The sequence below is a fragment of the Rissa tridactyla genome, chromosome 2 (genome assembly GCF_028500815.1).
Source record: "Rissa tridactyla isolate bRisTri1 chromosome 2, bRisTri1.patW.cur.20221130, whole genome shotgun sequence".
Classification (NCBI taxonomy): Eukaryota; Metazoa; Chordata; class Aves; order Charadriiformes; family Laridae; genus Rissa; species Rissa tridactyla.
This window is the reverse complement of record NC_071467.1, coordinates 139092652-139332131: the sequence shown is the minus strand read 5'-3', so window position 1 is coordinate 139332131 and position 239480 is coordinate 139092652. Positions and strand designations below refer to the sequence as shown.

The 239480-nt window shown below is 39.4% G+C and overlaps 1 protein-coding gene across 1 annotated transcript; it reads left to right on the top strand.

The window, feature by feature from the left end:
* The first annotated feature begins 49166 nt into the window (after nt 1–49166).
* NXPH1 (neurexophilin 1) lies at nt 49167–189728 on the top strand. The gene is made up of 2 exons (XM_054192101.1): nt 49167–49273; nt 188967–189728. Exons 1-2 carry the CDS (start codon nt 49220–49222, stop codon nt 189726–189728), a joined length of 816 nt encoding a protein of 271 aa, XP_054048076.1. The 5' UTR covers nt 49167–49219.
* Nucleotides 189729–239480: the final 49752 nt, after the last annotated feature.

The window sequence follows — 239480 nt, the reverse complement described above, 5'->3', positions numbered from 1 at the left end:
CCTTGTGACCACTCGTTCTTTTTGTGTCCCCACAAAAGGCCAGTCACAATGTAGTATGCTGTTAATAGCTGAAGCACAAGATGTGGTAATGTAAATGAAGCCTGAGCAGCTGAAGCTAAGGTTTGGGGGAAACTGGGGCCTAAATGACTGTGCTTTATCATCTTTCTTATTGAGTCACTGCCACATGACTCTTTTGGCTTAATCCCTTCATAGCGTTTTATGCAGAGGCACTCCATTCAGATGTTTTAACACAAATTCATTATATGCCATGTATGCTCAGATGTCCTTGCATGTGAATATGACTTTGTTATTACTCTGTCCTCGAGTATATATTTCACCTGCCCGTGTGAATACTGACGTATTTTGGCAAAGTGCTTCATTGCGGGGCTGTACTTCCCATTCCCTGAGCTAACATTATGCTCTCCTCATTAGCATGTATGAAATTGCACTTTTTGATTTAAAAAGGGGTTATTAAGAATCTGCAAAATATCAATTTGGAAGCAAAGAAACTGAGCATCACTGAAGCTGTGCGTGCAGCAGAGATGCAAAGAGCTCTGGCTTTTGAAAGAGAGAGAGTCGGGGCCGGGGGGGTGAGAAGTGTGTGCATGCTGTGAATGTCCCTTCTGTTTGTCAGCTCTGCAGCAGTATCAAAGAAGCTCCTATCTGTGACAGGCAGACCTGACAGACAGCATTGTTTTTGCTGTTTTTATTCCTGCCTCATCTTCTATTCGAGGTTCAAAGATCCCAGTGTCAGGATAAAGTAGGACTAAGTAAGTGGTCTCACAGGTCCTGCTCTTCTAGGGCTCGGGGGTCCAGGATGTGGGTACTACACGTAATTCACATTTTGCTGGCAGGGACTCTGAGATGAAAGTGAAAGGTGAGACTTTTTTGTTAGGATGGAGGCAAGCCACTGTGAAGATTTGTACCTATTTGTAGATACAAAATATGTGCCCTCCGTAGAGTTCCTAATTTGTGTACTTCTCTGTGACAGCTTGCCAAGGTGAGGGAAGAGTACTGGTACAGGCTGATGCTATAGAGGCTGTGAAAAAAGAAGGTAAGTCAGTCTTGTTGGTGCTGTGCAAGAATCCCAATAAGTTCATCACCTGCCATTGCAAAACTGTACCGTTTTAGGATACCTGGCAACCTGACCATGTTGGTTATTATTTTCTGGCAAAAAATTTCTGTTCTTTACCTGATACATGCTGCTAGCCTGGAGGTCTGTGACTCCTAAAGTGGAGAGCTATTGGACAGAAGCGTCTGGGGTGATGAGAACCACAGTAGATTATTGCTACAGGAGTGTGAGCATGTGAGGCTAACATGGTCTTACGTCACTGAAATTGTAGTTCTTATTGCAAGGAATAATACACAGCAAGAAATAAATATGGTGGGATTTTCATCACTTGCCAAAGAAAAGGATGTCCCAATTTTTAATTTCTAGCGTAAATTGGTTTCCTAAATCCCTCAGATGCCTTGAAAACCCCACCCTACAAGTCATCCCTGTCGACAGTCCAGCCCCCCCAAGAAGAATGCCTCTTGAGAGCAATTTCCTGAGAAAGCCTGTATATAACTAAGCATAAAGCTGAAAGATCGCTAAAGACAAGGGAGCATATGGGAGTTCTCTAGTTCCAAGTTTCTGCAGCCTTTCTTCCACTCAGGGACCCTTGAGAATTGGGCTAGAGCAGGCAGAAATATTAATTTTGAAGAAATTCATCCAGCACTGTGTTTGGCATTAGCAGTTCATAATTAATAGTTTTGAATTCTGTATCCCAGAGCAGCTCATAGTTGCGTTTTTCTATTTGCACCTCCATGTCAGCACATCCTGTGTTCCTTCAGAGAAGCAAATGTTTTGAAGCAAGCATTACAGATGCTGATACCTTTCAGTTACTTGCAGTAAAGTAGCCATCAAGTTATTGCCCAGTGGGGTTCCTGAACTCACAGCATCAGAGTGGCAGAGGTGGGAGGCACTTCTGGACAGTGTCTCGTCCAAGCCACTGCTCAAAGCAGGGTCAGCTGGAGCAGGTTGCTCAAGCCATGTCCAGTTGGGTTTTGAGTATCTCCAAGGATGGAGACTTCACGATCTCTCTGTTCAGTATTTGACAACCCTCACCATAAAAAAAAAAAAAAAAAAAGTTTTCCTTGTTTTAAAAATGCAATTTCTTAATTTCTTGTATTTCAGTTTGTGCCCCATTGCCTCTTATCCTGCCAGTGGGCACTACTGAGAAGAGTCTGGCTCTGTCTTCTTTACTCACCCTTGTCAGGTATTTTTGAGCCATCTCTTCTCGAGGCTGAGCAGCCCCAGTTCTTGCAGTGTAAAGGAGGCACGCTGGGAACTCAGGACATGTAAAATCAGTTGTGGAACTTGCAACTTTGAGCAAATCAGAGTGAAATTCTGTGTCCTGTCTCTAGAATAGAAGCACAGAAATCATGACCCAGAAGGAAGACAGGCTAAAGTAACTTCAAGATACTTTTGTGCTCCTTTAACCTTGGATTGCCCTGGTGTCTGGTGAAAGCTCTAGTGTAATCTGTTCAGCTCAAACTGTGGTTCCTCTGCAGTGTCCTATGGGGATGTGAAATAGGATTGCATGAAATAGAAATGTCATGGCTGAAATAGCGGTAATGCTGTTCCTCTTGTCTCTGCTGTAGCTTGCTCCTTAGATAAGACCTTGAGAAGGGATGTTAGAAACAAGGCTTATTGTCTCCTTTCATAGTGCCTCCCCTAAATAAACCTTACCCGGTATGAGGGATTTTTAGGGCCCCTTTAGGCCTCCACATTGCTTTTGCATGCATAAGAATGAAGATGAGGCTTTTCAGTTTAATCCCTCTACGTCTCAGGTATAAGATGACTAGACTCTAAATGGTAAGCTTTTTGGATTGGGTTTGAATTTTCAGTTGGGTTTGGACTTTATTCCATGCATTGGGCCTAGCAGAGAGGAGCCCATTTTTTTCTGGGGATTCCTACCAGTGCTGGAGAGTAAATAATTAGGAAAAACTATTCAAAACTGCAACACCTGACTTTTTATTAGGTCATTTTACTTTTGGGGAGTGGAAAGGGCAGGGGGCCAGCAAGTGACTCATTGTCTCTACAGTGACTTCTGGTTGTGAGGACAACTTCCAGAAATGTCGCTGTAGTGGCACTGTAAGTCCAGACTTCTGGAAATTTTCCCTTAACGGCTCTCCGCTCAGAGGCTGCCGTGACAGGCTGGTAACACTTCCCTTTCCACACTCCTTGTACTAAGTTGGAGTTGCAGCTCATCGTCCTGGTAATTCTGATGCAGGTTGTCTTGGCAGCTGTTGAGTTAAAGGAGTGGTAAGACAGTTACATAGTCGTTTAGCTTCTTATCGTTGGAATACTTTTTGGTCTTTTTGCCAAATGGCTATTCCTTAAGCTGGTTTACTTTAAACAGAACAGCGCAATACTGATGGCATTTAAAACTTTTGTGAAGTGGTACACTTCAGCGCCTGGAGTTTCCTTGTTTGAGAACTAAAGATCAATATATAGGTAGTGAAAAAATAAGGATTTGTCCTTGACCTGGTGACATGTCTGTTCCACTTCACTTTTTAACAATAATACAGCTACCGTATTAAATGTTACACTTTCACAGAGTTACTCAATATTTGTCAATATTCCCATTGTTATTCAAATCATATGTCCTACTCGTGTATTCATGCAGCAGTTAAAATTGTGATTGCTGGATTATAGCAGCCTTTATCAACATAACTGAATTTTTTACCTTGATTTAACTCAAAAACTTTAATGCTCCATTAATGTACAGTACATTGGATATAAGACAGATGATGAGATTTGAATGAGCTCGTATCTTTTGATCTTTTCATCTCTATGCATAGGCATGGGATAGAAATAGGTCTTGAGGGCAACAGAAGTTGGAAAGATAATGGAGAGTAGAAGGATATTTGGAACTACTGATTTAAATATTGGGGAAAGAAAATATTTATAAATGAAAGTATCCTTGAAATCCAATGGTGTCAAAAAGGCAATAAACACTGACAGCAGAAGAGAAATAATTGACAATAGAGCAACTTTGGAGTTGAGATTGTGATCTCACAACAAATAATTTTGTTTCTAGTTTAATCAGAAGAAATAGTTTTCTTAAGTGACAGTGCAGATACGTCTTGGTTCTCCATCTATGAAGGAACTCTCTGTCTTCCCTGAGATGGAGGAAAATTCAAGGGGTGGGTTAGTATCTGTGTGCACTAAGACCACTTTGGATTATCTTTTTTTTTAAACCTAACAAATCCTGGGCAGAATGGGAGAATCTGTAAATACAGGTAAAAATACTTCAGCTCTGCAAATCAGAGATAAGTGCTGTCTCATTGCTTCATGATGATTATGAGCTACACTGAAAATGATCGAACTGTAATTATATTACGTGTCTGAAAAATTGTCAGAATTATCATGCAGGAAAATAAGATTATTTCACATCTTTGCCTGCTAAGATTTTTCACTAGCCTGTAACAATTTGGAAGGCCAGCTTTACCCATGTTCTCTCTCCTTTCTCAGATTTCATGTTTTAGCTTTTGTACCTTTAACTCTTGGGCTCTTGGGGTGAAATCAAGTGACTCTGCTGCACTTTGACTAAGTCCTCATCTCCAGGGGACAGTGAATAGACTGAGCTTAGTGACAAAATCACTTCTAATCCAAGGTAGCAGTAAGAATACAGCAGTTAGAGAAAAAGGTTTTAAAACAAGTCACTTAGTGTCCCCAAAATAATGTTTCCATTTCCTAAAGACAGGCAGGCTTACCTTCTTCAACCCCCACCAGTCAATATCTGCTTAAAAATAACTACATATTTCTAGCTGCCTTTTCCTGGCATAAAGGTATTAACTTTTTATGGGTTCAGAATTACTTTATCTCCTACGTTTATGGAGGACAATTTGTGGGCTCACTGGCAGGCTGATACAGTCCTTCTAGGGCTAGTGAACCTCCTATCACCCAAGGGTTTAGGAAGAGTTGTCTTGTCTTCTCACTAACTGTTTGCCTTGCTTGTTGTCCAAACACCATATTGTTTCAACCCCCCATAATCACAGTGGAAATGTCTTATGTTTAATGCCCTTATTAAATGCGTACAAATCAGGGCAATATTAACAGTTTATTGCAGTGCGTTGTCAATTTGGTCAATACAAGTCATTCAAGTAAACCAGATTTTTCTAAAAGATCAGGCTTATCCACCCGTGAAGTCTACTGATTTTTTTCAAGACATGCCCTAAGAGTCTGTTTTAAAATTCAAGGAGTGAAGATGACTCCTCATTTAATTTGTCCTCTCCTGGTGAGCTGATACGCAGTACGCAGCTGGCAGACCTATGAGCAATTGCTTCAGTGCTCTCATTCTGATTTTTTCAGGCTTTTCTCAGCAATATTAGGACAGTCTTGGTTTCCAGTTTATTCTTTTGGGGTTTTGTATTGAGCTCATGACCAAAGCACCAGAGCGACATGCAGAAGAGCATGGAGCAGCACGTGGAACAGCTGGTGTATGTTTGTTCTGTCACCCTCTCCTCAGGGGGAACTAGTGTACGCAGCCAAATGTTTTGCTTTGAAATTATTTTTAATACTGTGCTAATAAGAGAGAAGTGAGGGTAAAAGCAATGTACTTGGTGTTCAGAGTATGAGCAGGGAGACTGGTTATGACCTTATTTTCTTGCTTACCCCAAGCATTGAACAAGCCTCCAGGAAATACCTGTCTATTTCACAGACAGGCTTTACTCTTTATAGAGAATACATTATGGATATTATCTCTTTGCTGCTCTAGGGAGAAAAAGCTGTTGTTTGTTTGGGTTTTTTTAGTAGAATAATCTGAAGGAGAGCTCAAAAATATTGAATTTCTCTGTCTCCAAATCCATAGATGGCTATTTTTCCAAGGAAGGTAGATGCTCCTAAATAGAGAGAAATAGCGCTGCTATTTCAGTGAAGCCAATGACAATTAGGCTTATCTATAGTACAATCTCTGTGTCTGGAGCAAGATGAAAATTGGACAGGAAGCAGCAGTGAGGATTGTTCTTTTGGAAATGAACTTTGGAGCCATTATGTATTGTCCATGGCACCCTGTTCGGAGCAGTAGAAATGAACCAGAATGAGATTACTGTCATTTTGTTCTCAGATACTTCTTTCTGTCAAAGGATATTTTCTAAGCTAAACCTTGTCTTTAATCAGGCAAAATTTGATTCCGTTGTCCTTACATTGTATCGCTATGGCAACACAACATGAAACGGTGTTTTGGGCTGGCTATTGCCAACTGCTTCCCTCTTCACATCCAGCAATTAGCCTCCGTTACAGACTCTGCACTCCCCTGAGTGCAGGGTCCAGTGCCACCTGTTGCCTGTAGCAATGCTGTTTCAGCTCTGTGAAGGAGTCTGTGATGAGGTAGAATAATTCCATGGACATTTTGACATATTTATGCTTCCACAGGTTCTGGGGCACATCAAAGGACCTGTTAGTCTACAGTAACAGCGTGCAACACAGAGCAAATGGTCTCCAGGAGCTGCCTCACTCCTCACACCATGAAGTCTCCTGGCTCACAGGGGCCGAGGAGTTACAGTAGCTGTCTTGAGTAGGAGAAACAGTCCTTTATGGCAGCTGATGCTTCATTACTCAGCACTTTCCTACAGTTTTAGGCAAGACACTGCAGTCTGAGAGAAGCTGCGCTGCAGCAGACATGCTGCTGTCATTGCCCGTGACGGGCAGGTTATGCCTACCTGAGCTGTAGTCACGGCTCTGTGTCGACTTACCCCTCAAGACTTCAGTTTTCCCAATGTCCCCTCTCGCCAGAAGAGGATGGTGTGTACTCCATGCACAGCACTGAGCCAACAGAGCCTGGCCTAATTTTACTTACTCTGTAATGAATATGCTAGTAAACTGATGTTTCTATTCTAGAAGTGCAATAATGATGCTTTCTGGAGTGAAACTTTATCCGTAGCAGAATAATTACAGTGAATTAGCTGGGGGTACCGTTCCAAGGCAGCAGTTCCCAGGCACTTGCTTTGAAGAATGTACCTCTGCAAATGTGAGAAGGACAATTTCTGACAATCCCCTATTGATTACAGAAAATTGTTGAGTTCTAGTTTCACCCTCAAACATTTTTCTCTCTGCTGCCTTGTTTTGGAAGATGAAGCTTCACTGAAACAGAACAGTAGGTCTTATTGATATCGACTCTGTTTTACCTAACAGCTCATTTACCCCCCTCCTCTCTGCCTGCCTCCCCCCCTTTCCTTTCCTTGCTGCTGCTGGCAAGCTAATTAGGCTTCTCCCTCAAGAAAAATTCATCCAAGGCCGTAATAGCCATATCAGATGGAAGGCAGGATAAAACTCTCCACAGTATAGCCTTATAAGTGGCTCTCAGCTTGTCATAATGTTTCCCTGCCTGCTTTCTTTTTATTTCTCACTTTGTAGGGAGAATTCTCTCATTCTGTGTTCTATGCAAGTATTAAGTAAATTAATTAAAAGAAATTATTATGTGTGTTTCCTGGAATATGCTCTTTTATTTCCTTTTATCCCTCTTATTTATACATTTTAGGTGCCGAATCTCAAGCTTTGTCCAAAAAACCCACATTGTATATTTCTATATCTTTCCTTTTGTAAATTCTTAACCTTCTGTTAGACTAATATATTAAAATTCTTCAGACACAGAGTAGCAATGTTCATAATCTCCAGTTCATTATCTTAATTAGATCTGTCTTATATTATCCCACAGTTTATTCTCATTACTTTAAAGGTGATCAGCCTTAGAAGGGAATGTGAGCAGAATTTAGTGAATTCTATTGTGGCAACATTTCTCTGATCTGGCTTTGAATCTTTCAGGTGCAATAATGATAATGCTGCTGGTGCAGTTAATTAAAAATTGCATTTGAATGGTATGAATATTCATTTTGGGGAATGAACACAGGATTAACTCAGGGGGGTAAAATGTCTGCAATGGCCCAAGGATGTGAAGTGAACCTGGATCCCCATTAAAACACAAATGAATCATTAAAAATGATGGAAATTCAAAATCCTCCCACCCTGCAAACTATTAGCAAAGTATTGCCCAAGTTGAGCCTGTCTCCTAAGGTGGCAACAGACATTAATGTTCATCCTTCAGTAACAAATTATACGACATATACTTGACGTACAGCTCTGCCCAGGAGCTAATACCCAGTGCTAAATCTTCATTAAATAATTAAGACGGGCTACTGGCTTTTTAAAATTCTCAGGTTAAAGTGCTGTATCTGTAAGATCCAGGATACTTTTAATAGCTGTCTGTGGAAGATCAAAACTGCTTTCTCAGAAAATGATTGTGACATCCAGGATGCTGTTGGGGACGATACAGACAAGAAGAACTGCTGAGACCTTTGATAATGAAGCTGTCTATACCCAAATCATCTCTCTGGCAAAACCCAGGACTTTAATATTGTGGACAAGAATGTTAAAAATGTATCTTTTCTTTGTCTTGTGAATAGCACCACTGAAAATATCAAAGTGGTTTCTGTTTTTTTTCTCCCAAAAAATTATTTGTTGTTATTTTTTCTGAACAAAGGAAACATCAAATAATGAACAGCTTTTTTAAAAGCTTATCTGGTACTGCAGGATGCTTAAAAAAATGAGACTACAAACTAGAGATAAAGCCTCTTTGGTGTAGGAACATTATGTGAAGTTTAATGGGCATTTGCCAGAGAATATTTTGCCGCCTGTTAGCTAGTTGCCAAGGGGATTCACAGGAGGCACGTTCTATAATAAAATGCTCTGTGAATAAACTGGGGTCAGTTAAGGTAATTTGCGTGGTGCATTTGACTGGAGCACCGAGGTCGGGGCTTGCTGTGCAGTCAGAGGTTAAGTGCACCGATGTGTGTCATCTCCTTCCTCGCCCTGCATGTAAGTCCTTCTTATGCGAGACACTTCTCGTTTCGGGTCTGTGTTAGGCATCTCCCTGGGAAAGCCCAAATCCACTCATCGCGTATCCCATGCAACATAGAATTTGGCCTTCCTTGTGCAAGAGAAAAACAGAAACATTGTGTCTTGGTGATCCGAGCTGTCTCACTAAACAAAGGAAAGGGGGCTTTTCACACTGAGAACCTCTTCCTCCTATCCTCCTATGTGAGGAGAGATAAAAGTAGAAGGATTCTGCTGTCTCCCATGTGTTCTTGCATATGCTGAAGAGGAGATATCGTCAACCTTTCTCTATGGAGGATGTAGCAGGGACATGAATGTTCTTCGAGTCAGTAGTGGGGATCTCCCAAGTAAGCTGCTTCTCTTTGGCCCAGCGGGCTAGGAGAAGGGAGTCCTGTCCTTGGCCTTGCAGTTGTTTGTTTTCAAGAGGGGATCTTTTTGCTAGTCTCATATGGGTCCTTTGGAATTGAACTGTAATTTTAAAATAGTATCATAAGAGTAAGTAAAGGAAAGATTAAAAAGTAACAAAAAGCTATTATCAATACTGTGTAGTTTGGGCTGGGCTGGCCACTGAAACAGACAACAGACACTTTCCCCACCCTCTCCCTTCAGAGAGAGAAGGATGAGAGAGAGAGAGACTTATGAGTTTAAAAGAAACTAAACTACTTTAATGAAATATTAATAATAAAATAATAAAAAGAAAATATATGAATATAAAAAAAGAAAATGATGAAATATATACAAATCCAGTATCGAGCTCCCAGGATGACAATCACGTCACAGCAGGCACTGGAAAAGTCCCAGACCTGACTCAGCGACGGACAGGAACTGGATTCCAGATCTGGATTCAGAAATTCACAGATCGGGATAAAAGGCAGACAAACAGGGACCTCCTTGGATGCTGACCATTGAAGAAAGAGGCCTGACCCATTGATCCCTCAGCTTTTATACTGAGCATGATACAGATGGGATGGAATACCCTCTTGGTCAATTTTGGGTCACCTGTCCTTTCCACTCCTCCCCACAGGTGTGACCCCTCTACGCTCTTCTGTTTCTGACCGTCCAACTTGGTACGTAGCAAAGTTAGCTGACCTTGGTTGTTATAGCAATAAGTATAAGCAGGAGCCTCTCTGCATACCGTTCCTTGGCATGAACTATAAACATCAGGACTTACCACTCTAGAGACGGACAGTGTCTGAAAAAATATGCTGTTAATTTCAGGGAGTTAGAAGAGGCTTAACTGAAAATTAAAATTACTAAAAAGAAAGTTAGTTCTGTTTTACCTCAAAATAGAACAAATACTTAATTTGATTTTTATTAGCAGTGCTACTGTTTTTTACGTTAGGCTGAAGAAATGTGATAAATAACTCAGGGTCATTGTGTCTGGATACAGCATGCATAAAAGCTAAAAATCTCTTAGTTCAATTTATGGGGTACATTTAATGTTCCTAACCATTGGTGTCCAGTGTCACTGAAGATGCTGTAGTGTATGTGTGCCTGGTAGGTCTGATACAGGGACCACAGTGGATCTACCCCTTCTAGAGCTGCAACTTGTTGATTCACTCTGGATTGTCTTTGACACCTTAGTCCTTCTACAGAGAACTATCTGGGTGTCATGACACTCAGCCCTTTCTGAAATCAGATTCCTCAACATCTAAATACTAGCAGAGAGTCAATTAAGAAAATCTCTACCATAGTACATTAGTGCAAATCTATGCTACATGCAAACTCCACTGAACAGAATAACATGAGGGCTTAATTTAGAATTGAGAAGGAGATTGTGACCAGACAGCAGCTGTGGGAGGGAAGAATGAACAAATTCAGACTTTTTGTTTATCTGGTCATGCTTTTCATCCTTGTTTAACTATCTGGTGATTATTGTGCATATGCTTCTGTTCTTAAAGAAGAACAATTTATCCTGCAAGTGAATGCAGATAGTGAGGAGCTGCTGTTTGTTTCCTCCCCCATGGTTTCACCCCACTGTGAAGGCCAGGCTTAAGGTGACAGGGTACCTGGCCTTGTATTAGTGCCAACTGTTTTTCTTGGGCTTTCTTTGGAAGAGTAATCACATTAATTTGTTCACGGAATGTCACGGTGCTCAGTTCTGAGGAGGAGCATGCATTTGCCTTTGGTACCCTGCTTCTGTTTTGTGTATTTTTGTGGAGTCCACATGTGTACAGCCTGATAGTTAATCCCACTGATAGTGTGATTTAATAAGAGGAAAGAATGATGTGGCTGCATCCTGCCCATTATGCCCTTAGGAAGGAGATTTTTATTTGCTGTCAGATGTCAATGATGGAGCATTTGGCTTCCTTTCATCAAGTGACAATTGCAGTTTTAAGAGTACAGTACAGAGTGCCACTTTAAAGCCAAACGTCTCGATTCACAAGTGAGGGAAGGATAAAGTTGTGCAGCTGGAGGATGCTATTTCTTCTCGGCAGCTGTCATTGAAAAGGCATGTGAATGCTTTAGATGTCAGGTGTCATAAATGCTCCATCCAGGGTTTGTCACGTGCCTGGTAATATCATGTGAAGTGTTGGAAGGAAGTTTCTGTATGAATTAAAATTCTTCTCTAGACAAGCTTGCCCCCTAATTTGCTATACTGAAGTTTAGGAAATGAGAAATTAATATAAGTGAGATCTGCAGCAAACTATGTTTTACCTGAGTCACAAAATGTGTGACTTTGTAGCAAAAACATCCGTGACGAGTTCTCTGCCCTTGTCCCAACTGGCCAAATCCTTATCTGTACCTACAAGGCAACGCCTGCACCCTCTAAGGGCAGATGCATGTATGCAGTGGTGGCCATGAATTCAAATGGGGAAAAAGCAGTATTCCAATATAAGACAAGAATTTACACTAGCAAATTGTTATATTGTGTGACCTCTGTATAATCTACTAGCAGTTCTCAAAGTTTTCCATATACACTTCTTTCCCTTTTCTCCCCCTTCTTCATTGGGACCAGACTTCATCACTGGGATAGAAGAAAAGAATAACAGCTGAAGCCATGAAGAACATCCAGGTCTTTTGACTTGATTCGTACTTATGTCTTCTTCTACCAAGTCCTTTCTTGGAGGAGTTGAATAGTTGAGCTGATGTGCGGAGGTGGCTGGGAGCTCTGGCTATATGAAAGATCCCAGGTCTCAGGTGTGTGATTGGTACATTAGGTACCCCAGATTTCCTGTGGAGTGGTTCCCAAGTTTGCATACGGTATGGTCTCCGGAAAGTAGACAGGTGCCGAGTTGCACTCATTTTTTCCCTCTCTTTCTAGACTGTATTCAATGTGATGTGTGCTTGACAGCTACTGCACTATCCATGTATAAGAGCACTTACTATGAGTCAGTGAAGAAAAACATGAATTTAGGAACTGTTTAGGTCTGATGCCTGGTGACAGCTGGGGTCAGGAAAGGGTGAGGTTTGAATCTTACTCAGTGATCTGTTTGGCCTTGGACTCTGGTGTTAACATACAGGTTTTCTATAATGTCCTGTTCTTTTTTGGTTGTCACTGGTTGGCTTTCTCTGTGTATCGGTTCTGTCAACTATTGAAATCAGAGCGTCTTTTCCTATTCCAGCTGGCAGTTGCCAAAGCTACGTGAAACAGAACTGGATATACAGAAGAACACTTTGATTTGGTGTTATGTCAAGTGAAGATGTGACACTAGAAATATAGGGGTGTTTATTGATGCAGGGGCCACCAGGCACTGAGTGCTGGAATCCTGCTCAAAGGAAACAAGCCAGATGGGAAGAGAAAAGAAATCCCCAGCTGTCAAGTGTCACATCATTATAGGTGAGTCTAAAGAATAAGAAGTACCATCTTCTTCCAGTCCATTAGTGCCCCTGCACAAGGAATCCTTTGATAACACGTGCTTGTTGTTCATTTAATTGATTTTTAGATGAAGATTATGAAAAAGTTACATACAATGTGCCTCACTGCATTGAGTTCATATTGGAATTTAAGAGGTAAGGAGTACTGGGTCCCACTACACCAGTCTCCCTTCTGTGCTGATGATCATAGGAGATTTAAAGAGTTTAGATCAAGACCAAAAAGGAGAATGAGCCATGGAAGTACCAGTAGCATCTCACTCATTTTGCATTGCATATGACAAGTCCATGAATACTGTGGATAACTGGAGTAGTCATCTGCGTGGAAGTCTCCTAAGGAGAACTCGTGATTTCACTTCGTGTCTCAACTGGATACAACTGGTTCATGGTTGCACATAGAGACTTATTTTGGATATTTCCAAAGGCTGTTCTATACCTTATAAATCTTAATATTGTTGTAATGATTGATAAACACTGCATTTAGATTTGAGCGTAGGGTTTGTTTCCCAATTTGTATGAATGATAAATAAATACTCTAACCGCTTGACCAAATATCTGGTCTTAAAATTTTCTGTGATACATTTGTATTGTATGTTGTGCAAAGTGTGACTTTTAGGATGAAAGCATGGTTTGATTTTCATACAAGAGTAACAATGGCAGGAAGAAATGGATACAGAAATGCCAATCTTTAGCATATAATGAGAACAGGCTACATTTGTATTATTTCCTGCGCTTAAGTTTCTTTACAATAATTTTCCCAATGAATACATTGCATAGTATGCAATTTCCTCTTCTCATTACCATCTTCGTCATGGAGAGGAGGTTACAGAATCTTAATGATTCAGTTATTTAAACCTTTTTAATAGTCTCTGTATTTTGAATGACCTCTCTGTGTCACCTCTTCCCTAAGGTTACTGAACTTGAGAATAGGAGTTGCTTTCAAATCAAATTACTCAACAAGGAAAAGGGCAAGGTAGTTCAGGTTGCTATTATCACAATTACAGAGATTATAGCAAGGATGAGGGGGAAAAAAAAAAAGAAAAAAGAAAGAAAAAGCACAGTCTGAATCTTCACTAGCTTTCCACTACAAAGAAGAGCAAACAATAGTAATTATTGTGTGTGAGTCTGATGCAAAGCTCACTGGAAATCACAGATCCCCACATACCAGTGCTAAGCAATTGTTCAGGCTTCAGACACTATCAAATCAGGGGTAGTGCTGGATTAGGGGTCAAGAATCACAGTCCAAACCACCGATAATCACCAACACTGTGATCTATAAAAGTTTTGCCGTCTTGAAAAACGTACAAATGTGGTTGGTCATGTGCATTTGAAGTATTTCAGGAATGATAATTTATGAGACTTCTTTGTATTCAAATGAGAGAAGAACAGATGCCTCTATATTAGGATTCAACGTGCTGGCCAGTGATATGGATTGAAATGGCCTGCGGACTGCTTGGGATCTGTAGTCCTGGGGGGAAACTTGGTATGGGAAAAGTACTTAGTAAAAAACAAACACTTGCGTCAAGATGCAAAGTACGTTGCCACACTGTGTGACTGAATAAACTCTGACAGCCAAATAACTCACACCATTTAAAGGCATAACCGAGTAGTCTGTGATGCTTCACAGGCATCTGAGATACTCAACCAAGAACATTAAATGATAAAAGCTGAGATTAAGGATTCAGTACTTTCCAGTATCAGTAAGACCCTGAATGTGTTCACTGACCATTCTAAATGGTAAATACACTTCACAGGTATATGCCCTGCACTTTCTATAACACGTGTTTTCCTACAGTGGGCAGGGAGATTGCGTGAGAGACTCATGGAAAGTGCACAAAGAACAAATATAGGCAAAGGATTTATCTGCCAAGAATTTTTAGAGTGTGGGGGTGCTGTATTTACTCACATTCTCCAATCTTCATCTGAATAAATGAAGCAGTGTCATGGGACATGCTGCAATACTGATAATGGGTTTTATACTCATTCACCCTGAGAAGTTTCAACAGATATAGTTTGCCTATCAAATGGATTTAAAATTGTATTGTCACTGCCTTGCTTTCTGCACTGATTGCTTTTGTATTGCAGCTCCATGCCTCAATAGACACTTTGATTGTCTATATCTGCCACTTTGTTCACATGAGCCTCCCTATAATCTGTAATATGAAACCCTTCGTTTTAATACTAAAACTCAACGTGTGCTCCTACAATGATTATTAACTTAGGGATATGGCAGACAAAACGATATTTTGCTTTCTATTCTCTGTTTTTTTCTGTGTATGTTGCATGGTAGGCAACAATCCACTTAATTCAAGAGCTCAGCTTAGTGAAGGAAGCATTTCAGAAGGGATGTTGTGTGTACAGCTGCAGACATTTCCATGAGTTTGATTACCATGCTGCACACAGCTATAATAATAAACCTTGGCTACCCTTGGCTCAGCTATTATTTTAAATTCATAAGATCTGAATCCTAACTTTCAGCACAAAGTATGACTGCAATTTAACAAGTCTTTTAAGCATGTAGTCCATCTTAAACAAATTACTTTCAGAATGAATGTTAAATGTTTTGCAGGACTGAGGTCTTGAGACTTGTTCTAGTACACTATAGTGTGATTTTTATCAGAAATGGATCAACCTCCGTACAATTCTGAATGTTTCTTTTTCCTATACTACTTGAAGTTATTTCAAACGGGTTCAGCTCAGTTTCCTAAAGAAAGGAGGCAAATGAAATCATTGGTGGATTAATATGTGTGTGGATAGGTATGTGTTTTACTGTTCCCTTCTTTCCTCTCCGTATAACCACTGAATTTCTTGGCCTATTCCAACCAGTCTGAGAGAAAAACAATAATCTCAAAGATAAATTTCCAAACACTTTATGAAATACGTAGCTGTGTGGAGACAGAAAGAAATGTCTTGGCCCAAGGAAGGGCTGCAGGGTGAGCATAGTCCTGATACCCAAAAAGATACAAGAGAACCCAATTGTAGGAGCCAAATCCATAGGAAATCATCTATGCTGTTGCTTTTTTATGTTGTTTAATTGGGTTCTAGGGATGACTACAGTTTCTTTTTGAAGATGTTGGGGTGGTAATGGCAGGTGTTTTCCATTTAGAGAGTCTAATAAAAACAAGACTATCTGAAGTTATTTCAGTCCAGTATAAAGAAATATATATGTGGACTGTGCCTATAATATCCTGATTTCTGAAAATAAATACTTTGTCAGGGGTGAGAAGTGATAGGCACAAGGAATAAAAAGAGGCAAAGGTAAAATTGGGCTAGGAGAGTTAGTTCACAAACTGAAGCTTGAGTTTTATTACTTGCTGTGTGGGTTTGCTACTTCGTTCTTTTAATTGAAGAATTTCATAATACATTATAAAGGTTAATTATACCTCATATTTTATGCCCCAATTCTAACTTCCAACCTGTCTTCTACACTGTCGACAAGAAAGCTAAAGTGCCGGGAGATAAAGCAGACGACTGAAGGCTCAGCTGCAAGTCTCTGGTTGTATGTCCAGAGCACAGTGCTCTGAACAAGCCCACTTGGGTACCAGAAGCACCACAGTCATTCTAATAAAATGGTCTTTCTAAGATTAAATTACCCTCAGCAAGTGACTTGAAACTGTAGTATATATTATAGATAAATTCTCAGTCAGGAAGAGGATAACGATCTCTGATTCCAGTATTTATACCTTAGGTGACACCCTGGAATTTTGCCATTTCTTTAAAAGAAGACCAAATTTAACTTTTAATCTATCAGAATACACTGCTTTATTGTGCTAGCCCTTGGATATGGGCTTTTAAATATGTACAGTATAAGAAACCTAACACAACCCTAACTCTTTCTTTAAAGAAAAGTGATATGTAAAGAAAGAATCACATACACTGAAATGGAAACATAAAACAGAAACCGTATATTTCACATTTTAATTCTTTTGAGGGTGTGCTAGCACCACAATATCCTAATGCAAATTTTAAAACTAATTAGAGCATATTGTTTATTTGTAGTCAGAAGAAGAAACATTCCCATTTCTCTTTGAGGTCACTAGGTCTTTTGATTTCCATATGCTTCTGAGCATCTACTGAAACAGCAGAGAATTAAGTTTTAATATTGGGCAAACATATTCATTTCCAGTAAAGCAAAATTGTACACACTAATCCTCCTTTAAAGTGAGAGTTTTAAAAATTCCTAACAAGAAGACTAGAAAACAAGAAGGGTATCAAAGAATCACTTAGAAGAAAGATTTTCTTTTCCAAATTCATGTAAGGAAGTGGCATTTATAATTGTTAATACTTTATTCCTCCCCTCTGCCCCCCAATTCAGTCATCCATTTAACTCACACTTCAGGATTTGCATTTGAGCTTGACGGCAATCATAATCAAGTGAGATAAATTAAATTAATATCCTTGCAGATACAATTAGTTTAATAACTTTGCCATTTCCATTCCTTTTTTATCTGCATTATCACAATTCGATAACACACTGCAGTAAACTAATGCCTCAATGAACTTCTTTCTGTGCCCAGCATGGAGAGATTAGGATTTCTAATTTTATTGCTCAGATTGTCATATCTTGCCTTATATAGCACCTTTTATTGCAAAAGGAAGCCAGATGCTTTGATATAAAGAGGAATGACATTTCTCGGAGTTGATATGTATGTACTTCTGGGGTGGAACAGAGACCTTTTTCACATCCACCAGCAATATCATACAACCATTGAAACAGAATGCTCAGAGAAACTGGATCGGGATGTAATAGTTTTGCTGGGATCTTGGGGCTTCCAGGACACACAGGACATGTACTCAAATGCAGATACGTGAACACTTACGTGTATTCAGAGGTTTTGATACTTGATACTTATACACCCTCCCTCTGCTTTGTAGCCTGAGTATTTGGGCTTTAAGACGATGGAATACAGACGGTCTGCAGAGAACAAATCTGCTTTTTGACCTAGGGCCACTGAGCAGGACCGTGAAGCTCCTATAGCAACGGTTGCCAACAAACTGCAGCCTCCATGCATTGTCTGTGATGGAGTTACTGGATTTGAGTGAGGACAAGTCCCATTCTCTTCAAGATGATCTTCTGTATTAGGTGTCACAAAGAGCTTTTCTGTGATATTTTTTTATATTTCTCAGTGCGAACCAAACAACAATTATATACCTACATATATACAGAAACACTCCCTTATTTTGGATTTTTTGTGGTTTTTTTTTCTTTCCCCCTCCCCCCCTCCGCATAACTGATTTCTGTCTTTCCCATCCAGTTTCTGCAGGATGTGAGGATCCAACTAGGATGTCCTTCTCAGCAGTAAGGACAGATATCTGTGGGAGTTGGGCAGTAGTAATTGTGTTGGGTCAGCAATCTATTAACACTGGCAGTTTAAGCAACCATGTCCATAATTGTCCTCTGTATGTTTACAGAAAAGATTAATATATACACATACAAACCTTTCAAGCCCATGTGTGGGCTGGTTAATAGTTTACCAAGTGTTATCAGCTAGCTTAGTCCTCCCACTTATCCTTGCTCCCGCTGCCGAGTGCGCCTGGAGCAATTTTTAGCAGAAGGGTTATTCATTATATGAATAGCTGGTGCTGCGGTCCTCAGGGCCATTCCAGACGCACTAGAAGGGAACAAGCCATTTGAGGGAAAGAATTTCAATCCCTCGCTCCATCCCAGAGTTCTATATGACCTTGGTCAAATCTTTTATACCTGGCATTTAACGTATAGTCAGGCTCAGATCTGGAACCAGACTGGCTGTGGGAGTGGAGTTGACAAATTTGAGTTAGGTGCCTAATGTATGGGGAAATTTAAGCTCCTCAGAGAAGGATTCCTTTTGTTTATGCCTCCATGTCAACTCATTAAAACAGACATCCTTTTCTTCTTTGAAGGTACGGAGAAATGATAGGCAGAGCAATAGTGCCCATCTTTTATATAGTGGTTGAGAGGTGAAAGCCTTCCATCAGGGAGTAGAAGACCTAGGTAAACAGATTTTGTAGGTATTTATAACTTTTTGTCTTGACAAAGCATAGCAAAGACCTGAAATAAAGTGTAGCAAAGACCCAAAATAAGTGGGGAAGTACAATTCTTGTCATTATTTTCAATATTTTTTCCTATGAGCACAATGTCACAATTTATTACTTTTGGTGTAAATAGGCTTTTTTTATTGAGCTGTAAGGAAGAGGGGGCATACAAAACTTACATACAAAAGCATTACTTTTTATACTAATACAATTCCAGAAACATTTTAATGTTGCTGTGCTCACAGACATTCTGCTGAAATAGTTTTGGTTTCATCAAGGCCCAGAAGAAGAGCTCTCTTGAGGTTGCTCTGACAGGCTATTTAACTCCGCAGAGCTCTGTGACGGCTGAAGCTAAAAACATTCAGCCTTTGCAAAAGAGCTTAAGCATACCAATAATGAAAGAAATAGAAAACAAAGAAGATTTGTAGATCGGAAAAAAAAAAAATTATGAACAAATGACATAAATTCCACCCTTTAGGATTTTTTAAAAGGGTCATTAATATTGTAGTTAAGGTTTCTCAGGACTTCTGGGTCTTTCTCTGACAGACCCTTGTTATTGTTTTGGGGGGTTTTTTTTGCTACTTTTAGTAGTGTTGCTTGTAAAATCCAGTTTTAAATATCTCCTTCTGTCCTTCTTCTGTGTAGTTTCCATTCTCCATCCCTCCTTTAAATTGCTGCTTGAAATTATTAAGAGTTAATGGCTCAGGCAGCGACTTCCATTATTCTGCTGGGGAGAAGCCCTGAGGACTCATTTCTGTCTCTCAGGCAGGGTCTCTTTTTGCATAAATTCATTCCACGTTGAAAATGACATTATATAAACAGAGTTCATAAATTAATGAGAATTCATAAGTCTACTGAAAAATATTCTCCAGGCCATCACACAAGACCAAAAATTAGAATACGAAGAGTTTTCAAAACTCTCCGTAAATTGGTGTTTGACCCTAGAATAAACCCCAGGAATCTCTATTACTGCCTCCCTTCAAGATCAAATATCACACCTATTTGCTAAAATAAGTTCTATGACTACAGCTTGATTTTGCATGTTTTTCAAAACTTTAATAAATAAAAATACTTGAGCTTGAGAAAAAGAAGTAATGTAACAGAATTACATTGGACACTCAGTTTCCCTTGTCCTAACGGTGTGTGGCTTAGACAAGTTACACTGTTCCCAAAAGGTAATAATTTAGTACATATCATTTGCTTCACAATGTGTGATCATTCAAGGTAATACAAGTTCACAAAAAGAGGAATGGCTTTATTGGTAGCTCAAATTTTTCCTGAAGAGGTTTAAAGCCATATGCTCCTTTCATTTGACCCCGACTGAACCTATCGATCTATATATAGCCTTTTTTCAGCCTCAGTGGCCTGAGAACATCAAGTGGGTCAAGATGAAATTTATTTGGATTTGGAGTACATTTTGGGGGGACTTGGCTAAATGAATTCCCTATGTATTCGACATGGTGTAAGAGCAAGGATATTTTGACACTTCTTGTGGATCATCTTGTGCAAGGTAACGACTTACATGTTGTAACTTGGTTGTAGACCTGAGCTTTTTGATTTGGAAACAATCAGAGACCTCACTGAAATTGCTGGGCATGACAATCATTGTTTCAGGTAAATGAGAGCAATTAAGTGATAGTAGGTATTAAGCAGCAACTGACACCATGGGATTGCTACTATGAAAACTGACAGCGGATCCCAGCATCCCCAAATTTCTGGAAAGCAGTCTCAGTGCCTAAGGATCTAATGAACAGAGCATAGAATCAGCACCCATGAGAAAAATAAGCAGAAAAGACGAGAAAAACAGGAGACAGAGAAATATGTGTGGCATGACTGCAGGAAAGCCAAAGGGAAAAAAACCAGCTTTGGGGGCAGAATGGTTGTTAAAAAGACAGATTTAGGATGCTGAAGAAAAAAAAAAAATAATGACATTCTATTGCTTGTTCCTGCTGTATCAGGGATTTATGCTCGTTCCTGGTAAAGAAAATGGGTTGTACCAGAGCAATCACAGACTTTCTCATCAATTTATCCCCCTAACAAAACAATTGAGAAAACCCCAAATATCTGGTTAACTACTTGGATAAGAAGGATAAGGATATAAAAGAGAGAACAATATTTCCAGCTGTGGAATTTGCTAGATAGGCAGTGAAGTGTGTTGTTCAGCTGAATTTTGCATAAGAAATACATTTATGTTGCATTTCTAATGCAAATTGCCCTTATTTTACATGGACAGAATGAATCCTTGCTGGCTTGATCTTCAGCTTTTCAAATCAATAGAAAGACTCTAATGTATTTTCAATAGACTTTGGAGCAGGCCCTTCCTCCCATGCACTCAAAATGACTTACAATCAATTTATGGCAAGAATCCACTTCAGAAAGCCTGAAAACTACGAATATGCAGTTTCATGGGGAAGCTAGCATCAGTCGCCTAAAAATAGACTCAATTTCAATATACTCATCCAGATGCCCGTCCGTGAAGAATTTACTCCCTGTGCATATGCTATCTAGCTTTTAGTGGTTTGAACAAAAGAGGCAGAAGACTATGTTTAAGGAAGAGATGACAAGTGCCTCTTTTTATCAAATGTTCTCTGCACCAAAATGGAAATACTCGAGGAGTTCATTTTGATGACATGTTATTTCTTCCCGCCCAGTAACTTGTCAGGCGACTGATACCAGAATTGTTATAGAGAAATGGATCAGCCACTTACATTCATACAGATGGGTCTGTAAAGAACCTTTTTATATGGTCGGTTACAATGCAGTGGCCTTTTTTTTTTTTCTTTTTCTGAAAATATCTATACCTTAGGATTTGGGAGTATTTTGCAGCTCCTGGCTCTGGAGGCACACACCAGCAGTGTTCAGCTCCTCATTGAGCTAAAACTTAGGAGGAATACCTCCCTCCCTTTGTGCCTCATTGTCCATGCAAAAAAAATATTCACATGCACTGACTGGAAGGGGGGAATCAGTTTATGCCAAGAGGTCTGCCAATCTGGACAATCAGGGGACGAGGAGGGAAAATGTTTTGCAAAGTTCACATCCCCAGTAACACAGATATAGAGTAATAACACTAATTTGGGGAGTAAAGCATATATGCTAAACCCCACAGCGTTCCTGGTATTTATAAAGAGGGGAGGACCTGAAAGAGTCAGTAAGCAGAGTGACTAATAGAAAAATAAGGACTAGCAAATCCAAAAAGGCACAGAATATTTTGGAGTTCAAAAGTAGGATGAGAAAAGATGATTAGCAAAGGAGATGATGTATATTGCTGTGGGGAGGCAGATGAGGGAGTAGAGAAAGAACAATGGGCAGTTCAGAGTAGAAAACTACCTGGAGTAGTCTGTGAATAGAAGAAGAGAAAATGGGTGAGGATGAAGGATTAGTGTTCTGTTTTAGGAGCTGATAACTTACTGTTGTGCATCTGACTCCTTGCAATGTGAAATAAGGGAGTTTGGGGAGTCCTGATTGGGGTTGAGAGGGGTCATGGGAGTCTTATGTTACAACAATGCTTTTCTTTGCTGTATCAGTTAAAGCACATCGTATGAAATCCATACTATGAACAGCCTGATGGGACAGCAGGAAAATTGGTAGAGGTATTGATTAAAAGGTCCCTGGCAGATTTAACTGTTCCATATTTAGCACTGTGAGAAAACTGCAATCAACCTCATAATGCTTTGCAAAGATGCAAAGGGGATGAACAGGCAAAAGGACAAATGTCTTGGTGTGCAGCTAACCAGCTGTGTTAGTCAGACAGTTAATCCTAAAGTAGTTATGAGACAGGGCAATGCTGGCAATCTTAGACCCTGCCAAAGCAAACAGCAACACTGTGGACAGAAAGCCACCCCCACCATGACTGTAAGAGAGAACGATGAATTTCACTGTGAAATGCCTGCCACAAGGACTTGGCACCACGGGTACTTGACCAGATTCATCCTAGCATCAGTCCTCTAGGAGGCAGCTCTGCACAGCAAGGAGGATGTCCAGAATGATGATGACAGAGCTGTGAAGGTACCATGCACTCACTCGTGTACCTGACATTTCGACCAGGGAGAAAGCTGTACCCTGGAAACTGATGCAGAGACCATTTTATCCCTTGCAAACGATAGGAAGACATTTCTCCCCTCCTTTTGTTTTGTTAATATAAACCCAAGATTTTAAAAGGTATCAACCCAATAAAAATAAAGCTGAAATATTCCCAGGCATTTGTATACCACTGCAAAAACTGCCAGTGCCCTGCTGTTATAGACAGGGATTTCATGGAGTCAGTGGAGAACAGAGCCAGCACCTGGTGTGAATGCACCTGCTAGCAAGAGCTGCCTAGGATGACTTCCTTCCTTTTCTCGCCCTCTGTCTCTGTTTTTAAAACACTCCCCACCATCTCCACCAACTGTTGGTGAAGAATTTTCACTGTTTATAGCCTCATCCCTCCAGACTGTGGGAGAGGTGCACAAGGAGATTGCTCCCAGCCCACAGAATGGGTGCTCCCTGTCATTTGCACGCTCCTGATATAGAATTGCAACCTGCAAAGGGTAGAAAATGTTGCGCCAAGCTGGAGTTTTAGTGGGATTACATCAAAGTGGCAGCTTGGTCTGTGACAGGAGTAAAGACAGCGACAAAAAATGAAATGTTGAAGAAACAACTCTGCATTTGTACAAAGTGAGGCTTATTCTGAATATCATTTCTTTCATCTGAATATAAGAATTTCAATAGTGTTGTTTTTAAGTCAGCAAGAACATAACTTAGAAAAAAATGCATTGGTAAAGGAGTTTTCTCACTATTGTTTTCACTCTTATTTTAACATTCAGTTTCATTCCTAAATCTGTTGCTTCTAGACAGTGAATCCTGGGGTACCCTGCCCCACAAATGCATGCTTTGATGCTGACAGTTCAGCTCTGGACTCCTCTTTTCTTCCAGACCAGATGTTCTACTTCTCCCTGGTAATGGTTAACATGGCGCTACCTCATTATACACCTCTCCCTGGAAATCATGCCAGCGCTACTTCAGCATCAGCCAAGAGCCACGCTGAATCAATGAGACAGCTGGCACCCTCCCTGGGGATGGAGTGCTTTACCTTTTGGATTCAGGCAGTCACTGTGAGCTGAGATCCAGGATGCCGTGAATGATTTTTTGTAGACAGGTGAGAACAAAAGAGCTTTGAAAACCTAATTCAATAGAATCTGGAGACATGGGGCTCTATTGATTAAAAAAAAAAATACACATACACAGTCCAGTTGCATTTTCTTCTTAATTGATTTTTATATGAGATGGAGAAGTGAATTCTGGCAAACAAAAGACTCCATAGAAATCTTTTCTTTACATACCATTAAGTAAGTAGATCTTTGCATGCACAACAGCTGTGTTGTGTTTGCAAAAATCAAATAATTCCTTTATAAAGCTCACAAACTGTAAATTGATCTCTTTGATCTTGTCCATAACATATGCTAATCCTCAAATATCCAGGGAAGAAGGGGATGAGATAATGCAAACAAAATAAACACCTCGTTAATATAAAACATTTGTAAATTAGGGTTTGAGGCCATCCCTTAGTTAGTATATTTACTTTTGGAGAAAAAAAAAAAAGAAGTTAAGACTTCAAAAGGAGAGTTTAAACAGGAAGAATCTGATTTTGTTCTGTAAAGTCTCATTAAACTGCAAGCTGGAAAATTCTCCTGAAAATAAATGAGAATAGACTGCGCTTAATTTTCTCCCTACAGTGTGTACACCTACTTTCACAGGAGGTACTTGACAAAACCCATCAAGAATAAAGCAGTCAGTTCCTACAAACACTGTATGACTAAAATAGACCGGAGGATTCTCAAGGTAATCCCTAACCTTACTCAAGAGACTGCCTGGCTGATTTATGTCATATAGTTCAGACCATCCTAAGGAGCACTCTGTACATTGTACTGCTTTCCTCTCCCTCTATCTCTGTATTCAATTTAGGACTGTAAGGTTAGGGACTGTTCTTTGTTACTACTTGAAAGTTTTCAGTCATGTTGGATGCCATCAGAAACAAGGATTAATAATAGCCATTATCCTTCCAAGGCAGATGATCCTCCAGTGTAATAACTAGAGATGTTTCTGCTGTCTCCCTCTGCCAGGACTGCAGGTAATAACATCTAACCATGCTCCGTCTTTGCTAAGTTTGTTGAAATCAATGTAAGCGCCCAATTTTAAGCACGTTCCCTTGTTTCACCTCAAGGGGTTAATTTTTCTTGTATGGCAAGTCTCCAGATCTGCAAAACTCAATGAAATAGGAATGAAAGCGCAAGGTACCAATGAAAACTAGGCATCTGCCATCGTTTTCATCAGGAGTTGCACGGGTTCTGTGACTGCTGACAGAGATCTCTCTGTGTTTCCTTTTTTTTTTTCCTTTGGTATTCAAAGCAAGCACTAGTTTTGCTGAATAGAAAGAAATACAGCTGAGTCACATGTCTTCAAATTGGCTGCAGGAAAAGACCTGAAAATGTATTAATATGACAGCCATCCTTCACAATAGTTTTTATGCATCCTAGAGAGATCCTGCCTGGCAGAGCGAGCTATTTCCTTTAAAGAAAAGCACTGTGGTTGGTTTTTCATTCCTGTCTGGATTCTCCTTCAACTGCTTTTGTTTTGCTTAATCAAATCCAACTTCCTTCTCTCAAAAAATGATGAAGGAAGCTGAAATCTCAAAAAAAAAAAAAAAAAGATCTTTATTAATTGCATTTGAAATTTGTCATTTCAATGTAAATACGCAGGTCATCTATGTACCCATGGTGCTTTTTATCTCAATCCTCTTAAAAAAAAAAACCCAGAAAAGGCTTAAACTTCACAACATTCCTGTGAGGCAGGTAAATCTTTTCATAAAAGGATTATTTCACCCTTTACTGAGATACAGGCACCTCCAGGGTGAAACACTGTGGTTGTTTAACTGCCTGTAGCCACACAACACAAGAAGTGAGGGGACAGGAAATGAAAACCATCCTATCCAATTTAATTTTAAGGAGAAAATAGATAGGCAGAATGTAAGGTTCACAGCTGGGATTTCACCAGAGTAGAGGAAATAATACACCTTAGAGAAAAGTGGCACGGTATCTTTAGTGACTGTAAGTAGCAGACTCTTGGTTTTATACTTTATCTGGAAGACAGAACCCTCTGCAGGTCATTGCTCCTCACGTCGTCCTGTAATATCAACATGGGAATTAGCGTTAGAAGGGAAAATGCAAGCTACTAAATTACCATTTTCCCTTCCTGAGGAATCTAGATATTCCTTAGAGCTTCACTGTGCAAATACCGCCTGGGCATCACTGATGAGTTATGACAGTATCACAGTGCAAGGTGGCAGAATGCAGCAGATGTTTGAAAGTGCCATTGCAGAAAAACGCCAGAGGAAAGGTTATCTACCAAAAATGTTTATTCCTTTTCCCTAGAGTCTCGCAACTCATATCTGCTGGTTTATCTGTAGTTCTGTAGTGACTAGAAATGTTTAGATGTCTTAGGAACATTTGGGTAATTCTCCCCATCTGGGAATGGGCTTTTGCATTCAAGGTACCAGCTGAGGATGGAGAAATGAGAAATTACACTTTACAGCCCTGAAGGGGCCCAAAGGTGTAAGCAAAAGTAAAAGTAGCAGCAACGGGGACAAAAATACATAGTTTGGTCATGGTTGATTGAAATGGAAGAAACTGGAAGGAAGATGAGGACAAAGTGTAAAAACTTGCTGCATTTGGGTTGCACTTGTCTTTTCTGAGAGTTACCATGGAGCTGTGGCCACAGAGCAATTACTTTGTGCAGCTAAAGAGAGAAATAGCTGCGGCTGCGAGCAGAGCCTGTCTGACGAGGAGGGCCTGACTGCTGGCAATGGGGATGGGATGGGGCAGGGGAGCAGAAACAACCAAAGAAATCCTGCCCTATTACAGGGGTGTTTGATTGCAAGAAAATCAGGATTTCACTCAAGGCATATTTTTATGAGGGGGAAATGAGGAGGCAGGGTGTTTTGTTCTCATTTGTATACTTGTATCCTTTTCTTCCACTAGGTGTGTATTTGGCTTCTTTAGCTTTCAGCGGTACAGTCCTTCAATAAATGGTTAAGGCAATATTTTGGACACATAAAAGGAAGGATGAAACTCATTTATCGACACTCTGCTTTGTACCCTTTCTTTATGGTTAAGTTTGAAAGGAAACCAAATGTCTTCTTCTGTAAACGATTAATCAGGAGCCACAACAGCTACGTTCAGAGCTTGAACAACCTCTTTTTCTGCACACCTTTTCCATAAATCATACATTTATTTCTGACTTCCCTGGGTAAACCCAAGCAATCTGCTGTGCTGTTTGTGGGTGGCCTTCATGCCTCCCACATTAAGTGACAGCTATTTCCAAGCCTCCCCAGGACATTCTTCTTAGGTTAGGAAGTCTGCAGGGCTACCGGGGACCATGGCGAGAAGGTGTGTGTTGTATCACACATGCAACTTCTATGTGTTCCCAGCAAGAGGAAATGATTTTAAACAGCATAGTCTGCTTGCTTTGTATGGGCATAAAGCTGTAAAGTGTTCTGCAGTTTAGAGAGGACAACAGCTCTGATAACTGTGGAGATTTCAAATAGATATTGATTTTGGAGTTATACAGAGAAGAGCCAGTGTTATTTATTTCCTGCTCAAAAGAAGTGAGAGCTGAAATACCCATTGGGTGATGAAAATAAAATCCCCTGAGGGTGCAGGCACAAAGACATTGACCAAGTCAGTCTCTGCGCTGCAGAGGAACATTCAGTTGGCAGCCATGGCAGCAGTGCCCACTGCAACTGGGTCAGCTTCCCGGGCCCAGGGTCAGTCCTGCAGCAACAGAAAGTGGTGAGGGTTAGATACGACTAAGAAGCATTGAGAGAAGCAATGGCCAACTTGCCTTCCAGTGGTCAGTGGTGAAGGCCTTCACCTTGCCTATGAAGTGAGAAGCAGATGGAGATGCGCCAAGAGAGGGGGAGGAAAGGGAATGGTTCTGCTAATCCCTGAATTAGCACAAGAAGAAACAGAGATGTGGCCTTGAAGCAGAGAGGATACCGAGTTTAAAATGGTGGAGTCCAAGATGTACAGTTTTCACAGGACTGCCAAAACATGAAAGCTAAAGATGTGGAAAATGATATGTGTTATCTGTAATTCAATTTCAGTATTATATACTGGAAATTAGTGATGATATAATAGCCATGGAAAGGTCTCCAGCAACTGGGAGTGTAAAAAAATTAACTTAGCTGTCTTTCCTTTGATTTCATAAATGCCAAGGTCTGTCATACAATTCTCTAATAGATAGAATACTTGTTTTGAGTCCATGATCTAATGCTCAGAGGGGATACTTGAAATCGAGCAGCTGAGACAGTGAGAAAGGAGTCAGTTTGCGTGAGAAACCTAAAGTGATTTCAATGGAGTTTTGCAGAATAGACCAAGCTGGTGTTTCTTACAGATTAGTCAAGTGATGCCTGGACCCAGCGTGAATCAAATCTTCTCACAATTTCTTTGATTTATAGTCCCATCTCCTTCTCTGCTTTCCTACTATGTGAGCTTCTTTATCTTCTACTCCGTCTGGTACTTTGTTTGCCTTCTCTTTAGAGAGAGAGAGAGAGAGAGGAAAATGGTCTGAGGACTCATTACATTATCCCCAAGGCAACATTGGAATGAAGACAAGGGACATCATTGTTGAAAGACAGTAAAATGATGGGATGTAATGAGAAATACACTCAGGGAATGCCAGCTAATGCTCACAGCCCTCTCAAGATAGTTGTAGCACAGAGCATCTTGCATTTGTCACAACCAATCATCCTGAAATCATTATGGTACTTAACAAATGAAGAGTTTATAGCAATGCATATTTTATTATATGCTCAATGAAGAATGCAGAAATAAGTACTGCAAAGGCAAAAGAAATTTCTGATTAAGATCAATAAAAAATTCAGAATGTTAAAATAGGACTGTGGATAACCTGAGATGTTGTTTCATGTAAGTATCACTTAGTTGAGATAACTAGGACTCCCTTCTAAAACAGACCTTTTGAAGCATATTGACCAAATACTAGCTTCTTTAGGAGTTTTATAGGTCACTTGGTTTTACTTAGTTTTTTTTAGGTAGCCAAACAGGTGCTGTCATCAGAAGGTGTAATGTGAAAGAGTACTGTGATGTGTTAGCCTGGAGCCAAAGGGAAAAGGCTCAGCGGAGGCACACTCAGTGTGGTCAGGACACAACATCTTACATCTATGCAAAGGTAACCAAGGGGTATTTCAGATCATTTCTCGACTGGGAGCACCATGGGAACTTAAGGGATGAAGAGAAAAGCAGAGAGGTTTCAGTCCTGTGAAGGACAGAGAGGGTCTCACCACCTTTTCAGTACAGCACAGAAGTAGCTAACTGACACAATTAATACATTTTCTATAAGGTGCAAATACTAGTGACATTTCTGTGGTTTTTTCCTATTATTATTCAGAGCCACACTACCCAGCAGCTGCAGCTTCCAGAGAGTCCAGCTGAGGCTCAGCACTATGAACTAATCTCACTGTACCTTCAGGCATTGTTTTAGCTAGCATCTCTCATTCTTTTAGCTTAGCTAAGACAAAAGACTGTCTTCAGAGTCTGGCTCCCCTGTTTTATGTGGTTAGGAACATGCAGGCAAACTTATACTCATGAAGAGCTACATGACTAAGTGACAGGATCTGCAGACATTGAAGCACCTGCTGTTCTGTCAACCCCTCCTTTGGGATGAAAAAGGAGAGGGGGTTGTTTCAGTCGGACTTCCCAGCTCTGCGGTATGAGTAGAGGGAGGCAAGAGAAGAGGGCAATCTGCAGGCTCCCCTAGACGGTCTGTGTATCCTCTCCTGCAGTCAACATTTCGCTTGCTGGCACTTCCTCTCCCATGTCCCTTCCCCATACATCTGCTCATACAGCTGCTTGACTGATCTTACCTACCAATGCCTCATGTTCTTACCACTGAGCTATCTAGGAGGCAATACTGCCATTTGCACAACTTTGCTTATTCCAAAGACATTTATAGTGTTTTTCTCTTACTAGTTACTACTCTTTGTTACTCTTTCATTTTCTTTGTCTTACTCTCTTACTGCTTACTACTCTTGCGCTTCTCTTTGGTTAGAATTTAACTGAAGTTCAGTCCGACACCCAGTAGCAACCTATGTAACAAGATTTTGGACTACACCTGAACCCATGCAGTCACTTGCCAGCTCCCTCAGACTTTCTTCAGTAGCCTGATATAACTTCTTCCCATGGTTTCGCAGATTGACCAACTCCAAGACAACGTCTCTTCTCACTACCAGCATCATTGGAGACGCACTGCACCCCCAGCCACCTCTTTTCCTAAGCCACGAAGACCAGTAGTGGTGGGTTGAATAACTTGTTTTCTTGGGAACGTTGAACAAACTCTTGCCCTTTGATTTCTTGCAGCTCTTTCTTCATGGCTGCTTCTTCAGTGTGCTCTGATGAACAGGTAGCATTTTTATATGGGCATACAGTGGCAGACACTTCCCTATGGCTCACTAGCTCTTTGAACAGTTTGGCAGCAATTCCATACATGTGCTAGTCTTTTCATTCACTCTTTTTTCTCCTGTTTCTCCTTGAGTAATGTCATTTTCATATAGTGTTTCACTAGCAGCTCGTCTAGCATCGGCTGATACATAGTAGTACAGTATTTCCATTTTCAAGAACCTATTGCTGTACATAATAGGAATCCTTTCATCACACAGCATTCTCTTTCATCTTTGTCAGTCCCTGATTCCAGTCCAGTGACCTTTTCAGTTCCCTTTACAATGAGCCTGTTTACAATCATAAACCATTTCTTGCTTTCATCTCACTTGCCTCATCCATTTCCAATCTCTTCCCTTGCAAGGACAATGTCACGTCACATCTCGTCGCTACGTTGTTACCTCTTTATTTGGAACTGGTCTTGTATTTCTTTTTTCTTTTCCTTTCACCCCTACACACTGGAACCTACAGTAGGATCACTGTGAAATTCAGAATTTTGGCACTTCTCCTCCCAGTGGAAGAAAGCACAAAGCTAGGACAACTGAAGCTCAGCCAGAATCATGCTACCACTGCAGATTATCGCTACAGTGTTTGCTCCAGTGAGATTCTTTCAAATTCTTTTGCAGTGATCTCTCAAACATGCAAGTTCAATTTTATGTAAGTGCTAAATACAGCTGTGACTTCTTACTTTTCCTTTCAGTCATAAGCTGTATTTCACATTCCTGTGTGGCAAAAAGGAGATTTCTGATTGAAGAGCAGCTCAGCATGTTGTTCCTGTAATTAACACAGAAGAAAACTCAGATCTTGGTTCAGAAATGCTTGAATGCCTTCAAACACAGGGATGTTCTGACAGCTGGGTATCCAGTGGGAATTTTGGATAAGAAATAGATACAAATGGAGTAATTTTTCTTCAGGCTTTTGCTAATTAGGACAGTGGATGAGTGAAGCGGGCAGCATATAACTCAGCCAAATGGTACACAGGTCTTTTATTTATAAGTTTGCTTATTGGCAGCAGTAAAACTTCGAGAGAACATTGCCAGCAGAGCGACACACTGAATATTAATCTGTTAATCTATTGATCTATTATTCCTCTTCTGGAAGAGGCCAAATGCTACATAAATTTGAGTTGCTGCTCCACCACGCTGATTTTTGCCATATTAGAATCATAGAATCATAGAATCTTCATGGTTGGAAAGGACCTTTGAGATCATCGAGTCCAACCAAACAACCTACAATCTCTGCCACTAGAGCATGCCCTGAAGTGCCACATCTAGACATTTCTTAAACACCTCTAGGGATGGTGACTCAACCACCTCCCTGGGCAGGCTGTTCCAGGGCCTGACCACTCTTTCAGTAAAGTAATTCCTCCTAATACCTAATCTAAACCTCCCCTGCCGCAACTTCAGACCATTTCCTCTGGTCCTGTCATTATTTACTTGGGAATTTGTCTTGGCATCCATTTATTTTGGTGCCTACCAGGGCATCTCAGTCTAAGAGAGTGATGAAGGCCCCAAGACAGAAATCCAGAAGCTGGGGACTTCCAGGTACTGGTTTGCTGCACCATCAAAGGTGGTATCTAGAGTAGGTGTATGACTACAGTCCTCATCCACTTAAATCTTTGTGTTAAACACTGAATGGGAAATTGTTTTGCCTGGAATTAGAATGGCAAAGTTATCCCTGAAGTCTTTGTGCATGTAATATTCATTTATTTTTAAATGGGTGTCTAAGATTAGCCTCTTAGCAGAATAGATTGCTGTCCCAGGGAGCTTATAAAAAACCCATGTATTTACATTAAGCAGCAGGTGAACAATTCCACTGCTGAAAGCACCTTGGCTGCGTTTGAAAATAACTCCTCCTTTCTGACAGTACATGTTGCTGGTTCCTTCCTTATATACATCTGGTGATATTATGTAGATGCCTGTATCTGAACAAGATCTTTACATTATCTCTTGGCTGGTGACTGCTTAACCTTTGTATAGGTGAAAAAGCAAAAGGCTTTGAAATTTGACCTTCAAAGTGGTTTCAGATTGGTGTCTCAGGCCATTTTTTTTTTAAAAAACAGCTTTTAATTTTGACCATTAAGTAATTGGGACTTTAAGGTTAGGATTTTAGTGTCTGGATGATGTATCTGGAAGCAAAGTCAGGCAAGGGGTTGTGTAGATATCAACATTTAAAATCCACAATTAATGATTCCAGCAAATTAAAGGACACAAGAAATGGGTTTCATTCTCTCTGACTTTAGTTGTCTGAAAAATAAGATGTAATCTATGTTGTCCTGCCTTCTTCAGTCAATGGAGAAAGATGGCATCTTCAAAATGCAGTGTGCTCTGACTAAAGTACATGACTAATCGGTGACAAGAAGTTAAATCAAATGTCAAAATGCTCTAAAGCTTCACGTCTGAGTTAGGCGAGATGAATTGCCCTCTGGAGTTTCCTGCCCTGGTCCTTTGACTGTGAAGCCTAGATAGGTAGCTAGCTAAGTCTACAGGCCAAATTTTTGATGGTTGCGCTTAAGTGTGATGAATCCTTATCAGAAATTATAGCTATGAAAATACTGCCCAAACTAGATCCATTTTGTGTATCTGGCTCTCCATACTGATAACAGCACCTAAAAGCGAGAGATCAACTGAACAGTCCCTCTGAGAGTAATGGCTCCTGGTTCATGCCCAAAGTGCACAGTGGGATGTGAATAATATGAAGCATTTTGCTTTGTGTCACAAGCTCAGCAAAACCTTTGGAAACTTCATCCATAGCAGCATCTGTTGGCATAATGAGGCACCAGGTTAGTTGCTTTCAGCAAGTCCAAACCATGGTTTAACCTTGAGGGTGGAACTAGTCATAGCTTTATGTTGAATAAATTAGAGTTTGATTTTCTATTGAATTTACAGTATATTCAAGCCCTTACATTTTCCAACTTGCAATTCCCTTGCATAACCAAGCGTCTCTGCTTCAGTTATTGTTGTGAGAATGAGTTGTTTAATATTTGTGAATCTCTGTACATGCTGAATATTGAAACATATGAACACCTCGCAGAGTTGAGAGTGAAGCACTGAGCATTACATAATTCTGTATTTAAGGTCTGTTAAGGTACTGTCATATCACAGACATAAATACACCATCAGTTGTGGCTGCAACTACATCCTGAAGGCAAATTACTTCTGCAGAGGATTCCATGTTTTCCATAAATAGGTAAATAAGTAAAGTCCAGATGATACTATAGTTAATCCAAAGTGTAGATACAATTTTGTTCATAGCACTTCGCCCAGTCGGCAGGGTTCTAGAAGGATGCCCAGCCTTCCTTTGGTGAGAAGACACCAGAAACAATCTGGGATATGGAAGATTCCCTTTTGGGCTTACAGAGTGGTCTGTGCAGTGCCCTGCTTAAGTGAACAGAATTAAAGCAGGTGCTTAACGGCCCCAGATTAAATAGGGATCTAAAAAACTTATCTCTTCACACAGAGTTGTATTAAAGAATTACATGTTCTGAGTGAGTCTGCAGAAACATCCCAGAACAGCCCACCAGCATTGCCCACAGGGTCACAACGAACCCCACAGGGACAACGAGCAACTTTTAGCTAGAAATCTTCAAAAAGCAAAATGCTGCTGTCAGCCTGTCTCCTCAGATAGATTATCACTAATTTTAAAATAAATTATATTACTTTCCCATCTCTCTGTAAATGGACTGATATGGTTTTGGTTCTGGGAAGCTGAGCTGTGTGTCAGCTGTGTGCATTACTGAAGACTAATCACTGCACACAAAATTATAACACACAATTAAACTTTGAATGCAGTAGTAAAACGGTTAGGTTGTTCTTGCCTTTTTTCTTTTTCTTTTTTGGAAAGCTGTTTTATTTTCTTAGTGCTCTCCTGTGCTCACGTGTTCTTTTTTTCTTTGCAACAGTGACTTTTGGGATGAGGCCTGAATCTTGTTGTAGTGGATCTTCTCTTATACACTTTGCATTAGCAATTTCCTGCTTCACTGCTCCTCCACTATGAGACAAGCTTTAAGATTTAGTGATCATATACCAGAGTTGAATAACAGCACTTCCATTTCCTTTTACAAAAATTGGCATCTCTCTTGCCTTTGGAGAGCCTTAGTCACCCAGATGCACCTAAACAAAAATTGTAACGGAGAAAGGAAAAAGTGGCATCAGACTATTTAATAGTGGCTCTTAGGCATCTGTATTTTTAGGAATATAAGAACAAAGAAGTTGATGCATTTGCATTCAAAGGGGATTTTTTCAGCCACAGTAGTTCAGTAAATATCACTGGGGTTTTTTTGCCTTCCTCTCTTGGGTAGGTGTTGTCTGCTTTTTGCAATTCTGCTTTACTAGGGGAGGGATGTAGGAGGGTGGTGGTGCCCTTCATCTCTCCTGTTCTCGTCTGGAAATTCACTGCAGTTGTGTCTTTTTGCCTTTTACTTAGGTTTTAAACATGGGGAAGCTTTTTATGGCTCCTGGAGACTGCTGGTTCAACACATCCTTTCTGAGCCAGGCAGCTGCTGTTGGAGGCCTGTCCTTCTGAGAACTGGACTCATTGATTCAAATGGTTTCTTCTAGTCATGTTTTGTGCACCTGTGCTACTACAGTATAAGGATGACTGGCCAGATAAAAGATCTGTTTAGCCTGAAAGTCTGCCTCTGACAGTAAATACTGAAGGAAAGTGTATAAGAACAAAGTTTCCCAGGTGCATGTAACCAGCGATTTAAACACTGACTGACCTAGAAGGGTGCAGCTGGGCTATTGTCGCTATTTAATAGCACCTGATGTCTCTGTCTTCCATAAATTTGTCTCTTTTTCAGTCCTTTAAGATGTGCAACCTTCACATCCTTTGGTCATGAGCTCCAGAATTGACTTGTATCTTGACTTTCACTTGCATTCAAAAATACTACCTTCTCAGTTCACTGGGTGATCATTTCTTCTTGAATTGAGAGAAGGATTGCAAAATCCTTGCCTGCTTACCTTCTCCACATCATTTTGTTCTTTGCCATTGGTTTTACTAACAGAGGAGGTGGTTTGCAGAGGCTTTCTTTATAGGGAAGCTGTAATACAGTGGTGATCTTATCTTTCTCTGCAGCTTTCCTACTTCTGTTAAAGCCATTTGCAGATAGAGTGAGCAGACCTGTGCACAGTCAACGATGGGGACATAGTAACCGTTTGTGAGTGAGGTATTCAAGTTTTCTGACTTCTTTTCTCTTTATTTAAAAAAAAAAATGCTTAAGGTCTATTTGTCTGCATAATTTCCACTGACTGTTAAGCTCAGCTTTCCACACACCTCTTTCCTGAGTGGAAAGAGCTAGTTTAGAGCACATGCTTAAATAAGGGTCTGCCTTTTAATTTACTGACATTGAACTGCACTTTACATTTTATTACCACTTTATATGCAAGCCACTCTGTAAATGAGATCCCTTTGCAACTCTTCACTGCCATCTTCATTTTTTCCTATCCTGATTAATTCTGTATTATGATGGTGTGCAAATCTTGGCACATCACTACGATGATCCTTCCAGACTGTTTGCAAATCTGTTGAGCGCTGCAAATGCCTGCACAGATCCCTATGAGCCTGATGGCTAAATGCCTCCATTGTGAAAAGTTTGAATTCATAGCAGGACCTCCACCTTCCTCCAGGCCAGCTTAGTGTTTTTAAAGCCCTTACAGAGAGAATTTGACAAAACTTTTTCAGAAAGCCACATACTCCTACTGCACGCAGTATTCTTGTCGACATATTAATTGACTCTTCAAAGAAATGTAGTAGATTTACGAAGCATGACTTCCCACCACAAAAGCTATACTGGCCCTTTTCCAACATATCATGTTTATTTCTGCATCTATAAATTCTGTTCTTTAATATAGTTTCTACCAATTTGCCTATGATGGAAAACAGATTCCTAGGTTCATGTTGGCAACTATTTAAAAAAATTTGCATCACACTTAACATCTCTGACACTGAGACCAGTGTATGTTTTAAGTTATGAAATGGAGTTGACTCTTCAGTAGTTTCATACATTAATTTCTTTAGGAGTCACAAGTGAACGTTATTTAGTCCAGGAACCTTATTTGTTACAACTTATTTTATAATTTGTTCTGAAATCTTTTTTTTCTAACATTTCAGTTTGAGACAGATCATCATATTCTTCCCCCATGTAAAGCACTCTGGTGCCTGAGCCTCCCTCAGATCCTCCACCATGAAGAGTAGTGGAAAAATTCATTAAACATTTTCAGCCTTATCTTCCATGAGCACTCCTTTTACATCTTGATCATATATCTGCCTGACTAACTAGCTGGCAGGCTTCCTACTTCTGAGGTGTTTAAAAAGAGTTTTTTATGAAACATTTTTGTGCCTTCAGCAAATTGCTCCTAAAAATATTTTGGGCTTCCTTATGGTTTCCTTCAAACTTGCCAGTTTTTATGAGCTTCTCTTTTCCTCCTTGGATGAAACTTCTTTTTTTGTTCTTTTTACTTTTAAAATCTTTCTTCACCCTGTTGTTTACTATAACTGACTTGTGATTTTGTTCCTTTTAAAGTTTTTTGATGGTTGTTATTGGCTTACTAAGAGCCTCTAACTTGGCAGCTTAAAACAATTTCCACACCATGCAAAAATGTTTACCCTTTTGCCTGTTACCTTTACGCTCCTGTTCCCTAGCATTCTCTTTTTTAGGTAGGTCCCTTCTTGGAGTCAAACACCATTCACGTTAATTCTTTCAACTCTTTTGCTCCTATGGGCGTAGTCACTGTGCACGTAATATAAGGATATATGATGGCCCTTTTGCAAGCCTCTTTGAAGCAGGCCAACTGCTTGAAGCTGGGTCAATAATAGCTTTTTCTGGTGTGTGCTCTCTAAGCAGTTATGCTATGCAGTCACAAGTGGGCAATGTCTGCTGTTTTCTAAGGCAGTCCTGAGGATAGAACACAGCAGGTACCTCTGACGCCCTTCTGCACAACAGCAATTGCCTGGGACCTTTGAGCACCTCTAGGAAGGTTCTTCAAACTCTTAACAGCTCACTGACCTGGCTTTATCACACACAGTATATGACCCCATCCTGCCACTGTACTGAAAGGGTCCTGCTTGATTTATCCACCAGAATTTTGCAGCAGAAGGAGGGAATGTCTGAAGTGAATGGAAATTCAGGAGCAGAAGTCTTTCCCCAGGGTATTAAGTCCAATGAGGAAAGAGTTGTCATCAAATGCCAAACATTTATTCCTTACGACTCCTAAGAAGGAATCCTTGTTTTTCATTTCCCTAGCTGTGGCCATGAGCAAAGAACAGACCCTCCCAGTTATTCCCTGAGAGCTCTGTGCTTTCAGGCCTTGTGTTTATCAAGGATGTTCCAAAGCTTTGGATGCTCCAGCTCCCAGCCCATCTCAGGATAGTTTGAAACTGGGCACTTAGCAGTTTGCTCTCAGTTCTGGAGTGGGGCCTCATGTCATGGACAGGGGTACCCGCTGCCTGTGAAAGGATTGGGAAATTACAGGTAGTCTGGGTGTTTGAATCACCTCGGCGTGTCGTCATGGAGGTGAGGCAGCTCTGCCTCCAGGGGTTGTCAATGCATATAGTCCTTTCTTAGTGAGAATTTATGAGTCTTCTGAGGGACAGAGGGGAGAGAGCATCCCTTCAAATAGCATGGCAGTCAGATAGATACCCCATGCAGTGGGAGGCTCAGGTGCCTTGCCAGAGCTCTGGACTTGGTGAAGAGGAATGCTATTTGTTTGGACAGAGAGAGGCATAACATTACAGAGGATTGGAAAGAGTATGTGCTTTTTCACAAGCGTTGACTTTCCTTGAGTTTTATTTTAAAAGTTCTTTAGAACTTTTTAGATGAATCAATGACTTGATTCTAGTTTGGTTTTGCTTTCCTTCTTATATAGAATTCAGCTATTCCAAAGAGTTCAAAAAATTAACCTTTTTGCCTTTGCTATTTTGTCAGCCATGCTTTTAAGTGCACCTTTTCTCTGGCTGTGAGCATGGCACTGGAAGTATTTTAGAGTACACTTTAGTCCCCAGCCTAAAAGAATACACTTTCTCACTTTGACATCTATACTGTCATGGTCCACAGCTACCATATCCTCATTGATGTTGTATAAGAAACTGTCTAGAAGCCTTCAGAGGTCCAACACTGTTACACGTGGCATACAAGTCATTGGCCAGTTGTCCATGGCATCAGAAACTGGATTATCTGCATGCTTGACAATTGAATCTTTCTGTAGTGTATCTTCTTTGCAATGTAAGATAAGATTCCTTGTCCTCTGACTAATATCCTTGGTGCAAAAGAATATGTGGACATCCTATGGTCCAGGGAACCCATTTACTGGAGGTGTTCACTCTTCTTCAGATGGATGCTGCCCTACCATAGGACTGTTTAGTAGCACAGATGCTGTTAGCACGCAGCTGAGATTGCACTATGATGTCTCTGTGAGTATTGGTAGTGCTCCTCTGTTTCCCCAAGTTCCTTCCATTTGTCACATTTACCAGGCCCAGAAGCTTGGTTGCTGTGAGCACGCCCCATCTGCTCAGAGGGCAGATAATTGTACAGATGATACCTGTGCATTAAGTGAATCAAGTAGCTTCCTCTCTCCTTCTGGTCTCATTAGATAGTTTGCTCCAAGCTTCTACAAAGGAGATAGTTAATTAAGGGTAATTAATCTACTGTTGCAGTGCACAGCACTCAAATGGAAAACAAATAACTACCTATTTCTCATTCTCTTAGACCAGCTTTATACTGGATCCAGTTAAACATTGTTAAATCTGTGGATTTAATTCACACTAGGAGTTTAAACTACCATCCTCAAGGATTTACTAAATTTTAGTCAGCAAGGGCTTAAACCGAACAAGTTCTAAAATTGTAAGTCTGTTTTATCTAAGTACACTCTGCCATGCTGGCAATGTTTTAAATTTAGCTGAACTTAAAACCTAATTGAACTATGCAATTGAACCCCACCTTAAATTTGAAAGTAATGCCACCTTAGGGCTAGCTGATCTCTGGAATCCAAATGTACTCAATGTGTTTTACTGCAGTGTTTGAAACTAGTCAGCTCAGAAAAGCAGATTTTATTCTAAACAGTCTGTTGTTATGGCACAATATATACTATATACTATATATCTGAATCTGGAAATATCCAAACTTGAAAAAAATAGTGCATCCAAGTTCTTATGTGTACATAGATGCCTATTTAGTTAGCATGTGCTTGGCTAAGAGGATCATCATTCATGTTGAGACTGTCCTCCAGATCTGTAAAGACAAAATGAGATCTGCAAGCCTCAATTTACTTGGGGAACTGGAGTGATCATGGCCACCTTGTTAGATTTAAACACCATTGCTGTTTAAATCAGGCCTCTGTCAGCATCTGATAGTGTCCTTAAATCTATGTGTGGATATAAAACCATGGACACATCTTATGTCCTCAAGAGGAAGATGAATCTTCTGAAAATGTGCTTCTTGCAATTATGTTTTATGATCCTATTACCTTATGAGTGGTACACTACATAAGCTCAGCACCTTTGAAAACGGCATAATATATACTATCGACAGATGACACGAAACAACAGATTTGTCAGCACAGGTCTGTAAGGAGTATAGGCTGAAAAGTAAAAGATGGATCTGTCAGTAAGGGAAATGGTTGATTCTCCAAAACAGGAATCCCGATTTAAGGCCTGCTGTAGAGCACTTGGCTGGCACTGCATGATCATCTGAGACGTAATTGTCCAGGACTGATTTTAATCTCAAGATTATTTTCATACACTTGTCATTTGTGAGTTTCATGGATTTTCAGACTCACGGAAATTGAGCCACTTGATTCCCCTCGGTTTAATTTTTGATGTCCTCCAAATGTCTTTGCCATCACTGCAAGCTGAGACTGGCAGTTTCACAGTAGGGTGTGGGGTGTGCCAGACTGGGGAACTGGACTGTCCCATCCATGAATCACAGTTCATGGTACCAGTCTGAGTGTGAGCTGATCTGCAGCTGTTGCCGGTGTCACTGCCATTGCTGCTGACATCCCTTTGCCCTGTGTACTTTTCCTTCTCAAAGGTATGCCTTTCCTGTTCAAAAAGGTTATGTTCTCTGGGATATGTGTCAATGAAATGGATCAATTCTATTTCTGGATGGTGTATATTTCTTAACTTCCAGCTTTAGGAAGACCGCTGATCTGTTGATGGAAAACGCCTACCACCAAGGTACTAGGTGTATGTGTGCAAGGTGGTGTTCTTGTAGCAATGCGGAAGGGCTCTGCTCAGGAGCCATGATGCCATTGCTGTGAGCGTGATGTGATAACATAGCCTCAGATTGCAGCAAGGGCAACCCTGGTAGGCTTAGGAAAACAATTTTCGCAGTGAGAGTGGTCAAGCACTGGAATAGGTTCCTGCATGTGGTGATGCACTCGGTTACATTGTGAAATAAGAGCAGTGGTTTAAACCAAAAAGTATATCCTTGGTGCTAAATTACATGGTGTAGACATAGAGCAATGGTAAAGTACTTTGACATGGCCTATTGCAAAGCCTGCCTGGGAGTCTTTCTGCGTACTGCTTTGGGGCATATCCTTTGAGTAACACCCAACTATCAGCATCAGGTGTGACGGGTGCAACTCTGTACCAGCAGAAGCTGGCATTTTGTTGTGGCAGGGGCAGAGGTTGTTCAATATATAAGATGAAAAACTCTCTTCCTGCTCTCAGTTTGTTATCTTAACGTTATAGGCTGCTGCATGCGTAATTGGCTGCATATCTTTGGAGAATGTGAAATTTAATGTCGGATGTATTTTGCAGTATTATGCTAAGCCACAAGGTGGCACTGGAAGATTGTAATAATCCAGTGTAATTAAGCCCCCGCGACGCACCCCTCATAACTCTGACAGAGAAAGCATGAATTTTTACATTAAATCCTGTAAACCATGGGAACTGGTTATTTCTCTTTCTTCTGCTTTTTGGCTTCACTTCCCAGCAACTTTTTAGTAAAGTTTTCTCAAGAGTAAAATGGAAATGCATCTGTGTGCAGTATACCTATTGCAACGCCACAACAAAGTAACTTGACAAAATCAACACCTCTTTGTTTTTAAACATGTATTCATTAATACTGATGATCCTGACAGCTGTCTCTCTTTTTGTAGCTAAGTATTCGTACCTCAGCAGCAACTGCATGCAAAAGTAGGAATTTCATTTCCTCTGTAATTTCTTTGATATGTTGCCTGAAGCTTTCTCTTGTAAAGTAAAGATGAAAACCTATTTCAGGTTTTCATCAAAGGTGAAAGTTCTTCCAAGATTTGTCCATTTCTAACAAAGGTCTCACAATATTCTAGTCCAAAATATCTCACTTTGTTTTAATACCAAATGTAGGCTTGGGTAAGCAAAAGCAGTTAACTATTGTATTGCTATTACAGGTGAAATTTGACACGTTTTCACATGGTTTTACAAAGTACATAGCTCCTTCCCATATGCTCACATTTCTTTTTTATTCTCTAAATACTGAAAATAATTGAGCTGGTTTGTAGCTGAGTAAAGTGACAGGATGCCATCCCCTTGAGTGGGCTGATGTGCGACTGAAGGGTGTCCTTTACACCTATGAATGTCTGAAACACAAAAAACAATAATGAACAAGTCTGAGGGAATTCTGGTTTTACTTTTGCATACAACAAAAATGCCCTAATTACTGCAGGTGCAATGTAAAATCCTGAGCCTGAAGTGCAAACAGCCTTGAATGGTTTTAAAGATATTCGTTGCTGGCCTTAACACCTGACCACATGAAATCATTTGCTAGATGAGGGTCTTAGACAAAACCTGTCCTTAAAAATTCTTGTAATTGCAAGAGATATCCAAGCAAGACTTCTCACAAAGGCTCAACTCCACCTGTTTTGAAGAAGCCTCAAAACTTTCATTTATCTGAATGGGAACAGACTGGCTGACGAAATTTAAAGGTCTAAAACATGAAAGGCAGAGTTGTTTCTGAGTTTTTTCCTGATATCTCATTTTACCCTGTAGGAAAAATGATACTAAGTTATGTCATTATGCAAGGTAAAATATCCCACTCACTTAGGTTCTGCTACTCACTGAGCTCCTAGCAAAATCAGTGGGGTAGGTAGTTTACAAGCTCACCACGAAGTGAGAACAATCTGAAAGGGTGCAGAGCTCCACATATTGCACTGAATACTCTCCCAGGAGCCCATTTCTTCTTAGCTACAGCCAGCAGCAACAGTATTTGGCATGAAGAGTCCAGTGTCTGAGCTCAGCTCTCAGGCTGTTCTGACTGAGATCATTTATCCCTTTATCAGCTGGTTCCTTAAAAGAGAATAAGCTTCCTTTTGGACACCAGCAATTCTAGTCATTCACCGCCTGTGCTCCCCTTCCTGATGTCAGCAGAGCTCTGAGATTCTTTATTGCAATGTGTAAAAGCTGTAGCCCCAGTCCAGCTCCCTGTGAACAGGTGAGCGTGTAGCAGAAGACCCAGCACCATTGCCTGTCGGTGTTGCTCGAATGTGCTTCGCCGAGGGAAAGACACTAGATCTCTTTTCAGTGACAGCAACGCTGTGTCAGGGAGTTTATTCCTGCTCACGATACAGAACAGGTGACTATGCTGCTTCAGAAGTTGTGGCAACACGGTGTCATTTTGGTACAGGTGATATAAAGCCAGGATGTCCTACCCTGCCAGGCTTTCGGGGAGAAGTTTTGCCATTCTTCATAATTCTCCGTGGAGTGGCCTTCTGCCCTGAATGCTCCCAGTTTGTCCAGCTTTGGACAGGGCTCAAGCCTTGATGAGCAACGTGCTCTCAGGAGCCCAAGAGAAGCTGTTCCAACAGTGCCCTGGGCTGTGAGCATCCCTCCTTCCTCTGGACCTGCAGGCAGCCCAAGAAGCCTCTGCGGACTTCCCTGCTTTCTTCCTTGCCATCACACAGAAAATGAAGACAACTGACCTTGCAGACACTCTCCCACATCAATTCCTACTTCAAGACAATTTAACTCTCATATTTTACCTCTCTTGTATAAAGCCTTCCCAGATGACATTATATGCATTGTGTTTTTTTGCAATTAAAAACCATACACATGCACACAGAGATTTTAATAAAACTTTTGTTATCAAGTTTTATTATTTCAACAAGTGTTGCTGTCAGCTAATAATCCCTAGAGTGGACATCATGAGGTATTCCAATAATTGGATTTTAATTAAGAAATTCACTTAGTCCTACACTATTTTTGAAATCTAATTATGTCTTCAGGAAACTCACCCAAGTTGTGGTATTTTGTAGGCAATGTACAGACTCAGTACAGACTCCTTACATAACTTAAAGTTCTTTTTTTTTTTTTTTTCTTATGGGTATTATTAAAACTCTTCTATTTCCTGTATTGCCACTGTAGAAAATTGTCAAGATCTAATGGATGAAATAAATGTGGAACGCAAATACAAATCTCTATTATACACATTATGTTAGAAAAGAAGGTTAGAAAGCTTTTTTACTGATTATATTCTTGATGATCTTGAGATTTTTTTCCCCTATTGGATTTAAAGGCATTATTCATGAGAAAATCCTGTAGATAAACTTGGCTGTAAATTTTTTTCATATAGACAATAATTTATGTCTCACCTCATCTCAAGTATTTTGGGAAAAATCCTGAGTTCCCAAGTATTTTGGGAAAAGACACTGAGTGTCACCTGGAATGAGTCTAGTGAAGCCCGTAGGCTTGCTTGTCTTTATATCACAGAAGACTGAGTGATCCAGACACTGCTGTTTGTACGTTACGTTTTAGTCTTCTTTGATACTGAACGTCACATCTCACTCCAATGTTGTGCGAGTTCTGATGACATAGCAAGAGGAGAAATAATTAAGACCATAGTGAATTCAAGGCATTTCTCTTGAAGTGGTTGGAGTATTCCTGTATTTTTCCGTATGGAATACAGAGTAACACCACTTCATGGTGTGTCTTTGACTGTAAGTAGGCAGAAATCAATGTAATAAAAATAAAAGTCTCGCAGAGATATTTTTATATTTAGAAATATGAATGGTACATACAGTCATATTCTGACCTTGAAAGAATGGAAATAAAATGTGACAAGGGACTCTTTGTAGTAGTAACCATAAAAATACTCTGCTCAAACATGAAGATTTCCTTGAAACAAAAGAAATCTATTTAAAATGTGAAGAGGGGAAGGGATAAGAAGAGAAGGTCTGATGAATTAATGGTTGGCAATATGAAGAACATTTCAGTAAGATTATTTACATGAGTGATATGAGGCATCTGGCCTGTACGCTGTATAGTACAAATATAGAAAAGCTGTGGAGGCCATAATCTGTCATTGTAGTGCATATGCAACTCCAGTTGAATTCAATAGTACTTCAACATGCATATAGATGAGATTATATTTGCTTATAGCACAGGCTGATTTTTTATTTCAAGGCAGCCATTGCTAATGTCTTAATATGCACTTTACAGAGATGGGGCAAAACTTTCATTGACTTTAACAGAGACAAAATTCCCAACTGAGGCATTGGCTGTAACCCTGAAACACTGAGAAAAAAATCTGTTTGAAAAGAAACCAAAAAATGGTGGTTAAGATGTATCAGTTTTTCATCTTAGACTTGCTTCAGCCCTTAGTACTCTCGCCCACCTTTGCTTTCTTTGCTTTACTTTCTTTTTTCCAAGCATTATTTCCAAAATAAGAAAAATGACTTATATGAATAGTATTGCATGGATTTCGGTTCTATTTACTATTTTTATTTCATACATAACTGCCCATGTTTAGGCAGGTTAGCTACGTTGTGCAGTAAGTTTAGCACAGTAATTTGATATTTATCATTGCAGCATTGTATTTTCTTCTAGTGCCTCAAGCAATTAAACCATGTGCCCATCTTCTGTTGGAACCTGTAGCGATTATTAATCACTTGCCATTGTCTTTGGCTTTTCTGCTTGTGACCCTTTCAGTTCTGCAAGCCAGGAAGATATCTTCACAGTAATAGGAAAGATGTCTAAAGGTTAGAATGTATTTCAAAGCTTTAAAAATAGTCCACTTGCATTTCAAAGTCTAATTGGACTTTTTAAAAGTCCATTAGTAAACCTGGAATTTGTGATTCTTTAAAACTGTGCTAGCTGACACTACCTTGCTGGGGACCTTATTGCTGAGATTACAAATGGCATCCAAACGGTTGAAATTAAAATTAACTTTGAAAAAACTAATATTCCACTTAAGCTGCAGTAGCAGTATTACAGAATCAGATAAAAATCAAAAGCCTGTGTCCGAAAATCCTGAATGTCAGATTTTCATAAACATTGCATTCCCTTTGAAAAAGTATCACATGTTCACCGCTGGGATACTTTGGAGCCTGCTTTTCTTTTCTTTCTTTCTTTCTTTCTTTTTCTTTCTTTCTTTCTTTCTTTCTTTCTTTCTTTCTTTCTTTCTTTCTTTCTTTCTTTCTTTCTTTCTTTCTTTCTTTCTTTCTTTCTTTCTTTCTCTTTTTCTTTCTTTCTTTCTTTCTTTCTTTCTTTCTTTCTTTCTTTCTTTCTTTCTTTCTTTTTCTTTCTTTCTTTTTCTCTTTCTTTCTTTCTTTCTTTCTTTCTTTCTTTCTTTCTTTCTTTCTTTTCTTTTCTTTTCTTTTCTTTCTTGGGGAGGAAATTTTAGTGGGCTGAAGTAAAGAGTAGCCATGCTTGTGATTCCCGCAGAGCTGGGATTTCCTCCACAGTGCTTCCCTAAATGAGATGTAAGGATCTGGATGAGAAAGACTGGGAGGACCTCCTTCTATTTGACCAGATGAAGGAATAATTCTTCTCCAAGAACTACTTCCTTGTCACCTCCAATATGAAGACATTAGCGATAAGACCTTGGAGAAACTGAATCAAGTTACACAGACCATAGAGTTGAATCATTCCTTCTTGAAGAGCAGATGTTTTCCCTCGTGAAGAAATGATGTCTTCCTCAGGAACATGACCCACTGAAATCTGGCAGACTGCATTTGCTTTTCCTGCTCCATGTTAACCTGGCAATCTCATATCTAAGGTAAGGGTAACTGTGCTGGGTCTAAATAGCAGCTTATTGCAAAGGTCAGCAGTACGCTCCATGCCGCTTATGGCAAGTTTGTTCTACAAGAAGAGGGCAACATCCATCTCTCTCTCAAAGCATGGACAAAGGCCCTCACTTGCAGGGAAGTAAGACTGGAATAGATAGGAAGGAGGGAGTTGAAAGGGAAAAGTCAGCTGTAGTTTTTTATTTGTTACCCATTTGAAACAAGAAGTCCCTAGGCAGGTTGAGCCTGCACTGTAATGCACAGGCTGTCTGGAGGGGCAGGATGACAGTATGATTCCTTGCAGGCTGCACGCTTCTGTTCAAACCTGTGACGTGAGCATTCCACATGTCTAGCAGAGTGATGGTGCTGGAGACATATGGAGGTGTCCATCTTCCAGGTGTTTGAGCAGAAATGGCCATGGGGGAAGCTCTGGTGCAGCTCTTTCAAAGAGTGCTCGTTACCTTCCCTCTGCTTTCCCCCCTCCCCTTTTATTACAGTGTTCCAAACTCAGACCCCCCAAATTAAAACAGTATTTTACAGCTTGGTACTGAAGCCTCAGATTGCAGATATTAATTACCAGTACGTGCTCTGAGGGAAGCAAGGATCTGGCAGGACAACTGAAGTCCTCTTTTTCTCTCTCATTTCCCTCTCTGTACAGCACACTGGCTTTCTTCTTGGTTCCCCTTTGGGAGGTGATAAATCTGAGACTTGCTATCGAGCCTGGGCATCTGGTAAGGCTACCCTGTGCTGTTGGTATCCTCCCCTTCACCCTGTCCCAATGTCACACTGGTAATTATATGATTTGGGGGATGGAAGAGGGTAGGAAAAACCCCCATAGGACTCCTCGTAAAGAAGAAGGAAAACAAGGTCGATGAGACCTTTCCCTTTGCATGACAGCTGGCGGGATTAGCCACAGCACTGGGCAGGCATGAGCTTTCCACCTTCACTCCGAGGGACTGTCCAGCTACAGGTTCCTGCTTGCGGGGGAGAAGCAACCCTTTAATCCCAGAGTTTGGCTCCCGCAGCCGTCACCCAGCTCTGCTCCAAGATCCCGCCGCCTCAGTGCCCGGTTTGCGGGCGCCCGCTGCCTTCACGGGCTAAGCAGCGCTGTCGTTGCACGGGACACCCCTGAGGGAGGTGGAAAAACTAAAATGAAAGGAAAGAAAGCGGAAAGAGATGCTCTCCCAGGCTCCTTCCAGGCGCTGGGCAGACAGCCGGCTCCCGTGGGCTGGCGGAAAGGGAAAGGGGCGGCAGCGCGGGCAGCGGGGCAGGCAGCGCGGGCAGTGCCGGCGCCCCAGCAGAGGCAGGCGGCAGGGCGGGCAGGACAAGCAGCCCGGGCAGTGCAGGCAGCGCAGGCAGCCCGGGCGGGGCAGGCAGCGCAGGCAGCTCGGGCAAGGCAGGCAGTGCAGGCAGCCCGGGCAGGGAAGGCAGCACAGGCAGCGCAGGCAGCTCGGGCAAGGCAGGCAGTGCAGGCAGCCCGGGCAGGGAAGGCAGCACAGACAGGGCAGGCAGCGCAGACAGGGCAGGCAGCGCGGGCAGGGAAGGCAGCACAGACAGGGCAGGCAGCACAGACAGGGCAGGCAGCGCAGGCAGCGCAAGGCAGCTCACGCCGCCCGGGGAGGGCTCTGATTCATCACCCCTTTCAGAGGAGAGGATGGGACGCCGCTAAACTCCCCTTTCTCCCTCCTCCCTTCCCCCCTCGCCAAGCAAGCCCCCCCTCTCCTCCCCCCTCCGCTTGCTCTTTCTCTCTCCCCAAGCAGTGAGGCTCGGACAGTGCTCGGCTCCAGCGCTTTATTTTAAGATGATCGGCCAAGGTCTTTGCAGATAGATTTTATCTGAAGTTAAATAGCAGGCGCTCGCCGCTCCCTCGCCAATAAGTCATTTTTAATAGAGACAAATCGCCCTGGACGCCCCGGAGCGCCGGTGCCGCCGCTCCTGCCCGCGCCCCCCGCCGAAGGCGAGCGGGCAGCTCGGGCAGCTCCCTCCTCCCGTAAGTGTCCTGCTCGGCGGAGCCGGAGCGCGGCCGTGTGCGGAGAAGGGGAGGCGCGGGGGGGAGAGCCGGCCAGCCGCCCCGCTGCCCTGACAGTGCCTGCGCCGGATGCACAGCGGCCGCGGGACCCCTCGGTGCGGAGCGCGGCGAGGAGATGCGCAGGGGCGGCGGGCTGCGCCGCGGCGCTCAGCCCCTCTAGGCTCGCCCATGGAGCACCCCGCGGAGCCCCGGCCGCCGTCGGACCCCCCACGCCGTACGTATCCCCGCCGCGGCCCCCCCGCGGCGGCGGGGCTGTCCGCGGGGCGCGGGGGCGGAGGAGGGCTGGGGCCGGGGATGGGGGTCGTCGCCCGTCGGGGCGCCCCGGGGCTCGGCCCCGGCCGGGGCAAGGCACGGCGCACCTTATGAGCGGCGGAGGGAGGTGGGCGCTTGTGGGGGTAGGCAGAGCTTGCTCGGGGGTCCCGGAGGCGAAGCTCTCCGCCTCGGCTTTAAGCGCCCAGGAGCATCCGGAGCCCCGATCCCAGCGTCTCCTGCCCCTTCTCCCCGCTCCGGCGCCGCTCCGCTCGCCAGCGCGCTGCCGGGGCTCCGCGGCGAACTGGCGGGCGGCTGCCGCCCGGTCCCCGCCGAGGGCGCGCAGGCAGGCAGGCAGGCAGGTCTGGCGGTGGCACCCCCGGGCCGTCCCAGCCCACACCGCGGGGCTCTCCCGCCCAGTAAAAGGACTGAGCGCCGGGGAGCGCTGCCTACAGGCGCTCTGCAGCCAGCCCGGACCGTGCGATCACTTTGCTCTGACGCTGGATTAACTCGATTTTAATCGTTTTTTGTTTCCCCCACCCCCATCCACACACCCCATCTCCTCCTTCTCTCCCGCCCCCCCGTCCCTACACACCTCTCTTCCCCCCTTGTCTCAAGCCTAACCTTGTCGTGTGGTCATGGGGTCTATAATTTCATTTTTGTCTAGGCTGGTGAGAGCTCTGCTTGTTCTGTAAAGTGGATGTCAGGTGGATCTATGTTCTGGAAGGAACAAAGAGGCAGCGAAGGCAGCGCGGGGGAAGTTTGAGCGGCGAGGATGCAGGCTGTGTACTGGTACGCGGTCCTTCTGCTGCAGCCCACCCTCTACCTGGTGAGTGCCCCCGGCGCCTCGCACGGCCCGGGGAGGGGGGAGCTCGGCGGGGAGGAGGGCACCAGCCTGGCGGAGAACGAACAAACTCACGGCAACGACCGGCGCCCCGCAGCCAGCCCTGCCCCGTCCTCCCGGGGTCGGGCCGCGGCCGGGAGGTGCGGGGCTCAGCCGGGAGCTCTCGGCGGGGCGCACGGCGCGGGGAGCAGACCCGTAACTTCTCCTCCGCGAGGAAGGGGTGCCCCACCGGGCTAGAGCAGGGTCGGGGGCTCCCCGGCCGGGTCTCCTGGTGCCACCTCCCGGGCCAGGTCCCCCGGTGCCTGCGGGTGCACCGGACCTCCGCCGCGGGGGCGCCTGCCCAGGCTGTGGGCTGGAGGCAACTTCTTGCCCTCTGCTCCCTCCTGAGGGTGGGACTCCCCCCTGGAAGGGGACCCCGCCAGTGTGCCACTACGGGCGCCGCGGCACAGGCGTGACGAGCACAGCTAGTATTTTCCGCGTGAAGTGTCATTGACTTTCTTAGCAAATCTCCTTTAAGATTACCGGGGGAACACGAGTAAACAGCGGCGTTATCTCCTTTAACACACACTTTATTCCCCCTGCGATGGCAAGGAACAAAAAGCAGGCAGGCTGCTCCTTTGTAGCCCGCACCCTCGCTCGCCAGCGACGCATCAAGCAGGCAAACGCTTGGCGGGACCTCGTCCCGGTGGCGGCGGGGGAGGGAAAAGCCCTTTTTTTTCCAGGTGCGCTGCCGAGAAAATCACCCCAGCACGGGGGCAGGCGACGGCCCGGCCGCGGCTCCGGCTCCGCGGCCGCCGGGCGCTGCCTGCGCCGCCGCTGCCTGCGCTGGCGCGGCCTGGCCGCCTGGGGGCGCTGCGGGGCAGCGCGGGGCGGTGGCGCGCGGCCGAGCGGCGGGGCAGCCAATAGCGAGCTGGGCCGGGGAGGGGCGGGGCCAGGGAGGGGCGGGGCTCGGCTGCGCGCGCCTCCCGCGGCAGCGCAGCGCCCAGCGCGGCCGCGCAGCGACGGGGGGATCGCGCCCGTCCCGTCCCGTCCCGTCCCTTCCCTTGTCCCCTTCCCCCAGCCCCGGACGTGGCTCCCGCCTGGGGGCCTCTGCCCTCGCCCTGCGGTGCCACGTCTGCCGCGGACCTCTCTCCTCCCCGCGAATTTTATAGCCGGGGGGGAGCGTGGGGGGCGTGGGTTAGGGGGAGAGAAGGGGGGAGGAAAGCGGGGAGAAAAGTGCGTGGCAAATAATCTATCAAAAAGCCGGAGCGAGATCGATACGTCGTGTTAAATTTTAAATGTGTTTGCTGGCAGTTAAACTGCTCTCGACTCATTACAACAACAGTGCTGGATTTATTCTAATGCGCTGCAGTCTGAACAACAAGCGCATTAATTCTCCTTTAATTGTAAACTGGGAGCATTTGAAAACCATTCAGTGTGCAAATTATGCTGATTCAATTACCGTTTAGTTACAGACTTCATTACCTGAATGCTTTTTTTTTCTTTTCTTTTTTTTTTTTTTTCCGAGGGCTTGGAATTGCAGAGTAAAAGAGATGATTTTCCAGCTTCCCTCGAAACAATGCGAAATATGATGCAAAAAATAAAAGAGAATAAAAGACAGGCTAGGAGGAGGGGATGCGCTCTTCCACTGGGCTGTGTCTTCTGCCAAAACACCCGGGGGGGGATCCAAAGGATTTCCCTGTCTAACCCGATTCTTGTTTCCGAGTCAATACTTCCACGTTTATGCCAATCTCTCCCTATTCTCTGTGTTTAGGGAGTGACTCCGAAAGTTTGCGTTAGGCCATCGCGTGATAATAAACTGTTTATTAGCATCGAAGCATGAAGTTTTGATTAAAGCTTTAATGCCGTGCCACAAACCAGCAAGGTGCAACACTTTGTTGCACCCATCCGTGTGTGCGTGTCGCTCTGTGTGGGCTAGAGCGGTTTCAATTAGGAATTAAATTTTCAGTTCCTAACCTGTTAGGAAGGGTAAATGAAACAGGCAGCACAATCAGCTTCCTATGGAGTTTCTTAAAAAATCCTTTTTTTGAGAGAGGTTAATAATATAGGAGAGAGGGAAAATAGGCTGTTCCCCATTCCGCTTGAATTAGGCGGGATTCAGTAGTAGTGAACAGCCGCGGCGAGGCTGCCTCGAACTTACTCATTTACAGACACTCGCTGGCTTGTAATTTCTCTTCACCCAGCAAACCACTGCTCCTTTCCCCCCCCACCCCCTCCCGTTAAACCTCTTCGTAATGAAATCTTGGGAAAAAAAAGTGCTTCTGCTTTTCTCTCCCTTTTTAATAGAGCCATATGCCATCCAGCCTTATTGCCTGAAATTTATAGAGGTCACGGCCAACCAGAATGAGTAGGAATTTTGCTGGGGTAGAGATAGTTCGTCGTATTATGTTTATTGATAAGAACATTAGTTAGCCTCTGTGAGACGTGCATTTTCTCCTTGTTTCGAGCTGTGCAGTGTATTGAAAATGTTATATTTGATTTGCAGTGGAAGTGCATTTCCTTTGGCCTAAACGGATAACATAGTACTTATTCGGTAGAATTAGGAGTTAACCTTTAAAGCCTTGCAGTTATTTTGTTTCTTCAGATTTAGAGAGCTGCAGAAATTGTTCAAAGAGCTACATTCGGTCTTATTTACCACAAGACTCCACTTCACCGCTGTTCTTTCAAAAGCATCTTAGTCCTATTCTAATGGATAATGTTTTCTTAACTAACAGCGCTACGCCGAGCTCAAAATCGTCATTAAGGAAGCATGTAAATATTAAGAAAGACAAAAAAACCCGGAGATGGTAGACTTTTCTAGGTTTGAGCTCTGTCTGTTTATAAGGACACCGGGGTTTTACACTACTCCCTTAATGGAAACCTTCTCTTTTAATTCCTGCCTAGTTGCCGGTGAATTTCCAGTCCGACACCACAGGACAATAAAACGCCAGGTTGTTTCATTTCTTTCTTTTTTCCTGAGTGGAAGCAACATGCCGTAGAAGCGACTACAAAACGCGCGGGCTGCTGGCAAAGACGGCAAGGATCCTAACTACTTATTTCTCAGTGGGACAGGTCGAGCATGGCCCAAAAGGAGGAGGCAGATCGTTTCCGTACCGGCTGCTAAGGAGCCCCTTCCTGCGGGCGGGGACCGGCGGGCTGCTGTCCGACAGCTCCCGGCGGCGGCGGCGAGCGGTCGCCCCGTCCCGCCGCTCCCCGGCCGACGGCCGGATCCTGCGCATCCCGCCGGCTAACCCAGGGCGCCCGGGCGGCAAAACGCCTTGCGGGTTGCAGGATTTTACCCTCCAACATGTTCACAGGCTCTGCCTTTGCATGCTCTAGGGGGAACTTCCCGCACGGTACAAGGAATGATAACATGCGCCTGTTTTGCTGGGATCGCCCTGGTTTGAAGAGACTTCATCTCACTACTTAGGTCCTCCTTACCCGGAGTAGCGGGTACGGAACTAAAACAGTCGGAATTTTGCGTTGCGTGCTGCTAGGGTAAGGATCCCTCTCCCTCTCCCCCGCCCCCAACCCCCCCCGGATCGTTATCTTTTCCCAGTCAAGTGTTTCTTTCACCGATGGGTTTGTAAATTAGGATATACACCAGCGCTGACTGGCAGAGGGTTTTAACTCCGTGCGGAATTGAAGCAGCGCAAGAGCAAATGAAGGGGTGTTTTTCACACGCCCCCCCCCCCCCCCACTCCCCCCGAGGAGGGCTGCGAGCAGGTTGTTTCGCGGGGGGAGCTTCTCTGCGCGGCGCTTTGTCAGAGAAGTACAGCTGCGGGGCTCCCGGGGCACCTTGTTTTACAGGGCGATGGCTTTGACAGAGGGTCTTGGAAACAGCCTGCTCACCTCCTCCCCGTGCCGGGATGGGATTTTAAGGTCTGTTCCACACCGTCACTGTAGTTTGGAGGCCTTCTGACAGCCGAGCGGAGCTTTCCTGCAAAAATGTTGTGAATAATAGAGGTTTAAAATTGTCCTCAGCGATGGCACACTCGGTACGGTGTTTGCTGAGGGGGTAAACAGGAGGTTGGTGGCTCCAGAGTTTGTGTACATTTAATTTCGCTTTGTGTCGCACTGTTTGCGGTCATTTCACCCCGGTTAATGAAAGCTATGGACAACGTGAAGAGATATCACGTGCCGGCGAAGATAAGTTGATTTATTTCCTTCTTTCTTTTTTTTAAAGATAGTTGCTGATTGTGTCCTACTTTGTCGTGGGAGGAAAAAAAACCCCACCCTCTATAGGCAGCGAAGATAAAAGAAACAAAAAACAAGAGAGAAGGCATTGCCCTATCAGAATCACCACCCACAGTATTTTCTCAGAGGCATTTGGTGCTGAAAGCATTCGGGTATTGCTTCCCCCCCCCAAATAAGCGATTTCTTGCAATTTTCAATTTGACGTCGAAGGCAGGGAGAGGAAGGAGGGGCGGGAGAACGCTTGGCACGGAGGGAGAGAAGTGGCTTTTTGTGCGAGAGAGTTTACGTAGCCTTGAGATGATCCCGCTCCCTCTTTCTAAGAGAGTTTGAGAAACGCTTTGACGGTGGTGTAGGGGGAGTAATTTACCCTTTCGGAAGGTAAAGCACGGGAATAGTAACCGGACTCGGAGCTCATTGAGGCGAAACAAACTTATCTGCGGTGTAGGTTGCGGTTTTGGTTTTTTTTTTGTTTTGTTTTGTTTTCTTTTTTGTTAAGCGGAGGATGGTGCAATCTTTTCGGGGCTTCCTTCCTTCCTGACCACCAGGGACCTGTGCTAGGAGTTTAAGAAGGGGTTTCCCCGCACTGAAATTTCTTTTTCTTGGTGCTTAGTACACACTGTTTTCATTTTTTAAGTCGCTGGAGAAAGCAGTCTGGAACAGATTTCACTTTTTAGGGAGGCACCTGGATATAATCCAATATCCCCGCCTCCCTTTGACTAGCCAAATCTTCCAAGTCGGTACCTAGAGGTATCCATTTTAAGCTCTTTAATATTTCCCTGCGTCTCTAAACCGCCATTTTAATTAACAAAAAGCCAATTTCCCAGTCGTCTTGGAAAGTGCGGTGAAGCAGGTTAAGAAACCAATTGCTCGGAATGGCTAGCACTTGGAGAAAATGAATGTGTGAGCCATCCTTCCCTCCCTAGGATTGGCTTCTGTTCTCCCGATTTGGCTTGGGTGAAGTTATGCTGTGATTTATCAGATAGTTTAACACCCAACTCGCTCTTCTTGTAAGTCAGCATTAAACCACCTCCTGGGTGCTTTGTAAATACAGCTTTAGTATTTTTTTCATGCAGCAGATTGACATGTTGACGATTCTGCTTTAAGGAATGTGACAATAAAGTGGAAAACCAAAGGCTGGCAAGCACTTCATCAAGGATAAAAAGGTTCTGCTGTAAGGATGTCACTCAATTTATTGTGAAAGTCGAATGAATTACGTTTAATGAAAGTGCTCCCCAGATGAATATTACCAGCAATTTCCTGAGTTGGCTCTGTCAGATTGATATGAGGAAATGCCAACCCATATCAAAAAAGATCTCCAATCTCAATTACTATGCAAGCTTTCGAAGAGCTCCTTTTTATTGATATGACATATATTGGCGGGTTCTCAATGCTGTGGAAACTGCTCTCTGTTCATCAGGACAGCATATTTCCCAGTTTATTGTTTAACCCTACATTTTTCTGGCTGTTGTTTAAACTTCTACGAGTGCCCTTCTTTTGGAGGGGAAACACCTCCCATGCTCTTTCGCTTTCTGTGACCTAGAGAGACCAAAGTTGTGTGTCTGGCAGAGAGCAGGGGCGATGCTTATTGCAGGAAGTTTGTTCAGCCTGGATGGACAAAGCCGAAGGTCAAGAGAAATAACTCGGCTGAGACAATGGCGTTGGATCCCCTCATTTTCTAGGCGACAATCCAGAGCACGGTACTATTTGTTAGGACTAGCAACCCAGTATTCCCGCCCTTTCTTCCTCATTCCTCTAGGGCTTCTTTGGGCAAATTAGAAATTCACTAAGCCCGCGAAGAGAGAGAAAAGCTCTTACGTCGCCTCATCTACATAAGAATCGACTTTGTGAGAGGCTTTTCTGTTCTATTTTAACTACTATGATACCGGCTGCTTCTTAGGAATACAGCTTCTTTTCCCAGAATCCATCTTGCTGGGCTTGCTTGTGATTAAAGGAGGGAATCCGTCAGCTTTCCCCCTTCTCTTTCAATTTTTAAATCGCAGAGGAGAGAGAAAGAGACGGTATTGAAGGATAACCGGGAGGTGCTCGGTACTCTGCAGCAGGACGGGGACATTGGCACCTTCACACGTGGAGATGCAGCATTACAGAGGAAGCAGAAAGAGCTTGTCCTTGTCACATGTCGGGTTAGTTTGGGTTCCCATTTTCCTCTTTGTCACTGGATCCAAGTTTAAAACTTTCTTCAGTGCACGATTAGTGCACGTGATTTTACATTTTTTTTTAAGGTGTGTCTTTTCCCCCCTCTGCCAGAGATGCTGAATGTTTGAGCCGCAGAAGGCTAGTGCAAACGCTGCGGGGAGAGCGGACAAGGGCTTGCAGACGGACTGGGACACGGCTGACTTTGAGGTGCGCTGCCCCGCGGCTGCCACCCCGGCCCGGGGCTGCCGCTCCCCGCTTGGTCCGCCGCGGGCAGCCCCGGCCGCGCTCCAGCGCCGTGCAGCACCCTGGAGAGCTCCCGGAACTGCAGGGCCGCGACAGCAGCACCGCGGACAGCGCCCGGCCCCGCGCCTCACCGCTCCCCGCCCCGGCGTGGGCGCCGGTCGCTGTGCGCTGCCGGGGACCGCGCCGGCCATCGGAAACTCCTCGTTCATAGTCCCCCTGTCTCGGGCTAGTCAGTGTTTCGGGCCGCTGCTGCTCAGACCTCGCCCGAAACTCGCTGTGGGCTCGGGGTTTTGCTGCCTGCGTTAATTTTCCTGAAAGAAGAAGCAGACGGGCGGACAAGCAGATCGATGTATTTACTGTTGCTGCTGACTGGCTTTCTTTTAATGGCGAAGCAGCCACTTTATTTTCTGTGGAAAAAATTACCAGAGGGGCAATACATGAGTGTGGAGGGGAACAGAGATGTGATCTTGGCAGGACCAGTCTGGGGATCAGGAATTCTGTTCTGGGATGCTCGGGGTTGTCTCATTCCATCCCAGGACCACAGCATCCTCTCCTGTTGGAGGAAGACCAGAGACATCTGAGAGCATTAGAGTCAAAATGATCTGTGGGACATGGCTGACACTGAGACGTGAGAGCAGGGAGTGATTAGTTAATAATGACATTTCCCATCCTGTGGGTCATGGCAGGAATGTCTCTCAGACATGGTGTAATTTTTGGGGTAGTGTCACTCTGTGAGCCAGATCTTGCTCCTTCCACTTGCTTGTGTTCTTGCAGCCAGTGCTTGGGGTATCTCCCAGCTCCCTCCTTGCTTTCAAGAGGAGATAATCGCAGACAAGTGCCTCCACTCCTGTAAATCCCCACTCACTATCGACAGAGCTGTCCTCTAGAGGTCTGCTGCCTGAAAAGCACTTGTCAATGAAACACTGACTTTTGACAAGGCAGGTGTAAGTGGATGACTGATGGAGTGTCCTTCATTAAAGGAATGTGATGGGAATTGACTGGGCTGAGAGGAAAAACAAGCCACAATCCCCACTAACCCTCCAGACAAAACCATAAGCCATTTATTCCTGATCCATATTCTCCCATGAATATCAGTGGGGATTGTGATGCTTTTGCTAGACATGAACATTTTCCAGTCCCTTTTGATTACACCATGTCCCCATGCATGGTGCCTGGAAACTGTGTTGTCTGCTTCAGAGATATTGCTTTTATCTTCCAAATGCCACCCTCATTAATGTCAGTGTCTCGCAGTCCAACTAGTGACAAATGTCTCAGGGACATTCATCTGCCTTGCACACTGCATCCATCTCTCCAGGTGCCTTGCCTTTTCCTCTCCAAGGAGTGGTTTAGTAATATTTTCTTCCTTGCCCCCTGTGTCTGCTGTGAAATGATTTCTCCACTAGTTGGTCTCTGTCCTGTCCGTTTACGTGTTAGTTTTGGCAGTGCCCTCTGGGGTATCACCTCTCCTGTTAATCTGTTTCATCACTTTGATGACAGGTTAACCAGTGGATGGAAAGATAATCTGCTCTTTCCACATCAGCAGATTGTTGAAGGGGGAGGAATTAGGCTCTTTTGCTTTCTGGAAGCCTACAAAATTATACCAGTGCCCTATTTTCCTCAATTTTCATTTTCTAATCCAGGCTTGATGCAAAAACTAAAGAATGAAGAGCCTAGTTGTTTCTTATTGTGTGTGCTTGTGATTGTTCTGTTGTTTTTGTTAGTTTTTTTTTTTCTGAACTTTTGAAAAGCTGATAAGTAAAAGATACCTGTGTTATTTCTTTGTATATTTCCTTAAACTTTGGTGATAGCTGGACAGGATCCCAAGGCTCTTTTACCAGCAGAGCTGTCAGCCTAAATAATACCAGGAAAGAAGTGATCTAGTAGCCTCAGTTCTTATATGTGTTTAAGATATATTAAATTAATATTATTTATTTAGAAAGAAAAGTAAAGAGTCACTTAAAATCTGACCAATACAGCATCCTCAATTGAAAAATGGAAGATGCTACTTACCTTCGTAGTTAGGACACCTGATACTTTGATCCAGAAAGCCCTGAACTTAGTCATGATTTCTAACAATTCCAGTAGTTTTGGATCTGGCCATGTGAGTACAGTGATTCTGCCTGGTACTGCATATCTATTTCAGAAATAACATAGGTAACATTACAAATGATTAGGGGCTAGCATGTCTTACGCCTCTGCCCCTCCTGCCGGCGCCCCCCTCCCCCCATGTCAGCCCTGCATTATGTGGGACTGAATTTTCAGCTGTCAGTATTTCCTGCATTTGTCTTAAGGGTGTGTATGAGCCCCTGGGCAGATGGAAAAAGGAAAAAGAGGACACACTCTACCCATATATTGAGGCCACCATTGAAAAACAAAGACAGATCCTATGGCCCGATCCTGCAGTGTTATACAAGGGAGGATTCCTATGTAAAGCAATGGTTTACTAATGCAAGGAGGACAGATTCTGTCTCCTGTTGAAGATTAAGTAGACATTTCTATCACTGAGGATTGCTTGTCATTATTCAGATGCCACTTCAAATTGAAAGTGTAATTGGAGCTCTTAAAAATTTTTAACTAATGGAATTTATGTTATGGGTAGTTCAGACCACCTGTACCATAATCTTTATCTGCACACTCATTTTTATAAGCCATTCTTGATGGAACTTTAGAAAAACAATTCTTCTGCTAGGCTATTTTGTCAAGAAATGTTGTCATAGGCCTTCAGGTATATAAAACTGCTTATATAAAACTAATGGACTGCTTTTTATATTTACAATCTCATCCATAGCATTTGAGCTCTTGCAAAAGAAGGCATGGGCTTAAAACAGGAATAATATTAAAGCTGTGTCCTCACGGTTGTTGCACAGTCAATAGCAATATTGTAGAATATTGGTCTGTTTAAAATCAGAATGTTAGTCCATAATTTGACTCTAATTTAGAGTAATTTCTGTTGTCACTTTCTGCAGCTACTCTGTATTGCGTACAGAGTTTTTTCTTAATGTTTATGTGGAGAATGCTTTGCATCCTGAGAAGATTTTGTAAACAATATTGCTAGGTAAAACATAGCAAAAATACTATCGCTTTATGGAGGACAATTGCTGAGTGAACAGATCTTTAAAGAGCAGGAAAATAAGGAGGAGCACAAATACAGAGATGCAACATAAAAGATGTGCATTATAAATAGTACATCAAAACCTTCACCATTAAAAAAAGATGGGTTCCATCCTGCTGCCTTCCTCTGTAATCAATATTACCTTAACAAGGCCCACCATTTTACATTCCTACTTATTTCTTCTAAAGCCCCATTTACTTAATTGGCTTGCTTGTAGTATATGGTAGTGTAGTACCTAGAAGTGCAAGACTATGACCCTTTAGTAACGCTACTTTTTAATATGTGAATTATAAAACTTTGGGATTTTGAGTAGTTAGTTGCCCAAAACATATCCTTAACTTCAGTGGAGCCACTTCTGTGAGTGTTCACTTGGAGTGAGTAAGGAATGATATTGTCTGGCCCTTGATAAGACAGTGTTCTGTGTGAATCATCATCTGCTGTATCTTCAGCTTCTTTGTACTGAATCAAATGGTGGTACCTCTTCCGTGTACCTCCTTACTCTGTGAACAGCTCTGCTGGCTCTCCTAGCGCTACTCATTGGAATAAAATCCTGTCCCACAGAATTATAAATATATCAGAATGTAGGTTGTGTTTGCATCTTAGATGCACAGAATATTTGCTAGCTAGAGCAGAGTGTGAGTCTTGGGAAAGTTATTGGGTGGATTAGCAGATTGTAATGATATGGTTCAGTCTTTCAGTGTAATGCAATCCAAATGAATATGGAAATGTGTGACTAAGTACATTAGAGGAGGTGCGAGTGCTGCTTTTATTCTTCACAATTTATGGAATATTCTAAAATTGTGGGGTTGTAGCGGGTACTACAGAGAAGATACCAATGATTTGTAACCACTTTTTAGAAGAAAACCACAAGCTTAACTGAAGTCAGGAGACTCGCTCATATAAGCTTCAGTGCTTTACTGAACTAGGACCATAAGCAAGTGAATACAGTATGGTTTTTGCACTTTTGTTTTTACGATATAAAATTTTCTTCTTCCATGTCAAAAAAGATCATGCATCTATATCTTTATGAATGTTACAAAGTAATATTTTTGCCAAGAACTTGCTGAATTTACCTCTGTGCTACTTAGGATCTATTACGATATTATGCGTATAAGTAAGCATTACACTACCTGTCATCCCTTATCCTAAACATATTTTCCTTATTATTTTCACAATAATTATTGGATAATAAAAAGGATCCAGTAACTATTGGGTAACAATTTTTTTTTTGTTTAATTCTGAAAATTTGGAATAATGATTTGTGACTTTGACCACTGATTCAGCTTCTTAAGAAATAGTCTGCAAAAAGTCTTTATCTTTGAAATGAAACCAAAGTTAGGCTTTTCAAATAAATAGTTCTTTTTTTTTTAATGTGTTTTTGAGGTATTCAGGCACCACCACTTACTGTTTTCTAGAATTACAGAGAGATGCAAATGGTGGCATATCTGAGAAAGCCATGTGTGGCCTGTATGCGGTATTATATCTGTGCTCTAGATTTGAAGTCTAACTGCTATTGATGTACATTTTTTGCAGACCACTGCAGATTCTTTTTTCCATTCAGAAGAAAAATGTACTTGAATGTTGACCACATAAGGCAAAAAACACACCCTTATTTATTCTTCCATGAGAAACTTGCATGTTGATTTAAGACCATTCAGACTCATGAGAACTTTGCCATTGATTTCTCTGGTCATAAAATGGTGTCCTTCACTTGATAAATATTTCAGGTTTTACAAGGTAGTTGGGAATGATATTTCATTACATTTTAGCTTGAGTTTCTTTGTGTGAATTGGCTATTCATAGGTAGCAAAGGAAGGAAGAAGTAAGCATTTTTAATAAATGGGAAAGAAAATGTGTGTATGGGTACCTGGTATTCGTTGCTTTTGGTCTGAGCAACTTAGTCCCCTGTGAAGTGAAAGAGAGCTGAGTGGGCTCTATACACTTTAATTTCTAGCATTGTTTCTGTCATTGTGGTACGCTTTAGTAAATTTACTGAGAAGAATGTCGTCCTATTTTTGGTCTGCTATGAGACCCATCCTTTAGATCCAAGTCCTTTTGTTCTCATGGCTCAATGGCTGTAGTACTCCTTCACCTAGAGTAATGACTACATCATTTGTCCCTAAACTTTTATGTTTTGTTTTATCCAAGTGGCACAGTGTTAGTAATCTATGTCTGGCAAAAAAATGAGTCTGTGCTGCCAGCTGTTATAGGTGGATGATTTGCTTTAGCTCAACAGGTGGAGCTGTGACTTTGCTAGCCTGTTGATTCAGGCTAAAATTCAGCTAGCTGGACTGGTCCCTGACTCAATTTTGCTCAAGTATTTTATATTTCCTAATTTTTCACCTGTGTTTCCATTGCTCATGGAAAGGTTTTAACCTCCTGACCTGTAAAACACTTCAAGTAATGAGAGGTATATGTGCTCACGTATTCATCAGGAAAAGTTGTTCATTGGTGGGAATGTGATGGTTCCAGGGGGCTTCTATGGAAGTTTATTTATACCCCAGCTTTGCATATTAATGGAGAAATTAGACTAAGTCTGAGACAGTATTTCCACTTAGCCCTCTTTGACTATGGGTCACTTTGCATCATTTATCTAAGATTAATTCCTGAATTCTAGGAATTTTCTGTGCTCTGCCTTTTTGTTAGGACCTCAAAGACTGTAGAAATGTTTGGAATAATTCTCTCTTTAGCATGTTTAGAAAAGGCTGGTTACAGTGGATTTATGTTAATAACTTATGTAAAAATAGCAAACTCATTGCTTGTACATCCCATAATTCTCGTCATAGACTATTTGCATCTCCTATGGGCCATGGTCCATGCTGCCTTTTTTTCCTTGATTTAGCTGCAACTGATCATGCGGTGATTGGAGTAATGTATGAAGGCTCATTCTGTGTTGGGAAAACGTATCACAGAAAAACAGGAGAGTGACTTGAAATGAGTTGAGATAATAGCACGAGGATCCACCTATAGAAGTTCTTACTCCTCAGAAGCTTTCAGTTCTCCTCTATTCTCATCCTTTTATATTCGTTTTTCAACATACACCTGTGTAAACTTGTTTTGTTTGATGAATGTTTAGAGAAGGATTGTTTCCATATGGATTTGTGCATCCCTTGGTAAGTCAGGGATTCAAACATAATAGTAGATGTTCACTAATCGCATCAGGAGTGTTCCTGATACTACACTTACAGTGGCAAAGTCAGTTAGGGGAACAAAGACAATACTAACTGAAGATTTCAAGTCACACCATCGCCAGTAAAGAAATAATTATTGTGATTAGATGAAGCAAAGAGCTTCCAAACAAATTCCAGATTAAAATATGCCAAAAACATTCACTGCATGCTCATGAATACAAAAAAGCAGAAATCAAAATGGAAGAGGCTATTTCATGAACAGAAATGTAGGGTAAATTAATCAAATAAATTGTTTGCTATTAATAATGTGACCGGCTACAGTCAGATTCCAATAAATATTCCCAGTGGGGATGGAAAATCTACCCAACTGAAATTACATTGATAAATTTATCCTAGTTTTCAATGCCTTCTGAGTATGCATTTAGGAAACAAAAGCTGTCACAAAGATAGCCTGACAAAAAATGGACTCAGCTATTTTTTTTTAATTGAGATACTTCTCTTTGACAATGGAAATGATTTTCAGGTTACTTAAGGACATTAAATGTATCACTACTTTGGTAGAGAATTCTTAGCAGAAATGTCACCATAAAAGTGACCTCCAATGGTTATAAAATAAACTTGAAGTTATGCTCTTTTGTTTGTTTTCACAATAAGCAAATGTGATATGGGAGCTACATTTTTGAAAATCATATAGTTTAACCTTTTTAGTACCTAAGAAATGTTTACTATGGTCACCCCTACTTTTGCTAGAGGACTTGTTGGGAGTAGTAGGGAATGCATGTTATTAGTTCTCATGCCTGAAGAAAGAGGTGGTTCATCTTTAATGAAATCCTGTTAGTTCTAAAATATGAATGAGTCACTGAAGTTGCATAGAAATAAGTACAGCATCAAAAGGCAATCCCAGCACAAATTCCTTCTTAGAAATCAAAATAAAATCTGAAAGAAAACAGAATCTCAATAAAGATTCATCCTGTACCAATTGCTTAGCTTTCACAGTCTTTTCTCCTTTGATGTCTATTTCTACAAAACCCTGTATCCTCTAAGCCTGGACCTCTATTTCATTCTTGGCTACTTAAGAGTCGTTTACAAAGCATCTGGCGTTATTAGTGACTGAGTCAGTGTTACCCACAAACCTAAGACTCTGACTTCAGTCACAGGCTTGGTTCAAGGCTGAACTCTTCACTTAGGGGCTTTTTTTGCTCTATGCCTTTGAGCACAGTAAAGAAACATTGCAAATGTCCAATGAAATGACTGTGCAGAAAGTTTCTTTTACATGCAGTATTCTTTATTATTCTTTGTTGTCTTCTATCACAGCTTCTAGCTTTAATGGGTTAACTACTTCATATTCAATTACTTCATAATTACTTCACATCAACCATGCACTCAAGCTCTAGCTTTCTTTAGCGTGGTGATTTCAGTTCATGACAGTCTGAATATCATCTTCAGACATTTTTCAGTGTGCATGTTCTCCCTGTACAGTACCTTTTCCATAGCTGATATGGGACCATAGCAATCTTGTTTTGATCATCCTGGGCTCAACTGTCAGCTTCAGTCACACATTCAAGCATCCCATTAGTCAGTTGTAAGAAGCTAACAACATGCAGCTAAGCTCTGCTCCCAGATAAATGACTGTGCCTCACATTCAGCTATCACTTCACAACAGAATTAGTATCAGCTGTGATAGTTAGACTTCTGGGTTATTTTTGAGCTTAAGTGCCACCACTGCAGCCTAAAATACCATAACTTCTCTATTAATCATGTTCTTGACTCACAGAGGCACAAGAAAGCAAAAAATAGAGCAGTACTGGCCACTGGGAAGTAGTTGGGTCTGTAACACCCTAGGCTTACAAAAGAGATGGTAGGGTCATAGGACTTTTCAACTTTCTATTTCCTTTGTCCTCCATCCGTATTTTTTTCATCAGCCCAGTGGCTGAAGCCCTTGGTATGGATTTAAGAGATTCAATTTCTTCCTCAGCTTCAGGAAGTGTGAACCCAAGCCTCACAATTCTGAGGTAAATGCTTCAACTACTGCCTGGTGGAATAATCTAGGTGATTTTCCTGATTTTACTTGTTCATTGTATTCTACAAGGATCTCCTTGTAGGTAAGTTCTGAGACAGTTGTCGTATTAAGTCTCTTTCTCTTGCTCCTTGACCTTATGAATGTGAGTTCATTCATAGTGGAAGCACTTCAGTCTTTGAGAGCCCTTTATCAGAAAAAAGCTTTATTCTGATGTGAGATAAATTCTTGAACCAGAAAGTTGAAATTATGTTGTCTTACTGACTCCATTCAATGGGTGTATTAGCAACAGTAAAATAAGGCGTCTAATTCTAGTAGTTGTTTATGTCTTAGAAATGTCAGCAAGTGTTTAAGTTAATTCCTTGTCTTCCTTTGATTGCTTGGTTTAGACTGTTTAGTAGCTTCTGTGAATTATGCTTTCAGAAAAGTGGTCCCAGCAGGGATCTGGGGGTATTTAACTCCAGGTTTTGAACTGTAACAGGTCCTTGGGACAGAGAGAGTGAGCATTTCACTGTAGTAATTATAGGCGCCTTCTGGATCTAGCCTGGAGGATCTTCTAAAATTGCTGATGATAAGCATAAGCAGTCTTGTGCTTTCCTGTTTTTAATCTTTTTGCTGGACCTCCTTTGTCTTCATGGCTACATCCAAAGCCAATTCTTGTCCTTACACTTTAAAAATCCCCTGTCAGTCTGTCATAACACAATTAATTAATTACTTCTACAAAAGTGTTTATGTGCCCAAGATCCTGAAGGCTTTTTTTTTCCCTAAGTGCAATACTCATGGTTAGCCATGGATGTATATTGTTAACTTGAAACAAGTTAACAATTTGCAGGCCACTAGCCTCGCTCCCTGTCCATTATTTTTAAGCTTATAATTGGCTTTGTTTAATGATTTGTATCTATTACTCCCCATAAAAATCTATGAACAAACTACTGCGTGCTCTTTTTATCTCTGGCCGCCTCTTTATCCTCAGTGCACCGGCAGGAACTGTCAGCAGAAGGGTAGGAGAACTTGGCTCCCGCATTTTATGTTATTGGTCTAGGACATCAGGAGCAAGGATTGCAGTGATGTTTTAGCTTGGTGTGTCTAGCTCTGTGGGCTGGAGAAAGGGAACTCTTTTTCGGAGATGAAACATATAGAAACACAACTAGCTCTGAAGGTTGAAGCATGTAAAGAATACTAGTGATTTTTAGCTGTAAAAACTGAGGTGTTTCTGGGAAGAAGTAGTTAAGACTTGAGATTAAAAACACCCAACAAACTAAGCTGGCTTTGAATGGGTATTTCAGGAATTGTAAAAATTATATACCTGACAAAAAGGCCATGCCCTACCGCATTTCAAAGGTTTTTTTTCTCAAAAAAGGCAATATTAGGACTTCTCAAAGAAGAACTGTTTTTTTTAAAGCAAGGTATATTTTCCTGTAATCTTGTTCTCTAAACCATTTTGTGCTAAACTTTCCACAGAGACTAAACAAATATTGAGGCAGATATCTTGCAGGGAAAATTTTGCTCCAAGTGGTAAGAGTTCAGCAAACTTATAAGCAACTGAAAAAAGGTCTTATTATGGGAAGTTTCAGGCAACCTTAATCATAGCCATTGCTACTAGAACCACCTATAATTTATAGACACATGTATGCTCATAGGTGCTCTGTGTGACAGTACTTTCCAAAATGGTGTTATCCTTTAAATACCTTTTGCTTTTTTTAAATGTTGTACTTTGGAGAAGCTTGAAGAAGAATGCAGTTATTATTATTTATGATTTCTTTAAAAACACTGCCTATTCTATAGTGGTTACAGAGCAGACTTATTTAGTAATAACTTTTTCATCATGAGGTGCATAGAAAGGGCAGCGGAAATGCTGGGATGTAAATTTAGATTTAAAAATATATATACTTTTTTTTAATTAAGAGTGGCAGATAGCTATGTTTGGTATGTATAGAATGAAAAACGCTGTTCTTTAAATATGTAGATGTGCAGATTGTATCAAATTATACATAGATTTAATTATTTTCTAAGTATACTGTTCTAGAAATATAGACATTATAGTGCTGTTGGTCCCAAAGAGCGCGACATATTTATTTTCAAATAATGCTTTTTCACCCTGCCATCTCTTTATGGGTAGACTTTTTAAATCTGTACAGCTGAAACATGTAGCTTGTTATAGCAGCTCAAACATAATTAGTGATCAGTTGGTGCAGAAACAGCTAAGGGACAAAAGAAACAGTCTTATTATTTCTTATTTCTCCATCTTAAAATAAGGAGATTTTTTCAACTGGTAAATGAAAATAGATCACCAGTGCCACCAGATCTGGGTGAAATGTACTGGTAGAACCATTAAGAAAGTCTTGCTTCATTTCAGGCTACATGTGACCTTGGGAAATCTCAGTTATGCCTTGGGACAAAAGAATTTAATGTTTCATTTTGTAGCAGTACCATCTTTCACCTTTATGTGGATTTAAAAATGTAAATAAAATTGCTTTCTGTCAGTGGTATATGTGAAGGTCACAGTCATATTAACCACAAGAATTCAGACTGCCATTTGACCCATCATTGGTTCAGTAGATAACAATGCACTCCATTCACTTCCAGTAATCTAATTTGTAAGCATTTTATAGCCCAATATTTTATGCCTAGTTGCTAAAAAGTAAGAAATAAACCTTTAAGCACTTCATTGCAGATTTATTTACTGAATAACTCTGTATCAAAAAGGGAATTTTTTTTTTTAGAATGCCAGGACATCTTGTATTACAGTCTTACTTGCAAAAATGGCAAGACTGTGTACTATAAAAAATAAGAGGAATGACTAGCAAAAGAGTTCAAGGACTCTTCTATAATTTTACTCTTAACTTCTATGCGCTTATCTCATGCAGTTCTCTCACAGATCATCTTTATGGCAGCTTTGGCATAAGTTGTATTCTTCTAAAACTGAAAACAAACAAAAGCCACTGTGCCTGCCATTTAGAGGTGGGGATGGATAAGAACCGTTTGAATTTAGATGATATAGTATAAATGGGATTTTTTTTTTAGTTTTGGCAATGCAAGGCCTGGGAATGAGCGTGAGGTTTGTTTGCCACAATGCAGACTACCCAGGTGCCTGCAGATTTCTCTCTGGATATCTGGAACATTTGTTGGCTAGAGCTTCAGCCAGTATTAAGTCCGGATGGTTCCCTTGATCTGGCCATATGTGACTATACATACCTTCTGCTATTGCTTCCTCTCTTGGCTAGCAGACCAATTGTTCTGAGAGCGTGTAAGCTGTCATGCGTTGAGACAGAAACAAGCCCTTGAATGTGAAGTGCTGGCATGAGACTTTCCTACATGCAACTGATTCTGCTTTTGCTCAATACAAGGACTTGATATTCCTTTCATTGGAATGTGAACAATATCTTATTCTTAAACATTTCTATGCTACATTATTTAGAGCTTCCTTAGAAACACCTGATATTTGCCATAGGTAGAATCAGAACACTAGTTGAGGTGAACTGATTTGGCCATTAATTTGTTTCTGTATCAAGCAGAACACACTGAATACATGTTACCATGAGATTATCTCCACCTATTTGAGAGTAACTGGTGAAAGTTAACCACTGTTAGACTCTACAAATGCATTCTGGCAACAAAATTGTGATGGAAACCGCTTCCCAAACTCCCCTGGATATCTCCATGGGTCTCTAACAAGATCTGACTTGTGGTATTCAATGAAGATGCTGGGGACTAAATATTTACGAAAATATTCTTAAGTCTTCTGTGGTGGGATTTCATATAGATTCTTATGTTAGGAGCAGGAGGAGTTGTCACTATGGCTAGTAGTGGGGAACTCAGCACCTCTAATAAAATAGAAGAGACCTCTGTAAAGAGTTATTGTAGAGAACATACTTGTGGCTCTTTCTTAAAATACAACTGCATATCCAAAATACAGACAACTAAGTGCTTGGTTAGCGTATCTTTTAAGCTAGGGGAACCGGAAGCATCCCTAGTCCTGAACATACGTAGTCGAGTTAGGAATGACGGTATTTGAGCACAGTAGTCCTGCCTTTTAAATGGACTGTTAGTATGGGTGTAGCTGTGCACAAATGTAAATGATTTTAGCTTGGAAATTGCTCACATACAGGCAAAGAAATGAACTGTAGTTGACCACACAGATAGATTCTTGGTGAGTTCTGTCCTGAACCTCATCATAAATGAAGAAGGTGAATTGTTGTATCTGAAACACAGGAGTAGAAGATCCACCTTCCTGAAATTGCCTCATCCTTCCCCTTGTCAACTGCTTTTTTGATCTTTGCTTACAAAGGTATTTCTAGGTTCGATAAGGGTTATGAAGGCAGTGTTTATTTGTAGTATTCGCAGTAAGTCTCAGCTTGAAGGAAAATATGTGAAAGCAAGCCCATGGGTCTAAAGGAAATAGTTCTTGTGTTTATTAACCAAGAGAGAATATTTTTCAGAATGGATGTGTTTAAAAGGAGTATCCTGTTAACCTCAATGAGATCTAAGAATATGTGCTGACTATAATAAAGATTACTACATGGTTTGGAGAAGTAGAGCTTATTTTTTTTCTTTTGCCTTTTTATGTCAGCCCTTTAAGGAAAAGCAGAAGCAGAAGAGAGCCCTAAGGGTTTTAAACTGTACTCCCAACATAGTATAAAAGGCAGTAAATGTGGGAAGAAAAATATAATAGTTGCCTATGCTAGACATAGTCTGATCTAAAGCCCATCAATGGAATAAGCGGGCATTTTTCCCACTGCCTTCAGACAAGTTTAACAAAGTCTTCCACCCAAAGATTTTGGAGCTTTGTAAAAAGTAAAAAACTGCTCCCCTCTCTCCTCACTCTCTCCCTCAAACAAAAAACCTCACAACAAACAAATCAGAAATGCAGGGGAGTAAAAGGTGCTACCAGTTTTGGTCACCTCTAGTTTTAGCTGTTCAGTTCCTAATACCTACCTCACTTGTCTGACTGACCAACCACAGGGACACTGGTGGTAAAGTTGGAGGTGGAAAACAGTTCTCTGCAAGTCACACACTAACCACAGACGCTCAACATAAAGAGTGGTGCTGGATACTGAGAGGGACATCACACTACAGCTATGTCTCTGTGTGAGGCAATTGTCGTATCTGCCATAAACAAGGACCTTCATCTATAACTAGGAATATTCCACCCATTCAGAGCAATTAATGGTATGATAGCTCAACACATTTAGTCTTTAACTGAAGTTGCAGACCTTATGAAAAAATAAAACAATGAGTCAGAAATAGGAGAAAAATATATTGATTTGTCAGTAATGGATTTTTTTTTTTCTTTAAAATAACCCCATGAATCCTGCTCTCATTATGCCATCTCAGATTGATGTTTTGGGATATTATGTGTTTTTGCAACTAACTCATCTGTAATAAAAGCCCCAGAGCAGAGAAATACGATGAAAAGGATTTAAAAGCACCAAACAAAACTGAATTCCTTGTGATTCCTTAGAAAGCTATTCATAGCTCATCATCGTTGATAGAGGCCTAGCAGAAAAACGATGTACAATCCCCCTTCCTGGTATTAGCAGAGCTGTGCCATAATCTTTAGATGCCAAAAGCTTTTGCTGTGTCTGACCTAGCTTGAATAGCTGGGCTGAGCTCTCTGCAAGTCTTTACACATTACTTTTGTCCTTTACATATTATTTTGAAGACAATAGCAAATAAACCAAAGGCTCTTTGCACGTTTGTCCATTGTATCATTGCAAATATATTCAGGCTGAAGTTTAGTGTTAATTATTGAACTGTTCTCTACTATGAAGAAGAGGAATTGCTTGAAGTCACTTTTTTCTGATGCGGAAGTCCTGTTAGTTCCAGCCAAGCAAAACACCAAAGCATGTGCTGAACTTTGAATACACAACACAGGTTGCAGTGAGACACTTCACAAGGTTAAACATTTGATTCTGTCCTCTGCTGGATGGAGGCATATGTCCTACAGGAGTATCTCTGAGTGCTGTAAAAATGGGCTTAAGGCTAAATTCTTGTACTAGCAGTGAATTAATATTAAAATGAATTAAAATTTTCTGTCTGAAATATTACTTTGTAATACATTGCTGTCCTGGTTTCAGTTGGGATAGCTGCTATATTTTGGATTTAGAATAATGTTGATAACGCATATTGTGTTATCTGTTGCTAAGTAATGTTTATAGTAAATCAAGGCTTCCCATAAAAAGCCAAGAGGGACCATAGGCAGGATAAGGTGGCCGAAGAAAGATTCCATACCATAGACATCATGCTCAGTATGTAAATGGGGGTTGTCCGGGGGGACAGGGGTCTGCAATCACTGCTCAGTATGGACTGGGCAACTGATCATCAGTGCCCAATTTGTGTTGCATCACTTTATTTTGTATATTCTTTTACCATTATTTTTATTAGTATTTTTTCAGCTCACAAGTTTTGGGGTTTTTTTCCGCTCCTTTCTCTCTCTCTCTTCTCCCTACCCTACTTGGAGGAGAGGGGCAGTTAGTGAATGGCTGCATGGTCCTGGTTGTGGCTGGGGTTAAGCCACAATAATTTCTTAATATAGTACTGCCTCATTTTTCTCCACTTAGGATTAAAAGCTAAACACCTGAGCAGTGCCAAAGGTCACATGACAAACCACTACCTGAATTGTGTACAACTCTTGAGGAAATAGCCTGAGGATTTAAATTAGAAAACAGATCTAACAAAGATTACTGTTTATTGTTTTATATTGTGTCTTAGATCCTTGTTACCTAGCTTACTGATGTGTATCTGATCGATAAGAGACAGTGATGATTTTGTATGGTACAAAAGCTGAAGATCTTTGTCCTTTAGCAAGTCCCACAGAAGATTTAGGTACTATCCGAAGCAAGGTTTAAGTCGGATAAACAAATGGTTAGGGGTTGGCTTTCTAGCTATTCTTCACTTATACTGGATACTGAGAAATAATTCAGCCCTCAGGTGCTTGGAAGTAAATACTTGTCTGGTATCAGTAAAACCAGCTGTAATATAGCTTTAGTGCTAAGCCTATTGTAAATTTTAATCTATTGAAAAAACAGAGAAAATGGTGGAATGACCTTGTGTTACACATTGGCTTCTTTTTGGTCAGAGTTCTGTTTGGCTATTGTTTTTTTCTAATGTAAACTCTGGTGCATATTACAAAATAACCCTGCTCAGTGCTGGAGAAATCTGATTGTCTGCTACTTGGTAGGAGATTATGAGGACAGCCCTTGGTTACACCCCCCCGAGTCTCATCAGAGATTCTATCTGATGCAGCTATAGCCTACCTCATCCCTACAGTTGGACAGGGTGTGTCTGGGGTTCTTGGTTTAGATGGAAAACGTGTCTTTCGTCTTGCATGCTTTTGCTGCTGATGCTGGCTAAGTGTTGAGAAAAATGTAGCCCAGATTTGCCTACCAGCTCTGTTGCAAACCCTTGACATCAGACAGTTACAGTGGCTTTTGGTGGTCAGAACAACATGCCTAAGCAAGCATGGCATCACTTTGTCTTCCCATAGTTACCATACAGGTCTGGGGCTTCTTCTGCTTAGTCCTGCCTCTACTTATCTCGCATGTCAAACAGTGGAACCAGTCCCAGCTTTATTTATGCATGCACCAGTGTTGTCCATTGGCAGTCTGCACCCACACTTAAGTGAAAAAAATCAACCAGGAGCTTGGCTGCATCTCCCTGCTGTGAATCCTGTCCAGCCCCCTCCACGTGGCTCCTCTCCCCGCTTCCTAGGGCTTTAAGGAATACATATAGAGTGATTTAGTTGGGTACAGTGGAGGACACTTGTGTAGGCAGTGAATACATTCTACATGTGCATATTTGTACCAATTCCCATACCAGTCTGTTTGCTTAGCATAAATAGTCATGCAGAAGGCAAAACGTGAGTGACACCTGGAAACGTACATGACCTACTTGGTCTGGTAGTAATGGTTTCCCTTGTTATACAGAAAGTTCGTTGTGATGATGGCTGCCACGTCTCTGCTTCTGTGATTATCCTGGTCTCAGTTACTCTTGCACATTCTCTGAATCGCCATCCTTGGCTATGACTATGCATCTGGCAGCTGAAGGGACTAAAAAGTCAGGAGCATAAACTGTGAAAGATTATCAGGTATGCGCATATTTGGTTTGGCCTTGTTCCTCCCCTGTTTCAGGTTCTCTCACTCTCTCTCTTGCTTGCTCTTGGAGAACCATCTATTGCTACTCTATGGGGCCATCATCCTTGCTTTGGGATGCCTTAGATTTATCCTCTCTTTTGTTGTTGTGTCGGAGAGAAAGAACCCTTCCCATGACTTAATCTATCCAAATGAATCCTACCAAGTCAGGTGGTTGCTGTCCTGGGAACAGGCATGTGAGAAAAGGGCTGCCTGTGAGGTGTCTCAAGCACAGGACCAAATTCGAAATGACTCAGGTATTGAGTGTTGGAAGGATGTGGTGGGTAAGTGCAAAGACGAATAATGAAGGCTCTATAGCTTAAAGTACGTGTTTTGATGTGCTGGTTTTTATTGGTTACATCTTATTTGAAAGTGGTCTGCATTCTATTTTTTTTTTAAATCCAGATTACTGTGCATAATTGCTTGGTCAGATGGCAATCAGTTTTGATTCAGAGATTTGCCAGGGAGGACAGGCCTTCTGTGACTAAAGATCCATGCTTCTTTGGATCAACATACATGCACACATGAATACATACAAATATATATATGTATATAATTGACAATTAGCTTGGCCAACTTTTGTGAAAGTCCATACCAGGAGAGGATTCTTAGCATTGCCTGTCTTTGACAGACCCTTCAGGTTGGGACTTGGTCAGCTGAGGTGTGGATCCCCATGAAACTCCATGTTTCAAAATATTACAGGGTGGGCTAAGGACAGGGTCCTTGCGACAAGTGCTATACTTGCCTTACAGATGAACCAAGAACACAGAAAAACACTCAGGGTGCTGCTTCTTGAGACAGGGCTGTCAGAATTCATTCTTTGTGAAGAGAGCAAAGTGTGGAGTGAGGTGAATGAAGGTCTTCTGTCTTGGACAACAATAAAGGTTTTTGGAGGAATAAAAATGGTGTGATTTTTTTACATGTGGCTCATCTCCTGCCTATATGACTTGCAGAAAGAACCTCGGCCTTGGTAGTATCTGTTCTCTTACTGCCTCTGTACTTCTTTGTGTGGACATAAACATGTGTGGTGTGAGTTCATGCGTGATGTGAACTCATACAGGTTGGACAGGAATGTGGATAGCTGCCTACAGGGCTGTAGTATGGGTTGCCCTCGGTGGGAGAAACCTAAGCAAGTGATGTAAATAGCGTTGTGGTGTTTGATTCCAAGGCTGTGGGCTACTGATCTTAATGGATTTTGTACTGCACATCAGCCAGGCTATCACTATGGAATATAAAGGTAATTCATTTGCGTATGGTCCCATTGGCTGGAGGAGCTTAATGCCCATTAGAAAGCACATCTAATTGTACTCCTTTTAACAGAAACCACATCAATACACTAACCCTTATCTGTTAAACGTTTCTGTGTTTTTTTGCTCAGGATTTGACCTTTGGTTTGTGGAAGTACAACTCATTAGATAATAAATAACAACAACAACAACAAAAATCTCTATTTTTTAATAATCAACATTTCACAATACCTACACTTTAAGAAGAACTTGTATTTTAGATTTCTACATTTTGAAAGGCTGAAAGGCCCCATCTCACTCTTTTGAAAGTCAAAAGGAGATTGCCACTAGGCAGTAAGCATGATAGATGCATAATTTGCACTTACATCCATTTTCTATCTGATCTATTTTTCTCTCTGCTATTTAAAAAGTAAATGAATGAGGAGATCAGAATTACAAAGGAGTTAACACACCAGTCTAGGGTAAAGCTTTATCTGCCTACCAGGCTGCCATGGCTCACAATAAAGTGAAGCTTCTCTTATGCAAACAGTTTTAACAATCTGGAAGCCTTTGTAGGCCAAGCTGTGCAGGGATGCAGGTATTGCCAAGCAGAAATCTTAATTTCAATCGTATGCAAGGCCTACAGTGTTAATATTCATAAGGAGTTTATGAATGGGAATCAAGAGGAAATTACTTACTTCTTATCAATAGTCACTATTTCCTCTGTCTGTCGAGAGGGTTGGGGAGAATATTTGGTATCTTTATTATTAATATGTCTAGTTATTTCTTTTATAGACTTTTGGAGTGCATGTGTTGTATTACAGCACAAAGAGTGCATGTCCTCTGTGCACAAGGAACACAAAGTCCGTTATACTTCTTAATGCTACCTTTATTTGGTGCATGGAACAGAAATAACCAGCATTCCCAGCTTTCTGCAGATAGAAGGATTGCTCAGCTCTCCCTAGTCCTGGGGAGGAGAATCAAGGGGTAAAGTACAAGGTTTGCAAAGGAGAGATTTGTAGGAACTCTATGACTGCCTACCCCTAAATGCTGGCTACTCTATAATGGCAAAAGGAGAGGGTGGGTCCTGGACTCTCCCTGTCCCCTGCAGTGATCACTGAGACAGGTTGGTAGCTAGGCCTGATTTACCTTCCGTAGTCATTTTAGAAGGATGCAACATGCACAGAGTAACTCATGACTTACAGCAGTGGAAAACAAAGGAGGTTTTGCCCCCTTATGCCTTCTTGAGATCACACATCTTCAGGATTTTCACACCACTTCTTGCCAAGGCTGGTGAATTTAGGACACAAATGAGCCCATTCATGATTTTTATGAAATAGATGTAGCTGTTGGTTTTCTGTATCTTAAATTGCCTGAGGCGAAACAACGGGCAGTGTTTTCCAGAGAGAGTATGTTCTGCCTGAAGGAGATCTCTGAGCCACAAATGATTAGAGGCTGGAAGGATATTCTGAGGAAATGTCATTACAGAGTTGCCTTGTTCTTATACTCTTCCCTAAGCACCTTTTGTTTGCTGGTGTTGAAAGCAGACCTTTGGTCTCGCCTATCTGCTTGTTCTTGTGTGCTTATGTGAGTGGTGGTGAATTTGCTTCACATAATGTTAGTCTCCTCTGACTGGTGGAGGAAGGAAAATGGTTTTCTGTGCCACATCCTGAGACAGAGTACAGCTACTCAGTCGGAGTCTTCTGATGTCTGCATCCATCCCTTGAAGCAGTAACAAGTATCTGCAAACTAAGTATAATCAACTCTTTGCAGACAGTTCTCTTTTCTGCAGCTAAAATATGCTCATGCAGGTGGATAATCTAATGCAATTTGACTATATTTTCCAACTTAAAGGGAGCAGGTGTCTTATCTAAGAGACATCTGCCTCTACTCCTGAGATTAAATATTCTGGTTCAGCTGATAGAAAATAAAATTGGCAAGCTCTAAAAAATTAACATTTTTCTATGACAAACTTGAGCTTGAGATTGGCCACCTGAAAAACGAGAAGCTCATTGGGACTTAATTTTCATTTGCCTTGTTCTTTTGCTGTTCAGTCAGCTTCCTTTCTTTAAAAATATTTTTAAAATGTGTATTGCTGAATAATCACTGACTCGCAAATTAGAATTATGTACTCTATTTTCAGACAGCTTCTAGTTTTGATATGTTGTTCATCTAGCAGATCTGCATGGTATCTACAACCTCTGTGGGTTTCTAAAATCACTGTGGGAATTCTGAAATACACAAAGTCCTATTGAAAAAAAAACATTCATAAGATGGTATATATATTTTAAAGCTTGAATTGAAGTTTCATCCGACTTCATAGAGAAGTTTCAGTGTGTAACTGTATTCATGACTCTTTCCCTGTTTTCATGTTCAGAGGGTGACATATCATAAAGAAAATTCAACAAAATAGAATTCAAATTCAGTAATAATTAAAAATTCAGATTTCTTTGAAACGTGTCTTTAATTACATTAAAATAGATGGATCTGATCTTCTACTGTTTAACACCGATTACGATTTATCCCTTTGTTGAACAGAACAATGATTAGAAAAACACCAGTGTATTACACTTACTTCGTTGAGCATAAATGACCATCTGAAGCACAGAATGATAAATCAAGGTCAGTGCTTATCTTGCAAATAGAAGACTAAGGAACAGCTGGTCACCATGATTGAACGCAAAATGAGATTCCTCAGTCTGTGTTTAAACAGTTCAAGTTGTAAGAGGTGGTGAGAATCCAGTATCTCCCATTTTCCTACACTAGATACTTATGGGTGTTTAGTGCTTTTGAAATTAAAACAATTCTTCTAAGTACCTTTTAAAATCTAAGACTTTCAAGGGATGGGTAACTTTTCACTTTATGTTGGTATTTTAGTACTCCTTGCAAGTAAAAGATAGTCTTTGAGTCTATTTTTTGATTTAAAAAAGAAAAAAACCCTTGCTTTTCGTAGCATGGAATTCAAGTTGGTTTTGTATACTTTCATTTCTGAACACATCAAGAACACAAAAAATATAAACTTTAGGCTTCGGGAATGATCTTGTCTGCATGGGGATATGGCACTTCTACAAGAAGCATATATTTGCATTTCTATGCATTTAAAGATCTGTACTGGGTAAAATCTTGAAAATTATAAAGACAAGGAACACAACCTCTGTGAAGGTGAACAGAATAAAATGTTAGGATGTGATTTTTTTTTTTTTTTTTTTTTTGCAGTATTCACAATTTATGAATATAAGTATCAGCTGCAGCTATTTGATCAATTTTTGCTTCCTTCAGTTCTGCTTATTAAAGGTAACTTTAAAAACATGAGCAGTGTATCTGTAAAATGCTCAAGATGATGTCAGGACACGTTGAGTGATCACAATATTCATGTGCACAAAAGTATAGAAGAATTTCTGCATTTTTAATGTTGGATCCCTCGATAAATGTTGCTCCCCTTTAATTGTCCCAGATGAAGAGACTGAAGTGGAAAAGACTTTTCTCCTCATTATCCCTTTCCCCTTCTTTGTCTCTTTGTCTCTCTCTGTAAATAAAAAGGTATGAGAAGTGAAATATTGATTTTTATCATGTGTACAAATTATATTTTCAAAAATTAAAGTAAAAACATTTCATGAAAATTATTAAAGATGTGACAAACCTACTTATACTCCATTAATTTAACTCTGTTGGGGTGAATCACAGATCTTCAATAATAAAACACAGAATTAACTAGATTTTTCAATAGTGTAACTACCTCTTTATCACCAATCACAACAAATTACAGTCCTGGTGTTTTCACAGGGTGTTGGAAACATAGCTGCGAATTTTGGGGCCAAATCTAGCCATTTCTTGTTGTTCACAATGAGAGGGAGACCAGTTTTCGCTGCATCAGCAGGATGGGATAATGAGAGGGAAGTGTAGTTTTGGGTGATCAATGGGTTCGTGAATGGGATTGTTTATAATGAGGATTGTTTATAATGAGGGAAGAGCAAGTAATTTTTACTTGAATGCGCAGCATCCAACTGTATATTCTAGACACCTATGGTGAATGTGGCAGACTGTTGAAGAGTGTCTTATGGTGTGCATTGCATCAGAGACCTTCATATCTTTGTGCTGACCTGATTGCTGAGTGAATTGATACACGGATGTGTCAAGAATTGTGGATGTGACAAAATTATTTGCTGAACAAGGGCAAATGGTCTGAAGTGTTCATGGAAATGTATGTCATGATTTCCTCCTCGTGTAGTCTTTATCAAATCTGTGGAACCTAAGAATGACTTCCCAGCTTCTGGATTCATGTGCTTGACCTGGCCTTTTCCTGATTTGTCTTGCACCAGTTTTATTCTTCCTCTTCATTCCTATGCCTTCACTTTCCTAGAAGAAAGAGCACATGGGCTTTAGAGGAACTTTAATCAGCTTTGGCTAGGTCCCCAACTAACTAATTGTCAACAGATACTATGAGGCGCATCCTGGAGCGCATGCATTGCGATCTATGTATGGTCTTCGGGTGGAAGCCCTTGCTTTTCAGCTGTGCTGCTGGGATGAACAACACAACTCAACAGGAAAAGGAGGTTGTTTTAAAGCACTTCTAATCTGTAGTTTTGGAGATTGCATGTTCCCTTGACATCCTTGTCCAACTCCACAAGGTCCCCAAAAGCCATTGTTTAGTTTAGGGATGACCTTTTATTCTTTTCATTTCCTTTACTCAGGTTAGGAGAATAGGCTAGATGCTTTTCTTTGTGTTTCTGGAAGTTCCCCATTTTGAATAGCTGCAGCAGAAGAAGACTGTGTTGTCTTTCGGCATGTTTTGCACTAATGGTGTGGCAAATGCTGTTCAAGTACAACTAAAGATCAGGGCCATATGCTAACTGTCAGACATGATTATGTTTCAGGACTATACCCACAGAAGTGAGTCCTTTGATCATATCCCAAAGGCAAGAGCAAGAGGTTCTCTCTGGTCATATTAATGTCATGCTGGTTTTCATTTATTTTTCAACCAAGTTTTTTCATTACTATGGTGAAAATCCTTATAAATAAATCATGGCACATTAAACGACTCAGTACGCACTTGGTATTGAAAGCCTTTTAATTTTAGAATGCTTTAAAACTTTTTTAGATGACTCTATACTGGAATTATATCAAGTGTTCAGTGTTCAACAGCTGTGACGTTTCTGCTGGTTCTTGTCTCTGCTGAGGAGACACCTGAAACAACACATTCCTGGAGAATTAATTTCCATAAAGAAGGCTGCTTACTCATGAATACCTTCTTCTAGGTCGTGGTGTAACTCATCAGTAGATCAGAGGGGGAGAACTTCTACTTTAACTACCTGCAGTTCTGTTGACACAAAGATAGATGGTGTCTAATTTTGGTTATTATACTATAAGCCCCCCATGACTGAGAAATTTCCACTTCAGAACTTTCTCTTGTGACAGATATGGAAGGAAAATACTCCTATCAGGGAAAATATGGTGCTGTATTTAACATTAACACATGTCCTGTGATTGCCCCAAAGTCAATGACATGAGCAATTTTTGGATTAAAATTATGAAGTTATGAGTAATATATACCCAGTTAATGTGCTTTCTTTTTGTAAAATCTGGAAATATGGGAGAACTCTCCATCTACTAACATAAAATCTTTTCTCTCCTTGGAAGAGAAAAGAGAAATATGTAGTCTGAAGGTAGTAATGAGTAAATAATATACCTATATGGCTCCTGAGCAAAATAAACTCTTGGTGTCTGTATTTTGAAATGGCTGCCAGCAAGTTAGTTGGAGCACGTTCAAAATCTATATGCAGATGAAGTAATGTGTTGTGACGGTCTCCCTAGTTGGATAAATACAGCTGGATGAAAGGTTTTCCATGTAATTCAAATGGGTGCATCACCAAGAATGCTTCCAGAAGATGATGAGACTCTGGGGTGGAGTGATGCGTGTTACGGCAATATAGGCTGGATCACAGGTGTTGAGTTTTTTGGGTTTTGTGCTGAGTACAATAGGATTAGAACAATCACATCACCAGAAATGGTGCTTCCGTGAGAATATGGACCATCAAATATAGAGGGAGATTGAAACTTCAGTCTTGTAAATATCTGTACGTACCTGCACAAGCAGAAGTGCTACCAAAATCAACAGCATAGGATGTAGAATGTGGATGCTCATGAATTTCTGTGAAATATACCGACTGTGATGGGTAGCATGAACCTCTTACAGATTAGAAATCAGTAAGATAACAACATGTTACTGTTATGGCTTTGTAATTTTTTTTTCTTTTCACTTTTTTTCTTTTGTTTCACTCATTTTCATTTGGAATTTGACTATTTTTTTAAGGACTTTTACCAGTATTTTATATTCTGTTAGGTTAATTTATCTTTTTTCTTTCTTCTCCAATCTAATTTTCTTCTTCTAAAATTTTTTTCCAATACTGTTTCTCCTCATTTTGTCCTTTTTGCTGCTATTTCTCTCTTCAATGTTGGTTTTTGCTCTCACTTTCCTAGTGTTCCTGTTTCACATCTATGTATTTGTCTTGGTTTTATGCTACTTTTTAACCATTTACAGTCTATTTTTTTTACTCCTACTTTCTCAGTCTTATGTCATTCTACTGTCTATGGCTTTTGTCCCAGGTTTCATTATAGGTGTATGGGAAATTACAGAAAAGCAACATATAGCAATCACTGAACACAATCTAACAAGTGTTTTATGAGGGTCCATATATTTCAAGAGTACAAGTAACAGATTGCAGTAACACTAACAGATATTGCCATGACGAGGAAAGGAATATAGATAGATATGGTTTGGGATTTTTATTCTGTTTAACTAAATAACTTTTTCATAATTTATAGCTATTAGTCCATAGAAAGTGTAGTAATTGTGTACTAAAACATCTAATAAATAGGATTAACTTGATCCAATTGTTTAAGTCTACAAATTGCATTAACATAGAGGAGAGTGAGACATTTTTCAAGCTGAAGGAAGAATTGCTGATGAAAGCCCTTTAATGAGGTTTGAAATATACATTCTTCTGATTTGCTTTACTCTTGCACATTTTTTGCAGGGCTGGTTAGGTGTGAACTACATCATTAGTCTTTAAGAAATGGTCAATTACTGGGAACTGCAAATTACCTCTACCTGTCAGTGTCTCCAAAGGGAAAGATTTGCTCATCTGGAATATGGGAAACAGGAGGGAAACTGAGTGCCATGGGAATCTCTGTATCAGCTGTGACAACAAGCAAATCTGTCTTCAAAGAAGATCAAGCCAATAGCCCTTCCTGCCAGAGTGAGGAATTTAAAAGGAAAAATGGGCAAGTTCAGAAGAGCTGCAGGATAAGACTTTATTATTATTAACAGGTCAAAGGAAACAAAATGGTAGAAAACAGATGAACTAGACGAACTAGGAGACCAGCCTACCTCATAAACTTAAGATGAACCACAAGTTGTATTCCTAAACTTGTTTTGTCTGCCCTTTCACTAGCCACTCTCCCAAACATCCTTCAAGGGTCCATTGCCCTTGTCTTCCCCACACTGTTTCAGAGTGACCCATTGCGGTACAGTTGTTCTACCTCATGTTTGGTATCATCTGGAGGCAGAGATCAGAGGCACTAGGAAAATCCTAGGGCCTTTTCTCATTTTGGCAACCTAAAATATTCTAACAACAAAACATATCCGCATGGTGTAGGAAATATCAGTGTTTTGACTTCTAGAGTTTTGGCTAGACTAACCCAAATAATTGTAGGTGTCTATTTCAGTTTGGGAGGGATTTCCTGAGACTCCACTGATCCTGTAGGCTAAATCTCCATCAGCCACAATGAAATCTTAGACGCTTGGCTCACATGCACAGACTTACATGTAGCCACCTAGATTGAGTTCAATATCCTCCTCATTCTGAAAGATTCTTGGGAACATTTCTTATGTCGCTTAATTTGGCCATTGCTGGTATAGGACAAAAGCTTTTCTTGTTTTGTTACCTGTTGGTGATTTCTTCTGGGCTTTAATGCAAGGTGAACAACTGGGGAGGTTTGTTTTTGGTGTGACCTAACACCAGAAGAACAAGTGACACAATATTTCATGTCCACCTTGCTGTTGCGGCAGGCAAAATCAGATAAGGACAGTTTTGTGGGTGAAGTACTCTGACTTAATTAGGCCAACGTAGCAATACCACTTCACACTGGCTGAGGAACTGACACAGGAGAATAGCAATATTTTCAGCAAGTCTCATCATTATTGTGGTTCCAAAATTTTTAAGAATTGGGACCTGGAGAATGTTCAGCCCTTAGCCTGGGATAAATTTTCTCTTAGGAATCATGAATTTCCTTGCTGGAAGAGTGCTGGAGTAATAGAAGCTTGTTTGTTTCCCCATTGAAACAAAGGCCCTTTTTCATGACTCTGTCTAGGGAGATGCTGTTACTTTGAAAATCTTCTTGTATTAGTCAAATATTCAGCAAAAACTCATTTTCCATACTTGGAAATTATGCTGAGTATGATGAAGAGTTTGTCTTATGGGACTGAAAACAGGATACAGCTTTTGTAGGACTGTGGAGAAAGTAATGGATGTGTTTAAAAAATAACAGAATCCTCCTATTTGACACAATATGGTATGCTAGGAGAACAATAGATTTGCACTCCCCAAAAACATGGGAATGTTTCATTTCTGTACTGGATCTGGTTGGGATGGAGTTAATTTTCTTCAAAGCAGCCTGTAAGCTGTGTTTTAGATTTGTGATGAAAACAGTGTTGACAACACACCATTGTTTTAGCTATTGCTGAACTTGCACAGTGTCAAGGTCGTCTGTGTTTCTCACTCTGTACCTCAGCGAGTAGGCTGGAGGTGGGAAAAGGTTTGAAAGGAGACACAGCTGGGACAGCGGACCCTAACTGACCAAAGGGATATTCCATACCATGTAAGAGATACTCCATGCCATATAAAGTCGTGCTCAGCAATAAAACTGGAAGGTAGTTTTGCCAAAGTAGTCATTGCTCAGAGACTAGCTGGACATTCTTCTGCTGGTGGGAGGTGGTGAGTGGTTGCCTTTACATTGCTTGATTATTTTTTTTTCTTCTTTTTTTCTTCAATTAACAAACTGTCTTTCTTGTGACCCACAAGGTTTTTCTTGCTTTTGCCCTTCTGATTCTGTCCTCCATCCTTCTGGAAGGAGAGAGTGAGTGAGTGACGGGGTAGGGACTTAGCTACTGGATGGGGTCAACCCACCACAATTTCTCATTAGGTTGCGATTGCTGATCAATATTGAATGAGGTGTGAGCACTATTATCTTAATTTATTTATTTTTTTTTAAGTGCTTTTTTTTTAGCTTGGGTATGCTGCAGCAGATTACTTCCTCAACCACAAGTAATACTGAAGAGAGAGACTAGGAGCCTCAAATGCTGGAAAAACAAGATCCATCAGCTATAAGATTTTCATTTGCCTAAAGGAAGTGTCCCGCAGAGACCCATTGTAGAATGATCCAGGAAATGATTAAGAGCTTAAGCCTAGTATCATGTTGGAGAAACGCTGAAGTTGTATGCAGCAAACTGCAGGTGAATATAGAGTATAGCTAATGGTATCTTTTATGAAAAAACATATTTCTGCCTTTCCCTTTACTATTTTGATCACTAGAATTTGCAGAGATCACTGTTATTATGGTAATGGTACTAGCCACTAATTTGCAGTTGTTTCTAGAAGCTGGTTTGGCACCTCAGCAGGATTGAAAAGCAAAGGTATGTGAAGAGATGGTCTCTTTTTGCTGATAGCTTACACAGTAAGGCTAGGCATGGAGTCAACAGGCAAACTATAGGTATCTGAAAAAACAGAAGATGAGTCAAAAAAGATTAATATGCTCAATAGCAGTCCTTTTCCTTAGGACAGAGAGGCTGGAAAGTTCCCTGAACAGTTCCTCAATATCTGAAGAAATGTTTTTGTATAGGAATGTTGGGAACTTGCTTCTTTATAGTAGCTTGTCGTTATACATTTCTGAAGTGTTGGGTGTCTTTTAGCTCATCGTTATATAGCACCATGCTTACAGGGATCCCATGGCTGTTATCTTGCCGTAGGAATGGAGGGGCTAGACATCATCTTAGGAACCTTAAATTTCCTAAAAGGGAGATTTGCACCACTTTTTTTTTGTCCTGTGACACCAATAATTTCTGTTGAATAGATATGGAAAATTAGGCTAGAAAGCTAAATGTCATGGCCAAGGTCAAACAGAAAAGAATGGTAGAGCTGGGATTTAAACCCACTTCTCTCCCAGGTGTCTTAACCACAGATCTAATCTGACATTCTTTGTCTTCAAGGTAATTTATTTTGTAAGTCAAATTCTCGGTATATTACTCCTAAGATGTAGCAGGGTAATAAAAATAATTAAGCAGATGTTCGAATCACTAAATGAGTGTCATTTTTTGTTTGAAGGCTATCCCAACATGAACTCAGATTTTAGTCTCTGGTGAAAATTTCCGATACAATGTTAGGTTTTAACATATTACCAGAGAGAAGAATATTTAGCTACCTTCAATGTATTCAGCTATTTGATTAATTGAAGGGCTCAGCAGTCAGCGGACATCTCATTAGCCAATTCACGTAGGCATGCTGTGACTATTTTGGATCACATATCCACAATTCAAATTGACGGTAAAAGTCCAATTAAAAAGTAAATGTATTTTCATACATTGTAGCAGTGGTGGTGTCATGTGGCTTGAGTTTTTCCTTTTATTCCATTCCAATTACTCATTTTAATGATGTGCTCCTGAATGTGAGAAACTAATATTCTTATTTTGAGTTCTGCTTAGAGAAATTGTCAGGCAACCTTTACCATACTGTTCTGCTCAGCTGCTGCAAAGTTGTGTACTTTGACTACATGTGCAGAGGTTATTGTGCCAGATGGTGTGGTTGTTTCTGGGATGTGAAGAACCACAGAGAGGCCCCTGAAATATATCCCTTATGTCATAAAACATCACTTTAACTGGCTTTTCAGAGATGAGACTTATAGGTAAATTAAGGTGCAGAGAGCCAAATTATATCTAACACTGAATATCAAAAAGGTCAGCTGATACATTTCTAAAGGCATTCAATTTATCTCCAGTATTAGACTACTTTTTAGCAAAATGTTCTTTACTGACATCAGTTTCTTGCTTTAGTCTACTGTTTAAAAGACGGAATGTTAATTTATCTATCAAAATGATAGTTTAAGTCTCTAAATGATGTATTTTGTTATTCATTATACATAAAGCAGAAATTATGAAATGTATTTGCTAGTACTTCAAACTAGATAGATAGAACTATACAGTTCTACTGAAGTAGTGCAAAGTTACCACAAGCATAGGTTTAGTCTGAATTACATCAGGGACAAAGCAAAGAATTAGGGAACTGTGGCTGGTTTCCTATTGACCTACACCCCACCACCAAGAAAACAAATAAAAAAGAAAGTTTTCTAATGGCTTAGCTCCTTAAGCAGCCTTTGAGTTGTATGAAGCAAATGTCAGCGCTGGAATAAAGTAGTGGGCAGGAGAGGGGACCCTTTCAAATGTAATCATCGGTTCTCTTGACTGAAATCTATTATGAATCTGACATCCCCCCATGCCCCCTGTGAGAACATGCAGAGGGGAGTACAACATACTTCCATGACCAGTGAACTCTGCTAGCTGCTGTAGGGTGGGGAAATTTAGGCTCCTGCAAGTCCCTTTCTGCTTAATCCAAGGGTAGCATCTGAGCCTGCTCACCTGCAGGTGAGTTCTTGGCCTTCCTCAAAGGGCTTTGTGAGCCACACACGAGATTCCATTTCTCCATGGGTGCTTGTGTTCCAATGCCCAGCTGAGCTTCAGGATACCAGTGAATTCAGTTTTGTGTAGGAACCCTTCTTGCTCCAAGTGACCACAAACAATGCCTGTCAATATGCATATTCTACTTTTTTTTTTCTTCATGTATATAATTACCTTTTCCCAAAGACACCTGGAACAGCACTTAGGCATGACTACTTACTGGGCTCTGAGAATATCCACAACAGTTGAATGTCAGGGAGGTGGGCAACGAATCTGTGTGGGCTAAATCACAGCCCTGTGGGGCATATACATTTCTTAGATTTCAGTGAATAGCAGCTAACATCTGATGTAAGCTGCAGTTCTCAGAAACTATTGTAGATCTTTGTTTAATCTAACTGCTCAATGTGTGGACTTGGGTGTTCACTTCAGCCTATGTATTATATGAGGAAAAAAAGGAACAGAGAAGACTTGTCAGTGACTGCAGACTTATGAGTACAAGCTTTTTCCAATCTGTTCTGGAAATTAAAGCCTTTTTTCTTGTGTCAGTTTGTAAGCGTGTGTAATTCAAGATCCTCACGTTTAGATGTTGGCAACATGGTTGCTACTTCAGTATTTTTGATGTTTCATGGTCAGCTTCTTTCATCTTCAGCATACTTCAATTACTGGCAAAAACGGCACATAAGTGCTTTGAGTAGTAAAGTTCCATTTGTAAATCCCCACACAATGAGGAGATGAACATGGATACTGTGACCAGAGTTTAATGAGAAGCAGTAGACTGATCCATTCACATTGATGCAGACTTTTGAAGTTCATCATTCAGTGTCTAAAACAAGCATTTTACTAACTAACTTGTTATATAGATTAAACTAAAAGGTTATTTTGATTAACTTTTTGTCATTTGTCATTTTGTCAGGTGAGCTAAGAAAATATCATTTAAATTCTACAGATGTTTATCTTTATTAACATCTCAAAATTTACCAGAGGGTTACTTTATTTTTCTGTGCCACATAATAATACCTTGCTGCTTTGAGGTGCACTGACTAGTCAGTCTTTTGTGTCTACCCAGTATTCATTTAAGTACCATTTATTCATTGTGATTAGTAATCAGATCTGGGTAAGAGAGATAAAACAAATGTAAAAATATTCCTCTGTCGCCGAATTATTTCTTGCTTTTAAGGCAGAGGAAAAGTAAAACAGGTCATCAAGAAATTAAATACATAAAGATCAGGGGTGAGATAATGATCTCATTTGCATTGCATTCAGGATTTGTTTTGAAGTTCAAAACATGAGATCATAAACCAGTCAGCATTTAAATACTGCCAGCTATATGAAAGACTAAATCAAAATTGGCTTTTTTTTTTTTTAATATATTTTATATCCTCTAACAATTATTTTCTGACTGGATGTTTTGTCTTTCATTTGGTGGTCTCCGAATGTGAAGTTCTGTCATCTATGTTTTAGGTTTTGTTTTTTTTTTTAATTTAAAAAACCCACAACAGCCAGAAATAATCCCCAAAGTCTACTGTAAATAGCAGTTAGGGGAGAGTAGAAGAGCAGAAGAGATATTGGGCAGGAAACAGAATTGCAGGTGCTAGGTTGTTCAAGGAGCTGCTGCTTTAAAAATGTTTTTCTAGTGCAGTTCAGGGCTTGACTTTGGGCAAATGAGACTTGTGCTACATCAGAGAAAAACAGAGTGGAGGTAACTGACCCCAAATACAGGTTTCCTGTCTGTTAGAAGAGATATTTTATAGGCCTTTCACAGTAGTGTTTATATCTAGTCATTTTACACACATAATATACTATTCAAACTTCTGTGAGGGCTGAAGGAAAAGAAACTTATTTTTTCTAGATTGTGGCTTTACAGTCTGACACAGAATGGTGCAAAATACACAGGACAGCTGTACTTGCCCTACACCAATAACAGACCAAAGAACAATCTGAGCCTGGTCTTAAGATGGTAGAGTGTGTGTTGGCACCTATGTTAGGAAGTTGCTAGTAAGATTTCCATCTTTACCCCTCTATTCCTTCCCCATTTAATTTCTTGGTAGAAGATAAGATTCTTCACAATGTTTTGCTGACCAGATTATTCCTCTTATCCTTCTGGTAAGGCTGGAGACGGGTTGTTCATCTTGTAGTTCCCCTTTCCCAATTACTTGGGTGAAGCCTTCTTGCTCTTTTCACAACAGAGAAATTCATATTCTGGGCAGATCCAGGCAAGGACCTATGGCTGTGTCAGGACTTCCCTTTCCCGTGTCTCCCCGAACAGTCGACCGAGGTGGTGACAATTTTAGCCTACTGTGATAAATGATAGCTCAGACAGCTCATGACTATAGTGGAGGAGGGAGCTTAAAGATATAATAGGGTAACCTTTCAGGGATGCACAAATTTGCTGAAATAAATAAAATCAGGAAAGGGCACCATATTTTTCCTTCTTTTTTTTTTTTTTTTCAATGTCCAAAACAAACCCATGCCCTAGCTACCACATTACTGTAAAGTCATTTGATTTTCCTTTATCTAGGTCATCGGTTCAAATTTGGACCACGATGTCACTTGGCCCAGTCTTCTGTAAATTAGACATGCTTGACTAGGGGTACTGTCAGATACTCAGCGACCATAAGTGGACACACAAAATTACATCTCTGCTTTGCCAGTATAAAAATGGAGACAGAGACAAAAACCATAGAGTGATATGAATAAAAAGCAGCTCAGGTGACTTTTTGCAGAAAGCATAATGGAGTCTCCAGTCAGTCCCACTGATAAAGCTGCTATTCCTGCTTGCAATCTATTTTCCGCTGAATATAATCAGCCAAACAAACACAAAATAATCTTGTTTGGTGCAGACTGCTCTATTGGCACCTGAACAGCACCTAATGTGCCAGCTGCTGCTTTGTTTTGTTTTGTTTGTTTGTTTGTTTCTTGCTGTATTAATGGATTTTACATCGCTTTTATTATCCAGTGAAAATATAATGAAGACCATTCAGGATATGTGGATGCCAAGGTGGTTTTGTGGAGAAATTTGGATGCATAGCATCTATTTTTGGAATAGGTGATCTTTGTATGTTTTCACTTGATTACACCTGTCCAAAATATGTGGCCTGTTTACTGCTTTGAGTGGGCACCAAGGATCCGCTGTGGATTTTGTAAGGGTGCCTGCACACTACGCACTGCATCGGTTTGCAGCAGGCACTCTGCTGAATTACTGCCACCGCTCTAAAGAATCATTCGGTGCCTCTATCATAGAATCATAGAATGTGATGGGTTGGAAGGGACCTTTAAAGGTCATCTAGTCCAACCCCCCCTGCAGTAAGCAGGGACACATTCAACGAGATCAGGTTGCTCAGAGCCCCATCCATCCTGGCCTTGAACGTCTCCAGGGATGGGGCCTCCACCACCTCTCTGGGCAGCCTGTTCCAGTGTCTCACCACCCTCACTGTAAAGAACTTCTTCCTAATGTCTAATCTAAACCTACCCTGCTCTAGTTTAAAGCCATTACCCCTCGTCCTATCCCCAAATCGTCTGCTCCCTTTCCCAAAAAACCTGCTTTCAAACATGCTAAAATTTTTAGGGAGAAGGTGAAAGAAGGAGAGCAGTTTGTGTTTTTAGTTGCATCAGCATTTCATGTAATTTCCTTTTTTTTGTTTGCTTTCACCTTCTCGATGGGCTACCTCAGGTATATCAGTACCTTCCATTCCTGGAGAGTGAAAATAGCGTGAGAAAACCAAATGTTATATTTTTTTGTCCCATAAGAGACTAATCAGAAAGAAATACTCATAAATGTGAAAGCCAAGATATTTAGGGTTCTGTTAAATTTAGTTGGACAGGCTTGGTTAACAAATCATTTACTTTCCCAGGTGAAATTAGTGCTAATTTCAGAAGCAGATAAGGGATGAATTTTAGGACTTGTAAGAATTTCTGAATAGTTGTGGAGGGAAATATCAGAGAAAATCTCAGATAGCTAAGCACTGGTTATGCCCTTTTGTGCACAAAATGACTATTACTTATCAAATAATCCTCATAACTTTCACATATACAATAAGCATAGATCTTCACGTACCCTTTAGCATTTACAATGTCTGTGGGGGTTTTAAAAATCATACCATAGTAATTTAGATGGGAAAATGTGATTTATCTTGATTTTGTGTATTGCCCAGAGACCTTCCCTCAACTAATAATCAATTTCATATTTCTGATAAAAGAGTCATGCAATATGTATGGGCTTTAAAGAGTTTTAGACTGGAAGTGTTTATAAAATACTTTGGAAAAATCCTTGTTTAAAAATGTTGGGATAATAGCTGTCCATAAAACCACTGACGGTATTAAAAGAACAACATAACATTCAGACTGTTTTTATGTCTGGTAGCCTAAGCCATACAACTTAATCACAGCTACCCCAATCTCTCATTCTTTAAATTTTTAAAGTAAAATACATTTCAGGAATAAAATGGATAAATGGTTTATGATATGTGCTTAAACATGAGCAGGAATGTGAAGTGCATAAAATATATAGAGCACAAAAGTATATACAATGGTGTGTCAACCTAGGCAAACAAATAAGCATTCGAGTGCATAAGCATACATGGCTTTTTGATATATTAGGATATGGAGCTTTAAAAATCATTATTACCAGTGTTTACCACTTGCTTGCTTTCCAGTCTGCATGGCTTATTGCATATTATAATTTGAAAAGATTATCTTACTAGGGTAATGAACAATAAAAAATTTGTAATTCATCCTAATAAGCTTGAATGGTAACCCACATGCCTTGGACATTTCTAGCCAGGCATAATTTATCCACATCTTTGGCTGTGAAACAGTGTGGATCTTCTTAACTGAGTCCCTGACAGATGGTTTAAGCTTTTTCAGGACTACATTTCCAATCATTTTGCCCATATTGCAAAATTGGCCTTGAAAAAGGGTAAAGAGTTGTTATGCTGCATTAACATCTCTTCTGAATTGCTTGCTGTGAAGGACATGAAAAAAGGAAGGAAATAAGAAGAGGAATGTTTTAAAAAAAACACTTGAAAGTTACAAATGTTAGACACTAGGATGATCTTAAATTTTATCCCTCACCTCAATTTGAATGTGAATGTGGTCACATTATGTGTGATTATGAAAACACAACTTTTGGTTACCTTGTTTCATTAACGATTCAGATGGCATTCATGGTGTAAGAAGTGTTAAAAGTGCTGTAATTAAAAAGACTTTCTACAGTTTTAAACCCTGCTAATGGGCAGCACAATTGACTGCTCTTAAATGAACAGGGATTTCTGTGGCGCGTTTCAAGATTTGTGCTACTCTGAATGGATAGGCTCAAATATCTGCATTCATTTCTGCATGAAACATGGATTGATCCCACGTACTATGCCAAATTTTCATTTTCTTTTGCAGCTCCAGCTGACTGGCTTCTTCATATAAAGTGCTGCTCTTTTCTTCTTGCCACCTTTTAGTTTATGATAAAAATCAATGAAAGCTGAAGCCTTCCACAGCCATCTATAAAATGCAATTACTGTATACAACACACAGTAAAACTCCTGTGGTGTATATGTTGAGACATAATTTATGCCACTTACCTCCAGAGGGGTATTGATCCTGCTCTGTGAATATCTTACAAAAGGGCTGTTGAAGGCAAGCTCAAGGAAATAAGTGGTTATTGGCTCTGATCTACAATTTGATTAATAATGACCTATTTGTTGAACTCTGCTCCGTAGTGCACTGTTTTCTGTGACCGAACCTTTTACCTTTGAATATTGCCCCTGCTGATCTCCTTCAGAGGCCCACGCTGCCTTGCCCTCCCTCACGCTCACTGTGGTCTCTGTGATCTCCACCAAAGGAGCCACAGGAGAAGGCTGAAACGACCTGACAGATTTGGTTGTTATTTTTTAAATGGCTGGCAATCTTTGCTAGTCCTGAAAGTGGTGGTTGCTTGTCACAGCCCACACCCATTCTGTGATGGGATCCAGTTTCTTAGATTCCTGCTGTGTATAGGAAGGAAAAGCAATTCTGAATAAGTAGTCCAGCAAGGATTCTCCAAGATACCGGGTATAAACTCCAACACTTATTTCAGCTCATGGTTTTGAGAGCGGCAGTCTAGCATATAAAATGCCAAGAAAAACCCTCAAGAGTGATACAACAGAAAGCGGGTAGATTTTACACGAAACCTTTCAGTGTTCTGGTGTTGGGTGGACAGTGAATCACAAGAATAAACCCCTTCTGCAAGAATAAATCTCTGTTACTCAGCATCTCGTCTCAGGTAAATTCCTCAAATAAAGAATTGTTGAGTGGTGTCTCTGACCTGACAGTTTCCATTTCAAAGTTCACGTTCCTTGAGATGCTGCAAGAATGTTAGCAATTTGCTGTACTATGTGAAAAAAACATTGTGTATTCATAGAATGAGAGTTCAGGAGAGTTTAATTCGCTTTGGGCAGAGACCTGGGTAGCAGGGTAAGCTTCTCTATTATATGATTACAGTAAATAGTTCAACTTTTTCTGACATAAATGCTCTGTTTTGGGATTTGACAGAAGTTAATTGCCTATTGTGATTGCACTATAGTTGATGAATGCCATAGTGGGACATGACAAAATAATATTTATTGAAAATGAGAAGAATAGCCCGTTAAAGGAATAGTAGCAACGTAATTTAGGCCCAAATTGGCCTAAACTAATTCAGAGTAGAAATACGCATAATAAGGGACACCTTCTTCTCCATCTATTCATTGGTGGGGTTTTCAACAAAACATAAGCTTATTTCATCAGTTCTGGAAATGTAAAAGTGATGCTCGAATAGAAACTGAATAAAAAGCAAAGTAAAGCACAATAGCCTCATTACATACAGAGAAAAAAAACCCACAAAAACCCAGGCTAAGAAAATAAAAACAGAAACTGAATTTGATTATAAAATGCCTTTTGTTTTACTAATCATATTATTATGAGAACCTAGTCTCAGTTAAGTCAGTGCTGGTCTGTTATTGCATTCCTCAGAGCAAGGATTTCAGCCGTGATTTCTGCACTGTTACCTGCTTGTGCAAAGTCTCATCGTGGTTTCCTGGCTCAGTTTCCCCATCTATGAGATGCTTTATGTCTTTACTTGAAGATAAAAGACAAAATTGCTTGACAAAATATCTGTTGAGACTATGGCATTTGACTGTGTATTTAATAAGAGATGAAAGAATCACTACAGTTGGAAGCAAATCAATTAGTCTAATTTCTTAGCGGATTTATTATTTTTTTCTTGCACTGTATTTTGTAAAGTTTTGTCCACTCTAGTAAGAAAAATGGCTTTTTAATATTGAAATGATGTGAATAAAACAACTGACTAAAGTTCTTCATCCAGAGCGGTAGTCCAGCCCAAGTGTGGAGTGTAAATTCAATCCACGTAGGGCTTTCTGTAAAGCTCTTAACACCATGAGTGATCTTGAGTTTTCATTTAATAAACAGAGAGGAAGGGTAGTGAAATGAACATTTTTAGAACCCAGCCACTGCATTTAGGAACGAATAACAAGAATTTATTTTATAAGCTGGAGAAATCATATTTTGGAAATTGCCGAGGGAAGGAAGCTTGGTTGAATCAAATGATCACAGATCGACTGACATCTGTCAATACGATTTAGCCATGAAAAAGGTCAAATGTTCCTGAGGCAAGTTGGTGAGGTATTTCTAGTGATATGGGAAATTATATTACTGGTACTTTATCTGTGAAATTATTTGCAATTCTGGTAATTCATATTCGAGGAAGGAATAAATGACTCTGGGAAATGCCAGGCTTTTTTTTTGGAGAGGAGACTAAAAGATGGCTTGTTAAGCCTACCAGAAAGGGGTCTGCTCTGTATAAATACACCTAGGGTAAATACAAAGGAGACAGTTTCTTCAGCTAAACAGCAACTTTGCCATAAGAATGAATGCCTTGTGATTGCCCATGAGTAAATTCAGGCTAGAAGTCATCTAGCCATCAGAGAAGTGGAGTCTGCAGCACCCAGCCAGTTGGAAGAGTTGAATGAAGACCTTAATTAGCATTAAGGTGGATTTTGATCAGCTTCTGAAAGACATGATGGGAAGTGGTGCTTGTAGTAGCTCATCAGGGTCCTTCTTTTTTAACTATGCTTTTTAACTCATACGAGCTAAATCCACCCATTGAAATTGATGTAATGCTGTTGACTTCAGTTTGACAGCATAGCCATAAAAGCACAGCAGCACGTAACCTAAAATGTAACTGATATTTTGCAGAGAGAACAGGAGATTTAAAAAAACCAACTTAATTACAACCAGGTCTGATGGATTCATCTGAACTCACTCTGTTTGGTGAAGGCCTAAGAGAGGGTCAGGGAGCTACCTGTGATCTTTCTGATGCCAGAAATTCAGCTAGAACAGCCTGATGCTAAAATCTCTTGAGAACATTAGATGAACCAGAGCTTGAAAAAATGCAGCCACGTTCCTTCAACAACCTTTTGACTTACTATGCACGCTGCCCAGGGAATGCAGGAGACCATGCAACAATATCCTGTTTGGAGATTTCCTATTAATGGAAGAAATACTAAGCAGCTGGTTACATGTGCCACCTTTTCAGCTTCTGGAATGAGACCAACCTAACTGTACTTGCCAAAGTATATTCTAGTTTGGTAAGTAAAAAAAAAAAAAGAAAAAAAAGACTCTATTATTACACAGTAAATGCTGAACACCTGTTATTTAGCGGGTAAGTTTGCTCTGTAAGTTTTCATTCATTTGCATCTGAATTCTGTGGTTATCAGCTGTGGTCAATGTTAGGATGATACTAAAGCATAGTTTGGTTTAGCTTGAGTGTCCCAGAAGGGCTCAGACAACCAAAATGGTGTTTATCCTCAATTTGATGAATGGCTTCTCGGACTGCCTGGTCACTGGCATGCTGCCTTGTCTGCCACTGAGATTTGGTGTGTTTGATCTACAGGATCATGATACTGGGAGAATGAACCTTCACAGTATCTAACCAGTGTCTGGCCAGCAAAGGGTCTTGAGCAGGTAATTACAATTCCTGACTGGGAAATTAAATCTGATGGGAAGTAATGCTTTACCTACAGCATATCAAAACTTCACATAGGCAGAGGAAAGACAAATGGTTGCTTTGGTCTGTCATTGTCCTTCTGCTTTCCCATTCCCTGTTTCCTGACTGTTGTTTTAAATTTTGGCAAAGGATTTGGATGGCAGAGCTGGGAACTGCCACAGGAGACAAGGAAGCAGCCTCTGCCAGCGTGGTATCTGTCACGATCCCCCCCCCGTGCAGAGGAAATCTGTAGGCAAAGGGGAATCCTTGGGGGGCTCTGAATGCACTTTGCAGCTTGAACGTACCTCAAAGAACATTAACCCTATACTTACATGCTAAATATTACATACAGATGAAATACACATGGAGTCTGTACTGCCTGTTTCACTGGTTGGAAGTTCTACCATATTTCCCTACCCATGCTCTGGGAGTTAGACTTTGGCTACTAAAGCATACTAAGACTAATTAATTTGAAATCTTGGTCTCAGACAGGACTTAGCTTTGTGACCTAGGAAGCACCTGGCACCTGCTTTGAACTTCTATTTTTTAAATTCCATAGGCTATATATATGACATGGAATTTAGACCTTTACAAAATTTCTTGGTCTTTCATGATCTTTGTCTACCAAGTCCTTATTCATATTAATTTATGTCCTATCAGTTTCTATCTCCCACTTCAAGTGCAAAAACTGGATTTAGAGAGTATTCTTGTGGTTTATAACAATGGGAGGTTGCGATTTTGGTCTGCATTCACGTAATGGCGGTTCAGGCTAGTATGTTACTTTGATTCATCCAGGCTTAGGGTATTGACACAGTCTGTTAGTTCCCATGCGTCTGCTGCTGTGTGATAACTTGCCAGAATCTTAATTTTATTACTTTCAATTGTGTGACTGTATACCAGAAATCTTCTGTGGAAACTGGATCAGAGAACAAAACAGGTGTAATAACTCTGTCTTGTTTCTGAAGAAAAGGCTCAGCAGCCCAAATACAAATGGTTTGTACATCTCCCAGCCCCATTGTGGCAGACAACAGTTCCCAGGGGTCTTTAGAAGAGCGTTAGGCCTGTGCTTGCCTTAAGTACAAGATGCAGCCCACTGGGTTTGTTTGCAAGCATAGCAGCTTCTATGAAACATATTTTTCTCTTATCAAGGTTGACTCAAAGGAAAGCAGCCACCAGGATGCAAAGGGAGTCCAGCAGCAGACTGGCCCTGCACCAGCCTGAGGGCTGTTGCGCCGCTGGGAACAAAGCCAGGGCAGAGGCTAGAGAAAGGGCTGGTCACAGACGCAGATGCCAGTGCTCAAGAAGTATAATCTGGAACTTGACAGCTGCCAAACTAGACCTCAGAGTAGCCAAGCTACTCTAGACAGAAAGTGGCCAAAGGGACCAGTAATGGCAATTCTCCAACTACAGGACGAAACCAAAGCCAAGTGAGTATTGTGATTGTACTGGTGTTTTTTGGAAGAAGAGACACCATCAGTAGAATCCTAATTCAGACACTCCCTGTTGTTGCATCTACACATTCTGAAGAGCCTGAGATTAAATGTGAGAATAAAGTGGAAACTTTTTCTTAACTCCACCCCAGTCTGGGGCAAAGGCAGAATGAAAAATAGACACCCCCACTTTCCCAAATCTTGTAATCCATGAAGGAAGATGGTCTTCAAATTAGCAACTCAGCCTTGACTGCTAGGCAGCTGGGCACTGGCCAGATGGGTCACCCCCTTTAACGGAGTCCACTTGCTATTACACAGCATAAGGTAGGAGGTATCTAGAAGCAAACTGTGACAGCTCGGCGCTTCCCTGGGGTTCGTATTAAACATTGCTAATTCTTTCTAACCTCCCTTTGGTCTGCTGCTGTGCCCGGTGCCCACAGCTGACCTGGCAGCATTCCACCCTGCGGCTGCAGACCGACCTCTCTCAGCCGTGCCGTGGGAGGTCAGGGGCAGAGGCCTCTGTCCTCAGCCTGAACACCTCTGGTAGCATGCTCAGCTAATAAAGGTCCTGAATTGTTGTGCTGTTGTCCCAAGGGGAAGATTGACTCTGCCACCAAAAGAAGCCAACCTTTCTCAGGTTTAGTCAGGTCTCTCTGCAACCCTTTGACTCAGTTAAGGGTGAGAATTCATGGGGGCAAAAAGAGATAGAAAGAGAGAGACAGTTTGAAGTGAGAGAGATGATGTTTTTGAAGTAAGAAAAAAAAAAAAGTCTGGGGAGCAGACCAGGAGAAAGATTTCCTATTTGAGAAACAAATCTAGTGTGAAAGGAGATTGATTTCTGGGGGAAAGGCAATATGAAAGCTGTTACTAGAATTGACTTTTTTTTTTCCTAGTACATCTGAAGAGATCCTTTCCACTTTATACACGCAGGATGGACCATGTGTCAAATTACAGAATCACATGGGAGCTGAACAGATCATATTCCTATGACCATCTTCATCTATCATATGTCCTTTGTCAGGCAGTTCATCTTCTTACAATTGAGCCATCATCTTAACGTGTTAAAATCAGTGTAGAAGGGAAAAGTTTCCTGCTTCCACTCCTATATGTGGAATTTACTCCACAGTAGCCTCAACCAAGTACTAAGGATGGACAAGTTACAAGCATAGTTTTTTATATGCAAAAGTGTCACTCCAGAGTGCTTTATTTCAAATCTTGGGTTACAAAAAGAGTAGTCAGAAAGCTGAGATTCCCAGTTGGTGGATCATCCACTCCCAATCCAGGAGACAATGAAATATAGCTTATATTTTTATACCTTAGTAAGCCAGGTGATTCTCTGCCTAAACATATCTGCTTCTCTCCGTTGACTACAAAGGGAACCCACTATGACAAGTTCAGTTATAGATGTTTACTTTGTAGACATCTTTAGGTAGGCTGAGTCACACTCAACAGAGTCTTTATGGCTTGATGGGAGCCTGGAGTTGAGATCCCAAATTACTAGCACAATCCTTTTCTTAGGGCTTGCCTACAGCTCAGTGGGTGGAAGACTCAACTAGTTAGAGACGGTGTTCTCATTGCTTGAAAAGTTGAGTTTTACTGCAGTTTTACTGCATGTTTTACTTAGAGGGGAGCTGCATCCTGGGGTTCTTTGTTATAAAATACACAAGAGAAACATGGTGTTATTATTACAACTGTTATCACAGAATCTGATAAAACATGTCTGGAACCTATTCTTAAAAAATCCAATGATATGGATTTTACAGTCTTTTCAGGCAATCTGTTCCAATGCTTTTCTCTCCTCGTGTTAGAAAGTTTTTCTAATGCCTAATATAAAGTTTCCATATTTCATTATTTCTTGTTCTAATCCCTGTGGACATGGAGACCAATTGATTCTGATTCCTCAGCAGGATACTGTTGAAGTCTGTTATGTCATTTTCTCATAAGTGTTTCATTCTCCAGACTGAACAACTCTGATTTTGTTCAATCTTTGCTTGCAGATCACTTTTTCCAGCCCTCTAATCCACCTTGTTGCTCTCCCTGGACTGCTGCAAGAAGTTCACATCCCTCTTACAGCATAGTGCCTAAAGGTGCATAAAGTACGTTAGCGGCTTGCTAACTCTGGAGTATCTGCAGCCAAATCTTACACATGATCCTGCCTATACAACCTGTGCAATAGTTTTTGCAAGGTGGCGAGATTGTTTATTTCTGTGCAGCTTGTGATCCCCCCCTAGACCACAAACTGTTTCCTACTGACTCATTTTCCATCTTCTATTTGTACAGTTGATTACTTCTACGTAAATGTAGCACTTTCACTTGTCCTTACTGAATTGCATCCTATTGATTTCAGACCACTTCTTCAAATTGTCAGGTTCATTTTTAATAGTGAAAAATGAAGTCTCCTACCTCAGAGCCTGTCTGTGCATAGTTCAGTACGGTAACACAGGAGGCAGGAAAGAATCACAGACTTTTCTCCACTTGTATTCCTGTGGGGTGGCAAGGCACAATGACTGCAGTTCTCCTGGCATGAGTCCATGCTTTGGGATAAGAAGAAGTAATCATCTTTTGTTACGGTAGAGCCTGAAGGCAAGACAAGTTTATCCTACCGTTAGAAAGTGTTTTCTAATGCTTCACATAAAGTTCCTCATTCCGTTACTTCTTGTCTTGGAAAAGGAATAGAATCATAGAATCATAGAATCATTCACGTTGGAAAAGACCCTTGGGATCATCGAGTCCAACCATCAACCCCACTCTACAAAGTTCGCCCCTATACCGTATCCCCCAACACCATGTCTAAATGACTCTTAAACACATTCAGGGAGAGAGAAAAATTTATTCCCATTCCTCAGCAGGGCCCTGGTTTTAGGTACTGCATTCACATGAATCAGTAAATGATTCTTGTCCTGCTAAGTTTGTAGCCTAAACAGAAGAAACCAGGAACGGAGGCAAGGACCTTAACAGGTAATGGGAAGGTGGCAAATGATATGTTGATTTTTTGGCATTTCCTAGGGAAGGGCTTAGTCAGGTGTTGATGAGAGAAATGGAATACAAAAACACAGGGGAAAAGTACAATGAAGTGAAGCAAAACGAAGGGGACTGAACATGCTAAGGGCAACAGAGAGGGAATGAAGATAAAGGGAGGAGACTGTAGAAAAGAGTCAGACAAAGACAAGCCAAGAAAGTCCAACCTAATCTCTGCAGCATTGTCTGTTAAGAGATCCCCATTTTGTCTCTGTCAAGCAACACGTCCGTAGCTGTACTCACTCTAGAATTTGTCTTTAAGGCCATAAAGCAGGAGAGGAGCATGCAGAGGAATGGAAAGGAGAGATACTAGTTAGACATGTTCTGTCAAGAGTCTCTGTGTGGAGATGAGGGTGTGTGTCTCATGAGCACAGTTTGGGAAAGTGCTAAAAGAACAGGTGGAACCTTTGAAGCTACGTTCCACACTGAGTGACGTGTCTGGCACTGTACAGCGGGCTCTTCACAAAAGAAATGCATCCTGTAGATTGGAAGAGGATGATGACACAACTGTGGTTTTTTTCCTGCTGCAGAGACAATGCCTTCTGGAACACTTGCTGTGGTGTTCTTCCACAATGTCTTTAAAGCATGGTCCTTCCGTGCACCTTTAAAACTCTCTAGCTCAGTGGTTAGAAAATTGCAGTCTATTTTCAGTTGCTGACTAGTTCACTGTGAATTAAAATGGGGTGTTCAGAAGGGTGAAATCAGAACCATTTATAATCCAAGTTCTTTCTTTGTTTTTTCATTTCTTCTTCCTCTCCCCTCTCCTCCCAGACATAATTGGGACACATTAGCTTCACTGTCTCAGTTCATTAGGTCATTTCTGAAAATCGAAAATCACAGTTTTGTGTTTATTGGTGTCTTTTTACTGGTAGGAAATCATTTGCAATGAAACTACTTCTAAATTTCCCACTGTGTAGAAGACTCCAGAGCTGTTTGCTTATACTTCATCAGAAGAACTGCTGGAAATAATAGCTCTGAGTTAGGGAATGATGTTGCCCAAGGACTATAGCTTTGATAATTAAAAATGCCAGTCCCTCATGGTGTTGAAAACCCTCAGTTCTCATGGACTGCAGAGGGTCCTCAGTTCGTTGAAACATCAGGACCTAATTGTGAAGTGGTGGAGTAAGTTTTTCAGAATATGCACAAGGGCAAGTTTATTTCTGCTGCAGTATCAAAAAAACAGTGCAAGAACAGATGAACAGCATCTATGGGCTATCCAAGGGTAGTTTCTTTTAACTAGGTTGTACTGATGATGCTCTCTGCAGCCTATGATGTTTATAACAGCTAAGATCTGGTCTGTTCCTATTTACATCCAGCAGAAAATAAAAAGAATCAGAAACTGAAAATTTTAAAAGATGACCTGTAAAGAACTGACAGTTTGCCTGAAGGATGCTTTTATTGAATCTTTATACGGCCTTTACAGACCAAGAAAAAATTCAGGATTATCTCTACCGGAGAAACAGTCCAGTGATTTATATGTTAGAAGATTACAGGTAAAGGGGAAATCTGTTAATTTTGCTTTTCACAACCTTTTTACCCCAGCTTCACTTCACTCTTTTCTTTCTTCTTCAGTTCCCCTCATTCCTTTTCCTGTCAATGGTATCTCTTCCCTCATCTTTCCAAGTTAAACCTTAAAATGTCATCCTAACTTGTGGGAATAGTAAGCCAAATTACTCTATTTTAAATGGTGTCTTTGAGTTCAGAAGAACTTGCACATTTTACTCCTTGTTTAAAGATATTACCAAACGGTCACTGTGAATTTGCATGAGAGGCTGTGAGATGTGATCCTGAGTAGCAAGCCTTTAGCTAGGGCTTGTAACTGGAGAAACTGAGGACTACTCTGAACTTTCAATGTGCAGAACACTTCTGCAGAATATTTGCTTCATATTCCAAAGCCAGCCCTTGGCTTACTTCTAAGACTGAATACAGCCTGAGTAGGAACTGTGTTTGATTGCTAGATATGGCTTTGAAAGTAAACATTTTCATTAGGACTTCTGTAATGGACTTGGAAATCTTTTAATCCAAAGTTTTGTTCCTGGAACGATTAGTTGCCTGTGCTCTAGCCTGAGGGAAAGTGCCACAAGGGAAAATGATATGAAGAATGGATGTAGATGGAGAACTGTGCCACTACCACTTAAAATTCTGTTGCTTGTCTGTGATGTTTTCAAAGAATACAAAATCATTTAAATATGCAAAAAAATTAAAATGTGCAATCCATATCAGCCATAATAAATTGGGACTCCCTAAAAGAAAGAATTTGGAAAGATAATTTGCACATTTTGTTTGCTCATTCGTTGTAATTTGTTTTCTGTGGAAAATTTCAATGGTCTCAGCAGTTTCGACTAGACTCTCTAAGTGGTGAAATTGTTACTCCTGTAACGCAGGAGATGGCGTTGGCAGTGGGAAATTCAGTTATTAGTCTGAATAAGTCACTTACTGGGTAGGTGATGTTTGGGAAGGTACGTGTGACAGGTATCAAGATGGGTTATTTCCTGAGGTGTCCATAAAGTTCTGGCAAAACCTGGGAGACTATTCTGGTCACGGTCTGAACTTTTACCTATGGATTTAGAAGTCGGAAGGGAAATGAGTGTCTTTGAAATTAAGATTAAATTACCAGGAAAAAGATGCACCTCTAAGCAACAGTTTCAGTTTACCGACACATGCAGCATGGGGAAAATATTTAAAACCTCAGAACTGTGGTGGGAGACCTGACATAAAGACAAGGGATTTAAATCTACTCAGAACTGTAGAAAGGTTTGAAGAACAAAAAGTCGCTACAGAAGGTGATGCTTCCTCTTTGCCTAATAGGGCTAAAGCGCTACCACAGAGAAGTGACAATGTTTAGGGAGATTACTTAAAGCAGGAGTGGGAGAAGGCTGACAGGTGCTAAAGAGCATTCAGGTCAGACAAAGACATCTGCCAAAGACATCAGTCATACGAGATAAGGAAAATTACAGTTGAACTAGGGGCGGAACAGGTGCTGCTCACAAAGGAGTATCCTGGAAAGTTAATGGTATGTCAGAACACAAAGTTAAATAAAAGAGTCAAAAAATTAAATGAAACCTATACATCTTTGTGCACAGCTGAGAAGGCTAAGAAGGTGGACTTGACTGCCTCGCCATGTGGTAAAGAGACTCCTGAAACATGGAGGAATGAAAGGTATAAATAAAATGCTTAAAAATCTGTCTTTTGCTATTCATAATGAGTAGATTAAGCCATCAAATTGTTGAGTAGTGCTACACCTGCATCATTCTGTATTCTCCAGGGAGGTATGCTTTCTTAATACATGGAAATACCTACAGGAATACTGGCTTTATCTCACAGATTACTACATTTATTACATTACCAGCATCCTGACCAAGCTATTTTGTATGAAAATACCAAAGGAGATCAATAAGATATCAACTGGTTAAAGGCCACAAAAGGGGTGACTTTGGGTATCTGGCTCTAAACTCCAAAGAATAAAACATACTCTTTTTGTAATATATGAGACTTAGTCCAATTGGAAACAGCTGAGATGCCAGATGTGACATTGATATAATTAAGCCTGATTTATTAAGTGACCATGGAGTTGGAGGCACAGTATTGGAGGCTACGTTGGACAGCTTGCTATAAATCTCCACAGTAATCAGCAAAGAGGAATAATATAACATGGAAGAAATAGAAAGATATAATACCACCACTTTATTAACTCTATACTTTAGCTGAAGCCATATACATATAAACGAGAAGAGGCCAATAGGTACACTGCGATAACGGAAAGAAGCATGAAGCAATTTTAATCTGAGGAGAGAGATGAAGTAATGAATTTTAGAAAAGAAAAAGACACGGTGAAAGTATACAAGATAGTGAATATTAATAAGAAGCTAAATCTGAAGCTTCTATTTACTTTCTAAAGATTTCATCAAAAAGGGACTTTGGTTTGAAATTGAAAGCCTCTGCAATTAAAACTGATAAAAGGAAATACATTTAAAGATAATACTTAATTAACCTGTGTCATTTATGTAGAGAATGCAAACATCCACAGTACATTAATAAGGAAACAACAAACAAAAAAATAATCAGAGACTTAAGCCCTCAGATGTCAGCATGTTTGCTAATCTGGGGGAAAAATCTTCTCTGTGGGCAGGTTATTTTAAAAATTGCCACTTATGATTTTTGGATTTTACTTTTTCTCGCACCCTGGATGCTGTCTAGGTTACTGGACTATCTGTGGGTCTTTTTTTAGAAAAGAGGTGAAAAGTTAGATGAAAAAATTGCAGGGGGTCCTGCAAATTTTGCAGTAAGTACTTTGATTTGACAGATGCTCTCTGAAATATCAGATTCCAAATCTTACAGATAGAATATTTTTAAAGCTCTACTAAACTTGTATTGGGGTGATAGTGTGTACTTTTGTATCATTTTCTTTACTAAAAAATAGAAAATAATTTGCTATCCCAAAGCAAAGGACAGTAACAATGTGTACTAGTTGCTTTGTATCTGTTTTCATCATTCTTCTATGTGGGCGAGGGATGGAATGAAAATTGAAAATCCTATACATATTTTGTGATTTCTTTGGGAAATGTGCCAACACGGAATAGAAAGGAATGATGGCCCTGAACCATCTTCCCTGAATCTGAGCGTTGTTTCAGGTTTTGAGGTTGCGGCTGCTGTTAAGGATGACTTGCTGGGCTGGCATGATTGAAGCATACCAATAAGAGACAGGAAGGTGATGTGATTAGTATCTTATCTGTCTGTCCTTGAATTCCCCACTCCTGTGACCTAGTCTGCATCCAGGTAGCTTGGCTGGGGAAGTGTGTGTTGGGGGAAAGGCAGGAGAGATTACAGCAGAAGTCCATAAGGAAGTCGACTCATTTCAAGCACAACACCAGGACGCTCTAACTACTCTGCTTTTGTGTCCCATGATGAATTCTCTAGTAATGTCATTTCAGATTACCTGCTGGCTATGGCTTCTTTGGCTTAGTGACATTTGTGGTTCAGAAAGCATTTTTAATGAATTTTTTTTTTTAAGACCATGTTAATATTCCACGTCCAAAACCAGATTGCCATTTTCATAGGTATAAATATATTTTAACAACTATTCTTTCAGATTTGGTTAACACCCTGCAAACTTATTTCAGGGACCAGACATAATGCACTTTAAAATCACATCAGTGTAGGTCATCATTTGGCTCTGTGAGGATATGCAGAGGACCCGGGAAGTACAGGAGCCCGTGCCCACCTCAGGTATAGTGGAGCAGCAAGCACAGCGGGCTGCTGCCTGGGTGCGAGCAATCTGGAGGTGGGGAAGCCTTAGTTGTTCTTAAGGGAGAATCAATTTACAAAATATAACTGACAGGAGATGTGTGTGGGGAGGGAGGAGCGGGAAGAAGTGATCTGCATCCTCTGAGAGCTGTCATCCCTGAGATGGAGGAGGGATTAGAAAGGGTGCTGTGACTCTTAGGCAACACTATAGTGGAGATATAGCAGCTAAGATTTTCCCCTGCACTGTCAATGAGAGGAAATTCTCGGTTGGCCCTCACCAGAGTATTTTTCTTATGAATGCATTTTTTTAGTGCATTCTCTGAATGCTTTCAATGCCAATAATTACATGTCCCTGATCTAAGAAGCTAATAATTTACTTTCGCACAGGGTACTCTAAGAGGGACAACAAAACAGTGGGATGGGGAAGACCAGAGCACCAAGGCTAGGGAGATTATTCAGAGATGGTGTGGACACAACATGGAGAAAGACTTTTTTTTTTTGTATTTACATCCATTTTATGACTGCTTTACACTGCTAAGGTAGCATAAAGAAGCCTCATGTAAATGAGTCAAACCTACATGAGTAAGTGATTAAATACGTTTTAGCTGGCACGTGTTCTTGTAGCAATTATGGCAGAGTAGTTTTAAAGAGTGGCTGAAGTCAGTCATGATATTGGCATTGACAGCCTGGTTTGATATTGCCATGGGTTGTCAAAGGGATTTCCTCTGAACATGTTTGAGACTACTGCAGCAATTCACAAATAACCATCCTCCAAGACGGCCGATGGCTGCTCCAAAACCATTAGCCTCATGAGGTTTCTGTTACCTTGGACGTTTTGTGGGAGAAAGCAGCAGAAGCCTGCTGAATGTGGAAATGGGACATATTTCCAAAACATCTGTTGACATTATATATGCCGAGTGATTTCATTTCAAAATTGTCATGTTTTTCAACATAGGACATCTGTGCTAGTAGGCAGTATCTGTGCAGTGCAAACAAAAATGGAACTAAATGTACAATAAATATGCTCAGACAAATAATACTTTTCAGTAGGGAAGCAAACATGCAGTATAACTCCTTTATCAGCTATTCCCTTTTCTCAGGGAATTCACTTCCTCTGTTCAACAGTCTAACAACAGACCAATATATAGGTTACATGCCTCAAGCGATTCTGGGACTATAAAAGCTTTCTAGCTATGTAAAACAAGTTTGTTATCCAAGCCCTAGTTTCTACACTCTTTGGTACTTGATCTTTGCTGAACAAGTTGAATTCATAACACCAAAGGTCCACACACACACACACACCCAGAGCGAGGCAGGGTAGGTGCTTAGTCTGGGAGTCACAAAAGCTCACATGCTAATCACTGGGGTAGTTAACTTAGTAGGTTATGCCAAAAAATTGGGGTGTCACAAGCAACACTCCTCTATCATGCCAGGAATCAGAGCCTGGAATTGCTGCGTGCACTTAGGTATCTCTGTGACACTAGATGTTGCCCTCTCATTGCAGGATGCTACCTAATAAATAGCGTAATATTCCTAGGCTGTGATTAAGTCAGGAGAGCTCTCACTTGGACTGTCTCTGTAGATTCTGCATACTAGGCAGCACCTTCAACACTAGCTTTTTGGATGAAAATACTCTGTGCCCTTTCTGTTGAAGCTGGGCAAGTGCTTCAAATGCTCCGTCGCTATGTAAGAAGTGAGTACAATCCACTGCCATGGCTTTTCATGCAACTCAAAGCAATCTGAATGACTTAAGTTTGGTCAGACTATAGCTAGAAATTGAGGCTCCTCTGAGGTCTCAGACATTAGTGCATCTTTCTGAATTGTTAACGAGAAATGACGTATCTAGGCAGCCAGCTCAGTAAAGAGAAAGATGCCCCTGAGTTTCCTCAGTAATACATCTATAATTACCAGAGAGGCTTTTCCTTGAAACCTAAGTGGGTTAGGTAGGGTTTTCCTCAATTGCTTTTCTGATTTTAGTGACTTCAATTTTATCTGTGTTGTATTTTGGGTTCAAAGGAAGTCTGCCCATATTCCATCAAAGGCCGTGTTCCAGCTATCACATAGTGCCTCAAGGAAGGCACATGACAAGTGGGTGTGAATACAGAGTTCTCAGAGGCTTAGGCAAAGGTTTTTTTCCATCAGCACTGGAGCTCTGGCTCTGCCGCACTGTTCTGCAGGAAAGAGAGGAACAGTGAATGGGGGAGAAGGATGAGGGCACGAGGGAGGTTGAGCTACAGAGAACTAGGTTTACCCGTCTTGCTGTCACAAGCAATTGCTGAGGTGGGGGAGCCTCTTCCACTGATGAATCATAGAATGTGTTGTGTTGGAAGGGACCTTTAAAGAGCACTGCCTGATGAATTCCCACTTGTCCTTCTGCAGCAGCAGCAGCATGTAGCTTGTGTTTCCAGGGCTTTGCAGTCGACAAAGTAGATAGAGAGGTAATGGATAGTTTTGTTGTTCTTGCCAGTCTGTTGACCTAAACAAATGCCCGCTTGGCTTTTACCTAAAACAAGCCTGCCTTTGACATAGTAACACATTTATTGAGCTGAAAATAAAATGTGTTCAAAATGTGATTGCTTTGGAGGCAAATGCTCACTCTTTACAAGTATGGCTTGGAATTAGGACCAGTTTGAAAAGAATGCTGAAGCACTTGCTTTATGACAGCAGCATTTGAGCGAAGCCTTTCTTTTACTGCGTGTATAGCAATTCTCTGAAACCTTTATATGGAAAAAATGGATATGATCCATTTCTTTGAAAATCTTCACACATCCTGTGTTGACACATCTGAAACACAGAATTTCAACTTTTCACTTTGAAACAACAATTTTTGCTTAGATATCAAATGTATTTAAAGGCCCATTAATGTCTGTATTTAAACATTGATTCATGAAGACAATTGGAAAAAAGTTCTTGGAAGAAGATTTCAAAGTTTTGCTTCCCTGTATCAATTCAGGACAACAGGAAGTTTGAAATCTTGCAATATTTCCCAGGCTGGCAAATATAGCTCACTCTTTGCCTGACTTTATAGTGTAAAATTAAGCAAAAACCATTAAGTTTTGGTCCCCTAATTTAAATATTTAAGCAATTTGAAATGAAACCACAATTTAGTAAAGTGTACAGACTATTGTGCTGGAGGAAACTGTTTGAAAAATGTAAGCCAAATATTTTTCACTTTCTTTTCTCGATCAGCTTTGGAGATCTAACCATGGTCAAAGAATGAACCAAGCAAAAAGAGCAAGAAATCAGCCTTTAGGCCTGATCTTAACAACTTGATTGATGCCTTATAGCAAATAAATCACATTAAATACTAAAAGTGAAGTTGATATTTTGGAACTGATTCCATCATCTAGCATTACAAACATCAGGAAACATATTTTATGCTGCTTGTGCTTTATCAGTAATTTTTTAGTAATTTCTTTCCTGTTCTTTAAAAGGGGTTGCATTTGAGTGGACATGCTTTTAGCTAAGCAGGATAGGTTTTGCATCCTGTTTCTTGTTGGATTTCTATGTTTTTCACCTGCAGGTGAGTATCAAGTGACTTGGGACTGTCCCTTTTCTATGTCTTTTGTATCTCCCGAGTTTTGGGTGTCATTTGCCTATTTTTGTTCCAGTTCAACAAGACTTAGAAGCAATAGTGATAATCAGGTTAGCAACTTTTTTCTAACCTTATTGCACGTGTTGTTTTTTTTTTTCTGTTTCACCTGCTCTGACTTTATTGTAATGACTAGCAGATACCACTATTATATTGAGAATAATTGGTGAAGACTTACTGGTAGTTTGAGCAAGACAGATGCTTAAAGTTCATTATCTTTGTAATCTTGTGCTTTTACAATGGAATATTATATTGTAGACATTGTCCATTTCCAATGGAAATTTTGGTGAATTTCATCACACTCTTTATTTGGTCTCCTACAGTAATTTTGAAAATTGATACCCCTGTATATTGAGAGATGGGGTTCACAAGATCACTTGGACAGTTTTCTTGTTTAATGCTGTTGAAATCCTCTCTTCTCCGTCTTTACCTTCCTTCAGCTTCTCCCTAAATCTAAGAGATCACACCTCAGTCTCTAAGTCAATTAAAGCTGCTTTTGGACATGCATGTTTGAAACCTGATCCAAATGAAGACCAAGTATCATGGATGGAAATATTTGACACAGTTATGATTTAGTAGCAATTCAAAATTTATTAATGATTTGAGGTAGATCAAGAGGTTAAGTTATAGCAGCACTTACTCATTAACCAATTTAAGGATTTACAAGATGATTTAAGAAAATAATTGAACAGCGAATTAATTACAGGTTCGAAAATGGCAAGACTCACACTGACTTACTATAAGGTGTCCCAAATGAACACAGACACACATGAGCCCAAACATACAAACACACACCACTCAAGGGGCCACACACAGCCCCACCCCCGAGTTTTTCACTGCTAGGACCAAAGGTCCCTTTGCAATAAGTGACTCCAATGAGCTGACCGGTGGCCCTTTTTACACATGCACTGACACATATTTGGATCCAGTAAAATATAAGAACACCCACACTCACAAGAACTAATGTGTACATATAGAAGTGGATGAAAGAGAGGCTAGCCTATAGTTAAAATTTCCCTCTTCGAGTTTGGGGTAAATACTCACAGTGCATTGGCACTCCTCAGCAGGTGATAGGTGATACTTGAGGGGGTTTGACTCACCCTGGCCTTTAATCCTCAAGGTGTTTGTCTGAGCGGCATCCGAATTCAGGGGAGATGCTGGTCACAGCCCTCTGCGATCCAGAAGAGCTCAAACGGTCTCGCTAGAATCGCTGCTTATAGGGTCCGAGATAATTGACTTTCATCAGGTATTTTTCAACTCCGGCCCAACTCGGACGATGGGATATTCTGGTAATTTTCACCAGTTATGCAAGTCCAGAACTTGCCAGATCTTGGAGTTGTGCTATCACCCCTCTTTGGGCCATGATCCAGATACAGACGTGCTAGGTTGTCAAGGGATGATAGATGATCATTACTGTTTCCAAGTGATAGGGGAAGCAGGAGCCAGGCGCATTAAGGTCCTTTGTCTTTCTCAATCCATGCCTGACTTCTCCTAGGTTGGTTTGTGGCCCAGGGATGGGGAATCGCACCAAGCACTGAGTAGCCAAAAGAGGCGGGGAGGGGGGTTGCACCACTGCACCAAATATAAAGCTCATACCTACAGCTGAGACCAATGGAAAAGGCATTAATTTGCTTGTCTTACCTGAAAGGCTGACTATTAGATAAGCTGTGAAGACTGAACATCACAGATATGTATTCTTTCCTTCAAAACAGGGCTTTTGTATAGATTCATTTACCACCTATGGAGCTTACCCAGACTATGGGAATCCAGTGCTCTGACCCTTGCTTGCTGTCCTTCCTTAAACATGCATGCTTCACCTCTTCAGAAGGGGTCTGTTGCTGAAGTTTTGTCTTCAGCGTCTCCTCTGTTGTTGATTGGGATGCTGTTTTTATACGTTGTATTCTGGGGTGCCCAGTTTGCCTTTGTATTGCACAGGGAGTCTGGGTTCCTTTGGACTGTGATAGGACAGCCAAAAAAGTAAGCAGGTGCTTAGACTCGCGGTGACTATTTCCTTTGGTAGACCTGAAATATTAGCAGAATATTAGCTGAGATACATGAAACAGAAGTTCTCAACTTGTGGCCTGGTCTACAGTCCCTGGATATGAAGACTTCCTTTCCTCCAAGAAACAGCTTTTGTTTTCTTTGTTTTCTGGCTCTTTTTTTTTTAATCTCTTGTCACTAGCTTATTGCTCTGTTGTAAATATAATTACCCTCCCTAAGCAGTGTGAAACAGCTGAAAAAATTTATCAGGAACTTATTGCAGAGAGTATTTTACTGCTTCTTAAGAGAGGCAGGAATGGTGATTTAGGTATAGTTTGAATAGCTGAGGTAAGTGATGTTTCTCATCTGAAGTACCTGCACAGCTACAAGCATTTTTTAACTTGTGCTATAAAGAAACCTTGCCACTAGTAGTCAGAGAAAGTTTGGGAAAAGTCATATTTACCTTGGATAGAGAGTATAAATGTCACAGAGTGTGCTTTAAGTTTCCTGTTGCCACTGCATAAAAACATTTACATTCAAGATGTGTTCTATTACCTGCAGTTAGGATCATCCTTGAAAATATATTTGTTAGCATAACTCTGTGGTGTACTGTATGTCAGGTTTATTGATGATGAAGAAAATGCCCTTGATATAGCATTTGTTCCAATTTGCTTAGGTATCAAATCAGTTTGGAACCTTATGTTCCAGATTTGACATAAATATATCTGCAGATATTATAGAAACGATCCTGAACTTATAGTTCCCAGGAGTTGTTTGTGATTCAGTCTATTCGACAAACAATATTTGTCTATGAAGCATAATTTATTGGGTATAGCAAAGACTTCCATGCATCTTTCACTGTGTTATGCTATTCATTGATAGTGTGAAACATATTATTGATTGCTGCAAGGTATTCTGGTAGAGTACTGTGCAAGGATTGAAGTTTACAGATTTATTATAGTATCATGCAGCACATTTATTCTTGGCATAATATCTACTAATCGTATATTATTTAGAAGACAAACATTACTTTATGAGTGTGAAACAAGACACTGCTTTAGACAAGTGCATATAAATCTTTCTATGGAAGATACCAGCTATTGGTATAAAAGGGATTTCTTTTCATGCATTCTGGAGAAATGATGTTTATCAAGGATTATTAAGGTTGAAAAATCAACCCTTCAGAATGGTAGAAAATACCAAATTGTGTATATACTTCCGAAGACCTTCAATCTTTGTAATAAGTTTCAATGAACTGTGGTAGAATATACTGATATGTTGTAGATGATCTTCAGTTTGGGATTCCTTTGAATTTTATTGAGAGGCAAAATAAGTCACGTTAAAAGAAAAATAATAATTCAAAATTTAAAATGGACTCACCACATATTAAAATGCTGTTCAGATTGTACATATTCTGGAGTGAGCTTCAGAATCATCTCAGTCATTACAAAAACTGTCCATGGGTCTACAGACCATGTCAAAATTAATGTTATTCAACTTTAAAATATTCATTGCTAACCATTTTTTTCACACTTTCCCCTTATTCTTCAAAAGAGAAAGTGAACTGTTCAATGTAGGGAAAGGAAACTCCCTTTCTTAGATCTACTGGAAGGAATGAGCCAATTTTGAGGCTGCTGCTGAGGAGCTAAATTTGCCAGCACTCTAGTCCAAACCTGTATTACAAGAAGATTCTTGGCAAATTGAATATCTGTACATGTGTGGTTTTTCGCCTGTAATGCCACACCGAGACTTGCTAATTTCTTTTCCAGTAACGGGTGAAACAAATTTGATCAGTAATTTGATTTGAGAAAACTGACTCAAATTTGATTTGAGTAAAGGAAAAGATTTTTGAAATGTAAAATATACTAATGAGAAAGAAATTTCAGACCTTTAAGTAACTGAAAAAGAGAATGGAGATCAGAACACCCCCTGTGCATAAGAATATGTGTATCTACCTATCTTTGCTGCCCAATGAAGCAAATGAACTTCAAGTGCTGGAGATCTTATAATATACTCTGTAGAAATAGTGATCTATGGATAAAATAGTAAACAAATTTCATATATACAATAATGAGGCACTTCCCGTTGTGACATTTCACGTTAAGTTTGAAACTGACTTTTGCAGCACTATGCTTGGGAAGACCAGAGCACTCTCCTGCAAATATACACCCTGTATGTAACAAAAATAGTAAAAACTTACCACCTAGTATTTTAAGGATTTAGCATAAAGTGTTTTGAAGTTTCAGCATATTATTACTGGGAACTATTTTTGGCTTCACAAGTTTTTCTTTAAAGCTTGTTAAAATGAAATCCTCTTTTCCTTCATGTCTAAAAATAAGTATAGGTAAACTCTGATTTTCTGAAGGTCATGATGGATGACTGAAATCCTCATAAAACCAAGGTTAGTTATAAGAAATTTCAGACTTGACGCAATTTTTGAGTACAAGGATTGCTATGAATTTGAATACCAAAGACGTTCAGGGCTTAGCTGCATTTCCTTCCTCTACATGAATAGTAGTGTTTATTTTTTATAAGGTGAAATTATCGTGCTTTGTCCAGTGGTCTTTGCTTTTACAATAACTATTATAAAGAAGATCCAGGCATTTCCATCCCCTCAGCAGGCATACAGAGCCTGAATAACAGCACAGTGTATGTTGCTTTGCTGCATGGAGTGGTTAGGGAATAGTCAACAGAAAGCTCATGCAGAGATGGAAGTGAGGGTCGTGAGTACTTAGAGTGGTGCTCCTAAGGTCTCTGTTTATCGTTGCAGTGGGAATGAGGGCTTTAGGGACTGGGAGAAAATGTGGTGAATGCAGACCTACCAGTTAACCTGCTGACAGTGAGTGAGTATATAGGGAGCAGTTGCTATGCAGGATTTAATCATAAGCCTCCAAAAGAGTGTAGCAGGCACGGTGAAAGCAGGCTGAAATTTTTGGAAGAATTCACAGTCTAACAGAGGTGGTTAGAAATGATTATAAAAGAACAACATCTGACAATGTTTGCCTGGCTTCTCCAGTGAATTACTGAACCAATAGATAAAGATGTGGCCATACATGCTGTTCAACTGCATTTCTGATAAGCGTTTGGTGGCATATCAGAAATGAGCTGATCTGTAATACCACAATGTATAGCTTGCATGCTTATGTCGAAATGAAACATCTTCCATGGGAAAATTCAGGATGAGAAAGTGTAAGAGGCAAAAAATTTTAGCAAATCTGATTCAGGTTGTGGTAGAGTCTACATTATTATAAAGGTCATCAAGTGTACATATATAAACATACTTTGAGAAAAATCTGATTTAAAAAGAAGTTTAAATAGCTGGATAATCAATTTGATAGAAAAAGTACGTGCAGGATGTCAGTTGTAAACGTAGTACATATATAATGGTGGTCGGGAAAAAGCTGGGTATTCTGATGTGAATACATTTTGCCACATACATCTATGGTAATCGATGTCTTTGATTAAGCATCAAATACTGGGTTGTGGGGAAAAACTGTGTATGATCTTAATGAAATGTATGGCTCCAAGATCGAGCCTCAGACACAAACCCACCTGCCTGCACTGGCAAACTGTGAGTGGGAAAGAGTGTTAAAAACTTTTCTAAGGTTCTAAAAAACTACCATATGGGCAAAAACTCTCCTTGATCACTGGTGTCCAGAGTGCAGATGAGATTTCAGATGAGGGTTGTAGATTTCTCTGTGTTTGAACAGAAGCAGCAGAAATTAAAAATGACTCGAAGGTAACAAAACACAGGTCAAAAAGATTTAGGAAATGGCAAGTAAGTTTCTAAAAAAATTAAAAAATGTAAGGAGCTTAAGCGATGGTAGGAAGGAAAGAATCAGCAATTGATGAAGAATGTTTTGAAGTCAGATATGAAAATCATCTGGTAGGGAATAAACCTACTCTGGAATACCGGATACAAACCATGTACTGATCTTGAATGTTGTTCCCAATATTGATACTGTTTTTCAGTATAGATCAAAAAGGTAAGGAAAAATGGGGTTAACACAGAGGAGAGCTAGAAGTCTCTTGAACATTCAGTGTTTTCTGGTTAAGCAAAGCAACTGGGAAAAAAAGAGGATTGGCTAAGACACTATTTGGAAAACTTTCTCATCTTACTATATTTCAAGGGATTCAGCTATTGCTACTTGAGAAATTCTGAAAGTTAGAGGAATCCCAAAAAGCACATTTTAGTATCACATCTCAAATGATTTTTTTGGGAGTTGATCAATCAGGAGGAATTATAAGCTTATGCTCAGTAGTGACACCTTTTATGCTGCTGCAGAACATAGTGCCAGAAAAAATGGGTGGGTTGCCTAGCCTTGTTTTTGATACCTATAGCTGTTGTTTGATGCCAGCTATTTGTGTTATCTAGGGCTTCTTGAAGTCCTGGAGAAGTAAGAGCAAGGGATTACACGTGTCTCATCAGAGAATCTAAAGCTGTTGGTGTATTAAGCATAGCCAGAAACAGACACAGATCCCCAGAGAAAACTGAAAATTAGTATGTATTTATACCTAACTAAGTGTGTATTTTTAAAATTAGCATCTGTGCATAGAAGATGATGAAACATTTTCACAGTGGAATTTTTTTGAGCATTAGATTCTCTCTATGTGGCAGAAAGAATACCCGTTCTTTATGCCCAAGATGTATCATGAGCCCTGTAGGTATAAATATGTCTAGTGTTCATGATGAGAGAAAGGGATACTAAACTGGTGTATGAAATGCCTGAGATACTTGGAAATAAATTAAATTTAGTTCCCAGGACCAATAACCTGTGCAGTAATGCAAAAGTAGAAGTCCATTTCACTAAATATTGGTACTGTGAAGATTGCTTGTGAAGTGCTTTTTATAAATGTAATGCCAAACAGGAAGGCACATCAACAGCTCCTTCTGAAAGGTTCATTCCTGCCAAGGAATAAGCAGAAGCAGAATAAGTGGAAGAGAAACATTTCATTGCAGATACTTGGTTTGGTGTACGTGGACTGTGCAGATAATGCCCTAAATAGCAGACCAAGATACTGTGCAGGAGGAGGTGGAGTAGTGGAAGTACCTCTTTGATGTTCGAGTCTTAATCTGGAATTGGTTTTGATTTGATGCTTTGAGTGGCAAGACTAAGCCTATGATTTGCAGAATTGTAAAATCTATATTATTACTGGACTGTAATAGAAAAAGAAGCCAAACAGGTGATTCTCCTCTCAGCTGTACATCAAAACAGTTTAATTTACATTTTGTGCCCCTTCTCATTTAAACTAGTGACAGGTACGGGACCTAGAAGAGGAATTTGCCATTGGACACCATTTTTGTATTTAGTTGCGAATCAGGTACCTAAAAGCAAGTGTCTGCATGTCAGCTGGGAGTCTAAGATCCCAGTAAAATCAGCGGGGCTCAACTTAGTTACTTATACATAGTTATCTAGTGCCATTTGTAACTCAGATTTCCCTGCTGCAAGCTGTTGGTCCAGAAGGGCTTCGGTTTCCCATGTGTCTTACGTCACATTTACCACATTTGTGCATCTGGACAGACAAAAGCACCAATTTTAGGCAACTGAATTGAGCCTGCAGTAAGTACCGTTACTGGACCATAAAAATGCATCAAGCTGATCAGCTAGAAGATGCCTGGTCTCCTCTGCCTGTTTTCACCAGCTCTCTGTTGACTTCAATAGAAACCTAGACACCTAGCTTGCATGTAGACACCTAAAACTATGCGTTTTAATTCCATGCGGAATCCTAGCCTGTGTGACTGGAATGGTGCTTAGGCGCTTAGTTCAGTTGCCCACACAAAGATGTCTGGTGCCACTGGAGACACTGTAGATATCTGTGATATCGGAGCGGCTTTGGCAGAAATGGACTAACAGTAGACCCATGCCCTTCTGGAGCGGCAGCTGGATGCAAGGCAGGCAATCCAAGGCTGTCCCAATGGCAGTAAATATCTATTTTTAGGCAAATGAGTATTGTTTTATCTGTGAAGGTAGGAACAAGAGGCTAGCAAGTACCCTAAAAATGTTCTGTGTTAGGGAGCTATACAATTCCTCCCTTTCACCTGTTCCAGAACAGAGACAGGTTATTCGGATGCTCCACTTCTTTTTTAAAAGGATTGGTTTTGCTGAAAGATTTAGCTGACTTTCAGATCTACTTTTAAAGGAAGAAAATTAATACAATACTAAGGGTACATGGTGTTTAAGTCCATATAAAAAAGGAATCCGAAGACAATCACTCTGACAGGATTCAGCTCCAGATGAATGAACCAGAACAGTGCAGGTTCAGTCACTGCCAGGGCTAGAGCTGGGTTTGGACCAGCAGCAGCACCCACATGCTTTAAGGGATTCAGAACCAGAATTTTTTAGATGGTGAAAGCACTAAGAGAGCAGCTGTTCTTATGGGATTTTCTATTCTCCTGCACTTAAATCTTGGCAAAAATGTGTTTTTACTTTCATGAGGTCTTAAACAGAAGGAAAATTAACTCGTGTCCAAGTTGGCACCTGGCTTAGGACCTTAGAGTGGGTTCAGATCTAGGCATTCAAAACCAGGCACCCTGCAATGCACCAGGATGTGGGTGCATTTAAAATTCTGGAGCTGACCAATTCCTAACTCTATGTCATTTTATAACCAATTAGCATCTGTAAATGTATTTTATAAAAATAATGGATAAAGCTGAATTTTTAAAATTTATTTTGCTGATGCTGAGGTTGTAGCTCATGATTATGACATCCTATATTCAGCAGTCAAACTTTTCTATGTGTGTGATATAAATAGAGGAGAAGTTTGAAATAGTGTCTCAGTCAGTGCCTTAAACTGTGGTCTCATGATTATTTTGTACGTGTCGTAAAATTTGCTGCCTTGCCCCAGATTATCAAAGCTCCAAGACATATGCTGAAATAAGCATTAATACTGTGCTATCTAGAATAATAATAAAAAAATCAAAACTGCATAGTTATAACCTTGCATGTATTAAAAACCACAGTGTTACATTTGCAATGATGTTTCTACTGATGCCAAGATACAGTATTTTAATGCTATCAAGCTTAAGGAATGTGCAAAGTACATCCTCTTATCTCTCATTGCTAGCAAAAATGGCACTGCTCTAAGATCTCAGAAGGTGATTGCAGGATATCAAGTAGGCAAATTAAAAGGTGGGAGACAAGCCAGGTTGAAAAGTCTTCAGAGGTCCCTGCTGTCAGTATGAAACTTCCAGATAAAGTTGAGAGAAATGAAATCCAGTGTTTTCTGTGGATATAAAGCCAAATTTCATCTGATGGCAAGTTTCTTTTATCAGGTGGCTTTAGCAGCTTTCAGACCTTGGTTCAAGGAGAACTGAAATAATCTGTAAATTATGCTGTAGCTATTATGGCCATTTATTCATATGGTAAAAAGGCAACATTATTCTGTCAGTAGATCACAGCATTCTAGAAGGGAGGGAGAAGACCTTGAAAAAGCAAATATATTTTCAGGAAGAATATTTCTCTCACTCTCCGCAATAATCAATAGGTTAATTAATGGCCTATTAAAAAAAGTAGAAAGATTCTATAATATTGATTGTTTTCATAATTAAAACAAAGCAAATTCTAAATATCAACAATTTTAGTGGAAATGGCTTCATTAGCATGCGGCAGAGAACATACGCCTACATTGTTGATACCATTTTTCTTGTTTAATCCATGGCAGCTATGCAAACTGGCAGCACTTAACATGATTATGTCAAGATCTCACACAAGTTAGCTCACAGCCAAGGGCTGACATGTAGAGTCAATACGCCAGGGCTAATTATGTTGATGTCAAAAAGTTACCTTTCTTTGTGCATGATAAATGTTTCACGTAGATTAAAGCATGTTTGTGTACTGTGAATTTTACCCAAAAGATTGCACCAAAAGGTCAGCAATCTTTGATGCAATTTAATTACAATATTGTTGATTATGCATGCCTTGTAATCTGATACTCTGATCAAAGTCAAGTGTGGGATTAAAAAAAAAAGTATGTATTATGACTTTTAATCATCATTTCCGCTCAATGATTATGCCTGGGAGGACTAGTACAGCCTGCATGTTAACCTTTGAAATGAATGCTTTGACTATATCCATTGTACTTCATTTTTAGTAGTTCACAAATTGAAGGCATTATCATATTTTTTTCTGTGAGATTTTGTGTGGTCCATAGCATGCCACATGTAAGGAGGAAGAGAGCTCCCAGAGAGCTTCTCACAGACTCCAGGTTCAAACTTTCTACATGTTATTGTAGTAAAAAAAATGTCTGGGGCTTCCAGCTCTCTGTTCTGATTTCATAACTTCCCCTTAATGCTAATGGAAGGCACGTTTCTTATTCTGCAGTACTTAAACTCCCTTTTTTTCTTCTCCTGAGCTACTTAATAATTTTAAAATGAGCACAGTTATTTGGTACTGCAAGCGTATGGCTTAGCTCCTGGGAGATGCATCGATACAAGTACACCAGAGGATAAACTTCTGCCTTTGTTTGTCTGGTTTGCTTCAACCTTCCTCAAAATTGCACAGCTTTTTGGCTTACCTTCCCAGAGGGAGCACCTCTGGGCAAGATAATCCATAACCTTTCCATCCTCTTCTATTATCAGGATGGCTGCTAGTTTATGCAAGTTGTAATAGTAAGGAGAATTGATATGAAAATACATCGGATGTCCCACAAGTACCCTTCAGTTTTTTCTTGATCATATTTTCATTTTGTGAGGTGAGAATGCAGTTTCAGTAGGTTCATATAGTGCAAAATTGCTGATTTGTCCACTTTTTCTTGCTGTCTGCTCCTAGTGCAGACACAGTACTAATTTCTTCTAGGAAAATGTCTGTCAGAGATTGGCAACATACAAGCCGCCCGTATCTTGTGCTTGTATTTTTTGTATGGTGGAAAGGGATGCATATACTGTCAACTGGCGTGCACACCTTGAATGTGTGCAAGATAACTGGTATTCTGGAAACAGAAAAGGCGCTTTATCTGGTGTAAGTTTATCAAAATAGATTAATGAACTATTTTTTCTGTCCATGACTGAGAAACCAGTTTTTTATCCTGTTTTGATGGATAAGTGTGTTGTGGCACAGCTGAATTCTTTAATCCCTCTTTCCTTTCCTCTCCCTCCAAGTACATTTCTTCACTAATGACAGTTCACAGAAAAACTCTCCAGAGGGATATAAAATCTTGGCATCTGTATTTCTTTTTGGAAGCAAGTATTCTGAAGAGCTATCCTTGTTGCCTAATGAACCAAAACCCCAAACCTTGGATTTCATTATGGTTATGATTCCTTAACCCACTAGAGTCTCTCATCAAAATGTGGTCTCATTAAGTGAAAGAGACACTGTGCACCACTCCATTAAAATGTGCTAAGCTAACTTGTTGTCTGACGTGAGAAGAAATGAAATATAATTATTTCAGAGCTGTTCCTAGTGGACTGTAGCATACATCATAAGCTGGAAAAATATGTAAGACGGTTTAGTATTGGTTCTGGAGGCCCAAATCTGAATGCTTGTGTAAAGTATTGAAGCCAGAGAGGCATGGTCTTTTGGGTAGGAAACTGGAAAGCCTGTGTCACAGTCCAGATTCATTCTGGTGATGACTTCTGTTGCTTTGAAAAACATCGCTGCAGCTTGCATTATGTCTGGTGTTTGCACATGTATCCAGGAGGTTAGGGAGAGAGGAACCTTTCTTCCCATACATGTCCCAGTTTACGGACCCCGGGCATGAATGCAGGCTCTAATTTCTTTCACATGAAGGGACTGTTCCTTGCGAGCGACAACCGGGAGATCTACAGAATGATTCTTGTGCTTTTGCAAACAGAAAGATCAGGTGAGCTGCAACATGCTTTGAGATAGTAAGCAATGTATTTGCTCCAAGGAAGCTGCGATAAAAATTAAAGAGTGGGAAGGTGAAGAAAATACTTGCAATAGAGTGACTGAGGTGCTTTGGGAATCTGTTATCGAGGGAAAATCCAATAAAGACCAGATTTACAAACAGAAAGTCAGGGCTTTGAGTATGCAATTAAGTACCTAATTTCAGTGCAGAATTTCTGTAACTGGGGCATGTAAACTTAACTCATAAGTGGGTGTTCAGCTTGCTATCTTAGATATAAACTATATGAACATATATGTGTAGTACCCGCATATGCAAAAAACTTCATATTGTTCTGGACCCTTATTTCATGCAAAGCAAATATGGCTTTGGATTTCTATAATGTGCTAAAACTTAAAATATTCCTCCATGATTTATTCGAAAAATTGTCAGAAAAAAAATCTTGTAAATTACTTTGTGGATTTCTTGATGCACTAACGATAAAAATTGAAAGGGCATAATAGGATGAGATCTTTGTACTCAACTGCTTGCCTACCTCGTCTGTGAAGGTGATATCTGAGCACTGCACACAATTATTAAAATTTTCAATTGAAGTCCTCTGTAGTTGTGAATCAGTAAGTTGGTTCTATTGTCCTGTATTACGTTGTGATTACTGTCAGCATGGTGGGGAATATCATGAGAGCATATGAGAAAAAAATGAGAATTAGCATGGCGTGTGGTATTAAACCATCTCATTTGGACTGCTGCTTATCAGAAGTCAGGAAAACATACTGGACTTCTCTGACAAGAGTGTTCATGTTGACACAGGCATCCTATGGGTCACTGAATACTCGAATAATTCATGAATATTTCAGCACATTTAATTCCTCAAATGCCACTTTAAACATTCCGCACATGGTTGATACAGCTGCGTAGTCAATTCTCTTTTTTCCTCACTCCAAGAATTAATTTGACTCTTCCTGTGACTGAGAACAGTACTCCTGTTTGGCTAAAACTCAAAGATTTGCAGGAAAAAGAGGAAACTGGAGAAAGAGTAATGATTTTTAGAAAGCTACAGGAGGTCTGAGTCCCAAATCCAAATGTGACATTGCTTACAATTACATAAATAGCGTTCCCATGCATTTATCTCAGCTATAACCAATAGCTAATAACAAATTATAGAGGCCCAATGTGATTTACACACAGAGGTTTCTATACGGGGCTTCGTGTGAATAAAAACTACTATTATTTCTTTTTCTATTCAAAGAAAGGAATCAATCGAATTCTTGTGGAGAATATAATTTTCTTCCATTTAGTTTTAAATAGCATTAGCACAGCAATCAGATTCTGATGTGAAAGATAAATACTTCTGGACCTGGGTCTGAAAATGTACAAAACATTAGACAATAAAGAGAACAACCCCCTTGCCTTTGTATTTCAAAGGGCATTAGCATTTTGCTGTATAGGCGGATAGCTTCTCAAACTGTTTTGCCTCTGGAGTGACCTATTCCATTATTTTTAAACTGTGTTAAATGACCTCTGAATGTTTACCAAAAAGCAGAAAGATTTAAACATTAAGATTTTATCATTATTTTAAAGACACTCTGATACCACAGTATAATAACACTACTAATCGATGATTGCTTCTGGTGGTGCTGTACCTTCCACAGTTGAAATTTCAGAGATTATTGTAAATGTGTAACAGTATGGAGAAAACAGTCTAGCGCTGTCAGAAGGGGTATGTAATAGCATTAATCCTTAAACTACATTTGAAAATACACAGGGAGACCAACGTCCTGTAATTATAAAAGGCAGCAGTAACGATGTGACAAAGACAACCCCATGCGGTCATCTTCAGCGCTTAGAAAAAAAGGGAACCAAATAAATAAGGGCAACAATCCAGTTCTCAGCAGTGGAGGAAACATCTGCCTGTGTGTAGGTAGGCAGGGGAGTGGGCAGCGAGGGCAGGTGGGGAGAGCACCAAGAGGATGGGGAAAAAAAGGGAGAGGATGGGGAAAAAGGGGGAGGACGGGAAGGTCTGGGCATGGGGCCTGGCTGCAGCGGCCTTACACGCTGCGCCGCTGTAACTTTCGGGCTCTGAATGCTGCATTGTAGGCTTCATTCGTCTCATTTTGTAGACGGAAGGAAGATTTCCTTTTTAATCAGGGCACGCCGCAGAAGCCAAGATGAGATCATGGCTTCTGGTTCATGATTTTTATTTTCTAACAGAGAAGGTTATATTGTTTCTTTCTCATCCTAGGTCAGAGCACGTATACAGCACCTCACATGTCAAGTGGCTTTAATTATCCTTCTACAAGAGAGTGATTAGAAATAAAGCAAGTAGGGTTAAATCTTTGGGCTGCTACTCAGGTTCCCCCAGTCTTTCATTGGATAGATTCCTCTGACTGCAGTGAGAATATCCCTGAGAAAAAAAAAAAAAAAGGAATAAGAGCCTTTGGTTATACCTTTAATTACAGAACAGAGCTACGGGAGAAATCAACGTCACATTCATTTAAATTTGCCATATTGGAGCATACTATTGGTCTCGCTAAACCAGTGCCCTGCCTTTGTTAGCTGTGGAGATCTGAGGCGATCTTGCTGATTTTTTCACTGTTTCCTTACAGGTGGATTGCTACAGTTCCAAGTAACTGCAAGACGTGGCAGCAGCTGCTGCTGTTATTGATAAATGGGGCAGCCAGTTCGACTAGGACACACTGAGGTGCCTTTGAGGTAGTGAAATAAGAGGATTTAAAGGCGAAGCCCTAGATAGAGTGATGTATGAAGTACTCGCCCTGGTTGTGAATGGTTGCTTTATGTTGATATCTGTGCTATAATGCATTCACAGTAACGCGTTACTGAAGGCAACGCTGCGTACTTTGAAATGCCTGGGCAAACACTGTATAGCTGCACCCCTCATCAAGCAGACCTTAGGGCAATATCTCACCCGCTTCCCCCTCCCATTTTGGGGAAAAGATGAACTTTTTTCTGTTTGTCAGGGGACAGCTTCTTCCCAGTGGTGTGCTTGCTTCGGTTTGGTCTCCCCTCCTTCCCTCTGTCTCTTTGCTTACTGGGAGACCTGGGTTTGCTGCCCTCGCTCTTCCTCCTACAAGTGGGGTTAAATACCAGCAAGGCTCGTTCTCTTTATTGCCCCGCATACTCAGAGCTGTATCATATTGTCTCACTGGGACCCTTCCTCCAACTTTCAGGCTTTGTTATGGGCTTTTGCTGCCCTTTTCCTTTCCTGTCACTTGCAAGTAGATGTTTTTTCCTCTGTTTTTATGCTTTTGGATCTGAGGCGGAAAAGATCAATAAGACATTCAAATAAAAACACAGTGAAAAGGAAAGAAGGAACCACACACAGAGCCCAAGGATGTGTGCTCTTTTGGTTGTAATATACTTGAAAGGCCTTTATATTTCTGTGTAAGAGGGAATGATTGCTTTTGAAGGTATATTCAAGGATATTCACAAAAAATGCTTTGTGAATATCAGAGGATGAAGACTTACATTTATAGTAGTCAATGACAGAAAAAAACTTGACACAGAAACAACTTTTCAGCTTACATGAGCTACGAAAAAGCAGTGCTGTATAAAAACATACTGTCACTGTCTGATTCAGGAGATAAGCAATGAGGAAGCAACTAGCCACATTGAAAAGGCAAACATTAGGATTAACGATTAGAGAAGACGACCATGCCATTTTGCTAGAATACCCAACAGGCTAGTTTGTATGCACTTGGTAAAGCAAAAGCTTTTGCTGATATTGTCACATTGTTTTTAGCTGACATTTTGAAGTATGCATCTATGATAAACATGTAGGGGAAATAACCTGTATTGAGATGACAGGAGATATGATTAGATCACGAGAAATCCAGATCCCTCAGCAGAGAGACGATATTCAGAACAGACTAAGATGCAACTAGACAGGTTGTGAAGAGATTAAGGTTTGCATGACACAAAGCTGTGAGCTGGTTGCACAGCATGATAGGGGCTTATAAAGCAGGCTTTCCTCCCTCCTTCCAGGAACCTTCAAATCGCTCACCCTGAAAGGAGATGATTGCTGAGAATTTAGGCAGGGTGCCTCCCATGCCTACGAGGTCGTGGCTGACAAGTGGCAGAGCAGAGCACTGACGTTGCAGCATACGATGGTAGAGTGAAACGCGGTGGGCTGGAGAAAAGGAAGTTACAGTGGGATACATAAAAAACATAAAGATGCAGGATATTCTGTTTTGCCAGTAGAAACTGATCTAGCTTGTAGACTCATTTACAGAGAGTTTGCCTTGGAGGCATGACAAAATGTGCTTGATCCTCCCCTTTTGCACACAGAACATACATGTTCTGCCGAGTTGCTGGGACTGTAGCATTCACCATGACCCATGACATGAGGTACCAGGTTGTTTGTTGTCAGTATTTCTTCATCATCCTGAATTTAAACATGACATCTAATATTTCCCTACTTTGTTTCTTTCAATTATGCTGCATGGACTGTTTATATAAGAGATTAAAAATAATCATTGATGCTCTCAGAAAAAAAAAAAAAGAGTTCTACAGTCTGTACATCTGTGTTTTGTATCCCATGTTTACTTGACTGAGATTTCAATTGATGTAAAATTTGTGCAGAAGCAATTTGATAGAGACCTGGGATTTTTATTTACTTTTTTCTCAAGTGGTAGAGGAGTTTTCAACAAAAAAAAAGTCCTGAGTGTCTATCGCTATTTAAATATTATTACTCAAATCCAAGAGACAAGATATCTCTGCAAGAAAAAAGATATTGCATTCAGTTGAATTAAACATACTTCACATAGTGAGAACCAGTGGATTATTGGGTGATATATTTATAATCATAGCAATCTCCTCTCTGAAATTATTAGGTCAAACTGCATTTTAAATTTAGGGTCCTTCGCTATGTTTTGGTTGTCATGACTCTTCACTGCCATCTCCAGATGTCTCAATAATTGGAAATAAAGTAAGGATTTCACATCATTCCTACAGGGGACACAGATGAAAGGATCAAGGCTGAAGGGATAACACATGAAAAGAAGCAGAAGGAATTATTATTGCCAAGTCCAACAAGCATTCAGAGCAGGGTGTCAGAATGGATTGACTTCAATAAAAAAAATTGCCTTAGTAACAACTGAGTTCAATGTATGAGTAAGGACCTCAGGAACTGGACTATTGTTTGATATTTCCACAATCACTTTGCATGTCAGTCAGCATTAGTGACTGTCTGGGAAGCTGACACTGTCTGAAATAGTTTGGTTGTTAAGTATTGGCAATGGTCTGATTAGCCTTGTTTTGAAGGAGCATTTGGGGTGTAGATTACCGTCTTTATCCTTGGCTTGTTGAATGTTATGTTCTACTATTTCTCACACTTGTTGCAATCCATTTTGAAGTCTGCTTTGAATATGAATACTTTGTGGTAGTGTTACCTTCTCTAACAGCTCTTCAGCACACTCCATCCTCATTCATAACTTATTTAATGATGAATGGAAAACATTCATAACATTTAATGATGAATAGAACACATCAGTAGTACTGGATGTAGCCTGTGAACGTATTTTTTGTAGGTCTAACAGCATGTTTGGGCTTCTACAGTAACTGATAGAGTCTGAAATTATTGAAAACTCACTCTTGGATATTATGAGTTTCTTAACCCGAGTTAATTCTTTATGAGCTGCACACCAGGAGCAGGCAAGTTAGTAGGTGGCATGGAAAATTCTGCTTTTTATTAGTGTGAATATATAGAGTCTCTATTCTAGTGCAGTTGTGTTCTAATAAGTGACGATGCAAAATATTACTTTCATAAGCATGCTCCCACTCTGCATAAGCTATAGAGTTATTTATAATAATGACATTAAAAAGAAAGAAATCTTTCCTAATGGCAAAGGGAGTCCTTGAAATAGGACAAGTGATATATAATTCCCTGGCACTGGGGTTTCCCTAAGGTTGAATCAGGTTTGCCAAGATGTTGGCAGCTTATTAAGTTTCTGAACCATGGCTGCGTATGATTTCAGTCCCTTTCTCTCGCCAGCACTACAGCAACCTTTCCTTGCATCAAAGGCCACATAGGACCTTGGCTTCCCAACGTCCTCTGGGTCAAGGGGTGGACCCAGGGCGCCGAGAGGTAACTGTGTCCTCCCACTACCAGTCTTTGCAGCAGCATTTGTTCACCTCTTCTGCCTCATGCATGGCTGTTCTGTGGAGACAGCATCCGCCCTCACCTTTATCATTAGACATAAATAATTGAATAAGCTCTCTGGTTTGTAGGAGCTCTTCTGCCATCCCTCTGGCAAAGAGCTGTATCTGCAGAGAAGGGATGTGACCAAAGCCCAGATAACAGCTGGGTGCTGCAACCTGCGCTTCAGTCTGGGAGTGGTGAGGAGTGCTACAGGAAGACCAGACCTTTCACTTCAGGTCCCCAGATCAAAGAACTGCAAAGGGAATTTAGCTGCACTTCTGTTGTCATATCACAATTTTTCAGGGAGCTGACCATGATGGAGCACTTAAGATGCCGTCACAAAGTAGTGTGAGTAAACCCCAAATCAGTGCATTAGCTGTGGAAACAAGAGATCTCTGCTGCCAAAGATTGTTGCTGTTGAACTTTGGAGAAGCAAAAGACAATATAGTGCCCAGCCACCGGGTAATTTAACTCTGAATCATAGTACATCTCTCAGCAGCTGATTCCTATTACTGTCAGGAATCAAGAAAAAATTAAAACACTGCCCGTTATCAAGACACACTGTTCAGCAGAGCTTGTGAATCTAGCCATAAGCACCATTCCCTCCCTTGTGGCAGACTACAGTTACACAGGACAAAAGGTAGACTTGGATAATTAGGCAGACCATAGAATAAAGCATTGCATGTGCCTTCCTGTTCTTGTTTTCATGCCAGGTGGATCACTTCACAGCCTTGAAATATCTTTTCAGAAGTTCCTTTCCTTTTCTGGGCATGATCACATTCTTGTTTTAATTGATACTATTTGAACTATAGACAGATGTTAATTAGGCAATGATACAAAACCTAAAGGAATTAGGTGCCCAAATACAAACCTATGTCATACAGAATGTCTCTTTTCTGGGTGGGCTTAATATATCACACCTCATGTTTCACCACCCCATTGAGGAATACTTTCTGGGTTATTGATAGATGAGGAAAGAAGAGGACAGCTGGAGTATTGGACAATATGTCCAAGCAGACATTTTTCTGGGGAAAGGTTTAGGGAAAGAAGCATTCAGATTATATAGGCACTCAGACATGCAAGTAGCCAGCTTTGACACGTAACAGTGAGGTACACATATGTAAATTGTAGTGTATTTTATATAGGAACTTTATTTCAAAAATAAGTCTGATTTATTTTTTAAGAATCAAGCACTTTAACAGGCTCCCCCACATCCTTTCTTTTGCAGTATTGCCATATTTTTTCTGCTGATGTTGCAACACTTGCACTTAATTTCTCAGCTCTTCAACACAGTTTAAAAAAGAGCTTGCAAAAAATACCAGAAGAAACAGAGTAGCATGGACTCCTCTGTTTCCCCCTTTTCTCTGTCTGTATACTTAGATCTGTCTTTTCCATTTACACCTTTAAATCTTTTTTTCTGGAGGAGGTGATGGGATTTGAATGTTCTACACAAGACCTGGCTCAACTGAAAGGACTGCAGTGAAATAGGGACACCTATTGGGAGCCTCATGTCCTAGTCACGTTTTATATGTTGCATCTGTACAGGTCAGAGCACAAAAGCTGTTACCTTTTCAAATTGTGCTTTAAATGTTCCCGTACTAGTTCAGACATTGTCAGATACCACTTTGGTTTAGCTCACATAGAAGGTAGATTCAAAAGGGCTGCAAGTTTGGATGTAATTTGTGGAGACACAATTTCAACAGATTTCAATAGCTTCTGGGTAGTTTGTGTCTTTACCATTTTTTTCTGCTTGTCTAGCCTGTTGACAAAAGCAATCTGGATTCTGGCATGAGAAAAACATCCTCTCTTTGCCTTTGAAAGCTCAGACAAAATCTGAGGTGGGTGTCCTTGAGTAAAGCAGTATGAGAACTAAGAGGAAGCTTAGTGAGCAAATGGATTAGAATATGCTTTTCTAATTTTCTTGGCATTTTACAATACACCAGAATGAATGGGGATGGCCCTACGTTTCTTAGGCTTACTTTATGGAGATGCTTTAGCTAACAAAGGACACTAAAGCACCCAGCTTTCAGTATATTATCTCCCTCCCTTCTCTGATAACTCTGCTGCTGTTGTGAAAGTCACACACCTACATTTAAGATGTTATTCCGGTGTTACCTGTTTTCTCACAGAAGATGAACTTTTCTTTCATGTTTGCAACCTGCCAACCGTAGCTTAGAGATTTTAAAATGGAAACAAAAGTGACTGTGTTTTCACTGATATTTATGCTGCAGGTCTGGGGGGCAGCAAGGAAGGTAGAAAAAACATAGTGAAAAAAAGGTATGCCTTTAATAGTAATTTTTTTTTTTATAGTACAGGATGTGTTCAGTAAATAGTATATGTGAAGATGTGACTTTTATTTTTTAAAATCTAAAATTTGGATAATTTGCTACAGTTGTAGGTAGTGACTGAGGCAAATGCTGTCTGGAGCAGCACCAAGTGAACTGGCGTATTTACAGGATGGAGTTGTTCTGAGGACGCTGCTAGGAGGGGAGCTTTACATATACATACCACAGAAAATCATAATTCAGAACCTGTGACTGCTGGTTAACTCTGATGGGATAGTAAAATGGGCAAAAAAAAATAGAAAAGCAGAAAGAGAATGTGATTGCCTGAAAGCACCGTTCCTTGCTAATGGCTTGCAGTCACTGAGGAAAGGAGAGCACAAGAGCTTCCTACCCCAAGGGCCCTGAAAGCTGTGGCTGGAAGGAAAGGCAGGGCAGAGCCCAGGTACCATGCGAGCCCTGCTCTCTTCCTGAGCCAGCGAACCTGCAGAAAGGATAGGGATGACGAGGCATCCCCCAGTGAGCATCACAGGACACTGGGTGTCTGGCCTCTTCGGTGCGTCCACTGGGCTGGGCCACCCTCTGTGAGAAACGTCTGGAATGGCTGAAATGAGGTCGATCTCTCATTTTCCACATGCTCCAGTTCTACCTGGGAATTTACTTAGTTATTTTAGCTGCGTGTCCAACAGAGAGGGTTGATACACTCTCACTACATGAACACGGGAGGTAAGAAAGGGGCTGAACACCTCGTCCCTCCATAACTCTCTGGGCACTTTCCTTAACCCCACAATGCATGCTTTATTTCACCAACCCATTTGCCACAGACCTATTTGTTAGTGGGAAGAGACAGCTCTCTCTTGATCTACAAAAGCATTCACTGCTGCTCAGATAAACAGATTGCATTTCAAATGAACTTGAAACATGAGAAGATGACAGTTTGGGAAATGTAAAATTGAAATATGAATGGGTTATATGCTACTGTATGTGTGGGGGAGGGAAACATGATAACTGAGCATTTTAAATAGCAGGGTTCCCCTCTGTTTCTTTTCTTCCTAGTGCTTGTGGTAAATTACGGGCTTAGTACTCAGACTCCAGTGCATATTTTACCACCTTGTTTCATAAGTCTGAATACAGCATTTAGTGGGAGGACAGCCTGTAATTATGTTGTAAGTTATCAAACAAACTGCAGATGTATAAATGTGAGGGTAGGCTTAACTACTTTGTTTTGAAAGGGAACTTTAATATTAAACAAATGTGTACTTATTGGAAATGGCAGTGTTGAAAGCCTGCATTGTGAGTCTGACTTAATAAACCTAATCTTTCCCTAAAGCTCTGTATATTATGGAGGAGTAATAAGATATCTTTACTAACTTATATATTTCCTTTCATCTTAGAAAAAGGACCCCACTCCTAAAAGTAATTAATTGTCTGATTTAAAGCATCCCATGTACATGACTAGATTTGTAATGTTACCTGTACAGATACGATTGGTTGCAATAATGAGGCATGTGCATGCACAGTAGCTAGTTAGAACATGTAAATTAAATGTTTGCATGCATTTAGAAAAAGGAAAAGTAATATTTTCTTGCATCTTTTTTTTTAGAAATCCTCCTCGTAAGTAAGAATCAAGCTTTGACAAACAGACTTAGATATGAACCAACTAAAAATTGCACCTGAACCTTGGGCAAATATTTAATATTTCTCATGACCTGTGCTTTGTATTTCTTCACTTTTTACTGCCTTCTCTTTTCCTTTTTTCATCTAGGACAGAGCAGAAATGGGGAAATACCACATGAAATGCACAATTTTTAAAATAGTTCTAATTGATCTTAAAGGATGATGTGCCCTGAACCTCAATTTTTAGTCCACTTTTGTAGACACAGTAGGTTTGTATCATTCATACACACACCAGTTGAGCATGTGGATAATGGGCACTTCTGTGGGCCAATATGAACTACTCCCAAATCTTTTCAAAGTTTTCCTGCTTTTTACTTCTGAATATGAATGGGGTGCTGACAGAGGTACTGTACAGGAAATGTGCTATGAGGATAAAGGTTGTGTCAGTTGTCTCACAAAGTAGTTTAAGTGGATGAGAACGAACAGCTAGACAAAGTTTATCTCTTCTAATTACCCAAGTAACAATAATAAAAAGTCCATACATTTAAAACTTTTCTGGTATGGACAAATATGCAGTTATTGTCAGCAGGCACAAACAGGAATCGGCATGAATTATCCTGCGTTGGTGATTTGGCTTTGAAACCCAGGTCATTACTGTTCCAGTGGATTTATTTATTGTTGGCTATGCATATTTAAGGAGCAAGGAAGCAGAAGATAGCTGAGAAGATAAGTTGTGAAGAAGCAGTGTATTGTTCACAGTCCTGAGGAACAGAAGAAAGGAATGAGAGAGGACAGGAGGGGAGCAGGGAAATGGGAATCTTGTAATTCACATATCTCTCAGTGGGGAGACTGTCTAGAGACCAGGGGTGGTGGCAGATGGACACAGGGAGTCCATTCACAGCTTGTACTTGACGTATTTGCTTTCTGCTGCAGTTTGACCTTTTATCTGAATATGTCAAATCACCTGCTGTGGAACCAGCATCCAGAGCTCTCATGGTCCATAAGGCTATGGATATTTTTTGCTGGTTCAGTCACTTTATACATTGTTTAATACATAAGGCATGCAAATTGTCATTACAGCCATCTGCAATTTTTTGCAAAGGTTAATGCTTTTAAAGGAATTTTATTTTTTTGATTAATCCATCCTACAGCAAATAACATGACTACAGTTTCTTGATGGAACATTTCCAATGCTGTTAAACGGACGTGATAAAGCAGGATAAAGTGCTCTCCTATTTTCTTATTTTTCTATCAGATAATAGAGATTTACAAAGAACACAGTTAAGTAGAGCACTAGTGCATGACTGTATTCATGGTTTACAAAAGTAAAGAGTTAAGGACTCGCCACAACAGCAACAAGTTCTAGGGAGGAGTTGGTTGCATTGCTCAACGCTTCAACTGAAAAGTAGCTCTATAAATTGGCCCTTTCTCAAGAGACCAAACAACTGCTCTTGGGAGATCAGCTGACTGCTTTATTCATGCTGAATTCAGCAAAAATGTATTTTAATAGACGTACCTGATTGCTTTACTGATTAGACCAAGTTTCACCTTCAGCGCCTGCGGCTATGGGAGAAGACATCAGATTTGCCAACAACACCAAGAGAAATTTTCTATGGAGGTCTCAAACCTTCTCAAAAGCCTTCGAAAATTCCCTTTTCCGGTGTGTGAGAGTGAGATCTCAGAGAACATGCTCAAAGGCACGGTATGATGCAGAGGAAAGAGCACCTGGCCCTGTGCTGTGGCAGTGTTAAAGACAGAGTGTGCAGCAAGGCCAGACGTAGCAGGAATCTCAGCATGTAGGATCCGATTCTGGTGTAATTTGTGACTCAGGTGCACACTATGAATCTTTTAGGTCTCACGCTGAATTTGAGGGGCTGAAAGGTTGCGAGATAATAACCATATTTGTATTAATAAACCCTTGATATAACAAAAGAACAAGACAGCAGAAATATTTTCATTTGAAAAACTATGTCATGTTAATTACACTTATTCAGTTAGGTCCCATGTGAGTTAATAGTAAAGTTCCAACAGTTATCTACAGGCTTTGTATTGAGTCCTGGGGACCTGGTCCTGATCCTACGTGCTTTAGTGATCAAAAGTCATCTGATCAACAGTCACAGCTGGCATACGTGTTTTTAACCTACCCCAATTGCAAAATAATGGGATTTATATTAAAACTCGAAGGAAAGTCTAAGCTAAGTGTTGTTATGCTGGATTTGAGGTCGTCTTAAAGTGTGCACATTGAGTGTTATGATGATTCAGGTGATAGTTGCTAACTTTATAAAGCTTTTGTAGCCTCTAGGTCTTAGGTCTGCACCCTCCACTTCAGTAAGTTTTTGTAACTGACTCAAAGGTAGATATCACACTTGTCTGGAGTCCTGTGTAAGAGTAAGTAGGTAAAGTCTGCTGCTTGTGAAAATGTGGTTGAAAACGGGAACATATGCCTAAGCGTGTTACTGCTAAAAAGATCTGCTGTGTATTAATATTTGTATTTTGACAGAAAGTAGAGACCTCAGCCCTAGAAACCTTTGTGTTAAGTGCTGTTCATGAACACAGCATGAGACAAATTTTGTTCTGAGTTATCTTGTGATCAGAACACCTGGTTTATTAGGAAAACTCTTCATTACTTTTAAAGAGAGGGCATAAAATCAGATATACTACAAATTTTCATGATAGAGAACATTTTAATAACTTCCCTTTTTAGCACATGGAAAGTGAAAATGTCCCTTGAAATAGCTTTCCTCTTATTTTAGTGGCAGCTGTGCAATAATTTGGAAGAAGTTAAAAGTACTACTGTATCCTTTGTTTCACTAATAGATGCATTTATTGTGTTTTTGTGTTTTTATTTATGAAGATTTGATGAAATGAGAAGCAGGATTAGAGAAAGTAGGAATTATTTTTTTTGTGCAGAGTACAAGTTGGGGACCAAAATGTATTGCAAACATGAATCCATCAGTGACAATCTAATTGGATCAGGATGTCTCCGAATGCATGAGACTGGCGACAGCTGCTCCGTTAACATATATTTCTAGCTATGTAGATACTGAGACACAAAAACGGTCATTTACAATCCATGAATCCCTCAATGGAGACAATGCAATTGCATTGATATCTTTAACCTCTTTCCCAGTAATCATGGAGATATTTCCCATATGGCCAACTTTCGGTATGAAACTTCCAGTAGTAAAAGTCATCCGCATATGCCAACAATCTCTGTAAGTAATAGGCCAATAACATGCAGATGCAATCACAGCCACCAACAGAGACAAGCACCACTACTGCTAGCGTAATGAAGAAGAAAACTTGATGGACATATCAAATGTATTCCTCAGAAGAACACATATTCATTCCCGAGAGGAAGGGAAAAAGAGAGAAGGCTGGCTGAATGAAGAGTTTTGGAGAGCTATTTGTACTACAGCATTAAGAGGCATTATTTATTATTACGCTATGCCACAATATCTGCAAGTAGCAGGGAAGAGAGCTGTAAGCATGAAAGTTCAATGGGGTCTGTGCTTTGTAGCATCAACCCCACTGTTGTTCTGAAAGAAGCAAGGAGAGCCGATATTGCAGAAATAATAATTGGAGAATCTGCCACTGTGGGCCAGGAGAGTCTAATTCCACTCAGAGGTCTGAAGGGCACAGTAACCAGTGTATTGAAAACTGCTAGTGGTGCACGAAATAGGCATTTTTTAAAGTCAAAAGTATATGGGGAAAGGAAAAAGATGTCAGTCATTGTGATGACTCGGCAGCTGCCCAACAACCAGTAACTAGAAATGTGTGGGTCAGCATTTGAGAGAAGTTTGTGAAATGAAGTTTTATTGGCTCTTCAGAAAAATTCATCTTGCCAAAATAGTTTTCTTATTTACTTCTCTTGAGAAACTCAGTACTTTGTCTGTATCAGATCCAAAAAAAATTGAACCCACAATCTTCCACAGCTGAATGGCAGTGGCTTTGAAAATCATAGTGTCCCTTAGATACAGTCCTGCTCCTGTTATAACTGGTTGTTCTTAACAGCTTTCTAGTGAGAATGCTCTTCTTCCTTCTAAAACACACAATATCCTTCCACAGAGACAGAATATGTAGTCTACAGACCTCATTTTATATTAGTTCCACGTAAAATTTAATTGGAATTGATAGGAAATTTGGTCTTGGTTCTACCTCTCTGAAGTGACTGAAAGATTTGCTACCTTTTCAGTTCTTTCAGGTACCAGAGATCTTCAGATTTTCGTTTGAAGCAATTACACCCTCTGTATGTACAAAATCTGAAAGGAGCTTTTGGCAGCTTTATGATAATCCACTAGAAGGAACCTAAAATTCCCCTGAGCTTTTGCAATTATGCAATACGAATTTGCAAATTACAAAGTTCTTCTGGTTCAAAGGAATTTAGGTAAAGATCTGGGCAAGAAACTGGCAGAGATGGTAAATGTTGGAAGATTGCCCAACCTACTGCATTCTGTGTACAGTCTATGTTCTTTCTTCTCCAAGATTGCATTAAGTTCTAAAGTTTGTAAGCAGTTCACAATTAGTAATCATTTGAACTCGGAGTGAACATATTCTCTATTTATAAAATTTTCAATAGAGTGCTGTCCCATGCTTATCTTTCCTTCATATCCTAGAATAATGAATTAAAAATGTAACCTTTACATTCTGAAAAATCCTCTATAGGAGTTTGATATTGGTTGTGAGCCTGTTACATCTGAGCAGTTGGGCAGATTTGGAAATTGGCATTCTGCATACATTTTTGCCCATACAACTTTGATTCAGGATGACTTACAGAAAAAAAGCACAAAAAACTAGAGGTAAAATGTTTAAAAAAATCAAAAGGAAATGAATAATTTAGTGTATGTTTGTCTGTATCCATCCAACCGTTTCTGCAAGACACGGGGCAAACCCAATTTCAACTTTTTAAAAATCTGAAGAGGGTCCTTGCAAAACCAGGGAGAATTGTCTACCATGTCCTGTTACTCAGACTGTGTGTGTCTTGAGTTTTGAACTTTCTGTGGGTATAGCAATGCCACTGCACTTCATGCTTGATGAAATACTAATCTTCTATCTGTTTTTGGTTTTCTCTGTCAACTTCTAGGTGATTTGTATGATTTTCACTGAGATTTGCTTTTCTGCCTCCTTTGGCTCTTATTAAAATTCCACCTTGTACATAACATTTTATGTATCAACATGTACTGCAGGTCCCGTTCTGTAGAGCGCTTTCAAACCATACAAATCCTATATGATCCCCAGCACCATTCCTGAAGTCGTCAGCACCTTGTCATATTAGACGCTTGTGGTCTGACAGGCAAGTTGTGTTTTAAAAGAAGAGAAAAGTGCCTCATAAAACTAGACACATTTGATCTTTTCAACTATTTTTAGTTTGTGTCAATCTTCTATGGCCCTGGGCAACATAGGCAAAATGCCAACCTTGGCAATCTTTTCAGACACTCTAATATGCCAAGTTCTGGCAGCAGCGCATTTTTATCAGAATTGTTTTCCAGCCTCAGTAAACTGCTTCAGATGCTGGTGTGCCTGTTATGGATATGACATCCATGGAGACCACAATGATTGCAATCAAAAAGTAGTGGAGAAAATAGAAAGAGTTAGTGTCAGTTCTGATTCTCAGTATCCCCTTCATCATGACAATAAATTAATACGGCTCAGCTTCTGCTCTGTTAAGCCTTTTCCATAAGAACAAGGTATTAGAATCCCAGTACTTTACATTCACAGTGAAATATTCTGGGGTTACAAATGTATTGGAAGTGTAGTATGAAATGCAAAAAAGTATCTCTGTGCAATGTCATGATAAGAATGTACATGCACAGAGGAGTCAAGGAATTCAAAGTGATGATTCTCACAGGAATTTTAACTTAGTCCCCTTTTACCTTGCAGAGAATTTCTAACACTTTGGCAGGTATTTTCAGGCCTATGTGCAGTGTGAATGTTGTATTTGCCACAGGAATCATAACTTTGAATTGCTTGACGTTTTGGTGAGTGTGAATTTCTTAACCTAGTGTCACAAAAATATTCCTTTAAAGGGTGGGGGTTTTTTTTGTCTTTTTTTTTTTTGAGAGTACTTTCCTTCCTTTAAAAATGTAAACACGTAAAAAAGCAAAAATAGTAAATTGTTATGTGTAGTATGATATTTTAAAGAAAATGGCATGGCGTTGGAGTTTTTTTAAGAACTAGTTGAATGTCTAATCAATAACCTAACCACATTTGTGTTTGCATAAGGGTAAGGTTTGATCAGAAGTACTCAAAAGACAAGGAAATTGTTTTGATTATGTTACACACATTTCAGTACTTCCCAAGATGCCAGGATGCATTTTCTACGTGTTAAGTACTTAACACAGTACCCAGAGACTTCTTGTTGACTTCATAGAACTTGATCAGTACCCAAAGCCTCAACTTTGTAGTACCTTAAGCATACTTGTAGTCCTTTTACATTGGAGCCTTAAATCAGGATTGTTATAAATATCATGTTCTACATACTCCCATAGATGTGGCCATGACTTTTTTTCTCGAATATGTTGTTTTTATGTGTGAATGCATTTGTTTCTTATCTGCTACTTCCAAACTCAGTCAAGTATGAAATCTTCCCTTTGCCTATGTACAAACAGCATCTGAAGCTTGCCAAATAACTCTTTTTGGACTAAACAGTATGCAAAAAATGACAAGGACATTTTCTTTAAAGTACAAAAGGCAGTTTTACATGAAAAATAGCCACATTTCACTTTATTCATCATGAAAGGTGGTAAACTGTGGACTGAGCACAAAAATGAAAAAAACCCAGCTCAGATGATATTTTTGCTTCAGAAAAACAAAAACGAAACACTCAAAATAGGATTTGGCACAAAATTGCCTCTATGCTTATATTTGCTCTTCAGTTTGCTATAAAAATATGACCTTTTCAATGTTTTCTCCTTGGGAGGAGGCTCTTATCTCCTGTTTCCTTTCCAAAGGAGATTAGCGCATTAGTACTAATGCATCCTTCCCCTAAAAGAAGCCAGCAGCAGGACCAAACATGATTTCTTCCTTCACTAATCAATATGGTGGTACCATGCTATCAGCTGAACTCAGAGAGAAACAAGTCTACTCTTTGGTCCCCAGAACAGTTGTCGCAATGAGGAAACTGAAAGACAAAAGTGGACTACAGAGCCCACACTAATATGCTGCAAGGCACAAATATCTAATTTGTCAAGTGAGGTTTGGCCATGAAATTTTTGGGAACTTTTTCTCTAGGGCTCAGTAAGCAATAAATAATGTTGTCTACTCTTAGTTCCAAGTATCGGTTGTTATTGGATACTCTTGTTTGTCAGGGGACTTCAAGTGCAAGATGAACGGGCCATCCAGTGATATTCTGCTTTAATGAGCTGACTTCTCTCTCCCTGAAGGAGAACCTCTTGATTCTATGCAATCATGCAAAGTAAAAGAACAGTACATCTGGAGCAACAGGATACAGGGCAAAACCATACGGGTTCCCCACCCTTTCCCCCAATGAAGCCAAAAAGAGAGAGTGAAATATTAATGCACAGTGATATACCTCTACTAAAGCTGTTGAATGTCAGTAATAGGTGAGGCAGGTTGTTGTTCACATATGCTGTGCTGAGGGAGGGATAGAAAATTGTCTTGGCTATTCTTTGCTGGTAATCTTTTGCAGATTCTCAGATGCATGGCAGGGGGCTTGGAACTAGATGATCTTTAAGGTCCCTTCCAACCTAAACCATTCTATGATCCTATGTTGCTGACTGGTAGATGAGCTAATTTATGGTAAAGCAACACTTATGTCAATGTAATTGAAGCTGTTATACTCACTGTATACTCACTGTCTGCCCTGGAAAATTAATACTTGAGTAACTTATTGAAAACAACTGAATGTCCTGTGCAAAGGTGTATTCTCTTGGCTTTGCGGTTAGAACCAGAATCATTTGGCATTTCTCAAATCTGCTTTTAAGATGCAGCTATGATTCTTGTAGTCATAATCCTTTGTCAGATATATCAACTTCAAAAATTCTGTTTGACCTTAAAGACAGAATTAGGGCTTGATTAATATTCTGTGTATGCTTTTCTTTTCACATTTGCAAAATTAGGAACATAAGAAAATCTTGAAAGAGAGTTTTCATAAGAAAATCTTGTAGCAAATAAAAACACACCATAAAAGAATTTGATGCTTTGACTGTCAGAAACTTCTCGTTTATAAAATACCTTTGAAGTCAACTAATGGTGAACAGAAATAAAAGTAAGTTTCAGTTATTCCAATGTAAAGCATAAGAAAGCAGACTTTATGGAGAAGTTCTCCATAATACTTCAGAGTGTGGAGACGGGAGAGCCTTCCCCTTACAGACCAGTAAATTCTAACATAGCTTCTGAATAGCTGCCATTTTATCTCTGAAGATGCTGTTCCTGCAGTACTTCTCCATGGTTGTTTAGAGCAGACAATCTTTCCTGCTCAGTTTGGCCATAGCTGACCTAACGTCTGTCCCTGCTAATCTACCTGGAGGTTGACACACTTCTTCAAGCCTGAAATCTCCAATTCCTGTTTTTTGCAAGTTGCACTGTTGCCTCATAGCTCTGCAAAAGAAAGACAAACTAATATGTTGTTTTCATAATTAAATATATTCCACTTCTGAAAGTAAAGCATTTTTAGTTCCAACATACTGTAAATGTGGTGAGATGCAAGTGGTCCAAGCTGAGAAACAACTTTGCCTAGAAATTCCTCAGCTTCTGGTAATGACATACTTAAGTGAATAAATTAAGATTAACTCTCAATGTGGCATTTGGGACAGGCTAAGGACATTAAACCTGTGTACCTCTACTGACAGTTACTACCACAGGTCAGCTGCTCTTGGGACCCTTACTAATTTTCTTCTATACTGAAACAGCTCTGTTTGTGATCTTTGAGTTATGGTGCAGTGCAAGTTGCTGCAGAGGGCAGATATTAGTGTGAATCATAAGATGTCCAGCCTGTGTCATACTGTGTCAAATTTAAAGGTAGCATCTGCCCATATAGAGAGTGACCAGATACCTACAAATACCTAAACCAAGCATACAGTGATGCCTCCCCAGAACACATCTTCACTCTCCAACAATTCGGAGCTTGAGGGCTGCCCCTGGCAGAGGATACAGAATGGTAGTTTTATGATACAGGGACAGAGCTAGGACAAGCGAGGTGACTGAATCTTGCTGGTGGATGATGGAAACAATGACCAATTCACCAAAAGGTCTAACTCCAAAGCAAATAATTTCTTCTGCAATGAGATTTAATATAATGAAAATCCTGAATTTCACATTGTTACTGTTGTTATATATGATAAAGATAAATAGACTAACAACAGTCTACACAGACCTTCCTTAAGCATATTTTAAAAAAATCAAGCATTCAGTTAATGAAAAAAAAAGCACAATCATTTTATGTTTAACCAATGAGTAAATTCAGTAAATGCAACACTCCAAAATTAATCACTTATGTTTCTTTCTATTGTTTGTCTCTTTAACATATCAAGCTGACTCCCCTTTTGTATTCCATGTTGATGACAGCACTACAGTTAGACTGTCATTCTGACAACACAATGCACAGTTAGGAGAAGTCTGGAATATGGAAATATCAGCTGCTGGCTTGGCTAGGAGAAAACCCTCCTCTCTACTAAGGCCCAACTGTTGCAGACTGATTTGTAGACTAAAATAAACACCTTCACTGTGTAATACTCCATTTAAATACTAATCAAGGTCCGTCTTTACCAAAATTCTCTTATGGGGTGATGTTGGCAAATGTTATAATGCATGCCTATAAAGTTTCTGGGAAATGAGATTTTGAAAACCTTGGCACTTAAAAGGGACTTTACTGATGAGTACCTTTGAAGAATTAGCTTACATACTCCTGAAAAAGGTGCTGAACAAGTAAGAAGCAAGGAAATATTTGGGAATAGAGAAAGCACAAAATATTCTCTAGTTAATTTCAATATTCTACCTTTTAATTACTAAGATAATTAAAGGAAGGGAAACATTTTCATGTTCTTTTGCAAGGAGAAGAAGAATTTGTTTTGGAAGGTGCTGATGTTTTGCATAAATGAGAAAATCCCAACACTGATGCCCTGAAAGCTTTCTTGACACTGGTTTGGTGGAGTTCAAGTGGGGATGTACGGGCATTCACTGATTTTGCATATTCTGTTTGACTTTCTCTCTGACTTAGTTCCAGCAATCTTTTCCATAGTCAAGACTTGGGATTTTGCCATCTTCAATGAAATGTGCAAAGATCTTACTGCTTGCTGTACCTGTGATCCTCATTTTCCTCCAAGCCCTGCAATTTTACCTGGAAAACCTGAGTCCCTAGCTGTGCAAAGAGGTTGAATGGCTTATAGTGATGTATGGCCCACAGGGACCTAATAGCTTCCCTGGCCAGAAAGAGCAATAGCCTCTGGCTTACAGAATACTCTTGATTGCTCTGAACATTTTTACTGCAGGCCATCTAAGTTTTACTATGAGGTGGCACTGACTGCTGAAACATCAACAAACCTTTATATGCAAACTGCTAACATCTTTTGCCAGAACTATTCAGAGATGGAAAATCACTGATATTCCACAACCTGCAGGAGCACTCAACTTCTGCCTCTTCTTGGTCCTCATCCCTGGAAAGAAGAGCTGTTCTTGTCTGGTGGAAGAACCCTTATTTGAAGCTTTCTGAAGTTGTGAGACCCTTTTGGTCTCCTCTGGACTTGCGTGATCTGGGCATTTGGCAGCAGCTCAGTTTCTCAAGGTTGAGGAATGACAATCAATTCTAATCATTGGCTGATGTTGTAAATATGCACTTGGTCCTGGAGGATCTGAGCTTCTGCCAGAAATTACAAGCATTTAGTAGTCCCCTGGTTAGTGTAAACACTTGCAGCTACTAATTAACAGTAACTTTTCACTTCCCTGCTCCAGGGAGAACTGAACTGCTGCTAAGTGACAGTGCTTCTTCTAAGGCAGTGGTGCTATGTTCATCTTATGCTAGTCTATGACCAGCATGAAGAAAAGAGTGGTCCTGCCTTTCCCTCCAGCCTTGCCTGCTTGCTGTGCTGGCATTAGTGAGCATGTGATTGTGGGATGGCTTGCACTGAAAACTAACCCTCCAAAAAGTAGAAGTTTTCCTTTGAGTCAGTAAATTGATGTGACTCACTGTGTGGCTCCATTTACTGTTAGAGCTGATGAAATGGAGGAAATAGCAATCTGAGGCCACAGGAAGGGGAATCATTCTTTTTGACAGCAGAGCGATCTTGGATTGGCTTAAACCATCCTGGAATGACCCATTCAGACTTTGTGATCCTCTCTGAATCATTTCTTGACTTCCAAGGGACACACAACTCACAGTTTTAGAGCACAGTCAGGGAAGAGAAAGGAGCAGATGTGACATGATGAAAAGATACAATGCAAGAGCGGTTCAGCAGGCATGGGTGGTTTAATGTCTCTTTGAGAATCACTTGTAGAATTAGTGTGAACCTGAGACTACTTCAACTTCTGCAAACTTTCTTCCGGCAACCTTTTAAATTAAGCTGGTGGATAAGTGAGGCACCTTCCTCGCTCTTTCCAGCCACTACCAGTGGTCCCATCATAGTTCTTGTGCTTGAATACATTCCTCTTTAAACAGAAAAATGTCTTGTAGTATGTAATTGCTATAAGGTTTGTTGCTGGTAAAAAGTAACTTCATTTATGGTGTATCTGTGGCAGGGCTGTGTGCGCAGAGCAGTTTGACAGAGCAGACTGGCCTATTCTAACAGTAGGTTTTTTTTTTCTAGAGGAATAATAATTCCATAGTCATGGAATTTTTGTTTGGTGTTTTTTCAGTCATTACTGGAAAGAGTTAAAGTGTCTTATCTCTTGCTTTCCTGTGCAATGGCAGACTTTGTATAGAGCATCTGTCATTTGCTCAGTCTTTATTGCCATTCATATTGAAGGCAATGATGAATTGCTGTTTCAATGTCTTCATCAGATTGTGCAGATATTTTCTTTGAGCAGCTACCCATTTATCCTCAAAGGACAATCCGTATGGTTTAATTGATGTAATATAGCACAATGGCATGTGTCAATCTACTAGCCAGCCCTTTCTTAATATCTCACTCCTGTTCTTTTAATTTCACTTCAGAGAACTTCATAATGAATGAGTAATAACTACCATAACTCATGATTCTATAGATGTATCAATCGATTCACTGTGTCTATTAGGGCCTCAAGATCTTTCACAGAGTTAAGCAAGCAACATGCTTCTCTATTTTTTAAATAACTCTGCATTTACTAAGTAATTTGGGATAATTTTTGCGACTGTTGCTGCAGGCATGTCTGGTTTCACGTCACCTCTCATGGCCATTGAAATTGTGCTAATATGGTTTTCAGACTTTTGCCTGTCACATAGTCCTACAGTATGGCATATTTGTTGGATGCAGCTTATTTTATAGGCTTTTGCCTAACTTTTAACTGGTGGGGATCACAGTATTTCTTCTGATAGAAGCTTTGATTCTGTTTCAAGAACTAATAGTGAAGTCAGTATTTCATCTTTTTGTGCGTGAAATGAAGAAACATATATTCAATATCAGATCAGAATGAGAGTCTGGATGTCAATCAGGCTCAGTTAACAGGACCTATTTAGTGGTCTTCAGAAAGTCTGTATCTGTACTAGGGGATTAGTCTTATGTCTAGTAGCCAGCTGAGAGAGTTGAAAAAAACACTAAGCTGAATTTTGCATATATGTTTATGCAGTAGTCCCAAAACCACAGAGTGTATGCCTCTTCAGACTAGCAGTATAAATAGCCTTTTTTTTCCCTCATGTATTCCCCAGACAGACTTTCCTCTAGTTGGCTTCTGTTATCTTCTTTGTAGCTTCTATCACATTTCCCCTTCATCTAACGTGCTCTCTGTACTTAGAGCTGCGGATGATATAGTTTAGTGTCCTTTCACATGAGATAAAGGCTTTTGTCTCCAGGTTATTCCCAGATGGATGGGGGAAATAGTGAAGAGCAAATCAGCTTCAAAGTCTAATGAAACTATTAGACTTTTTGTCTAATCGAGTACTTTGCATTTTGACTCCACAGATGGCTAAATAGTCTGGATTTATAATTTTCTCTAATTTGGTCCAATTTTGTATCCTTAGAAATCACAGCAGATTGCCCGTTGCACATTTGTGTGGCCATTTCTCCAATCTTTGCACTCCTATGCTCTAGTGGAGATCTCAGTGAAGGTTCTCAATCCAGCTGTGCTTCTATCAGTGAAGATGGCCTGTAGCATTACTTTGCTTGGCAGCATTTTGAGTTGTCTGTGGCTTTGCATTTAAATATGAAGAAGTTGTGTGCAGCATGTTAGAATTTATTTTTACCCTATCCTATAAAAATGACTACAAAAAACCTGAAAAAGACAACCTTGACAAACATTACACTAAAATGTTCTTGGTTTAACAGAGTGACCTCTAATTCTTCATCCTCAATTTTGATTCAAGAAATAACTGTAGCTGGAATTTTTCATCTGCAAATAATTGCAGATACATTTTACAGCACTTAGCCTGATTACAGTTCCCACAGAGCTATGGTGAAGTGTGAGTTGTGTGTTGCTCTGCTTCCATTATGGGGTCTGAGTTTATCCTGCATTTTTTCTGATCCAGCTGATTCTGAAGAATTACACTGCTCAGGCATGTTTTGATGAAATGGTGTGTCTTAAAAAATGTACCAATTTATTGAAGCAAAAATTTTGCACAATAGTGTAAACATTTCAGTAAGCCTAATTGAGAGGATTTCTTTCCTCTAGTGTTGAACAACTGATTAAAAACAGTGAGATAGACGGAGAGTGAGCTGAAACCCAAGGGAGCTACTATCTCATAGTGCATTAATGCGGGGAGTGTATGAAAAGGAACCGAAAAGGATTCTTCACCATATTGGGGGCTGATCGCTTTACTTCTCAATATATCAGCTTTTCTGGGTGCTCTATGACCGCTTGTTTTCTTTTGTAACCTCCCCAGCAGAGAAATCACCTCCCATATTTTGGAAAATCACGTGTTCCAAAAATGATGGGGCTGAAAGAAGCAAGCCACTCTCTTCTATCTTCTGCACTTTTCATCTATTTTAAAAATTAAAAACTTGGATAATGATAATAGGGAAAACATCGATGAAATGTGCAGACATATTGGCAAGCTGAGAAGGAACTGGGAGGAAAATCAAAAGAGGATCCTGGCCATGGTTCCACGCATGTTTTAAAGCATCTTTCCTCTGCTGCTCAGTTTATGTAATTTAAGAACTCAGGGTTATAAAGATGACATGAGAGTCATCTAGAGTCTTGAATTAAGCAAACTGAATTAGATTTACAGAAGCTGATTTCTGTTGCTGTAAACCTCTTTTCTCTCTGAGCAGTCAATATGCTGCTACATCAGCAGTCTGCAAAAACAGGGACAGCAGTTACAGTTTGTAGTACCGCCCCTCTACAGCTGAAAACTGGAGGACTAATAGTAAGCTTTGGTTTTGTTTCTGAAAGAACAATACAAAGTGTTTAATGGTTAGGGTGTTTGCTGGGGCACCATGTTCTTCTGCTTTTTTGTGAGTTCAAGTAATAATAGGTTCTTGATAAGGTTATGAGTTCTAAGCTACTACAGTTTTATTTTAATATAACGCTAACAACTGTGATTAGTTGAGTATGGAAACGGAGGTGGTTTGTTGGAAAAAAACAGGCTGCATTGTGGGTCCTGCGGTCTGCCTGGAGGTTGTGAAATTGTGTTTATTTTTCTTAGTATTGTTTGTGTTTGTAGGTGATGCTTTTTTTGCTACACATGTTTATGGCTCACATGACTTTTCAGAAGTGAGAAAGGAGAGCTTTTGCTATTAAAAATTTTGTAAGAACCTCCTTCACACTTGGCTGTGTTCGTTCTTCATTTAAATTCACTACTGTGACACCCTTACTTAAAGTGGCTTTCTCGGCTGAAGACGATAGATTGAGACATTATCCTCCATTCAGCTTGTTTTTACGGACTGGAGAATGAAACCATGGTGTCACAACTTTTCCAAAATAATAACCTCTGAAAATAAAAGTGATGCAGATGATACACTCCAGGCATAAAATTGTGCAGGAAATGATTAGTATGAATGTTCCCAAAAATCTTTTCATCCTCATATAACAATCTTTATCTCTTGCCTTCCTTTCCTAGTCAATCCAACCCAGGCAATGAGTATCCACAAGGTCTTTTGGTGGTTAGCTTGCTATATCTGTTAGAGTTCTTTTCCACTGACTGGATTTCCTGTTGAAATTACTCAGTGCAGTGCTTTTTCTTGACTTTTTTTTCTTTTTAAACTGATGGTCACATACTGTCTTTGAAGTAGTCACCACTAAAACCTAGCATTTGCCACCAAGTACCATCTGAATTTTACAAAACCATCTTAACCATCTGTGGTGTAACAAGTGATAATGCATAAGTGAGGATTTTGTTTAGAATGATCTCTTGTATGGCAGGTGCAATGGGAATGCACATACTGCTGTGGATGACACAGGCTGCTCCATCAGGCTTGTGACTGATGAGCTCTCTAAGCTCAGGGAATTTCTGATATCAGAATATTTTTAGCCCTTTTTATCTTCAAAGGGACTTGAGTCTTCAGAAAACAAGAGAAACTTTTATGGTCTGAGCTCTGGGCAGTCATTCCTGGTATTTGGATGCTAGGACACTTCTGATGCTTTGTTGTATACGAGAGCAAATATTGATATTTTATAAGGATAGCTCTATGAATACACTAATTGTCCTGCAGTGTATTATGCTAGTACCCTACATTACCTTGCACCGAAGACTCTTTACAGGTGTTGATTGCAAAGTAAAAAAAATCTGTTAGGATCTGGATTTGAGACTACCAGATCTTAACATACGCCAGTGCACACAGTTGCATCAGCTTTTCCTGCATGCATATCTTGCAGTGGTGAATATTGACTGCACTCCCCAGCTCTACACTCCATGGTGTTTGGGTGTCAGTGCTTGAACTACTTTTATTCTGTCTGACCTGTTTTCTTAGTAATTACTGTCTCCATTAACACTCTTTTGTGGAATTCCTTGGGATGTGTGGAAACATAAGAGCTACACAAGTGTATACAAGTGTAGTATGGTGACACTGCTTATGTGTCGATTTTGGCACAACGGCATGCCAGTTGGGGGAAGGCAAAGGCTAATATTCAACAGATGGCAAAGTCCTAAACCCTATAATAATGGCTGCAGTTATTTTCATTGCTGTCATTTGATGACACATTCAATAGTTGGAAAAGACTTGAACTGGGTAATCACAGCAAATATACTCCAAAGGACCAGATGCACTTCAAACTATCAAAATGGTGATGGATGTTCAGGCTGAGTGCCACTTCTGTCCATATTCCAGGTATATTTACTGCTGAGGACAGAAGCCACATTGCTTGCTGTCATACATAGGGCTGGCATTTTTCCCTTCTGTAGTAACCGGGAACAAAACATAAAAATTGGCATCTGTTGTAATAGGGAAATTATTCTATATTGCTGATATATCTGTGTACTGTTATCACGTACATAGTGACAGATATTAGTTTGCAAATTTTTCAACATGAAGATCAAAACATTAAAAACCAGAAAAGGTTTGTTGTGGAAGCCTAAAGAATTTTAAAAACAGATCATAAGCTTCTCTGAATGGTCCTGATAAAAATCATACCAGTTTACGGAAAAAAAGCATCAGACGATTGTATCTCAAAGTTTTACAAAGTTAAAGGTATTTTTGTCCTTCTAGCTTAAGAAGCCAGTGAACTGTTTGTTATTATCCTTATAGAGGACTTCCGTTTCATAATTTGAAGGCTTAATGATTTAGATTTTTATGATTTTTCTTTCTCAAATTTGAAGGATAAAATTATGATAATCTGCTCTGACAAAAAAAGACATTGGCTTTTAGAAAATTAATTAGATCATATTTGAATATTCATAATAGTACTTTGCATCTGTGTAAAAATAGTTCTTGTTGGTTGCCTGGAGATTTAGGAGTGACCTACTATGACCCAATTAAAAAAGAAGTCCAACAAAGCAGGCCTTCATGTTTATTTTATTTTTTCTAAAAAAAGAAAAAGAAAGTAAAATCACATTGCTTTATTTAACAATTCTGTTCAAGCCTCCAAACACTATAACAAAGCCGGAATATTTCACAACTGCCATCAGTGATCTAACACTTAATATTAAGACAGCTCCTACTGTGACATATTTTAAACTGTTTCTTCCCTCTGCTGGGCTAACAACATAATAGGGATCAGGAAAACAGTTCTGAACATGGCATTGCTAAAATCTCTGCAAAAAATTCCAAGTTAAGCCTTCTTTCTGACCCTACCTTGTGTAATTGCTGCAAAGCAGATTGAGAGAACCTGCAGAAAAAATCTTGTTAAATCAGACCGCTCTTTTATCAGCTGATGTTGAGCTACTTATATGAGGTCCTTGGTGCAACTCCTGATATATTCATGGCTTCTATAAAGTGGAGGATTAAGAAAGCCATAAACAAGGGGGGAAATCCATAAATCAACCTGAATGGGAAATTGAAATTATAACAAGACTTTTACAAATCTCCTAATAAAATGAGAGAGGTTGGTGTAGTAGTTTTTTTTTTTTGTTTTTGTTTTTTTTTTTTTTTAACTCCACAGCCTTGAAAGGTATATGGAGCACATGCATCTGGAAAGGATTTTCTTATTTTTGCAAGCAGGTTGTGTCTGCATACTTGCTTTGATATCTGTAGGAAATCTATCTGATATCTGCAGGAAATCACTCCCCAGTGTTTTCGGTCCGCCTTATGTCAGGCTCCTTTAATTTTAAGCCCTCTGCAGAATGAAGCTGGACATCATCTGAGACCAGCCTTTCCAATTGATTTAGAGCCAATCAGGAAAGATGATATCGCAGCCAAAGGTATAGGATCAGGACTCAGGAATTTAGGATTTTTTTTCTGTGATGTACCATGTACACTGGGGAAAGTCATTTTGTTCTAGATTAGAATTTTAAGTACCTGCATCAGTAGCTCTGAGATGCTGCACATTGGAAGCAGAGACCGCCTTTGCACAGTCCATGTCCAACATCCTGCCTGCTTCAAGGGTGGAGAGCGAAGTTTTTTGCTGATGGGAAAATTAGGATACCAGTTGCAGAACAGAGGTACAAAGACCCATCTAGCCCAGGTCTGAAAGGGTATTAGAGTAGGATTTACCTGCCTATTTGAAGCAGTTTGCTCGATGTTATGAGTTGAGGAAGAGCAGTTTACTCTTCCTTTAAAACACTGTGGAACTATACATTCCGAGTTTCAATCTTAATAAATCTGCATGCAATTCTGACACTTTTACTCAGTCTGGGTGGTCCCAGTGATGATGCTCTGATTCTGCACTCAATGACAGAGCATCAGGTCTGTACTGAGCACAAGTCAGACTTGAGTCATGTGTGTCTCCATCCTCCAGCTGTGCGATAGGATAAATGATGCTCCCTTAATTATAAAATATTCTGAAGACAAAAAAATGATTTCAAATAGCTTGACTACTAAGGCTCTGTGGTCCGTATTAAGTAAACAGCCAGACAGCCAACCTGACGCAGAATAGCACAGGCACAAAAACACCAGCCAACCATACAAACAAGCCCTCCTCCCAGCTTATCTGAATAGGTCTGAGCCTCAGAAGTGTTGTGGGCAAAGGTTATGTACAGATTTCATCTGAACTCTTTTTTTTTTCCTGGACTTAATGAGTACCTTTGAGCATTGCAGTCAAGAAAGCATTCCATCTTGTGACAGCTTTTGTACAAATGAGAAAAAAGGACATTTTAAGCAAACTTCGTGCTCAAATGGGGGGGTGGGGTTTTTTTGTTTGTTTAGTACTCATCTAATTTTGCATAACTTTAGAAACACCGTTTTATATTGTACAGGTCCAATACAAATTAAAAATTGTTATTAGGCTATTAAGAATATATTACTGCTATTGGTTATTGCCTCTGTTAAACTGAACGTTTTTGTACTGCTTGGAAAGATCCATAAGAACTCTGAATCTATAAAAACTTTAATAATATTTAATAATATTTTCATGGAAAACCTGCTGACCTTTGTTCCTAGTTTTTAATAGATTAACATAATTGCAGATTCACTTACTGTAGCAGGCACAAAATTAAAAGCACAAGGAATTGTCATGCTGATACTGGAAACCTGTGGCTGAAAGTGCAAACCTGTCTCTATCCTTTTAATTTGTATTGTTGAATAGGATAAAAATCAGATTTATAAGCAGAGGTAGTGTGTGGGAACCATGCTAAACTGATCCAGGGACATCAGCTTAGATTCTGAAACGTAATTTAGAAGCTCCAAGTCCTGTTTTGATGCTTGCAGACTCACTGCAATCAACAGGAGTTCAGGAGATTGGAGCACTGTTGTGGAACTGGTTAATTTGATGCAATTTGATTCTGAGCTTACTTCAAAAGCTGATCAGCTGAAAACAAACTAATACTGAGGCTGTGCATAAGAACATCCTCTCCCTAAGGCAAGATTAAAGTGTAGAAATCTGGGCTGTCAGACATCTTATGAAGCCAAAGAAAGTGTTGCATGAGCAGTACTGTGGCCCTTTTATTTTGTAGTGGTGTTGCTTGGACTAGTTTACCAAGAACAATCCTGTCCCACTCTTCTGCCCATAGCCCTGGACACTGAAAGACCTTCACTGACTTGTCTCTCCACTCTCCATGTCCATTTGCTTTCTTTCCTTGTTTCTTTTTTTCTCCCTTTAATCTTCTTCATGTGAACTTCAGCGGTGACAAAAATTTGTGACTGAACCAGATGCTTCTTCCAGTGGCTAGATGGGGTTTCAGCACATTTATGGGGTTTCATCTCCTTGTAAACCTTGGAAGTGAATGAGGTCTCCAGTTCTGTCTGTATGTAACCTGCCTCTGGAGGTATCATGAGTTGCTTTGATGGAGCTACTGATTTTATATGTTTTTAGTTTTAGAAGTACCCTTCAAATGAGATTGAGGGCCACATTGTACTAGGAGCTGTGTACATAAAGACTAAGAGACAGTACCTGTCACACCGAGCTTGAAGTCCAGGTAGCATAAGGCCAAAAGGGGAAAGCCAGTCGTACAGTACAAATCAGAGTAGCCAAGTTGGAATTAGTTTCCTAATCCCTGAAATTCAGTCCACTGTTACACACTGCCTTGCACACCAAGAATACTCTTATATGGGATAAATGGATGTAGTTTTAGGGACTATCAGTTGCTGAAACAATCAGTAAAGCCACATATCTTATCACCTGACCTGTGGTTATTGCCCGTGTGCTCACTCTCACCACAGTCTATGCCAAGCAATGTGGGTTTTTTAGTCCTCTGTCATTAGATTAGTATCCAGTTATCGTCCCTGAGACTAATGATACCTGTGGAACAGGGTTAATGAAGAACTACTTCAATTATTTTATCAATAGCTTTTTCTTTTTAGCATCCTCTGAAGGATAATCTGGTTTACCATCTGGGACTATTATAGAGCTGTCTATAAAAGATTGATAACATTTTAAAATTCCAACTAGAATTGCCATCAGCCTTTGTTACACTGAGGCCATTTCCTTAAACCTTTACCTGAAGTGAATTTTTAATTATGAAAGTCAGCCAAAATTTTCATCCCAATTACAGCAGGCATACCAACAGCTTAATATCAAAATAATATCTATTTCAAATTACTGTACATAGGCAGAACGGGATTTCAGTTCTCCACAAAATAAATCGATAATGAAAGAACTTATTTATAGCATTTCCTTTTTAGTCACATTGCGTGACATTATACTTGTAGAGCTGAAAATTTAGTTTGGTTTCTGTGTTTCTGTATTGATGCATCCTGTGTTTGACATACGTAGACAAAAGATAAAACTTTTTTGCTTGTTCACTTAGGCTATTATTTCCACTGGAAGGGAGAATTTCCACTTTTTAGCCAATCTGTGTGTGATGAATATTGCTGAAATTCATGGGAACCTTTCCAGTGATAACTAGAGCAAGCCCTTCCTAACTAGCTGAAGTAACTGCCTCTGGGCAGGCAAACCTCTTGTGTAGGGTGCCAAACTTCTGAAATTTCTGGCTCTTTCTTGAGAGTGGACAGTAAGGTCTCATTTAAATCTTGAAAATAAGTCCTTGAATATCTGAATTTAAACTCTCATACTGATGCATTTGAAATAAGTGACTACTATTAAAAATGTACATTTGCCTACCAAAAGTGTAGCTAAGCTATATGGTACACTACTAAAAGATAGATTAGGTAGAAATGGATTACATAGAATTACTGGAGTGTAATCACAAAGTTAAGAAATAGAAAAATGTTATTGTTAATATTTCATTGTCACATTAGGTGGTTAGATAGTCATATCCTGCACAGTTCGGCTCTTTTATTAATGACTTACAAGTGGAATGTCGACTCTGTATGTACATAATGTCATTAGAAATAGAAAATACCTCTCTGCATCTTTATATTGTACAGAATCTGAACCTGCTCAATACTTTTTAGTTCACACTATTTAGAGAGTTTAGAGTTGTCCCACAAGGGAGCAAACAATTTGCATAAAGCGATAGGAAAGAAATAAGAACAAATTATTTATCTGAATTGATAGATTTTAAATCCATTGTTTGAAAAGCTCCTTTATCATCAGCAGAGTGATGGATTATTTCTTTAAGGGAAAATGTCAGTAATTAGTTATAATACCTGAGAGAACTCAATAAATATTTGCTAAATTAAGATTATTTATTATTTGTATTCTAGGAGTGTCTAGAAGACTCCTGTGAGATCAGAGCCCCATTGTTATAGGAACCGTATAAGAACAGCTGCTATCCTAAACGGCATACTGTTCAAAATAGATGGCAGGGAAGACAGGAAGGGAAACAGAATCACAAAGAAGCAAAATTAATTGCCTGAGGACGCAAAGTTAGCAGCAGAGCTAAGACTGTGATCAGGCAGGTCTCTTCAAAGCCACCCTGGAGCTTTATCTATTGGAGCAGGTACCTCCCATTCTTATCCTGTCCCCTTTGACTTCCAACCCATCTCACAGTGTAACAACTGGCCTCTGATACCGGCCATCAAGACCGTACTCAGCTCCTCATCTTGTGGGTACCTCAAGCCAAGTCTTTTACAGAATATTTCCGTTTTCTGAGTGTAATGTCAGGATAATCTTCATTTCCTTTGAGATGGTTCCTCTATCCACACCCACAGCTCATCCATTATACTTAGATAGGACAGCAAGTTTGCTTTAAATTTCTTGATATTTCTCACTTCTTCTCGTCACCGATTATACCTTCCGTTTTCTGCCAAGTTTGCTACTGTATCTTGCTGGCACCCTATTCTTCTTTTGTCACTTTTTTGTCTTCTTCACCTTCTGAGGAGAAAAGAACTAGGAAATCCAGCAAGTTAATATACCCAAGAAGAAGGCAAAAACATGTGGACACCCATGTCCTGGATAGTGTCCTCCACATTCTGTTTCTTATGTACGTCCCAAATTTAAAAGGAATTTCACAAATTACTGCTCCAGGCAGCTGAACCAATGAAGTGGTTTGGGGCAAAGGCAAGTGGGTGCAGAAAGCCTGCACAGGGAGCTCAAGTGACCTACCCAGGCAAGAGCAGTGCTCTGCATGGAGTCTCTTCATCTTGTGTAAATGTCACTTAGGAGGCAGTGAAACAGGGTGGAGGGAGAAGAGTTCTGGGAACAGTGGCTCTATCATAACATGAATTTTCTGCATTTCCTCCACCATTTCCTCTTAGCTTATACATCTATGTGAAATTTATCTTCACTTTAGTTATTGCTATGACGATTGGCCTTCCCTTCTGCATAGGCTGCAATTCTAAATCCTAAGACCCTTTGGTTCAGGTACCGCCTTTGTTCAGCAAAAGTCTCCAGAGACCCAAGGTAGGCTGTGTTAGTCAGGAATTCTTCTCGGGAGCACCCACTGACCAAGATCTTCTCTAATCTAGATAGCAATTGAAACAGCCTCTGGCCCCATGTCATAAAAGATTATTCTTTCTCTTCATCTTACCTTTAAGAATAGGTCTGTGGGGGTTCCTTCCTTACTTAAAGCTGTGCACTGATTGAGTTATGCAGCTGATACCTCATGTTGGCCTTTTCTGTGCTGCTTCTTCAGGGTGAGTTAAAAAGCTAAGTGATGGTAGCATTAACCCCAAGGTTTGAGGGTTTTGTTTATGTTACGGTGGTGCATGGCCTCTGAACAAAACCAAGTAGTAGTACAGATATTCCTAGAGGCTGAAATAATTAAAAATGGTTTCTGTGGTGAATATTCCCTACAGGTGCCCTGTTGGAAAGTCTGGCTAGGAAAGGCATTCAGCAGAAACTTCTAGGGTTTACTCCAATTTTATCTTAGCGCCATGATTCACCTTTACCTGTAATATAGAATCATAGAATCATAGAATGGTTTGGGTTGGAGGGGATGTTAGAGATCATCTAGTTCCAACCCCCCTGCCATGGGCAGGGACACCTCCCACTAGACCAGGTTGCTCAAAGGCCCATGCAGCCTGGCCTTGAACACTTCCAGGGATGGGGCATCCACAGCTTCTCTGGGCAACCTGTTCCAGTGCCTCACCGCCCTTACAGTAAAGAATTTCTTCCTGATATCCAATCTAAATCTAGCCTTTTTCAATTTTTTATGTTCCACGCTAGAGTTTGATCTTGATATCATCTATAGAAAAGCTTTTGTGAGTTCATAAGATAGATGAATTGGCAGGTATACGTTCAGATTTTTGCTAACAGGTCAGCCTACTGGTTTTTTTGCCTTAAGTGTGTGATCCTGTTTCTACCAGAGCAACTGTGTAGTTGCAAGTTGAAGTGTACATTGGTGTTTGGTGCCACAAACTGATAGGAATCTGTTTACAATTGATTTACAATTGAGGCAGCATCCAGGAGATTATAAAATGAATTTTTCCAGCTGAAATAATGATATAAGCTGGCACTGAATGGATTTCCAAGATAAATTTCTCCTTTTCAGAGATCAAATTATCAAGAAGAATCATAGTTTCTGATTTGGCAAAACCCTCAAACTGTTGATTTGTTATGTATTAAATCTAAAGGCCCATAAGTTTCCTCTGTTCCTGACCCAAAATATCTTGTAACTGGTCCTGAGAGGACCAGGTCTGTGATTGAATCCCTAGAGCAGTGCAGACCTGCTGCAATTCTCTATGGGAATGGAAATACAGTCTGTCATACTTAATTGCAAGATCAAGACTCTAAGTAACATACCCAGCATTTGAACAGACAAGAATCACCAGAAACAGGGTTGGGAAGTCTTATAAGCTCCTGGTTATTTGTGATGATTTTCAAAATGTTTATGCTTCAGCTGAAACTCACGGCCCAGGTAGCTTTAGTTAGATGAAGTGCATCAGCAGGACAGTGTGGGATATATGCAGCTTGTTGACCAGGTGGTTGCCCTGAGACAGATTCATGTATCTAAATTTATTTGCACAGAGTCATTTTTGTTGCCTTAGGTTATCTGATATCTTGGATAACTTAGAGTATCAAAAATGACACTAGATGGCTATGTTTAAGCACATAATGTATCTGTTTGACACTTTTGCATTGTTTCAGATGGATTTGGCAAGCTTCAGTTAGCTCTATATATTCCTGGTTACACAGTTCCTGAGTGAGCATGCCTTTATATATCTGAATGGTGCATTTGCAAATTCTATGAGAGAAGAGTATTTCGGGGAATGGACAACAACCAGACATACAAGTTATCCCATCTTCTATGTTTTGTTTTGTATTTCCTTCTATGAAGTCTTGAACAAATGACTTTGAACTAAAAAGACAAAGGCTTTTTTATGTGCTTAAAGATATGGTTAAGTACGGTGGGATTATCAGACATGTAGGTGCTCATTTTCTTTTGCTTTCTGAATACACATCTTCTTCACACCTTAGGGCACAGATACTTTTGAAAATTTAAAAAATTCCAGGAAGCTAGAATCTACTTTAAATGCCTCAATAGCTTGATAAATGTGGGCCAGCCTTCCCAGCTGTAAAAAACAGGTAAAAACACTTTGTATGTTTCAGAGGTATTATGAAATGAAATCCTCTTTACAATGTGCAGCAGGGACATCCATGTTAGTACGGTAGGGTATAGTTGCAATCAGTACTATATAACTGTCCATATGACCTTATCACACAGTTATATTTGACATGTAACAAATTCAACCTCTATATCCGATGTAGAAATAGAAGAGAGCTGTGCACAGATACAACACTGCATAGTGAAATGCTAAATTTTATACAGTTAACTTGAATGGGTTCTATTCCAGGATTTGAAAAGGCATTAGAAATGATTAAGAATTGGTCCTTCAGCATTTTGCAGTTTCTCTTTCTTGGGATTCATGCAAGCATTTCTCTCGTTTTCTTAAAGGAAGAGATTAAATTGAGCAATGGCCGATCTGAATGCTTTGAAGCCCCAAGCTGAACCTCACTGTCCAAACCCCAAACCACTGCAGAGTGAAAACTCAGATGAAATTTGTGAGGGGTGTGGTGGAACCCAATAATATGTGCGTTTTCCATTATTTTAGTGAAAATCTAATAGGACCAGATGGTAAATATCACTTTCCAGGGAATATGGAAATGATCTTTTTTTTGTTTTTGTTTTTTTTTAACTCCAATGTCCTCCATGGCAGTCATAGACATAAATTACACCCTGTGCTCAAAGGAGTCCAGGCACTGCTGCCTTGACATGTTAAACCGGACCAAGAAGAGAGAACAGTGTGCTGTGTCATTCTTTTGTCAGTCAGAAGAGTCTTGCAAAAAGTATGGAACTGGAAAGGAGGTTTCTCCTGAAGTTCAGCTGACGCTTTGATGACGGGCTAAATCAAACTTAAAGTTTGGAGCCTTTCCAAAGTCGGTGAGCCTTTCTCAAATTCTCAGTCTCCCTAAATGCAGAGCCTGTTATGTGTAGTTACCAAACCAATGAAGTTGTTTCTTCTTGGGCATATTTGTGTGACATCAGGTGCAATATTGCTTCAGAAACAATATTGTTTGCATTATATTTATTTCATTTGCTTTGCATATGCGTAGGAGTGTATACACTGTTATGCCAGTATTCATGAGATATCTTCTGTTTCTGTTTCTCTGGGGAAGTCATAGCTCCAGGTGATATGATCTTATGATGTAGAGATATGAGTACAAAATAGGTATAAAGAAAGAATAAAGAAGACAACTAAGAGGCAGTCAGAATCTAAATGTGAAGAATATAGGAGGATCTCAAAAATCAAACTCTGACAACAAGTCGTTCTCTTCGTAATTCAGCTACAGCTGTCCTTTGGCACAACTAGAGTTGTTATCCAAGCACAAATACTTGACAATACAGTGAAATTACATAGTGATGACATAGAAACAATGGAAGGTGGTGAACATGTAAGGATTCTACATGTATTGTAGTGTCAGTGAGTGTGGTTTTTTTTTTTTTTTTTTTTTAATTCAAGTGCTCAGTGATGTCAGATGCTGTGAAAACTAGGCAGTCTTTCCTAAAATTCAGATTCGACTAATAGTACAGTGATGGTGTTATTTGTTTAGGTGATCTAACAATATAGCTGCATAATTGTGTTTGTTTATAGATTTGAACTATACCTTTGAATTTCTAGGCTTTGGGTAGAGGGAAACTTTTACTCTTTAAATCAAAACATACCAAATCCTTGGATGGACAGAGGGTTTTTATTTAAAGCATTGGATTCCTTCTGTCTTAGCATCATCACTGTAGTCTGCCAGTTAGAACAAGTACCCTGTAAGTGACACTCCTTTTCTTATTCAGGAATAGATCATTTAAACAGAGTTTAAACAGAGTTTCTTGTTTTAACTGAGTTGATTCTCTCAAGAAATTTATTTAATTTTTGTTCATAAATGGCACTGTTCTTTTTCAGATGCCGATCTTACTAGTACACAGTTGTGTTCTGATCTCTTTTTTTTTTTTTCCCCTCTTGGCTCAACAAAGACTAGATGTGTTGAACTGTATGGCATTCTGTAAGTTGATCTATACATTCCGTATTTATTTTAAGAAAGGACTAGAAGGAGCTGAGTTCTATTCTGTTATTTCAAAAGACGTCTCAATTCTTTCCTTAGCTGCAATATTCAGTTGTAATTTTCATAACACAGTAGCCAGACATTAAGGTAGGGAAAAATATCAAATAAATAAAAGAACCAGCACAGAGATTTTTCAGTTATGACACTGTATTCAGGAAACGTTTGTAAAGATCATTATATAGCCCTAGATAAATGACACTATCTTCAGCTAATTTTTCTTGATTAAATAGCTATTGATGATCTGTAAAAGGAGAGCAGGGGCAAACTTTGCCTCTTGAAGAAAATCTCGTAATAATGAAATGCTACATGATAGCCCTGGTTTCTACATGTGATCTTTTTCAAGGTCAATGACCTATTTACCCTTCTTTTTGCTCAGAGATGTCAATTTGTAGCTTTCTTCCTATTAGAAGTTGTTTATTAAAAGGGAACAAGAATAAGAGATTGTCTGTAGCAAGATATGCTAATCTCCAATAAGAGTATCTGGTGCCTCTTCTGCTGATTTTGAAATAACAATATGACTTGTCAAATCAAAACTAGTAACAAAAGAACTCAATCTAACTGGATCTAACAACTGCCTAGAGCGATAATTACTAGATAAAGAAGAGGGGCATGAAATGGTCATTGAAAGCAAAGGGGAAGGCAAAAATGATTCAGGTAAGTAACTTTAATTAAATCAAAACAGAATAAAGACAAATTACAGTTGCATCATGCATATGAATATTAAAATCAGCCATCAGCAAAATTTTAATGTAATGAAGTACAGTATCAAGTCAAGTCTGACAATAATTCAGAAACATACCTCAAACAAGGTAAGACTCCAAGGGCAGGCCATGAATAACAACCATAACAAAGGAAGCTCTAGCTCAATGAATAAACACAACTCACTACTGAGTTTGTACTCAGCCTGACTCACTATTGAAATTATACTCATGAAACTATCAATTTCAACGAAGGCCAGCTGTTATAACTGCAATATCACTGTGATGAATCAAGCTCAGATTCTCATTTCTCCTCTTTCATCACCTTGACATTAAAGATTCTTAGCATCCCTTGCCGTATTTTACTGTCTCCTCCTTGGTCAGCATTTTACATGGTTATGCAATAGTAGTATAAGAGTGGTTTTCCAAGAGATTTGTGACTGGAATGTCTTCCCAGAATTCTGACTGAATGCTTTCCTATTGAATTTGCTTGAGACCTGATTTTTTTTCTACCCTATGTTCTTCATAAACTTCTACAGGTTCCTACCGGACCTTTCCACACATAGTTTTACCTTTCATAATCCCATATTGCTGGCAAATTCCATAGGAATTTCCCCTGCTATAGTCTACTTTTCAATCTTATAACACACAATTGTACCGCCCTAATAATTTTATTAGGCAGCTCTTTCACTGCAGTACAAAGACCATGTTGGAAAATGCTATCACACAGTTCTTAAAATCTATTTAAAATATGTACGCTGACCATACTACAATTTTTCTTTGTCACTGAAGCATTGAAAAGGTCTGATACATACAGATGAGATTTATGAAATGTTATATATGCCTGGAAACATTTGCATTCTCCTATTGTTTGTTGCCTGTAAGGGCAAAATCTATATAAAAGTCTTAAAGCTATGTTCCCATGAATCATAATAAGTAGAGAAAGCAGACTGTCTCTTCACATTTTGTCTTCCTTTTTGAAATTAGAAATATGCCTGCTTTCTTCAGTTTCTTTAGCATTTTCACAGACCTCCATATCAAACAAATTATTGGTTGAGGTCTCTAAGATGATAGCTTCTTGTTTTTAACATTTCAGCAGCAGCACTGTCGACACCTGGTGCTTGTTATTCCTAAGAGTTCTGATTGCCTCTTGAATCTCTTCAAAATTTGGCTCAGCTGCCTGGAAAGTGGCCATTTTTTGTTAGCCTTTTTATTCTCTTTATGGAGCTTGTCTAAGTACTCCTACCATATTTCTGTGGTTGCATTCCTTGTAATAAAATTATTTTCATTTTTATCTTTTATCAGACTTTCTCATTGTTGGCATTCTTTCCTTCACACTTTGATACTCTGGTAAAATTCTTGCACAGTCTCAGCCTCTCTAAACTCAATCATCAGAAGCAAATTCTCTACATAATATAATCCTCTGAATGGGCCCAGTCTTGCCTGAGGAACAAATGTACAACTTGCCGGTGCTCTCCATCACACCGTAGCAAGTATCTTCTCCAAAGGAACCGTTGAATAACAATATATTTCACCTATCACATCAAATGCTCTCATGGAAACTGAGGAGCAGTGTTGGTTGATATTTTTTTTTAGTTAATAGTTCACATTTGTATGCACAATTTGGATTATCTAAAGACCATGTCTTATACATGTACTCATATATTTTGTATTTTCTCTACTGTGCCAATTTTTTTCTTACATTTCTCATCAAGATAGTCATATGAGTTACAGTTGCCTCCCGTTAGGTATTTGATGCCAAGAGACAAAGATTTCTGTCTTGACTTAGTAAGTGCATGATCAGTGTAGCCGATAGTAACCCCATCTGTGCTGTTCATGGATGTTTGTGAGTAGTTGTAGCAGAAAATGCAGTACTCTGTAAAGGTACTTTACAAGGTCTGTTCAAGTTAATCTAGTTTCATTGTCATGAAACTCTTACATTCTTTCTATTTTTTTGCTTCTTCATTTCCTGTGCTAAAACTGTAGAAATTGTAAGACATCCTAGAACTGTTATGATATTCAGAAGATCCATCATCTGATAATTATTTTTCTTCAGTGAAAGTAGATATTTTGGTGTATTTGGTTTGCATGGCAAGGTTTTGGTAGCGGGGAGGCTATAGGAGTGGCTTCTGTGAGAAGGTGCCAGAAGGTTCTCCTATGTCCAATAGAGCCAATGCCAGCTGGCTCCAAGATGGACCCACTGATGGTGAAGGCTGAGTCCCTCAGTGACAGTGGTAGTGCCTTTGTGATAACGTATTTAAGAAGAGGGACAAAAAAAATCAACTGGGCAATTTCAGCAGAAGAGAGGAGTGAGAATATGTAAGAGTGACAACTCTGCAGACACCAAGGTCAGTGAAGAAGGAGGGGGAGGAGGTGCTCTAGACGGCAGAAGACATATTCTCCTGCAGCCCATGGTGAAGAACATGGTGAGGAAGGCTGTTCCCCTGCAGCCCATAGAGATTAACAGTGGAGCAGATATCCACCTGCAGTCTGTTGAGGACCCCATACCAGAACAAGTCGATGCCCTAAGGAGGCTGTGACCCTGTGGAGAGCCTGTGCTGGAGCAGGCTCCTGGCAGGACCTGTGGACCTATGGAGAGAAGAGCCCACACTGGATCAGGTTTGCTGGCAAGACTTGTGACCTCGTGGGGGACCCAAGCTGGAGCAGTCTGTTCCTGAAGGACTGCAACCTATGGAAGGACTCATGTTGGAGAATTTTGTGGAAACTGTCTCCCATGGGAGGGACCCCATGCTGGAGCAGGGGGAGAAATGTGGAGTCCTCTCTCTGAAGAGGAAGAAGCAGCAGAAACAACGTGTGATAAACTGATCACAACCCCCATTCTCTGTCCCCCTGTGCCGCTCAGGGGGAGGAGGTAGAGAAATTGGGAGTGAAGTTGAGCCCGGAAAGAAGGGAGGGATGGGGAGAAGGTGTTTTAAGATTTAGTTTTTATTTCTCATTACCCTACTCTGATTGATTGGTAATAAATTAAATTAATTTTCCCCAAGTCAAGTCTGTTTTGCCCATGACGGTAATTGCCGAGTGATCTCCCAGTCCTTACCTGGACCCACGAGCATTTCCTTATATTGTCTCTCCCCTGTCCAGCTGAGGAGGGGATTGATAGAGGGGCTTTGGTGGGCACCTGGTGTCCAGCCAGGGTCAACCCATCACATTTGGTGAAGTCACTACTGAGCTATCTCCTTTTAATTGCATGTTTTTCCACTAACGGTTTCAAAGGTATTTCTGTTGGTAACATATTTTACTGTTCCCATTTCATGTCTTGTAGTATGTCTTCCATTGTGAATGTAAATTCTTCTGTACTTCTCTGTATTTCATCTCTGAGAAGGCTGTGATGTGTGTACAACTCTGCTTTGGTTATGCTATAACAGTTTGGGGAAATTTTGGCCTATGTTAGATCAGATGTTCCACATTTCTAATTCCTAGTCTTTTCCAAAGCTGATGGCTTTTATTCATATTATTATCTGTATTTTATTCTGAAGTTTTTTGGGATGTCTCCTTAAAATTGTGCTCTGCTGTAAATCAAAGAGGCCATTACTAAATTTCTGTTTCCCATATACGTTCTTTTAAGCTGTAGATCAAATCATTCCTAATCTTCTGTAAAAGTATGTAGCTCTTGGAGTATTAAGCTATGAACAGATCTTCTGATCTGCTAAGCATGCACAAGGCTCTTCTGTGAACTGAGTACAGCTTAACAACATTTCTCTTGAAATGTAGACAGCAGATTGGGGAAATATGTTCTGGCAGTGCTTAGGCCATTGCCAAATATACAAGGTAGTATTACTACATTTTCGTTGAAATTTCCTTTTCCTTTAAAATTCCTAAAGATGCCACGGTGGTGGGATTTTTCACCTGATTCGTTCTCCTCTCTACCCAGTGGTTCCAGGCACTGTAGTACATGGTTTGATATAAGATTCTGGCAATCCTTTTTTCATAAAATCTGTATTTTTACTTGGCTTTAGAAAATCTCTTCAGTTGCTTTTGCCCAATTTATTAAACTATTCCAGTGGTTTTGTATTGTCTAGTTATCTGAAGGTTTGTACCTATTACTTCCTTCAAAATATAAGTAATCAATCAAAAGCCTTTATGGATGATGATTTATGTTACTTTGCAGGTCAGTGACAGAAGTTTGTAAACAATGTGGGGCCACAAAACCTGCAAATTGAATATATCAGGTTTAGCATAAATATCTTGTCTTGGGCAATTTCTCTAAGTGGTTACATTTCTTCTCCTCTTCATCCTTTATTTCTGTTGCAGCAAAGCTCAGAATAAAACCCTCAAAGGTAATGAACATTTATTTTAAGTTAGGGCTACATCAGGGAGTTTGACATTTTATACCTATTTTACTTTTCCTCAACTAAATGAGCACTGGTAATGCATATATTTTGTGTACTGGAACAGGTCATGTCCCTTTCTGTCACAGTCCACCTTGTTTTTTGATTGTGCACCCTTGGATGCATAATGGAGATATGGCTACTTGTGCATAAAGAAACATAGCTTAAATGAACTGTAAAGCTTTGTGCTTTATTGGACAGCACTTTTTGAACTTTTTTCCCCTGAGTGAATTATTCAAAAGATCTTCGTAAATGGTGCATAACTTTAAATTGGGTCCATAGACTGTAGATCAGGTAATTGATTCTCCTCCTTAACTTCATTTGTTACATGATCACATTATTGCTTTTCCTTTTTTGATGAAGGGGTTTTGGGTCTTTTTTGTGTTCATATTATTACACAAATAACCTAAAACAAGGTCTAATATCTTAATCTGTTGTTACTTTACATTTCTTCAGCTTACTTAAGTTACCCTTCATGCTGTCTTGCAAGGTCATTTCTTGCTAAATCAGAACACAATTTCAGGTGAAGATGTCTGCTTGAATTTGGAGAGAGATTGAAATTGATATTGATATGAGACACATTGAAAGCGATGTTAGGAAAGTGATCAAAACCCACTGAAGAAAATCAGAAAAAGTTAGAGGAAATTCTGGAAGATTAGGGTTTGTTGTTGTGGGGTTTTTTTCTTTTTTTTTCTTTTCTTTTTTAATTTCTTTTCTTTTTTTCTTTCTTTTCCCCAAGAGTATTTAAGTTTCTTCTTAAAGTGGCGCAACATTTTAAGACAGAACTGTTTGCTTTGGGTAGCTTTCTGAAACCACATGGGCTGAGTCAAAATGTTTGCTAGCAAGATTTGTGTGAAAAGAAAGTCCTTAACACGGTGAGTTGTCAAAGCTGAGCTTCTGCTTTGTTTATATCACAGGAACCGTTTTGTATACATTGCACGGGGTGAAAGTCCATTCTTTTATAACATGTATCCATCAGATTTGCCTAGCTGGTAGTAAAGCACTAGCAGGTGTTGACTATAGGAGCCAGAGTTTTCTGATAGACTGCATTATTCATTATTATTTTTCCAATATGTTTCTGATGTGAAAGCTGTAAAGAGTTGAATTTCTCTTGAGATAATAATTTACAATTAAACGGAGACTGGTTGATAAGGCTTGACACAATGTTGTCAACATGAAATCAAAGGGGGGACAGTACATTTGCATTTGCTGTCTTTATAGAGTGCGATTATGCTAACAGCATGGAGCTGCCTCACTCCCCTCGGAGCACCAAGAAACTCCACACTTGCAATTCTGAAACGCTTCTTGAAGAGGTGAAGATTACACCTGCTCCATGTTGTCTCCAAACTGCTTCTGTGCTAGAATACCCTCTGGCTCTACCTACTGCTTGAGCTGCAGTTCCAGGCTTACCTCCCATGGATGTGCTATGAGATTAATGAACTCCTAAATCTCTATGACTGCTTAAATTCTCATAATTAAACCATTTTCCCATAACTCAGATTGATTAAAAGGATAGGATGCAGTTTATTCTTTCCTGACCATAACTAATATAATTTCTCAGCTTGCATTATTAGTTGTCTTTGTTTACAAAATGGAAACACAGAGGAGAAATTTAGGGCTAAGTTTTCCCTAAGCCCTATATCACTTGAGCAACAAAGTCTGTGACTTAGTGTGGTTTTGTCTATATAGAACATATAGATGTCAAAGCTGACTGCTCACATGCAAAAGTGAGTAATTGCTGTATGATTCGTATGATTGATGTCTGTGGATAGTTTGATAGATGTATACATTTATACATTTTTCTTACAGGTGTATGTCTTGTTAGAGAGGTGCTAAAGTTCCTCTCCAGGTGATAAATAATTATCGGCTGAACACATTAGTGAATTGTACTTCTGTACAAAGTAATTTCTACATCTCTGGTAGTATCCTCAGTGATAGTGTGTCAGACCGCAGAAAGAACTACTATCCTTGTAAACTGGGGTTGCTTGCAATGCATGACTGTTAGATTAATCTGGTAAAAAGGACAAAAAGAGATAAAGTGTAAGAGGGAAAATACAGTGGCTAAGGTCATATTATATATATAGAGGACTTAAAAGCCAAACTAGGAACATCGTCCCTCAGTGTCACTCTGAGATCCATGTAGAGGAGGTTCGTTCCTAGGAAGGGCTCCTTTCAGTGAAGGTGCAGAGCTGCTTTGGGTATGTGCATTATGGAGGATTACAAATAACTTTAAGTCTTGAGCGTGGAAATAATGCTGAACTGAGAGTCTGTAAAACGTGTGATGAGAAAAATATTTGCCTTTCATTCTGTTCTCCCTCATCAGTGAGAAAAAAAATTTCTTTCCCTTCCTAAAGGAAAACACTTCCCTTTCCATGGGAAGTACCAGAGCAGGAGTGTGTAACTTCAAAACCAGCAGGACTTGGACTGTACCCAGCAAGCAGTTGCACTCAGGGAAGGAAGAAAGGAAACTGCTAATCCACAGGAAAGACCTCATCCTTTCCTTGAAGAGAATCCTATTTGTTCTGTCCTAAGGGGCAGGAACAGGATAGCGAGAAAAGGGGGTAGCACTTCTCTGTCCTCTATGGAAAAAAAATGTGCTGAAACGTGAGCATTTCCCTCTTACCCATAGTTCACTTTTTCAAATATTTTTTATGAACAGAGGATGAATTAGTCCCTCACTTGTGTGTTCCCTTCTGAAAAGGGAGAGAGTACTTTGAGATTATATTATAGTGCTTTCTATAATTACTTGCTAGAAACTAACACAAAAGGGAAGTGTGAACATGTTTTCAGGAGCTAGCAAAGTATAATGAGAAGGAGAAACCTTTTCTTCTGCTTATTATTTATATTATCAGCACCAAAGAGCTCTAAGTCATAAACCAGGACCACATGGGGAGGCTGCGATTCAAATAAAAGATAAGAGACAACGCATGGATCCAGACAGCTAAAGGAGCACAAGGAAACAATGAGGCAATGTTGGTCAGTATGAGAGAAAGCGTCTCAGTGCATTATTAGTTTAAACATTTTCTCATGTTTTTTTGTAGGCATCACAGCAAGAGAGTTTTAATGAGGGATTTGAACGAAGATAATGAGGTTGTGTGGCAGATGCTTGGAAAAGAATCACAGAGGAGCTTGTTTAAAAATATCTGACAAATGGGTGATGGAAGCCAACAGTGTGGTCTAACTGGGGACAGAGCTCGCTGGAGATGATAGGTAGGATAAAAATGAGAAGGAATTCGAAGATGAAGGCAAATAGCTTGTATCTGATTCTTTAGAAAATCATGAACAGGCATTGGTCAAAGAGGCTGACACTTTTGTTCCATTGGATTCTGTGTGAGGGGATCAGAGTTCGCCAGAGGAACAGATGTTATGATGGTGGAGATTTGAGGTGGATATGCCAGACTAGACAAGACCTTTGGCTGTGTAGGTGAATATGAATGGGCATTCATTAAAGACGCTATATAGGAACACGTACAGAATTTAGACGTAAGTGTATCACATAGGACATTGACTTGTTTACAAAGGAGATTATGTGATCTCAATTTCTAAAGGCATGTGAGACAAATTTTTATAGGTAGAAGGGAAGCACCGGCTGGTATCTAGAGGAAGTTCTGTCAGTGGGGCAGTCTGTCCCTCTTTGCTAATGTGGAAAACTAAGAATCTTTTATCTGAATGAGGGCAATAAAAGAAGTTAAAAAAGAATACCCATGCATACAAATGCATGCGCCTGCATACAAAAATACGCGTGAGTAGCCATAGTGACAGAAGCTCACTTCTGTCTATTTTTGTTGGACAGATACTTATGCCATCCCATTACATTTTTTCAAAAGCTTTAGCTGGTTACTTTGAATTTTAAATAATCCTCACCATTAAAAGTTCTGTTGCAAGACTGGCTATATCAAAATGTTTGCAAAAAAAGGTTAGGTTTAATACGGTTGATCAAGGCAATTACCACATGCCACACTTGACACCAGGTAGTTAATAGGAGATTTGGAAAAAATTAGTGCACACAATAGGTTTCTTTTTTAGTTTTCATAGAAGAAGGTGGCAAATGTGTGTTCTTTGCTGGAAGCCTAAGCCTATAGAAAGAGTCAACATAGGAGAAGACATGCTGAGCTGTTTTGTGAAGTCATTTTAAAGCATTTTGCATGAGAAGTCCATAAAGGTAGCAGGAATGAGAAACTAGCGTAATTAATGGACAGAACTTCTAGACATTAAATTAATGATTTGCCTTAACATTCACAAGAGAGTGGGTGACAGATGCTAGAAACGGATGTAAATTTCCTACGAGAGGAAGAAGAAATACTGAGGGAAATCAAGACCATACCCGAACAGATGATCAGGATATTAGAATGTCTAAAGACTAGCAAAGCTCCAGGGGCAGATGGAGTCTGTCCTGGAGATGAGAAACACAAGAACCTGAGCAGGTATAGGGAAAATCATATTATAATAGAGGGAAGATGTTGGTGGACTTAAAAGCAGTGACTAGAAACTGGGAGACAGGAAATTACTGATATTTAAGCATCTCTTCTGCTCTTGGGGATAGTAACAGCTCAACATCCGCTTTCAGAAAGGTGTTATTTGGTTACAGGCAGAACTCACTCAGGAAAGGAAGACATTTAATTATTTTAAATAGTGGTCTACCTCAATTAGATTAAAAGTTAACTAGAGGGAGGGAGACAGAGATGTAAGTGCTGATGATTTTAAGAAGCTTTATTTATAGCATGTTCTAAAACACAGACCAGACATTTGAAGGCTTTTCTAGTCAGCCAACATGTCTTTGCATGTATATGCCCCTGGGACTTTTCAGTGCTGGTGATTCCTTGCAATATGTCTGAGGGTTCGGTGGCACCAAGAGGGCTCTGCGCCCATCAGACCCACAGTACAGTTGGTGCCAGTTGGGGTTAAATATTGGTCAGTGTCAAGTGCAGCAACTACTGAAAAGTTCAGCTTATTTGGATAAGGGAAGATGATTAGTTTCTGGAGATGAAAGAATCCTGGCAAACACAAATGAAAGCAAATTACTTCAGCCATTTTGCGAGGATTGGCATAATGATAATTTTCATTTACTAGAGCAACACAAAGAAAGAGACACATAGGTGAGTAAAATGATGAGAAGTAATGATTTGCAGCTGTGAAGAATTTGGCATTATAATACAAGTAAGCAAAATAATTCACACTTGCCTGGGATAGCTCAGGAAGATGGTTCAACAAACTGGTTTGTACGTAGCAGGTAGAAAAATTTAAGAGAACTGTAGGAAGAACAAGAGAAAAAATATATAAATGACTAATCTCCCATAGTCACATGCAAATCAACATTAATCAGGAGGATGATCTAGACGAAAGAATGGTAGGCATATAACTAATTTTTCTATGTATTGTGCAATAGCAGCAAACAAAGCAAGCAGCATCAAGGATACATAAATACAGTTATTGAATATAAATTACTTTAGCATGCTATAAAAAACCACGACATCTGTGATGCAAAGGTCTCCATTGTCTTTGCCATTTTAAATCTTCTATTTGTATCTTGATACATAGAGATTGTCCATATAAAAATACATGGGCTAATAATTCTTCAAAGGAATACATGGATCTGTGTTTATTGTTTCCACAGCATTTATTTCTAAAATGAAAATAAAAATATATGTTTGCCATCACTCAGGACAGCAATCAGTCAAAAAAATTGGTGACAAAAAAAACATTGTTTATTCCATGCTTATTTGTCATCGACCTGCTCTATTTAAATATAAAACTGGTTACTATAATCTAGAAACTGTGGTATGACTGTGAGTACATCCCCTGAGTTTTTCTTGTCTAGAGGAAATGTCAAGATTGTATTTTTTGCCTCTGTTTTTCTAGTACAAAACCTCTCTACAAGACCTACAGTTCTTAGCGGTGCTGATTAATGACTTAAGTCCAGACTCTGTTGAAGTTAATGGAAAGACTTCGTTGTCTTTTTGATCAATCCATCTGTCTTCTGGCATTTTGGACTTGTGGCTTTTCCATTCAGTAAGAAACGATTTCAATTGTTTCGTCTTTACAGAACAAGGGAGATTTACTTTTAATCAGGCTTCACCAGTGAAGAATTTGTTTCTCAGAAGACACAAACCCAGTTTGCAGAGTCAAAGAACATTTGAGGAGTCTGGGGGAGGAGGAGAAAAGACCTTGCTAGATGCCTCAGAGAATTTGTGAGACAGCAAGCTGAAAGACCTTGCTTCATTTTCTGTTTCATGGTTCTGGAATTTGAAGGACTAAACTAGGAGGCTACAGACTTTCCCAGGGAGGACTGATCATATATCACAAAACCTGAAAGCTACAGAGTCAGTAGGAACGACTGGAGAGATTACTTCATATTGTTTCTTAGTGATGAATAACAGGCTGGGAATGCTGCGGTGGGTTGCTGGTGCGAGTGCAAAAAGTCTCCCCATTCATGAAGGAGCACCTTCTTCCCAGAGAAAAAGCTGATAAAAGTCTGCTGCCTTGCCACCCCTTAATGTTTCTGGTGTAAACATTTCTGCTTCTGCTACTAAATAGTTGCAGTAGCTTCCTAGAATAAGCACTTTTTACCATCCGATTGCCATCGCAGACATTAACTGATCACTGATGCCAGATCTGCACCCTTTAAATCCTCCAAGTCAGACCTGCTTAGTTTGCTGACAAAAAGAAATTTCCCCATTCAGTGCTGTGGAGTCAATAAAAATGTAGCTGTGGCAGAGCAAGGTGCATTCTCTTCTCCCTGATGTACCATAATCATCAAATTGTAAGCTAAGATACAATTCCAGCAATAACGTTGCACATAACAGTTGATGTATGAAGCAGAAAGAACATAGTTAATTTGCAGATGTGAATTTGAGCTTTCATGTCCATCAGACAGGAAAATCTGGTTTTTAATGAAGACTGAGAACATTTTAAATGGAAGCCACTGATGGAAATACATATGGAATGCGAAAAAGTGCTTGTATGGTCAATTTTCTATCTAGTTGAACCTTCTTATTTCTTCCTGTCAGCTTTACTGGGACTTTCTATTAATTTCCTTGCTCCTTTTCCTTGTACATTTCTCTGACTGTAAATTTTCTCATGGTTTCTTGTTTTTACAGACGTATTCTATTTTTTGTTGTGCAAGAAATTGGGACCCCTTTAACGACTTGATATAGGGGTTACCATCCAAACAAAAAAAGTGTGTAACATTTTCATTTCTAATCCTAAACATTTCAATTTCTAATTCTTTCTCTAGTTGGTGTTACTGAATGGGTCTCTCCTCATAGAAACAGCTATTCAGGACAACATTTAAACACTAAATGTAGTCTATGATTTTAAGATACCTTCAGGATCTGTACCTTAAGCTGCATCCCTGATGGCCAGCTAGTGTTTTTTTAGGATGTAGGAAGCTTTATTGCAGTAGAAGTTAAGGTGAAATCTTGGATATTCTGTAATAAAAATCTGTGATCTTGCTTTTTTCTTGTGATAACTTTTTGTTTTTCTTTATGCACAAATGACCTTGACCCACGACCCATCTTGAATTTACTCCATGCTAAGGACAGGCATGTGGGCTCTTACTATAGAACAGCTGACATACGGTATCTGAATCCTTTATGACTACTTGTTTAAGTATCAGTGTGAGCACAGTAAATACACAGCTGGAAGTGTGCCTTGCATATGGCCACATTTTGTTGCAAGTTAGATATTTGTACCAAGATGTGCCATAGTATCTTCAGCTGGTACTTCAGTCTCAGCATATGGCAGGACTGAGCCCTGGCTAACTGGCTTTGCTACCTTGACACTAGCTTCCTTCGCATTTTTCAGAAAAGGCTATTCTTGGAGATTAAAGAGGATATTTTTAAATGTCGTTGTCCAGCAGCAGTAGATTTCAGTGGTCTGTGAATTTCTTGGCAAAGTTTTTCTTTATCAAGACTAGAGGATATTCAGGGGGAGGTTTAGGTTAAATGGGAGTGAGGGAGGTTTAGGTTTTCAGGGGCAGGGGAGGTTTAGATTAGATATTAGGAAGAATTACTTTACTGAAAGAGTGGTCAGGCACTGGAACAGCCTGCCCAGGGAGGTGGTTAGTCACCATTCCTGGTGGTATTTAAGAAACGTGTAGATTTGGCACTTCAGGGCCTGCTCTAGTGACAGAGATTGTAGGGTGGGTTTTTTTTGTGTGTGTATGGTTGGACTCGATGATCTCAAAGGTCGTTTCCAACCACGAAGATTCTCTGATTCTATGATTCACAGAAATTGGCTTGGTGAGTTTGAGATTAAAATCTTCTTAAACACATTTGTTTAGTTCAGAAGGAGCTTCTTTATTGCAAACAGATGAAAGAGGAAAACTTTTGGTGCAGGGGCAAGCGATGGTGATAATCCCATCTCCATTTACACAGTTGGTTATTTTTTGTTCTTCCAGTACAAATCTACTTAAATCTTGGCCATAAACCTTGGCTGCATTTTAATATTGGCTGTGTACTTGTGATCTTTCTCTACTGATGCTTAAAAAGGGCATTGACTCTTCCTTTTATTTGATTTCTGTCTGCAGTTATAAAATTAATCTCCCAGCCTCATGCTGCAATGAGCTGTGTCAGTGGAAGAGAGATAAGTTTCATTTTTTTTGCCTTAAAACTTCTTCCAAAGTTACAGGGAGTTTAGCACATTTACTTTCTCTTTTCAATTTTAACAAAGCCCTTGTCTTTTTTTCTGCGTTTCTATTTTATCCATGTCATTTTGGTTCTTTTGTTTTATACTTCACATTTTTTCCACACTCTTTTTTTTCTTCCCTTCAAGCCTAGTTTATAGTCTCTGACAGGATTCTTTCTATGCTATCTGCCAAAACATCTGTTCCTTTTCTGAATAAAAAGCTTGCTTCTCCAGAAAGTGTCACACGGGTCCACACCAACTATAAACCTTCATTTCTCTCTGCAACTTTGCCAGTGATGGACCAGTACTGGGAAGCTTTGTATTCTTGTCTGTCTTGTCTCATTTTTCATTATGCCCAATTCAGGTAGTTTATTGGGGGGAAAAAAAGCATCATTTGGATTTCAGTGTACATGTTTCCTTTCAAAATATGCTATTAGTTATTTGTACTTTCTATTTTTAATCTTGCAATTATTTCCTGAATTTCTGATCAAAGCAGGTATTTATTAGCTTAAAATCGATTCCACTTAAACAGATTCTTTTGCCTGTTCTTTTCTGCTAGGACCACATTTACATTAATACCGTCACCAAAAATGCAATGTAACTGTCCTTGATTCTTCTTGGATTGATTTTTGGTGATGCTACAGTTTTGCAGTCAAAATGGCATTCAGAGCAATTTTGGGTTCCCCTGAGGAAGTTGTGTAATTTTCAGTACTTTGGTTTTGCCATTTATAACTTTTAATGATTAAAATAATTCTTAGGTAGTAGACAGACTTGATTCTATTGTAAAGTTCTTTGACATCTTTAGGGAAAAGTGCTGTATTTAAACAGGATATTATTTTTATATTGTGTTCCCACAGAATAACAAAATTCATGTCAATATTTATCATGTTACATTTTATAATTGTACTAGCAATGAATCATTTAAATATTTCTCCCAAATATGGAAAGAAATATTTATTGGTTTCTATGCTGCAAAGTAAAGGGAAAAAGTGGTTTCCATATGTGTTTGTCTGTGTATAATTTCCTGTTCGTATGTTGCTGAGATCATTATCTTTTGACTATATTAATAACTAAGAAGAAGAGGGTTTGCTGGTGAATGGTTTTAAGTTCCTGCAAACATCTGAGCCTTGGTGTGGTAAATAATATGAGAGAACAATGGATAGAAACTTCCCCCTGGATTAACTGTAGCTGTTTCACTATTTCAGTCCACTGAAGTTCTAATCAATTTTCACAGAAATGAATGAGGATTTTTTTTTTTAAATTTTTATTTTTAATCTGCCAGAAGTTTCTTCATCTTCTTCCCAGGAAAACTATATATTTCCATTGTAACAGTTACTTAGGGGGTTCCAGTGTCAATCTGGTATGGGGATGGGGAAACCCGCATTCTGCTCCATTGTTCCCTCTCTCTGCTAGACACAGAGACACCTTCTCCAGGTGGCAGAGATTTGACAAATGCTGGGAAGCTGTGTAAAGAGAATCACTAAGGAAATTGAATGCAACCCCTTTCCATGCCTTGATCCCCCCTAGAACAGGTGGCCTGGCATACTGTCCACAAGTTCCTGTTGACTGAGTCCATCCACTACCTCAGTCCCCTTGTGCAGGGGATTTGTTTGTGGAAGCTGGCAAGCTGCCTTCCTGGAGGAGCTGCAGCAATAGGAGGAGGGCTGGGAATGGTTCAAAAGTCCTGTGTCTTGCCATGGCTCTTGCTGTGTTTTGCTGGTTCTTTGAAGTGCTTAAGAGAGACTGGTGTGTGATTTGTTGTATGAAAGTTTGAAAATTCCTGGTCAAGGAAATATTTGCAACGCAACACAAAACATACTTTCTCAGTCAGCTTTCTGTGGGGACTTGTGTGTGTCTTTTGCTGAGATCTTAGGGCAAGACTTGTGAGAAAGTTTTTTCCTTTCTTGGCTTAAATTACCCAAAATATTAATTTAAAAAGTAATTTTTGTTACCTATGTAGGCCTGCCCCAGTATGACCAGGACATCAGGAACGGGAAAATGTTCTCAGTCCTGACAAACATTAATTTCTGATTTCAATAAGTTGATATTGACTGGGCTCTTCAGTAACTGTGTGGAGCAGATTAGAACTTCCATCATGCCAGTGTAGTTCTGGAGTAACTCCACTAAAGTGCCATCAACTTATACTATACATTGTTTTTATTTGTATGCTAGAAAACCAATGCTCTATTTTTGTCCCTTGAGGTGCAACCGAAGTGACCGGTAGCCCATCAAACTTGGAGGTACCTTTCAATGCGTCCTTTTGTGTGAACTACCTAGTGCCTGCCAAAGTCATCGTGCAACTGGAGCCTGAAGCCTGAACTCAGTTCATATAGGAAATTACTCACTCTAGTGAACACATACAACTACCGTGATTTGTATTTACTTTGGAAGATTTACATTTTTCTATGGATAGAAATGAAGAAAATTAGGGCTCTGCCAATACTGTGCAATGAATACAGTGCAGTCCTCTGAGCTAGAGCTGCACAAGCTATCTCCTGAACCAGAAAGCGTAGAGCTGCATCAGCTAAGCAAAATGCCCAAGTTAATAAGCCCTGCTAATAGGTGGGTCTAATTAATTTCTGCCCAGCATCATGTCCAGACAGTTTGTCTGCTTTGAGGGACCTTGCTAGTATTTCTGTTAGACATATTAATCAGAACAGTCTCAGGGCAGTAGGCTCTGCGTTCCAGTTTGCAATGGTGATGTGCTCTAAATATTACAAAAAAGTAAACATAACACATATAGAGAAGTCTTCAATGGGTAGGTTTAAAGCAGAAATATGGTTCTAGGCTTAGTTACAAATATGATCTTAAATCTTGTAAATAAGCAATATATATTGACATAGACACGTAAGAAGCATGAACCTATGTGACACAGTGAAACATTGTTAGGCACTGGCATTTACAGGAAAATTAATATCAGTTTAATGACATTTTAATCTGGCAGACAATGTGCAGGTAGAATTCCATGTTCTTCCAATTTTAAATTTTGCAATGGGACCTGGCCGCATGGTAGAACATATTGCCTCTATGTTTCTTCTCTCTCAGTTAGTAAATGTTTGTCTGAAACATAATTGAATGTAAATTTGAGAATAACCAAGGAAAAAGATTAGATCTGGAGATAAGCAACTTAGACTAAGATAATCATATTCAGAAAAAAAACTCAAAGAAAATGCTCTTCATGCTGTAGCTTGAAATTTTAGGAGGGGAAAACCTTTTGTTCATCTCTTTGCTGTATGATCCTTTTTACAATGAAATTCAACACAAAGTGAATCTCAGCTGGTTTGGAATTATATTACCATCTGGGGGAAGATTTTGAAACAAGCCAAAACTAACAGATTTTCAACCAGCCCCTTAAGAATTCTAATTGCCAGGAGTTGGGCATATCTTAGGAGCAAACTGACAGTGCAGTGGTGTGAGTCTGCAAGATCTCCTTGGCTGGAGATGCTTTTTGATTCACATAGAATCACCTAGAGCTTGGCAGATATTTTGAATGTTTCTAGTTTGACAGTTTCATATATACTTTATCTTGAAACTATGGCCAAAGCTGTAATTAACATTGTCAAGTTTGAGCACACTCTTGATGATGTTGTTGGTTAAAACCAATGTTGAACAGAGGGGGTCAAGCTGCATGCATCAGGGGCTCTATAGTGTACTTCAGAGTCCCTCAGTAGGGATTAGCAATTAAACTGCTAGTTCAAATCCAGGAAAGGTCAAGAGTGATTAACACTCTTTTGTCCCATTGGTTAGCGGGAAACAGATGTAAAATGAAGTGATGATCAAAATCCAATTCCTAGTAGATATTTTACATCATAACCACCAAACTCCTCATGATCCCTTGCTGGCAATCTGATTAGAATGGGCAGTAATTGAACAGGCACAGAGACTGCCGTGCAACCCTTACTGCCATTCCCTCTAACAAAAAGTACCACCATTTTCAGACTGAAGGACAATCTGGAAAATCGCAGTCTCTGTCTTTTTGTGTTCTTTTGATATGTTTGGAAATCTTTCATCCTGAGTGATATCAAATCATATTTTGGACTGCAAATATAGCTGAAGATGAACTGCTCTGAATGCAGAAGAACCTGCAATTTAAAACGATCAGTTTTTTGATAATTTTAAATACACGTGGTCGATCCTCAGCAGGATTAGTCTGACGTAGATCTGCTGAAAAATTCATGAAGTGGTAGTCAATGAAGCTTGCAAAGGATCTGGTTCTGCATTACTCGGAGTACATGATCATACTTGAAAATGCACGAGTAGTTTTAGAGAAAGTATATCGTAGCTAAATTTTATGTATTATGCATACAACCCCTGCCCTTCTTCTACTTATTAGGCACCGAACAGGTTAGAGTTAGGGTTAGGTGAGAAGTTGAATGTTAGGGGCTTAGAATGAGGAGTTAAGGTTTCGGGTTGGGGCTTAGGCTTCAGGAATTTGGTTAGGGTTACTACTGTGATATAGCAAAACTGTGAATTCCAAAGCTTGATGTTCTCATACTGTCCTGCAACTGGTCAGTGATAGAATGTCTTTCCTGTAAACATGATGTCTTTTAGACCAAATCTGTGTATATGCTGTTCTCCACGGAAAAACTGTTCTAAAATTACCAGAAAATATATTCTATTAATTCATCCAGGATATTACTGGATTCCACTAGATGAAAATGCTTCTGTATTTTAGCAACAAAATCCATAAGGTGAATGCACAAAAGATTTTCAGGAGATGGATGAAATGTTTGAAGGGTCTTGTAACAAGTACCAACTAGACTTTTCTTGATGCCCTGCAGATCTTTGTCTTACTGATCTATACAGCAAACTAAGAAAGAAAACACTTAAAAAAGCTAATAGTGTGAATAAGGTGAGTTAGATGTTGCTGATTTTCAGTAAGTTTATAAAAATTGTATCATTAGAATTTCATTAAGTAAATTTAAAACAATGGAAAATATTCTTGTTGTTCGCTAGGTAGCTGAGGGACTAGCCAGAGCTGCTGCTGACTGAAAGCTGAAGGATAAAGGAGGAATTAAGGGATTCACATTTTGGAAGACAGATTATATTTGTATGATTACTCTCACTATGTTTTTATCAGAGAAACAAGTCAAACATTTCTCACTACCAAGGACAGGTGTCCCTGCTCCTGGAGAAAATTGTGACCTCTTCATGCTCTGCAAGTGGTTTTTAGGCTTCTTGATGGACTTAGTGAGTCCTATTTGAGTCAACCTTTTTTGGGACATCCTGGATATGACATTTTCCAGAGATTTGTACCGACTCTTAACTCTGCAACTAAGTTAGAACATCACCAATATTTCTTCTTTTAGCTTTGCCTTTCCCAAATCTGTTTCAATGAGAAAGCTCTCTAGGGCAGCGGCTATATTTTTTTACTTTCTAGTACACCCTATCCGTGACCACAGGGTGGTCTGTGATCATTGCAGTAATAGTAATAATAAATAACACTAACTGTGGGGTTTGAAAGGATGTCTATTCTGCAAATGCATTTCAAAGAAACACAAGCAAAAGTGTCATTTACTCCCTGAAAAATGGAACTGCTAAGCATTTATATTTAAATTAAATGCTCTTATGAGTCCATTGAATATTATTTAGCAAGTATATTATAGCGAAGGCATGTTACCTATTGCCTTAGAATGAGGATTTTATTGCTTTTTCATAGTTATCTTTTGTATCAGCATTTGGCAGGTAACAAATGAAATTTGCTTGCTAAGGTTAAATTGTTTTGTGCTGCTGCTCAGCCACACAGATATAGAGGATGAGACAATGGAAAAAAGTTATTTGCTTTTTTGGGCAGACATAGGAATATATTAATATACGGTGATCTTGACCTGTCTTTGAAGAAATGTTTATTCTCTGAAAAGCAAAGAACTTAATTCCTGTCTGAATCACTCAATTGAAATCCTGTTCATGCAGGAGGCTGTACGAATGGAACTGCAGATAAAATTGGCCCAAATAATTCAGTGCAGTCAAGGTGGTGATGCTCAGAACAGTCTGAGGTCAAAGCAGAATGGACTGGAAGTATCAGTCAAAAAAGATAAAGGCTCTCTGGAACTTGGTATGAAAAGTTCCTGGTTCTCTGTCCATTTTCAGTACCACTGCATCTCCTGACTCGGGCATATCTGGGAGAAATAATGCCTGATTCTCCCTGAAACCTGATTTTCTTATACTTTAAGAATATGAAAATATGTTGTTGGGTAAATACTAAAACCCAAACTTGTAAGGATTCCAGCCTAATTTTTTGGAGTCCAGAGTTGGTTTTTTTTTTTTTTTAAATTTCAAAAAACTTCTGGAAACCACGCTTTACTGGTTTTCCTTTAGTCTAAGTCCATTTTGATAGGCCAGTTGAATTTTTTCACATACCTGAGGAGTCCTTGTGATACAAGGTCAGAATAATAAATTTTATGTTTTTATTCTTTATGTAGGAAAAGTAATATAATGCCATCACTACTTTATTACTCTGCAGTCATTCTGTTACTATGCAACTTAAAATATTTCAGCCATCAGCATTTGGAGAAAGTTCATAGGTGTAGGGCACTCCATTATAATTTGCTTTTAAAGACTACATTTCTTCTAGTCACCCTGCCTAGAAATGCAGTTATGGATCAAGACGCTGGAGCTAGTTCTGAGGTGAGCTGAAGAGATGGTAAACTGGGAATGCAATGTATTTGCACTAGTGTAACCAGTGGTCTAGGGCTCCGGTATTTCTGTTTATAAGTTGAGTTAATATTTCTTGCTAACTGGAAATGTTTGGACCTTTTCTGAAGACTGGCAAAATCTCTGAAGGGTTTGTGAAACTGGTACTCAAACTTTGGTCAAAAAAAGAAAAGCCTTTCTGTAATTTGAAGGTGCTCAGCAGAAGTCAGCAGGCACAAAATAATCCCAAAGACGTCCATTTACTAGACCTTGAACTATCTTGTATTCAACTGGCTTCAGTACATCTTAATATGAATTTAAAACAATGTATCAGAACTACAATGTGGTCCTCCACAGACAAGCTCACAGCACTGCTCATCATCCTACAAATCAGTGTGCTGAAGCAATGTTCACCTATTTTCTTCCTAAGTTTTTTTTGTTTCAGTGTGAAAAACTTAGCAATGAATAACCTCCTTCAACTTATGTGTCAGTGCCCAAAGGACTCTTAACTCATCTCAATTTAAATTAATGACCTTAGTGATAGCACTAGCAATTGGACCATGGCTCTCATGAGCCAGATGTTTGCATATGGAATTTTATTAATCCTTCTGGCTATTAATTTTCACTTTTAATTAGGTGTGATACTATTGCAGGAGGAAAATACAAGACTACTATCAGGCACAGACAATGTTGATTTTCTACTGGATATTCTATTCTGTTTTGTTTGGCTGTGCTAAGTTCCCTCACTATGTCTGGATCTATTCAGAAAGGTACCATAGACCTAAAACCTGGTCTGTGCAAGTTTGGGGATAATCACTACAAGGAAGTACCTTACTGAATGAACGTCACTAGTTTACAAGAGATAAATTGGTGTGCAGCATCCCTTTCTAGTATTCTGTAACTATATTCCTCTTAATGGCACAATAGGTCTCTGGACCTTTGTCCAGAGTCATGGAAAGACCAGCTGTGTGAGCAATTGGGGGTAGTACTTTTTCTGAGGCTACTTGGTCTCCCCGCATCCTTACTGAGCAAATGTACACTGATGGTAGAGTCCTGTTCAGGTTTGGATTGAGAATAAATTTTGCCTGGATCTTGTAAACACGTAACATGTGGTGTCACCTAGTTTCCAAAAGGACAATTGGTATTTCTTTGACATCTTTGCATTAGGGAGCATTGCAACACGTTTGTGTACATCATAGCCAGGAAAACAATGTGCAGGACTTGGCTTGCCCAGCAGAGCTGGTGCCCCCGTGCTGAGCAGTCCCCTCTAAGAATTAGCAGACCTTGACAAAACCGCCAAGAAAATTGAGTACCCTTGCAATAGAACAGCTGTTTAATGTTCCCCTTCCTTACCAGAACAACATTAAAGAAACACACCTCTTTCCTCAGAGATGGATTTTAATAGACTTTGATATCCATTGACCAAATGAATGAATGATCAATGCCTATTAAACAAACACAGTTAGAAAGGGAATATATTGCAGCTTCTGGTTGAAATTCAAAGAGAAGAAAACTTTCTTCTTTGTGATCACAGAAGACTTCTGGCAAGGGCATAAGGTGAAGATGAAGGCATAAAAGTTAGCAGGGATATGCCAAATTTGTATTGAACCTTGGAATGGCTCATCTGTGCTTTTAAAATGCCTTTCCTGAAATATTTTGCTGTTTGTAATAAATGAATAACTCATAGTGAGCGGCAGGCAGTTTTAATGAAACGAATCTATACCTTTGCAATATAATTTCTTATACTTATGGAAGCCCTTTTTTGCATTTCACAAGCATCTCATACAGATATACAATTTCTTTGTGTGGAAACGTACACACTTCCAACATCAGTGGGAATTAAATCTCCTCAAAAGACATCTTGGTTCAAATTCAGGTTTCTAGAATGCACCCACAAATATCTATGTGGAAAGTGACTCAGCTGTATCAACATTCTACTGCTTTTCTTTGGAAAAATATGGTATCAGATATACGAGCAACAAATTATTTGGGTAAAATGTGGGAGTATTTTAAATTTATTAAACTTTTGCATTAACAGTGGATGACTGGAAACTGTATGTAGAAAATGAGTAATACTGATAGAGCATGTTTAGAGTGCACAGTGGCTTTGTCCATTATATAGTACTGGGATGTCACACATTGTGCACTTTTTCACCTTCTTCAGAAGATATGTCTACCCATATGAAAACGGGCATTTTCTTCAGTGTGTTATATATAAAGCAAACTACAGTGCAAATTTTGATTAAAATGTTGCTCTGTGGCCTTTCATATAAAATCTAATTTTATTTAATATTACTTTCTACATGTATGCAGAAAATGGCAAGCCAATATTAATAAAAGAAGGCTTATAGGAATGTGGAACAAGAACAATAGATCCTTGACAAAATTTATTTACCTAGCTAGACTTTCATTTCAAAGTTAGCAGCACTCTGTGGTACTGGCATAATACAGGGGTCTTAAAACTCTGTTAGACATTTTTAACCCACTTTAATTTATTCCATGAAAGTTTAATCCCCTGCTGAACGGAGATGGGGTGAATTTTCAAAAGTCATAATCCACTGAAGTAAAAAATCTTTAATGACAACATAGGCAGCAGGCTTCAAGAGTTTAGTTTAAATTCTTTCTAAAAATATAAAACATAGGGCAAGAGTTAATAGGATATTTCATACAGTTATATTTCAATCCTTTTCCAAATCTTTATAAATTCACTTGCATCTCCACCATTAGAAATATTTGGGCTGAATTCCTACTCTTCTAAGGCAAAAAGCAGAAAGCTGTAAAATTGTAATGTGAAGATTTTCACAGCGTATTGTAACTCATTTGGTCCTTCAGTTCACAGACTATTATGTGGGATAGTATAGTGTTTTCTAAATTGGAAGAGAAATGATGTTTTACAAACCAAACACCTTCCATTCTGCTTTAACCAGGCAAGAAAATGAAAACAAGATACATAGTACCACGCTATGTTCATCCTTCTGCTCCTCTAGGATTTTTACATTTGACTTTAGTGGTGGGTCAGGATTTCGCCCATAAATTGAGCCGAGATATCCGTACATATCCTATGTATTCCAAACCTACAGTTTTATGCTGCCCCTTGACTACCACCTTTGGAGCTGCCTAGTTCTGGAAGTACCTGTAACTCAGACAAGACCTCCTTTTTTTGACCTGGAAGCTTCTCTAGTGCCAGCCATAAACTTTTACAGCTTTGTCTGGCCTGTGCATCCAGGCGCCAAGCTTCTGCCTGAACCCCACAGGAAAAATTATGCTGCTGCCTTGCTAGATTTTGTTGTGGTTTGCTGGACAAGAATTTGGGTGGCATCAAATGAAGCTAGGAGGCGACTTGTTCAAAACAAACAGGAGGAGAAGGTTCCTCAGACAGTCTGAAGTTAAGAGGTGGAACTACTGGTTGCAGGGTGTTTCAGATGCTGGAATTTTCAGAGAGAAACAGGCAAGTTGTAAGTGGTATTTGTTGAAAGTTATTAAATTCATAGCCACAAATCCAGCTTAAGAAGTCCTTGATCTGAAAAGGTTTGAAGATGAGAAAGATTTTCTGGTAGAGTAGTATATTCTTTCCCTGATGTTGGATTCTTTGACAAAAAACAACTTTTAACCATTGTTGGATACATGGTACAAGACTAGATGGACTTTTGGTTTGACTCGCTAATGTTCTCAAGCTCTTAAATTAAATAGACAATGGCAATCACTTCCTTTTTCTCTAGGAGCTGCATCTTTTAAGGAAAAACAATGAGATTCCTTCTTTGAAAGACTAGTAACAGCAGTTCCTGTCTTCACCCCTGCCTTCCAGAAAAAGGGTGGAATGTTTCTTAGGGTTGGCTTTTCATTGCTTCATGCCATGGATCTGTGGTTTTCGTTCCTCGTTCAAAGTTCCCAGTCTTCTCCAGGCATGTAGAGGAGCCTGGATGTTTAATTCTGAGTCTGATTTCCACTCTGGAGGTTTGTGAAAGGAAAAAGAAAGTTATAGGTTCTTACAAGGAGCAGTACTGCCACAGCTGAGAGGGCAGCACTGGCAGAGTGAAGCAGAGAAAAAAAGGAGAAAGAAAAATATCATCTGGGGCAGTGCTACCAGAAGAAATATCTCCATAATTACAATCTAAGTCTGATTGATTTTGAGTGCCTAGTTTTTCAGATTCTAAATACCTGTGAAAATTACCCTGATTAAATCAAACCCAAAAGATAACAGAATAGTACAAATCTACACTGTTTCTGAAAGGAAACCTCCAAATGGGAAATTTCCTATATCTAATAGGAGGAGTAATACGAGCAAGTCTGCACACCTTGCTGTATGAGTAACACAGAACTAGCTTGAGTGTGCTTCCAGATTTATAGGGAGCAGTGGACTTGAACATGACTAGAGCATTTCAGAAAGCATTTAGATAGAGCAATCATTGCCCTGCTTCCAGCCTGCAGCCTTTGTGTTCTCTCCGTGGTGTTCTTCCCAGGGAAAACTCTGCACCATAGGTCAGATTTTTCTCACTTATCCTTAGGCATCTAGATGAAGAGCATTTATGCAGTCCTTGAAGGTTCATCAATATCTCATGGAGATAGAGGAGTTAGCTCATTCTGATTCTCTCTCTCTTTCTTGATTATGGAATAAGCCTAGATGAATATTTTAGAGCAAGCCCTGAATTTCAGGTGAATGAGGTGATCAGTGAGATGATTCCCACCCTAGATCATGGACTGGACTGGCACAGAACATGTTCTGACTCTTTCCTGACATGTGGTGGCAGGCCGCCTCTTTCTTTCATCAGTCTGTTACCATTCATGGGACTTGCGGCAGTGTCACAGCTTAGCCCACCATCAGCACAAATGCAAGGGAGAGGAAATGAGACTCAAGCAAAATTTGACATGGTAATTCTTAAGCATTCTCACTGGAAACCAACCATTGAAGGTGCTTTATCACCTTTGCATTTCCTGAAAATTATTTGAGACTTGCTAGTTTTCAATTAATTTATAACAGGCGACTTACATTGTGTAGAACACTGTAAAACTGTAACTTGAGCTAGTTATTTTTCTTTTGCAGAACATCCCACTGAAATAGCTTAGTATTTTATGATCAACAACTGTTAAGAATTATAATGTCTCTAAACAAAGCGGTGTCTCTACTGTTTTATTAGTGCCCTCGTCTTTCTGTGGGTACTACAGAAAAATGTAAGGAATAAATTTTCTAATTAGTCTTTGATTCTTTGTCAGATCTGAAACAGATATCAACTGATATAGTCACTCTAATTTCAATGATGTTAAATTTCACTAAATTTATATCAGCTGTCATCAGCTGAATTTATATCAGCTTCTGGTCTTGCCTAGCTTCTGTTATGTGAATGATGAAAAAAGCTCAGGTAGACACATTTCCTTTCTAACGGTTGCCATTCGGAACAAGCATGATAACTCATAGATTAAAACAAGAAAAATACAGAATTTAAAGCTGAACTGAGCACAGTTGATAGTATTAAGCTGATATTATAAATCCCAAGGTATATCTACACAAAAATTGCAGTAACAGTGTATATTAAGTTCAATTTCTGAACTTAAAGACAGTAAAAAAATTTATCTTCTATCTGGTTTTTGTGTCACAAAAAATTCTGTTTTTTTATGCTTAAGTGAATGATCCCAAGTGATGATTTAGCAAAATATTGTTGAAAACTTCAGATGCTTCTTTTTCTGTGGTCAGTAATGGAAGGAGATCACCATAAAAATTCTGCAGGGCTCTATGCAAGGGCCTCTGCTGTTCAATATATTGGCAAATAACCTGGGAAAGGTTCATGAGAAAGTTTGTTGGTGATGAAATACTTCAGAGTAGAAAAGATAAGGGCCAACAGTGAGGAAACGCAAAAATATCTTATTGGAATTAGTCAACAGGCAGTAAATTAAGGAATGAAATTCTGTAGTAGTAAACGTAATGTGAAACACATGATGAAAAAATAAAGCCAAACTTCATATATAAATGAGGTTGAGATTTTAGGGTTATAACAGTTCCATGCAAGCATCAGTTTAGTACTCAGTGATCAAAACCAAATAAAATATTCTGAATTAGTAGAGAAAAAAGAGTGAACAACTAATAGGAGGCCACTTGCCACCATACAAGACCATGATTCTGCCACATCTTGAATACTGTGTGCCATTCTGGTCTCCTTATCTTAAAAACAGAACTGGGAGTATAACTGAGGAGGCTTTAGAGAAGGACGAAAAGGAAATTCAGAAGTGTAGGTGCAGAATGGCTTCCATACAAGGGATTATACATGTGACCCAGGACACTGGTAGTCAAGGCTAGAAAAGTGATCAATACTTGTTTACTACTGTGAATAGATATGTGTGAGGCATGTACTAGTGGACTAGAAGTAGGCTTCTTTATATAGCTAGAAATCATCAAATTTTTCACTCACTGATATTTGTAGAAAAAATGTGTAAAGAGCAGCAGCAAAGAACAGTGAGGAGCGGCATGGGAAATTCGGATAGGGACTGAGTTTTCCATTTGGAGAAGGAAGAGCTCCAAAGAAGGTGGCAGGAACCAGGTTCAATACAAGCAGTAGGAGGGAACAGAGCTGTGGAACTCATTGCTGAAGGACGTTAAAAGTTTACAAAGGGTCAGAGTGGACAAATGCACAGAAGGGCAGTCTACTGAGAGTTACTGAAATAGAAAACATATACAGAAACAATATCTATAATAGGAAACTAGAAATATTTGGCAGCTGGGAAGAAGTTAGGGGATTATCATGTGCTTGCCATGTTCTTGCTCTTCTCCAGGCATCTCTTAGAGCTGCTATTTGAGACAGGATGTTTTTCTAAATGAGTCTTTGGTTTGATCCTGCGTAACCACTTTTGTGTTCTCATTTGACACATTAGATCAGGATTTACTGTTCCATTTGTCAGATTCATCTGAGTTTGCATTTTTTGATCGACCAACCCCCATCCTTATTCTTTTCATGTCATGTAGCAAAATGGCATGTAAGTTAAAACCAGAGAGGTCTGTTTCTGTGAAATATTAATGTGTGTGATTTTCTGTGTTTGTCCTCCCTTTCCAAAGTGTCAGTTTGCAACAGGTACAAGTCCTTCACTGTGTTTTACTCCTGCCTGTTATAATTGTACCTCCATTAAATTTCATTCTCGGTTTCTTTGTTCGTGGTCAAATTTCTGTAGAATATTGGCTTTGACTTGTCTGGAAATTTTTCACTGAATAAAATATTTCCATGCCACTAGTAACTTTGTACAGTGTGTAGACAGGTATAGGAAGAAAAATTGATCAAAGTAGAATAGTAAACTAGGTGCAGATTTTCCTCCATCCGTTGCATAATCAGGATTAATATGAGTAAAATGGATCCAGCTAAAATTTTCTGAGTGATGTCCTGCCTTGACAATGGTCCAGCTTATAGTTATGTCTTCTACCCATGCTGTATCTAGAGATATCTGACCGTGGAAAGAAAATTCTGAAGTCTTTTGTACAGAGCATATGCAAACACAGTGCTGCCAAATTCTTACAGTGCTATGCCTGCAAAAATGATCTTGGTTTTGATTAGTTATTTACCTGGAGAGAGAGGTTTTCTACCTTGAGTATTAGATTGTTTGTTTGCATTTTCATTTGCCCTCAAGTAGTCCTACATTCAGAGGAATAAATACATAATTTCTAAACCAATACTGTAATTATAGCTAATGAACTGTAATAGAGCTAGAATAAAAGGAAAAGACTGAGAAATCAAGAGGCATTCTGTACCTCTTCGAATTACTATTTTTTTAAATCTCAAATTGATCAGTCTTAAATTAATGTTAATATACCTATGGTTGATTTTACACTAAGAGGGCCTAAATAACCACTTGAGGCCTTCATGGCTTCCCGAGATCCCTTTCTAGCTTTGTTTGTTTTCTCTGCTACAAATTTTCAGGTTTGACCTGACAAAGGATTCAGGGCTTAGTGTCTTCAAAGAGAACTCCAAAATTTCTGACACAAATAAACTGCTTATCCTTTAGTAAGTCCTAAATGAACTGCACATATTCATTAAAATACATTTAATGATGTTAAACATCACCATAAAAAATTCTTCACCCTCAAAAAGGAGGATACAGAATGGATGGAGTATTCCGTTTTAATGGAGTAAAAACTGAATTACAGATCGATTCCTGTGTCTTTTTTAATGACGCTTTGGGATATTGTGCCCAGTGAAACCACTGTCTTTGCTCCTTCCTAGAAGCAAAAGAAGAAATGGAATAACAATTTGTCATTTTTCATTGGAAAAGAGTTACCAGGCAGTCAGCTCCTTGTACCTTTTTGATATCAGTAAACTTTACTAGGTAGTGGAAATTCATACTTTCCATTAAAAGTACAAGACCGGAATAAAAAGGTCAGTCTGCCGTGCTTACTGAGTGCTTTTCCAATGACATTTGTAGCACTGGATAAGCATTTATAAGGCTTTTTGCTCCTTACTATTGTTCTATATGGTCTCTGCTGACATCATAATCATTCAAAAACACTTCTAGCTATGCAGTCACAGAGTAAATCCCCCTCCTCAGCCCTTTTCCAACACTGATGTATCGCATGGTAATGGTGTTGTGGGTTAACTCTGGTGGGCAGCTAAACACCACACAGCTGCTTGCTCACTTCTCCCCCATCCCCAGTAGCACAGAGGAAGAGGATGTGAAGAATAAAAGCAAGAAAACTTGGGGGTCAAGATAAAAAAAGCGAAGGATAAGTGGGAGAAGAGAGAAGAAAACAAAACAAAAGTCATGCGAAGGCAACACTCACCTCTTCCCATGAGCAGAGCGATGCCCAGAGAGGTCCTGGAGCAAAAAATGGCTAACTGCCCCTAAGCCCCCCTTTTTTCCTTTTAATTGCTAAGTGTGATATTATATGGTATGGAATATCTCTTCGGTTATTTCAGGTAATCTGCTCAGTTGTGTTACCTCCCAACCTATTGTGCACCCCCCAATCTATTCACTTGAGGGGCCGAGAGAGAAACAGGGAAGGCCTTGATGCTGTGCACTGTTCAGCAAGAGCTAGAACATCAGCGTGTTACCAGGGTTTTGGTCAAAAATCGTAACCACAGCACCATGTGAGCTGCGCTGAAGAAAATTAACTCTGTCCTAGCCAGTCACAGTACAAGTGGGCTGAACTTTTCAATGTTTCGTCTAGGAGTGGCACTTGGCTGTGGAAAATAAAGCGAGTCTGCTTATAGTGAACTAACTGATAAGGTAGAGCATGGAAGTTTCTGAATTATATACAAATATACTCAAGAAAGAGGACAAAAAAAACACCATGGAATTTGGGCTGCTCAGTGTTTTATCTCTCTATTAGCCATTTAAAAAGCGCTCTTTTTTCATGCACCGCTAAAATAGGTCTACGTTTCAGTAAGCTAGTTTTCACACTACTAAGTGCAAAATCTCATGGATTTGCATGATCTTTCCTGTATTATTGCAGCCTTGTGGTTGGAAAGAAGAGAGATGGAAGAAAAGCGTGGATTAGTTCATGTGAAAATAACTGCTGCATTTGCAGAAATTCTATTACACAGCAATGCTCCGTATTATTGGGTGTGCGAGTCTCTGAGGATACATATAGCTACTTTCTATAGCACATAGTATACTAACAGTATATGAAAAAGCAGTTGCCTGGAAAATGTTAGTGAAGAACAATGAATTCTAGAGCTTTTTTTATCAACCCTTGTGGGCTGTTTTTTCTAGTGCTTACACAGACGCTAGACTAGGGAGGGTAGCTTCGGGCCTTTAATCATGAATGCAGCCAGTTACCCACACTGCAAATCACACACGGAGGTCTTTGGGCTAACTGCATGACCAGAAGTCTTTCATGTATTACAAAACCAATGGCAGTAACAATCAATTGTATTTGTTAGATCAGGTATGAAGCAGTATACCATGCATGGAATCTGGATCATCCATTTCCATGAAATATACTGCCTTTCAAAAAACTGCATGTATTGGATCAGTCAGCAACTATTTCAGAAAATACCTGCTTCCTTTCCTTGGTGTTCAGTTTTATACATCTGAAAAAAAGAGACCTTCCCTTTAAAAGGTTTTTATACTGTTACATCGTATTACATGTAACTTGTAGTGTAATCCTATGAAAGGTAAATCATTGGATGCGGAAAGGAAAACAAAGGAAAAACAAGCTGTGAGCAAAGAAAAATATAGTGGTAAGCAATCTGTATCCTACCTACAGATTGCAGGTATACTAGCTCTGCTAGCTAACTGCTTAGATTCATATCAGGTTGACAGATTCATGCTAGACAGGCACATTATTCCTTTTAACCACATTTCTCTTCTTATTTTGCACTTCTTCCCCATATGCCACAGCAAAATTATATTCTGCTTCTCTTTCGCTCTCCCCGTGACATCTTCATTGCTGCTTCATTAACCAGTGCACCATCAGTGCTTTTCATTACAGTTTCTCTCCTGGCTCACTGTGTTGATGCTAAGATGCAGCTACAAACTGGCTATCAAAATGCTAGTCTGTGTTTTAATCCTTCCTTCCATTCAAAAGAGGAGGAGGTAGTCTCTTTGGCACAATTCTAAACAAAACACATATTTTATCTATTACCCTTAATGTCCCACCAACCTGAAATGCACTGGGGAGGTATAGTGTGGGATCTGACAGATTTATTTACCTATTTGTTTACTGTAAAAGGCTGGGGGCATACCTCCTATGTGATCAGTGTATTAAGACAATTTAGACTGATTTTATGTACGTGCCTTCAACTGACCTTGAAAAAGTACTGAAGTTAATGAAAGCATGCTTCAATTTCATGATTGTTAGGAAATGAAAAGGCCATGCTGTGATAGATATCCTCCGTGACATATAACTCCAGTTGTACCGGTAGGGAGGGGCCATGATTTAAATACTAGCTGGTTTCCAATGGGTTTCCTGGGTTGGGAATACACTCAATTCATTTTTAAGTGAAGAGACAGATATAACTGCAAGTATGACAGGAGCACGTAAATCAGTGCCAGAACATAGAGGAACAAAACAGGCATATTCAGAATCTCCTATGTAGCCATGAAAAGGGAAATAAGAAGCTTGTTGGCCTCTTCAGAGCAGTCTGAATGTTACAAAATGTGGCAGTGTGTCTGGTGCGAATTTTTAGCATGAGTGGGACTAAGGGTCTTGTCAGTCCCTTCCCCTCCACCGGCTGCCCCCTGCCAATTCCAGCCCTCTCTGCTACGCTCCGTCAGAGCTCTCTACCCGTGCTGCACGTTAGACAGCTGCAAGGCTGCATCTGTTCTCTGTTTTCCACACAATTAAGGCAAAGAGAAAAAAATATAAATAAGACAAATTGCTCTGACACTAAATTCTGTGAAAATCTTTGTCTGAAGTTTATGATTTTGTAGGAACTTGGTGCAAGATTTTGTCCTTTTTAAAAATGTGATTTTGCAGGATTTTTTTATTACTCCTTTTAAATTGGTGGCCCTATTTTTTTTGTAAATACACAAATGCCTTTCTGTCTTGCACAGATCACCTTTTGTCTTGGGGAGGAAGGTGTGAGAAAAGAAGTGAAGTGAAGAAGGAGAAATGCATGTCATACTAGATACAGACAAGGCAAATCGGTAGCTAATCTGTAAGGGACTGTAAGAAAAGACTGTGACTCCTCTTGCATTAATTGAGGTACAGCACACAGTATGTACAGCTGTCAACGCAAAACTCATTAAAATTTTCATTATTCTATTATTTATATTGTAGTTGTGACTGAAGGTCCCAGTCAAGAGCACAGACCAATATGTACTCATAAAATGAGTAGGGAAATTATATTACTATTATTATATTTATAATGACAGGGACTCTGAGCATGGTCAGGCTGGCACCACCAAGACAGCACCCTGACAGTGGGCTCCAGCAGCAGCAAAAATAAATGAACGAGACTGATTGTGGAAGACACAGTCACTTTGCAGAGAGAACATTCAAGCAAGAGTATTTCACTCTGAGATGAGAAATGGCCAGTGAAAGCCACATACAGATGGGGGGATGACGTTGGCTGTGTACCTTACTTTTTGCAGTAGCTCATTACATGCTCATCATTTACAAGCATCATAACAGAAGTAGTTTTCAGGCTAAAGAATAAAGTGAACAGCTGGAATTAAATCTGAATGGCAAAGGAGAATTAAGTAATAACTACTGGGAAAGAAGAGGAAAATAGTTGTTTCTGTTTTGTTTTACTGAGTACAAATATACAACTTAATTTCTCCAAAAAAATATATTTCCATATGATTTTGAAATAGGATAATTTTGGTCTTAGGTGGGAATGGCGTGTTTTGTACCATGTATCTCAATATATCCTTTCTTTCTTCTTCCCTTCTTTCTTTTTCAGGTTACCTGTGCAAATTTAACAAATGGAGGAAAAACAGAACTTCTAAAATCAGGAAGCTCCAAATCCACACTAAAGCACATATGGACAGAAAGTAGCAAAGACTTGTCCATCAGCCGGCTGCTGTCACAGACTTTTCGTGGAAAGGAAAACGATACAGATTTGGACCTGCGATACGATGCCCCAGAAACTTATTCTGAGCAAGATCTCTGGGACTGGCTGAGGAACTCCACAGACCTGCAAGAGCCTCGGCCCAGAGCAAAGAGACGGCCCATTGTCAAGACTGGGAAATTTAAGAAAATGTTTGGCTGGGGTGATTTTCATTCCAACATCAAGACTGTGAAGCTAAATCTGTTAATAACGGGGAAAATCGTTGACCACGGCAATGGGACGTTTAGCGTTTACTTCAGGCATAACTCCACTGGTCAAGGGAATGTATCTGTGAGCCTAGTGCCCCCTACAAAAATAGTGGAATTTGACTTGGCACAACAGACAGTGATTGATGCCAAAGATTCGAAGTCCTTTAACTGTCGAATCGAGTATGAAAAGGTTGACAAGGCTACCAAGAACACACTCTGCAACTATGACCCTTCAAAAACCTGTTATCAGGAGCAGACCCAGAGCCACGTGTCATGGCTCTGCTCCAAGCCCTTTAAAGTAATCTGTATTTACATTTCCTTTTATAGTACAGATTATAAACTAGTACAGAAGGTGTGTCCTGATTACAACTACCACAGTGACACACCCTACTTCCCATCAGGGTGAGGACCAACACGTCTCTGAGACTGAAGCCTGGGGAATAAAAGAGGTCGTATGACAGGGCTGTAACCTCAAGGAGGAAGGCCACATCTATTGCCTGGAATGTGTCTACCTGCTGCTGCCGCTGTCAAAAGGCTGCAAATATGTTAGTGGAAAACAATCTAATGTAATTCTTGCCCAGTCAGCTCCATGTATCAATCTAGTTGTAAATCACTATGGATTTGAAATAAAACCATACACATACACAGAGACACACACTCTTTTCAGCTCACGTCTATTGAGATTCCTGTTAAGAGAGCTTTCATTGTCTGATATCTAAGGTTTCAGGATAACCTATCATCAAGCAAAATGGATTAACTAGACAGAGAATGGTTTCTAACACAGACTGTTATGGAAATCTCTTTGAAAGTCCTTTGAGTACATGCCAATCAATAATCCCCACTCATGCATTTTACTGCTTGGAGTAGCTGTACTGGTAAATACTACTGTAGGAGTAAATACTTGTTGAAATGGGAAAAATGTGTGTCTAGAGTTCAGTATTCCTTATTATATGATCACAGCAAAGCATCGTGACTTTTTTTCCAGCATACAGTAGGCACATTCGAGGTGGTGTTAGGTGGCTCTTTTTCCGTGGAACGAGCCTGTTACTAGTAAAGATGGGCAAACATTTGGAATTTACATGTGGGCAGACATTCTGGTTTCATGTTTCTCTGACTCTTTAAGCTCTGATTCTTTAAACCTGATTGAGTTTAGGCCAGCTAAGCTACTAAAAAACTCTCCAACTGATCTCTAAGAAGGACAATGCCTGGCGGAGAACATGTAAGTTATAAGTGGCTGTCTTATCTTTATTACAAAATATTGTAACAAATTCAATATCCTAGTCTTCATTTGTATGAATGGTTTGTATTGTACATAATTTAACCGGTGTTATTTGAGCTGCTTATTAATATTAACTTGTAATTGTCTCTCTGCTTGTTATTGGTTAAAGACGATCCAGGAAATGAGGAATCCATTTTATCAATGTAGCTGTAAACTCCATTAAAAGACAGAACTATGTACAAAGCATTTATTCAGCTAAAGTATTGTTGAGAGCTATACATATACAACATTACAGTCTGTCTGTATTTAGATATTTTATTTCCAGAGAAAAAAAATGAACTGTACATAAAAATAAAAAATCTTAAAGTTGAGTTTCAATATGTACTGTGTAGATAGTAGTTTAAATGGTTCTGACAAGTGGATAACACTCCAAGTCTGACATGGTTTTCAATCTTGTCTCTTTGCATATGTGTATATATATATACATATATTTATAAATCTCTGTGTGTGCATGTTTGTGCGTGTATATTTACGTGTGTGTGTGTGTGTGCGCAAATACATATAGACATATATGTAGAGTATATAAAAACTTCTCGGGCCCTATTCCTAGCAAGCAGAATTCATTACTGAAGGGTCTTGCTAATTTGAAAGGATGCCTCCACTTGGATAAGAAACTACAGGAGCAGGGCTTTCTTTAAAACGATTCATTATCCTTTAGAAGTGGGGAAACATGGAGCCACTCTCTGTGTACACAGGCCTGCCTTTGCCTTAATTCTAGCCTCCTCTGAGGCACTGATCTCTCTTTATGGAATGAAGAGATCCCTTTTTATGGTACGAGGGAATTTTCTTCCTATAAACAAAAAGCTCATAGCTTTTATATTTTTTTTTAAGTATAGTGGCACACTTCACCCCCAGCTTCAAGATAACCAGCAACTATAACAAGTCCATGCCTAAAAGAAGGCTGCCCAAAGAAGAACTCAGTATTTCATCTCATATCTTTCAGAATTATCATTCCTAGCAATGCTTCCCCCCTTCCCCCCTCACCCCCAGGTTCTGTGGTCTCATGTCAAAGCTGTAAACACAGATATGGTTCAGCTTCCAAATATGCACAGCATCATGAACAGCTTCTCCAAAGTCCCAGTAAACACTTCACTAATGTTTCAAGAAATTAGAAGTTTGAAACAACTTCCAGTTGTGGACCTCTCTTGCTGAAATATGCAGAACATAAATGAGAATGAAACAAAGCCAATGGATAGCTTTATTGATCAGCGAATATTTTCCCATTGATGTACGAGTAGGAGAGGAGACTTCCATATTATTATTACTTTGGGTCCTTTGAACAGATATGCTTGTGGGAATTTCTTCATTTTATATGACATTTCCAAGGACAACCTTGTGACCCTGGACCCTGCGTAGATTTGGAGAAAGAAATGGTCCAAGCCATACAGTCCAGATTCTGATCTCATTCAGGAATATGCAGAGATAAAATAATTTTTTTTCTTTGACAGGAATGGTGATTATACTGGTAGTGTTTCCTCATTTGTGCTCTATGGAAAGTAACTGTTCTGAATATATACCATAAAGTAATTTGTGCTATGACCAAGAATAAAATCTTGGCTCTGTTAAACTTAATGGGAATTTTGCTATTGAGTTCAATACAAATTTCCATTTAATAGTAGGTAGAATTCCAGTGTTAAATATGATTAGAAATATTAGCAATCTGTATTATGGGTGAGCATTACACACTTTGTGTTCTCATTTACATTTCTGAAAAATGGATGGTAAATGCTATTACTGTTACAGTTCCGTTATTTCCTTTCATTTTTAAAACTTCCCATAAACATATGAAATATATACATTCTGTTCATATATAATATACTTATCAACTTTTCAAGTAACATCAATACGAAAAAGAATTATTCATCATGCAATGTTTTGATCCTTTTAATTGTGGTAGTTAGTACTTTGCCTCTGTCACAGTTAGTCATATTATTTTTTTGTCTTAAGCCATTGAAGAACTTGCTATTCTTCATAAACGTTCTTGAGTTTGAACTTGGAAGAGTTCTTTTGGTGATCTGGTTGTGAAACAGTGATCTAATATCAAAATATATAATGTGTTACTTAGGTGCGAGTTCATTGCATTTCATTTAATCTTTGGGGAAATATTTTGTGTTTGCTAACTTTGTTAAAAAATGTTTTTGGTTCACCCATTTGAAAAAGGAATTTAATGAACACGAGCATATGAACTCAGTTAAACAATGTACGGATGGGTATCTAGGTCTTGCACATGAACAATGCCTTAAGGGAGTGCGAGGTCAGGCAAATGTTGCCTCACTATAACTCACTAATTCTAGATGTAATAAAGATGTATATCTCTAAAGGTATATTTTTAGGATTAAAGAAGGTTGAGTTATTTATTTGTAAGAAATGAAGAGACTGGTTTTGTTCACTTTTTTTTTTTTTAAATTTAAACATCTAAAGCATGCTTTGTGTCACAAATAGGGATATTTTAATGAAACCAATTATTGCTGGTGCAAAACTGCATGGATCATGCACTTGAGCAAATATCAATGTATTAAACTTGCCTTGGGTGGATCAGTGATAGAACTTAAGTGTCAGCTTCTGTGCTTTTGAAAAGAGGAATCCAGGATATAGGAAACAGGTGGTTTTACGTCACAAAAATCACTGATCGGAGTTCTAAACAGTGATGGAAAGCTGCAAGATTTTCACTTGTTAGTTTTATCAAAATACTTCAGCATGGGACAGAAAATATACTTTCTTCCCACCTTATGAAGTCACTCGTAAAGTTTTAGCCCTTTCTCCCGTTGTCCCAGGTTTGCGTGGGTAGTAAGCAAACTAATAAATTAATGTTTACAAACCCCTGGTCTTTCAAAGTTTCCCTTACTTAAAAAATACGATGTCAGAAATTGTTGAAATTTACTGTACTTATTTACAATGAACTAAGAAACATTCAAACTTCATTTATAGGAGAGCAGAATGGAAGTCTTGTAGTGTTCTGGTGCATATTAGCCTAGAGATTTAAGTAATACTACTCAAAGGATTTAGTCACAGAGCGGTTTTACTGTGATTAAATCATTACGTACATATGCATTCTCTGACTCCTATAATGTAACTTGTAATCCTGAAGGAATACCATAAACTACTCTGAAAATGATGTGTTAGAGAATTGTGGAGAAAAACAGGGATTACAAAATATCTGCTACTTTTGCACAAAACCAATCTAAATCTTAGGCATCTGATCTAAAGAATTATTCTTCACCAGAAGACAATGAACTGCATTCTTGGCATTGTATTGGTCCTTCATGTCCTTCTGTGGCAGAGATGGTCAAATTGTATCTGACTGCATTTAGAAATGGAAAAGAACCTTACTTCTGGTGATCTGTACCTAACTGTGTATCTAACAGTGCAAGAGACCTCAAATAGCTGCATCAAAGATCTGTTCTAGGAGCCACATGATACAGAAATGTATACAATACCTATTCAGAAATAGTTTTGATGCCAAGAATTCCCAATTTTTCAAACCAGTGTACCACAGAGTTCTTGTATATTATGTATTTATAAATTGCAGCCATATTGTGTATAAAATTAGATTTCTTTTAAAAATATGCACAGTTCATAAAAAATTTCCAATACTCGGATATACATCAATCAAATACAAACATTCCTGACCCTTTGCAAAACTTTTGATTCCACAGTCTGGAATCCATGAGAAGTAAACCAGCTGATTCATTTTGTGCATGAATTAAAAGATTGAAACCTCGATTGTCATTTATGCTGAAGTTCTTTGATGAGTTACCCTGTTACGGCTTTAATGTATGAGTATGAATACTATTTCCAAAATCATTTTGACAGTGGAACCACATACTATTGCATAATAAACAGTCTTTATCTTTTTTCCTTTTTTTTTTTTTTTTTTTTTTTGGAATAGGTACTATCTAACTGAAATTATGCTAAAATCCACAGATTAATTAATTTTCTAGATAAATTTGAGGAAGTCACTATCCATGGATAAGGTTAACACTTTTTGCTGTTTTTGAAAGGAGAACACACGTAGGGTTTTTTTGTTGGTACTTTAAATCAGGAGCAAACCAATGACTCACGTGAACTTTTAATTCTGAGACTTACAGTCCCATTGTCAAAGATAGCATTTGAGAAGATGGTGCATGTGTGAGATTTATTCCTAGTTCAAAGTATACCTCAACCATGTAGCAAGTAGAGATATTGCTATGAGGAAAGGCTTTAGTGGTCTGTGAAATGAACTTCTGCCTATTGTTAACAGGAAATTAGAGGGACCAAAAAAAATTTATAAAGTTGGAACAGTTCATACACATCAATGAAGAAGTGGAAATTAGCCACTTCACAAAGTAAATCAGATACTTTGTCCAGTGTATTATGGAAGCACTATTGAGTTCCTGGGAAAAGCCCCGTGTACTTACAGAGTTGTTCATCATAGAAAATAAGTAAAACCAGATTTGGCAGAGGCATAAATAACATGAGACCTTCATTCCTCATCTAGGTCACGGTGAACGTAAAATGAGATGCAAAAGCCTACTTAGGAACAGGTAACTTGAGAAAAATGAGGTCACTTACGGAATGTGAATAAAAAGTCACATTAATTGCTACAGTATTCAATAGCTATACTTGTGGCGAAAATTATTAAGTCATATTTGTGAAGCATCTTTGAATTTCTCGGAGGAAGTAGAATTTTGATTAGCCATAGAGCAGGGAGGGCTTGAGAATAAAGCTAGATTTTTTTGCAAGGAAGTTTCAACAACTGCAACGTACTCCCTCCAGTCGCAAATACTCTGGACTCCATTCTACCGGCTACCTTTAGAATCCAGAACCATTACTGCTGATAGTGAACAAAACAGAAATAATAGTTTGACTGGCAGGGGTCATGGTGATCTTGAATTCATGACAGTTTTATTTGGTTGGGAGCTTTTGGTTTTGTTTCTGTTTCTGCTTCTGTTTTTGTTTAGGTCTAGAGGGATAGGAAAAGCATTTACCTAGCAATCATTCATTTTAACGGTCCAAGTGTGAAGTTCGCTCATAAACTGTATGAAATGGACTGATACATAGGCATGTGACATTAAGCAGACTAGTCTTTATTTTGCCAATATGTCATGCCCAGTTAATAATGTGGTCAGTCAGTAGCAACACAGCTCGTGTGTCAAAGAGGCTGTAACAAGGTGATTCCCAAATGACTCTTCCATGAGTTAAGGACAATTAATGAAAACTTTTAGCTGATGAGGTTCAGTAAGCTAGCTGTAGCCCTTTGGAAAAGAGGAGTAATAATGCTTATTGGATATTTGATGCAAATTTTGGACTGTTTTTTTCTTAAGAACTCACCAGTATTTTCCAGTACCGTCCTCTATTATGGGATGATGATATCTCCTCTGCGTATCAGAGACTTATTGACCACCATTTCTTTAATCAAAACTATTACCATGAGAAACATTTTCTTAAGTAATCTCTCCCTTTTCCAATAAAGTATTTTCTCAATATTTTCTACCATTGTTCTACAAGTGTTGAGCAAGTTTCTACCTTTTTTCCCTGCAGACTATGTTGTTACTGAATTTAGACTCCTGAAGGAAGGTTTTTCCTCATATTGAGGTAAAAGCATCCCTTCCATTTATTCATGGGTATCTCACAAATTTTCTCCATTTAGATAATTTTGCTAATTGCATAAGTACTACCTGTAAAGTTGCCTCTCATTAACCACTCCAGAAGAACTTTGTTGGTCTTTTCAGAAGAGCTCCCATTTCCTCAGTCTTTATTACAGTTAAACAAAACAAATCAATGCAATATTTTAGCTGAAATCCCAATGATAAAGGGTCTCATCACCTTTGTCTCATAAATTTTCTCCATGTTCATAGTTACAATGCTCTCTTTCAGGTCTCAAAATACAAAAAATTTGCTTCTAATGAGCTCTCCACTATTATTTCTAGTTGAAAAGGCAAGTCTTAATTATACTGTTTTCCAGTGTTTTTCTCATTTGCCATTTGAGTTTGAAGTAGCAGTCTTCAGATATCTTAGTAGCTACTTTCCTACACCACTATTTTCTGCAGCTTTACCTTTTTAGGCCCATTTTTAATACACTTCTGACCTCCCAGATATAAGAATCACCTGTGAACTTTGTTAGCAAACTACTTAGACCTACTTCTCGATTTCTACTGTGATGTCTATATAAGAAGTAGTTTATTGTTCTTTTCGGTTTCTTTTCTGGTGTGTCTTTTTCCCTGTTTGATGTTTTTTTTCTTACTCTACTTTTTGTTTGAAGTCATTTTGTCTGTTTCAGATCACATGTATGTGAGCAGTGCTCCACACTAATGTGTTTTACACATAGGAGCGGATGAGATGTATCATTTCATATTTTGCTTAATTTGAGCTAATGAAATGATTGCATTAACCCATTTAGAAATAATAAGTAATAAGAGGCAGTGGTACTTATAATTAATCCTCAGGTAAAGATTTAAGAATGCCGTGAAAAAATAAGTAGGTACTTTATTAATAGGGCTGAGAACCGATATAAAGAAAGTTGTTGTCTGTGTCTAAATATCACTGAAAGGCAAAGTGATTTGCTTGGAGGCAGAAAAAATCAATAATAGAATTTCACAGTATTTCTAGTAAATTCACACTATTTCTATTTAGTTTCCTGTTATTCCTTGTATGTTTCCTGGTAGTGGGCTAATATACTGTTGTAATTGCCAACCTGTAGGCTTATTCTACTCCTTCCACTTGCTCACATTCTCCCCTAGATAGGTCTCTCGCTCCTAGAACTGGCATGTCTTGATGCTAGAAATGAAAGTAATAAACCATTTCTGCTTGCTCCCTCCCATTGCTGACCTGCTGTTGTACCCCCCAGATTGGTATATCTCAATGCTTCCAAAATGCTAGTATTGAAAATCACCATTACAAATGAAGAAATTCTTTACTTCCAAACCTCCTTGGACTGAAAAAATAAACAGGAGGTTCTTTTATAGCATTCTTTTTCATCTTTGAAGGCTGTTAACCAGACTCAGCCATCAGCCATAGTTTTTCTAGACTAAGCCGTCTCCATTCTTACAGAATATTTGAATGCATTCCTGTGACTGCTTTAGGCCTTGCCTACCCTTCCAAGTGTGGAACCCCAAAGAAAACAGATTGTTCTGGCTGATATCTTACCAACAGTGAGAAAAGCAGAATATGAATAATTCTCTTCTTTTTCTTTCTATATACTACTAACAGTGTTGTATGTAATACCAGTATCATAGTTATTTTTCATCATTTGTCACTGACTATGCTGGTTATGCTGGCTACACCTTGCTTATGCAATAATGCTGTGTAACCTGTAATTCCACACTTTCTATTTGTGCATTTGATATTTTTTCTGCCTAAGGGAGCATTTACACTGGTAAATTGCAGTAAGATAGGGTACGAATTTACAGCATACTAGCTTCTCTATGTCAGTTTCCCCTGTGGATACTTGTAGACTGCACTAATGCCGGCTCTGTGCAACATGTGGAGTAGGCGACACCACGCAGAGCTATACTTACTGCTTAGCAAGAGTGTCAGCACGAAAAGTTAGTACGCAGCAGCAAGTGTACTGTAAATTCATGCTTTAGTTTGCTTTACTAACCTGCTTGTGCAGACGAGCCCCCAGTGGAGTTCTCTGCACTTGTCTCTATTGAATTTCCTGTTATTGATTTCAGACCATTCCTCCCATTTATCAAGATGGTTTTGGTATTCAATAATGTATCCCTCTCCTCCCCTTTTCCCTTTCAAAGTTACAACATCAGCCCTTCATAGTCTTTAATGATATTGTAAATCATTGCAAGATGGCACTGGTGGGGTCTTAACATTGCCAGAATAACCAAGATAGCATTTTTACAGTTACAGTTGTTCGACTACAATCACTCAAGTTTAAAGAAATTATTATTTGGGGACTAAACAGAAAACTCACCAGATTATTCACCAAAAGAGATAACTTTCATGTGTTGAGGGAATGAGATGCTTTTATCATTTATCTGCTTTTGGGAAGAACGAAGGTCATAAACTTTAAACCTTAAGTATATTTTTGTGTGTAAAATCAAGGCACAAAAATGTTTCTCTTGGAACTAGAGAGAGACTGTTCTTAAAGGCCTAATTCTTTCTCGTACTAATGAGTGAAATAATTCCCCAGAGGAGAATATCTGTAGCCTCTTTGGGATTTATGCTCACAGTTCCTAATGGACTACAAGTAGCCCTTACCCCTGGACTGTTACTATGTATGCGTTACAAATATAATCTTTGTCTGGATCAGAGGTTCCAGTCTGGGGGAATTGCTTTTGTATAACTCTAAGACAAGCTCCTACACTTTAATGGGTAAAATAAGAGAGGCTATGCAAGGTTGCATTATATGTTAATGCTACCTTTTCATCAAAGAAAGACTTTAACCTTTATGAATACTATTTGATTTTGATCATCATTAAATTTTGGTCATTTGGTTTTAAACTGGGTTTGATCCTTCTTTGTAAAATTTTCACTGCAAATATTTGGAAGACAAAATTCACCTACAGCTACCCTTTACATTTTTTTACTATTAGCTGCCAGCTCTCTGTTTACCTCTGGTTCTACTGTGTCTGTTATAATGTGTGGAGTATCTTCATGTGAAAACAAAGGTTCAGGTCTATTTGGTTACTTGCAGGCAGAGACAGACTTGGCCAGTGCTCTGATCAGAATAGACATGAAGAGGTAGCCATATAGTTGTGTTAACACACTGTCCTGTGCTAATAAACCTCTGTGACAGGTTTAAATGTGAGAACGTCACTGAGGTGATAGAGTTGCACAGCTTTTGGTCTGGAGGGATGTAAAATCACAGGATAGCCAAAGTCGATTGGAGCCTGTCTGTAAAAAAACCGCACAATCTAATATGTGGAGCCTGGACTAGAATTTAGGAAGAGATTTCATTTAACACCAGTCTGCAGATTGCTGGTAAAAGTTTTCTGTTTATTCTTCTGTCCTGTTGTCTCCAGCCACTCAGTCTTATCTTCTCTGAATCACATCTCATGGCAGCTGCAGCATAAGTTGAATCAGCCCTCAGTTTGTTCTTTCCTTCAAAGAACTGAGCAAAGATTTTCTTTTAAAAATATACAGGGTTCGTCCTCACCATTCCTATGAGAACCATGTGGTTACAACACTTGCCTAGAAAGTGGAAGATGTGAATTCAGTTCTCTATTCTGTCACCTTCCCCACTGTAGCTGAATTTTCTAAGACTACAATTCCCCTATCCTCTTCTGTTCAATGTGCTCTGAAGAAGTCTACCAGATCAAATGCCTCCAAGGATTCAGGAAGAGAAATGTCTCAGGCTTAGGTATATGTTAGCTATTCAAATGTTCATTGTGATCAGTACTTAAGCAGAGTAAGAGCTTTCAAGTATCCTGGAGTTTTATAGTTAAAAATTGTGAGAAGTGTAGATTTTGCCTCCTTGCCTGATTGACAACAGCTGAACAAGGGCAATTTTGGCCTGAAGTCTTTTGGGGAAGGGGGTCTGGCTATTCAATGTGACTATATGGCCAGTCAACAGTTAAGCAAGAATTTTGTGAAATTTTGGGTTCAGTGTCATAAGAACAAGCTTGATGGGCTTCAAGGTGCGTTTGTCCTTCTGTGAACCTAACCTCTACAGCTTAATTAAACAGAAGAAAGATCATTTACGTTGCAATGGAGGGCAGTGTCTCTCTATTTACTTATTCACTGATTAGTCAATATACTCAGAGTTTATTTGCAGTGTTGTTCACTATTAGAACAAAAATACCAATTATTCTCTGTTGCCTCACAGCCTGACTAGCATAAATTGGCTCATTTCCTGCAGACATTCTGTCAGAGGTGGGTCATTCCCTTCTTCAATTATTTATATTTCTGTTGTTGTTAGTCCTGTTAACCATCAGCGCAAGTAAGGGCAGAGTGGACCCTCGCCTTTCCAAGGACTATGATGATGGGAGGAGATGATGACTACTGAGCAGCTCTTCTGTGTGGTACCGCATCAGCTCTTGCATCCATATAGTCTCCTCACTCACGCTGCTTCTTGCTGTTCAAGGAAGGAAGACAGATCTGCCTCCTTTTCCTACCCATGGCCGTTTCTGCATGTCCTGTTTGAAGATCCCCACACTTCCCTCTGTCCCCTTCACCACTACTTTAGACAATTATGGAAGGGCCTTTATCGCACATATTCCACTTGAAGAAAAGCCATTCTGCTGAGAGATGACAACGTTTCTTCATCTACAATTACAGATCATTGTTTTGAAGTTTCTGAAAAGAGCTATTGAAGAGCATCATTACTGACAATCTTTTCTTTGTAAGTTTGAACTATCAAATGCCCTTAGTGTATTGAAAAAATCATGTACGGACAATCTGAATCACGAAGAGTAGTTTGGAAGGTCTGTGGACTGGAAATAAATTGCTGGTTATAAGAGATTTGACCGTAAACTCTGTCTGTCTGCCAATCATTTGAAGTAACCTAACTGGACATCATCTGCAAATGGGTACGGTGTGTTCAATTTAAGAGTTGATATTTTCTTTTGTGCGTATTTTCAACTACGGAATGAGATATCATGCTGTAGCATTTCACTGGTCAGGCAAGTCACATTGCATAATTTTCACAGAAGTCATACTTACAAGATCAAATTTACACTCTGAGGGATTCAAGTCTTCTAAGTATTCATGTTGGGTCAAGTTTTGGTCTGTATTTCCTGTCATTCTTTGCTTAAATAAAAACACTGACATGATTTGAAATACTCAGTTTTGGAGCAGTCTCAAATGCATATCTGACTGTTCATGTGATACCTAACTTCAAGCCCACTGAAATCTGTGACAAAATTCACATTGGAGTCACTGGATTTTCTGTCAGGATTTTAGTGAATACTACCACAACCTAAAGACGTCACAGGCTACATAAAGGTGTAACTGTCTCATAGACTAACATTACTGAATCTTCTCACTGAGATGGACAAGACAGATGAATCAGTCTTTCCTTCTGTTTTTGAGAGGCAAGATCTAGTCAGTGGATATATTACCTCATGGCTTGTCTTCCTCATCTCCAAAACTAAACACCTCTTCATCCCACTCCCAGGGAACACAAACAGTGTGATCTTGATACAGCAACAGGAACAGTCCTACAAACGGTCCCGTCTCCCTTCAGACCATTGCAAGAAGAGGAATGGAACTATTGCTTTTTGATGTTTGTCAGATGGTTACTATTTTATTGCTTACTCTTACTTAAAATTTACTTGATGTGATCTGTGATCTCAGACATTGTGACGCCAGAAAAAGAGACAGTCCCTGTCCCAAAAACTAGCTAAACTGAGATGGGAGCTTGAAAGTGCGTATTATGGCTCATAAAAAGGAAGGTTAGGGAGGAAGAGGAGGAAAAGGAGATATGGAGGTACTGCCTCGTGTCTCAAAACTGTCTAAATGCTGCTGCACCCTCTTGCTAGGAAAAAATTTATATCTGATAAGTATGCTCTGAAATGGTCTCATCAAGCACCTGATACCTTGTGGGCTTGTAAAGTGAAAGCCTTAAGGACAAGCATAGGGGTATACAGTATAGAAACACACAAGAGAAGAGCAATAGAATAATTGTGAAAAAGAAATACAGCATGAGAGCAAGACAGAAAAATACATAATAAATCCTGCCATCCTATTCCGGTAGCTACTGGGGAGATTTCTGTACTGTGCTGCATTATGTGGTGTAGATAGACCCTTAGTTTTAAGCCTCTCTTTGTTTACACATCTGTTTTCTGTTCCCCTTCACCTGACAGGTCTTCCTGTTCCAAGAGGAAGAAACGTCTGTGTGTGTCACATTTTTTTTTCCGTGTAACTTAATTACTAAATGACCTGATCTCATCCTGACTGGAAGCTGAATTTAGTTTTGCTGCAGTAAGGGACCCTGCAGAACACTACTGCCCATATTGCAGATTCAGCCTTATTCTCTCTGCCACAGTACACGGCAGTCTTCTGAAATCCATTTCTAAGATGCTTAACCATATCTTTGCACCTAGCTAACGTGTAGTTGGGTCTTGCCACCAAGACCCCTAAAGGCCAGCTCAGGGTTATATATTTGCTCTGTTGAGCACAACAATACCTCGGAAATTGCCTACATAGTCAGAGGCTGCCACTTCCACGCAACCCTTCCAATGCTCTGAGCTGGTCAGACTGGCTCATACCAATAAATCCATTTGAGAAGCTAGGATTGTTAGCAGGGACACAGTCACATACAGACCTATCTAAATGGCTCTAAAGCCTCAGTTAGCTTTGATGACTCTGGCTTGGACCATGTGCAGAGCTGGTGCCTAACAATCACTGCCTGCCCATGGAGACAGGCCATAAATCTTAAAAAGCTGTCCCTAAGGATTTATGCAGTTGAAGAACAGAACTTGCAATGTTATCTTCTGGAGCACCTTCTGTCAACTTCCAGCAATGTGTCATTACCCAGGTGAGATATTAAATGGTTTCATTGCCTTAAATTCCATGGAGTTGCATTTAGCCTATAGTTAGTAAAAAATACTCTACTACATGAAAGGACTTATGATTATTTTTTTTTCAGATCAGATATCTGCTACCAGATCTGCTCTTTTTATTGACAGAGAGAAGCTCCATGAATTGATAAGCAACTTCTGTATCTAGGAACTGCTGGATATTGTGTTTCACTGACTACTCGAGTTATACTTGGGTAATTTGGCACATATCATGTAGAAAACACAGTAAACTGCTCACTCATGGTTTTGCTAGTTGTTGTTTTTTTTTCAGAGCAATGTAATTTTCTTTTCTGAATTCATTCTACTTACAGTAAACTTGCTGTCTATTATCCATTGCAGTCCTTGTGATTACCTGAATTTTTATTACATTTTGTGGCAGAAACCATTACAAAGCCTGAAAACATTTCCATCATTTATGTATATCCAGACAACTTCAAGTGATTTTCTTCTAATGTGAGTTTTCTCTTTCACAGCCCTAAATAATATTTGATATGCTTTCGACAACATACTAATTCTAATGTGTAGTAGAAGAGCTGCTGTGAGTGAGCACACTGTCAGTTTTGTAAAAACATTCAGCACAGCCCACATTTGGATCTGTATCTTTGATATGCAGAGTCTAAATACTCCATTTCCATTGAAAATCCTCTTTAGAAAACATATTTCAGTTCATTTCACACTGTGTTAATTGTGTAACACACTGTAACCATTACCTTTTACCAGACACAGTTGCTCATCTAATGGGAAATGATGACTTTAACAAGGAATTATTAGATCTGTTTGATCTGAGAATGCACATGTGGACAATGGGGGCTGCTGGCTGGAACATGCACCATTTTATCCCCCTATGAGTACATAATTGAATTACAAGTCTCATTTTAGGAAGAAAAAAAGTGTCAGTAAGCCTTATGTTCTGCAGCTAGCCCTAACAAGTGGCAAATTTTATTTAACATTACTAAATAGATAATGGGGCATTTAGTGCTACCACAAGGGTAGTTTAAAATATGTCCGATTTTCTAAATGGAGAGCGGATGGGCAAAACTGTTTTTATTGTAGATTAGAAACATTTTTTGTCTATTTTTTCATTATATAACACTACAACTTTGAAATTTGATACTAGGGATCAGCATCTCGGAGCTTTACTACAAGCAGGAGGAACACGTGCAAGTATCAGAAGGTAAAGTTTTACACTATCTGAAGGGAAAACAGTGTTTTTTCAACAGTGTAGCTTTAAAGATGTTTCTGAATTTGTTGCTCAGGGAAGTGAGAGACTTACAGTCTCACTGTGAGACACATCTCATGGGAACGTAAGCTCTGAATGTACCATATTTAATTCTGCCATTGCCGTGTACTCTTTACTGGTGGAATTGTCATTACTTTTGTTCTAGAAATTGAGAGAGAGAAGTGAAATACCACTCTAAAATGACTTGGGAACCTGAAGTCCAGTTTTTGCAAGTCATTGAGAGACATAGGAGTTTTGGGATATCTACCCTGCACAGCTGTGAGCACAAAAGACAGCTCTCTCTCCCAATTGAAGTTTCTCCCATTCAGCAGCTATGCCAGTCTCAGCAGGATTCTTAATCCAAGCAACCATCCCATTCTGAGAGGGTAAATACACTTATTGGAGGGGACTTGAACTGATGTGACTACTCCACTTCAGGACCTCTGTGAAGCATCCCATCACAAGCTATAGATAGCTGTAGCCCTAAGTCTCCTTGACAGTAATTTCCTAGGGCTTTCAAAATAATTCAGGCTCCCAAAACAACAGATTGGTGCTTAGATTCATCGTATTGGCACTGCTGCTGTTTTCAGAGCTATAACTACAGCCTAACCTCCCAGGTGTCCAATTCAGTTATGTATATAGTCTCTTGCAACTGGCAGCCTCAAAGCAACCAAGGCACTGCTGCAACTTTCCCTACTGATTAGGTGCTCAGAGTGCTGGCTCCAGCCTTGAGGCCTTGAAGACGGGCTATTATAGAAACTGGGAACATCTAGTTTGTGAATGATATATAACTCACATAAAGTGCCTAACGTTTTCTGTCCTGCAAACCCTGTAGCAGAAGGGCCAGATTAAAGTCCGTAACAGCTGGAACATCTGCATAAACAACAGCCGAGTGGCACCAGCTGTGTCTGAAAGAGGTGTGGTAAAAGGGAATAGAGATTGAGGAGTCGTAATTTCATGTGAGATCCACAGTGGGACAAGTTATCTATCTTGGTGTTATCAAATCCAGCTCCTTAGCCCTTCCACTCCCTGTTCACACTCTTCCCATGACCTCTATGTGGTGGATACCTACATAACAGCTTAACATAAACTCACCTGGGACCACTGAGAGTATGTTTGATCAGCTAACAGACCCCTAAATCCTTCTAAAAATGGGGCCCAAAGACTTTTATAAAAGATCGTGCTGCCACAGATGAACACACCCTTAGGTGGCCCTGTTGATGTCTTTTGGGATAAGCGTGAGGCTACCTGTGGCCTGCAGCAGCTACTAGGCTTTCAGGTCAGTGCAGCTCATGGAAGTGGTGCTCAGGGCATGAAAACCTTATAGCATCATGAAGTCCCAAGAAGCCAAGTTACACATGTGAGGTGGGATGTAGCTGAACTTGGGCATTGCAGGCCCACCAAAGGATGGTACTGCTGAACTGTGATCCCAGTTCCTTGTGACTCCTGTTTTGTCATTCTTTCCACTCCCCTGGTTTCACGAGCTGATATTTGCCAAAACTGGTCTTGAAAGTCCTTATATATTTCAGATACTTTCCAAAGTGAATGTGGGATACCTGAATCACAGAATCAGAATGACCGAATGGTTGAGGTTGAAGGGACTGCTGGAAGTCATCTTGTCCAACCGCACTCATGCAGTCACCTAGAGCGGGTTGTTCAGGACCAGGTCCAGATAGCTTTTGAATATCTTCAAGGATGTAGAGTACACAACCTCTCTGGGCAACAGTAATAGTGTTTCCTGATGTTCAAATGGAACCCTCTGTGTTTCAGTTTGTGTCCATTGCCTCTTGTTCTGCCACTGGACACCACTGAAAAGAGCCTGGCTCTGTCTTCTCTACAGTCTCCATTCAGAAAATTTGCACTTTGACGAGACTCCCCCTGGGCCTTCTTCAGGCTCAATAGTCTCAGCTCTGCTTATATGAACAATGCTCTAGTCCTTAATCATCCCTGTGGCCCTTTAATAGACTGTCTCCAACATTTCCATATGTCTTTCGTACTGGGGAACCCAGAACTGGACGCAGTGCTCAAGGCGTAGCCTCACCAGTGCTGAACATAGGGGAAGGATCACAACCCTTGAGCTGCTGGAAATGCTCCTGATGAAGCCCAGGACACTTAGCCTTCTTTGCTGCAAGGTTAAAGTCACTTATGTTCTTAGAAAAATGTAACTAAAGGTACACAAAATGCTCTGTTTTTTTTTCACTCCTTGCCTAATCTTCCAAACACAAATAATTAAATATTGTGAATAATTTTATTTTTTAATTTCAAACCAGCTGAACTAGGTCTTGCACTCTGTGAAGCGCAAGAAGAAATCAAAAGTTGTGTTGAACTTCAGACAGTACTATGCTCTAGTGCACCTTTACATGTGAGAGTGGTTCCATTTGCTTCAGTGGGACTAGCCTTGTATAGATAAGGGCTCCAGAATACAAGCAGTTACTCCATGCTCTCTTAGCCCTCTTTACCTAGACCTACGTGCAAATAATGACTAGCAATGCATTTTGAAAGTTGCTAAATGATTATCTGAATCCTATTTAAACCTCAATATATTAGTGTTTGCAGAAGAATTTGACTCATTTCACCACACCTAAAATGACTACATGTGTTCAGTAGCAAATGCTTTGGATTTTCAGTACTCCAAGACATGGATGCAAAATGAAAGCTTGATAGAAATATAATCTATGTATCTCAACAGTTTATTTACAAAAGTCTCAATTTAGATATCTAAAATTATACATTCTGATATGAGGTCTAATTTTCGGTAAGGCAAGGGTTGCACGCCCACCTCGTAACCAGTGTTGGAGGTTACTGATATTAATCATTCATGAAATGCTTTTCAAAAAGAAAGTACCAGACATTTCCATATTCAGCAAAGGCAGGATTTAGTGAAGTCAAGCTACCTCATTGTTCTCTTTCAAGGCTACTATGCTATCTTTTGAATATAAAGACAATATAAAATCTTTCTGAATACAGTAAGATATTGTATTTTCCTCTGAAAATTGGTATTATTTTGATTCCTCTCTCACTGTCTGCATTGGTTTTGAGATTCACTGCCTCTTAGAATATGCTATCAGAAATGTCATTGCATTTCTAGGTAGCTTAATGGAAATATTTTTTGCAGCTTTGATTTTTCTTCATTACACTGTTATTTATTTAGCTTATATGATGGAACACCGATAAAATGGACTTTGCTCATATTCCATATCACATTGGTTTGAATTACAATGCCCAAACCTCCCAGTAAGCAAAAGCAAAACTGGAGAGATTACATCTTTGATAAGACTACAGTCCCCTCTTGTAAGTAATATTAAAATTGACTCGCTGAATATAATCAAGAATTTGTCCAGTTATCTTTAATTGATCTCCCTAGAAAGATAGTACAAACTGCAAATGAAATTGCAGTACATTACAGATCAAAGCAATAATATAAAATCAGACAGTAAAACAAAATGGCAATTTGTGCCTATCTTGGACCTTAAGAGTTATAACTTGCCTCTAACTGACAGGAGAAGTCATCTCCTGTTTATGGAAACAGTAAGTACAGTGAGACATCTAGGACAAGACAAAATGACATTCAATGTCAAGATGTTGAAAAACGTTTTCCTTCTTTGTGGATATGGTTAGGCTTAATAAACCTATGAGGAAAATCTGGAACAAAAGTAACATTTCCATACATGTTTTTTTAGGCATTACCAATCACAGTGGATTCATTGCCACCTTTATTTGAAATCAATACAGTACTCTAATTTAAGCCTCCTGCTGCATCTTCTGCAAGGCGATAGGCTAGAGCTCCAGCTATTAAAAATGTTTAAATTCTGTTAGACCAGTGGCTTACAGGTAGGTGTTTGGAAAGTCCCTCAAGTTCCTTTCTTTATAAGGTATGTGCACAGTCTTGTAGTGTTTGCAGTCATCACCTTTCTGAATGTGGTTCAAGATACACAGTCCGTTGTTGATTCCAGCATGCTGGTGGCCTTGCACAGCTTAGGCCAGCTCTTCGTGTTCTCCGTTCATAATTTCTTATAGATTCAACAGGACTTCTGGTCACTGGAGTGTACCAGTTCTTATGAGACTGTCAGATGCTACAATTCAGCATGCCCTTTTAATCTTTTCAGCCTGGTGTTTTTCAGTGTTATTTCTTCATCTGTACCCATAGATACCTATAGAAATTCACACACACTCACACAGAAGGTGTGATACTTTTTTTCTTCACTAAAACTTGGCTACTTGGATAAGTGCTTATGAAGAAGATGGTGAAGAGGTTTTCCTCTGCAGCCTGCCAAGAAGTGATAACCAGGTTTATGAAATAACTTTCAGCAGTATTGACACTTTCTGCAGATGCTCTTTATGTTAAATGTCTCCAGTGAAGTCACTGACAAGTCAAAATATATATATTTATAAATAGTTCTAGCTGTTTATTTATGTTGATATTCCTGTGACTGCATCTTGGTAAGTCACTATATTGTAGGTTATGAAATAGTTGCTTCAATTATTTTATGTCATTGTCATATGCTGTGTGTTGGTGTACGTGTAGGTATATAAGAGTATAAGGAAATATGTGTAAATACATGGTGAAATTCTCTTTGATTATTAGTACATTTACAATGATTAAATGCCCTGTCTTATTGCAAATAAGTCAAAATGCTTAAATGCTTCGTGTGGTATGCTTAATATCATTGTTCAGGATCTATGCTACTTGAGCACTTAAATTCCCCCAGCCCTGGTACCCTACTGTATCAGGTATTGTGCGAACCATCAGATCAGCTGAATAAGAACTTCTTTTGCCCACATACAGTAAGTTATGTTTCTCCAGGGATAAAAAGAGGAATATGTGCTCTATGTATCTACATACAATTACAAGTGCAACGCAACCACACAAATAGCTCAATATCATATTCCATATTTCTGTTAGATATAAGATTAAAGGGTCATTGGAAAATTGAGGATGGAAGGAGCCTTCTGCTCATGGTTAACTATGAGCTCAGCCCAGGATACTGGGGATTTTATCCAGTTGGTTCTTGAAAATCTCCAAGGACAGAGACTACCAGCCTCTCTGGGCAAACTTTTCTATTGCTTATGTGCCCTTATGGTGCAAATTTTTTCCTTACATCTAGGTTGAACCTCTGCTATTTCAAGTTATGTCTCTGCCATCATTCCACCATGCACTTCTCTGAAGAGCCCTTTTTGATGCCCTTCTTGTATGTTCTGGCATTCAGGTTCCCCAAAGCCATCTCTTTCCCATGCTGAACAAGCTCAGTTTGTTCTGAGACAGTAAGCTGATTTTGATGAATAGTCATGACATTCTTGTACAGAAATCTGTAGAAAATATATTTTTTATATTACTTGACCAAAAAGTCAGTTTTTGTTGAGCCTGTGTATGCCTGGTTGCTATGAGGTTCATATTCACATCGGATGCACTGTGCTGCTGAAAGGTCAAATATTGCTTGAAAATTATTTGTCTTGATTTTTTTTTTTGCAGTAAAAAGAGAGTTGAGGGAGAAGTTTGGAATGGTGAGAATGGAGAGTTCTTTGTTTTATTGCTTCTTATGGTTATGAAAACCATGAAATTACAGAGAGTAGCATGGCTGACAGCTATGATTACCATACAGAAACAACAAAGTGATCATTATAATATTATTCTGAGTCATAGGAAAGAGGTGAAATCCATACCTGAATGGCTGACAGCCATTAAAGGTCTGTAAAGTCCTACAGCCTCCATGATGGAAGAACTCTTTTTAGATGCAAGAAACAGCATTTGCCCCCTTTCCTCTATGAGACTCCCCCAGGAGAATTTTGAGACCAATTGCAAACTACTTGGGCTGGTCATATTCCTTTACAAATCTTTTCAGATTCTAATCTAAAATGATTATTCAGCAAATGTAGTTATTCCTTTCTGATTCACTAACAGACAAGATAACATTGATTATCCAAATCAATTCATAGTTCTTTCAAATATTATTTGAAACAAATTACTTGATGTCCAAAACAATTTTCAGTCTGTACAAAATACACAGGGAAAACAATCTCTGCCTTGAAGAGGTCAGGATCAAATCTAAGATGGGTCACAACGAATGCAATAAACAACAAGGCAAGGAGAAGAAAAAAATGAAAGGATAGAGGTGAAAAAGTTTAATAGTTTCATGGCTTGCCACACACATACACAGAGCTTGGTAGTTACAAATCATATAGAAGTTTTGCCTTGTTTTATGTGCCTAGCCAGAAGGTTCATTTCACGTCAGTATGTAAACAAACAAGCTGATCCAGGTAAAAGTGCTACATGTCAATCCAGAGGTTCTGGATTTCAGATGTGAGAAAGGTGTTTCCTCACATGCACTGGACAGCTGTTGTTGTTTTTCCATTTGCTACGTTGATAAAGCATCTGACTAGATGAAGCCCTGTAAAGGTTCTCTGTGTTAACATCCGGTACAAATCGTAGAATTTACTTAATGCTATAAAAGTACTCACATTTTTCTCTTTCCATCTGCATTATTCTAGTCATCTGTTACATTGGACAACTTTGGTTTTAATGTTGTCAATATCACACTCTACAAACCCACAGCTCAATGCAGTTCTGGTGTTTGTTCTCATATTTAAAATTTGCTAGGGTTTGTGCTTTGAGACCTATGTAATGTGTGAGGCTTTTCCTTTCAAAGTGTATTAAATTAGTTTTGTATCCTTAGTTTGTCAATACATTTAGAAAGAATATTCCTCTTTTGCTTGGAAATCTAGAATTTCAATGAACTGTTTGTAGAATAACCACTTGTCAAAGAAACTTTCAAAGCAAGTGATGACATTTTTATTTTGCGTGTTAATCTCGCCCTTTATCAGAAAGCTGAAAGTGTACACTCGATTAAAGAAGGTGAAACACACTACAGTGGACACTCCAAACTGCTAATGGCAGCTGCTATGTCCACAGTTTAACTCAAAAAAGCAACAAAAAAGTCTTATTAAGACGTGCTTGCTGTAATCCCTAGAGGACAAACAATACAAAAAGGAGGGAGACAATAACATTTAAGGTTTCCGACAAATGGCTGCAGTCAAATTAGGCTGAAGGTACACCCTTCAATGGGAACATTACGAAACTTTAACTTCCCTGTTACAGTGCTGCTAAAGGCAGTCAGACCTGTATATTTTTTCATGTGATATTAACGGATTTTTTAACCTAATAATCATAAAAAACAGCAAAAGTGCACCTAAAGATCTTTTAGGAGATTCAGTTAAAGAAGGTAATTCAGTAATAGTAGTAATAATAACGATAATGATAATAATAATAATAATAGTGTAAACAAAACCAGGTTTACGATTCATAACATTGAAGTCTGGAAGCAATCTGTACAGAAAAATATCAGGAACCTTAGCATCTGCAGGTCAAAGATACAAAAACTGTCTTGTATATATAGCTTAAATGAGGAAAAAAAAACCCACTATAGGAAAAGGCTAAATTCAGGTGCATATGAATGAATATCATCTCCAAGAGTGGAGTGAATGCATATTGTACAACAGAAAAATTCCAGTTGTAAGCATAAAATAAATCCATAAAAAAGGACTGGAGAATTACAGATATTTTACTCCACGTATCACCATAGTTATGAAACAAACTGTTGACTTGCTGATGCAATCTCAAGAGTGTGTTGTATAAAAGATTTTGCGAATATTTTAGAGAAATAAAAAATAAAAGATATGAAGGAAAGCAGAAAAAGGGATAACATATTGAAAAGAACTTTGATGATGACTAGGTTTGTGAGTGCAGAGGAAGACTGGATAAACTTGAGAAGTCTTGACTTCTGTAAGTTTAACTTTGAGGCGCTAAGAATACTAGTTAGTGAAGTCATTGAAGACAGAAAATCTCATGACAGAACCAGAATCTCTAAATCGAAGAATACCGCATTCATGAAAGGTAAAATTGTACTGGAAAAGGTACAGAGAAGGCTATTAGGATGAGCAAATGAATCAGAAGTCTACCTTACTCCAGATTATCAGAGGCTGGCTAGTTTGGTATAGAAGATGAAGCTTGAGAGGCACATAAATATTTTCTATATTTATTTTGGGGGACTAAAAGCCAGAGAAGGATTAAAATGGTTTAAACAAAAAGAAAACAGGCAAAAAGCCTGTTCTTGGAAGACGTCATTTTAATAGGTGGCAGGCAACACTAACAGGTTACTCTACCAGTGCTAGCCTGTTCAGTATACAGTGTAGATACATCACAGAAGAGATCATGACAGGGCTATATTTCACTGCACTGTAAGGCATTTCAATGGTAATCAGTGATGCAAGAGAAACAGGAGACACAAAGGATTAGTGCAACATTTAGGACTGATTTCGCGTTTGACTCGAATATGTAGTTATACCTAAGGATGCAATGGTATTCCAGATAGAGTTTTTACTGTGTCTTCATTGAAAACATCTGCCAGGCATTGGGTCATCCTTCTTAGTCTTTGGGGTACGTTTGGATGGATAAAGAGGCTCTTCTGCTTAATTGTGTTAGTTCACTTGATTTTAGCTAATGTCCTTGCAGAGACCGGCTAACGCATCTGAAGTCATGTTAATTGACCATGTTGTCATGTCCCTACCCGTGATGTTTTCTCCTGAGGCTGACTGAGCCTGAAATGCAGTAGCCTATTTTGTCAAGGGTTTTTAATTGGGTTAAAGTATCCTGAACAAGCACCACGGAGAGTTTCAGTTATAGCCTCAACAGAGGGCTTAAATAACGAGTGCAGAACTTTTGCAAACCTTTTGGTACTGGATACATGTCTCCTTACCAAATCCCCTTCTCAGCTAAAAAATTAAACATAAAAATGAGTCTTCTGCTGATTAATTGTATTTTAGAATAGCTAGTGGGATGCAAATTGGTTTCAAAAATTAGGCTTCTGAGGGGAAACTTTGATTAAATCCCTAGAAACAATAAATCAGCTATAAAAATAAGCAAAGTAAGACAGGGACAGGGTTTGTTTTTTTTTTCCTTATGGATGTCCTCTTGTGTGGGAAGTAACACAGATATAATATTGATGTAAGACAGAAATAACATTTACAAAATTACAGCAGTACTGTACGAATGCATATTAAAATAAATCAGTTGTTTGTTGCACTCTGAAAATGACAACATAAAGAAAAACTATTCCTTTAATTTCAAGAAGCATTATCTTTAGCAACAGTAGTTCAATTATTTTGTTCTTATTTTTAAACAGCCAAAGTATATGGTAAATGATTGATAATGCAGATGAAGGAAAGATATTGTAAAGTGATCTCTTCATTTTCTGTGATAGAGCAGCTCGGAGGTAATGCACTTTTGGAAGGTATCTAATAGTTAGCAGCCATTTTCAGTTGCATCTAAACTAAATCATGTATCTTCACTAATTTATCTGTTAACCATTCAAAATTGCATTTTATGCAAGAACACCAAAATCTGGAATCACCTGTGAGTCATTATAATACCATTCACATACATTTTATTAAAATCAGAATAGCCTTCTGCTGTAATGACAAAGATGACAACTATGGATAAGGTACGTTACAAAAGGCATAAGAAATTTATATTTTATTTTTGGTTCCTTAAGATTACTTTTTATTTACAGTGTTCATTAGGATGTTAAATGCTCTTTGCCAGCAATGGAAATATACTGAATGTTGGGCGAAATGAAGAAAATAGTTTATTTCAAATGTCAGGCTCAGATTTTTTTTTTTTCTGTGATGGAACAAGATATGTACAACATGGTCTAGGTCATGAACATAAATCTCAGGTACTCCTTTATCACAGATTTTAGATATAACGGTGATCATTTGTAAAATAATTGATAAGGTCTGGAAAAAGTCCTGGTAAACCCATAACAATAATTTCTATATGGGGAATTATTTATCACATACAAATCACACTAAACTTTCTATCACATGATGCAACCAAGATAAATATAAATAGTCATATTTAAGTAGGCATATTTTTTCATGCTCCTTGGTATTTGACACTAGGTTTTTTGTTTCTACAGAGAATTTTTTTTTTTTCTGGAATCTTGCCTATACTTGCCTGAAGTGCTACTATCCTAATCAAACAGATTTGTATTTAAGTAATTTGGAATTTTCTGGAAGAAAAAACTTCCTGTAATCAATACGACAAAGGTATTTGTATTACCTGTAGCTAGGTCTGTCACATGAGCTAAAAATTGTAAAGATGCTGTAAAAAGTGATCTCACCAAAACTGACAAGCTCAGTGAAATTCATTTACATAAGTGGAATTGAGGGAAAATTTTCTTCTACTAAGAAATGGAGAACAAAGATCTAGAGTGGACTGGAAACAAGGACAGAGTAGAGATAAAAGAATGAGATCATTAGGTCAAGTCCTTCAATCAGCTAGTCTATTTTTCAGACCCAGACTAACTCACTGACAAAAGTACGTTATTACTCTTCAATCACACCTCAAGTCTGCAAGCCTCTTGATGTCTAGAAACTTTGAATTGTTTTGCATGATTTATGCAGTCACATTTCAACTTAAGAACTTTAGTCTGCTCAGCAGCCATTAGCTTACAGAAGAAGTAGATGCTAGGGTTAAAGCCAGACCAACGTGATTCTATTTTTCACATAGATTTTTATTTTAATTTCTGAAGTCTAATCTCTTTGTAAAAGAGGTAATATAAAAATGCTATGTGAAAAAATTATGTAGACAGAACCAAATCTGCATAACAAAATTGAATTAATTAGAAAAAGCCTTTATACCCTACACTAGGATTTAATATGACTTTGAGGATATGTAATCTCTGAAAGATAAGTTTTGAAAATAGGAGGATTATTTTCTAGTTTGAATGTGTAAAAGTCTTATAAATATAACTCCTGCTACCCCTACAAAATGACAGTCAACTAACTGGTGATATATCTGCACATGTATGGGGTAGAATGAGACAAAAAGGTCCCTCTGCAGATCCATTGTCCGCTCCCATTAGTCATCTCGTTTGGCAAACGGAATGTGAATCATTTCAGTCTGGCAGATCTTAGGCAGAAAAGATCACAGCAATAATATAAGATGCTGAAATGCTAAAAAGTCATCTTCCCAGGAGGGTTTTGCCAATTAGGAGAGGACTGAGAAGCCTGTGTTACAAGAGGTAACTCAGTATGGTTCAGGATCAGAAATGGGAAAGAAAGGTGGGAGGAGGAAGAGTAAAGAAAAGGAGCAAAAATACATAAGTGGAATTTGAGACCAAAAAAAATCTAAAAAGCTTTCAACACTGGTCTAGTTGGTTGCATGAACTGAAGTGCAGAAACTGCTTCTAAAGATCATGATTGTTGGGTGGCTGCACTTTGTGCAGCTGTGCGATGTGGGGATTGGGCTGATGTAAATGAAGAGCTATGAGTAAAGGCATTGAAGAAAGGAGCCCATAACAGGAGTATGGTGTTGAGCCTCTATTGAATGCCCTTTCACAGACTGCTACTGATAGCCTTGTATCTAAATGCTTCAGAGTCTCATGTGGATGATCTGTCAAATATTGTGAGATAGCAAAATAACATTATTACCCCTTCAGGGAAGACCAACACAGACAAAAAAAAAGGATAATTGGTACGTCTAAGGACATACCGACAGTCAGCGGCAGAGCAAGGAGTTGATTCCTAAGCTTCTCCAGACATGGATCATTCTGTTTTTCTGGATTTTCTGTCTTGTATCTTGTGACAGTGAGGTACATATTTCAGAAATCTGCATTTATGTCTGCTTTAGAGTGGAAAATGATAACCTGGTCCAGGCAATAAAATTATTGATATTGGTTTTTAGATAGATTTTTAATAAACTCTTGTGTGGAGACATTTCAGTACAATAGCAAAAAATTCTCATGGATGAAACTGAATGATTCAGATTAGATGCATGTAACTAGACCTCTGAATATGCAGTCAGTGTACTCTAAGCTTCAGACACTCACCAAAAGCATAGCAATTTGGAATCCATGACTGTATTTATATGTAATTACAAGAATTTCCCTGAAGCTGTTAGAATCTGGATGGACCATGGTGACACAGACAACAAAGGAGTTGCATCATGTTACGTACCAGAATAAGGGCAAGACCAGGGCAAAACTCAGGCCCCTCTGAAGACTCTAAGCACATAAATCATGCTGCTTTCTTATTCAGTCTTGAAAGTGAATACAATAGCTATCCAAAGCTTTACTGTCTTCAAAATATGATTAAAATTAATGTCAGAACAGTGGCTGAGTCCTCAGCCCAGAATAAACCAGCTCCTGGCAACTCTAGTGACCCAGTATGAGTTTATCATAGCACTGACATCTATGTGTATTTGGACATTAAGTTTATTTAACTATAGAATTCTTATCTAGTTGCAAATCTGATTAACCTCTTAAATGTTTACTTTCCAAAACTGGAGCATTAAGGTCATGCCTCCTTCTAACACCCAGTGTTTCTTCATATTGTTACAAAAATAAGAAAACTATTTCTTCAAGGACTCAGTTGTGCTTTATTACAAACTATACAGGTTGCTTACAACTGCTGGAACTACCCCGGATTCCCTTGTTTAATAAGAGATACTATTCTATAAGTGATAAAGGCAAGCTGTGAAATAGAGCATTACCTGTTTATGAACAAACAGTTTGAAATATTCTTGTGAATGATTGTGGTAAACCTGTTTCCCCTTATGATGTTTGTTATGTATTAGTATTTAAAAAGTCATTGTTTTCCCCATGAAAACATTGCTAAATCTAAAAGTTGGGGCCAGACTTCAATGGGAATATCCCCTTTTGTATCTGAGGATAGTCTTTTCTTTTTTTCATTTGTAAGTCCCCTGCTTAAACTCCTCTGTTGTCCATTCAAGGAGCATGAACTATACCAGGAATCCTGGATGAAAAGTAATTGTGTAGCAGAAAAGATGATATAGTTCAGGCATTACAGTGGGTGACAGTGCTACATGTAAAAGCATTTTTGAAATGGTTTTGAATAGCAAGAACACTCTGTCAGACCAGGATAGGTTTATATGCAGTTCACAAGACCCTGCCTAGGCTACAGCCATGGCTGTGGATTACTTTACCTAAGCTTATTGCCATTCCTGCTGTAAGCTGCCCTCCTTATCTAGTAGTAAAAGCTGCAGTCCTTCTGTGGTGCTTAGACAGTGTGCTAAGCAGGCAGGGAATTAGTTGGGAATGTCAGATGCCAGCTTTTTCTTCAGTACTGTAACGCTGGGCGCTTACAGGTGGCCAATACGCACCTACGGTTCCCTTCTTCCCGAACACACAAGCACAACATGCACTGCTGCTTGTGTGATACAAGCTCACTCTCTTATGCGATGCGACACTAAGTTGTATGCCTGCCGAGTGATGTGACAAAACCATGTTTTCCCATTGTATGGCCAAAGTGGGAACACAGTTACATCCAAGGGATGTGAAAAGGAAGGTTTTAGGTCTTACATTGATTCTGTCTCTGTGCTTCTGTTGGAGACAGGCATTTGAACCCTGTGATCCAGCACTACCCTCCTTTAAGCAAATCTGGCACAACTTTGTACATTATCCATGTGGTCCAGAGGTTTCTTTGCACGGCTCTTCTACAGACAGGAAGCCTGATGAAGAAAGAGCAGATGAAGCTCTGAACTTGGCACACCCAATTCTTGTTTTCTTAGTCCAAAATAAATCTGCCACATCATTTTTTAATGTTTAAAGATAAAAAGAAAATAGTTAAGCATTTAAGATACATATTCCATCAAGCTAGTCATCTATGAACTAAAAACTCTCCTAACAGTATTGTTCTGATGAATTCCTGCGCCTCCCAGGGGACTACCAGAGGATAAGCTCATAACACTGCAGACTTCCAGTTCTCCAAATATGCCTTGCAACAACTCAAGTCTCCAAAGAAACCAGAAAGTTATTATTTCTCACATCACGTAGAGGTGCATTGTCAAACATGATCAATATTACATTTATTTGTGTTGCATAACTTAACTGATATAACATGATACAAATTGTATATATTTATTCCTGGTTCTGCTGTTTGAAAATGGGGGCTGTTGAAATAGTGCAGAGTTGGATCTTGGGGAAAAACTCCTTGTCTCAAAGGAAGTGAAATAGAATATTTATAGAAAAATACCCAAATAAGATACATTTATGGCCAAACCCCCTATATTTGCACAAAGTTTAGATGTCTAGAAACTGGATGTTTAAGTCAGAATTAAACACTTGAGACTTGTTTATAGCAAATATAAACAAAAATAGGTACTCACAATTAATTTGATCCATCCATGCCTGTTTTAGGGAGAGAAATTATTGCCTAGAGGTGTATTTTTTGTCTCCAATGGCTATAGCAGGATCTTGAGGTGACTAGCTCAGCCTCAGAAACTAAGGTTTGGGTTTCTTGGTAGGGGGAGAAAAATTGTCCCCATTGATGAGTCCTCTAGCTGATAACCTGAATATAGAACAGCTTCATTGCCCTCTCCAGGCTCACTCAAATCAACAGAAGTTGATTTGTCTCAATTCCGTAATGCTGAAGCATTTTATTTAATCTTACTCACTAGAAAGGAAGAAAAAAACCCATTTGTTGTGAGTTTTTCTTTTTTTTTTTCCCTTTTCCCATTTTTTTTTCTTGGCAACACTAAAATATTAATTTGAAAATAAAGTTATAGCAAGATAAATTTTTCATATAGAGCTGATCTAATTAACTTCAAATGGCAGGGGCTTATTCTTTTGGAGAAGAAAATCCTATGTCCAATCCCTCTTTGACCAAAAAATAATGAATATCCTAGCTATGCATTGTGGTGGCAGCTATGAAGACCTACTTTGCTTTTTAAAAATCAAAATTTCAGTCTTTCTGAGGGGGTAAATGCAGAAGAACAGTAATCTCTGGTCTCTCGCAGGACTTTCACTAAACCTGGAGAAATGTATTTGGCTTGTGTCTTTTTCTTATCTATTACTGCTACTCAAAATTATCAAGAAATACCTCTCTAAATTAGGCATCGAAGAAGAATGAAAAAATGTGTAACCATTTTTAATAGTCATCATTGTCTCATAAATTATCTTGCTTTTCCAATAGAATATGGTTATTTCTATTTAAATATTTGCTGGCTACTGAACCTATAGCTGCACTTTGCTTTTCAAGTAAAACTTAAAATGCAACAATCGTTGTCATACTCAGGGAACTTGCAAGCTAGTTGGCCAGATCCTGCCTTTTTTTCTTTGCTTTATTGTTCTTTAGGTGCCAGTTATGGTCAATCCATTGTGTTTAAATTGTTGGCCATCACTGTCTCCCTCTTTTTCAATTGACAGCACACAGCAGGAGAGAATTTCAAAATGTCTGGCAAACTCGTTACTCCTCATAACTACTGCTGTGCTCAGCTAACTGGAGTTGTGGCAGCATAAGCCTTAAATGGCTGACAGCATACTAAACATCATATTCATTAGCTTTCTTTTTTTTCTTTTTTTCACACTTCTTTTTCCTTTTTCTATTAAAAACTGGTCTCAGAAGAAACTTTCAGTCACTTGAATGAACATCAAGTCAAACTGTAAGGTATTTTAAAGGAAAAAAATTAAGGTCACAGAATTTTTTACATAAAAATTTCTCTACACAACATGTTGCACACAGTAGAAATATATTCTTACACTGGCAATTTGTTTCTTCCCAAATGCTAAACAACACGAGATTAACAAAACTGCCTATGCATCAGATTTTGGGATAAGAGTAAAGGAGAGACACAGCGTCTCCCTATTGTGATTGCTTTATGAAGTCATGTGCAGCTGATATACCTCCTAAAGGTAAATCCCAAGATCTCGGATGTACCGTTGAGTCCTGTCCTGCCCATACACCAAACCTCATTGCATTAGTTAGATGCTCATGCTGTTTGGATTTTTTTGTGGTGTTTTTTTTCAGAGAGTCAGAGAGGGCTGACTATACCAAGAAGTCATTAGGAGTGCATCGTCTGTGTTTTCTATGGAATGTTTTCTGTGCAGTACAAATGAGGAGACTTTTTGACGACTGGCAACTGCATCCTGACTCCCTGCCCGAGACTGTGAACATGGGATGCAGACAATCTCATTCATCATCAGAAACTGCCAATGTGATCGTGGAAATTGAAGGTGGATTGGTGGGACTGAGGAGTTTTCTGTCACAACCAGCTTTTGGAGACTTTTATCAGGGAGCCCTCTGAAAACAAGTCCTAGAATTAGCAGCAGAGACATCTGAATGGACTAATGCTGATGACCATGCCGTCATCACACCGTCCTTCCTAAAAAAGATTTCCTATTTTGTGCCTCATACTTGGTGGTTTTATGAGCAATTCTCTATGTCTGAATTTTCTTTTCTCCTCTCCAAGCTACATTGCTTCTCCCAGTACAGAACGCAACACTCAGGACACTGCGTATCTCTAGTTTCTCTCACTGAGAGACCAGGATTTGGTAGTGCAGGTGATAGCACCAAGTTAGGCTAAAGAGAGCAAAAAAACATGCCTTGTTGAAGTTCCTTGTGCCGGCTAAGCATCTACCACACTTGGTAGATTAGCTTAGCTTGAAGGATGCTCTCAGCAAGGGCATTAAGGAGACATTTTTGAAGTAATGTTGGTTTTCCATTTTTCCCCATATTTCAGCAGACTTGTTATGAGTTTGTATAGTGATGCTTAGGCAAGTCTTTGGCATTTTGGAAATGGCTGGATGTTAAAATTTTAAAATTTTGATGTTAGAAAATGGAGAAATTCCATGAAGATTATTACAACTGAATATACCTACATGTAGATATAGACATAATTTAGAGAACTGGAGAGAGATGAATGTTTAGGACGCTTTAAAAATAGGCTAGTTCTCGGCTTTAAAAAAAAACATCACCAAATTCATTCACTAAAATCCCCACATTTTATGCCAATGGCTAGTTCTTAACAAATTATTATCGCTGCACCTACAAACCGCTAGTCTTTAACAATTGTTTCATAAACCAGCTGTAAGTTACCTTCTTGTATATTTGGCATTATATCCTGCCTATTTACAGTCCCTTGTGCTTATTTTGTTCTTTACTTACAATTTCTTGTTACCTAGATCCCTCCTACATTCAGCTGCACACATCTTTGCCCCCTTGGTGTCACATTTCTCAGACACTTATGTAAAATGCATGTACAGTGTCAGCCTATGACATTGCAGTTTTGCAGCCATTGTTTTGGCTGCAAATTGAAGGAAGGGGCCTTCTACCAACAAATTCAAAAGGGATCAGATTTCCTCTGACACTTCTGTTTGTGGTTGATATGACCCTCTGTCACCTCATCCGATATCAATTGTCTCATTTGTCATTAACAGCAAGAAGCTGCTGCTTGCTATTGCATGTTTGTGCAAAACCATTATAGGAAGCAAATCTTAATAAAATGCAAAAATACTTATCAATGAAATAATTCATTTTTTTTTTAAATTTGTGTTATTAAACTCTTGCTTGTGTACTTACTGACTTGAGGAGACACTCAGTTTTACATGATACTTAAAGAACATGAATATCATGGTATATAAACATCACTGGGCAGTCTTTGACTGCCAATTTACTGAGATCTTCAGGGACTGCTAAAAGACTCATATTTCCTGCTATCCATGAAAAAAAAGAAAATGCCAGGGAAGATAGTACTTTGTTATTCCAGAAAGTTTTTACTAAACATGCATACATTTCCACATTTTTTAAACATGTGTTAGAATTTACCTTTCTAAATAACTTAGCTGCATTTTAGGAATATGTATATGAACTTTGATTATTATGATCCTTACTTTGCATAAAATACTTATCAGAAGTATCTGATGGTGGATGGTGTGGTTGCAGGGGTGACCTCCGTGGGAGGAGACCAGGGTTGTCCCTGTGCTGGACACAGACAGTTACAGCCAGCTTCTCAGTGGATCTACCAGAGGATGTCACTGAACCCATCAGCAAAGCTGGTGTAGCCTCTGTGAAAAAATATTTAAAGGAAGGGCAAAAATGCCAGACAAAGAGAGGAGTGAGGAAAAACAGTGAGAAGCAGCAGTATGAACATGAGGGTCAGAGAAGGAGGGGGAGGAGATGCTCCAGGGCCAGAGAAGAGATTCCACTGAAGTCAGCAGAAGAGACCATGATTGAGCAGGTATTTCACTGCAGCCCATGAGAGGACCACACTGAAGCAGATTCACATTTCATGGAGGACTTCACATTGGAACATGTGAATATTTCCTGAAGGAAATGTGGTCCATGGACAGTCCATGTTGGAGCAGATTTACTCTGAAGCACTGCAGCCCATGGAGAGGCCTCACATGGGAGCAGAGGAAAAGCATGAGGAGAAAGCAGTAGCAGAGAGAAACTATTATGGACTGACTGTAATCCCCCCAATTCCTCATCCCCCTGTGCTGCTTGGGGCAGGGAGGAAGTAGAGAAGTCTGGAACAAAGGAATGAAGTTGAGCCTGGGAAAAAGGAGGGATGGAAGGAAGTTATGTTTTAATTTTATCTTTATTTTCCATCATACAAATCTGTTTCAATTGTCAATAAATTAAATTAATTTTCCCAAAGTCAAGTCTGTTTTCCCCATGGTGGCAATTGGTAAGTGATGTCGCTATCCTTATCTCAACCTGCAATCTTTTTTCATCTTTTTTTCTCCCCCAGCAGAGGGCATGGGAGAGGAGGGGGAATGAGAGAGCTGCTGGGTAGGTATCTGGCATCTGGACAACGTCAAACCACCATAGCTGGAACTGACAGGTTATAAATCTATTTACCACTTTGGTGAAAAGACAAGCAAATTGTAAGCTCATACCAAAGCAAACAATTCATCTTTTAAGATACCAGTTAAGATACCAGTTACTTATCAGTTACCTGTAATTTGTCTTTTAAGATACCAGTTATTTATCTCACAGATAAGTATAATCTTACCCACCCAACAAAATGAAAGTGACTTAGCAGACCAAACAAGAAAAATTCCATTACTTACAATAATTCAAGGGGGAAATTCAGAATAAGTATTATTACTGGGTACTAAATCCAAGTCAGTTACCAGGCTTTTTCTTTCTTACTTTTGTCTTTCTTTTATGATAAAACTTCATTTTACAACATAATAAAACTCTTAGTTTAAGCAATTTTTATAAGAACGCCAAAGGATTTAAATTTAAGACAACACTGATTGTTAGGATATGTTTTACAGAAACTCATTACTTTTAACTTATTCATGTTCTTTCTCTGACGGAAACTTTAATTGTTTCTCAACTATTTAAGATAAGGCTCTTTTGAAATTTGTAGTTAAAAATACCATGTGTCTAAATGTAAACCATTGCATAATGCCTTCCTGATTCACTTGCTGTGTGAATAGTAAGAAAAATTACCTACAATATAACAAGGTCATCTGATGCTATAACTGGATAACAAAGTAAAAAGCCATTTAAATGTAAAAAAAACCCAAAATCCCAAAACTGAAACCCAAACAACACTATCATTTGGGGAATTAATTAGGAATCTGGCAATGCTCAAGCAACTTCCTTCCCAAACTAAAAAATAGACAAAATTCATCTTTCAAAGATGAAAGGTAAATGAGAAAAAAGAATGCCTTCTCAATTGTCCATTTAAATATAAAAAGGCCACTTAGGGACAATTAAATTTAAAAAAAAAAAACCTATTTGGAGAACAGAGAAAAAAGGGTGTTTGATTTATTTGAAACAGAAATTCAACTCCTAATGGAATCTGGGGGAAAAAAAGGGAAATATCACAAAATAGACTAAATAAAAGGGCAAGACTTCTAACTTTAAAAAGATCGTCAGAACTTCCTGCCAGATAAGCAAAGGCAAAATGGCTGTGATGGTGAAGCAAACTGTAATCCTACTACATAGATCACCTGTTCATGAGTTAAAATTGCTAACAAGGCAACCTAAAAAGGTGTTAAATGAATAAAAGTATGACAGCATTTAATTCTGAGTCTGGGGAAAACTCAAAGAGGCTTTCTTTCCTTCTTCCCTGAAGCTATGGAGAGAAAGGGATATAAAGCTCCCTGAAACGAAAACAAAACACAGTCTGGTTCCATCTTTAGCTTCACAATGATCATCACAACAGTCATCACAACCACTTATGGCTGCTAAGTCCGACTCACAAACAAGCAAAAAAGAGTTTACAATAAAGCATTGTTAAATATCATGAAAAACTGGGATAACAATATGACTGTACTTATATGACTTTGATGACATGTACTTTGGCTGGAAATACATCCAAGATTTCATCATGAATTGGTAAAATTAATTTGAAAGACAAGTTCAGGGAATTAGGTTGAAATACTGTAAGTGAAGTAATCTTTGTCATTCTAACAGTATTTTGTTTTCATTTTCTACTTTTTCATTAATGTGATCATTGGTCATAATTAAGACAGGTCACTAGTCATTGTCTTTAACATGGTGTCCTCAACACCCAGTAAGTGACCTCTTTGTGACTGAAAAAACAGTTTTTAAAAGGATATCAGAAAATTGAAATATAATTTATTTTCTTAAGACTTCAGTTTCTTTCTACAGAAAAGAACTTAGAAAAGAACTCAGCAAAGTGGAAACCTGCTGGTCACATGGACTGTTCTTGTTTGGTTCTACTTTATCAGCTCTCAGTTTCAGGTCACCAGAAACTAAATCCTTGGTTTCTGGTGTTTCAAATTTCTGGTGTTTCAAAAGGATGGGTGCTTTTTTTGAAGTGTCTTTCAAGGTAACTAGGTTAGACCACAAGCTACTGAGAGAAAATGCATTGCATTCTTTAAACTCAGAGTTTAAAATCCAGAATCCTGTATCAGGAGCTTAGGTTATACAGGAAGATGGTCAGACACCTTCAGATGAGATCTAGGGCAGCTAGCTTTCTTAGCTGCCAAGAACTGATTGTGAGGAACATAGAATTCAGGGTACTTCTGTAACTCTTCAGGGAGGTTATGGATCAGGGCTGCTAAGAACTAGAGTACCTACTATTTCAATTTACTTACGATGGAGCCCTCTCCTAAAGATAGTTGCTTCTTATCTTACCCCTTTTTCACACTTCCTGTTACTACACCTTTGTGCCCTTCCTCCTTTCCCCAAACCATTTTAGGAAGCTCTAGTTTTGAATATGGAGATGTACATAGAGACTGGAGTTGGATATATAAATTGCCGAATGTCCTGCTTAATGTCTCCTTTTGAACCTGGAATCTGCCAAATTTCCATAATAATGCCAGTTGAAATCCAGAAACTAAAGAAGTCAGAGAAAACTCATCCTAGATTTCTGTAAAACCCAGATTTCACCCAGGTATATCCATACCCGAGTCCTGTGGTTCTGGAATACATTCCTAGAATCCAGAATATTTTAGAGCTGAAACAAACCCATTCTATTTAAAATGTCAGGTAAAACCTCACCAGTATCTTTAATTTTCTCTTCAGATTTCTTTGCAGAGGAAAAAGAAGAAATCTATTTGACATTTTTCTCTATCTGTACAAACGACAGATTTTACTGCTCCTCCTATTTAAAAACAGGGGCCTGATATTGCTCCTGTCTCATCCTTTTTTTTTCCCCAGGGTAATTTCATTGCTGTTAGATGTCTCACCTTCACTGGAGTAATACATTGGTGACTGAAGCCTCAAAAGTTAAACTGAAGCTGTACAGATTATTACATTTTGAAGGACTATAAGATAGCTTTAGTACTGAAAACATGTTCTTTGCAATTGTATTACAGATTAAGAACATCATACCACATCTTCCGAAGATCAAATGCAATGTCGTGTCCTTAACTGATGTAAATCTTCATATCTTCAAGTTATATCAGTAGTACCATTCTGCTTCACACCAGCTGAGAATGCAGCTGCTGTTTCCTCATGATCACATAAGATTTTCTTATCTGGCCAAAACACTTGTCTAATTCCTGTTCAAAAACAAATGCGCAGTACATTAGAGATGAACTGAGACTAGAGTTGCCTTTTCTTGCTACTAAAAATTCTCTTTACTCATTGATACTACAATGTTTGTAGATCTGTCATGCTTTTTTACCTTGCTGCCATAAAGTTTTCAATGTAAAAGGTGATACTGCAGCAGCACAGATGTCACAGAGTATTCTAATCAGTAAAGAGCCATTGTGTGATTTCTTTTCCATAAATCTGTTTTATAGGACAACACGTAGGAATTATGTAATTCAAGATGCTAGCAGCTATTTGTTCTGGTATTGATTGATTCATTTCTTCAAAATTTTGATGTACTCAGTCACAGTATATCACAACTGAAGCAAAACAAGATCTCAGTCCTCCTTACATTAATGTTTTGCCCCTGTTTTCCATGGGAACAGGGTTAGAGTTTTGATTCAGTCATTCTTCTTCAAAGGAAATCTGACTCCTGTGTTTGGCAGAGACACATATAGTCCTGGAATTCAGTAGCCAGGGAAATGGAGATCTGTTGTATCACTTGATAATTTTGAGCCTCAAGTTCCAGATTTTGTACAACAGAATAGAAGCAGAAGTGTTTGGCAATGGGGACTTTGACTCGGGCGTTATACACGCCAACTATATCCCAACTTTATGTTTACATTTGTATTACTTCATAAAAGTATTATTTTCTGTTCCTCCAAGGCCCATTTATAGGTGTGTGCTATAGGGTATACCTTATATTAGTAATTATTTCCTTGGCTAATCTTCAAAAAGGGTAGAAAATTACTTAAAAATTAGTGACCTTAAATTTGCCCCTCCAATTGCATTCTCTATGACATTTTAGTCTAGTACTATATTTATAACCTCTTTTGGATTTTAAGTTTTTTTGCTATATAGTATTTTAAGTTTAATCAAAAGTCAACTTAGAAAGGCCATTCTGCCTAAGGGATATTTTTCCATTAAGTATTTGACATATTGGTGGCCTTGAGGGATTATTGGTTTTTGAAGAAATATTAACAGCTGGAAATTTGCATTTTAATACAGTTCTCCTCAACTACTCAAGCAATTTTATTTTTAAGACCTGTGACAGGCTTCAAAGCCTTAGTCCTAAAGCAATCTTGCCAAGTAGTAGCTGACATAATTTTACTACAAATGATTAAGTTTCCTAATAGGTTTTCCTTTTTAAAATCTTGTTTGAGGTGTCTGTGAAATCAATACCAAAACTTTGTGATTTGCACTAGAACTAGCATTGCTAATTTGGCTGAACTAGAGAGAACTGGAAAAAGAACTCCCCTCACAATTCTCAAACCCAAATTAAAAACAAAGTGAAAACTAAACCCAAACATCACAGTCGTACCATAATTATGTTCTCTAAGTCTAAGGAGGATGAGAACATCTGTAAATCAGTATGCATTGATGTATTTATTAAAATTATGATTATATAAATAGCTTATCATAAACATATGTGTTGTTTACTGGTATCTGAGGCTTTTAGGTGAATCAGATGCAGGAAGAGGCATTTACAGTGAAACTGGAACAGACTACACACAATGGAACTGCCGATACCATCACCGCCCAGCTGCCGTTCAAGTGAAAATGCCCATCAACTTCATGTACTTTGTGTCAACCCAACAAAGAACTTAGAACCCAGTGACAGTTTAAAATATGGGTTGGACTGAGTTAATCTTTCCTGACATGCTAGCGTTACTCGTTGAAATTAAACAGACCCAGTTTGATCAAATAATCATACATTAGAGTAGGACAGATTTGTTTTGAGAATGAAATTAGAGGGCAAAATTCGGATGATATAGGAGTTTAGCTCCTATAGTTTATAGGAGTTTAGCTAAATCTTTAAATTTTAGGATATAGTTAAACCACAATTGGCTGCAGTTGCAGAATGGAGAAAAAAAGGCACTAGCTGGGAAAAAACATTGCCAAAGTTTTCAGTAAATCATCATCAAATCTAGTGTAACTGCTTCTTCAATGAACTAATTTCAGAGGAAAATATTATGTAATTGCTCTTTCAGAAAAAAAAAACCCCAAACAAAAACCACATAAACCTGATCAAAAGTCCACCCTAACTGTTGGGAGTTTTCTCATTGTCATTAGCAGATCTCAGATCAGGTCTGAAATTTATTATTAGAACCCAAAGTATTTTAAACAGGGAAAGTAAGCTTTCTGCTTACATTACTGGTTTCCATAGTAAGAAAGGCTTTTATTCATAACAGCATGGATAACAGTCATGGTCTCATTGCAACTGAGAGTCCGTCAACTGATTGTTCTGTTATGTTCAATAGTTCACATATGAATATGGAAGAGCTTCACTGGATATCACCATGGAAATTCTACTGGATATTTTGGAAGAAAAAACCTCAAAACACTACAGTTCCAAACCAGAGATTCATGAGTCTGTTATCTTTTGAGTTTACTTCCGAAATAATGAGAGTATTTGTTTTTAATGAATGCATTTTTTGTGTGTTTGCCTTTTGGTTTCTGAATTTTAACTTTCCATTCCTGGTATGAAATACTTAACATTGCTTAATTATTTAAGTGATTTTCCTTTCACCAATGATTGCCTTTCCACATTCTTTCCTCAAACTGCCAAATTAGTTCTGGACCCAAAGGGCCCACAGTAAATCTGAATTCAACCCCCGTATCTGCCCATACCCTCAAACCAGCATCTAGTCCGCTATTCTGCCCCAAACTTCCATTTTGATTTTTCTGTTTTCTCCTCCTCTTTAAAAGGCCTGCGTGGCCTTCAACAAGGGAGTGCTAGCATACAGATTGATGTTGCATTGAGTGTATTTTACCAGTCTGCTGGTTGCCACCTTCTAATCCACATATAGACTGAATGTCTGCAGTGAGGTGAAGAAACAAATAAGGAAGTAATCCTTAGAAGGGTTAAGATGCTTTTAATCCTGTTGGTCCCATGTAATGGTATTCCCTGGTAGAAGCACAGGGACATTTACTTTACAGCGTGTCTCAAATGGTGACTGGAACTGGATGCCTCAGAGGGATGGGTGAAGAATACTGTAGAAATAATCTGGATTAATTTGTTCATCAAGTCTTTTCTTTCAGGTGTCCTCAAAAATTGTTTTCTGTCTAAACAAAAAGGATTCTGTTTCTTTTGTATATCTGTTACTATGTCAGTATCAATTTTTTCAAACTGTAACAGCTAAATTGTGATGAAACTGGTTTATTCTTAGGTTTCAATGTCTTTTGGATTCTATAGGCTAATTCAGAACTGTTAAATGACAGGAATTATAAGAAGTGTTTCCTTGCCTCAGTTTTAAGCGAATTTTCTCCTCTCCCTTGCATTTAATTTCATATCCAATTGCACTATCATTATTCAGAGCAAGGTCAGAAAAAAAACCCTCTTAATTATGCAGTCAAAAATTGTTCTGAAAACTGTGTGGATATGAGAAATTTTAGGATATTTGGCAAACTCTCACCAATTTAGAGAAAAAGAAAATCTAATTTAACAGGTAGAGGTGAATCCATTTGATGTAATGACCTATAAAATACTGTTTAAAAAGAAATATGATTGTCTACACTACCATGGGCTCTGTAAAAACCCTCATTGATGTGCCGTGAATTTGTACATGGGGACCGCAGTTGTACTTTGAAAGTTATGTACATATCCCTTTGGTATATTTCCTAAAAAAGAATAAGTTTCAATGTACCAGTAACTGAATACATCCCAAACCCCAAACACTTCCTTTTAAACTGGTAGTTATGTAACAAAATATGTATTTTGTCAGACTTGATAAGACCAGTGTGTTGATTCAAACACCTGAGGCAAATAAGATACCCACATAAGAATATGGTTACAGCTAGAGGCTGTAACTTTATTAACTTAATTAACATAATGATAACTGGGGACATGCAAAACAGCTATTTCACCCAATATCATTACCTAACAGGAGTGCTCCAGAGTGCTTTTACCAAGGATATATCAATCAAGTTCAGAATAAAACAGCAAACTTCATTTACATTTCTCAGCAGCTGACAGCTAAACCCTTTCCCATTTTCTTCTTGTGTCAGAGATCAAGGTGAAGGCTGTCTCAGCCTTCGTTTAAAACTTTCCCGTATACTAGGGCAGGTCAGCCACTAACTTGGAAAACACTTGAGACTGCCTGAAAAATTTTCCCTTGAATCACCTTGGACCTTGTACCATAAGGTCCTCTATTTCAAATAATTGGCAAAAACTGCAAGAAAAACACGTTCTAAACCAGTTGCCACTATAAGCTCCTCTGAGTCTGCTAAGTTTCTTGGGTGTGTGAAACATGAGGAAATTTACATTGCAGAAAATGAATTTCTAGATACAATAGAAGACAAACAATACACAGTACAACAATGTCACAAAACTCAGGAATGAGAAATGCAGAAAGAACTAGAGACCAGACAGATTTGTTTAGTAAAAGTTAATGGTAACATTGAACCCATGTAATGGTTTAGTTTACACATGTAGGAAAACTGGACTCATGACTGGACTCATGGACTCATTACTTTTATGTAATAATCTATAGTTGAAATATCTTTTATCACTAACTCTAGGCTTTTTCGTATTAAGGATATTATTATTAAGGAAAGCCTTTATAATGGACAAAATTTTATTGGTCTGAAACCCCCAGGAGGTAAGTAACAGAGCTTATAAAAATTATACTAGAAAATGAGAGGTTTTTGGTAGAAAATGCTGAGGCATTGGAAGGGAACTTTTCACATGAATATACCTGTTGGTTTTTTTTGTTTTGGTTTGGTTTTTTTTGTTTGTTTTTTTTTTGTTTTGTTTTTTAATCAGGAAAGATTGCTCTTATTCAGTGTTTAATTTCTGTCAAAACTAGAAAAAAGCAATCCTGTCATTGCCAACAGATAGCCATGCACTGGCAGTATGAAAAAACAGACCTCAGATCTTTGCTCTGATTAATTTGGAAAGAAGGACTTGAAATTGCAACTTGTATCCCAGGGGAGCGGCACTTTGCTACTGCCTCTTCTGAGGAAAGGCTCTCTATTTTTTCCACAAAAAAATCTTCAGAAGTCTCAGTTTTGGCTTGATGTGGAGTCACCACAGGCTAAGATAATAATTACTACCTGGTACTTCAGTGCTTATGCCTATGAAGGATATTTACCAGCACTCTTCCTTAAAAACTAGTTAATATTTACAAATTTATTTCATAGCCAAGTCTAAACTCCCAGAGTCAATTGAAGTATTCTTGGATTTAAAAACCAATGCCATAGGCCTAAGAGGTTTAGCAAGTCCTGAAAACATAGGTGACGATTTGTTTTTCCATACACGGGCAGATGAAGTGGTTTTCTGTAGCAGAGTTTAAACCATTCTGTTGCAATGCTCCATATTTCTATCCTCTTTATCCACGGCCACTGTAGCCATGTTCTCATCTGCCTTGTTTGTGTCGGGACTGATCCTCATATGGTCCTACTTAAGAATCTAAACAAGGTCAGTTAAGAAAATCAAATCAGCAGTGGAAAAAATGGAATTGTTTAGATGTAACTGTTTGTCTCCTTTCTTTAAGTAAAAAAAATTAAGAGGAACTCCTTGTATTGGTTTTGCATGGCAAGGTTTTGGTAGCGGGGCCTACAGGAGTGGCTTCTGTGAGAAGCTGCTAGAAGCTTCCCCTATGTCCGACAGAGCCAACGCCAGATGGCTCCAAGAGGGACCTGCCACTGGCCAAGGCCAAGCCCATCAGCACCAGTGGTAGCACCTGTGTTGATAATGTATTTAAGAGGAGGAAAAAAGTTGCTGTGCAACAGCAACTGCAGCCAGATGAGAGAGGAGTGAGGACCAGTCTGGATGGGGCTTTGAGCAACCTGGTCTAGTGGGAGATGTCCTTGCCCATGGCGGGGGGGTTGGAACGAAATGATCTTTAAGATCCCTCCCAAACCAAACCATTCTATGATTCTATGATTCTATGATAATATGTAGAGCAACAACTCTGCAGACATCAAGATCAATGAAGAAGGAGGAAGAGGTGTTTCAGGTGCCTGTGCAGAGATTCCCCTGCAGCCTGTGGTGAAGAACATGGTGAGGGAGGTTATCTCCCTGCAGCACACAGAGATAAATGGTGGAGCAGATATCCTCCTGTGCCCACAGAGGACTCCACACTGGAGCAGGTGGATGCCCTAAGGAGGCTGTGCCCCCATGGAGACCCCATATGGGAACAGGTTTTCTGGCAGGACTTGTGACCCTGTGAGGGACCCACGCTGGATCAGTCTGTTCGTGAAGGACTGCACCCTGTGGAAGGCACCCATGCTGGAGCAGTTAATAAAAAGCTGTCTCCTGTGAGAAAGACTCACATTGGAGAAGCTCATGGAGAACTGTCTCCCATGGGAGGGACCCCACGCTGGAGCAGGAGAAGAGTGTCAGGAGACCTTCCCCTGAAGAGGAAGGAGCAGCAGAAACAACGTGTGATGAACTGACCACAACCCCCATACCCTGTCCCTCTACGCCACTCAGGGGAAAGAGGCAGAGAAATTGGGAGTGAAGCTGAGCCTGGGAAGTAGGGAGGGGTGGGGGGAAGGTGTTTTAAGATTTCATTTTTATTTTCTTATTACCCTACTCTGATTTTGATTGGTAATAAATTAAACTGATTTCCCTGAGTTGAGTCTGTTTTGCCCATGATGGTAATTCGTGAATGATCTCTCCCTGTCCTTATCTGGACCCATTAGTGTTTTGTTATATTTCCTCTCCCTTATTCATCTGAGGAGGGGAGTGATAGAGTGACTTTGATGGGCACCTGACGTCCACACGGGATCAACCCACCACAATCCCACACTGGCATTGCCTAGCCAACCTACATAGTATGGTTATGGATTTTCTCCAAGGTTTGATGAAAAACTTTAAGACCATTTTGCCTTCTAAAATAGAAGTCAGTTTCCTAAGCTATCTCCTTTTTCTTCTGCTGTCTTTTTCTACATTTAGGATAATTTACTGGACTTGCTCTATGACTTAAATGAATCATTTGGTTCAGATAAGCTTTTGGATTTGTCCAGCCTTTTATGCCTTTCCAGAAGTTTGAGAACAATATATGCTTGTGACTATGAGGTCTAAAGTGCATTTTTCCATAAATGATAGTGTCTCCGATCATTTAAGTAAGTAACAATTTTCTTACTATAAGTTTTTATCACAGTGCTTAGAGTGTCAGTCTGGACACTCATCGCCTTAGACACCACAGTCTGCATCCGTCAAAAATATCACTGTCTTCAGTCTCCTCATTGTCTCAGTGTATAAAATGCAGTTACGTTTTCATTGGATGCAAGCATCTGAATCTCTACAATTAATACCATGAAAGTAAACTATAATTACAAATACTGAAATTAATCCTGCTAAAGAACTTGACTATTCTGAATTCCTGGGTGCTGCGTAACTAGAGACCTCAAACTTTAATTTCTTTATTTGTGAGTATGTTTTCCCAATGCTTTCTTAGTTTGAGAACAGCAGACTTGCATGGAATCATAGAATCATAGAATGTGTTGGGTTTGAAGGGACCTTTAAAGGTCATCTCGTCCAACCCCCCTGCAGTAAGCAGGGACATCTTTAACTAGATCAGATTGCTCAGCGCCTCATCAAGCCTGGTCTTGAATGTCTCCAGGGATGGGGCCTCCACCACCTCTCTGGGCAACCTGTTCCAGTGTCTCACCGCACTCATTGTAAAGAACTTCGTCATGTCCAGCCCTTTGATCATCCTTGTGGCCCTCCTCTGGACCCGCTTCAACAGGTCATATGATCATAGAATCATAGAATCATAGAATCATTCAGGTTGGAAAAGACCCTTGGGATCATCGAGTCCAACCATCAACTCCACTCTACAAAGTTCTCCCTTACACCATATCCCTTAACACCACATCTAAACGAGTCTTAAACACATTCAGGGACGGTGACTCCACCACCCCCCTGGGCAGCCTATTCCAGTGTCTGACCACTCTTTCTGTGAGGAATTTTTTCCTCATGTCCAGCCTAAACCTACCCTGCTGCAGCTTGAACCCATTCCCTCTTGTTCTATTGCTAATTGCCTGTGAGAAGAGACCAGCACCAACCTCTCTACAATGTCCTTTCAAGTAGTTGTAAAGAGTGATGAGGTCTCCCCTCAGCCTCCTCTTCCTCAAACTAAACAGTCCCAGCTCCTTCAATCGCTCCTCATAAGATTTATTCTCCAGGCCCTTCATCAGCTTCGTTGCCCTCCTCTGCACTCGCTCCAGCACCTCGATATCTCTCTCATATTGAGGTGCCCAGAACTGGACACAATACTCAAGGTGTGGCCTCACCAGTGCTGAGTACAGGGGGACAATCACCTCCCTCCTTCTGCTGGTCACACTATTTCTAATACAAGCCAGGACGGCATTGGCCCTCTTGGCCACCTGGGCACACTGCTGGCTCATGTTTAGCCGCTTGTCAATTAGAACCCCCAGGTCCTTTTCTGGCAGGCAGCTCTCCAGCCACACTTCCCCAAGCCTGTAGCGATGCATGGGGTTGTTGTGGCCCAAGTGCAGGACCCGGCACTTGGCCTTGTTGAAGCTCATACCATTTCTGAACTGAACCAACCAAACCTCACTGATTTGGTTGGGAGGTCTATAGCAGACTCCCACAGAACTATCAGCTTTATCGGCCCTTAACCTAATCCAAACAGTCTCAACCCAATCCCCAGTATACTTGATTTCTGAGATCTTATAGCATTCTCTAATATACAGGGCCACTCCTCTGCCTCTCCTTTCCTGTCTGTCCCTCCTGAAGAGCTTCTAGCCATCGATTGTGGCACTCCAGTCATGTAAGGCATCCCACCACGTTTCTGTGATAGCCACTATGTCATAGTTTCCCTGGTCCATGTCCTTCTTGTGCTAAGGGTTCCAGAGCTGGACACAGTACTCCAGGTGGGGTCTCAAGAGAGCAGGAAGAGGGGTAGAATCACTTCTTTTGATCTGCTGGCCACAGTTCTTTTGATGCAGCCCAGGATGCAATTGGCCTTCTGGACTGTAAGTGCACATTGTTAGCTCATGTCCAGCTTTTCATCCACCAGTACCCCCAAGTCCTTTTCCGCAGGGCTGCTGTCTATCACATCATCCCCCAGCCTGTATTGATAACGAGGATTATCCTGGCCCAAGTGTAGGGCCTTGCACGTGGCCTTGTTGAACTTCATAAGGTTTGCTCGGGCCCACTTTCTGCAAACCATATCTATGATTCACGCAAGACTTTTATTTTAAATTCTGATAATTTACAGTTCCTCTAATTGATTCCATGTGTACATGATAACACTACTGTGTAAATAATTTTGTGATCTGTAAACTGAAGGATGTGAAATTTCCCAGAAATTTTAGTAGAAGTCTATGGTATCAACAAGTCAGTTCTGACAACCACAAGTGAGAGTGATTGAGCAAATGACAGTTTCTGATGCTCCACTCTACGACCAAGATGAACAACATAAAATTATTTAGAGTTCTCTTTCCAGGGAGTTTACTAGAATTACTTTCTGTGAAAGGAATCCAATTCAAAAAATTAAAATTTACTCCAGTTTGATTTTCAACATCTCACAGTGCAAATTTTGAAAGTACCCGTGGAAGTTAGAAGTACAAATTCTGAAAACTCAGCACTCATTCTCCTAAATACTTCAGCTGCTTACAGAATGTCCTTAATGCCCTTAGTGAGAAGGAGGAAGGAATGGACATTCTACCACTTCTACTGTGTCCATAAGCAATGATTAGACATTATCAATCCCTGTATGTGATCAGAAGCTGTCTACTTTACAGATTGTGCTTATAAGAAAATCATACATATTGTGGATGTTATCTTATAGGAAAAGAAATGAAGTATGCTATTTTTTCTTATGAGTACATTACTGTTCTATGTTAAAAATATGGAGCATTACAGGAAAAAACACAGGTGGAAAAAGCGGTATCTTCAATAGACATTTGTAAAACATTCTGTGAATAAAAGAAGACGCATAATTTACTGCAGCATCAGGGTAGCTATAAATTATATTCAGACAAATCACTATTTGTTCTGTTATTGTAGCGAAAAGTTCTCCTAGCAACTACCATGCTTTACTGTATGTTAGTTAATATACAGAACAGTCTTTCTTAAAAGAATGTACACAAATGGATGACAAAGATCTTTATCTTTTCTGTCAAAGCCCACAAGGTAAAATGGTTAATTTTCAGTTGAAAGAAAAAAGAAATCTTTTCGTTTCTCTAGACTATTTGGATGAAACAGTAGAAAAGTAAGATGTAACTTGTGTCAAAAAAAAAAAGGAAAGGGCAAGAAAAGTGCAAAATAGCAATAGAGGAGAAAACATAAAACGACTTTTTACTAGATGAGAATTAAAATATAAAAAAATGAATTTAAAAAGTGATAATACAGCCTGAAGTAAATTATTTGAATCATTATATAGAAAAATAAGAAAACAAAACTAATGTAGCTAGTGTACTGTATGCCTTGGAAAAATAAATTGGTACGATGAAGAAATGATTGTGTATACTTGTTATAGGTCATCTGACTTGGAATGGAAAATTCCTACATCAACTCTTGAAGTGTTAAAAACCAGAAGCTACTATATTCATGAGGGACTTAACAATAACCATTTTGAAACCCATTAGGTAATGAAGACAGTAAAACATGAAAGTAGTTCCTAGAATACAGAGAAGACAGCTTTATGATCCAGAAAGTAGAAAATCAATCCAGAGGAGAAACTGTCCTGGATCTACTTCTTCAATAGGGAGGAACTAATTGAGAACGTGAGTATAATACAGAGCTACTTGCATTACTCACCATATGTATCTGATTGTAGGAAAGTAAATCCTGTTGAATAAAGAAACTGAAGAAATATGTCACAGCAGAGAAAGAAGATGAGACAGACTAGAATATGTCTGTGCCAAACTATTAACTCTGCCTTGCAGTCCTAGGGAAAAGAAAGTGTACAAGCTCTAGGAACATGCAGAAAGTTGCGCTGCACAGCAATGACGTTTGGCACATCGCTGATGAACCAATACTAGTGGTCACCTCTTATCTCCCGAGTTGTTTCTCTCCTGCAGTTTGCAGCGTTGTGTCTCGATAGTAAAGTTAGCTGGTGGTGAGTTAAGTGGAAGAAAACTAGTCAAAGCAGAATGGAGCATAATGCAAGCTAATTTATCTGGTTTTGTAATTTAAGCTTACTTGTTTTAAAATAATATAAGATATATAAATTTATACTACACAGAGTGCAACATAGAAAGGTTTTCTGCTGTTCTTGACCCTCAGGAGGATGAAGATGGCAACAGAAAAAAATAGAAGTGTAGAGTCTGGAGCACTCAAGGTCCTTTGAACTATTGCTTTCTCCAAGGTCTCTAGCACTGATTTCAGTCTTCATTGGCTGTTTGACCGAGTAGTCTATCCTACCCTGCCTGTTTTCATCTACACAAAACTCAGCAGACTCAGACAGGACCATGAAGTACTAGGGCCAGATTATAATCCTGCAGTACCAATAACTGATGTAATGACCATGACCTTTGAGGAGTGAAAAGTCTCCAAATTAAGATGTAAATGTAGTAATGTAGTTGTGGAGGATGGCAGTCCAGCTATTCAAAACATCAAGATGTAGTTTGCTAATCTCTTGAATCATCCAGTGTCACTGTTGTGCTCTCACCAATAGCACAGATAGTTCTCATCTGTTGCTGATCTACGGAGGTAATCAGTCCAGGCAGGACAGAAACAGTGACCTCAGTGAATAGGACTCAAGAGGGAGTGAAGGTTTAGTTGTGGACTCAAGAATTGGGTTAACTTGTCAATTTAATTTTTTAACTGATTCCTCATAGGAATGTTGTTTTCGAAAGTGAGCTCAGCAGATCTCTAGTCCAACCTCCAGGTCAAAGTGGAGTCACCTATGAGGTCAGACCTGGTCGCTCAGGGTGAAGCCAGGTATTGAAAACCTCCAGGGATGGTGACTGCACAGCCTCTCTGAAAAACTTGCTCCACTGCCAGACTGACCTTATGGTGAGAAAGTTTAACAGTGCACCCTGGTTGAACGTTACCTGTTTCAAATTATGCTTGGCTTTCTTTCAGCCAACATGCACTGCTGTGAAAACCATGTGTCTGCCTTCTTGGTTATTGCTTTGTAGGCCCTGAAAGGCTGCTTTTAGGTCACCCCAAGCTGTCTCTTCTCCAATATGAACATGTGCAGCTTCTGCAGTTTCTACTCACAGGGTAAGTGCTCCAGCCCTTGACCATCTTGCTAGTTGTCCTGTAAACTTGCTCCAGTTTATTAGTGTCCTGTACTGGGGGAACAAAACTGGACACAGCATGCAGATGTGGTGTAAGGAATGATGAGTAGAGGGGAATAACCATTCCCCTTGAGCTACCAGCTGTGCTCCTGTCCGTACAGTGCAGGATGCTCATGGTCTGCTTTGCTGCAAGGGTTTACTGTGGTCTCACACCCAGCTCACCATCTGCCAACCCCTCCAGGCCCTTCAGCAGACCTTCTCCCCAGCCCGTATCATTACAAGGTGGTCTGCCTTTCCATGTGTGGGACTTAGCATTTGACCTTGCTGAATGTCATCAGGCCCCTGTGGCCCATTCCTCCAGCCTGTACAGGTCCCTTTGGATGGCAGCCCTGCCCTTGAGCCTGTTGACTGTCTCCTACAATTTGTTGTCATCTGCAAACTTGGCATCATTTTTTCTCTTCCTCCAATCTTCTTTCTTTTGAGTAAATTCATTCAGGTAAGGGCTGTATGGCATTGGAGAGGTGCCTGGTTGAGAGATCTTAGAAGGCCATCTTCTCAGAGACCTCAGGGCTTTCCTGTTATATCAAGAACGACAGTATTTGTTGGAGCACCTATCACCCACTTGCATGCTTAAATCCCTGACTGAAAACTCTGTGGACAGATTATGGGAGAGTTGTGCTATGTTTCAGTTCTTAGCCCAAGCAGTAACTCTAGACATTGTGAGACTGGACTGAGGAAAGAATGTATATTCTGAGGAACTACATACAGTGAAATATTATGAACTGGTATTATTTAGTCCAACTTTGCAATGGAAAACTTCTGCAGACTCTATCATAGTTTCTTATTTTAAAAAAATCTTGAATAATTTACCAAGCATTAAGGCCATGCTGACTTCTTATTTAAATAATTTATTTTTTATTACCCCTAACCCATGATGTTTTAACCCTGTCAAAAATTTGACCTCGTTATTCAGCTGGTTTCACTAGCTAATTTGGAAGAGCAAATGTGGCAGAAAAAAAGTGAAAAAAAAAAATCAGCCATTTTTCACTTTTTGCCTCAAGCATGTAACTATGAATGATTCATAGCACTTCTTGCTCTGTGACAGATTCATTATTAAAAGTTTATTTAATTATCAATACTGTGCTCTACTCTATTAAGAAAATAATATTTTATATTGACTATTACTTGTGAATGAAGTTATCAGTGTCATTCAATCCGCTTGGAATCCTG

Excerpts from the sequence above, each read along its gene's own strand:
- NXPH1 (XM_054192101.1), top strand. The coding sequence starts at position 49,220 with ATGCAGGCTGTGTACTGGTACGCGGTCCTTCTGCTGCAGCCCACCCTC. Across the intron at positions 49,274-188,966 it reads TGCAGCCCACCCTCTACCTG|GTTACCTGTGCAAATTTAAC; the intron begins GTGAGTGCCCCC and ends TTTCTTTTTCAG.